Source organism: Erpetoichthys calabaricus, chromosome 8 (assembly GCF_900747795.2).
Source record: "Erpetoichthys calabaricus chromosome 8, fErpCal1.3, whole genome shotgun sequence".
Taxonomy (NCBI): Eukaryota; Metazoa; Chordata; class Cladistia; order Polypteriformes; family Polypteridae; genus Erpetoichthys; species Erpetoichthys calabaricus.
The window spans coordinates 98221362-98509719 of NC_041401.2; the positions used below are offsets into that span (position 1 = coordinate 98221362).

The following is a 288358-nucleotide window of genomic DNA, read 5'->3' on the forward strand; positions in this document are numbered from 1 at the left end:
CTGCACGTTATCATGCAGTACGCTGTTACTGGTATTATATTATATTATATTATATTATATTATATTATATTATATTATATTATATTTGTGGGGAACAGCCCGGACGCAGACAGGCAGACACGATGTTTTCACTACACACACGTTTATTAATCCTCATATTTACAGTTGAAGTGCACATACCCAGTGCCGAAGCACCAATCACCCCTTTAAGTCCTGGCCACAACACAATGCCTTATTAGTCTCTGGTCCGCCTCCACTCCTCTCCACCAAGCTTCGTCCTCTTCCACCCGACTCTTGCCCCTGACTGGAGGGAGGCGGCCCCTTTTATTCACCCCGGAAGGGCTCCAGCTGCATCCTGGGGCTCGTAGCCACACCCCTGTGTGGCAGAAGCTCCAGCGGTGAAACCGGAAGTCCACCGGGTGTCTCCAAGTCTCTTCCCCCCAGTACTTCCCGGTGTGGCGGAAGTACTGAGGTCCAACACTCCCAAGGCATTGGGGCGCCCCCTGGCGGTGACCACGGGCCCCTACAGGGATGAGCTTCCAAGCTCTGTACCCGTGGTCCCTACAGCAACCAGGGAGGACACTCCCTCATGTTCCAGAGGATCCACAAGCCCTCCTCCGGGCCTCCTGGGCGTCCCGGCCAGGCATGAACGCCCGCTGGGCACCACAATATTATATAAAACTGTAACAGCAGTACTTGTTTTGAGAGATTAGTCAGACACAACAGACGAAATGTTTCCGAAAAGGTGGACCAAATAGTATAACTTTACAGTACTATGGGATATGATATTCAAACTCGGCACAATGATAGCTGACAGATTGGGGCACAGCAGAAATTTGATTCCAGGGTTGTGCATCATACAATGTCCTGGTTATACTGTATATTGTAAAATCCATCTTTTTGGATAGGAATACCTAAAGAAACTATTTTTTATTTTATTTAGTTGATATTGGTGTAAACAAAGGTTTTTAATCATGTAAATACTTCCTCTTAATAATTTAATAATTTGGAATTGTTGTCAGAGTAGGGAGTGCCTGTACTTATGAAAATAAATTCAAGCTTCACATAATCATTAATGTTTAATATCATCTTTGCATAATTTGAAATGTTTTCCTTTTAGTGTAATCTGTGCTAACAGAGATATAACAAAGTTGTTTTCAAGATGTCCTTTATCTTTTAAACAATGCTAGCTTAAATCGTTTTGTGTTACTGTGCACAAGCATGTTACAGGAAAAGCAAAGATTAAGCAACTATGCTGTAGATCACACAGTTGCATTTTCAATCAGTTGATTTACTGAAGCAATGCTATGTTAATGCAAGCTAGTTATCTCTTCAGAAGAAATGGCCTTATCAGTGGAACTTTCTACTGCTAATAAATAGTGTCATGCACGAGTGCTTTGGAGTTATACTTGGGGCTCTGGAAAGGTAAGCAGTTCCACTCCGAGCCAAGTAGGGGCATCAGTGTTAATGCATTCTTACTTTCTATCTGCCGTCCAGAATCCTCAGGACCAGAAGAGCACTAAGGTCATATTGGTGTCCTCCACCAAGTCCTGCTTCTTCTAGAAGCAAAAGATAAAAGGACCACAACTACCAGAAGTGGGCATTCATTCTGAACTAGGAGACTGACCAGACCACTAGGCGTTCTCTTCACTTAGCTGAATTCAGACTTGGATAAATTTTATTCCACCCACGTGTTTCTGTTCATTTTGCTATCTTTAACTTTCAGCAATATTAAAAAGGGTTGTTAGCTGCCTTCCCAATCCTTGTCCTCTTTCCACAACAGATATTTGCAATTTGAGCAGATAATGAGGGTGCTAGCTCTTCATTTCATGACAACTGCTGTACATTGAGTTATTAAATGTAATGGCTGAATAAAAAGAAAAAAAATGGCTGGATATCTAAAATGTTTCTAACATGATTTAACTGACACAACTAGTAAAATGACCCCCACTACCACATAAGTCAAGTACTGTTACCTGTAAAGTCTTACTCTGCATACAGTAGTTCTGTACCATATGTGAAAGGCTGAGGTGATATAGACTATCTTCTGAGTTTTACCCTTATTTCCATACTGCTGTGTCTTCAATGGATATTTTGTGATTCAAATACATATTGCAGTTTGCATAGTGCTTTTTACCAGATTTTGTTTTTGTAAAAAAAAAACAAAAAAAAAACTATGACACCAAGTAATTCTACTCTGGCAAATCATTTTTATGGTAGTAGTAAGGCAGTAGTCCTAAATTAAGTAAAATTGCTGACTCCCTAAAATGTTTTATTGTCAACACCATGTATTGATCAATCATTTCATTACTGAGTCAGAAACATGACTACTTATTATTGCTAACATTATATTAGTTGTACATTTCATTCTTTTATTATCCAAGACTTAATTTGTTTTATTCCTCAAACAATTATTTTTGGACCATCATCAACTAGTTTAAGTAATTCACTTATTATCACAGTGATATCCAGAAGTAAGGTTTGGGCTTCCTACCTTGTGCTTTCAAATCTGGCTTCTCAGATATTAGATTACAATTACTGAAATCACCGTCATTCATTTGTTTAATATTATCTTGACTTTATTAATTTTTCTTTTTTTTCTTTCTTAAATAGACCATTTGAGGAAATGTGCACCCTTGAACCCAGCACAGGTAAGATAGTAACAGAGAAAAAACTAAATGAAATTTGGAGAGATTTTAATAAGCATGCATAATCCTGTCTAAGCTTCTGTTCTGTAATATATGTACTTATTTTTGTACTCCACATCCACTCTCATACCATCCCACAGATGAATGACGCAGTCAGAATGGAAAGGGTTGCAGTAAAACTAGTAGATGTTCTATTTTTTTTTATTAGGCATAACTTGCACTTGTTTATGTATTGATTCACATCTTATAGGACTTTACATGTTTGTTTACTAGTTAAATTATTTTGATTTAAGGTGAAACATGAGTATGCATAAAACAGGACAATCTTCCATGACTATTTTATGCACATTGGGTACATAATTTTAATCATGTGTACATCTTCTGTAAATTCCTTTTAGAACAGTCTAGTATATGTTTTGTACATGAAACAGCAGAAAAAGTGCCTAAGCTGATTTTGCTCCTCTAGTGCCCAAGTCAGCCTTGGCAATCCATGTCCTCTCCCTACAACTGTTTATGTTCTCCTTTCCATGTGCTTATTTCAACTGGAATTAAATCAGAAATTTGTTACCATAAAATATGAACTTAACCAAGAGTTGCAAATACAATATATTTTTAATTTACAAGTAGTGATTGATGGGCTGGCTCCCTGCCTGGGGTTTGTTTCCTGCCTTGTGCCCTGTGTTGGCTGGGATTAGCTCCAGCAGACCCCCGTGACCCTGTAGTTAGGATATAGTGGGTTGGATAATGGATGGATGGATGGAAGAAATGATTGATCAGTGGTCCTCAATCAATAAATAGTATGGACCTACCATAGGCTCAAGTGCATTCAGTGAACACATAATGTATGTGTTTTTATTTATTATAGCAAAAGTAAGGTTAAATTGCATTTAGTGTGACAGTTGCGTGAACAGAATCTAGACTTCGCTTACAGAGTCTGTAAATTCTCATAGATGTTGTGTGCCAGCTATTCAATTCAATTCAGTTTATTTTTGTATAGCATTCTTTAATGAGTATAGGGGCAGAGCAGGTAGACACAAATGCTTTTACAAATTACTGTTTACATAATAAGTATACATAAAGATGCAGATTTGTTTCAACAGAATTAAAGTGGTTCAAAACTGATTAACATTTTTCAAAATCAACTTTAAAGGCACATATATTGCTCTGTCAATTAATCTTTTGATGTTATAATAGTTAAACAATATACTTTTTTGTGACACTGAACCAAATCCATATCATGCAATTGCACCCCTTTGACGGGCATATTACTAATCCAATTGCTTGTTTGCAGTGTTTTCCTGACAGTAATACTGTTGACAAGCATTCAAGCATAGGTGTGCTGCTGGAATAATGTATCATCATGTACACTGTTAACTACATTTTTTTTTAAAGAGTTGCTTGTTTTGGAAACAAAACAGCACATTTTTATTAGCTCAATGATTTTACAATATCGTATTCTCGTATGCATGTGTGTATGTGCAAGTATATACTGTATAATATATATTAACACAGAATTCATTCTACAGAGGGCACAGTCTTTAGAGAGAGGTTTTGCCTTGGTTCATATGGATGGCAATTTAAAAGCTGTTTAAATCACTTCTGGTCTGTTAGCCAGTAGGAAGAATTAATTTTTTTACTGTTAATTTACATGTTGACAGGAACTAGCAGCTTGCTATGTTCAGTAATCTTTGTTAAACCTGCATATGGGATGGCACACACAAACTAACAGTGGCTGTTATTATAATGGAAAAGTGTGTTTTTGGGTGTGTGTTTTTTATATTACAGTCATATTTCTTACTTTATTGCTATGTTTGCATGGACTTTGATGTGATGAAGCTCATAAAAATAAACATCAATACCACCATTACAGCATAACACAAGACAATTCCAGATCATTCCACAACATCTCCAAACAACCAATTTAACCAAAACATGGTTAGACATATTCATCAGTTTACTGGGCTGTGTGGTACACAAGCAGAACTTTGCCTTCTGCTTTTACGTCTAAGCAGTAGGTTTAGAATTAAACATGCTTAAACCTTTTGATGAAGGCTGCTGCAAAAGTACGTTTGTAGGAGTGTTTGCAGCTTATAGCAGAGGGCAGAGCGATAAAGCATTGAATTTAAAAAAAAAAAAAAAAAAAAAAAAAGTTAGATAATCATGGTTGAAGAAAGAAGTTGTTGAAATGTTTTGTTTGATTACTGCTACCTTATCAGGATGAACACTGCTCTTACTATACGGAGGAGAGAAGCTAAGAGTCTCCAAGTAGCTTAAGGCACTTGGCATTCGCAAGGACAGAGAGGGGGAGGGAGGTCTGTTACAAGTTGATAATAAATATAGAGTGCCGATTTCATGCACCATGCCAAAACAATTATTAAGAATGGGATGTAAATCAACTAAAACTAAATAGGTCAGTTTAACTATATTATTTATTATATTTTTTTATGGTCTTCTGAAACAGAAACACATAAGGAAGCCTCCTTTCACAGACGCAAAAGGAAGAGACTTCCAGATTCAAGTGAAGTACCTGCTACCTCAGGAGTAGAATCCAGGACTGCAGCCAATCAGATTTCTGTGATGGTATGGACCAGGAAGGGGAGGGTGGGTCTTAACTGAATTGCTCAAAGAAACACAATACCTAAGCATGGAGAATTTGAGAAAACAAGGTATCTTATCATTTCTTGTGGGTAATTATCCATTTATTTTTTAAACCCACCTTATCCAGTTTTGGGGTCATGCTGAGTAAGAGCCTATCAGGGAAAGTCTGTAGGCAATTCTGGATGAGGTCCTAGTCCTTGGTATGCCACACTCACACCCACACTCCTTCACACTCAGTCAATTTAGAGTTGCTGGTTATCCTAGTTATGGTTAATTTGTGTGTATATTAAAGGTGGCGAGTACAAGTCTAGAAAGAATTCGCTTGAGTCATACATGTTTATAATTACAGTAAACTCTCATCTTATGCAAGGGATACATTAATAAGACTTGCATATAATTGAAATTTGCATATAATGAAATGTCCGTGGACAACCCCTTGCTTTGCCTCAAAAATAACTTATACCGACTAATATATGTACATTATGTATATACATCAATTGTTTCACATATGAATGTACATCAGTAGCTTGAATTCAACACCTTATGTGCAATAATATTTTGCAGGTGACTCAGGCTGTGTACAGGAGGCTAGAACTGCAAGCACAGCGCCCTGCTTAAATCCAATACAGCTATACTTGGAACAGAGCATTGTTTTACAAAATCATCAGCCAGTTCATAATCTAGAAATAAAAAAGATGCATGCTATGAGTAAGACAGAGCAATTGCACTGTACGTGCCACATTAGGCAAAAGGGGTGTGAACGTGAGAGGGCTGCATCTTGTTCTTCCTAACAGCAGCTTTCACATCAATATGATAAAAAGATGGAGGATGGGAGAGAACAGCAGGCACATCATTCCTTTGTTTGTGCACCAATGCATGTCAGGTTGGGTGAGTCAGTGTGGGTGTAAACAGAGGAGTGCATATTGCTTCTTCTCATCCTGCTATGGATTTTACCAAGCGAGTGTACAGCAAGTGCGTATTTCACTCTTCTTCATGACCCTGTGTGCAGCAGTGAGTGTGAGAGAACAAGAGTGACATCAGGCATGTGTCTTTCTTACTCTTGTGCCACAATACACCCCATTGAATGAATCATATTATGAGTACATAGGATTCTTTTTGCACTGGTGGGACTGAGGGGGGGAGTGAGAATAACCAGTGAGTCAGATCGAAAGGTAGAGAGGCTTCTCTTACACAATATAAGAAAAAAAGCACATCATTCTGTATGGTGTGTTATTTCAATTTTTTTACTTTTCCTAACATTTTATTTGTATATTCTACCGCCAACTTGTACAAAGCTTAATTTGTTTATGTACTGTAATTCATAAAGCTCCAACTGTTGTCCATGTTACAAGAAAAATAAAATGTTTAGTAAGTTGAAAACTGATCTAACAGACTTATTCATTGACTGAAAAAAGATGAATTAAGCAAAAAGAAAAGGGTAGCATCATGAATTTATTTAAACTTAGAACCTATATTTGAAATCCTTTTGAAAATTGGCAAATGACAAATTCAACTTGTATATCTAGAAAAACTTTTTTTTTTTTTTAAACTCGTATATTAATTTATAGCAATGTTGTGGAAAAAGAACCTTGGAAAACACCAGACCTTGACTCTCTTTTGTTTTGGAATATTGCATTAATAGCAGTTGACAAACCATTCTATCCTAGGGTGAATGGCATGTAAATTTAGACAGTTCATAGAAGTGGAGAGCTTACATACTTTACCATGTTTTAATCTTCTGTACTTTTTTTTTTCCTTCACAGCAGTGGCCCATGTATATGTTGGATTACAGTGGAGTTAATGTACAGGTTCCTGGCCAAGTGAAATACTAGGTGGGAGGACTGCTGGGGTGCTGTAGGAGCCCCAAGAGAAATTGAGTAATAGCTGTTTGCATGGGCATCCATTGCAAATAGTAGTATGGCCTCCTGCTGGTGCCTTTTTTGACCTGGACACAATTTTCACAAAGGAAGGAACAAAGAAATTTTCGCTCCGTTCCCATTTGGAACAACAGCAGAAAGGAAATTATGGCCTTCAGCACTTCGTCCTAAACAGGAACATAGGCTTTGTTTCTGCCCAAGGATGAAATTGTGGCATGCAGAATGAATGCTTATGAGAATGAAGGAGAAAAAAAGACTGGTCTTTCCCTGGTTTGTCTCCCAAAGACCACCATGTGACCTTTAACTTGCTGTCTATCATAGATGGCGCCTGCACTTACAAAACAGCAAAAGGTCTCTTGTAGACGAACACCATGAACTGACAACATAGCTAATTTCTGTCTTAAAATTACCGTACCAATCAAGCCAGACATAAGCTATCCCCTTTCTCAGTAAGATATGTTTTATGGAAATCATAGATACTTTTACAGTAGAAGGATGGGCTTCATGTCACTTGAACTGAATTTTAGATGGCAAGCAACTTCTTTTCGATCATGTCTTTATTTACCAAAATGAAACATGTTCCTTGAGGGCATAGGCATTTTTTTGTTTATCCTTGCTTATTCATGTATGCACTACTGGCTTATTGAAATAGATAAGGATTGTATCTGAAAGGCTGAAAAGAAAACATAAACATTGAATGGATTTTCTTTGTGGTATGGTCCAGGCTCCCTGTAGCGTTTTCATTATTAAATATCAGAACATTCTGCTGTTGATAGAAGTTGTACTTTCACGTGTTGAACAGTACACTATATTGCCCAGTTTGGCTCCTTATTTCAAACAGCATCATGATGGCTGTAACTCTGTTGTATTCCTAGAATTATCCTTCTGGGTTGGGGTACCTGTCGCTTGTGTATTGTGACTACTGTGCAGAGAAGCTGTCAGTACTGCTTATGCTTTACAGCCACAGTCTGTTAGGTTGGCACAGTCCCTGGCAAACTCAGGCTAAAGTGTGCTTGCTTCCTTCCATACAACTCTTTTAATAATGCAGCAGAGGTGAGCCATCCTGAGACTCCTGCTTCTTGGAACACCTTGATGGTATTACTTGTCATTTGGTGCCTCTGCATACTTGTTACTTGAATTTTCAGCAACCTATGCGCCACTTTTTTATTTCTTAAAGACTATATCCACTTATATGATGCTTTCTTTTTTTTCTGTGTTTTATATGATTCTTGCAGACACATATTATATTTATAGCAAACATAGGGTGGACACTATCCATTGTTATGTAAAATATAAATCTAAATGGGCCTGGTATGAGCAAGTCCTGTTATAAACTGACACCCAATTTTGCACCCAGGACAGGCATTAGCTCCCAGCAACCCTAAACTTGTAAGACATTTACAAAATGGACGAATGCATTCAAGTACATGGAAAATCTTATCATTCAAGGAGGTGAGCAGGCTGCAATGTCTTCTGTTAGGAACCACAGTTTGGTTGAAAAAGCTAAGAATAAGTGTTACTGTGACCGCAATAATTTGAAAAAACATTTGAAAGCCATTTGAAAAACTATTTCTTAGGTCTGCCCATACACATAACTGTAAGTTCTTGTTTTGGTGAACTTCCAACTGTTCTGTGCCACATTGATAGAGTAGCCTTTGACTATTTAGCTTCTGGGGAAATTGGAGGGTGTGAGTGTTGGGGACTACAGTCATTACCCCCTTTAATTTTATGGGCAGGTGAACAACGTGTCAATTGTGGTCATGAGTAGCAGAGCTACCAAATTTGTCTTTTGGATGTACAGATGGACACTTTATTAATCCCAAGAGATAAGTGCATTTTTACAGCAGCCAAATGCACACAAACTACACAGAATATACTAAAGATGTAACAGTAAGACAAATACATAACATAATAAGTTTAATTAAAGGACATATCTGTTTTAACCTTTGTAAAAGATCATGGAAAAACATGTTACCATTGTGACTATTATACCATTATGGCATTATTTGGTACACAGCGATTTGACTAAATTGAGGCTGAGATTGTAAGGCAGGGTTTGAGAGTTCTGGTGCTGGTGAGCAGCAGTGGCTACAGGCAGTAGTTAGAACATACTGGCTAATTCAATGTCATTCCTTTTGTTAATTGGACTGATTTTTTTTAAGTCTATGGCTCATTTTCTCCCACTGGCTCCACTTTCATATTAATAAAATGTGAAAACCTGAAATTCAGAAAAATGCTTAATGTTCTTGTGATGCTTAAGGCTCGGGAGTCTCTTAGTTTTGCTTCATTTTAACTTCATTACATATTAGGAATTGTTTTATTTTTATTAACCAGAAGAATATTAACCATGTATCAGAAGTAACAAAAAAGACAACAGGAAATAAGTTAAATATGTAGATAGTACATAATTTGGGGAAATTTTGGCTTTTACAGAAGCTCACAAAATAAAGAAATATAAAAAACATCATCATAAACAACAACAACTCCCCTCAAATACACACAAAGAATTACAAAAAAGAAGAAATCTTTTGACTTGGCTAATGATAGGAGAAAAGTCAGAGTGAGACATTATAAAGGTGCAATATTTCTAGAAACAGTTCTGTTGAATAATTCATTGGCTGAAAGTAGTTAATGCTAGTGTGTCATAGAGAGAATATGCAGCATGTTCATAGTGGCCATTAGGTTTGTCTTCATTTTCTCCTCCGCTACTACCTCCAGTGGGTCAAAAGTGCATTGCATAACTGAGGTTACCACTTTAATCAGATTCTTGATTTAATGAGCCTCTCTTGAAGTAATGTTACCGGCTCATATAGAAAATCACAGAGGCCATCACAGAGTTATAGAACGTGCAAAAGCTGTCACTACCTGTGTCTCCTAAGGGAACAGTCTCCTAAGGGTGGAAAAAAAAAGTTTGGTACCACTTTCACATATTATGTGTATTTACGAAGTAGTTATTTTCATGTAACATTTTTGAAAATAAAAAATGAGGAATTCTAATAGATAGATAGATAGATAGATAGATAGATACTTTATAATCCCTAGTCCATTAGATTAGTCTGGCAGGGGTTACAAAAACATTATTCGTAGGATTCATTTACAGGTGGGGGATCAGTTGTCACGTGGTCATGGAATGTCAGAGCCCTGGAACCTTGAATCATACCGCAATATGAAAACATACAGGCAAATGTTTTTTCTAATGTCAGCTGACTTGGCAAAGTAGTGTGTTGTACCAGTTGCCATTTTGGTTCTTATTTTGAAGAAATAATTAGTCATATTTTGAAGATTGTATTACTTCAGAAGCTTGTTTCTGCTCCTTTGTTGAAAACAAGAAATGCCTTCTCTCAGGAATGTGAAAAGTTGTGTAAAATGTTGTCCAGTGACTAATGTGCCAATTGAACTTAATGGAAAACAGGTTAACAGTGGAGTCACAGCTGCCTTTTCTTGTCAAACTACAACGGCCAGCTGTTGCTTGACCACTCATTGTCAAGTTTTCATGGCAGGAAATGTTTAAAGTTACTAAATTCACTGACTGACTGGTAGACAAATCTGAGGAGCCATTCACCAGAGCAGGGAAATTTTAAAGGTCAACATTTATTTCATACATAAACAAAGGTTTAATGGTACAAACAAAACAGAAGGCATGCTCCACCGTTTAAGACTCTGTAAACTAAGCACTAATACTTCCTGCTCCAGTATTTGTTTTCATTGGAAGGGTCATTCTTGCTGTCATTCCCTATTCAAATCTCTCCATCTGAGCGCTGCAAAATTTCTGGATGGCAAATGTTATACATTACAACTATACCCTTATCTCAAGGTACTGGGACAGTAAAGTGCTTTATTTCAGGTGTCACAGATCATTTTACATTGGTAACAGTTGGGTCTATGGAACATCAGAAGTGCATTTAGGTCACAACTGCCTCACTTAATCAGTTTCTTTTCTTGCTTTACTGATTTAATAGTCACTTAAAAAAGCCCTCAGGTAATGATTTTCATCTTCTCAGTATTCATAACCACCACACTAATGTGGCATTCTTAACTGTCCTGTATGTTGTGATGAAGGTTCACAGTTCTTATTCAGATTTGTCCACATACTTACCCATGGGTTAGACACATAAGGCTTCTAGGACTTGTATTTGGTAATTGAGATAAGAGGAGATGTGTGTTACTGTTACCTTTTAGTGATTTACACTGCCGCCCATGACTTGGCAGAAGGAGAAAAGTAAATCATTTGTAAAGTGCTACTAAAATCTTCAGGGTGTGTCTCAAGGGAAAAATGGGCGGAATTCAAATTTACGTGTTAGCATTGCATAGCCGGCTCCCAAAATGTTTTAAGTACAGTACTTCCAATGTCTGTAAGGTTGAAATTCAACAAACCAGGAGATTTAACATTATGGGGAAATAACATTTTATGCATTTGGCCCTAAAAAAGGCTAGGTGTACTGTAAGTATAGTAAATGCTAAAAGTCAGGGTAATCCAAAATATGTAACTGGAAGAGAAAATAATAGAGACTCCCCCCATCCTTTACTGACACACCCTGGAGTGTGACATGGGGTACTTTCACAGGCTGATTTCCTGGCTCTGGGAGAGAGGGTAATGTTATATGAGCAGTGGGCTCTAATGTTTGACAACAATCGTCAGCTTGATCATAGCCCTTACTTAAAAAGAGCAATCATACAACTGTAAAATGTAGGAGAACAGATATACAATGTAATTAGGGTTAAAAAATATGCAATATAACATCTAACCAGGAAGAGAATGTCTCATCTGGAGAGCTTGCTTAACTACCTTCCAAGTGATTCAAAACTGTAAAACAAGAAATCCCTTCTTTATCAGATGCACTGGAAAAAGTAAACCGTAAACTAAGGGCCATATTATGACAATGAAATCATTTAACTGTAATGAATGTGATGTACAAGGAAAAAAAAACTGCAACTTTTGCCTTTGGTCAATGGCAATATAGAGTTTCTATGCTGTGCTCTTTCCATTAAGGCCTTTGAAATAAAATGTGCTGCCTTGCCTTTCTATTTTTGCTTGACGTGTGGTGTATTTCTTTAAGATCAGTATTAAATTTACATTCATACATTAGTTGGAATACCAAGATGAAAGGGGATAATATTTTTTTACCTGCTTGTTTACAAACAAAATATGCCCATGCTTTTAGTTTTACTAACCTGGGTTTTAATTTCTAGCCTGGTCAGAACTTGTGGAATTTGCACATTCTTTATGTGTGCAATGTGGGTTTTTCTCCTGGGTACTCTGGTATCCAAGTACCCAAGGATGTATGTGTTACACTGATTAGTGACTTTAAATTGGCTCTGTCTGTATGAGTGTACTATTTTCAAAGATGGAGAAAGCTGTCATATCATTTTATTGAGCATATTTGAGTGTGCACAGCAATAGGTGAGCGTGCCGTAGCAGTACTAGTATTGTCACGTTTACTACAATGTGCAGTAAAATTCTTACTTTCGGTTGTGGCCAACATGCAACACATGGCCATTCTCTGCCACCATGATTAACTTGAATGTATTAAAATACGTAACTTCACGTTATTTAATAAAATACACAAGTCGGCTTACCTGATGTATTTCTTACTCCTGTCTGCACAGCACATATTCATTTAGAATACTTAGGGAATACAATTTCCTAAAACACATTCACCGGGTTTCCCTTCTCAATGGGCTTTAAAGTCTTTTATCTTTATTTTATATAATGTTAACTTTTTAAAGTAAGTACAAGCAAAATACTTTCATCTTTATATATTTAGCAACTTTCAACTTGTAAGGTATGTTACAGTCATTATTTTTATATTGCACCTTTAACATTGTTCATTAAGCTCTTTTGATTTATTTTTTATTAACAGTATAATGTGCAGCTGCGGTCTCTGCATTATTTGTTTTAATTACCTTTTATATTGACCAATATTCATGTACAAAATAATATCCACAGCCTCCACACCAAATGAGCCATGAACTCACCCTAAAGGATCATAGGATGGGTTTCTACATTTCTTTCAAGGAAAAATAAGGTGAGCAGAAGCATCATTTAAAGAATATTGTCTTTAGCTGGGTTTCCATTAAAAGTTATAATTTTTAGTTCTCCTATAATAGATGAAAAAATTAATTCATAATAACTGTATATACAAAATGTATCCATGCAAGATTTATTTCATCATTCATCTATATAATTAGTTTTTTCCTAGAATGTTCTGTTTGCAGACACATCAGATTTATATCATTTGTGCTTGGATGTGCTTTACAAAAGTTTAACGTGTGTGTGACTCATTTTCCCAAACATACAGATGTGCTTTAGAACATGCATAGAACCTGGTGTTGTCAGGTCTGACAGCAAGAAAAATCCTCAGGCATTACAAAGATAGCCTGAGGCTGTGCCATGACATTGTCTACTGTACCATTCTTCAGCTTCAGTCCCACCTTACACATCATGATTTTATTTGAAAAGTTTGCACATAGTAGGAGAACTATGTTGTAAATGGCATAAATTCAAAACTAATAATGTTGTTTATTTTAAGCACAGCCTTTGACATCATTGACCACTCTGTCTTATTACATAGATGAAAAATTAACAAAGCTTTTAGGAATTGTCTTTCGATGGTTTTGTTCATATTTATCAAACCGATTTCACTATGTACAGAAATGCTGCTGACAGTACTCTATCATCATATTGAGAAGTTAATATGGTATCTTGCAGGGTTCAGTTCTCAAATTTCTACGACTTTTACTTTAAATGCTTCTATTGGGAATTATCAGTAGAAAATGTAAGATTAATTTCATTTGTATGCAGATGAAACCGAGCTATACATTCCTTTTAGACCAGGAGTAGGCAAAGTCAGTCCTGCAGGGCCGCAGTGGCTGCAGGTTTTTGTTCCAACCCAGTTTCTTAATTAGAAAATAGTCCATGCCAATAATTTAATTTCATGGCTTATCAGTGCTTTAAATCTGCCATGTCAGGTCGTTCTCATATCCTAGATATTTTTTTTCCTTTCTAATGATATCACCCAAATGATTTGAAGTGTACAACGGATGAGTAATTCTCAGTCCTTCACTTTTTTCTCTTCACTTTCTTTCCGAGTATTTAATTAAACCAAACAGATGTAAATGGAAACAAGCTAAATGAAGAAATGCTGGTTTCTTTTGTCACTTGCATCTTTTATTGCTAATAAGGAGCAATTAAAAACTAAAATATAGCTGTTTAAGACTGAAATAAGCAATACAGGTTCAAAATCTTAATGAGCGAGACAACTAAGATGAAGCAGAAGTGTTAACTTGAGCAATAAGTGCAACCTATTAAGAAATTAGGTTGGAACAAAAATCTGCATCCCTTCAGAAACAAATTTTCCCACCCCTGTTTTAGACCAAATGACGTTTCTCAGAGTGTGTCTTTAATTAATGTAGTCAGTGAATTAAAATAGTGGATGGATGAGAACTACTTGTCTCTGTATACAAAAAACATAGAAATGTTATAATAATGCAGGCAACAACAGTTTCCAGTCACTTTTTAATTTAGTATGTCTAAATGTTAGTTCTACTGAATCAGCACATAGCTTAGGCATTATCTTTGACACTACATTACGTAAACGTGTTTTCCAAGTTAAAAATATTAATATTAAGACATTAGTTAATTGCATTAACTAATTTCTCTGATTATGTCTAGAAGAGTTGAGTACTACAGTGTATTGTTTGCATGTTCAAATTGTTTTATGTACAGCTTTCAGTTCAATTAAAATGCTGTTGCAATAATCATTGGAAACACTGTAAAGTATGACCACATAACTCCCATTCAGTCGTTACACTTTCTTCCAGATAAGCTTAGGGATGATTTTTAAAACTACTTCTTCTTACACATGAAGTTTTAAATGGCCCTGCTTACCCCTCTGAACTTATCCTTGCATACAAACCAGAGCACACATTCCCGGATGCCGGCCTAGTTAGGATTCCAAGTATTAACAAAATAACAGTGGGAGGCTGAGCTGTGATCTGCCTGCTGGTCTCAGCTTTTAAATCCGGGCCGAAAACTCATTACTTTAGGCTAGTACACCCTGGTTAGAGCCACTGATTAGTTGTGCATATTGCATCTTTTTTAGCCATTTTTACAAAAAAAATGTGGGTGTCTGTGGATATAAAAAGTCTACACACCTGTGTTAAAATGGCAGGTTTTTCTGGTGTACAAAAATGAAACCAAGTTAAATCATGTCAGGCCTTTTTCCACCTTTATTGTGAAATAGCAACGTATGTCTACACAGAAGTGGAAAACAATTAAAAAAACTATTTAGGGAAAACATACAAATCAAAAACTTAAAAAAATAGTTGCATAGGATTGTACTGTTTAGGATGTGGCTGTGTTTAGAATTAGCCAATCACAGTCATTCTCATGATAAATAACAGATAGTATACACCTGCCATCAATTAAAGTGGCTCTGATTGCCTCCAAATAAAGTTCAACTGTTCCTGTTGGATTACCCCGAGATCTAATTGGTTGAAATGTAATGCAAAAAAGCCATGGACTACTAAAAGCTTTCAAAACATGAATCTTGTCATTGAAAGGTTTTGATCAGGACAGGGGTACAAAAAATATTCAAGGCATTAGATAATACTATTGAGTACAGGGAGGACAGTCATCAAAAAATGGAAAATATGGCACAGAAGTGACACTACCAAGAACTGGACTTCCCCCCTCAAAACTGATAAAGTAAGGCAAAAATGGTCAGGGAGTCTGCCAAGAGGCCTACAGCAACATTAAAGGAGGTGCAGAACTTTCTGGCAAGTACAGTTTGCTATCTACATGTGACATGCAATGTGCCATATTCTTCATATGTCTGGGCTATGGAGTAAGGTAACAAGATGGAAGCATTTTCTCACAAAGAAAACCATCTGAACCAGGCGAGATTTTGCAAAAAGTCACCTACCGTCTCCCAAAACTATGTGGAAAATATATTAAGGTTGATGAAACTAGGGTCAAACTTTTTGGCCATAATTCCAAAAGGTATGTTTGGCCCAAGAAACGCCATACCCACAGTGTAGTATGGTGGTGGTATCATCATGCTTTGGGGGTGCTTTTCTTTAGTCGGAATTGGGACTTTAGTCAAAAATACAAGTCAATTCTGGTGCAAAACCTTGCAGACATCTACTTGAAAGCTGACAATGAAGAGGAATTTCACCTTTCAGCCTGACAGCAACCCAAAGTAAATTCTGTTCAGCTTTGGCTTCCCCAAAAGTAGGTCAATGTTCTAGAATGGCCCAGCCTGATCCTAGATCTGAATCCAATTGAAAATCTGTGGGTTGACTTGAAGAGGGCTGTGCCCAGAAGATGCCCTTGCAAACTGACTGATCTAGAACATTTTTGCAAGGTGGAGTAGGAAAATATTGCCAAGTCAAAATGTGCCACACTGCCAGACTCTTACCCATTTAGATGGTGTGCTGTAATAAACTCAAAAGGTGCTTAAACAGAGTATTTGTTTAAAGGGATACACACAGACATGCAACTCAATGTTTGTAAGTGTTTTAGATTTTTTTCATTTTTACCATGTAAACAGTTTTGGATTTGTTATCACCTTCTTTGTTTAGGTTGCAATTTCACAATTATAGTGGAAAACATTCTGGCATGATTAATGTTGGTTTCATTTTTTTAAATCACAAAATCTTTCCGGTTTTAACAGGAGTGTGTAGACTTTTTATATCAACATACAATAATTAAGATCTGTTACTAACCCTTGTTTATTTCTGTTTCTCTACTTGGTATCCTGCTGTCCCAGTTGGCACCACTGATCTAATCACAAGCTGTTTTTCTATCCATGGAGAAGACACGTGAGATACTGGAAGAATTGGACTCTAAGGATAAAAATATATTAGTGAGCCCAGGACAGGGTTACACTGTAAGAATGGATGGGTGAGGCAAATTAGCTGAGGGTTCCAGGAGGGTGGTTGTGTCAGACTCTGTCTTTGTCTTGGTCTGTTAGAACTGACCATGGACCCTACAGACGTTTATTTTCTCCAGGAATTCTGCTCACTGGATTTTTTGTTTTCTTCTCCTACTTTGTCACCTGGCCACAGTTCAATAATAACTTTTAGGAAGATATATTGTTAAGATCCATTTATGTTAATTAGTATAGAATTACTTTGGTTTACTGTATGTTTTTAAAATAATGATCACAAAAAAGTATATCTTTTATGCCCATACATTATGTAATTTATAAAGTCTGTAGTTACATTTTAGCTGTGACCTTCTTGTAGCCCTCTGAGCCTGCACTCAGTGAATACAAAACAGCGAATATAGCTATCCAAAAACACAGTGAACTGAATTTACTGGGCGCCCACTAAATGTATTTTGTAAAAGCAGTGACTGTACCGAAAGCAAGACAAACCAGTCGTAGACAGGACACACTCACTGATACATGTCAAATTTAGAATCAGCTATTAATCTAACCTGTACCGCTGAACATGTTTAGAATGACTTGAAAAAACCCACCATTATACAAACATTGCAAACAATGAGTAGCCCAGGAGAAGTGGGGCAGCTGTGCCATCCTGCAGAACCAAAGGTAGCCATCAACAATTCTGCATCAGTTTGCATAATCTAAATCTGGTTTACCCAACTCTGGTCCTGGAGGTATGCAGTCTTGGGGGCTTGGGGGGGGGGGGGGGGGGGGGGGGTCATTCCAACCTGTTTCATGATTAGAAGCCAGGCCTAGCAGATAATCAAACATGGTATTTAGTTTTATGACTTGTTAGTGCTTTCATTCTTCCAACACAAATCTTCACATTGTAGATGTTCCATTTTCTGAAAACTGTATCCATTATATTTTGTAGTTAGGAATGTCTTCTAAACAATGTATTAACATAGATATTTCATGATCCATCTGCATAGGTTTAAATGGAGGCACGTTACCTGGAGAGCTGGTGGTTTGTTTGTTATTTGACCCTGGGTTGAGACCTTAAATCTTAATGAAGCTGTTTACAACTAAAATAGTCAATTATGGGCTCTGAATCGCAACAAATGAGTTAACTAAAAATAAGCCCAAAAAGCATAACAAATAAATGGGTTATGGTTTAAAATTTGGTTAAAGCACAAACAGTGCCTACGCACTGTAGCCCAACAGGGCCGGAGTTCAGTACCGTTGCATTTAAAACGACGCACTTTCAAAGACAAAAGCAGCATTCTGACAATGAAAACAGCAATTATCCTTTTGGGAATGTGTTTTAATTAAATGTTTTGTTCGTGTTTGCCGAACTACACTAACCAATAAGTGTAAAATAATTTTATACACACAGCTGTTAAACTGAGATTGCATATTAAAGAAGAGACAAAAAGCCAGCTTTGGAGAAATATATTTAAAAAGTATTTGGGAAAATTTGGTATATTTCGCGTTACTAATAATATAATAATAAATGCCTAATACATTTTAATTGCATAACCAAATATTCGGTGGTTGCACTTTTTATCATTTACATCATAATAAATCTTTTTTGTTTTTAATTCGGGAATCTAACATGATATATAATGGGACTGTTATTAACAAAAATAACTACATTAAGCACAATTTTAATAAAAATACTGTAAAATATCAGAATTGCTTTTCCCCTGTCGCTGTAGTTGTATCTGTTTAAGCACATTTGTGTTTTCATAATAGTAAAAGCAGTAAGAATCATGAACATGACCGGGCAATGCATTTTGGAACTTGTATTCTTCAGAAATCGAGGCTACTGATTAAAAACAAAACGGTGAGTCTTCTGAGAACTTCAATACCCATCAACCCTCGCTCCAAGCACCGTGAGAGTGGCTCAGCAGTGCCTCCCTCAATACCGCAAGGGAAAAAAAAAACATCATTTGTAGGGAGAAGAAAAAGCGCTAAAGAAGCTGCACAATTGAAAGAAAAGATTAGTGCAACGAACCAGTGGGAAGTACACTTGTATGTCCTAGGATTTGTCCTCTAACTGTGATCATTACCCAGCGGCTCAAACGGACTTCGTAATTGGGACAACCTCGTAACCGAGTGCGAATCGACGCTCCAGCGGGAGCCGCTTGACCAGAGCACGCTGGGAGCGGCACGGAGCCTTATGTGCAAATGCACAACGGTAAGGATTGCACAGGTTTTCGAAAGACTTTGGCCATATTCTTTGTCAAATACGTCTCAGTCAAACTGCAGCAGAGTTCTCATTATCGTATAAAATATTGCTGTGTGCCATTTGTTCTTTCTGTTTTCAAAGCTCAAAAGAAACTCGTGGTGGGTCCGTAATATGACAAAATGACTACGATGTTCTCAGTTCCAATTCCTTTGTCATGGCGGTGTTGATGCTAGTAGGTTAGACGGGTCGTCACGTGGCAGTGACCCAGATTGGCACCTCGGGACGGGGCACACAGCACAAATTTGCACTTTGTGCGTCAGTGAAGGGGGACAGGCACATTGATGTGGGCAATAAGAAGCGGGTATGGGAAATATCAGGACTTGCCACTAAATTACAAATAGCGCTTTAAAAAATCACAAATCGGAACAGCCAGGGAAATTTACTGTGTTTGAACACTTCATTTGAAGGCTAGCCATTCTAGTGTCAAATTTGTACACGAATGCAATTTTAAAAATGTATCTATTTTTAGAGATCAAAGCCTGGTGTAACATGAAGTTTCACCTGGCCGTACCTTTCATTGTTATTTTGTTGTAGATTCAAAACATTCTTTTTTTTTGCCTAGGAATCTACTCACGATTTCCGTACCGGTCATTGACTGTGTGAAGTTTCCACTGGATTTGCCACTGGTACTCGTTTACTCCGGAATTACTTACTCTTGCGTATTAGATTCTTTGCCCTGGTATGAGCCAGTGTAGTTAGGTGTGTTTGTGAGAGACTGGTACCTGCGATAAAATTCCGTTTCAGTTTTGTATGAAGTAAGTCTGCCCTGTCCATATAAACTGTTTAAAAACTATAGGGGTGAGTGTATATGAATGTATGTATGTATATAATACCATATGTAATTTACTATGTGCTTGTGACCTGAAAATATAAATATTACACCTTTATACTGAAGTTCAGGTTAGCACATCATAAACAATAAAACAGTTGTTTTTATTTCGGCCTTGGAGAATCCACATGGATGGTAGTTTTTCTCATTACCGTCATTCCATCAAATATCAGTCCTTAGTGTCAATTGTAATGCTTATTAAACAATAATTTTGGTATTTTGCAAGTCATTTCTTCACTAACATGGTATATATGCATTTACCACATGAAATTGTGTTCCAAAGTCCAGCATTTTCTATGAATTTAAAATCTATATATCTTGCTTGAACTGGCATTTCATGTGAAAAGACAATTTCCCCTCTGGGATTAATACAGTGTACCAAATGCCAATAAAATACAGCCAGGAAACTTAACAGAATATGTCTATTTTTCAAGCCAAGACCGTTGTTAAGTATTGATCTGTGTCTTGCAGTTACATGCACATTTTTAACTAAATTTGTTAATTTTTGATCTAAAAAAATACCAGTATTATCAAATTCGGCCATTTAAAAAGAAAAAAAAGCTGTGTGCACCTCCTTAGCACTTGCAGGTTTCCTCAGTAACCTTTCACTCCCCTGTTGGGCAGATTCCTCTCAAAAGATAAAATCACAGTAAACTTTCATGCCATGTGGTAGATTTTGTTTTGATTCACCTCTGTATTTATGTGAGAACTCATACAACTGAATGGAATATGTATCCTTACCTTGAGAAACATCGTACCAGGGATAGGTGATAAAACGGACTATTTCCAGACCTCTTGTTGTCACAAACATGCCTTGGAAACACAAAACTTTCTTTTATCGAAACTGAAAGAGAACGTGTTCTATACATTTTAGACTTTTATTTTCTGGTGGTGCTTCATGCTCCATTGCCTCTACTGTAAAGTGCCAGTGTGGGCAAGATATTTTAAAACATTTATAGAAAACACTATACCTTGGTACACAATTTCTCATGGCAAATGTATATACTGTATACCATGTTTGTGAAGGAATAAGTTCAGCTTAAAAAAGACCAAACTTATTCTTTAAGGCTTTTGGTAGTCTGTTTTAGATGGTTGTGTTAATTTGGGTTTTGCTGCCTAACAAATAGAATGTTTTTTTTTCGTCGTCTTTGCAGTGGTTTCTGTTTTTTACATTTCAGTATGTTAGTATAGTGGTTTATAAGTTCACTTGTTGGGGCCCACTGCGGCTGCAGGCTTTTTTTTATCCGTGAACTATTCTACCTCCAGTTGATCTCATTGTTTAATTAACTGGGTGTTTTTCTGGTCTTATGTTGCATTTACAAAGGATCAGTAGTATAGAATTTACATTAATAAGAAATGTACAAATGTTTGTACTTTTAACATAGTTTTAAATTCTTAACTCTTTTGCAATTTTCCTAATATGCTATTTTCTGTGGCATTTACTTTTTATTTGTATCATAATAATGATAATTAAATGTGTATGTAGTAAATATCAGGACAAATGGCAGTGAATGTGTAAAGGCTCGGCTATGTCAGTGTCAGACCCACTAGCTTGGTCATTACAAAGTAGCCGCCTAAATAACTAGGACACTAACTAGGACACATGGAGTAATTGAGTAAATGCAATAATGATGAAAATCCTAATAACCAGGATAAATTGCACTGGTTGAAAAATATATCTGTGTTGCAAACATGGATGACTGCTACATTCCAATAAACTGTATCAAGCCCAGTTTTTGAAACTTCCAATGTCAGGCCGTTCATCGTTTTGTACCATTTACCTAGGTGTTCATTTCACTCAGTGTTAATTGTTGTTATAGGATGCAATTAAGAGAACGAACTCCACAAATAAAGGTGAATTAATAAGAAAACTGTATAAGAGAGTTGAGAACTTAGAACTTTGGAAAAAAATGTGAATATTTTGAAATTTCTTATGAATGTTTATCTCACATTGCTCATCTTTTCCCAGTTCAGTCTTTGTAGACCCAGTGGCTGCAGGTTTTTAGTCTAACTAATTTCATAAATCAGTGGATCTCGCTTTCGTCTAACTGATCTCATTATTCTTTTTTTTTCTTTTTTTCATTCAAAAATGTGCTTGTATAATATTTACATGCCAAAGAAACTGAGAAATTTGTATGTTTTTTTATAAATGTAAATATATATTCTATATTCTATCAAATTTACCATATTCTGTGCAGTTTGCTTCCTTAATTGTATTCAAATACTGATGACATTGCAGACAATGGTGAAATTACTTCAGTGACATATTCATTGGTCTGCTTGTTTGTCAGAAACATTTCATAAAGTGCAAAAACAAAAAATGTCAGTGAGGTGTCTGCTTCCCTTTAGCATTCAATGTTGTTTTCACTTGTGTCTTCGCTGCCTATTGCTAATCATCAGATACATTTTAAGAGAGTAAACTGTACAGAAAAGGGTGAAATTAACCTCCTGATCGTTATGTTTACACCAGGAAAAATAAGTCAAAAAGAGTTTTGTGGTTTTTTTTTTCCCCAAACAAGAAAAAAATGTTATCATATGTAGGAGACACATGAAAATACCCAAACATCAAAATAAATACAGTAGAAAGAGTATGTCTAGTGTCCACTGCTGTACTGACAGAGGTTTAGTACACGTCCTTTGTGATATGTTTTGAGATAGTCACTAACACATAGCCTGATGTTGCAGTGGGAATGGTAGAATCATTTTTTTTTTTTTTTTTTTTTTAAATAAGTGCCTGACTCGCACAATCAACATACCCCTTGAGTTATTGCAGGCTACCACAACACAAGGCTTAGTAACTTTCACATTCCCTGTGACATGAACATTGACAGTTACTGCATTGTGAACAGTGCCTAGAGGGCTAATATTTTGCTTGTCCTTGCACTTGATCACAATTATTTTACCTTTTTGTCATGTAGCTACTGTCATGCCACAGTGAAGCTTAACATGGCCAAATTAACTCGGTATATCATGGCGATTTGGTTGTACAGTGCATCAGTTTGTGTGTTTACGTGTGATAACCAATTCACACTGTCATCACTATTGCTTGATTCAAGCAGTGGTTCCGCTTCATTTCATTCTATAACTCCCTTAATGGCTTTTCATTTCATTTGCCATTGTGTTTTTCTTAGGAGCCACCACCCCCCGAGTGTTGAAGAGTTCCCATAAAGTAGCAGAGCACAGAAATATTCATGGTTTTTTACAGAATGGTGTTTGCTGATTCACTAGATAATGGCAGCTTGCTGTTCCAAGAGTTATTAGGCTTAGCAAAGTAAAGCGTTATCATTGCTTATCATCCTGAGTGTGACTTGGGCTTAACTGTAATTTCATAAAATTCCAAATCTGAGCCACACTCAAGGTTAACAGCAAGGAGGTTAATAATAAAAAAAAGAACACTTTTGCAAAGAATATTTTAGAAATAGTCATAGAAAACATAACTTAAACATTGACATCAACAAAAAGGTATGAATGATGCACTGATTGTAAAATTGGATTGAAAATTCTACAGTCATGGGAGTTGCCAGGACTGAGCTTGAAAACCATTGATCTAGCACATGTTCTTACCAAAACAAGTGTACAGGTTATTCATTACTACAAGGTTGGGGTGATTTAGTACATGAAGTATTATGTGTTAACAAACTAGTAATTGTTGGACTTTTTCAGACTTTAGAACATTGTAGAATTGGTGGTGTTCCTCTCAATATATTATGAAAAATTCTGACCACTTCAGAAACAAAGTCAACTTTATTAATAGACTAAAATGACATTTACCCTAATTTGTAGTACTGCTACATCACTGATGTGGCCTCCTGGGTTTGCAGTGAAAGGCAGTTTCCTACCTTATATCGAGTAGGCTTGAAAATGTTACTTGACATTAATAAATGTTCAATGTGCATGTCTAATAAAATCCCACTTAGATATATGTGAAATCTTAAATAATATTACTTTGTATTTCTAAAGAAATTTTAATTTGTTATAATGTATATTATGCATATGTATATATACACATGTAAAATTTTAGGCAAATTACATATTTTGTTGACATTTGAAGTAAGAAAATAATAAATACAACGCTGAAGGCAAACAAACTATCATTTTCATGATAATGTCATTGTTTTAAAGTACAGCTGTGATTTTATCTGCTGAACCAAAAAAATGTAAAATAATTAAAGGTGGCATTTGCAGTCGTTTGGACAGCCTTTCAGTTGTAAAGTCTCAGAACTTGTTACTGTTAGTCTTGACCAGAATTGTCAGCTGATGAATCTTCAAACAATGTGAAACACTGAGAAACAATCGAAGTCTAAGCAACTGACTGTGGATTCCATCTAGCAATATCAACAAATCATTGAGGAGAGTGGCAGACAGATATTAAAGTGAAGCTGAAAAAAGGATGGCTTCTACAACAAGAGAAAGGTCCAATGCACACTTTGGAATCTCTTTAAGAAACACAAGTCAAAGGCCTTGGAAGGGCCCTCATAGTCCCCAGTATTAAAAATCTGTGGGTAGATATTAAACATGTTGGGCATGCAAGACAGCACAAGAATGTCTCACACTTGGAATCTATCTACAAGAAAGAATAGTGGGAAAAATTCAAAGTCTTATAGATGGCTACAACAAATGTTAGCCAGCTTTAATTTTTGCCATAGGGTTCTGAGTACTAACTCTGTATGATGTATACTTTTCGCAAATGCACGTTTTCTGTTTTTGCATTTATTCATTCTTCAGGTTAATCATTTTTCATAACAATTCCAGTGTTTGTTTGTTTGCTGTTGAAGTTGTATTTACTATTTTTACTTTCATATGTCAATAAGATATGTAGTTTGTGTAGAGGTGTCCAAACTTTTGCATGAAACTGTGTATGTGAATATTTGTAATTTATAAATATGTGCACATATACACACACAGTTTGATCACAGAAGACTAATATGGAGTGCAGTACTGCTCCTTTCAATATAGACCATTCACCAATCTAAAACGTGTTAGAACCCACCCTCTTAACATTGATGAGTGAAAGCAACAGTTTTCATTTTTAGGTTTATTTAATGCTGTGTGCGGTGTCACTTAAATAAATAAATGAAGTAATAAATGCATTAAGAAATTCACAGCACAAAAATTGTATTTTATTACACAGGTAATTATTTGTAATAACTTTTTGTTGTTATTTATTTATTGCCACATTTCACAGTACCTTTTAGTTACTTTGGTATTTATTTATTCATTTTTTCATTTATTTAACTTAGTCTGGAATATGCCGCCATACATTGTTGGTTGTAGAAATCTTTTTCACACTTACAACGGAGTAAACTCTCAGGTTAACTTTCACAGGATTTTACCAGGATTAACTCCTTTACATATGCTATGGTGACCTGACAGTTTCTTTGGTCAATACTGTTCGTATATGAAAGTTCTGATTCCTGCCAGACCTCCAGATCAGTTTTCTTTCTTTCCTTTTTTCATGTGTGTGTATGCCAAAGAAGTTACTCTGGTGAGTAGAGTTGGCCGAGTACAAAACTTCAAGTCAAAGAGCACGCAGAAAGCAGCAAGAGACCAAGACTGGCCATCAAAGTAGCACTCAGCATAACTTTTTTTAAGCTTTGAGTTGAAAGTGAATACACTGTTACTGTAAGAATTTTTTTTCCTTCTCAAAATTCAAATAAAAGATAATCTTTATTTTCAAAGACCCCCCCCTTGGGACCACAACAGACATAACTCTGTGTGTGTGTTTTTTCTTTTTCCTTTATTCCTTTGCTACGAGGTCATTCTCCCCCTCTCAATGGTTTTGTATTGGTGGTATTTATCCTTTTCTGTGCAAATTATTTTCAGTTAACTGTGGATTTTTTTCACTTGAGCAGTTCAAAGTTCTTTGCAGCTTTCCAAGTATTTGTGCATAGAGTGCCTACTTTTCCTTCATTGTTTCTCTGAAAATAAAGCAGCTTTTAATATTTTGTAGTGCTTTTGTACACTTTAAATATAATAATTGAAGTTGTTGCATGCAAATGTGGTCAAAATTAATTATAAATGTTCCTTTATCCATCCTTCTTCCAAACCTGCTTTATCCTGAGCAGTTTCTACGGGGAATTATAAATGTAATACATCATACAATTGACTGCATAAGTATTCAAGTCAGTATTCAGTAGATGCATCTTTGGCAACCATGATAGCCTTGAGTGTGTGCTCGTAGGTCCCTGCTTATCAGCTTTACACATTTGCACAGTACAATTTCTCTCCATTCTTTGCTTAACTGCTTAAGCTCTGTCAGCTTGCATGGGGAACACGAGTGAACAAACTTTTAAGTCCAGCCACAATTTTCAAGTGGACTGAGACCTGGATTCTGACTCAGACACTTAAATGACATTAACAGTGTTGCTTTTAAGCCATTTCTGTGTAGTTTTGCTTTTATGTTGGAAGTTGGGTGCGAGTTTTTTTGCAGACTGCATCAGGTTTTCCTTCAGGAATTCCTTGTATTTTTCTGCATTCATTCATTTTACCCCCTACCCTCACCAGCCATTCAGGGCCTGCTCTAGAGAAGCACCCCTACTGCATGATGTTGCCACCACTGTATTTTTGGTTGGTATGTTATGTTTTTAATAATGTGCAGTAGTGCTGGGCGGTATACCAGTTCATGCCAAAAACTCTTTTATTTTTGTTATGATATGGATTTTTCTTATACTGCAACACTGGTTTAAATAGCCTAAACAACGTTCAGAACGTGGTGCAGCGGGAAACTGTTTTGGGGCGGGGGGGACCTTTTTCACTGCTGCACCACTAAACATGCATGCAATGGAGTACATTTGTTAGTGGAGGTACTGAATGGTGAAAATGAACAGAGATCATTCAAAACTGAAGCTGTAGCAGACGATAAAGTTGAACATGATGACACAGAAGAACTTTTGCCGAAAAAAAGAGCCATGTCTGTTGTCTGGAGATACTTTGATTTTAAAAGGTCGGAAGTGGACCATTATGTTCAAATGTGTGAATGCTGTTTCTATACTACTGGATAATACTGCAAGCCAAGTTGTACTTGTTTTATATTTTTTCAATACTGTGTAATGTACCTGGGTACTGTGTAATAGTATGACGACATGTTGACTTTAATCTCGACGCTTATGACGAGAATAAAGTCGACATGTTGACTTTATTCACAACATTTTTACTTTATTCTCGCTGTTTATGTCAAGATTAAAGTCAACATGTTGACTTTTTATTCTTGTAATTTGTCATTAAAGTAGAATATTGTAAACTAAATCTTAAAATGAATATTTAATTTACTAGATTTTCTCAAACCCCGTCATAAGTTATATAGCACATTAAATGCTCTGTGTTAAGTGTTCCCCGAGCCATGTTAATCGCTACGTGCTTCTTAAACTGACTTCCTCTTGCACTAAGTGGAGGTGCAGGCATGAGCTGTCAACTGTGGGACCTTATATAGACAGGTGTGTGCCTTTCCAAATCCTGTCCAATCAACTGAATTTACCACAGGTGAACTCCAATTAAGCTGCAGAAACATCTCAAGGATGATCAGGGGAAACAGGATGCACCTGAGCTCAATTTTGAGCTTCATGGCAAAGGCTGTGAATACTTATGTACATGTGATTTCTCCGTTTTTTTTATTTTTAATAAATTTGCAAAAATCTGAGGTAAACTTTTTTTCACGTTGTCATTATGGGGCGTTGTGTGTAGAATTCTGAGGAAAAAAATGAATTTAATCCATTTTGGAATAAGGCTGTAACATAACAAAATCTGGAAAAAGTGATGCGCTGTGAATACTTTCCGGATGCACTGTATATAGCTTAGCTTGAAGCAAGGTCCATATTAATGCAATTTGCCTTAATGATGGTTCATTTGGTAAAGATGTCATCACCAAGTTACACTTGTTTTATTTTATTGTATTTTTATTTGGTGAACACTGTGTAATGCACCTGGCCCTGAAGTCTTGAAGTAATGGTATTATTACTGGAAGTTGCGCTATTATTTACTTTATTATTTATTAGTTTAAATATTATGCAGTTTAATGATGGTAAAGTTGTTTAAAAAGTCACTGAAACGTGTCAGTGGACAGAGATTGTTAACATTAACAAAGTGTAGTTGGTTTACAAAAAATATTTACTATTTATTCCTTTTCTAATGGTTTACAAAAAATATTTACTATTCCTTTTCTAAGACACGTTCAGTGCAATACAACTTTTGACAAGCACATCTGGTTATTTTACGAAGTCTAAATTCCTTTTTGGATGGTTGAAAATATGTTGTCAAAATTTTAGTTTGTTGTTTGCAAAATTTGTTCAATAAAAAGGTTCTATATTTTGACTGCAACTGTCATGCAATGTGATTCCTTCTCTTCATTAGTGCCACCCCCTTGAAAACTATCACGTTATGGGGCCATGCAAACCTGCACATTAAAATGTTTTTTATACAATGTACAATGCTCATGACATTGGAATAGGTTATTCTTAGCCAGTCTACTGCAGTAATTGCAGTGGAAAATGTGGTTAACATCCACTCATGCATGGGATAAAAATACCGTCGAATACCATGAAACCGGTATAATTTTGAAAAATACCGCGTTATTACTGCCCAGCACTAATTTGCAATATAACTTGGCGTTTTGTATGATGACCGAAAAGCTCAATTTTAGTCTTATAAGACGACAGAACCTTTCTCACGCTGTCTTCAGAGTTTCCCATGTGCTTTCTGGCAGACTCTAGCCAAGATGATGAAATGTGTGTTTTTTTCGCAGCCACTCTTCCATAAAGCTGCAACTGGTGAAACACTTAGGCGTCAGCTGTTGTATGCACAGTCCTTCCAGTCTCAGCCACTGTAGCTTGTCAGTTTTAAAGTTATCATAGGTCTCTAGGTGGCCTCCCTCATTAATTGCCTTCTTGCCTGATCATTCAGATTTTGTGGATGGCCTGCTAGGCAGATTTACAGATGTGCTATACTCTCCATTCTGTAATGATTGGTTTAACTGCACTCCAAAGGATATGCAATGACTGGAAATTTTCTTGTATCCATCCTCTCACTTGAGTTTTTTCATCAACTTTTAACAGTTGCTTAGAATGTTCTCTTGTCTTCATTTCCAACTCACCACAAGTTGGACCTTCCAAATAACGTCCATTTATAGTGCAATCAATTGAAACCCCTTGACTATAGACCTAAAGCCAATTGGCTAAACCAGTAATGATTTAAGTGTCATGCCAAAGGAGATGAATACTTGCGTGAGCAGTTATTTTGTGTTTTGAGTTTCTAATTAATTTAGACCACTTTGACACTAAAGAGTCTTCCTGTCGATCAGTGTGAAAAAACCCAAATTACATCCATTGTGATTCAATAACAATCTAATATGAAACAATTCCAAGGGAGTTACTACTTTATATAGGCACTGTATGTAAATAATAATTTGTGATATGCAAAGTAATATTGTGTGCTTTTAAAATCTTGCCTGATGTGCCAAAGGAGAGCATGTGTTCATGAAATTTCTGCATTTTAAGTTTAAGTTGATGTATATATGGAAAGTCCAACATCACTCAATCATATTGACAGAAGAAATGATTTGTAACAGATCTTCATTTTACTGCTCTTCATATCATCTCTGCTACTTTGGGTCTGGAACCCAGCCTGAGCAGTGTCTAGGTCACTGTCGGGCAACCGGTGAATTTTCTAGGGGCGCCGCGAAGACTTTTGTAAAATATTTAAAATTGCTAGTGTTTTTGATCTTTTGGTTGATTAAAAAGATAATGTTTAAAAAAAAGTATTTTATGTTGGAAAAACAGATAACGGTTTATCAGATTGTTGAATAAACGAATGTATTTATTTTGAATGCAAGTTAAAATTTTCGCTGTTCACCATTCATCATAATATCAACACCAGCGGTGTCAAAAACACATCTCGTGAGACTTAAAAAGTCTCGTCGTTAGAAGATCTCGCTCACTGTACTGAAACTCAGTAACAAGGCCGTTGAATCACTGTTACCATTTGGAAGCTCTTATCTTTGTGAGCAAGGTTTTTCAACACTTACGGAAATGAAGTATAAGAAACGCGAGAGACTTCAAATGATCGACAAGGAAATGCGCGTCTGTCTTTCGAAAATTGATCCTCGCATCAATCTCATGTGCTGAAAAACAATGTCGACGTTCACATTAATTAAATTTAAGATTTATCCTTTGATTCCTTTATTAATAAAATGTCTTTCAAACTTGTAAAATGAACTGTTTTTATTGGCGATTGTCCATAGATTGTGTCGTCACAACTTTATTTATGGGCAGTTCCTCAGGTACGCCACGAAAGAAAATTTTTGGACTTAGTGCACCGCAACTCGAAAAAGGTTGCCTTTCACTGGTCTAGGTGAACAGTGTACTTTCTTCCCATATTGTTTTTTTCCCCCTACATCTCAAAAGCAATAAGTTAAGTTAACTGGCAATGCTAAACTGGCGTTATATCGGTTAGCTTGGGAGTCTGTATGTGAACATGCCTTCTAAAGTTAACCCCTGCTTTGCCTACCATATTGGCTCTACCATGACCAAAAACTAAATTAGTAAGGTGAATTTATGGATATTTTACCTAGAACATGAAGTTAGTGCACTGCTATGAGGCTTTTTACTGCTAATTTCATCAATGCAATACAAGTGAAAGTGTATTGGCCCAACACACACATTTCTCACTGGAAACCAATTTACAATGGAAGAATTAGTACAGAGTGTTTTTGTGTTACTGCTGTGTGAGAATTAATTAAAAATTCCTGTTTTATTTTTTCCTACCCACATAGGAGCAAAGGTGGTCAAGTGTTTGGGAAAGCATTTGGAAATGTCACATACAGTTAGGTCCATAAATATTTGGACAGAGACAACTTTTTTCTAATTTTTGTTCTGTACATTACCACAATGAATTTTAAATGAAACAACTCAGATGCAGTTCAAGTGCAGACTTTCAGCTCTAATTCAGTGGGGTGAACAAAACAATTGCATAAAAATGTGAGGCAACTAAAGCATTTTTTTTTAACACAATCCCTTCATTTCAGGGGCTCAAAAGTAATTGGACAATTGACTCAAAGGCTATTTCATGGGCAAGTCCGTCGTTATGTCATTATCAATTAAGCAGATAAAAGGCCTGGAGTTGATTTGAGGTGTGATGCTTGTATGTGGAAGATTTTGCTGTGAACAGACAACGTGCGGTCAAAGGAGCTCTCCATGCAGGTGAAAGAAGCCGTCCTTAAGCTGCGAAAACAGAAAAAATCCATCCGAGAAATTGCTACAATATTACAAGTGGCAAAATCTACAGTTTGGTGTATCCTAAGAAAGAAAGCGTCCTGCGGTGGGTTGGCACCCTGCCCAGGATTGGTTCCTGCCTTGTGCCCTGTGTTGGCTGGGATTGGCTCCAGCAGACCCCCGTGACCCTGTGTTTGGATTCAGCAGGTTGGAAAATGGATGGATGGAAGAAAGAAAGCAAGCACTGGTGAACTCCTCAACGCAAAAAGACCTGGACGTGCACGGAAGACAACAGTGGTGGATGATCGCAGAATCATTTCCATGGTGAAGAGAAACCCCTTCACAACAGCCAACCAAGTGAACAACACTCTCCAGGGGGAAGGCGTATCGATATCCAAGTCTACCATAAAGAGAAGACTGCATGAAAGTAAATACAGAGGGTGCACTGCAAGGTGCAAGCCACTTGTAAGCCTCAAGAATAGAAAGGCTAGATTGGACTTTGCTAAAGAACATCTAAAAAAATCCAGCACAGTTCTGGAAAAACATTCTTTGGACAGATGAAACCAAGATCAACCTCTACCAGAATGATGGCAAGAAAAAAGTATGGAGAAGGTGTGGAACAGCTCACTATCCAAAGCTTACCACATCATCTGTAAAACATGGTGGAGGCAGGGTGATGGCTTGGGCGTGCATGGCTGCCAGTGGCACTGGGGCACTAGTGTTTATTGATGATGTGACACAAGACAGAAGCAGCCGAATGAATTCTGAGGTATTCAGAGACATACTGTATGCTCAAATCCAGCTAAATGCAGTCAAATTGATTGGGTGGCGTTTCATGATACAGATGGACAATGACCCAAAACATACAGCCAAAGCAACCCAGGAGCTTATTAAAGCAAAGAAGTGGAAAATTCTTGAATGGCCAAGTCAGTCACCTGGGGCCTCATGTATAAACGGTGCGTACGCACAGAAATGTTGCGTACGAACGTTTCCACGCTCAAATCGCGATGTATAAAACCTAAACTTGGCGTAAAGCCACGCACATTTCCACGGTAACTCATTCCTTGGCGTACGCAATTTATCCGCCCGGTTTTGCAGACTGGCGGCACCCAGTGTCAAAGCAGTGCTACTGTTCCTGTGTGATCACCCTTTCATTCTTAAATCCACATTCCTGGCGCGGCTTTATAAATACACTGAAATTAACTGCATATTGTTTATTAGTGTAATGCATCTGATTGTAATTAACCTGTAGCAATATAATGGTCCAGGGAATAGCCATAGTATTCCAAATACCATAACTGCTTTAGCGTTGTAACTCTCACTGCATGTTCTTTCCGCTGATCCCGTTAAGGGTTGCCACAGCAGATCATCTTTTTCCATATTACTCTCACTGCACCACTCGGAGTATTTATATCATTGTATCTGAGTGGGAAATCACAGTAGCAGCTGATTGGAAAGAGAAATATCGGTACACAGCATGAAGCAGATGCTGCCTGAGCCACAGCAAACGCTTTAGTCCCTGTACGGACTTCGCGGTTTAGAAACCGTTTCATCCCAAGAACTCTAAACACACTAAATCAGTCCATCAAGTGCTCCTTGTAGAAATATTTGGACTTATAAGTACAATTACCCCACTGTAAACTTGCACTACAGTTATAATATTGCACAACCTGCGCCACTTTATAAAGGGCGTATTTACATGTGATGACGGTATTCATTTCTAAGACGAAATGCAGCAAAACATGTTGATTATATTATACAGATAAAACTTTAACTTCATTTAAATAATCTGTATTGTTTATAATTAAACATGTGAGGACACGGTGCCGCAGCGCTAGCTAGTTCAGTAATTGTTCCTGCATTGTGTTGTATTCTTGCTGGTGCTGACGCGACACTGGAAAGATAGACGGATATAATAATTAAACACGTACTACTAAGATATTTCAATGTTCCTTAAACGTTTTGAAGAATCGAAGTTCTAAGCTTACAGATGGCTTCACGTCTATTACATAGCTTATTGTGTGGCGATTGAGTTTTTGGAGAAAGAAAAGTAAGGACAGGAATTGGAGGTTAGTACGTTTGAAAGAGACAGTACTGCTGTGATAAATTATTTAATTGAAGGTTGCGCATGGCGCAGCAAGCCTCTTGCGTGAGACATGAACAAGCACTGCGCCACCGTGTTCCCATGTTTAATAACATGCTTTCATTCCTATCATCATGAAAAAGATATCACGTATACATCTCAGTATTTTAATTATTCAGAGAGCTGTAATATCACGAATGTAATGGATTATGTGTCCTGTCGGAGAAAGAGAAAGCCCGTTTAAAAAGCAGGTAGTGATTCATACACATAGAGCACATAGAAGATCAAATACAGAACAAAGCATTTAACATGCCACTTTAGTTACAATGGGATTTGAGAAACTAGTAAATTAAACAATTTTAAGATGAAGTTTATGATGTTCTACTTTAATGGCAAAATAAACTACGTGATTAAAGTGGAAATTTCGAGATTAAAGTTGACATTTCGTGCTTTTTTCCCCACTGTGTGCCTTTTTTTGTCTGTACCCTAATAAGCTTTCATATGACACTCAGACGGTGGGCTACGACTCGCCTTTTCACGGCGACTTTGATATGTGATTTCTTTTTTATTTCGGGCACTGTGCGACTTTGTGAACTTGAGCCTTCGAGTTTCTCCGACACTCTGTCACTCGATCAGCTTCCTTTTGTTGATTATACCACTGTTTAAACCAACAAATAGTACGTTTTTCCTTTGCCTCCACTTGGTATTCGCTGAAATTCTTATATTTCCCCCCGTGCTTTTCCCATTGTCTTTTCACAGAAGGCTATTTATATTGATTTGCATATTCAAAGAGGCGTAATTCTGGGAGGAGTTGGGGCGGGACAGAAGGCGCGTGCACGTGCGTTACTTTTCACGCAAATCGGGATTTATATAGTAGAAGAACGTGAAAGTATGCGTGCGCACAGATTCCTGCCTCTGGATTTTTCTGTGCGTATGCACAATCCCGCTTTTGTGCTTACGCCATGTTATAGTGTGAGTTCTACGCACGCGTTATACATGAGGCCCCTGATCTTAACCTAACTGAGTATACATTTCAGTTGTTGAAGAGTAAACTTCAGACAGAAAGGCCCACAAACAAACAGCAACTGAAAGCCGCTGCAGTAAAGGCCTGGCAGAGCATTAAAAAGGAGGAAACCCAGCATCTGGTGATGTCCATAAGTTCAAGACTTCAGGCTGTCATTGCCAGCAAAGGGTTTTCAACCAAGTATTAGAAATTAACATTTTATTTCCAGTTATTTAATTTGTCCAATTACTTTTGAGCCCCTGAAACGAAGGGATTGTGTTAAAAAAATGCTTTCGTTGCCTCACATTTTTATGCAATCGTTTTGTTCACCCCACTGAATTAAAGCTGAAAGTCTGCACTTCAGCTGCATCTGAGTTGTTTCATTTAAAATTCATTGTGGTAATGTACAGAACCAAAATTAGAAAAAAGTTGTCTCTGTCCAAATATTTATGGACCTAACTATATATACAAAGCTAATGTCAGTAAATGGGGTGAGGTGCAGGGGAAAGTGCAGAAAACACTTGCAGAAACTGGACAGTTCTTAAGTAAATAATTGTCATCGTAGTGACATATAGTTGAAAGTAATGGCAGTTCTTTAGTGGAAAGAAGTTAAGCCATATAAAGAATATTTGGGTAGAACACTATATAACACTCATACTGTAAAGCATTTGCGCTAGTAGAGAATGAGTTCATAACATAAATGTTATAAAGGAAGAAACAGTTTATTTTGAGTACAGGTAGGCAGTTGACTTGAAACTAGTAAATAGAAGGGCGGCAAAGTACTTAGACAGGCATGTAGCAAGAGAGCACTTATCGGGAGCAAGCAGAGGTAGAAACAGACAAGTAAATAATTAATAACCAGTGGTGGATAGTATTTAGTAAGCAATTTTTCTAGATAAAAAAGAAAGTAGTGTGTAAAAGGTTTTACTCAACAGAACAGTTCTTAGTGCTCAGGAAAGTTAGTGCTATTAAAAGGGCAGCAGTGTAAGTGTTAGATAGATAGATAGAATAGAAGATGCACAAGCTGTGTAGGCATAGAGAGATTAAATATAAGGAAATAATAAGAGGACCATGCAATGTTAGGAAAAGCAGTTCGGGAAAAGCAAAGTAAATTCACAGGAAGATGAAGTTGAAGGGGAGTGTATTACAGGAGCTTAAGGGGCAGGTAGATATTAAATAACTGCAGGAGTTCTCTAAGCTGATGCTAATTTTAATAATTTAATCATTCTAATATTATCATCATTAAATCATTTTAATAAGTTAAATCAAATTTTTAATAGAAATGTGTTGAGCAGTTTAGTAATCCCAATAAAATTTTTAAAAATGAGGTCAATGTATGTCTTGTTGGATGTTTGACTATTTGGAGAGTGGCTTGGAGGACCTCAAGTTGGTGTGGGAGGAGACTCCAGACCAAACAGATACAGATAAGTGGGTCACAGTAGGACATGGGTACAAGGCAAAGGGTGCACACTGTCCAGGGGCATCAACCCCAGAATTGGAAATGTCAAATAGTTTTCAGGTACTTGCATAGCTGAATGGGGACTCTGAAAACTCTGAGGTGGTAGGTAGGCAGACATGAGGAACAACCACAAGCCACCTGCTAAACCAGTCCCCAAAAAGAAAGAGGTTGTGGTAGTTGGAGGCTCAATCATTAGAGGAACTGAAGTGCAGTTTTGCTGCAGGGATAGTCTTTCATGTGAACAGGTCGTAGTCCTCCCTGGAAGGGATGATAGGGTTATGGCCGGACCAGGGAGGTGGATCCAGTTGTGATTGTCCATGTTGCAATAAATGACATTCATAAGGGCAGGTTGTCGGTTCTGCAATTGGTTATTTAAAGAGTTAGGTGTCAAGCGGAGGGGCAGATCTCGCAAGGCAGTGTCACACACGTGTGCATGGGAGGCAGCTAAAGGGCTTGAGTAAGGGCAGTTCCGAGACATACCGGGATGTGGCAGAGTGCACTGACTCTTTTTCTCCCTTGTCTGCAGACCATTCATGGGAGATCCCACCTGGTCCTCTTGACGTCACTTCTGGGACCGAGCCAATGGAAGGAGACCTTGCTGGCTCTGGCCCCTGTGATGTCACGGCCGGGCTCGCACCAATGACAGAAGACCTTCATGAGCCGACTCCTTTGACTTCACTTTCTGTCTTCCCCTTTAAAAGCCTCCACCTTTTCCCTGTTCCCTCAGTTCTGTTTTGGACTTGGTTTTGTGCACATCAGTGCTGAATTCATTTGTTCGACTTTGCAACCAGGAAATTAATTACACGGGTGGCTGCCCCAAACCTTTTCACGACTCTTATGTCTGGTTTTTGTGACATTGGCGTAGTCGGCAGGATGGAGAAGTCCCAGAAGAGACGGGGACAGGACCTGCAATACACCCAGGTGGGAGCGTACCGGGGCCGAGTTTTCAGGCGGGAAGGGTGTCCAGTGGTTCAGAGTGACCGGGTACATGCTCTGCGCCCGGCATGCTTCACTAGGCAACCTAGGCAGGCCAGGGAGTATGCGGGAGGGGCTCACGGATTTGGGCTGCTCCGGAAGGGGGAGGCAAAAGGGGCTTGTTATGCTCTCTCGGAGGAGAGTGCCCACCTCCCTGTGAAGCCAGAGCCCCGATTTCCACCTAGGGGTGCCCCAGACTGGCAGGTGAATAGAGTGAAAATCTGGAGGTTCGACCCAAAGCGGCCGACCCCTCAACAAGCCTGGTCCTTATGGGCAAAGGTAGGGCAGTGGCTACGGCCACAGGAAAACAAGCCCTCCCACATAATAGAGCAGGTGGCCTGCTACCTGCTCCTGAAAACACTACCCCATGGCTTCACCCAGCCAGTCTGGAGTAAACAATTCCATAATATGGCAGAGCTTGTAGAGACACAAAGGACGGCCTCACAATCTGGGGGAGATGAACCGTCCCTTAGTCAAACTTGACCAGAGTACGTCCCAAACCTAGCCCCCCCTGTACAATCTAGAACTTGTGCCGACGTCCCCAGAGTCACGGGAGCGCAAACCACTTGGGAGCAAGGAGGAATGCAGGTGAAGGGGGAGGAGGAGTTGGTGTGCTCTGACTAACCTGTTGGTGGTCCCACACAGAGGCGTGGTGATGGTAAACGGGCACAAAACTACTGCTTTGTTCGATTCCGGCGGCAACATTTCCATTGTTGCCCGCCGATTTGTGTTACCGCGACAATGGTTATCATTTGAGACCAGTATAACCTGTGTCCATGGAGAAATCCGCTGGTACTGGTCTGCCTGTTGTGTCATCAGCTACGGAGGATCGATTCAGAAATTAAACGTGGCGGTCCTTCCAGATTCTCCACACCCGGTGATACTAGGGTGAGACTGGTGTAAAATTAAAAGCGGTGAGACACCTACCACTCCTGGGGTTAACTTGGGCCTAGTTACAATGGGAATGAGCCGTCTCAAGCTGCCTCCACGCCGTGTAACCAGCCGGCAGAGAGAGACACGAAGCGGCCGCCTTGAGTGACGTGGCAATTCCCGGACCGTCGTGTGCTGATACGTCATCCACCAGCGCCGAGATGGAACGGGAGGAAACCACGCCCCTCCGAGACCCTCTCTCCCTTTTGCGGTTTCAATTTAGAGAGACGCCGGCTTCTTTTAAAAGGGAGCAGTGGAATGACGACTCCCTTAAGTTTGCCAAAAATGCAGTAGCCATGGTCAACGGCCAGCGCACTAACCAGTCGATGCCACAGGGTCCTCACTTTGTGCTAGAAAATGACCTACTCTATCGCGTAGCTCAGCATGACAGGCAGGAGAGAAGGCTACTGCTAATCCCGCATACCTTCCGGCGGCAGGTCTGTGAGTTAGCACATGCCCACCTCCTAGGTGGCCATTTGGGCACCGAGAAAACCCTGGAGCGGATCAAGCTCAGTTTCTACTGGCTGGGAATCAATGAGGAGGTTCATCGCTTTTGCACTTCCTTCCCGGAGTGTCAATTGCGACAGATTCCTAGAAAGGACTGTGTTCCTCTCGTTCCTATTCCCCTGATTGATGTTCCCTTCCACAGAATTGGGGTCGATTTTAGTTGGCCCTCTAGAGCCCGAGGACACAAGTACATTTTGGTCCTTGTGGATTATGCTACCAAATACCCCGAAACTGTTCCATTGCACTCAGCCACTTCCAAAGCCATCGCACGGGAATTACTAGGGGTCTTTGCACGTGTGGGCATCCCCAAGGAAGTCTTGACAGACCAGGGGACGCCTTTTACCTCGGAGACGTTCAAGGAGACTGCCAAGTTACTGAAAGTAAAAGACCGTGGTGTATCACCCTCAAACTGACGGTTTGGTAGAGAGGTTCAATCAGACTCTCAAACAAATGCTGCGTAAGGAGGTCAGCGAGGATGAAAGGAACTGGGATCAGCTCCTCCCCCTCTTCCTTTTTGCCTATCGGGAAGTCTCACAAGCCTCCACGGGGTTCTCCCCTTTTGAATTACTGTATGGACAACAACCCTGGGGCATATTAGATATCTTAAAAGAAGGATGGGAAGAAGAGGCTCTTCCCTCTACAAATATATTGGAATATATCATGCAATTACGCGATAAATTTGGTAAGATTTGGCCCCTCCTTAAAAGTCACATGGAAGAGGCTCAAGCAGCACAGGTCCATTATTACAACCGTGGCACTGCTGTCCAGGAGTTCTGCCCGGGAGATCGTGTCATGGTCCTAGTACCTACCTCCCACTCTAAGTTGCTTGCCCATTGGCAAGGCCCATACGAAGTTAAGGAGAGGAAAGGACTCGTCGACTATTTGGTGAGTCAACCCAATCGTCGGCCGAGGGAGCGGGTTTATCATGTAAACCTGCTGAAACCGTGGAAGGACAGGGATCCCGATCCCTCCTCCGGTCAGCCCTGCTCACTCTTTGCTCACACGGCTGGCCTTAACTTCGGTGCGGATTTAAGTCCCAGACAACAATGGGAGCTAGAAACAGTTATCCTTTCTGTCCAGGAGGTAGTGAATGAAAACCCCAGACGGACCTCTCTGGTTGAGCACAACATTGTGACAGATCCCGGGGTTATAGTCCGAGAACGTCCATATCGTCTTCCCGAGGCAAAAAGGGCTGAAGTGGACCTTGAGATCAAAAACATGCTGGAACTAGGTGTAATTGAGGAAAGTCATAGTCCCTGGTCCAGCCCAATTGTATTGGTCGCTAAGCCTGACGGGAGGTGGAGGTTTTTGCAATGACTTCCGTCGGCTTAATCAGGTCTCCCAATTTGATGCTTATCCAATGCCACGAGTGGACGACCTCCTAGAGAGGCTTGGACAGGCTCAGTATTTGACCACACTGGACATGACAAAGGGGTACTGGCAGGTTCCTTTAACGGACTCCGCGAAGGTTAAGACCGTGTTTAGCACCCCTAGCGGACACTGGCAGTATCGTGTCCTTCCATTTGGGTTACATGGGGCTCCAGCTACCTTCCAGCGTCTGGTGGACAAAGTGCTCAGGCCTCATAACTCATACAGTGCTGCCTACCTGGATGACGTGGTCATCTATTCCAGCACGTGGTTGGAACATGTACAGCAGGTAAAAGCGGTATTGCAGACACTTGGTGAGGCCGGGCTTCGGATTAATCCCAAGAAATGTTTCTTTGGATTGAGCGAAGCCAAGTATTTAGGCTACCTGGTGGGTCAAGGTACCGTGAAGCCACAGTGCTCCAAAGTAGATGCCATTTTGAAATGGCCCCGTCCGTGAACGAAGCGGCAGGTCCAAGCCTTTATCGGGTTAGCGGGGTACTACTGCTGGTTTGTGCCCCGGTTCTCAGAGACGGCGGCACCCTTGTCTGATATGACAAAGAAGAGGGCCACAAACATTATGGTATGGACAGTAAAGACGGGGGCTGCATTTAGTGACTTGAAATGGGTCCTTACGTCCGCACCTGTTTTGAAAGCTCCTAACTTTTCCTTACCTTTCATCCTCCAGACGCACGCTTTGGACAGAGGCCTGGGGGCCTGAGCCGGAAACTGTTGGACCGGGAGACCAGGTACGCGGCAGTGGAGAGAGAGGCTTTGGCAATTAAATGGGCAATTACTCAGCTGAGGTACTACCTGCTGGGCCAAGAATTCACCCTTGTCACGGACCATGCCCCTTTACAGTGGATGGCCCTGCACAAGGAGTCAAATCCGCGGGTCACCAGGTGGTATCTTGACCTCCAGCTGTACAAGTTTTTGCTCGTTTATTGTCGGGGCACTCTTCACGACTTCTCGGTTAGGGTCACCCGACCCAACGGGTCTGGGCTGAGGGGGGGGCCTTGTCACACACACGTGCACATGGGAGGCAGCTAAAGGGCTTGAGTAAGGACAGTTCCGAGACACACCGGGATGTGGCAGAGTGCACTGACTCTTTTTCTCCCTTGCCTGCAGACCATTCACGGGAGATCCCACCTGGTCCTCTTGATGTCACTTCCGGGACCAAGCCAATGGAAGGAGACCTTGCCGGCTCCAGCCCCTGTGATGTCACGTCCGGGCTCGCACCAATTACAGAAGACCTTCATGAGCCCGACCCCTTTGACTTCACTTCCTGTCTTCCTCTTTAAAAGCCTCCACCTTTTCCCTGTTCCCTCAGTTCTGTCTTGGACTCAGTTTTGTGCACATCAGTGCTGAATTCATTTGTTTGACTTTGTAGCCAGGAAATTAATTACACGGGTGACTGCCCCAAACCTTTTCACGACTCTTATGTCTGGTTTTTGTGACCGCAGTCTTCTCCAAAGTTCTGCCTGTGTCATGCACCAGTCCAGGTAAGATTCTGGAGATCAGAAGACTTAACATGTGGCTTATATCTTGGTTGTAGGATAGAAGGGTATAAGTGTATGGAGCAATGGTAGTCCTTTTGGAACAAATGCGACCTATTCTGCCATGACAGGGTACATTTGAAAGGGAAGGGCACCAGTTTGTTGGGTAGGCATATCAGTAGGTTGAGGATTATTTTAATTACGAAATTGGGCCGAGGGGATCAAGGAGTTTAAGTAAAGCCAGATTTAGAATTGTACAAGAAGGGATAAACAGTAGTGTTAAAACAAATATTCACAGTAATTTAAGTGTAAAATAAATAGCACATTAAAAATAGCTTGCATTAATATTAAAAGTATCATAAGTAAAGCAAGTGAGTTGGAGTTTAGTGTAGCTGAGCATGATTATGATAATATAGCAGAAAGTTGGCTAAATAAACATGGGTGTGAGTATAACATAAATGGTTATATATTTTTCAGGAAGGATAGACAGAAAAGGTGGAGGAGGGGGTTACTGTTCATGTAAAACATAATTTTAATGCAAGTCTTCTTAGTGAGGACATCTGGATTCATCTGGAAATCATTAGGGAAAGAGGACTTATTTTAGGAGTGTGCTATAAAACATGCAGACAGTAATTTTAATGTCCATGTTTTTAATAATATTAAAAACGCAAACTTAAAGAGAATATTACAGTGATGGGGGACTTTAACTACCTAAATAGTAACTAGACTAACATTGCAAATAGTAGATATAATGTCATTCTCAGTGTTTTGGAAGAGTGAGGATGTAAAATCCAAAACTGTTATGTTTAACTGGTGGGAAAAATTCTGAACAGATGCAGCAAAGTGTACAAGGGATAAACTGTTTTTTTTTAATTTAGAAACAGTTGAGGAGCCGTGGAACAGGTTTAAAAATGTTTTACATACAGTATAAGGCAGGTGGGACAGGTACATCACAAAATTTGGAATTGGCAGGAAATTAAAGAACATTTCAGTGTGGGTTAATAAACATTTGAAAAATTAGTTGCAAAGGGAAAAACAGCTGTATAATGGGTTTAAGATTGATAATTCCAATACAAATTATAGGGCATATGAGAGCATAATGGCAACCATTAAGAGGGATATTCGGGTGGCTAAAATGCAGTTACAGAGGATTATAGCAAATAAAATGACCTAAAGAGATTATTTCAGTATCCATCCATCCATTATCCAACCCTCTAAATCCTAACTACAGGGTCTGCTGGAGCCAATCCCAACCAACACAGTGCGCAAGGCTGGAAACAAACCCCGGGCAGGGCGCCAGCCCACCGCAGTTCTTCAGTATTTTAGTAGTAAAAGAACAGTTAAGGAAGAGGTGAAGTGTATTAGGAATAATAAAGGAGAATTAAATATACAGAGAGTTAAACAGAGAATGCTCTAATATTTGCATTTTTCTGAAGTGAGGAAGTTGATAACCTTCCAGAGGTAACATGGACTGCTAAAGAGGTACTGAGAGATTATTGAGATTGTAGAGGGAGAAGTACTGCTTAGATTGGCTGAAATAAAACAAATCACAGATATTATTTAGCCACAAATGCTTAAGGAGATTAGTGAAAACATGTATAAAACTTTGATGCATATTTTTAGAAAGTAGCTGCTCACTGGGAAAATTCCAAAGGACTAGAAAATGGTGAATATTATCCTATTTTATAAAAAGGGTGACCAGGCATAGTAAGCTTTATGTGCATCACAGAAAGAATATTGAAAGGAGTTAAGGTTAAGATTGAGCAACAGATAGCAAGAACAGAAATTTTACTGAACAGTCTCCATGGGCTCCGGTGAAGGAGATTGCAGCAGAACTCCATGTTAAAAGACATCACCAATAGTAGAACAGTAATGTATTCGGTAATACAAAGGTGATTTGAAGTTCATTTGTTCAAACCTAAACCTCTCTTCTCTGCTTTAGCATGAAAGCCTAAAATTAGTATAGTTTTAAGTATACAGTGGGTATTAATAAATGTCTTTTGCCAAAACTTACTAAATACTTAATAAAGACCATCACAAAACATTATCACAAACGGAACTTTGCACGATACCTTGGCAAGCTCGGCATGCCCTGCTGCTTCGTTGAAGGACATGCATGTGGTAGATACACTGGCAGGATGACTCCCAACCTGTTGTTGCATCCAAATGGTGCCATCTTTCACTTTTACGCCTGGTGTAGCTGCGTTGTTCTTATGTGTGAGTGGACGTTTCTTGCAGGAAGGGCTTCTGTTCTCTTTCTCTGTTGTAGAACCCTCATGCTCATCTGAGTTCACCTCTGTTATAGCACATCTTTATTTGAAAACAGCAGTGTCAGGCAGAGCGTGAACTTGACATAGAATAAAACTAAATAAAAAAAACAAAAAAACACTATCCTTTACAAGTACCATAAATTTACACCGGCTGTTACAGACACAAATCAAATGTATGTTTTTAATCTGTAATAGTAACAATAAGAGCAGCTCACTACTCAAAACGGTAATTCTAGGAAGCACCCAGAATCAAACTGGCAACCTCTTGATTATGAGTCCGCAGTTCTTATCGCTGCACCACCCATACGGTCATGTCAGCGTTGTACAATAACCCGATTTCTTTTTCCTTGGTTATTTTATATTCTTGAATAAAAGCGCACTTGTTTTGTTATATTTGTATCTTTTATGAAAGTGTATTTTTGATATTTGGACAGTCTAAAAATTTTGTCATTAGTACTATAACATTTAAAAGATTCTGTTTTAGGTATATGTTCAACATTTCTCGCCTCGCATTTCCTGTCATCCTACATTTACATAGATTATTGTAGACACGGAACACACATGAAATGCATGTGTTCAAAATATTAATATATTATTTACCTTACAACTCCAGGCACCTCACACCCAGATAAACAGATTTGAGCTGGGAGAATTTTTTGCCTGAGTTGAGCTGCATCGTTGGGGGGATGGGATAGCAGGCTGGTGGCTGCTTGTGCTGATTGACACATTTGCAAAAAAAAGACGCTAATTAAGAGGCATGAAGAAATTTAAGGTGGCCTGGGATTACAAGTTTTTTCGTAGGCTTCAGGGGTTCTAGTGTTAAAACTTTGTGAGCGCTGATGAAATTGTCTGGAGCAGCACACTTGCTGATGGGTATTGTTGTCCCCATTGTGGCATTTTCACAAGATTGCAGGTAAGAGAAAGGTGTGCTTCATAAGATACCTCAGCTTGCTTCTACCCTTTGGAGTCTGTAGTTGCCATTGTTCAACATGAGGACAAGAGCTGGGCTAATGGAAGTCAAAGAAGCCATGATGAGACTGCAAAATAACAATAAAACCATTAGAGACATCTGTAAAACCATATGATTACCCAAATCAACTATCTGGAATGTCATTAAGAAGAAAGAACATACTGGTGAGCTCAGTAATCACAAAGGGACTGGTAGCTCAAGGAAGAACTCCACTGCTGCTGACAGAAGAATCCTCACTATGGTAAAGAAAATGCCACAAATGCCGTTTCAACAAATCAGAAACAGTCTTCAGGAGGCAAATGTGTATAGGTCAGAGATGACTATTCACACAAGACTTCATGAACCAAAATACAGAGGCCACACTACAAGATGTAGACCACTATTTAACCACAAAAGCAATTTGGCCAGTTTACAGTTTGTGAAAAAGTGCCTAAGAGAGCCTGCAAAATTCCTGGAAAAGGTTTTGTAAACAGATGAAGCAAAGATGAACCTGTATCAGAGTGACAGAGCAAAGTGTGGAGTTGAAAAGGAAATATCCAAGATCCAAAGCATACGACCTCATCTGTTAAATGGTCAAAATTTGTAATGTCCACTTCAGTTTGCTAGTGATACTGCCTCAAAGACATTTAAAGCTGCTCATTATTTCAAAAGTGTCAGCTCTGATGTACATGGAAGTGTGGTCTGCCTCCTGCTTCCTAAAGTCTAAGACTAGCTTCTTGGTTTTGCTGAAATTAAGGGTCAGATTATTGTCCTGGCACCACTGAGTCAGCTAGTTGTCCTCTTCTCTGTAAGCCACTTCATTATTATTAGTGATCAGACTTATGATGGTGGTGTCATCAGCAAATTTTATAATATTGGTAGAGTAATATGTGGTCACATAATCATAAGTGAACGGGGAAGGTGGGTGGGACATACTACTCCGTGTAGTACAGTAATCCCTCCTCCATCGCGGGGGTTGCGTTCCAGAGCCACCCGCGAAATAAGAAAATCCGCGAAGTAGAAACCATATGTTTATATGGTTATTTTTATATTGTCATGCTTGGGTCACAGATTTGCGCAGAAACACAGGAGGTTGTAGAGAGACAGGAACGTTATTCAAACACTGCAAACAAACATTTGTCTCTTTTTCAAAAGTTTAAACTGTGCTCCATGACAAGACAGAGATGACAGTTCCGTCTCACAATTAAAAGAATGCAAACATATCTTCCTCTTCAAAGGAGCAAACAAATCAATAGTGCTGTTTGGCTTTTAAGTATGCGAAGCACCACGGCATAAAGCTGTTGAAGGCGGCAGCTCACACCCCCCTCCGTCAGGAGCAGAGAGAGGTTGAGAGACAGATAAAAAAAATCAATATGTGCCCTTCGTGCTTTTAAGTATGCGAAGCACCGTTCAGCATGTCGTTTCAGGAAGCAGCTGCACAAAAGATAGCAACGTGAAGATAATCTTTCAGCATTTTTAGACGAGCGTCCGTATCGTCTAGGTGTGCGAACAGCCCCCCTGCTCACACCCCCCTACGTCAGCGCAAGAGAGAGAGAGAGAAAGTAAGTTGGGTAGCTTCTCAGCCATCTGCCAATAGCGTCCCTTGTATGAAATCAACTGGGCAAACCAACTGAGGAAGCATGTACCAGAAATTAAAAGACCCATTGTCCGCAGAAACCCGCGAAGCAGCAAAAAATCTGCGATATATATTTAAATATGCTTACATATAAAATCCGCGATGGAGTGAAGCCGCGAAAGGCGAAGCGCGATATAGCGAGGGATTACTGTATCTATGTTGAGGGTCATTATAGAAGAGATTATGCTGACAAACCACACATGCTGAAATCTGTTTGGTGAGAAAGTCCAAATTAAAACTGCAGATGGTAGTGCTAGGTCCTAAGTCAAAGGTTTTTTTTTTTGTCAGTTTTGCTGGTAAAGCTGTTAAATCCTAACTATAGTCTATAAAAAGGACACTGGCATAACAGTTTGTATTATTCAGATTTGCCAGAATGGTGTGAAGTGCAAGGGATATTGTATGTTCTGTAGAGTGGTTGTGAACATGCAGTATGCAAACTGGAGGTTATCAAGACTCTGGAATAAAGTTTATAATATGTTCCAGCATCAGTTTTCATAAAACACTGAATTCCACAGGTCAATAGTCTTTCAGACTGTCCACTCTTCATTTTCTTAGGCACAAGGATAATTTGTCTTTTTGAAACTAGGGGGATTTGCCCCCTGCTCGCTTCGCTCGCCAACCCCCGTATTTGGTTTTCCAGATACACACTTTTAAGATATTTTTTTCTTTGAATTGTTGCTATTTCATTAGTTTCACTTTTATTTCAGAACTTCTGTAAAAACAATATTTGTAATCTTGCGAGTACCAATATGCTGAATCTTTCTAATGAGATCAGGATAGGTTTCTCTGTTTGGAATTTCAGCACAGACAAAACGATCTACATCATCAGCATTTAATAATTTTTTTTTACAAAGTAAAAAAGTAAGTAGAGTTCTGCATTGGACTCCTGTCTGTAAAGTCGTGCTATTTTCCTCACACAGTTCCAAAAGTACATGGGTTTACCAAGGTGATACCCCAGCTTTTGTCTAGGTTTTTGTACAAGGGCTAGACAGAACGTTTTTGACTCCTGGGGTAAATTTAGGTTTTTAAATAAGCAGACAGATAAATATATATACATTAACAAAGTAACCAGTAAATGCATGTGCGGTAAACTCCGTTTTTGAAATTCTCAAGATTCTTTATTTGTCACAAGCATAGTTATACAGCTGTGGTGGGTTGGCACCCTGCCCGGGATTGGTTCCTGCCTTGTGCCCTGTGTTGGCTGGGATTGGCTCCAGCAGACCCCCGTGACCCTGTGTTCGGATTCAGCAGGTTGGATAATGGATGGATGGATAGTTATATAGGACAACACGCAGTGAAATGCATCCTGATCCGCTTATCAAAAACTGTGCAAAGTTAGAAGAATATCAGTTAGATTAACAAAAAGTCATAGATCGAAAGATAACAGTATAGTAGAACATAATAAATAAGTAAAATTATGTGAATAAAGTAGAATTAAGTGTTGAGGTGCAATAGTGTAGTAATTATTGTGCAAAACCAAAGTTAGACTGGTGCATAGTTAAATGAGGCAGTTTGTTTATTTGCGCTACTGCGATCTTTACTTTTTTATATTTTCTAATTTTCCTACTTTCATATCCTTTAACTTTCTCCACATGTGTATAGCGCCAACGTTTTTTTTGAACCTTTCTAATTTCCCTGGTTTCATAGTCTCAAACCTGCTCTGCATGTGTTTAGCGTCAACGTTTGTAAACGTCTCTATGAAGTTCTACTTTGTCTTTTACTCACTGTCATTTAATTCTGAGCCGGATTGGACGTGCTTTTTTTTTCAATTCCACTTGTTCTGGGCTGATAATTACTTTCCTTATTTTCTGAATTTGCACCTCGATTATTCTTTTTTGCTCTTTTTTCTGTCCAACGCATTTGAGTCTCTTTTCTCCACGCTTTTCTTTCTTCTTCGTTTAATCGTCGACGTTTCATTTCTACCCTATTCATTTCATTTCTACCCTATTCATTTCTACCGTATTGACCTTATACACTTTATATGCACTGAGAGCCCTAGAGCTTTGTGTGCTGCATGACTGCCGTTACACTACTGATTTGTTTTTTTTGATATTGCTTGTAAATAGGGTGTGTCTTGCAAGACTCTCGTTCTATGTTCCCGTGAGACGCACCGTGGCAGGTCTCTTTCGCCTCACGGGTCTTTAAATTATCTTCCGAGAAAGATCACGCATCGTAGACTGTCAGGACAGGGGACAGGATTTCTTTTTATAATAGATAGACAAGTCCTAAATCAGTAGTGTAAAGTAATATAAGTACAATTATTTTGTTAGTTCATACTTTAGTACATTATTCACATATCTGTGCTTTACTTAAGTAGATTTAGCAGTGTATACTTTTGACTTTTAATCCACTACATTTTACAGTAAATATCTTGACTTTGCATTCCACTACATTTTTATAAGGCAATGCGTTACATTTTACAGTCATATGAACAGTTCGTTCATTTCAGTGTCTCATGGGAATTGATTCGCAAGCACTAACAAAATGATTCAGTGGCGTTCCACTGGTATGTTTAAAAAAAAAAAAACACATGCATGATACCAAAGGCCTCTTTCATTTAGACCAGTGTTTCTTAGTGAAGGGTAAGTAATTTGAAGTAATTGTGTTGGAAATCGTGTTGAAGTTTCGAAGCATTTGACGCTTGCCTCTCTAATGACATCTCCTGGCCATTTGCATTAACGTAACACAAACTCATGATCAAATTCAATGACATCAGTTGAACTTTCATTTTTCACTGCTACAGATTAACAACAAAGAAAGGGTAGACAGTGGCTTCCAGTGTCTGGTGTCTTAAAAATTACATAAGACCAACACTGACATGTGGAATGTTCAACGTGATAAGCAAGAGTTTTAGTAAAACAAAATCGGATGCCTTACTCTTGGACCCCAGGCTCTTTTAATAAATATTCCCCTTTTACATTATATCATTATGATTGATCCTGTTATATTACTATTATTAGCCCTTATTTTTCTTGAGATCACATTTAATCGTCCATCGTTTAGGGTTCTACGGCTTTAATTTTGTAGGTTTAAAAAAAACAAAACATAAATTGAAAAGGAACCTTGTCATTTGTCCTCAAATGTTTTCTTTGTTCTAACTTATTTAAAACCGACTAGATGAAAAGTAAAGGTTAAACCTTCTACTTTGTCATAATGTAGGTGAGCACATTTGAGAAAGACGATGAAATCCTTAAATTAACAGATATTATTATTCCATCAATGAGATATTCAATGTATGAATACAGTGATCCCTCGCTATATCGCGCTTCGCCTTTCGCGGCTTCACTCTATCGCGGATTTTATATGTAAGCATATTTAAATATATATCGCGGATTTTTTGCTGGTTCGCGGATTTCTGAGGACAATGGGTCTTTTAATTTCTGGTACATGCTTTCTCAGTTGGTTTGCCCAGTTGATTTCATACAAGGGACGCTATTGGCAGATGGCTGAGAAGCTACCCAACTTACTTTTCTCTCTCTCTCTCTTGCGCTGACTTTCTCTGATCCTGACGTAGGGGGATTGAGCAGGGGGGCTGTTCGCACACCTAGACGATACGGACGCTCGTCTAAAAATGCTGAAAGATTATCTTCATGTTGCTACCTTCTGTGCAGCTGCTTAGTGAAGCGTCATGCTGCACGGTGCTTCGCATACTTAAAAGCTCGAAGGGCACTTATTGATTTTTGCAAGTTTGTTTTTCTCTGTCTCTCTCTCTCCCTGCTCCTGACGGAGGGGGTGTGAGCTGCCGCCTTCAACAGCTTTGTACCGGCGGTGCTTCGCATACTTAAAAGCCAAACAGCCCTATTGATTTGTTTGCTTTCCTCTGTTTTTCTGACAGTCTGTGCTCCTGACGCGCACTCCTTTGAAAAGGAAGATATGTTTGCATTCTTTTAATTGTGAGACGGAACTGTCATCTCTGTCTTGTCATGGAGCACAGTTTAAACTTTTGAAAAAGAGACAAATGTTTGTTTGCAGTTTTTGAATAACGTTCCTGTCTCTCTACAACCTCCTGTGTTTCTGCGCAAATCTGTGACCCAAGCATGACAATATAAAAATAACCATATAAACATATGGTTTCTACTTCGCGGATTTTCTTATTTCGCGGGTGGCTCTGGAACGCAACCCCCGCGATGGAGGAGGGATTACTGTACTTCACAACATTTTGTGGAGTACAAAAGTAAGAAGAAAAGACGCTGTCACAAGCTCTGGTCATGTCATCCTGTGGCTCGACTGACTAAGACAGTTGCTTTTCATATTCTGCACGTGCAAACCCAAGTTCAACTCCGATTAAAGAGTCACCTAAATTTAAAAAAAAAAAAAAGATCAGGAGTTATATTTTTATAACCTAATTCGACCAAATAATTTTGAGAGATATTGTGGAAGCATCGCATAAAAGATCTGTTCTAGAATTGTCATCAAAATTCCAAATAAATGAGGTTATGGTTGAATGTAATTCCTTAAAAAATGATTTATTGATGTATATTGGAATGTTTTGAAATAAAAAGAGGAGTTTAGGAAGAATATTCATCTTATCAATGTTAATTCTTCCAGCCAGAGTGAGTTGATGGGTTGACCATCTATGCAAGTCTTGCTTAATTTTTTTCCATACAGACGGCTAAATTTTGTTGATAAAGAACTTTATGTTTACTTGTGATATTTACCCCTAGGTATTTAAACTGATCTGCAATAATAAAAGGGAAGGTGTCCAATCTAATATTGTATGCTTGAGAATTCACTGGAAAGAGCACACTTTTATTCAAATTAATTCTGAGACCAGAGATCTTTTGATATTCTGTAAGTGCTGTTAAGACTGAAGGCACAGTATTTTGTGTGTCTGATATATACAGTACCATATCATCTGCATATAGAGAAATTTTCTTTTCATATCCTTCTCTGATAATCCCCTTTATCTGATAAGCATTTCGATAGTGAACTGCCAGTGGTTCAATGGCAATTGCGAATAGCAGTGGTGACAAGGGGCATCCTTGTCTGGTACCACGTTCTAGTTTAAAGTAGTCTGAACAAATGTTGTTATAACGAACTGAAGCTTCTGGATTGGTATACAGTAGTTTGATCCATGCACAAATGTTCGGGCCAAACCCAAAGTTCTCTAATGTAGTGAAAAGGTAGTTCTATTCAATCATATCAGATGCTTTTTCTGCATCTAACAATAATAATATCTCTGGGGTGTTTGACTTTGCAGTTGAATATATTGTATTAAACAGGCGCAGAAGATTGGAAGTTAAATGTCGGCCTTTAATAAATCCAGTTTGATCTTGTGATATTATTGAAGGCAGCACTTTCTCCATCCTTCTAGCTAGGACTTTGGAGAGTATCTTAACATCATTATTCAGAAGTGAAATTGGTCTGTATGATGCACATTGTAAAAAGTCCTTATTTTGTTTAGGAAAGACAGTGATTAATGCTTGCCGAAAAGTTTAAGGTAGAATTTGATTATCTCTAGCTTCTGTAAATGTCGCTAATAAGATGGGAGCTAGCTGAGTGGATAATTTCTTATAAAACTCTACAGGGTAGCCATCAGGGCCTGTTGCTTTCCCGCTCTGAAGTGACTTTGTAGCATCTAGTAATTCTGATAGCGCCAGAGGTTTATCCAGTTCCTCTGCATTAAAAGTATCTATTTGTGGTATCTGTAATGTATCCAGAAATGCATTAGATTGTGTGTTGTCTTCTTTAAACTCAGTAGAATATAAGGATTTATAGTAGTCTCTAAATGTGTGCATTATATTTTTATGGTCAATGATTTTGTCTCCGTTTGTGTTGGTGATTGCTGGGATTGCATTGTGAACTTCTTGCTTGTGGATTTGTTGAGCTAAGAGCTTATTAGCTTTCTCTCCGTGTTCATAGTAATGATGTCTTGATTTAAAAATGAGTTGTTCAGTTTCTTTGGTTGTTAAGCGGTTGAGCTCTAAGTGCAGAGCCTGTCTTTTCCAATGAAGAGCTTCACTTGGACACCTGCCATGTTCTTGATCTATTCTAGTAATTTCACCGGTTAGCTCTGATACCTTCTTGGTTTCTAATTTATTTCTGTGGAAAAGATATGAAATAATCTGCCCTCTTAAGAAGGCCTTTAGAGTCTCCCAGAGTATTCCTGCAGAGACCTCTGAGGATTTATTTTTCTCTAGGAAGAAACTGATTTGTTTTGATATAAATTCTGTACAGTTCTCGTCTGCTAATAGAAGTGGGTTAAGACTCTATCTGCAAGATGAGTATGTGGGACATAATGATTTTAGCTCCAAGATCAGAGGGGCATGGTCGAAAATAACAATACCGTCATACTTGCAAGATTTAATTTTAGGCAAGAAATTCTTATGTATAAAGAAATAATCAATTCTTGAGTAGCAATGATGCACTGGTGAGTAGAACAAATATGATCTTGAGTTTGGGTTTAGAAACCTCCATGGGTCTGATAAGTTGTGGTCAGTTAAAAACTGTGCAATTATCTTTGCAGTGTTAGATGTCATCCCCCCTGTGGCAGGAGACCTATCTAAGAGTGGATTTAAAAAACAATTAAAGTCCCCAGCCATTATAATTTTACTAGCCATGTGCAGCCAACTACGTTGCGCGTGTTAAAGTTGTCTGTGAAGGGCTCCCTGTTTAAACGCGGCTGCCAGTCGTGAACTGGGCCCTTCGTCGCACAGCATTATGATTTTTTATAAGGGAAACAAAATTACAAAACAAAACCCTTGGACATTGATTCGATAGCAACGGCCTACTCGGAATCACTGTCCGAATAGTAATTACTTGGTGGTGTAGGAGCATTTCTGCTTCTCTCCGTTCACAGTCCGTCTCATTTTCACAACGCTGTTGTTTCCCCTCACGATCTCTTCTCAACCTTTCTCCAATCTCGCAGGTTGCTTTGTGGCAATCCAAAGAGTAAGGCAATATACACGGAGCAATGGTTAGAAAAGGGGGACACATAGGTATCCAGGCTCTTTAAAGCATAAATAGGGATCACTTCACTGACATGTGAGCAAGCCAGGGTACAACTGTGAGACGCGCAGCACTCGCCGGCTACAACGTAACAATAATAATTTCCGGAACGTGCTGTTACGTTGTCATTCATTTTACCCACTGTCTTTCTTTCATTCATATGTTACGTAGGCACGTACCTTTTATCTTCGGCAATCTCATTCTCTAACCAGGCCTCAGGAGCTAACCAGCGTAACACTGTCCACCACCCCTTTCGTTATTCCAGCACATTGTTGACATCCGTGAGTAACAACAACGTACTAAACTGGAAGGTGGTCTACGCATGCGTGGAATTCACGGACAAACAAAGATCAAGATCCAAATGAAGATTATATATATAGAGATGAGTGTTCACATTGGGAATGGATGCAAATACATTTCACATGAATTCCCTATCATCGACATTGGGTGCATAAACATTTATCAAAACCACTTTACAGTTAAATAAATTGCCCATGACAATCAAATATCTCCCTTCAGGATCAGATACTACATCTGATGCCACAAATGAGACTGTTCTATATATGAGAATTCCAACACCTCTAGTTTTCTTTTTTGAAGCTGGAATGGAACATTTGGCCAGTCCAGTCTTTTTGCAGCCAGAAATGATCCTTGCTTAGTAAGTGGGTCTCCTGTAAAAATACTATTTTAGAGTTTAGACCTGTTAGGTGAGAGGATACTTTCTTTCTCTTAAATTCGTGATTCATGCCTTTAACATTGCAGCTCACAAAGTTAACTGTCTCATCATGGAGACATTGATACTGAGTTTTTAATGTCATTTTATAGTCTTAACTGGAAGTGAGACAACTTTAACTTTAATTTCCAATTTTTCCACAAGTTATTGCCATGCAGCCTATTGTTACGTTGGTAGTTGTAATTTTAAGGATTAAAAGGATAGATTAGATATAGTTTGCTCTCTTTCTCTCCCCCCCTTATCCCCCCCCCCCCCCCCCCCCCCCCCCCATTTTGCCTCCCCACGTGAGGCTGGACCCCACTTCACAAAGTTCTAGTCCTCTGACATACCTAGAGACTGAGCACGTCCAAAACAAAACAAGCCCCCCAGCAGTGGTGTTTAAGGATTAAAAAGTAGAGATATCTATTGCAGATAAAGTCTAAATACTATAAGCATAAAATATAATCTTCCAACAGTCTTGGAATATTAAGACAGTAAACCCAGGGAATGGTGTTAAAAAGTGACCCTGGATAAGCATAGTAAACCCAAATGCAATAATAACAATAAACCAAGGGTATGATGTTAAACAGTCTCCTCCTTTAGAATAGTAAAAAAAAAAAAAAAAAAAAAATCTTTAATTTCTTCCACACATACGCCTACAATTGTAATTAAAACATAAACAAAATGTGTCTGAGAAGAGAAAAGGATGTATAATTATGGTAATATCTTCTTGCCATGACAGGATGCGACTCACAGTCATATTTCAAAAAAGTGTCGGGATCAGTTTTCTTAACTCCTTTTCTGCTTCCTCATTGGTGGAGAAGATGTAATATGTGTCTTGAATATCCACTTTCAGTTTGGCAGGATACAAGAGGCTGTATCTGATATCGGCTTTCCGTAACCGCTGTTTAATGTTGTAAAAAGCTGCACATTTAGCAGCTGTTGAGGGTGAGTAATCCGGGAAAATACGAATGTGGTTATTTTCAAATATAATCTCTTGTTTCTGTCTGAGGAGTTCCATTACTTTAAGCTTAAATTGTAATCTCTCGAAGCAGACAATTACAGTCCTAGGTTTAGAGGTATTTGATCCACGTATGCGATAAGCTGCCGCTATCTCGGTATCTGATTTAAAGTCCTCTCCAGTTATTTTTGAGAATAGTTCGACTACGAGTTTCACTGGGTTTGGACTTTCACGATTCTCAGGTAGACCGTCGATTCTAATATTATTCCTTTTGGATCCATCTTCCAGAGCCGCAAGTCTGTCTCCGAGTTTTTTGCATTCGGAATTCCCAGCTGTAGATTTTCCATCGGCGGTAGATGCAAAATGTTCCACTGTTTCAATTCGAGTCGTCAATGTCTGCTTAACGTCTTCCAACTCATCGGCAAGTTCTCCCAATTTAGAAGCATTTTACTGGATGTGTTCCTCAATTTTTCCCAGCATACTTTTAAAGGTTGCATCAAAATGATTATATATAAGTTTTTCCAAATCTTAACTTAAAACATCCACGTATCTAAAGAGCGACCCTACAAAGACCTAACGCAGAAGGTGGCATGGTTCTTCCTAACTTTCAGTTTTATTACTGGGCAGCAGACATACAAGCTATAAAAACCTGGACATAAATAGATGAACATACACAGGCTTGGTCCACAATAGAAATAAAATCTTGCAGTACTACTTTATATTCCATGCTTTGTGCCCCAATACATGCAAGTTATCGCCAATATAGAAATAATAACCCATTTGTGCTTCACTCAGAATATGGAACCAATGTAGAAAGCATTTTAAGATGGAGAATCTTTTATTTGTGGTACCTGTGCATGAGAACCACCTTTTTCAACCCTCACAAACATATGCAGTTTTTAATATCTGGAAAACATTTTGGATTAAATTGCTTAGAGATCTTTATATAGACAACATCTTTGCATCCTACGAACAATTACATTCCAAATTTAACTTTCCAGCAGCACATTTCTTTCACTATCTTCAAATTACAAACTTTGTCAAACAGAACCTTCCTGATTTTCCTCATCTCACACCTTCCTCTATGCTGGAAAAAATATTGCTTGGTTTTAAGAACTCAGACAGCATTTCTGCAATATATAAAATTATTTTACGGTCCCTCCCTTTCAAAGATCGAAGAGGACAATGGGAAAAGGATCTCTGACTCATCATATCAGAAAAGGAGTCGAAGGGAGCAATGCAGAGAATTCACTTGAGCTCCATATGCGCAAAGCATACAATTATTCAACTCAAAATTATATATCGAGCACATCTTAAAACTGTTTAAAATGTTTCCAGGGCAAGATCCAACCTACGAACGCTGCAATCAAGTTCCAGCCTCATTGGGTCACATGTTTTGGGCCTGCACCAAATTAACATCATTCTGGACAAAAAATTTAAGTGCCTTTCAGACCGCCTTGGTGTCGAAATCCCTCCTAACCCATTAACAGGTGTGTTTGGTGTTCTTCCAGATTAGCTTAAAGTGGAGAAGGACAAACAAACTGTGATTGCCTTCACTACACTATTGGCACGCAGACTTATTTTGCTAAACTGGAAGAATCCTAACTTTCCTCTTTTAAGTCAGTGGGTAACTGATGTTGTATACTATTTGAAATTGGAAAAAAATCAGATTCTCAGTTAGAGGATCTGTGCAGAACTTTTTCAAAACCTGGCAGGATCTAATCAATAATATTTTAGAATATTCTCTTCATGTTTCTTTTTCTTCTCCATTTTTCTTTATCCACCTATTAAACTCAACAATTTATTTATTTTTACTAGCTTTAAGTTTCACTCTGTTGGCCATGCTGTCTTTCTCAGGGGTGGGGGTTGATTTGTTTTCAATTCTATTTTTTGTAAAAATTGACTATTTGTATGGAATGATGACAATAAAATCAATAAAATTAAAAAAAAATAATTTCCATCAAAATGCGATGACTAACTTGTGGAAGGCAGCTCATGTATTTACAATAATCCATCTTTGTTCATTGCCATTTAACATCTATGAATCCCGCCATTGAAAAGGAAGATGATAAACCCACTGTTGCAGATCAGGTTGAATTCACTCTGCTGCACCCAAAATTCAAGTGTCAATCCAGACCACTTCAGAGAAGCAGAGAGACACGGTGCAGATCATACATCGGCACACTGTCTCACAGACACACACGGGACACTCCAAGGCAAGCATTGTAAGTATTGAGTGATCCACACTCTGTAGTTGAAGTCTACTGTATATGTAGTTCTCCTTTCTGCATCTATTCTTAACCAATCTTCCAATTACAGAAGCGCAATCCCAGCCACTAACACATTTATCATGCACCCCATCATTAAGAAGCAAATTAAGACCACATACCACCTGATTAATTTAATAATTTAAGCCCGTAGCTTCACAATCATTAACCATAGCAGCAATTGAAATCGTCAGTCAAATGTTTACACATGAAACAAAATGCACATGTACTTTAGATATATCTTTACTAGGGGTTTGTGCTCGCTGTCCGTCCAGGGTGGAATTTTTTGTTAAATGGGGCGAAAAAAAATCCTTTTACCATATTTTCCACTAGAGGACCCAGGACGCAAATTCCTAACCTCATTGCGGGACAGCACAACTACCATTGCACTGCCCACATTACTTGATAAGTGTACACACATCTGAACCGCTACTTTTCTTAGCGAAACTGCTGTATATGATGTATTTTTTGGTGTATGTAGTTAAATTGGTTGTATTGACACGGATGTATTGTAGTCTAATGGAGACGAAAAAAATTATATATAGATGTATACTATATGACGTATGGTTTCGAAGAAAAATGAACGTTGCATGAAAATGTCACACAATTTAGCTGATCTTTTTATATATAGAGAGTAGATAAATTAATGATAAGAGGCAAAGAAGGGAATTTATGAGAAGAAGGTATTGTGACCTTAATACTAAGGCTGTTCTTTGCAGCATTATGCATTCTACCATTCGGCATTTGTAAGATGTATAATTTATAGTTTTATTTCTTGACACTAAGTACTATCGGCACAATCATTTAAAATGTGTTGTATCATTCACAAACATTCATTTCGGCTGACAATTTTGTTCAGTTTTTGAAATGTGGTGATTCTATAAATTGTTCAAACATAGCTCAAGGAATAAGGACTCGAAATGGCAAGCTGATATAAGCAGTGAAAATACCCCCAGTAATCGTGGTTTGAAGCACTGAGCAGACATACACACTGGGATTGAAACGTGGAGTGCGGTTCAAAGCAATGAGCAGACATTCGCACTGGGATTGAAATGCAGTTGGAAGCACTGAGTAAATCGCTATGAGTAGTTTCAGCCAATCGGTGAACATTCCTTGTTATAGACGAGTGCTTCATTAATTATGGTTTGCGTTACTATTTAGTGTAACAGATGGCTTACTTAGTTCTTAAATCGATATAGAAATGCACACCCCTAAATTATACTGTATACTGAACTGCCTACATTTATAGTGTCCGTTTTAGGAAGTCATAGTTTTAACTTGTTCCCGTTATTATGCATTATAATTCCTCAGTGTCAAGTATTATTCGTCACTACTCACAAGTCCCACTTCATTGAGATTCTGTCTCATATGCTGTATATGCAAACATTTTAAAGGGAACGTTTATTGAACTAATGCCAGCAAACTTGTCATCTTCTTAAAATGACTTCATTTATATGATACTGACAGTTAATCATAAGATCAGATATCAAGGAGGCTGTCAGTTTGTGTTGACTGTGCTGTATATATATTTTTTTTTGTTTGTTTGTTCATGACATTGTCTCAGCAGTGTGCGTGCCATTAACAATGCATTTTGTGCTAATGACAGCTCACAAGCTTTTTTGATATTTTTCTAAAGTCCAATGCTTCTCAGTTTTCTTTATTAATATATTTTGACAGTGTTTTAATCTGACCTATTTTAAATCTATTACCCATATTTATTGCCCATGTAGATTCTCATTATTGCCATATTACTATTATTGATATTGAACACGTATGTAGAGAAAATGTGTGTCTTATTTTTTGTGTATGACAGGAAGGACGGTAAAGGCTTGATTGAAACTTGGTGTTGATGATCAGTGACAATTGACAGCAGGTGCTGCTTTGGGTAACAAAACGGGAAGGAAGCAGGAAAATGTTAAAAAAAAAAAAATTAAAAAAAAATGTGTCAGTGACTGGGATTGTGTAACTGGAAGATGGTGTAAGAATACAGAAATGACAGAAGCACTGTCTTTTAATATTTCTGTTTACATAAATGATTTATTCTGCTGTGCTGCAGTTCAGATGACTTCTTATTTCCTGATCCTTCTCCTACTTTGACGAGATACATTCACAAGGAAAGGGTGGTGCTGACAAAGTCAGGTGCTTTTTTGAAAGTTTGTCTCCAGATGTGCTTATCCAAGCTGCCCCTTCTTGCCAGTACTGGAGTGATCATTATGTCCACCTCTAGTTGAATTTGCAATCTTTACAACATATTTCTCTCATTAATGCAGAAGTTCTGAGGCTCCCACAAATTACAGAAGATGCTGTCAATCCCACTGATTCTGTTTTGAAGACAGTTGAAATTAGTTATGCAGCACTCAGTTTTACTCACATTGCATTTTGGAAATCAACAATACATATCAGCTACAGATCTGAAAATCACTGAATACAAAAAACGTTTAATGAGGAATGTCTTGTGGTAATCACAACAGTACAGTATATGCACATTGGGATTATAAACTCTAACGTGAAGCATCTCTCAGCCTCTCTAACATGATTGACATGGGTTAGAATAGATGTTGGACTGTTACAATACATGTGCTGCCTTACTGCAAATATGTTCATCAATTTACGTAGACAAGACTCCACACCAATAAACATGGTATCCGGATTGAATTGTTCATAATTTCTCTTAAAGGTATTATTAATTTATAGATAAGTAATACATAACTGTTTTTAAAAACTGTTTATTTTTACTCGGATAGTTCTCCATGTGTGAGTCTTACCTACGGCAACCACAAGATTTGCGCTCATATCAGAGCACCAGTAAAGATGGAGGAAAGCCATTGTATTTATTTTTTGAGCCAAATAAGACTGAAGTTTGAGTTGACCAATAGATCTTCTGACTGCAGAGATGCCAGTGACATCATGGCACTAGTGTGCCTCAAAATCACGTGATGGGCGTATTTGAAACAAGCCTTGAAGCGGTGCTTCGAACACTAGTGCTTCTGATGCTCAGCACAGTGTCAACAAGTTAGTATCGAGCAGCCCATTACAAGTGTTTCTTAAACTATGATTCGCAGAAATGCCTGTGATAGGTTTCCACATAATTGTGTGGTAAAATTAACTAAGTTTGTCCAAATATGAATTCTGCTTGCTATGTTTCATACTACAGGTGTTTGCAGAAGTACATTATTTAAAACAGTGCTTTTGATCAGGGAGAGGTTTTGTTTCAGTGGCAATAAAATATAATATGTATTCCCACCTCACAACCAGTGAAACTATGAAGACTGACAACAAAGACAGGTATAAGAATAGGGAGAACTGAGGAACTGCAAGACGAGCTTGTCTGGTGAAGGGACTATGGTGTTAGTTTGAAAGGTCGAAATGAAAACGGCAGGTGTGGCGATTATTGGGGTTTTCTGAGCGCTGCGTCAGTAGAGTGTCAGTGTACTGTATAATGTGCCGTGGCAGTGTTTTATACTCTTTGGTCATGGATAACTAGTTGGATCCTCGTTATATGTTTGCCTTTACAACATATATTAAATCTAAATCTGCAAGTGATGTGCAGACTTAAGACTTTGTGTTAGGTTTAACATGCCTTGGTAAGGAAGAATCGGTGTAATGGTAGTGTGAAAGATGTTTGGTAAACCACCTGATTGTTTATTTGTACTTTTACTTAAAAAGTAATTTGAGTGTTTGCTCCACTGCTGCGCTAAACACAGATTCTCTTGGTGAAATGCTAATTATGTTACTGAAGTCATCAGCTAATTTAAGTTTTACTTTGCAGTCCATAAACAACATCAATCATTGACCAAATGTGTGACTGTTACAGCTGCTAAATTTCATCTCTAATTTATTTAATTATTGATAATTACCCCTTCTCATTGCTTTTCTGAATTTGCATCTGCATTTCTTGTATGCTTCCATATTCCTGATTCAAAATGCCTTCAGTAAAATCAATATGTCACTTTTGTAGGCGCACAGCCACCCACACATTTTTTGACAAATATTGCTGAAATGTCTACATACTCATCCTCATCTGATGAGAATTCCTTAAACATGTTTTGAGTTTGCATAATCAAAGCAGTCATATAGTTTATTCTGTGCTTCTTTAGTCTAGCACTGTATCACTTTTCTTGTGAGCTCCTCATGTTTCAGTTTTTGTTTGTAAGATGGGAATAGGAATACTGGAAGTTAATCAGACCATTTTAGGTGGGGGGCAGTAGCGGGTAGTAAGCATCTTTTACTGGGTTGTGTCAGTGATCCAAAGTATTAGCGCCCCTTGTGGGGCAGGTGACATACTGGTGATGTTTACGTTAAGCATCCCTTAAATTTGCTGAAGTCCACAATAACTACAAATAACCCCACAGGATGTGAATTTTTGTATTCTGTACAAACGTTGTACAGATCATTCAGAGCATTGTTCATGTTGTCTTGCAGAGGAATATAAACTTCAACCAGATAAAACACAAAAGAACTCCCTCAGAAGATGAAATGGACTATGCTTGATCAATAAATATTCCAGATCAGGTGAACATTTTTTTAAAAGAGAATTTTAACATTTGTGCACCACGTTCAACAGAAAATGCATACCTCCATCTTTTGTTTTATCTGACAGTTCAGTCTGACCACCACAAGGCAATAAAGCTATTGACAGTAATCAATCTTGCTAGATTCCAGTAACGGCACTTTGGTTTAAAAATAATGGGCAGAGGAGATCAGTTCTGTCAATGTTTTACTCTCACTTGGATGTTTCCCCTTTGCCCCAGTTTTCTAGCTGTCTTTGTCCGGTTGGTCTTATTTGAGTCATGATAGTTGTGTTGTCTGAGAATAGCTAATGGCAGCAGCTCTGTATTTATTAGTTATCAGAAAGACAACTTCTGAATACTCACTTCAGTTTTTAAAAGGATTATGTAAATTATAATAAGAGACCACATAAACAACAAAAAAAGCAAGATTATATGCAAAAGAGCGCAGATGTCTGTTATGAGGAACACGCAACATGTCACCACTCACTGAATTTAAACAATCGTGCATCTATTTACTGTTTTTCACCATTAAGATAGAGATTTACAGAAATGTTACCATTTTTTTCTCTAATATATGCCTGTTGAACCTGGATCCTTTTAATGGAAGTTGATTAAACTGATGGTGCTATTCTTTCACCAATATCACATGAACCGTCATTGTACGTGGGAACTGCTTTGTAAATGATAAGGATCTTTAATTATGTGTTCATATTCAGATGAAGTCCTCATTCTAAGAGCTGGATGGTTGTTGAACGGCAAATATAGAGGATACATACATGCCAAAATGTTTCCTTGTTCGCTAGCTTAAAGCTGTGAAAAGAGATGGTGCAAGAAAGTGATATAATGGCCAAGTAGCAAACATTAAAATTGAAAAACAAAAGTAGCAGAAATAAAGCAGATAAGGTGCATTTAATTTTAGAGTATTACATATCTCCAGACCAATCCCATAAATCTTTCACCTGATTTATGTTCCTTCATGTTGGTTTACATTGCTTTCAAAAATATTTTGACATCAGTTAACACATCTACCTGTAGTTCCAAAAAATTTCTAAATTAGGAAGAAGCCATAACTTGGTGAGCAGAATTTATTAGAAGAAGAGAACACATTTCTTCACTAAGACTTTAGTTTTTGAATGATCTAAACATATATTTTTCCTTGCATTTTATCACTAATTTAAAAAGGTTTGATTTTCCAGCAGTTGACACTACTCTGTTTCAACTTTAACACCCCATGAAGAATTGAAATGAGTGGACCATTAGACAAAATATCTTCAGTTGTGATACACTACCTTAACTTTCTAATCAGTTATTTTTAGAAACTGGCAGGTTACCCAGTCGCCTTAAGCATTGCACCTGAAGTAACTGCCAAACATAAAATAAATAGTTGCTTGTTTATTTTAGTGCGTTCTTAGATGGACTATATCCAGAATTGTTCCTACTTTGTGCCTGATTATGTGGGAATAAGATCCTGTGCCTGTTGACCCTGGATTAAGCGGTTTTGAAAACTGACAGACTTCCAGTTACGCCTTAGCTGACATTGTTTATATAAAGAGTATGGTTTTGTGAACTGCTCTCCTATACAGATTGCAGCAAGTACTAGAAAAAGTAGGCTTGTGTAGATCAATTTGGTTAATGCACGGGTGGTGCACATAAGGTTACATAAGGTGGAGAGCATATTCAAAGACACTTTTATCTTTGATTAAAAATTATTTTTCCATTATTTTCATTCTTCTGGTCTATATTTAGCAGGTAAGAAACTGAGGCAGTCAACATAAAGCAGTACATTATACTATGTCTTGTGTAATTCCACTGTTTTGTTAGATCTACAGCAGTGGTCCTCAATCACAGTCCTGGAGGGTCACTGTGGCTACGGGCTTTAATTCCAGCCAGTGTCCTAATTAGAACTCAGTCCTTGCTGATAATGAAAGTTGGTGTTTAACTCTATGCCTTGTTAGTGCCTTTATTTATCAAAGACAAAATTTAGTTACTTTGTAGATCAGAGGTCCTCAATTACAGTCCAGGAGGTCTGCTATGGCTGCAGGTTTTCACTTTAACCAATTTCTTAATTATTACCCTTTTATTTACTACTCAAGCAATACATTGTTTGGGCTTAATTTTAGTTCTCTTGGCTGTTACCATTCAGAACCCTTAATTGTCTATTTTAGATTTCAGCAGCTGCGTTTAAGTTTTAATTATGGCCTGTTTTCTTAATCAGACATTAGTTAATAATGAGATGCAGTAAGCCAGTAAACCAGCAGTTCTCCAGCTAACGTGCTTACCTTGAAGATCTGTGATAAAAAATGTTTAGAAATGAATGAAAGGTAATTGGAAGGACCATTAAGTTTAAGTCTATTCTGGTCCACAAAACACATGGATAATGTTCTCACAGAAGGTATACAGTGCAATTAAAATTGCTCTTGGATGAATGCAAGCATTAACAAGCTAAATAGTTCAATAGCAAGTTTCATTATCAGCTTGGACTGCTTTCTAATTAGGAAACTAGTTGGAATAAAAACCTGCAGCCCTCTAGGACTGTGATTGAGGACCCTCAATCTACAGTATATATTGCACCTGTTGTACACCAAATAAATATCAATTAGTTAAAAATAAAAAGTCCCAAACGTTTCTTGTAGGTAATGTTTATTATGCTCAGGAATGTTTGGAGACATGATTGCTGTCAACAGCATCAAACACTGGCAAAAGCGGACACATTCATGTTCAGTTGTGTATGACCAACTTAACTAAACACACATTCGTTATCTTTTGGATGTGGGAGGAAAACTGGAAGGCCAAGTGAAAATTCCTATTGTTAAAATAGACAGCATGACACCATTTGTACTGAAATGCTAACCTGTTATACCAGACTATAAACTGATTTTACATTCTTTTTACTGGTTGTTTTGTATGTGTTTTGTAAATGTTATGTGTTATTTTAATAATCAGCAAGTTTTGGACAAATAAGTCCTTGTAAGACTGTGTTAATTAAAAAATGATGCTGGAATATTAACTATAATTTCTACTGTAATAAGACTCCTTGCTTTTTAATTTAGATTTTTATTATAGACTGAATTTTAAATTTTTTTCAAAATGTAACTGTTTGCATGTTCTGCATTAGTTTTTTTTCCAGGTATGATTTGTACCCACACAAAGAAACTTTTACTGTGCTAATTTATCTAGACCAAAATGATAAGTTTCACAACCAAGGACTCTGGCACAATGAGGTGGCAATACTCATCACTGTGCTAGCATGCCTCCTTGCCTTATTCATATTCCTAAATGTGTTGTAAGATATGGGGAATAACAAAGATGCAGTGTATGAAAAAATCACCATAATTCATAAAGGGTGTTAACACCAGTTTTTATGAAAGTAGAAAGTGTTGTTTATAAATTCATTTTCATTTTAATTAATGAATTTAAGGTTATAATTATATAAACTGTGGAATATAATTCTTGCTATAGCATCATGCTTTTTCCATGGTTATGCAAGTAGCAGGTCTGAGGTTTCTAAAATTATTATATTTAGTTTTATATCTTTTGCAGAGAGGATGGCACTTTCTGGAGACTCACTGTCCTTAAAAATGGAGGGAGCAGCCTCTGAGAGTCGAGTTGCCATCATGGTCCTCATGTCAGCAATTGAGTCTATGGTAAGGGTTTTTTACATTCTTTTGGGTTTTGAAATTAAATACTGATATTTAACCGCAGAAAATGCAGTGCCTTTCAGAAGTATCTAATAATAGTGCTGGATTATAAATTACAGTAACATGCTGAAAAAGAAAGTTTTGAAGGTGGAAACAGTTATTTGACTGCCGATGCCTTAACCTAAGTCAAAAACTGAAATGTGCATCATTACTTAGATGCTTATTCTCTGGAAACTGCAAATTTTCACATGCAAAGGAAACAGTCCTCGTCGAGACATAACTTTCCATAATGTTGGTCTCTGCCATTTGCGTATTTAATTCACTTTTTTATTTTTTGCACTCTTATTAGAGAAGTGTCAGCAGCTATTTACAACACTCAGATACTTCCTAGAAAAGGATGTCTATAGAAATTCAATAACTGAAAAAGAAGTGAGCTTGTGAGAGAAACCACTATGATAGCAACAATCACTCATCATAACACTGATTTTTATTGGAAGAAAATTTAGAAGCCCATCTGGAGTTTGAAAAAAAAAAATAGTAAAAAAATATAAGTGTGAACCAGACATTTTATTTTACAAAAGGGTTTGTGACTAAGACTGGGGTTTTGCTCAAGTTCAAAGCATTATGTGCGATGCCAACATAATACGCACAGTGTCCTAAGAAACACTATCCATTCAATGGAGTATGATGGAGGTGCTTCTTATCTGCAGGCAGCCTGTTATAGCTGAAATAAAAACAGACTTTTTTTAACTCTTTACCAGAACATCCTGCAAAGACACCTGTTTCTTTTTGCTAGCAAGTTGAAACTTTAAGGAACATCCACTTTTCACTGGGACAATTGGAGGTCATCAAGAACAAAATGGTGAATGTGCTTAGTGGTCTAGTCAAAGACCTGACTCATCACAATTCAAAAGTGGTGGTTCATAAACTGTGTCCAAGTAATTTGAATAAACAGAAGGAAATCTTTGTGAAAATAACACTATGACGGCAACTTGCAGTAGCAAAATAAATTGGCTCTGTTATATTAATTAATATCTGGGTAAGAATACCTATTTAAGTAACTGATTTCAGATTTTCACACCAAGATATCTGCTTACAAACATTTAAATGTGTCTTTTCTAAGTATATGATTTTTTTCAATAAAAATGTACATTCAGAGAAGATGTTTAGATATTATTTAAAATTCAACATCATTTAATAACTTTTACTGAATACTTTTGCAAGGCACTATAGTTCTGTTAGTCTAGTCTGACTGTGGAAGAAAGTTTTTAGCCACATTTATTTTGGTCAGATTATTTCAGTAAGGTTTCGGCTATAAATGAGAACAGTGTTAAAGCACCTATGGTTGTCCATTGATTTTTTTTTTTTTTTACTTAGGCTATGATAAAAAAATAAAGAGATGTATTAGAAGGCCATTTTTAAGTATATAATGAAGAGATACGAAATTACCAAATATGACTTTTTGCTTTCTTTTTCAGTGCAAAGAGCTGGCCAAGTTAAAGGCAGAGGTGGCTTGCATCACAATTTTCAATGGTGAGGTGTTTTCAGTTGGTACAGACCGTGGCCGTGCATATGCAGACTTGAGAAAAGATTTTCAGAATGATTTTATAAACTATTGTAAGTAATGGCGACAAAATTTAACTTTTTAACACTTAAAATGTAACAATTTGTCACATTTTAGAAAAAGATGTGATATATGGTTCAGATAGCTTTAAAGAGCATGTTAATGCACATCGACTTACAAAACATATAACAAGGACTGCATTATTCACAATTTTGTTTTTAGTTAAAAAATGTAACAATGGAATAGCGTGGTGATACATGAGTGTTTCTGCCTCACACTTTGGATTTTCCAGAAGAGTATTGTTTATGGTCGAACATATTTTATTCCAATGTATATCGTTTGCTACACCTGCTTCATACTTTGGTGCACACAGATCTTCACACTTGCATGATGTCATTTTAACATTAATACGAATGACAGACCTTTTCCAAAGAGATTTCCAAGCACCTTCAAATTTTGTATTTGCATACATTGACCTTTCATACTGTCTTCATTGATAGCACATGAGCAGAAAATGACAATCACACACAAAAAGCAGCAATATATTCCGGAAGAATCTATGAGGGATCAAGTGCAGATGCAAACGGAAGTGTGTGCATGGAAAACTGTGATATAAGAGCATACTCAAACATGATATGAAAGGACAATTATCCACTTTAAGCAAATATATAGTATAGGTCTGCACCCTTCACCTCCCCTGAAGTATGTGGGAGCCATTACACAATAAACTGCCAGCATATTAGCTGTTTGTAATAGAATGACCTCCTTAGTCTTCTTCAAACACCTGTTTTTCTTTAGAAGAATAGATGCTGCTTAAACGAGTTGCATATCAATATCTTTGCTCAATTCCATTACTTTTTTCTTTAAAATGTTGTTGAGTTTTGATAGTTACATGTATATTTTTATGTCAAGTCAACGCAAGCTCTGAGGCTAAGGATCTGTGCTGGTATCCAGAAGGTTGCCGGTTCGAATCCCCGTCACTGCCAAAAGCGATCCTGCTCTGCTGGGCCCTTGAGCAAGACCCTTAACCTGTAATTGCTCCAGGGGTGCTGTACAATGGCTGACCCTGCGCTCTGACCCCAAGGGGTATGCAAAAACTAACAAATTCCTAATATAAGAAATTGCATAAGGTGAAATAAAGAACAAAAAAAAAAAAAGTATAGTACACTGAAAAGTTATGTATGCTGCCTTTTTATATTGTACATCCAGATCTTTAAAGTACTCACATGATGTCTACATTGTGATACCCTTTGCATTTTATCTTGAAATGCCCTCAGTTACATACTGCAGAACCATCTTGTAAAGCACTTACGTTCTCCATATCAATATAGACCCCCTCTGTAATTTGAGAATCATGATTCATTTCAGTGCAGTTTTCTTGAATCATGACATAACCTTAGTTAGCAACACTCCTCTGGTCATGGGTGACTTCAATGCAGCCACTGGCACTGACAGGGCTGACTGTGAGGATTGTCTCGGTCCCCATGGGTCTGGTGACCGTGGTGAAAGTGGCTCCATGTTCCTTGACTTTGCAAAAGGTCAGGGGCTGCGAATCGCTGGATCCTGGTTCCAGCACCCAGAACCGCATTGTTGGACTTGGTACTCCAATACTGGTGGTACGGCGAAGGGGATCGATCACATCCTTGTAGGTAGACACTGGAGGCTCTTGCAAAAGTGGAGGGTCTACAGAAGTGCCCAGTTTATGAATTCTGACCACAGACTTGTTGTTGCTACTCTTAGAATCCAGCTTAGGTCCAGCAGGTTACCACCTACTAGGAAAGTGAGCCTGGACTTGGCCAGACTCCAAGATCAGGCTGTTTCTAATGAGTTTGCATGCAGTTTGTGTGGGGAACTTGCAGATTTGGGTACGACTGCCGATCCTAATGTGATGTGGGAGACCTTTTGTGACAAGACCCTGAAGGTTGCTGAGGGGTGTGTTGGTGTTACCGGTGTTTCATCTCGCAGGGCACCGTGGATATTATCGGGAGGAGTTGCAGCGCACAGCTCAATGGCAACTCTGGTCTGTACCGTGAACTGAGAAGGACGGCTGCGAGGGCACTGAGGGCAGATAAGGAGGCGTTTGTTTGAGGAATCTGTGAGCAAGTGATACACCATCTGTGGTCTGGCGACCCACATCCTGCTTACAGAGGAATCGAAACATTAAGCACATCCAAATCTGTTCCTTAAAGAGTCGCTGTGAGGGCAGCTGATGGAATGGTCCTTACGGATGACACTGCAGTTGTGACCCGTTGGGCTGGGTACTTTGAACAGTTGTTCAAAGCTGATCCTCCAGCTAGGATGTTGGATATCTCTGGGTCCACGGTACTTGAGGCTGATCCTCCAATTAGCTGTGAACCACCCAACCTCACTGAGATTGCACAGATGGTGAACCAGCTGAGGGGAGGAAAGGCTGCAGGGATCTGTGGTATCCGGGGTGAACTTCTCCAGGCTGGTGGTAAGGCTGCCCTCCTGGCATTGCAAGCAATCTTTGCTTCCATTTGGGAGACTGGCATCATCCCAACTGACTGGAAAATGGGACTTGTCGTATTTATCTGGAAAGGGAATGGTGATTGCCTGGATTGCTGCAACTACAGGGGGATAACACTGCTCTCAGTACCAGGTAAGGTCCTTGCTAGGGTCGTCCTCAATAGGATCCGTGATCACTTGCTCACCTACCTGCGACCGGAATAGTCTAGTTTTAGGCCTAAGAAGTCTACCATTGACTGCATCCTGGCACTGAGGGTTTTCATGGAGCACAAACGCGAATATTGGCAAAGTTTCTTTGTAGCCTTTGTCGATTTTCGCAAAGCGTTCGACTCAGTTGATCGAGCTGCCCTGTGGGACATCCTGAGGGTTTGCGGATACCCACGAGGTTGCTGGATGCCATGGCTGGCCTATACACTGGTACTGTGAGTGCTGTGCAGAGTGAAGGCAGGACCTCTGCGTTTTTCCCAGTTGATTCTGGGGTTAGTCAGGGGTGTGTTCTTGCTCCTACTCTGTTCAATGCTTGTATGGACTGGGTGTTGGGCAAGGTCGTGGGGTCCAGCTGCTGTGGGGCATCTGTTGGTGAAGAAAGATTCACGGATCTTGACTCAATGGAGGCTCTGATCGGGGCGCTCAAGAGACTGAGTGAGGAGTCTGAGAGTCTGGGCTTGCCCAGGCCTTTAATGATCTCTTGGGCACAGCCATCAGCAGTGTGTCTGTTTGCAGAGAGTATGTCGACCTTGTTGAGAGGTTTACTTAAACCTTGGCAGTGACATTCATGTCTCTGGTGACTCAGCCTATGAAGTCAGTAGATAGATTAGGAGAACATGGGGGGTCATAAGGTCTCTGGAAAGGGGTTTGTGGCGCTTCTGATATCTATGCAAAAGGACGAAGTCTTTAGAATCCTGGTGCTTCCTGTCTTGCTATATGGTTGCGAGACATAGACGCTATCTAGTGACCTGAGATGAAGAATGGACTCTTTTGGTACTGTGTCTCTTCAGAGAATCCTTGGGTACCGTTGGTTTGACTTTGTGTTGAATGAGCGGTTTCTTATGGAGTCCCAAATGAGGCACATTACCTGCATTATGAGGGAGCATCAGTTACGGCACTACAGCTATGTGGCGCGTTTCCCCAAGGGTGATGCAGCTTGTAAGATCCTCATTGTTGGGGACCTGAGTGGCTGGACCAGGCCAAGGGGTCGCCCATGTAACACCTGGCTGCGACAGATAGAAGGTCATTTCCTGAGGGTGGGACTGGACCGCATGTCTACCTGGGGGGTTGCAAACCGGGATCCCGAGTTGTTTCGTCATGTAGTGGGTGCGGCAACACACTATACCAGTGCATGCTCCCCAACTTGACTTGACTTCTCTGTAACTTCCTAAGTGCCACATGTTTTGACACAGTTTGTAACTTATATTATAAAGTGATTCTTTTACATAGATATCCCTGTTGAATCACTTGGGGGCCTCATGTATAATGCTGTGCGTAGAATTCACACTATAACATGGCGTGCGGGACAAAAGCGGAAATGTACGCACAAAAAAATCCAGTTGCATAAATCTGTGTGTTTGCCAACTTCCACATTCTTCTGCTAAATAAATCCCGGTCAGAATGAAAAGCAACGCACATGCACGCGCCTGCTGTCCCGCCCCAGCTCCTCCCAGAATTACGCCTCTTTGAATATGCAAACCAATATAAATAGCCCTTAGGCTCAGCCTTCTGTGAAAAGACAATGGTAAAAGCACGGGGGAAAATAGAAGAATTTCAGCGAATATCAAGTGAAGGCAAGGAAAAAACTTACTATTTGTTGGTTTAAACAGTGATATAATCAACAAAAGGAAGTTGATCGAGTGACAGAGTGTCGGAGAAACTCAAGTTCAAGTTCACAAAGTCGCACAGTGCCCAAAATAAAAAATGAAGAGGTCAGATATCAAAGTCGCTGTGAAAAGGCGAGTCGTAGCCCACCATCTGAGTGTCATATGAAAGCATATTAGGGTACAGAGAAAAGAAAAAAAAATAGGGGCACAGTGAGAAAAAAGCTCGAAATGCCAACTTTAATCTCGAAATTTCCACTTCAATCACGTAGTTTATTTTGTTATTAAAGTAGAACATCATAAACTTCATCTTTAAATCGTTAATTTACTAGTTTCTCAAATACCATCGTAACTAAAGTAGCACATTAAATGCTATGTTTTGTATATGTTCTTCTATGTGCTCTATGTGTGTGAATCACTATGTGCTTCTTAAACGGGCTTTCTCTTCCTCCGACAGGACACAGAATCCATTACATTTGTGATATTACAGCTCTCTGAATAATTAAAATACTGAGATGTATACTTGATATAAATTTCATGATGATAGGAATTAAAGCATGTTATTAAACATGGGGACATGGTGGCTCAGTGATAGTGACGAGCAGGCACCTCGTCCACAGATTGTTCCTGCCTCCCGCAAGATGCTTGCTGCGCCGTGCACAGCCTTTGATGAAATCATTTATTGCAGCAGTACTGTCTCTTTCAAACGTACTAACCTCCAATTCCTGTCCTTCCTTTTCTTTCTCCAAGTAACCAATCGCCACACAATCAGCTTTGTAATAGATGTTAAGCCATCTGTAAGCTTAGAAAGCCGATTCTTCAAAACTTTTAAGGAACATTGAAATATCTTTGCAGTACGTTTTAATTATTCTATCCATCTGTCTTTCCAGTGTCCAGTGTGAGGCGGGAATAATGGGGGCGCCAGCTCGTTGCACTCGTGTCCTCACATGTTTAATTATTAACAATATAGATTATTTAAATGACGTTAACATTTTACCTGTATAGTGTAATAAACATATTTTGCTGCACTTCATCTTAAAAATGATATCATCATCATATGTAAATGCACGCTTTATAAAGTGGCGCAGGTTGTGCAATATTACAACTGTATCACAAGTTTACAGTGAGGTAATTGTACTTGTAAGTACAAACAGTTCTATAAGGAGCACGTGATGGATTGATTGAGTGCGTTTATAGCTCTTGGGATGAAACTGTTTCTGAACCGCCAGGTCCGTACAGGAAAGGCTCTGAAGTGTTTGTCAGATGAGAGCAGTTCAAATAGGCAGCATAGCTGAGGCAGCATGTGCTTGATGCTGTATACCAATAATTCTACTTCCGATCAGCTGCTCCGAGTGGTGCAGTGAGAGTAATATGGAAAAAGATGATCCGATTTGGCAACCCCTAATGGGAACAGCTGAAAGTAGAAGAAGGTGCAGTGAGAGTAACAACGCTATGTTATTTGGAATAGTTTGGTCATTCTGTCGACCATTATATTGTTACAGGTAGTGTTGGGAGGTATACCGGTTCATACCGAAAACCGTTTTTTATTTTTGTTATGATATGGATTTTTCTTATACTGCAATACCGGTTTAAATAGCCTAAACAACGTTCGGAACGTGGCGCAGCGAGAAACTGTTTAAGGGGGGACGTTTTTCACTGCTACACCGCTAAACGGAGTACATGCGTTAGAGGAGGTAGTGAGCGGTAAAAATTAACAGAGAACATTCCGAAACTGAAGCTGTAGCAAATGATAAAGTTGAACGTGATGACACAAAAGAACTTTTGCCGAAAAAAGGAGCCACGTCTGTTGTCTGGAGATTTTGGTTTTAAAAGGTCGGATGTTGACCAAACAACTATTTACTGCAAATGCTGTTGAGCTAAAGTTGTCTCTGGAGGCAGTAACACGAGCAATTTGCTGCACCACCTTAGCCGAAAAACATGCTTTGGAGTACCATGATTGTATGGAACTAGGATTGGCGCCCTCCATGTCCTCAGGTAAAACTGAAAAAGCTAGAGGACACTCGAGTCAGACTTCACTTGTAGACGCATTTGCTAGAGGTCTGCCTACGACAAAAAAAGCAAGCAGTGCATCAAGATAACCAACACCATTACAATCTATATAGCTAACATGTCAGTGGACAGAGATTGTTAACATTAACAGAAAGTGTAGTTGGTTTATAAAAAATATTTATTCTTTATTTCCTTTTCTAAGACATGTTCAGTGCAATACAACTTTTGACAAGCACCTCTGAATATTTTACAATTCTAAATGCATCTTTGGATGGTTGAAAATATGTTGTCAAAATTATAGTTTTAAGTTGTTTGCAAAATTTGTTCAATAAAATGGTTCTTTTTGACTGCATCTGTCATGCAATGTGATTCCTTCTCTTCATTAGTGCCACCCCCTTGAAAACTATCCCTTTATGGGGCCATGCAAACCTGTATTAATACTTGTGTGCACATTAAAATGTTTTTTTATACAATGTACAATTCTCATGACAGTGGAATAGGTTATTCTTAGCCAGTCTACTGCAGTAATTGCAGTGGAAAATGTGGTTAACATCCACTCATGCATGGGGGATAAAAATACCGTTGAATACCGTGAAACTGGTATAATTTTTAAAAATACCGTGATACAGAATTTTGGTCATTCTGTCCAGCCCTAGTTACAGGTTAATTACAATCAGATGCCTTAAACTAATAAACAATATGTGGTTAATTTCAGTGTATTTGATAAAGCCACGTCAGGGATGTGGATCTAAAAAGAAAGGGAAACCACACTGGAGCAAAAGCACTGCTTAGACGCTGGGTGCCGCCAGTTTGCAAAACTGAGAGGAGAACTTGGGTATGCCAGGGTTGGAGCTACTGTGAAAATGTGCGTGGCTTTATGCCAAGTTTAGGTTTTATACATCGCGATTTGAGCATGGAAACAGGCTTACGCAACATTTTTGTGCGTACGCACCGTTTATACATAAGGCCCCTGCTCATTTAGCTTGCTACGTAATAGTCCTAGAAATGTAAACTTTTGCATCTCAGGAACTGCTTTTACAAGTACATATAGTACCCAGAAGCTGTTGTGCTCTCTCTGGTAGTTAATGAGTAGTTTCTTTGGCCTAAATGTTGCTTAACATTGCTTATTTGATTTGTATATTGTATTGTTCCTTCACTATATTAAGATCATTTAATAAATTCAGTGCATTGGGCTATGAAAGCAAAATTGTGCTAGTTTTAATTATTTTTGTTCAAATAATTTAATAATTAATGGTATAAATTACATGCAAAATGTTCTCTAAGACTTAGCAATAGCAGCAGTTTTTATGGTTTACATCAGTTCCATAATTATCGGGCCTATTTGCTTTAAATGCTTAGGGATAGTTTTTTTGTTGCTTTTTGACATTTATCGGTTAATTTAAAATCAACACTAAATTAGATGCCAGTTTTCATTAAAATTCTGTTTCACTTGTAACATTTTGGCTTAATGTTGGAATGTTTTTATACAGTCTACATTTTCCATTTTTAAAGAATTACAAATCAAGAATTATTAAGTGGCCCTGGAGATCAGAACTGTGGCCAAAAGAATGGCTGGTATGTTAAAACCATGTCATAGCCACGTGCCACTCTTAATTGTTTCAGTGTGAGTGAGTATGTGTTAATGTGCCCTGGGATGAAGTAGCACCCCTGTTCAGGCAATGGTTCACTTAAGCCATGAACCAATGCCAGTGTCATCTGCAAAAATGAAAAGATGATTACAGTATCCTGAAAATAATAATTACATTTATATAGCACTTTTGCTTTTCCATTCAACTTTCATTCAATATTTCTGTTCTTGTCACCATTTTAACCTTTTATTTTGCTAAAATTGTGCCCAGCAGGACATCCAAAAATTTTTGGAAACAAAAAAAGAGACACATATTTTCCACCAGTATACAGTATATGAGCAGTGACATTGACTGTAACAGTGAGATTAATAATATCAAATGCTTTCACCCTGTAGACTGCACAGTTAATAAATTACTGAAGAGAGGTTGCAAAAATGAATAGGCAAACTAATTTTCACTAAGGCTCACTAACATACTGATTTTATAAAATATTTTGAAAAATACTTTGGTACATGTCTTGTTTATAGGTTATTTTGCTAATAGCGGTAAACTTTAGTGCTTATCACTGCGCTACAGACAAGATTACATTTAAGATGTTGATTTTATTAAGTATACCAATGTGTTTATTAAAATGTTTATTAAATATGCCAATATAAGAAAAATGAACAATGTCTTCCACTACATCACAGTACATAGTACATGTAACATGTTGGCTTGATTTTGTGAAGTGGCTTTATTGTGGGTTGGAGTATCCTGAGACTATGCGTTAAAAGTCAGTGTTTAGAAACTGTGACAGAAACCAGGAGAAGGCCAATTTTTGTATTGTAATTTGTCATTAGGAGTGGTGGTATGAGTGAGAAAAACCTGAACTTTAATTATTTATGTGGTGGGATAATGTGGCAATGAGGCATTATGTGTATATGTAAAATAATTAATGCATTGTTATTCTGAAGAAACAATCATTAACTCATCTCTTATTTATTCAACAAAAAAGTTTCAATCTGAAAAGTACTTACAGATATATAATACTTGTATCTACTGAACCCCTCTGGATTTTTAATTATACAATAATGGGTACAAGTAGGAGCTGGCAAAAAAAAAAACATCTGTATGTAAAAGATGTGCTTGTTTTTGCGTTTCCCCACACAATTTTTTTTCTCTAACAAGCAGATGTGGAAGAAAAGTAAAAAGAGAAAAACTTGATAGACTGGTTATGTAGTGCTGAAATTCTTTATAATGTGTATGATAATATAAATTGCAGCTCTTGCAATTTGAAAATCACACCATGTCAAATCAAAATTTCCATGTGACTAATATTTCCAGTTGAAAAAAATCTTAAACTATTACTGATTATTTACTGTATTGTGTTTTTCAGTGAATTTACATAAACCTTATGTTTTGTTTTTGCTTAATATTGTCCCGTTTTGATGGTGGTAATATACAGCTTGAGTTCTCTGTTTCAACAATTGTTTTTCTCTGCATAGGTTTGTCAGAAGAAGGTGCATTAGAGCAGTCTGTTCCAACTCCATCTACAGCTGAAACTTCTCCTCATGATGCAGACACACTCAAGAAGATGGTGGATGACTACTTTTGCATATGCTATGGTAAGGGAGCAAAATTGACATCTTCATTCAAGCAGTACTCAGTGATATTTTCATTTAACTGACTGTTTCCCAGTAAAATCAAATGAATGGTTGAAACCAACCCTGGACAGAGTGCTAGTCCATCTTCTAGCATACTTATACATTTGGATGGAATTCATTTGACTCACCAATCAATCTTACACACTTGTGCACCACCACATTTGCAAAAAAATTTTTACCAAAAACTGCTCTGTGAGCAGAATGTCCATCTGATAACTACAAGAGTACATGAAAATATGTTACTTTACATGCTAAAGAAAGGAAACATTTCATCTGGGCGTCTCTATAGCATGCTCTGCTGAGGTCATGCAGTGATGTGTTTCAATTTCATTTAGACATTAGAGGCAGTCCCTGGGTTACATATGAGATAGGGACTGTAGGTTTGTTCTTAAGTTGAATTTGTATGTAAGTCGGAACAGGTACATTATTTTAATAAATGCTATTGTTGACCGACTGTAACCAAGTGCTCTGCCAATGAATGATGGAGTTTCGCCTCTCTCTGAACTTTTTATTATTTCTACTTCATTTTCCATGGTGATGGTTTTTCTCTTCTTTACTGTATCACCAGCACTTGCATCAGATTTGTGTTTCAGAGACATTGTTGAAGGGTGAAGACAAAAGGTTAAGATGAGCTCTTCTGCACAGCACTATACACACTATCACAGCAGGAAGGCACCCCTCATCGGCACGTCTGATGTACTGATGAGAGACAACTTCTTGCTATGTACGTAACAGTACAAGCAGGCTTGCTATTGAGAATGAATTGGGGCGGCAAGGCGCAATTCACCATTCGCCCACCACACAGTCACCTCCACTTGCATACAGTATGCTGCCTGCAGCGTCTGCCCACCGAGAATGAACAGGGTGCAGCCAAAGGCGGGTAGTAAATCGCCCACCACCACCCTCATTCAACCGGCAGCCATCCGAGGCACACTATACAATGCTGCCCCCCGCCACTTCATTCACCCTCAATGGCCTCCGTTCAGCCACAACCGGGTCACCGCTTGCAGCATCACCAGCCGCCCACCAAGAATGAACGGGGCAGTCAGGAGCAGTAGCTGCAGCGGCGTGTTAGGCGGGCAGCAAACTGCCCCATTAGGTTTAGGTTTAGGTTTATTTGTCATATATAGGTTAACACAGGGTCAACATACAATGAAATGTGTATGACGAGAAAAACAAGTCACTCAGCCTAGATCCAATAAAGCTAAAAAATAATTTAAAAAAAAATTACAAGTTAAAAATAGACAAGCCATATAAAATAAAATGTGTACGTTTTAAAAGAAGTTATAGAGCAATATGAGTTGAATGAGCAGCAAGTACAAATGACAGTTATTGCACAGATAATGTTTTATAAGTACAGATGCATATTCCATAAAGTGCAGATGCATGTTCCAGTCAGTATTCAGAGTGTGTGCAGGTACAGTTTGTGTGTGAGTAGTGCAGTGTAGGTGTAATGTAAGTGTATGTAAATGTTCAGGTGTTGCTGTTGAGGAGTCGAATGGCCTGGTGGTAAAAACTGTTCTTAAGCCTTGCAGTCCGATCAGCCAGACTCCTGTATCGTCTGCCAGACGGTAACAAGGAGAACAGCTGGCGTGCTGGATGACTGTGGTCCTTTATGATGCTGCTTGTCTTACGCAAGCACCGATGGAGGTAAATGTCTTCAATGGCAGGGAGACTCTTGCCTGTGATGTGCTCTGCTGCCTTCACCACTCTCTGTAGTGATTTCCGGCTGCTGGCAGAGCAGCTCCCATACCAGACGGTAATGCAGCCCGTCAGCAGACTCTTGACCACACTCCTGTAGAAGTTTGAGGTGATGTTGGCATTCATGCCAAACTTCCTCAGCCTTCTCAGGAAGTAGAGCCGCTGGCGAGCTTTCTTAACCACAGTGTCTATGTGAAGGGTCCACGAGAGATCCTCTGTGATGTTTACTCCGAGGAATGTGAAGCTGTTAACCCTTTCAACTTCTACGCCGCTGATATAGATGGCCTGGTGTTCTCTGCCTTGTTGTTTCCGATAGTCCACAATCATCTCCTTGGTTTTACTGACGTTAAGAGACAAGCTGTTATCCAGGCACCAATTACTCAATGCCAGCACCTCCTCTCTGTAGGCCGTCTCATCGTTGTCAGTGATAAGGCCTATGATGGTTGTGTCGTCTGCAAACTTGATGATGGTGTTTGCGCCGTGTTTTGCAACACAGTCGTGGATGAACAAGGAATACAAGAGGGGGCTAAGCACACAGCCCTGTGGCGCTCCTGTGTTTAAAATGAGTGATGAGGACGTGTGTTTGCCGACTCTCACCACCTGGGGCCTGTTTGTGAGGAAAGAGAAAATCCATCTGCAGATGGTCGTCCCCAATCCAAGGTCGTCAAGCTTCAAGACGAGTTTTGAAGCCTCTGTCCTGCACACAAGCGGTAGCTGTGGCCCTGGTGACTATGGAACCTGGGTCACCGCTTTCCTCGCACCCAGCCGCTCACTTAAAATGAATGGGGTGCGGCTCCCACCGCCCCATTCATCAGCTGGTGCTGCCCGAGGGACACTACACTGCGTGAGCAGCGAAATCGCCTCCTCCAGCCACCGCTTGCAACATCCCCAGTCCGAAGATGATGGAGCAGCAGTTACTGAGGAGCCTGCGTCGCATCCCCCAGACAGATGAAGGAGCAGCTGCGGCCCTGTTCGTAAGTCATATGTCGGATATCCGTAACTTGGAGAGACTACCTGTAGATGTATTAGGTAAATTTAAATTCACTGTCTAATGTGTATTTACTATCCAGTAGCCTAATGTCAACTCTGTTTAGATTTCTCAGATCATATGTCAACTGTCTTTAGTACTGTATGTATTTGTTACAGTGTTCACTTCGGAATGTTTCATTAACATTTCTTACAAAGTATAAAAGTTAATATGTCTCCAGTGTCAACATCGTGCCCCAAGACTGATTGTATTGACAGAACACCCCACCAGTGTGCATCACTCTTGTGGTGTATGATTACATGGTTTGATTATAGGTCACAAGGGTAATTAATTTCTGAAGAACTTTATTTGTGGTTTGATCTACCCGATTACAAGTGAATCTATACTATTTATTTATTTTTTAAACGTGATCAGCTACTTACTTGATCTAGTTGTGATAGAGATCAAGAGGCTTTGAGACTAAAAGTGGAATTGGCATGTCAACATCTACCTAAGTGAACCGTACTATGTGGGAAATTGCTCCAAAGTATGAAAAAAAAAAAAAAAACTGTATGTAAAAATGCCTTTAGGCAATAAAAAAAATACACATGTGGTATCACTTAATTGTGCACAAATAAAATTGACAGTTGAGACTTCTTACAAGAAAAGATATTTAACTGTGATCTCAAGATATAAGATTACAAGCAATAAGATGCTGCAGATGTTCTATCAGACGGTTGTGGCGAGTGCCCTCTTCAACGCCGTGGTGTGCTGGGGAGGCAGCATTAAGAAGAAGGACGCCTCACGCCTGGACAAACTGGTGAGGAAAGCAGGCTCTATTGTAGGCATGGAGCTGGACAGTTTGACATCCATGGCAGAGCAATGGACGCTCAAAAGGCTCCTATCAATTATGGAGAATCGAATGCAACCACTAAACAGTGTCATCTCCAGACAGAAGAGCAGCTTCAGTGAGAGACTGCTGTCACTGTCCTGCTCCACTGACAGACTGATCGTTCCTCCCCCAAACTATGCGACTCTTCAATTCCACCTGGTGGGGTAAACGTTAACATTATTCAGTTATTGTCTGTTTTTACCTACATTTCTATTACTCTTTAATATTGTTTTTTGTATCAGTATGCTGCTGCTGGAGTATGTGAATTTCCCCTTGGGATTAATAAAGTATCTATCTATCCATCTATCCATCCATCCATCCATCCAAATAATTTTATAGACTACAAAGTCAGGGAAAGTGCAATGAAAGAGTCAGTAGACAAGATGCCATCCCTGCCCCTACCCCCTTTCCTGTGGCCAGGAAATTGTGAGGCCATAAGAAAATACTGAGGTAAATTATTAATGGACTAAAGGAAAGGGTAAGGATAGTATTCAAGACAATGATTGATCCTGGATTGAGTGTATTTAAACCAAGTGCACTAACCATATCATATAAGCTGTGTTCAAAATTAAATGATCACATACTAAAAAAAAACAAAAATGCAAGCTAATAAAAATGGTACTCTACAAGCTACTTCACTGAAACAATGGCAGACAAGACAACTGGATGTGTAATAACTATGTGCTAAAGGCACGGACTTGTCATAAACAACATACTGTAGATAATAATCCAGAAATAATAACAATAGTAGTAATATGGCATAGCATAATAGACACAAATGTAGGAAAGTAAAATTATATGACTAACACAGCAACACTAGACTTTGAATTAAATCAGTCTTTAGTAATGCAGTCAAAGTATAAGTATCTTTCAAATGGGCTTATGTTAAAACCTTTGTGAAAACTCCAATATTGCATTCTTTGGATATACAGTGGAACCTCGGGTCACGACCGTAATTCGTTCCAAAACTCTGGTCGTAACCCGATTTGGTCGTGACCCGAAGTAGTTTCCCGCATAGGATTGTATGTAAATACAATTAATCTGTTCCAGACCATACGAACTGTATGTAAATGTATTTTTTTTAAAGATTTTTAAACACAAATATAGTTAATTAAACCACAGAATGCACAGCGTAATAGTAAACTAAATGTAAAAACATTGAATAACACTGAGAAAACCTTGAACAACAGAGAAAACTAACATTGCAAGAGTTTGTGCTGTAGCACTACAAACTGCTCGCTAAAAACACTTTTTTTAATGAGTTTTAAGCACAGGGAAAAAAATGAACATTTGAAAAATCCGTAATTTAATAAACAACCAAGAAAAGTAACATTTCAACAATGCATGAACCGATCGCTGTAAACAGAAGTGGAGGTTAAAATCCAATAGAAAAATCCAGCCATCCATCCATTTTCCAACCCGCTGAATCCGAACACAGGGTCACGGGGGTCCGCTGGAGCCAATCCCAGCCAACACAGGGCACAAGGCAGGAACCAATCCCGGGCAGGGTGCCAACCCACCGCAGGACACACACAAACACACCCACACACTAGGGCCAATTTAGAATCGCCAATCCACCTAATCTGCATGTCTTTGGACTGTGGGAGGAAACCGGAGCGCCCGGAGGAAACCCACGCAGACACGGGGAGAACATGCAAGCTCCACGCAGGGAGGACCCAGGAAGCGAACCCAGGTCTCCAGATCTCCCAATTGCGAGGCAGCAGCGCTACCCACTGCGCCACCGTGCCGCCCCAATAGAAAAATGTCTTCATTAAATACAACGAGGTTAAAACAATGCTCGAATCAGTCTCTTTAAAAACAAGCCCAGTGCATTCTTTAACTGCCTTCTCGGCCTTATGGCGGCCAGCCCACTCTCTCTCGTGTCTGTGTGTCTCTCTCTCTCGCTCTTGCTCTCGTCTCTCTCTCTGCAAATTTACAAATGTTTTAAACAGTGGTTCACAACATTTATAGGGATTTTGTGAAAAATACATACTAGACCACTGCAGTGTGTTCCTCAATGTCTTGAGTACGTGAACATACCTGAATAAGTCCATAGTACTAGGGTGTTGTACCGTGTTAGCCATTATGAATGTAGTGAGAAGTCAAGCAGAATGACATCTTTTATTGGCTGACTAAAAAGATTACAATATGCAAGCTTTCGAGGCAACTCCGGCCCCTAGCCTGAAGAAGGGGCCTGAGTTGCCTCGAAAGCTTGCATATTAGAATAAGTCCAGTAATCAGTAATCCACTTAGAAAGACAAAAAAACACAAAAAACTTTTTGTCACTAATTTTTTTCAAGAAATATTGACAATGGATGAATAAGTTGCATATATCTGCTGAACATGTATTAGATGTGGTCTAGTCACACTTAAGATCAGATAACAATCCCCAAGTTGGATCAAGAAAACAAAGCAAACAGACAGCACTAGATTGCAGAGCAGGTGTTTTCAAAGTGAGAAACACACACAGAATAAGCACACAACATTCAACATTAGTTTTTAAGAAATAAAGTAGCACTGTCCCCTCCTCGAACCGCCACCTTACCGTGGTGGAGGGGTTTGCATGTCCCAGTGATCCTAGGAGCTCCGTTGTCCAGGGCTTTATGCCCCTGGTAGGGCCACCCAAGGCAAACTGGTCCTAGGTGAGGGATGAGACAAAGAGCGGTTATACAAACCTCCTATGACGAATAAAAAATTTGGACGGCGTTTTCCCTCGCCCGGACGCGGGTCACCGGGGCCCCCCTCTGGAGCCTGGCCTGGAGGTGGGGCTCGATGGCGAGCGCCTGGTGGCCGGGCTTGCACCCATGGGGCTCGGCCGGGCACAGCCCGAAGAGGCAACGTGGGTCCCCCTTCCCATGGGCTCACCACCTATGGGAGGGGCCAAGGAGGTCGGGTGCAGTTTGAGTTGGGTGGTGGCCGAAGGCGGGGGACCTTGGCGGTCCGATCCTCGGCTACAGAAGCTGGCTCTTGGGACGTGGAATGTCACCTCTCTGAAGGGGAAGGAGCCTGAGCTTGTGCGTGAGATTGAGAGGTTCCGGCTAGATATAGTCGGGCTCACCTCGATGCACGGCTTGGACTCTGGAACCAATCTCCTTGAGAGGGGCTGGACTCTCTACCACTCTGGAGTTGCCCCCGGTGAGAGACACCGAGCGGGTGTGGGTATACTTATTGCCCCCCGACTTAGAGCCTGTTCATTGGGGTTTACACCGGTGGACGAGAGAGTAGCCTCCCTCCGCCTTCGGGTGGGGGGACGGGTCCTAACTGTTGTTTGTGCGTATGCGCCGAACAGCAGTTCGGAGTACCCACCCTTTTTGGAGTCCCTGGAGGGTGTGCTAGAGGGCATACCATCTGGGGACTCCCTCATACTGCTGGGAGACTTCAGTGCTCACGTGGGCAATGACAGTGAGACCTGGAAGGGCGTGATTGGGAGGAATGGCCCCCCCGATCTGAACCTGAGTGGTGTTTTGTTATTGGACGTCTGTGCTTGTCACGGATTGTCCATAACGAACACCATGTTGAAGCATAGGGGTGTTCATATGTGCACTTGGCACCAGGACACCCTAGGCCTCAGTTCGATGATCGACTTTGTGGTCGTGTCATCGGACTTGCGGCCACATGTCTTGGACACTCGGGTGAAGAGAGGGGCGGAGCTGTCAACTGATCACCACCTGGTGGGGAGTTGGCTTCGATGGTGGGGGAGGATGCCGGTCAAGCCTGGTAGGCCCAAACGTGTTGTGAGGGTCTGCTGGGAACGTCTGGCAGAGCCCCCTGTCAGAAGTAGCTTCAACTCCCACCTCCGGCAAAACTTTGACCATGTCACGAGGGAGGTGGGGGACATTGAGTCCGAATGGGCCATGTTCCGTGCCTCTATTGTTGAGGCGGCTGACCGGAGCTGTGGCCATAAGGTGGTCGGTGCCTGTCGTGGCGGCAATCCCTGAACCCGTTGGTGGACACCGGTGGTAAGGGATGCCATCAAGCTGAAGAAGGAGTCCTACCGGTCCCTTTTGTCCTGTGGGACTCTGGAGGCAGCTGATAGGTACCGGCAGGCCAAGCGGAATGCGGCTTCGGTGGTTGCTGAGGCAAAAACTCGGGCATGGGAGGAGTTTGGCGAGGCCATGGAGAACGACTTTCGGACGGCTTCGAGGAGATTCTGGTCCACCGTCCGGCATCTCAGGAGGGGGAAGCAGTGCAGTGTCAACACTGTATATGGTGGAGATGGTGCACTGCTGACCTCAACTTGGGACGTTGTGGGTCAGTGGGGGGAGTACTTTGAAGACCTCCTCAATCCCAATAACATGCCTTCCAATGAGGAAGCAGAGCCTGGGGACTCGGAGGTGGGCTCCCCCATCTCTGGGACTGAGGTCACCGAGGTGGTCAAAAAACTCCTTGGTGGCAAGGGCCCCAGGGGTGGATGAGATACGCTGGAGTTCCTCAAGGCTCTGGATGTTGTAGGGCTGTCTTGGTTGACACGTCTCTACAACATCACATGGACATCAGGAACAGTGCCTCTGGATTGGCAGACCGGGGTGGTGGTCCCCCTCTTTAAGAAGGGGGACCGGAGGGTGTGTTCCAACTACAGAGGGATCACACTCCTCAGCCTCCCTGGAAAAGTCTATTCGGGGGTTCTGGAGAGGAGGGTCCGTCGGATAGTCGAACCTCGGAATCGGAAGGAACAGTGTGGTTTTTGTCCTGGTCGCGGAACAGTGGACCAGCTCTACACCCTTAGCAGAGTCCTGGAGGGTGCATGGGAGTTCGCCCAACCAGTCTACATGTGTTTTGTGGACTTGGAAAAGGCGTTCGACCATGTTCCTCGGGGAATCCTGTGGGGGGTGCTCCGGGAGTATGGAGTACCAGACCCCCTGACAAGGGCGGTTCAGTCCCTGTACAACCGGTGTCAGAGCTTGGTCCGCATTGCCGGCAGTAAGTCGAACCCGTTTCCAGTGAGAGTTGGACTCCGCCAGGGCTGCCCTTTGTCACCGATTCTGTTCATAACTTTTATGGACAGAATTTCTAGGCGCAGCCAGGGTGTTGAGGGGGTCCGGTTTGGTGGACTCAGGATTGGGTCACTGCTTTTTGCAGATGATGTTGTCCTGTTTGCTTCATCAGGCCATGATCTTCAGCTCTCTCTGGATCGGTTCGCAGCTGAGTGTGAAGCGGCTGGGATGGGAATCAGCACCTCCAAATCCGAGACCATGGTCCTCAGCCAGAAAAGGGTGGAGTGCCCTCTCAGGGTTGGGAGCGAGATCCTGCCTCAAGTGGAGGAGTTCAAGTATCTTGGGGTCTTGTTCACGAGTGAGGGAAGAATGGAGCGTGAGATCGACAGGCGGATCGGTGCGGCGTCCGCAGTGATGCGGGCTCTGCATCGGTCTGTCGTGGTGAAAAAGGAGCTGAGCCATAAGGCAAAGCTCTCAATTTACCGGTCAATCTATGTTCCTACCCTCACCTATGGTCATGAGCTATGGGTAGTGACCGAAAGAACGAGATCGCGAGTACAAGCGGCTGAAATGAGTTTCCTCCGCAGGGTGTTTGGGCTCTCCCTTAAAGATAGGGTGAGAAGCTCAGTCATCCGGGAGGGGCTCAGAGTAGAGCCGCTGCTCCTCCGCATCGAGAGGAGTCAGATGAGGTGGCTCGGGCATCTGATTAGGATGCATCCTGGATGCCTCCCTGGTGAGGTGTTCTGGGCACGTCCAACCGGGAGGAGGCCCCGGGGTCTCCCGGCTGGCCTGGGAACGCCTCGGGATTTTCCCGGAAGAGCTAGAAGAAGTGGGCAGGGAGAGGGAAGTCTGGGCATCTCTGCTCAAGTTGCTACCCCCGCAACCCGACCTCGGATAAGCGGAAGAGAATGGATGGATGGATGGAAGTAGCACTGTGAGGGAAAGAAGGATAGCATTTTTTATTTCATCTCCATTTTCATCATAGGAAAACATTTGCACACAAAGTAAATATATAAATTAATATTAAATGAATGTGGCCATTCACAGTGTGCTATCCATATTACTAACCGAGAATGCTAAACCGGATGATGGACGCAGGCACATCCGGCCATGGGCCGTAGCTGCAAAAAGACGTACTGCGCAGGCGCAAGAAAGGGCGGACGGGATACACACCAAGAGGGGGATTTAACAAGCCCCTGGAACACAAAAAAAAGAACACAAAACCTCCATATTACTAACCGAGAATGCTAAACCGGATGATGGACGCAGGCACATCCGGCCATGGGCCGTAGCTGCAAAAAGACGTACTGCGCAGGCGCAAGAAAGGGCGGACGGGATACACACCAAGAGGGGGATTTAACAAGCCCCTGGAACACAAAAAAAAAGAACACAAAACCACCCCACACACCCTACAAGCAACGGACGGGACACACACAAAGAGGGGGATTCAACAAGCCCCTGGAACACAAAACGAAAGAAGACGCTCGCTCAACAACAATCCTCACCCACACACCCCCCCCCAATCAATAAGTGACACCCAAAGCCACATATCTAAAGGAAACGTCCATATTAAACATACGTCATCTCAAAACCTTCACACTAGGCAGCATAGGTGGATCTCATTAAAATAAAGCACTATTAACCGTTCAACTGGAGAAAAGGCTCCATATTAACAGTGAGTGCTATCCTCCTTAATACTTATCCATATTTCGCACGCTGAGGAACAAACAAGTCATGCATACACGGTCACGGGTACAAAACTATTCGGATCGGATAACGGAACCAAACACACGAACACGAATGAAACAAAAAGAATACACGGCGGCGCATACAATGTGCTTCGGAAAATACGTGAGAAAAAATGTCTCGGATCAAAAAACGCAAAGCTCAAGTAACCCCGTTACAGAGACGTGCCCAAATGAACAGACACATTGAACGTAGATGCATACAGCGCGCGTCTCAAAGTGCTGCATCAAAACAAGCACGATTTCAAAAGAAAGAGCTCGCGTCTCAGACATACAATAAAAGGGAGCAAAGCAACGCGCATATGACCGGCCAGAAAACAAGCAAGCAGGACTCAAAAAGCAGAAAGCTCAACTGACCGACATACAAAAACGGACAAGGCACGATACAAACAATGCACGACGTAGAGTGAAACGGACTTTGCGCAAAGCGGAGGCGGATCAATTAAAACTCAAAAATAGCGCGTCACAAATAATGGACATGCAACAACGCGGCACTCAAACACCACAAGCAAAACATGCCCGTCGCAGACATCAACACCAGACGTCTGCTAAACGCTTACGCCAGTTGGCTGACAACGCTTTCAATAATGAGTTCACTATTGAGGAAAATTCATTGGGATTAATGAATGTCATTTGCAATCATTGTCATTCACTTAACTTCACAGAAGAAACAACTGGCAATACAAATAATGAATTTACACGTTGTTGTCAAAAGGGGCAGATTAGACTGCCTCCTTTACATTCATATCCTGAATATCTACAGAAGCTTCTAACTAAGGATGTGCCTGAAAGTAAAAACTTTATGAACTACATTAGATCCTACAATAGTTCATTTGCTTTTGCATCTACCAGAGAACATAACAGGACACCAAAAGGCAATGGCCCATACTGCTTTCGCATATGTGGTTAACACAACGCACTATATTATGTCCAAAAAATATTAATGTTAATCACATTATTAACCAGGTCATTTCATTACTTCCTGGAGAGACACGGCTCTTTCTAAGCTCTGACAAAGTTGACTCTGATGACGACAATGAACATCTGAATTTCCCATTAGAATTTTTGAACACTATTAACCCGGACGAATGACCACAACACAACCTTACCCTTAAAAACGGAACAATAATCATGCTATTAAGAAACCTTAACACTAAACAGGGTTTATACAATGGCACACGGTTAGTCGTCAACACCATAACACACGATGTTATTCAAGCAACAGTTCTTTCAGATTCACATGCTAACAATACTCTTCTCATTCTTGGAATTGACCTTACGAGTTCTGACCTAGAATTACCTTTTACATTGAAACACCGACAGTTCCCCATTAAACCTGCATTCGCCATGACCAGCAACAAATCACAAGGACAAACCATGGACAAGGTTGGCATCTACCTCTCTGAACCCGTTTTTGGACATGCACAACTTTATTTTGCCTTCTCATGTGTTAGACGTTCATCTCACATTAAAGTTAAAATTAAAAATGATCCATGCCAAGGAAGACTCATTCAAAGACAAGACACCATCTTTACTACTAATGTTGTATACAGAGAAATATTCCGATAAAACATTACTCTATGCCAAACACTCTATTTTGTATTTATATAGGCATCATCCAAACCTGCACACTATTCTATATCTAATTCATACATCTCACTCTTTGTCATGCCCCAACGCCAGGGGTTGGCGAGCGAAGCGAGCAGGGGGCGGAGCCCCCTAGTAAGCTCAGAATTAAAATATTTTTCTCATGTGTTTGATTTATTTGCTGGATAGGAGAGAAGAGAGTTGTTCATCTGCCTTTGAATTCAACATATCAAAAGGGTGTGCACAAAAGAAATAAATCCAGTAATTAAAAGATTGTAGCCATTCTCCATGTGCTATATAGTCTCAGTATAAAATTAGTATTTGTGTTAGACACATTTATTTTGTTTGCCGCATCATGAGTGCAGCTTCATTACTTTGCACATTCTCCTATTCACTTTACTCTTGTAAGTTCTATTAGAGTGGGGCAATGCAAGCTGTCTGGAACTTCAGAAAAAGTTATGATGCCATATCTTCCTTTGAATTCAATGTAGAAAGGTGAATAGGTTTCCACTATGTGCTGATTGCAACAGGCTAAATACGAAAGTTTGTGTTGTGATTGCCTTATTTGAATAAATGTTGATTTTAGAGAATTACACTTTTCTGAAATGAGATTGGCATGAAAGACTAAGTAGAGTGGCAAGTCTTATTACTTTGCTGTGGTGGGAAAAGACAAAAGCCAAAATATACATGGAAACTGTAAAACAGAGGCATTTGTGAACCAATTTTTTTCAAAGTTATAGTGCACAACACACACTATATTTTTTTTTCTGTATTTCAAAAGGAAATAGGGAGCCTCCGCATGCAGTGTGATGTGTGCCAGGTTTGGGAAAGCATCACCAGCATAATGATAGAGTGGGAAGTATACTCGACAGCATTGCTTCTCCTGGCACGCTGAGAGCAATTTGTATGTTATTAGGATGTTAGTACAGGTCTTTCTGCGTGTGTGGGCGCACCACAGCTCACTCTACTGTTTTTGAGAAGAGGGAGGTACTATAAGTACAGGTTCGAATTGTTTCCTTCAAAAAAATCAATAGTTTGACATGAAAAATATAATGTAGCGTAATAACTTCATATGTCATGCAAAATATTACAATGTAGTACACAAATTATATAGTGAATGTCTAGAAAGTAGCTTAGTGGAAATAGCTGATTTTATGTTATCTGACTGAAAATATTCCTTCCTCCTATGCATTTACCTCTCACCTTTTTTTTTTTGTTTTACTTTGCATCCTCCCCCACCATAAACCATTGTCAATGGTTGAGAAGTGAAAGCTTTACATTCATCAAAAATTTCAGTCTTCGGTTTTCAATGGATCTTGACTTTTTAGGGTCCCCTGATACTGAAAACGTAGATATCTTAATGATGTGTGTGTGTCTGTGTGTCACAGTTTCTTGAGGATGGTCTAGAGCTAAATCAGGTGGATGGAAAAAATACCAAACTTGAAACTTAAACCTGTTATGAGATGACAATGCGCTGATTAGTTTTTGAGCCAAATCGTGCAAGAGAAAGAGGCACTCTAGAGAAGCCCTCAAATACCGTAATTCTGCAATTAATTATGAATTCTTGTAGATTGCAGTCGTAATGACATTTTATGATCAGAAAGATCAGTATCAGAATGGTAAATAATTACTGAAATGTTGTAGAATAGTTTGGGTAATTTGGTTCCTAGGGGTGCAAAGCCGACTGACACTTGTATCTGAATATTTTATCCACCTTTTCATCTTAAACATCTCACAAAGAAATTGAAAAAGCAGACTACTTCCACATTAACATTTTTTTTTATTCATTAAAAGATCTATTCTGCAGAATGTACCGTATTGTTACATAAAGTCTCTTGTGCAAGCAGGTGACTAAAGTATAAGCATGAACGTGCCCGATTTGTTTCTTAGATGTTTACTCTGCTTTGCAGATGGAAAGAAATTGCAATGGAAGTAAAAGTAGCCGCACTCCGGGCATGCCGTTCAACTTAGATATGTAGCATATGCTCTCATGTCACTGGCAATGTAATGATGTTTGAATTTTTAGTATTGATTTTAAGCAGTTATCCATTTTTCAGTTAAAGGACAGAAACTATATGTGAATAAATGTAGTACAGTACTTCTGTATGATATGATAAATTGGATAGTTCATGACGGACATTTCATTGTTTATAAACCCAACTCTGAAATCCCCCAAGCTAATAAAATGCCCTCATTTGTTGTAACCCTGGAGAAAAAGTATAGAAATGAAAGGCTTTCTATTTTTTTTACTCCATATTAGGGAATCCATTCCCGGATGGGTTTATCCATTCCCGGGAATTCAGGAATCCCGGGCTCCAGGGGATGACACAGTGCACGGGCATCTCACATGTGAACGGTTTTAGAACGACCAACACTTATTTTTAATAAAACTACTGCAATATGTTGACACAAATAAAAGACTAACCTTATCTGCAAGCAGTTCATGCTGTCATATAAATACATGTATCTTTAGTTGCGGTAAGAAGAGCGTAGAAAGCATAACGTCCTCACAGGTGGCGCAGTGGTAGTGCTGCTGCTTTGCAGTAAGGAGACTGTGGAAGATTGTGGGTTCGCTTCCCAGTTCCTCCCTGTGTGAATAGCGCTTTGAGTACTGAGAAAAGTGCTACATAAATGTAATGAATTATTATTATTAACGTGTCCAGTGTGCGGTCGGCCAGGTAAGAGCGCACCTTCGTGCAGAAGTACACCAGCCACTGAGAAGCACGCTCTGCCTCCACTGAAGTAGGCGGCACAATCATCAGATACTGATACACTTGTTCTAAACAACGCCCGCGCTTGTCGTTGCTCTGAAACACTGCCATTTCAGATTTTGCTGATGCATCCAGTTTCTTGTCATCATTCTGTGATGGCAAGTTTCTTGGCACAGATAATTCGGATGCAACAGACTGACGCATTGCAATTTCAAGTTGCTGATCAAAGCTGTTGTCTGATGAAGTGCAAGCTGCAGCAATGGCGCCACCTTAATTATTTTCAACTATAACTCTGTTATTTCTTGATTGATTTTTACACGCTATATATGCGAGCTTGGCCGTTCCCATTTTCCCGGGAATTACAGGAGTCCCAGGAATGAAAAATGTCCGGGAATCCCGGAATGGATTCCCTACTCCATATCAAACTATACTTTTGTAAACACATTAAAAAAATAATGAAAAAAGGCACACACACAAACAGAGAATAACTCTACATAATACCTCATTATACCTCATGCCAAGACAAAAGGCTGAGTCCTTTGTTCTAATACCTTTATATAATTTTTAAACAACTATGAATTAAATAATGGTATAGTTTATCTAGATTAATACAGTTTCCTAAAGAGAAAGTAGTAATTCATTAAAGATAAAAGATGTAGTGAGGAATGCTGAGATTGCCGTAAATTCTTAAAAGGCAATAGAGAAAATGACTAAGTGTTGAGTGTTGTCAAAGGCATTATACATAATTTATTAAAGCAAGAATTTGCTTTTCACAGAAAGCAAGTACTTGAGGAGATACTAACAAATTTTGTATTGTGGTAGGAAAGTGATAGTCCTACCACATAAAAAATGGAAATGTATTCTGTCAGCACCTGTAATGCGTAATTTTACGAATATTTAGTGTGCTGAAGCATGTAAGTTTAATCTTCTTAGACTCTTATCAGTAACATGGTACAGTAATCCCTCGCTATATCGCGCTTCGCCTTTCGCGGCTTCACTCTATCGCGGATTTTATATGTAAGCATATTTAAATATATATCGTGGATTTTTTGCTGGTTCGCGGATTTCTGAGGACAATGGGTCTTTTAATTTCTGGTACATGCTTCCTCAGTTGGTTTGCCCAGTTGATTTTATACAAGGGACGCTATTGGCAGATGGCCGAGAAGCTACCCAACTTACTTTTCTCTCTCTCTCTCTTGCGCTGACTTTCTCTGATCCTGACGTAGGGGGATTGAGCAGGGGGGCTGTTCGCACACCTAGACGATACGGACGCTCGTCTAAAAATGCTGAAAGATTATCTTCACGTTGCTACCTTCTGTGCAGCTGCTTCGTGAAGCGACATGCTGCACTGTGCTTCACATACTTAAAAGCTCGAAGGGCACTTATTGATTTTTGATTGTTTGTTTTTCTCTGTCTCTCTCTCTCTGCTCCTGATGGAGGGGGTGTGAGCTGCTGCCTTCATTGTAACTGCTTTGTGCCGCGGTGCTTCAAATACTTAAAAGCCAAACAGCCCTATTGATTTGTTTGCTTTCCTCTCTTTCTGACAGTCTCTGCTCCTGACGCGCACTCCTTTGAAGAGGAAGATATGTTTGCATTCTTTTAATTGTGAGACGGAACTGTCATCTCTGTCTTGTCATGGAGCACAGTTTAAACTTTGGAAAAAGAGACAAATGTTTGTTTGCAGTGTTTGAATAACGTTCCTGTCTCTCTACAACCTCCTGTGTTTCTGCGCAAATCTGTGACCCAAGCATGACAATATAAAAATAACCATATAAACATATGGTTTCTACTTCGTGGATTTTCACCTTTCGCGAGGGGGTCTGGAACGCAACCCCCGCGATGGAGGAGGGATTACTGTATATAAAAATCCTTTGTTGATACATTTCTTTGACTAGAAGAGGTTTTCCCACCAGGTACAAACCTCCTCTTGCAAATTTATGACTACCTAAAAGCAATACTGACTCAGTAGGACCCACTTTTAAAGAAATGTGAACATGTTTGTTTAAGGAAATCTAAAAGTGGATTGGTTGTGTTTTATGTTTCTATTTATTTATGTGAGGCAATTGAATAGACCTATACTTGACACTAGTCTGAATCTAATTCACTTATGGATGGAAGCTATAAAAGACAACACATTTCCATAGTTTGTTCCACATGATTTTAAATAGATTCACCTTTTGATATGGAAAAGCTCATTATTGGACCACTTCAGAATGCAGTTCATAGTGCATTTTCCTCTTGCTGCTTTTGATGTCAAATATTTCCTTATTAAAAAAATCCCAAAAAGAAAATAACTGTGGAATGTAGAACTTTGCTTCCAGTTAATTTTGAAGTTGGAGTTGACATTCCAGAATGAAACATGTTATAAAATGTATGCAAGATGTAACATTTGGGGACTTGGTTAACTGTTATGAAAGTTAGTGCATTTTATATTTTTTATATTTTAAGACCTCCAAACCTGTTCTTTGATCAAGTGTTGACATATCCTGGTGCTTGAGGCATCACAGGGAACACCCCCTTACACCTGTCCAACTTTTTTGGAATAATAAGAAAAATATCCCAAAAAATAGAAACCCCAGTAACCACCCCAACAAGTGTTTAGTGAAATAAATACAAACCACTCTTTCCAACTGTAGTAATAGTAAAACACCACTCAGTGACCCACTAAATGCCAACAAATCAACAATAAAGTGAAATTACCAAAATAAATATAACTATAAATACAAAATGACTAATATTAGCATAAAATCACAAAAATATTACCACATGGAAGTAGAAAAGCAACTGAATTATGTTCACTGTCTGGAAATTAATATTAGTAAAAGACAATTATTTATTAAAATTATCCAAATAACTAAAATCTTGGCATGAACTGATTTATCATATAATGAGAATACCAAAGTGACAGAGATCTTTTTATTACATAATAAGTTCTTTTAACAATGATTATAATTTCAGTTTCAAGATACACAAGCAAAAGGATCTCTTCAAGCCCAATTAAACCGAAACCTCGAATCATAGTTTGTCATCTGTTATACCACTGAACAACTCTTTCAGCTTGGAACAAGCTGTAGTTCTGCTTTGTCCTTGCTGTTTATAGCACAATCAGCAATTTGTCTGGGACTGAACAGCCACCTTTTTAGCTTTGTCACAGGGAGACCACAGGTGGTGAGAATTGGTGGTTGTGCCTCCAGCATCATTACGCTCAATATGGGAGCACCACAAGGCTGTGTACTCAGCCCTCTACACTCACGACTGCATGGCCACACCTCCAACTCTATTGTCAAGTTTGCTGATGACACAGTAGTGTTAGGCTTTATCTCCGACAGTGATGAGATAGCATACTGGCATTGTGGTGTCAGAAGAACTGCCTCCAACTGAATGTCAGCACAACCAAGGAGTTGGCGGTGGACTTTGGCAGCAGCCCAAAATGAATACTCTACCTCATTGTTTCTCTGCTGCTGCCATGTCTATGTTAACAAGCAAACTAGCACACTGTGCTTTACAGTACATAGATATACTATTCTGTTTCATTTGCACAGTTCAGATTCTGTCTAAAATTGTAATGTTTTGGATACATACTTTTCCCCTATATATTGTATCACCTTAGTTCTACCCTTTTAAGTTTCTTTTTTAATTTAAATTTAATTTAAATTATCTGTTTGTTAACTTACTGCACAGTCTCAAATTTCACTACATGTTGCACTTGTATAACTGTGTATGTGACAAAGAAAGAATCTTTAACTTGAATTTGAACTCTTGATAGGGATGATGATATGACACCTTGAGGATGCAAAGTTTAATTCCTGATTATAACAGATTTTTTTTTTAATTTTATAAAAAAGGAATTAAAATGGAGCATTTCAATGATAGCAAACCAAAGAATGTATTGAGCAATGTTCTGTCATTAAATACAAACAAGGTGCAACCTCACATGCATTCTGAGATGGCAAGTATTTGCAGGAATACATGTGATGTTTTCACAGTGGGTTAAAGGTACCTGTCTACCATTGGTAGTAGTCAAGAAGCAGGCAGGTGAGCAAGGTTCATCGATCAGCGATCAAGAGAGGAAGTGCTTGGCAAGAAAGGTTGAGACCTATTAGGGCAATAAGGAAAGGTATAGGAAGAATGCTGAAAGCCATCTTCAAAGACAGGAAGTATTCCAAGAATACAAATTATATTTTCACAGCAGGTCTCTCATTGGTGGTTGACAATAAGTGGACAGGAGGTGAGCAAGATGCCTCAGAAGATAGAGTTTGTAAAGCAGGTTTTATGGGAAGACAATTTAGAGACAAAGCACTGGGGAAGAGAGGTTGAGACACATGAGGATAGCAGAGAAAGAGGTATGGAGGAACGATGAGGGTACACAAAGGGCAAGACACATATCAAATATCAGGTATTTTTATATGTATTCACTTACTTATCTTTAACAGGAAACCTAGCTAGTTCTGTATAATTAGATGATAGAGAATAATTTCAAAACATGGTTTACACCTTTCTGTTCTAACTTAAGGAGAGTTTTTTTTTGATTGGTGAATTTTTGAATTTACATTTAAACTAATGAGGAACTTTTTGCCTGACTTCACCCAAGCACTCTCTTAATGTTGTATATTTCAATATGCAGATTTTTACTGAATTGATGTGTAATCAAATGTCAAATGCAATAATTTAATTATGCTGTTGCAGTGCCTATGAAACATGTTGTGCCCTTTGGAAAGTTTTCACTTTATTATACAGTATTTATTCAATGGTTGATTTAATTTGTTTTTTTGACACCAATAACCATAAAAAGGTTCTTTAATGTCAAAATGAAAACGGACATCTGCAAAGTGGTCTAAATTAATTGCAAATATAAAAACACAATAACTGATCACAGGAGTATTTACCCCCTTCAAGCAGGAATTTAGTCAATTCATCTTTGGCAACCACGGCAGCCTTGAGCCTGTGTGCATAGGTCTCTGTCAGCTTTGCACATCTGGAACATTATAGTTTTTGCAATTCTTCTTTGCTAAACTGTTCAAGTGCTGTCATCTTGATCATGAGCGAACAGCCTTTTTCAAGTCCAGCTACAAATTCTCAATAAGTCTTAGATCTGGATTCTGACTTGCCATTCCAGGACATTGACATTGTTGTTTTTAAGCCATTAATGTGTATCATTGGCTTCATGTTTGGTGTTGTCTTGCTGTCCTCTCACCAGATTGTGGTTTCTTGCAGACTGCATCAGGTTATCCTTAAGGATTTCCTTATATTTGGCTACATTCGTTTTACTTTCTACCCTCATAATAATATTAATAATAATAATACATTTTATTTATGTAGTGCCTTTCCCATGCTCAGTGTGCTTTAGAGTCTCATAAAGAAAACCGCTGGTATATGTAACATTGAATGCAAATATTTCCTGAATAGAACACTAAAACAGATAGATACATGATATACAAAAGCATTAAACAGAATAAAAGACAATAAACCAGAGTAAAATACTAATTCAATACTAATTCAATTTCTTAGCATTAGAAAAGGAGATGAATGTGGGATATGTTACGGTGGTGTAAGTAGGAAAGTTTCTTAATGTGGTTTATGTGGGGAAATAAGAAAGAGAGGAATCAAAAATTACACCAAGATTCCTTGCATCAGAAAAACATCTGATGACTGAGAAGGAGCTCAATTTCTTAAGTTGCACGTTAGTGCCAATTTGCAGGAGTTCAGTTACTAGCTTTCTAGGGCCTGCTCCGGAGAAGCATCCTCACAGCATGATATTGCCATCTCTTTTCTCCATGGTAGAAGTGGTGTGTTTTTGGTAATGCTCAGTGTTCAAACATGGTGTTTAGTCAGAAGATCAAAAAAGCTAAATTTTAGTCTTAGACCATAGAATCTTCCTCTACCTCACTTCAGAGTTGCCTATATGCGTCTAGAAAATTCTAGCAGAGATGTTGTGCATTTTTTTTTAAATAACTGGCTTTTGTCTTTTTCAGTCTCCCATTGCATTATGACTGGTGAAGCACCCAGGCAACACTTGTTGTATACAGAGTCTCTCAAATTCAGCCACTGTAGCTTCTAACTCTTTTAGCGTTCTCACAGATTTACAGCTATGCCATACTCTTTCCATTTCATAATGATTAATTTTAGTAATATTGCTATTTTCTTATATCCATCCTCTGACTTGTGCTTTTCAATCACCTTTTTAGGGAGTTGCTTGAAGTGTTCTTTTGTCTTTGTTGTGTTGGTTAGATCATGATATTGACTCACTACGTGTGTTCAACCTTCCAGATACAGGTGTATCTATGCTACAATCAGTTGAAACCCCAGACAGGTGATCTACTTTGAAGGAATTATGTGACTTCTAAAACTAACTGGCTATTTAAGTGATAATTTTGGTGTAATATTAAAGGGGGCTATCTTATATTCACTAACAATTACAGTAAGGGTTCAGTTAACTTACTTATGCACACATCTCTGGTATAGCTCTGGCACAGTTGTAAAATTCAGTGTAATTTATTCCTGTGTGAAAATATTCTGCATTTGCTGTGCATATCAGGTGGGAGGGTCAGATCTGGTGGCCACCCTCGATTCCTCAAGCCTTTTGTATAATGAAATGCCTGCCCTTCGGGACATTTCAGCCATTTATTCATTTGCATAGAAACCACTGTGTAATGCAGATAATGAATTTACAGAAAACTACCTTAACTTGTCAAGAAACCTCTTTTCTCTGGTGTTCATTGGGTGTGTAGCTTTTGGTGTACTTTATCAAATGCTCAAGCACTGTTAAGGAAAGTGTTTACAACAATGACAAAGTGTCGTGGTTTGCTATGTATAACCTACTCAGCATTAACCAATTTTCTCCATCCAATGTTGGCATCAATCTTTGTTGCATAAAATGTGAAAGTCAATTCTATACAGAAAAAAACAAAATCATTTTCAAATGCTCTTTTCATGTAGTTGAGCTGTTAAAATAACAGGTTAACTGCATAAGCCTAAGTCACTTCACATTTCAATAAAGACTCTTTCTTTTCTACCCATAATTCAGTAGCATGTCACAGCATTGCTAATGCATCTTTTGTAATATTCTTTACAGGTAAAGCTTTAGGGAAGCCTGGCTTAGTTCCCGTGCCTTATGAGAGAATTGCAAAAGATCCTCTAGCTGTTTCAGTTCAGGGCCTGCCAGATGGTGTTCGCTTTAAAGACCCCATTGGATACGATTATAACACTCTGAGTCAGATCTTCAAGAATAAGTCCCGTATCACCTTTGAGATTAAAAGGTATTTCTGACTTTTTACCCAGTTTGATTTGTAACTGTTTAAGACATTTACCATTTAATTTGTTTAAATGCTCAATTTATTTCTGTAATTTAGGCCATTCTTGGAAACAAGGACACAGAAAGGTATTTTCTTCTTACTTAATGTTATGTTTTATTTTTATTTTATTTTTTGATTAAATATGGCATGCATTGCTTAGATTGACCTAAATGTGGCATATATTTGTTTATTATACAATAAAATTGTTCCATCATCCTGAAAATTCAAATTAAATATTTAGGTTGGAACCCTTAACAACTTCTGTAGTGAATGGGTTACATTTATAATGTGTCTAAGCTGTTTTTGAAACATTTTCCAACAGTATTGAAGTAATTAAAAACAAGAAAAAAAGACACACTGCTAGATAATATTTTATATATAACATGGACTTAAATATTTTATAGGAGAGCCATCCAGGAAAACTCCAGACAATGTGGAAGATGTAAGCTCCCTATTTAAGTAAGTTGTTTTTTTTTTATCACATAGCAAGGACTCCCTTTCCATAAAATTATTATTTCTTCTGGGAATTGCATGAAAATCTGATCCATATTACAACCTTCTGCAACAGACATGGACATAACTGTAGAATACATGTATTTTCAGTCTGATTAAATACTAATGAAGTCATGCATCAGCAACTGGTCTTGTGCAAAGCTGAGTAGGAGTCGTATACAGGCCATCTGTTGTGCAGACTTAAGGGTTTGGTCCAGATTAGTGTGGTGCTGGTTGTCTATGTATGATTGCAGTGGTGTAATGTAAAGGTTAATTTCCCTTAACTTCTCTGATTTTCCTGCAATCTTGTGTTTGATCTACATTAATAACTGGGACTGAATAATGTGGGCATTAAGAAGTTTTCAGAATTAAGTCACCAAAATGGCAAGATAGAAAAAAAAAACTTAATTTCCCTAAATCAAACTGGAATTTATCAGCCACATTACCCAACCTACGCTTCAGGTAAAATAATGAACCACCTAACCCAGCACTGATCTATGCTATTTAGCTGGAACATTATGACATATTACTGGTCTGTTTATTTTTGCTGAGACACTATTGCTAGTATTTGTTAGCAGCACCGAATTCCAAGAAGGATTGTATCTTAAATGTAGCGGTACTTGACATGACTTTAGCCAATTTTAGCTTTTAATTAAAGACGATCAGGCCTACAAGCCTTGCAGAAACAAAAAAAAATCTATTCTTCCACATTGTTTTATTATTTTTTTGTGTTCATGCATTGTTTTATTGTTTCTAGTTTTATTGCTATGAAAAAGTTCAGAACTTCCTCCATCATACACCAACAGGACCGAATGTGAGATTTCTTTTACTGAGGTTGTTATCCTCTCAATCTCCCTATTGCTGCCTTGTTTACCAATGTACTGAAAAGAGAATGATTTCTAGTTATTCCTGACTTTTTAATTGATATAAGAAAAATTCCCCACAAAAAATACACTGGTGACCATATAGCATTTGCAAATATGAATAAGCTGGAATTTATCTTTCTTTTAATGTTTTTGTTTTTCATATTATCTTGCTCATAAAATAGTTGTATAGTTTACCTGGCTTGGTGTGCTCTATATTGTTTACTAGACAAAAAGCCCGTTTCGATAATGAAAGATGAAACGGGCATGAGTTTGTGTCAGTAGTATATGAAGAACAAATGATAAGTAAGAAATAAATAAGAAAGTGATGTAAGTAATGATAATTAACTAAGAGGTTTGGGATATGTATGACTTTATCCACGGTAAAAAATACTGTACACTTAAAAAAGACATGCTATCTATGACAACGTTTTTTGTTTGTATACTGGAGGCCTGTCAGTATGCAACTAAAGTTGTAAAATCTCTTTGTAGACTACATTTTTTGTGAAGACACTCTCACTGTTTGGTAGTAATTTCCCTTGATGTGGCCCATCTTTAACTTGCACCTTCACATCACTCGCGTGCTGAAAGTACTTAATAATAATATGTTCTTACGTATTATTTTGAGTGTGAGGGTTGGCTGTGATCGGGGCTAATATCCTATGCCTGGGTGGAAGGATTTTGGATTTCAGAATAATATTCCCGAAATGCGTAGGCTAAATCCACCGCCTGCCGCGATGAAGCAAATTTTTTCTTTAGAGGCATTTGTATAAGTTGGAAGTGAGACGAACTTTGAAATGTTTAAGTCATGAATGTACCTGTTGAAGACAGTTGTAGAATGCGTAGGCTAAATCCGCCGCCTGCCACTATGTTGGGGTTGGATTTCGGTCTCGTAAGGTTTTTCGGGCAGCGGCGCAGAAGGCAACTGCGCATTCGGCTTCGGATTGACGTCAGTGAGTGCGCAGAAGGCGACTGTGCATTCGGCTTCGGATGGGAGTGAGTGAGTGAGTGAAGAGGCAGGCGAATTATGTATTAAGATACTGAACTATACATGTTTCAGAATACCACAAGAAGTGCTGTCTTCTTACTGCAAATTTTGTAGGTACATTCATTTCATTTTGAAACAATAGAAACCATGTTTTGCTTTATGAAAGTTTAGAATAAAAATAAATATGCAATTTTAGAATCATGGGATGAATGCTAGTGTAAATATAAAAAGGTGTTTTAAAAAAGAAGATTGATGTATGTGAGCATGCTGGAATCTTGAATTTGGATAATAAAATCAGGTCAACTTAAGGATTTTATTGATGCTTTCCATTTATTCTGGCTGTAGTATATTTGGATTTAATGACTTACACTTGAATTGATTGTGAAGTAAAATACAGGCAAGCATATGAAAAGAAGGATTGCTATGTGAAAGTCTCAAGGAATTAAATGACCCAGGAGAAACATGAAGAAATATAATTGCTTTTTGAAAGTTATATATGGGCAAATAAGATATATTTTTAATTAATTGTTGTCTCACTCTTATTAAATAATAATGCAACCAGAAAAAAGTTAAAAGTTAATATTTCATTTTTTTTCTACAATTGACATTGATTTTAACCCCAGGGACAACATCTGACTAAATTTGTCTTTAGTGTACTAACAAGTATGCTTTAATCTATATGTCTTAAACTCGTCAACAAATTAGAGAGAGATTGTGTCCTTTAATATGCTTAATTCTTTTGAATTTAAAAGTATAAAATTATTTTTTTAAATGTATTTTTTTCCTGGAATACTTTTTCTCTTTGTATAAAAAGCAGCAGTTTCATTTGTATCTGTAGTTTCAATTAAATTCTCAGTTTGCTGACCTTTCCTGATTGAAATCATAGCTGTGTAAATATTTTTGCTGTTTAACATTTAAGTTAATTTCTAATCTTTACATTTTATATATTTGTATTAAATTAAAATATGATTGATACTTCTAAAAGTCTAATTTTTGCAAAGTTCCTTCTGTTGTTCCTGGTTTACTTTCTTAAAGAGTTGCTTCATGCTCATTGATAAAGTTTCAGTTGAAATTGAAAAACTGTTTGAAATTATTAGCACAGCTATTGTCAATTGTGATCTTGATAAAAGACATTTCCAATTAATTTTTCATTCTGATAAACTGCATTCCCCAAATAGTGCTGGTTAACTTTTTCTGCTTTGTAGGATGCTGTTTTGAGCTGGAATTCCAGACATGGTGAAAAGGTGTGTGGCCTCCAAAATAAACCATAAAACTTTTACTGGCCAGCCCAGAAGAGGCTCACCTGAAGACCGCTAGTCTTCCATTTGTTGGCTTCAGCATATGCAGTCCCCAGAAATGGGGGACTAGTTTAAAAAGTTCAAAATGTTAGAAATGTACAGCACTTTAGTATTCTTTGAGACAAGGGAGTGGGTAACTATAAACCTCAGATTTGTCTGAACAACTCAAAACAAGCCATCTATAGATTATTTATTTAAGGAATACCAAAAAAAAGTACAAAATAGAAAAACAAGGGTGAAAATTTTGCCTTAAAGGCAAGCCAAAACACCTACCGTAATCCCAATACACTTTCCAATATTCAAGAACAAGAAAACAGAACAATAGGTTACAAAAAAAAAACAGAAAAACTAAAGAAATAAAAATACTTTCAAACTTAAAATGCAAAATCAGTGTTCCACTGCTAGGTTTCTCTTTCTAACTGAATACAAAGCTAGATGATGGACACAGCAGCAGGGATGGCAGGGTGGCCCTGCCGCCTGGGGCTTCACCTACAAAGCATAGACAATGTCAGCACATTTAAAGAGAGAAAATATAAGTAACAAATTATGTACAAATCTAACAGAAATAATATAAAAACATAAAGAATAATAATTCAAAAATAACAAAAGCAACCATCAAACAAAATAAATGTGAGCCAGGGAGAAAACCCTGGCTGTAACATAGCAGGCATACTTTGTATACTTTTTAACAATCAGTTTAGTTTTTGATCAGTGATTCATCTACCATCTTTTATGGGTGAAGGTACTAAAGCTAAATGGCTCAATAAAGCAACTATACATATGTTTCTTTAACGTTGTGAGCAAAATGCTAACAGTAGACCGTCCCTAACCTTTTAAGGTGACTTGGCTACAGTTCAACTCTTGTTATGACACACAGTGTCCTAGTGTGAAAAATAGGTTCTTTCAATTAAAGGGAGATACCATTTTTTAATTCTCTTGATTTGAATCTAGAGTTTTTATCAGTCAAGATAAAGCTTTGAAAGCAAGGCTTACACTATCAAATGGCCATCATTAGTTGTCCCATTAGCAAATAGCTGAATGGTTAGCCAGGCTTCCCAATAGTTTTCAAAAACTAGATATACACAACTACTGATAACAAACAAGTACCTGGACACCCATTTTTGGCTGTTTTCGCTTTGATTTTAGTAGTTTACTAGGTGGCTCCGACTCCGTGATCGTTTCGCTCACCCACCCTCGGGTTTGGTTAAGCGGATATATAATTTAAAGAGATTGTTATTTTCATTTCATTCATTTTTTATTTCTTGATATTTACCAGTAATAAAGTTGTAGTGAATGAGTTATTCCTCCTCCCCCCCGGGGCGCGCTACGCGCTAGCCACTTTCCATCTCTGCTTCTCGCATTGTGAAGAGGGGGATGAACGCACACGAAGGATATGTGGTCACTCCTTGGAAACCCCCTCTTAAACAGTGATACAATGGGAAACAAATAAATTTTTTTACCTCCTCTATGCTCAATCAGCTTGCTTTCTGCTGCTGCTTGTGCCATGCTACATGATCTGCATGTCGTGCTGCGCGTCGATCACTTAATAGCCTGTACAACAGCTGTCCTTTAAGCCAGCTGCTGTTTGTGTCGTGCTGCGTGATCTGCATGTTGTGCTGCACGTCGATCATTTAAAAGCCTGTACAGCATCTGTCCTTTTAGTCTCACATCCTTGTCTTGCGAGAAAATCACGTCTCAACCCAAGATTTTTTTTTTATTATAATAGAGAGATGATATAGATAATATTTAATTTTTAATGTGAACATTGTAGGCTTTTGTGATGCTTGAGATATCACATTGTTTAGTTTATATATTAAAAGGGATCCAGGAACAATATATTTTTTTCAATAACACAAATACAATACAGCAACAATATACAGGTATTATCAAATGACCAACAATAATTTCTTGGGAGAGTTCACTTTGGTCTCAAAAGTAACATGGCTGCAAGGTTATACCCATGACCTTGAACCTAATAAATGGGTTAGGAGATTGTTCGATGGCTGGATGATTATAATAATTTTAACTAAAAACACATAGTAGTAAATTATTTGTATAATCATTATGAATGCAAAATTTCATATAAATAGCATACCTTCCACAAAAGTGCAGCAGCATAGTTGCACAACTTTCCCTGAAGAGTAATACAAGAACAGTTTGGCATTCCTACAACACCTGATTAGGCAACCACCCAGGCAAAGTAATCCTGAGTTTTAATTGTGAATTTCCCCCTGGGATTAATAAAGTATCTATCTATCTATCTATCTATCTATCTATCTATCTATCTATCTATCTATCTATCTATCTATCTATCTATCTATCTATCTATCTATCTATCTATCTATCTATCTATCTATCTATCTATCTATCTATCTATCTATCTATCTATCTATCTATCTATCTATCTATCTATCTATCTATCTATCTATCTATCTATCTATCTATCTATCTATCTATCTATCTATCTATCTATCTATCTATCTATCTATCTATCTATCTATCTATCTATCTATCTATCTATCTATCTATCTATCTATCTATCTATCTATCTATCTATCTATCTATCTATCTATCTATCTATCTATCTATCTATCTATCTATCTATCTATCTATCTATCTATCTAATTGACTGAGATGTAAGCATAAAATTTATACCTTTCAGTTTGTGGATGTGGGATTAGTTACTGCTGTGATATATTTTGGTGCTTTTGTGATTTCTCATTATCGTTCTGCCAAACAGAGTAGAGCACAGAGTAATTAAAAATATTTCCCTATATGGCATGCAGCCATTTTTGTAAGTTTTCCTCCCAGATGAGTGGTATTTGGGAATTTTACACCATACAGTATGAGTTTGAGGAATTGTGTTTTCATACTGTTTTATTATTTATTGTCTCTTCTTTCAAATGAGTAATTCAAATACTAAAGCATGGAGTTGCTTCAGGGATAGGCAAAAGGTTGTGCCTATCATCTGTATTTTGCAGTATGACTTGTAACGATGACAGTTAAAATAAAATGGTAAAATCTTACAGTTTTTAATTAGGCTGAAGGCTCTTGTCAAGACTGTTTGTGACTTTCTAGTTATGTATGATCTTTGCTTTTTAATTTTTTTTTCTGTTTAGCATTGAAACTGTGCAAGTGAAGGCAGAAGCTGAAGAAGAAGAGGAAGGTTTGTATATTACAGAAGTTGTTTATCATAGGTTTGAATGCAAAGAATAATTTTTCATTAAAATTTTATTATATGGGTGTTTTGAGGAACTGTAAATATGCATTGCTTTGTACTTGGGTTTTATCAACTTTTAGTACTTTAGGATGAAAGAAGTTAATGTCTTGAATGTCTTATTTCTCTTATAATTCTAGTGATGTTAATTACTGATCAAATTAATTGCTATAGGCCCCACTACTTTTTATTACACCAAGCATTACATTTCAGGGTCTAACGTTTAGGGGATCAGAGTCTTACTTGCTTTCTATAGCTGTGAGGAAGAGAAACAAAGAGGACAGTGCAAAAAATCAATTACATCCATAAACTGCCACAGCTAGAAGTAACAATTTGTCTGCCACAACTGACTTTATCTTTGCACAACAACATATTTTTTTATCCATAAAGTCATTTTACATATACAATTAGGACCAATGATACAAAAGATGTCTTACATGATTGTATTTAAAATTAATTTTTCAGGTCTGTGGTGCCCTTTTTTATTTATTAAAGCTCCCTTGCTTTAAGCACTCATGCACTCTCTTTCCCTCTGTCTGTCTCTTTCACTATCACTCTCCCAGTCACTGTTCTTTTTATATCAAGAAGCACTTATATTTAGTGCAGTTTTCCTCAACTTATTGGTACATTTAGTTTTGATACACTACTGTATAGATGTACATACATACATATGTGATTAATTCCAAGGGAAGATGGGGGGGGGGGGGGGGGGTATAGGTGGGGTGGGGAGTGGTAGCTCTCTGCAATTGAGTACTCACTCTTTAAATTTAGAGATGCAGTCTGAATTTCCACCCAATCATTCTAAGGGTCCTAGAGCAACTTTCATTAGCTTCCCCAACACACATTGTAGTTCACTCCGTTAAGCCACTTGTTGGTCTCCTTCTCATTACACCACTCCTCCCATAATCCTGGAAAGGTCTGCACTTAAACATAGTCTATCTAACAGTACAGATGATCTTTTATTTTGGAAATGTTGTTTTTCTTGTTGCAGTCCAGTCCGTTAAAATGCTGACTAACACATACAAAACTATCATATCTATATGTCAATCTACTGTGCCTCTCTAAGTCACAAAGCATCAGTTGAAGAAATTATTTTTGAGGGAATACGTCTATTAAATACCGAGACTGTGATTCTACCTAGTAAACAAAGTAGTCAGAACCGGCTATAACTGCATGCGTGGTAACCTTGAACATGTCTGAACCTGCATGACAAGCAGCAACACTCTATGACGTTCAGTTGATTGTGAGTCGCCATTTAGTTTGGTTGTGTTTTCTGTAGTGTGCTGAAAAAATGCTAAGTTTAAAAGTTGTGCAAAGATGGTCCCAAGGGTTCTCACACCAGTGCAAAAAGAATGTCGCAAGGAATGTTGTGTTGACATTCTGCAGCAACTTGATGCAGATCCAAACCTGTTTCATAAAGTAATCAATTGTGACGAAACATGGATCTTCCAGTATGATCCTGAAACCAAAAGACAGTCAACGCACTGGAAAACACCGTCATCACCAAGAATGAAAAAAGCTTGTCAAAGCAAGTCAAAATTCAAAGCCATGCTCATTGTGTTTTTCGATATCAAGGGTGTAATTTTGGAAGAATGGGTTCCAGAAGGCACAACAGTTAACCAGCATTATTATAAGGAAGTTTTGATAAAGCTGAGAGAAAAAGTCAGAAAAAAAAACGGCTGCAACTGTGGGAAAATGGTTTCATTCTTCACCAGGACAATACGCCTGCTCACACAGCACTTTCTGTAAAGCAGTTTTTGACCGACAAGCACATTACTACACTTGAACATCCAGCATATTTGCCCGATTTAGCACCGTACGACTTTTATCTTTTCCCAAAAGTTAAATCAGTGCTTAAAGGGACACGTTTTGAGTCAGTTGATGCTGTAAGAAGAAAAAGGCGGATGTGTTAAAACAACTGACAGAAATTGATTTTCTCCATGCCTTCGACCAGTGGAAAACAAGACTGCAGCAATGTATTAGTTCAAATGGGGAGTATATTGAAGGGGAGAAGCATTAAATTTGTAATACATATAAATAAAGGTGAGTTATTTAATCAGTCTAGTTATTTAATAGACACACCTCAGTATATCTCGTAATTTTATCAGATACCAAAATATGCCTAGAGTTCTGAATTTACATTTAACGTCATGATTTGTAATAAGTTCTGGTTCAACTAACAAAATGTGTATTTTGACAAAAAGAGATATTGACAGCACACATTTATCAAAATGGAAGAGATGGTGCAAGGGCTTATGTTAATCTCCATTTTTTTCTAAACCACTCCTTGAGCCCATTTCCATTTAGAACTTCAAAACTTGAATATCTAATTAGTTAAAACTGTTGTCAAATATTTTGCTCCTTTAACATGCTTGTATCTGGAGTTCTATTGACTCTTGTGCCCCATCTTATCTTAATGGTTAATGTGACTCTGTTGTATGTCCATTGGTCTGCCCCTGTTCACTCTATTTCATAGGTAATTAGTATTCTAAGTAATTTAGCAAGACTTATACAATTACATTTGACAATTTTATGTAATGTTGAATGCAAATATTTGTGACTTGTTTCTTAATTTAGGTTCAATGGAAATATCTTCAGTTACAATAAAAGAAGAAACAGAAGAATCAAACTTCATCCAGTTCCCAATAACAGGTTAGTGTCTACTCCTCTGGTTAATTAACAGTCCTATTATGATGTAATATTATATTATAACTTCACATTGCAATTTGGAGGAAAAAAACTCCTCATGTCCCAACCTTTTGTGAGTTTGGTTAATGGCAGTTTTAGTCTATTGCTTAAATTTTGAGTTTGTTTATTTGGAGAATTACTGTTTTGGGCTTCAGCATTAGACACATAAATAATTTTGTGTTTTTTTTTCAACACAGAAGAGTCTGCTTTATAATGTAGAAGTAGACATAATTTATTTTAATCTGGTGTTAACTTGGATTATGTAGGTTTGAAAACATTGTGTTTTTAGCAATCTTTTTCTTTACATAATTTAGCAAAACACATGTATTTGATTTGTAGATGGGCTGCTTGTATACGACATGTGAAGGCAAGACCCTAGACAATCAGACTTCATCTGCATTTGTGTTTATAAAAAAAAAAAAAAAAAAAAAAAATTGTTACTAACTGCTCCAACATGATGTCTTCAAACAACTTCAGCGTACAAATATTCAGATAATTATTGCAGTTAACACTTGTTACCTGAATTAATCAATCTCTAGTCACTGTATAAAATATGTGCTTATAAAGTTTCTATTAATGCAATTGTTTTCAGACATTATAGTTGCATTTTGCGCATTCTGTTGTTTCTCTTAACTTCTAACTACCACTTCGTGATATCATTAGTTCATTGTACTGTAAGAAATGTAAACAAAATTGTGTTGATTTTAGTGAATTGCTTTTATGGGTAAAGTACAGGCAAAAGTAGACATGTTAAGAAACTACTAGTTTTCATCCTCGCATCTGGTTTTCTTTTTTTTTAAATTTGGCAGCAATTGTAGTTTAGTCTGCATTGTAATTTGATGTGTTCTAGCAATAGTCTTGAGGCAGTACAAATTTCATTCACATAGTACTTGTACAAGGATAGTGGGATAACATTCCTGTGAAATTCTTGCAGGCAGTGCAAAACTTTGATATGTTTTGGGTCATGCTCAAGACTCACTTTTAAGCATGTACACGGTGAGTCAAAATTATGTTAACACTAAATACTTCTATGCAATTTTTGTGGACAATTTATGTGTTACATATGGTACATGTGTTGAACATGATGGCGAACAGGTTGAGACATTCCTGTAAATCATCTTGCACATATGAAGTATGATTTGTGAATAAATTGTTTCTGCCATTCAAATGTTAACATAATTTTAACTCACCCTGTATTTATGTTATTGTGTTCATAAGAATTACTTATGAATGTTTTGGAATCACTTCAGTTATTTTGTCCAGCACCTACTTCTTCAGTGGTCTGAGAAAACCCCCCAAATACATACAGTGGCGGAAATAATTATTTGATCCCTGCTGAATTTGTAAGTTTGCTGACTTAAAAAGAAATGAAGAGATACTCCTGATCTCAACTCGTAATGTGTATAAAGCACACCTGTCCACAGAATCAATCTCTTCCATTCCAACCTCTCCACCACTATGGGTGAGACTGATCTCAACTCGTAATGTGTATAAAGCACACCTGTCCACAGAATCAATCTCTTCCATTCCAACCTCTCCACCACTATGGGTGAGACCAAAGAGCTGTCAAAGGACATCAGGGACAAGATTGTAGACCTGCACAAGCCTGGAATGTGCTACAAGACCATCAGCAAGAAGCTTGGTGAGAAGGTAACAACTGTTGGTGCGATTATTCAGAAATGGAAGAAATATAAAATGACCATCAATCGCTCTCGGACTGGAACTCCATCTGTAATTGATTGGTTGATTGATTGTGATCTGTGTACCAAATGGGCATACAGCCAATCTGTGGGAGCCAGAATTCTGGCTGGGTTGTAGGGGATCAAATACTTATTTCACTCACTGACATGCAAATCAATTTATAACTTTTATGTAATGTGTTTTTTTCTGGATTTTTGGTTAATATTCTGTCTGTCCATTAAAATGAAACTACCATAAAAAGTAGAGACTTTTCATTTCTTTGTAAGTAAGCAAACTTACAAATTTAGCAGGAGATCAATTAATTATTTCCCCCACTGTATATCATTTGACTCATCCTAATGTCTGGTTATGCAAGATGTCAAGCATTTTGGGGTTCCCCCTTAGTTTTAGCCCCCTAGACCATATGTTTTGCTGGAAATGACACCCTTATAATAAAGAGTAAACCAATAGGTGTCTTTAGCAATACTGATCTTGAAGTTATGCATGCCAGGGGTCAAATTTACTCTTTTTCACAAAACTAACAAAAAAAATAGAGATCAGTAATATAGGCATGTGGAATGCCATTTTATGCTCTTTTGAGGGTGCTGATCGTGAATATAATATTTCTGATGTTTGATTCTTTACCGATGTCCTCTAAGAGACACTTCCAATTAAAACTGGCAAATTTCAAACATAAGCATGTGAGGTATCATTTTAGACTCACTGGGCAGTGAGGTCAGTGGTTATGAATATGTTTGGTATTTTTTTTTGACACTTTACTAGGGGTCTGGCTCTCTATGGACCTCTATCAGTGGGTGTAAAATGACAAATCCCTGATACAGTCAAAAATACTTAGACTTTAGACATTTAAATTGAAGCACATATTTTTATGTCTGGAACAACTATTTTTGTTTAACTTTTATGAAGTTAATCATTACATTTCTTATGAACACCCCAAACTTAGGGCTGCATATGCTAATTTAGACTTAATATTGTATTATTATTTAATTATAGTTTAGTTGTAGGAGTTATAAAATGAATTTGCACTGATTTTAAAGTGTGTTAAGGATCTCACCTTGATCAGTCATTTGCTGAAAGGTTGTTGAATGCAGTTCTAGAAAAAACCTCCAATGATGAGGAATATTCAGACAGTTATTTGAAGCTAGATTGTTACTCAACAGATGACTACTCTTCACCGGATTTATCAGAGCCCAAACATCAGAACAGTGATGGTAATGACAATAATTAGAGACCCATTGTGAAGGGTCATTGGTGTTGTGACCATTAGGTGTCCAGATTGTCCATATCTGAATTAGTTCAGTTCAATGATGGAGATCACACCTCTGTTGATCGACATGATTGGCTGTTGCTGAACTATGATGAAGTGAACATTGGTTCAGAGTTGATAGAAATCATTTCTGATTGTTCAAATACTTTGTCACTGGCTTCCATTGACATTCTCAACCCTATTGTTATTGAGATTTATAATTTTTCAGAGTATTTATTTTAATGTCATGTGTGCCATATCCACAAATTAGTATGTTCTGATCCAGGACTTTATGAATACCTGGCACTAGTGACATTATTTCTCGTAACAGATTGAAATAGTTATTGACAATGAAAAAATAAAGGATTTATTCTGAAAGATTTGGCCATTTCTGGATGAAATGTTTGCAAGGGCTCCTTGCTTCATTTGTGTCCAGAATTTATGTTGATTAATGTGTCTTAAGTGCCAAGTAAGCCCAATCCAGTGGTCATCGTGTCTATTGTGTGCCAAGTAACCTCAGTCCTTTGGGCATCAAAAATGTTTAATGTCTTTAGGTTGTGGGCTTGTGTTGAATTTTGAAGTACAGTACACCCCCAAAATTCGCGGGGGTTACATTCCTAGAGCACCCAAGAATTGCGAAAAGCCGCAACTTTTGGATGTGGTTAAAAAATGCCTTTTAAATGCCTATTTTTATAGTTTAAACCCTAAATACAGTATGCCCCCCAAAGCACTTTAATTTCGTTGCAAACTCTGCTTAATACATTAATACATTACCTAAAAAATTACCTTAATACATTACCTAAAAACAGAAAGTAAAGGTAAACCCGTATACTGTACAGTACTGTATTGCTATGTCTCCCGCAGTGCTAGAATGTAAAATACCGATGTTACCGCTATACATACTGTAATTCATGCAAGCGCGTTTTCTTTGGTATGCGCTGTTGTTTTCTTTGTTATAAGTAGAGTAAATGCATAACCATTTCATTTAATTAAAATACAATAAAATGTACGGGTACTCACCAATGATGAATGGTATTGATGATGATGATGATGATGAAGTAGCAGTGCAGTACAATGCAGAGGATTTAAAACTCCTCAGGTGGCGCCTCTTTTTCAGGCACTTCAGGAGGTGTCATGTCTTTGGGCGGGTCGTCTTCTGGTGGGGTTTCGTGCTGGCTTTTCTTTATATGTTTCAGGAACATTGTGATGGGAAGTTGCTACATTGTCTCCTGTAGTGAACTGCTACTACAGTTTCCGCGCTTTCTCACGGATGATGTTAACGTCCAAGGGGTGATGTTCTTCCTGCAGTCAGTGATCTACTATGCCAAGGCAAATTTCATCCTGACAATATTTTTATTCCTTACGATTGTTATCTTTTTGGCACTATCACAGAAACTTACAGATTTGGTACTCCATATTGCTGCTTCATTCTTCTTTATGTAGCGTGCGGTACTTTCATTAATGCCATAGTGGTGCGCTACTGCAGCATAACTTTTTAGTTCCCGGAGCAAATCCAGTAGTTCAACCTTCTCCTTGGGCCTCAGGTATAAACGGTGTGTACGTACAGAAATGTTGCGTACGAACGTTTCCACGCTCAAATCGCAATGTATAAAACCTAAACTTGCCGTAAAGCCACGCACATTTCCATGGTACCTCATACCTTGGCGTACGCAATTTCTCTGCTCGGTTTTGCAGACTGGCGGCACCCTGCATCAAAGCAGTGCTACTGTTCCTGTGTGGTTACCCTTTCTTTCTTAGACCCACATTCCTGAAGCGGCTTTATAAATACACTTAAATTAACTGCTTATTGTTTATTAGCGTAATACATCTGATTGTAATTAACCTGTAGCAATATAATGGTCCAGGGAATAGCCATAGTATTCCAAATACCATAACTGCTTTAGCGTTATTCAATGCATCTTCTTCTTCTTTCAGCTGCTCCCGTTAAGGGTTGCCACAGCGGATCATCTTTTTCCATATTACTCTCACTGCACCACTCGGAGTATTTATATTACTGTATCTGAGTGGGGAATCACAGCAGCAGCTGATCGGAAAGAGAATTATCGGTATACAGTTTCAAGCACACACTACCTCAGCCACGACAAAACGCGTCAAAAGCCTTTCCTGTACGGACCTCATGTTTCAGAAACAGTTTCATCCCAAGAACTATAAACACACTCAATCAGTCCATCAAGTGCTCCTCGTAGAACTGTTTGTACTTATAAGTACAATTACCCCACTGTAAACTTGCACTACAGTTATAATATTGCACAACCTGTGCCACTTTATAAAGCGCGTATGATGACGCTATCATTTTTAAGATGAAATGCAGCAAAATTTGTTGCTTATAGTATACAGATAAAATTTTAACTTTATTTAAATAATCTGTATTGTTAATAATTAAACATGTGAGGACATGGTGCCGCAGCGCTAGCTAGTTCACGGATAGCTCCTGCCTTGCGCTGTATTATTGCTGGTGCTGACGCGACACTGGAAGGATAGACGGATAGAATAATTAAACATGTACTACGAAGATATTTCAATATTCCTTAAAAATTTTGAAGAATCGGCGTTCTAAGCTTACAGATGGCTTAACGTATATTACAGAGTTGATTGTGTGGCGATTGGGTATTTGGAAAAAGAAAAGTAAGGACAGGAATTGGAGGTTAGTATGTTTGAAAGAGAGAGTACTTCTGTAATAAATTATTTCATCGAAGGTGGCACATGGCGCAGCAAGCCTCTTGCGTGAGATATGAACAATCACTGCGCCACCGTGTTCCCATGTTTAATAACATGCTTTCATTCCTATCATCATGAAAAAGATATCACGTATACATCTCAGTATTTTATTTATTCAGAGAGCTGTAATACCACGAATGTAATGGATTCTGTGTCCTGTCGGAGAAAGAGAAAGAACGGAAGCATGTAGTGATTCACACACATAGAGCACATAGAAGATCAAACACAGAACAAAGCATTTAACCTGCTACTTGAGAAACTTGTAAAATAAACGATTTTAAGATGAAGTTTATGATGTTCTGCTTTAATGACAAAATAAACTACGTGATTAAAGTGGAAATTTCGAGATTAAAGTTGACATTTTGTGCTTTTTTCCCCACTGTGTGCCTATTTTTTTTCTCTGTACCCTAATAAGCTTTCATATGACATTCACACGGTCCGCTACGAGTCGCCTTTCATGCCGACTTTTATATGTGACAACTTCTTTTTTATTTCGGGCACTGTGCGACTTTGTGAACTTAAGCTTTCGAGTTTCTCCGACACTATGTCACTCGATCAACTTTCTTTTGTTGATTATACCACTGTTTAAACCAACAAATAGTACGTTTTTCCTTTGCCTCCACTTGGTATTCGCTGAAATTCTTATATTTTCCCCTGTGCTTTTCCCATTGTCTTTTCACAAAAAGCTATTTATATCGATTTGCATATTCAAAGAGGCATAATTCTGGGAGGAGTTGGGGCGGGACAAAAGGCGCGTGCACGTGCGTTACTATTCACGCTGATCGGGATTTATGTAGTGGAAGAACGTGAAAGTTTGCGTACACACAGATTCCTGCATCTGGATTTTTCTGTGCGTACGCACATTCCCGCTTTTGTGCTTACGCCATGTTATAGTGTGAGTTCTACAAACGGCGTTATACATGAGGCCTCTGTAGTGTTTTAAACTTCTTCTGGCGCTTAGGCTCAGTGCCAGAAGCCTTAGAAGGTGCAGGGCGTTTCGGCGATATTTTGTGCGTTTAAAAATAACAAAATTAATACAATAACAAAATGGAAAACACAAGGACACTCAGCTGGCGACGCGTCACAGGGCAGCAGTCAATCAGCAGCAAGGAGAAATGAATAACGCTCTCGGATTGGCTATTTTCACCATCCTAAACCAAGTTTCCCTTAGTGGTTGTTTCCTGTTCTCTCTACAACACAGTATTGCCACGAAAAAAGCCATAAAAAATTGCGGAGGATATTTGCACTTTCTGCTAACAATTAATAGTTAGGTTCTAAGGAAAAATCTGTGAACCCTGAACCGCAACTTTGCGGGGGTCTACTGTATATCAAGGAGCAGAAGCACTCTTCACATGTTTCAGCAGCAGAACTGGGGTTAGAAGCCTTGGCTGTGGCATGTCTGGCTCATACCCTGATTCTTGGTGTCAATGTCAATTTATTTATATAGCACATTTAAAATAACAGGAATGCTGTGGCCAAAGTGCTTTATAATAAAAGAAGAACAAAACATTCAATTAACATAAATAACATAAATAGAAATAAAATAAATGAACATAAATAAAATAAATAATAATAGAAGTAAGATTATAGAATCACAAAGAGGAAACCATCAGTATTACTGAAGGTCATAGAAAGCAAGTGAATAGAAATGAGTCCGTAATCTTGTTTTGAACAGTTCAATTGTAGACGACTCCTTTATGTAATGAGGTAAAGAGTTCCACAGGCAAGGAGCAGCAGCTGCAAAAGCCCTGTCCCCCTTAGTTTTACACTTGGTACGAGGGACAACAAGAGACAACTGACCAAAAGATCTAAGCACTCTAGATGGCTGGTGTAAAGCACACAATTCAGATAAATAGGCAGATATATACTTTGTTTCTGAAAGTTGCCCATCACATGTTGGAGTGGTAGATGTACGTTAACTGGTACAGTTATTATGAAGAACTCACTGAAGAACTGAAAAAACTACCAGATGACAAGATCATGAAATGGCTTGGAAGAAATTACTGAGATAGACAAGAAAATGTGTGCTGAATTGTCATGACAGTAAACCAGTTTCACTGCTTTCCACTGATCCAATGTTGATCAGTCAGAACTGGCAAGTCCCAGATATGCTGAATATAATGTGATGCACTCATGTACTTGCAAAATTAACACCGCTGTTGTGCATGATTTCACATTCGTTACTAGGTGAGAGATCTTCGGGGCATAGAACAATTTGAGTTTTTATTTACACAAGAAATTTCCAGCTCTGTAGATTTAGATTTTATTTTTAATGATGTCACCTTTACTTGTTTACCCTAGAGATTTGTAATTTTTTTCTTTGTGATTGAACTCTTGAATGATTTCATAATTTTTTGTTTCCACTGGAAGCTTCTAACTTTTGTGTTCATAGGCATTACTTACAGGTGCTTAGAAATCACATCAAATTATTATTATTATTATTTATTGGGTGTGGAGCCTCCTGACTCGCCAATATTGGAAAACCCCCACATATGATATACCAGTTGACTTGTCTTGATGTCTAGATATGCAATATGTTAAGCTTTTTGGCATTTACCCCCCCCCCCCCAATTTTAGCCCTGTAGATATGAAAAACGGCCATTTTTATACTATATATTTTGTGCTAGAAATTAAACCCTTATGATAAAGAGTAAACCAATGGGTGTCTGCAACAAATTGGTCAGAATGACTTACTATTTCAGTGTTGCTGATCATGAATATGATACTGTTTTGATATTTGACTCTTTACTGGTTGTCCTAGCCTTCTAAGAGCCTTTCCCAGAAGGTTAAAAGTGACAAATTTAAAATCTAAGAATCTTGTGGTATTGTTTTAGACTATTTCAAGATCAGTAATTACTGATATGACTGTATTTGTGAGCCATTATTAGGGATTTACCCCTGTATGGACCACTATTAGAGGATGAAAATGACAAATTTATATTACAATTGAGACAATTTAGATTTTAGACATTTAAATTGAAGCACACATTTTAGTATTTCCAACATTTGTTGGAACTATTATTGTTTATTATGTACTTCTGCCTCAAAAAGTAAATCATCACATTTCTTATGAGCATACTGAATTAGGGCAGCTTACTCTAATTCAGGCTTTTTACCATTATGATTATACTTGTAAATTAACACTTTTTTGTGTTTGTTTCCATACTGATAGTAGTTTTAAATGTTGATAGTTTTTGTTAACGTACAGGTTCATGTCCTGTAAATGGCAGTGTTATACACACTGATCTTCTTGTGATTATTATAATGTGAAGTTTAAAATGTTACCCACTGTCCTCATTTGAAAGATTTTTTTTTTTTTTTGGAAACTATTTCCTTTTTGAAGATATTGCTTAATTTTCATAGTTTTCATGTGCTATTATCTATTACCCTAAGTTCTTGTCTATAAGCCACGGCTTATCTAAGGAAAAAAGTTGTGAAAATGAAAAAATAGAATATCGGCTTATACATAAGTCCGGTTTATACAGTAATCCCTCCTCCATCGCGGGGGTTGCGTTCCAGAGCCACCCGCGAAATAAGAAAATCCGCGAAGTAGAAACCATATGTTTATATGGTTATTTTTATATTGTCATGCTTGGGTCACAGATTTGCGCAGAAACACAGGAGGTTGTAGAGAGACAGGAACGTTATTCAAACACTGCAAACAAACATTTGTCTCTTTTTCAAAAGTTTAAACTGTGCTCCATGACAAGGCAGAGATGACAGTTCTGTCTCACAATTAAAAGCATGCAAACATATCTTCCTCTTCAAAGGAGTGCGTGTCAGGAGCACAGAATGTCACATAGATAGAGAAAACAATCTCTACCAAACAAATCAATGGTGCTGTTTGGCTTTTAAGTATGCGAAGCACCGCGGCACAAAGCTGTTGAAGGCGGCAGCTCACACCCTCTCCGTCAGGAGCAGGGAGAGAGAGAGAGAGACACAGAGTTTGTTTTTCAGTCAAAAATCAATACGTGCCCTTCGAGCTTTTAAGTATGCGAAGCACTGTGCAGCATGTCGTTTCAGGAAGCAGCTGCACAAAAGATAGCAACGTGAAGATAATCTTTCAGCATTTTTAGACGAGCGTCCGTATCGTCTAGGTGTGCGAACAGCCCCCCTGCTCAATCCCCATATGTCAGGATCACAGATAGTCACCGCTTCAAGTTTTCGATGATTGGGATAAGATTTTCGAGTCTTCTTTACATTATCCATTTTAACAAATTTCACAAAACAAAAATTTAACAAAATCACAATTTAAATGACCGGTACGCGCGCGTGTTGACTCGGCGACGCCCAGAGCAGAAAGAACGCGCTCCGGCCGCTCCAACCGCGCCATGCGGGGAGTGAGAGAGACGCCAATATCTCACACTCTCTCCCACCTTAAAGAAATTAAATGGGTGCAAGTGAGACCACTGACCTCCCTCCCTTCTATTAGTTATAGGTTATAGTACGTTCGGCTTATCCATGAGTCCGGCTTATCTATGATAAGATTTTATTTTAAAAATTCGTATGATTTTTGGTCTCCGGCTTATACACGAGCCCGGCTTATAGACAAGAACCTAGGGTAATTAGGAATTAGAAAAAATTGCTCACAACAACATTGAAGTCATCACAGGAGGATTTGTGACGTCTGATGTAGATTAGCACATTTACAGAAATGTTAAGATGAAAGAAAAAAGATAAAACTATACTTGTATTAATTGAGCACTTGCACGCTATTAATGTGATGTGTGTCAATTAAAAGGTGGAGTAATTTTTATCTAGGAAACTACATTGATCCAGCCATTCTCTGAACTTTCATTACAGGATGACTGCAGACAACCAAAACCTATACTGGCAACACTGGACTCAAGTCATAAGCCTATCCATGTTGTGGCCAGCTGCACAGCATGTTCACCAAGATGACCACGCTTACACATTCCATTTAACCTAACATGCATACATGTATGTTTAAGGTGTGGGGGAAAACCTGTGTAGATTTACAAAGAGTTTGCAAATGCTACACAGACAGGAATTCAAAAAGGAACCCTTTTCTCCAAAGCTGGGAAGCAGAAACACTAAGCATGACTCTGTTTTTCCAGCCCAAGACAGTACATAGTCTAAGTTGAACTTTCGTGCCTCATTACTACTAGAAAATCAATACAAAAGCAGAGAGGAAATGACAAGAATTCAATCTTCTAGCCAATATGAGCAGTCATTGCTAGTATGATAAATTGCAAGACGTTCCTCTTTCTCTTCTTCCAAATGGGAATGCGGTAGATTATTAAAACGGCTCGGGAGCTTTGCAAAATTATTGGGGGTTTTTTTATGTCCTGTCCACCAAGGCTACTGGGAAAGTCTATGGCTCCTGTGACCTTTAAATAGATTGATGTGATTCACTCCATGGTACCTATAAGAATAAACATATTTTGGTAATTGAGAATACATAATGACACTTCCAGAATTCAGTCTTCCAAATAGTAACCTGCCACAGTTATGTTTCTAGTACACAGTCTATGCATTGGTTTGGTTTCGCTCAGAATTATTAATAATCTAATGAAGCTACTGGATGGTTTAGTTTTGACCTTTTTGTTGAGAACAGTTGCAATAATAATGATAAATTTGGGTCTAGTACAGTTGTGTTCTTTTTGGTGGCTACATTTTAGTGTGATATTTTTGGGTTTAGTATATGACAAACAATTTATTAGCTGTATTCAATCCTCTTATTAGAACAGTAAAATGGAAGTCAGGAGCCAATTCTGGGATGGGTAGGATATCTGACCCAAAATAAAAAAAATAATTTAGCTGTCATAAACAGTAGGCATTTGGTTGTTATGGACAGCTTAGGCACAGACTGTACTATGCACATCTATAAAGTGCAGCAATTCTGTTACACTTTTAAATACAGATTGGTTCTTGCCTTGCTGTGGGCATAAGCACCGGCACCCCCAAGACCCTTATTTACTCTAAGTGTGTCCAAAAAGCAGATGTATGGATTGATTTCTTCAGCTTTAAAGAAAAAACAAAAGTATTACATTTCGAAGCCCCCTCTTCTTGCTTTTAACATTTCCAATGCAATGTTGCTTAGCAGTGTGAGGTGCACAATATAAACTATTTGTGGATGCTACTGACATCAAGCAGCTGATATCTCTGCAAAAAAAAAAAAAAAAAAAAAAAAACACTGACAATGCTTTTGCAAAGCTCTAAGGCCATTAAGTAATTAGGCATAATTCTCATTTGGTGGAAGAAAAGGTGTGCCGTTTAATTCGCTTATTAGTAATGACTACTCCCGTTGGATTGAATAAATTCCCACCCTTGAAATCTCTGTCTCATATTTTTTTGTAGCAGTGCTGCTTAAGAAGAGTGCCTGAAGTCATTTGATCAGAAATCCTTGTAAGATGTATTGTGTGCGCACATAATGTGCTGTATACACTTAACAAAACTCATTGTGCATACGTAAAATTGGCCAAATGTGTTGCACACAGCCAAAATGTGCTCTGTGTACTTGCAAAACACATACAATGTGCACAAAATCTAATAATCAAATGCAGAATGTGTCTCACTTGCACTGGGCAGTTTGCCAGTTATCTTACACCACATTGGAGGGCCAGAGTGTGGAGGAGGAGTTAAGAAAAATATATTGATCTGTGTCAAGAAGACTGACCTGTAGGGTGGATCCAGTGTAATGATGTGGACTGGAATTCACCATACAGGCCAGACACAGCTCCTCTTCACTGAGTACTTACTGAAAGGGTTGTGTTATAGAGATGAGCATGTCATCATTCTTCTTATGATGCAACACAGTCAGACCCCACAGAAAGGCAACACCAGGCCACACACAGCTGCTGTGATCACAACTGTCTTATGAAATACTTGTGTTTGGCCACTGTCATGGCCTGCCTTCTCTCTTACTCTAAACCACACAGAACTCCTTTGGGATGCCTGGGATTGCACTACACAAAGACATGACTCTGTGCCTGTCAGAGGCCAGCATCTGTGCCAAGTTCTTTTGCAGGAATGGGATACCATCCCACAACTGCAGATTCAGAGGTGTCAGGCAGTAGTTTTAAACGGGCAGCGATCACACAAGATTGTGAAAGATTCTAAGACGTGTTGCTAATGTTCAAAGATTACTATTTTACTGTTGTTTTTGATGCTATATTGTATTCCTATTCTCTTTTGTTTTTTTTTTTGTTATTTCAGTAATGAAAGCTGAAATTTCAGCTCAGTAACAAGTGTTGCATTTGTTTTTTCCATCACTGTATTTTTCTAAATCCAGATTCGTATAATGGATGTTAACATGATTTAAGTTAGCAATGGCTGTTTCCCAAATTAGTAATATTTTACATAAAATTGTATTACAGCCATAAATGAACGTTATACTACTAGCAGCAGGATGGGCAGTATCATCAAGGACAAAAATCGCTCTGGAAAAGCAGCAGAAGAACATTTATTGGATACCCGTACATGCGACATCCTCACTTATCCAATTCAATCGCAAAAGGCAAATGGGGTCAGGAGGAAGAGGATTGTGCTATCAATAGATGACAAGCTAGAAATAATCCAATCTCTCAAGCAAGGAACCAAAGCCAGCATCCTGGCCCAAAGGTATGGTGTTGGCAGTTCTACCATCTCTGACATCAAGAAGTCTGAGGCTCAGCTTCAGGCATTTGCTTTTAGAATGAAGTTCACTCCCAGCGGCAGAAAGCGCAAGGTGATGAGAGCAGGTGATGACCAAGTCCTGGAGGAGGCACTTTATAAGTGGTTTCTTCAACAAAGACTCCTTGGAGCGCCCATCTCAGGATCCTTAATGATCCAGAAAGCTAAGCAGTTGAACTCTCAGATCAATGGCAGTAATTCAAAATTCCGTGCTAGTAGCCGCTGGCTCTACAACTTTAAACAAAGGCATGGGATACGTTGCCAACGAATTGCCAGAGAAATCTCTGCCTCTGAATCCTGGGACTTTGTTAAACAAAACCTAAACAATATAGTTGCACAGAAGGGTTTATTAAGAGAGCAAGTTTATACTTGCGATGAGACAGGATTGGCATGGCGTTGTTTGCCACTGACTGGAAGAGACAGACCCCTTGATAGAGTAACACTTCTTGCCTGTTCCAATGCATCTGGACTTCACAAATTAAGACTGACCTTGGTTGGCAAAACAATTAAACCCAGATGTTTCAGAAACATCGATGTTACTGCTTTGCCCATTCGGTATGTTTATGAAAACAATGGCTGGATGACCTGTGAACTTTTCAAAGACTGGTTTTTCAGTGAGTTTGTCCCTTCTGTGAAAGACCACTTGCTGGATACAGGCCTTCCACCAAAGGCTGTCTTGGTGCTTGACTTTGCTCCTTGTCATCCTAATGGCACTTATCTACAAACAGATGACTCCAACTTTTCTTGTCTTTTCTTACCAGTTGATAGTATGCATCAGCATCCCATGGCTCAAGGAATTATTGCCAACTTTAAAATGCATTTTCGATTGCTTCTTCTGCAAAAGGTACTGTCTTCAACCTCCAGCTCAGGAAATGCTGAGAAGTTCATGAAATTGCTATCTTTAAAAGATGCTGCAGATTTAGTGGCTGAAGCCTGGGAGCAAGTTCAACCGAGTACACTTAAAACTGCCTGGGACAGGTTGTGGCCAAGCAACCAAGAATCTTCAGATGCCAAGACCAGTGAGGATATTTTGCCATCCACTATACAAATCACGTCTTTGGTGTCACAACTGAAAGGAGTGGAGCAACCAGACCCAAAAGATATTGATACGTGGCTGAATGTAGATTTAAATGATCCAGGTTTTGAACTGTCAGCTGATGAGGAGCAAGCCACTTGAGACAATCAGCTTTATAACACTAAAAACAGCAGCATGAGCATATAAGAAAAGAGATTTCAATTAGAAGATTCTCTCAGATAACTTTTAGATACTTACACGGGATTCATACCTCTATTTTTGCAGTTTACCTGACATTTATTTCACTTAAGTTAATTAAGGAAAACACCTAAAACATATAATAGCACAGAAGGGTTTATTAGTTTATAGCTGTGTTGAGACAGTAAATTTAAAACAGGCTATTAGTAAGAAACAAGAGTTTAGCTGAATTTGTTGTGATCTAAAGAGGTTGATGTCCTCCATCCATCCATCCATTGTCTCCCGCTTATCCGAGGTCGGGTCGCGGGGGCAGCAGCTTGAGCAGAGATGCCCAGACTTCCCTCTCCCCGGCCACTTCTTCTAGCTCTTCCGGGAGAATCCCAAGGCGTTCCCAGGCCAGTCGAGAGACATAGTCCCTCCAGCGTGTCCTGGGTCTTCCCCGGGGCCTCCTCCCGGTTAGACGTGCCCGGAACACCTCACCAGGGAGGTGTCCAGGAGGCATCCTGATCAGATGCCCGAGCCACCTCATCTGACTCCTCTCGATGCGGAGGAGCAGCGGCTCTACTCTGAGCCCCTCCCGGATGACTGAGCTTTTCACCCTATCTTTAAGGGAAAGCCCAGACACCCTGCGGAGGAAACTCATTTCAGCCGCTTGTATTCGCGATCTCGTTCTTTCGGTCACTACCCATAGCTCATGACCATAGGTGAGGGTAGGAACATAGATCGACTGGTAAATTGAGAGCTTCGCCTTGCAGCTCAGCTCCTTTTTCACCACGACAGACCGATGCAGCGCCCGCATTACTGCGGATGCCGCACCGATCCGCCTGTCGATCTCACGCTCCATTCTTCCCTCACTCGTGAACAAGACCCCGAGATACTTGAACTCCTCCACTTGGGGCAGGATCTCGCTACCAACCCTGAGAGGGCACTCCACCCTTTTCCGGCTGAGGACCATTGTCTCGGATTTGGAGGTGCTGATTCTCATCCCAGCCGCTTCACACTCGGCTGCGAACCGATCCAGAGAGAGCTGAAGATCACGGCCTGATGAAGCAAACAGGACAACATCATCTGCAAAAAGCAGTGACCCAATCCTGAGCCCACCAAACCGGACCCTCTCAACGCCCTGGCTGCGCCTAGAAATTCTGTCCATAAAAGTTATGAACAGAATCGGTGACAAAGGGCAGCCCTGGCGGAGTCCAACTCTCACTGGAAACGGGTTCGACTTACTGCCGGCAATGCGGACCAAGCTCTGGCACCGATCGTACAGGGACTGAACAGCCCTTATCAGGGGGGCCGGTACCCCATACTCTCGGAGTACTCCCCACAGGATTCCCCGAGGGACACGGTCGAATGCCTTTTCCAAGTCCACAAAACACATGTAGACTGGTTGGGCAAACTCCCATGCACCCTCCAGGACCCTGCTAAGGGTATAGAGCTGGTCCACTGTTCCGCGACCAGGACGAAAACCACACTGTTCCTCCTGAATCCGAGGCTCGACTATCCGACGGACCCTCCTCTCCAGGACCCCTGAATAGACTTTTCCAGGGAGGCTGAGGAGTGTGATCCCTCTGTAGTTGGAACACACCCTCCGATCCCCCTTCTTAAAGAGGGGGACCACCACCCCGGTCTGCCAATCCAGAGGCACTGTCCCTGATGTTCATGCGATGTTGCAGAGGCGTGTCAGCCAAGACAGTCCTACAACATCCAGAGCCTTGAGGAACTCCGGGCGTATCTCATCCACCCCTGGGGCCCTGCCACCAAGGAGTTTTTTGACCACCTCGGTGACCTCAGTCCCAGAGATGGGGGAGCCCACCTCTGAGTCCCCAGGCTCTGCTTCCTCATTGGAAGGCATGTTAATGGGATTGAAGAGGTCTTCGAAGTATTCCCCCCACCGACCCACAACGTCCCGAGTCGAGGTCAGCAGCGCACCATCCCCACCATATACAGTGTTGACACTGCACTGCTTCCCCTTCCTGAGACGCCGGATGGTGGACCAGAATCTCCTCGAAGCCGTCCGAAAGTCGTTCTCCATGGCCTCCCCAAACTCCTCCCACGCCCGAGTTTTTGCCTCAGCAACCACCAAAGCCGCATTCCGCTTGGCCTGCTGGTACCTATCAGCTGCCTCCGGGGTCCCACAGGACAAAAGGGTCCTGTAGGACTCCTTCTTCAGCTTGACAGCATCCTTCACCGCCGGTGTCCACCAACGGGTTCGGGGATTGCCGCCACGACAGGCACCGACCACCTTACGGCCACAGCTCCGGTCAGCTGCCTCAACAATAGAGGCACGGAACATGGCCCATTCGGACTCAATGTCCCCCACCTCCCTCGGGATGTGGTCGAAGTTCTGCCGGAGGTGGGAGTTGAAGCTACTTCTGACAGGGGGCTCTGCCAGACATTCCCAGCAGACCCTCACAACACGTTTGGGCCTACCACGCCTGACCGGCATCCTCCCCCACCATCGAAGCCAACTCACCACCAGGTGGTGATCAGTTGACAGCTCCGCCCCTCTCTTCACCCGAGTGTCCAAGACATGTGGCCGCAAGTCCGACGACACGAGCACAAAGTCGATCATCGAACTGAGGCCTAGGGTGTCCTGGTGCCAAGTGCACATATGAACACCCCTATGCTTGAACATGGTGTTCGTTATGGACAATCCGTGACGAGCACAGAAGTCCAATAACAAAACACCGCTCGGGTTCAGATTGGGGGGGCCATTCCTCCCAATCACGCCCTTCCAGGTCTCACTGTCATTGCCCACGTGAGCATTGAAGTCTCCCAGCAGAACGAGGGAGTCCCCAGAAGGTATGCCCTCTAGCACCCCCTCCAGGGACTCCAAAAAGGGTGGGTACTCTGAACTGCTGTTCGGTGCATACGCACAAACAACAGTTAGGACCCGTCCCCCCACCCGAAGGCGAAGGGAGGCTACCCTCTCGTCCACCGGGGTAAACCCCAATGTACAGGCTCCAAGTTGGGGGGCAATAAGTATACCCACACCTGCTCGGCGCCTCTCACCGGGGGCAACTCCAGAGTGGTACAGAGTCCAGCCCCTCTCAAGGAGATTGGTTCCAGAGTCCAAGCTGTGCGTCGAGGTGAGTCCGACTATATCTAGCCGGAACCTCTCAACTTCGCGCACTAGCTCAGGCTCCTTCCCCTTCAGAGAGGTGACATTCCACGTCCCAAGAGCCAGTTTCTGTAGCCGAGGATCGGACCGCCAAGGTCCCCGCCTTCGGCCACCACCCAACTCACACTGCACCCGACCTCCTTGGCCCCTCCCATAGGTGGTGAGCCCATGGGAAGAGGTTGATGTCCTGTTACTGTAAAATAACCTTTTAGAAGTGCTTAGATGTCTGTGATTAGTTTTTGCTTCTTTATCTTTGAATTTATTATTATTTTTTTTTTTTTATCATTTTTTATTTTTAAGTTGAAAAGAGAACAACAGACATAACAGTAAAATAACCTGACCTGCTTAACATACCTGATCCCACAAGGAGACAAGGGGTGAAAATTATACTTACTCCCCAGAAGACTGGAGGGAAAAGGGATCATGATTGGACTACACTAGCAAACTTAAAAACATAATATCTGAAAAGAGTTTCAGGGGCTGCAGAAAACCAGGATTTAAACAGCTCTGCATTAGTCGTCCGACGTTCAATTTAATTTCTGGAAGCATCATTAATCCGTGATGCAGATAATTCAAGATGGATTAAATTATAGAAGGAGAACTGCCAAATGTTAGCAATAGCACCTCCATTGGGAAGCAAGAAGTAATTTGGCTGCCACAGTACTAAGACACTGTAATTTACATTGATTTGGACTAAACAGAAGTATATAAAGAGCTAAAGAAAGAATATTTACAGTAACATTGGAATATTTAGAGAAAAAAGAAAATAATAAGTGAGACCATACTGAAAAGAAAGGAAGACTATGCCAGAATATAAGGGGGAAAAGTGCCAGGTAAACCAAGGGGATATAATTGGCAGAGGATCAGGAGTTAGGCACATTAGATGATGATTATAGGGAGTAGGATAATGTTCAGAATTCTGAATTGGGTATGGTGGTAGTTGGCACTTCTTTTTTTTTTTTTTTTTTTTTTTATATTTTTATTTTATTAATTTTCATTGTAATCATTCCATACAAACAGATCAATTTATAACCCAACCAATTTGAAAACAAATCAAACCCCACCCCTGAGAAGGAGAGCTTAGCTAAAGGAAAATTTCTTTAAGCTTTTTAATAAGGCAACATTAGACAAAAGAAGGGGAGAAGTAAATATCTATATAAATAAGAGATGGAGAAGGGAGTTAAATGCAATAATAGTTAATTCTCTTATTCTAAAATAATATTGATTAAATCCTGCCAAGTTTTGAAAAAATTTTGTACAGATCCTCTAACTGAAAATTTGATTTTTTCCAATTTCAAATAATATAAAACATCAGTTTCCCACTGACTTATAAGAGGAGAATTAGGATTCTTCCAATTTAACAAAATAAGTCTGCGTGCCAAGAGTGTAGTGAATGCAATCACCGTTTGTTTGTCCTTCTCCAATTCAAGTCCATCTGGAAGGACACCAAACACAGCTGTTAGTGGGTTAGGAGGGATTGTGATACTAAGGCTGTCTGAGAGGCACTTAAAAATTTTTGTCCAAAATGATGTTAGTTTGGTGCAGGCCCAGAACATGTGACCCAGTGAGGCAGGAGCTTGGTTGCAGCGCTCGCAGGTTGGATCCTGGCCTGGAAACATTTTGGACAGTTTTAAGCGAGACAGATGAGCTCGATATATAATTTTTAGTTGAATAATTCTATGCTTTGCGCATATAGAACTCGAGTGAATTCTCTGCTTTGCTAACTTCCACTCCTTTTCTGATATATTGATTAAGAGATCTTCTTCCCAATGTCCTCTTGGATCTTTGAAAGGTAGGGACTCTAATAAGATTTTATATATTGTGGAAATAGTGTTTGTTTCCTCGGAATTGAGCAGTATTTTTTCCAGCATTGTGGAGGGTGCAAGGTGGGGGAAATCGGGCAATTTCTGTTTAACAAAATTTCTAATTTGAAGATAGTAAAAGAAATGTGTAGCTGGGAGGTTAAATTTTGAACATAATTGTTCAAAAGATGTAAATATGTTGTCTATATAAAGATCTCTGAGCATTTTAATCCCAAAACTTTTCCAGGTATTAAAAACTGGATATACTTGCGAAGGTTGAAAAAGGTAGTTCCTTTGCAGAGGTGCCACTGATAAAAGATTTTCCATCTTAAAATGCTTCCTAATTTGGTTCCATATTCTGAGTGAGTAAAGCACAATTGGGTTATTAGTATATTTGCGATAACTTTCATTTATTGGAGAGCAGAGCAGGGAATATAAAGAAGTACTACAGGATTTTACTTCTATTGCAGACCAAGCCTGTGTATGTGCATTTATTTGTCTCCAGGTTTTTATGGCTTGTATGTTTGCTGCCCAGTAATAAAACTGAAAATTAGGTAAAGCCATGCCACCTTCTGCCTGAGGTCTTTGTAGGGTCGCTCTTCGGATACGTGGGTGTTTTGAGTTCCAAATGAATGAGGTTATTATTGAATCTAACTGTTTAAAAAACGATTTATTGATATATATTGAAATGTTTTGAAATAAAAAGAGAAGTTTAGGAAGGATATTCATCTTAACAATGTTAATTCTTCCGGCTAGAGTGAGATGAAGGGTTGACCATCTATGCAAGTCTTGCTTAATTTTTTCCATACAGACGCCAAAATTTTGTTGATAAAGAGCTTTATGTTTACTTGTGATATTTACCCCTAGGTATTTAAACTGATCTGCTATGGTAAAAGGTAGGGTGTCTAATTTAATATTATATGCTTGTGAGTTCACTGGAAAGAGTATACTTTTGTTCAGATTAATTCTAAGACCAGATATCTTTTGAAATTCTGTTAGTGCTGTTAAAACAGCAGGGACAGTGTTTTCTGGGTCCGATATATATAAGACCATATCATCTGCATATAGAGAAATTTTCTGTTCCAGTCCTTCTCTGACAATCCCCTTTATCTGATGAGAATTTCGGCAGTGAACCGCCAGTGGTTCAATAGCGATTGCAAACAACAGTGGCGACAAGGGACATCCTTGTCTGGTACCACATTCTAGTTTAAAGTAGTCTGAGCAAATTTTATTGATACAAACTGAAGCTTCTGGACTGGTATACAGTAGTTTAATCCAAGCACAAGTATTCGGGCCAAACCCAAATTTCTCCAATGCAGTGAAAAGGTAATTCCATTCGATCATGTCAAATGCCTTTTCTGCGTCTAATGATAGTAATATCTCTGGGGTGTTTGATTTTGCTGGTGAATATATAACATTAAACAAGCGTCAGAGATTTGAAGATAGATGTCGGCCTTTAATAAATCCAGTTTGATCTTGTGATATTACCGAGGGCAGCACTTTCTCCATCCTTCTAGCTAGGATTTTTGAGAGTATCTTAACATCATTATTCAGGAGTGAAATTGGTCTATATGATGCACATTGTAACAAGTCCTTATTTTGTTTAGGAAAGACGGTGATTAATGCTTGTCGAAATGTTTGAGGTAGTATTTGGTGGTCTTTAGCTTCTGTAAATGTTACCAATAAGAGTGGAGCTAGCTGAGTGGAGAATTTCTTATAAAACTCTACGGGGTAACCATCAGGGCCTGATGATTTCCCGCTTTGTAGTGACTTTATAGCGTCTAGTAATTCTGTTAGCGTTAGAGGTTTATCCAGTTCCTCAGCACTTAAAGCATCTATTTGTGGTATTTGTGAATTATCCAGAAATGCATTAGATTGCGTGTTGTCTTCTTTGGGCTCAGTGGAATATAAAGACACTTAGTAATCTCTAAATGTGTGCATTATTTTATTATGGTCGATGATTTCTTCTCCATTCTTGTTGGTGATTACTGGTATTGCATTGTGAACCTCTTGTTTATGAATTTGTTGAGCTAAAAGCTTATTAGCTTTTTCTCCGTGTTCATAGTAATGCTGTCTAGACTTATAAATAAGTTGTTCAGTTTCTTTAGTTGTTAAGATGTTAAGTTCTGTATGCAGGGCCTGCCTTTTCCTGTGAAGAGCTTCACTTGGACGCCTGGCTTGTTCTTCATCTATTCTAGTAATTTCATTTCTTAGCTCTGACACTTTCTTGGTTTCTAATTTATTTCTATGGGAAAGATATGAAATAATCTGGCCTCTTAAGAAGGCCTTTAGAGTTTCCCAGAGTGTTCCTGCAGAAACCTCTGTAGACGTGTTTGTCTCTAGGAAGAAGCTGATTTGTTTGGATATAAATTCTGTGCAGTTCTCGTCTGCCAATAAAAGAGGGTTAAGACGCCATCTGCGAGGTGAGTACGAGGGGCTTATTGATTTTAGCTCCAAGACTAGAGGGGCATGGTCAGAGATAACAATTGTGTCATATTTGCATGATTTAATTGTAGGCAGGAAATTATTATCTATAAAAAAATAATCAATTCTTGAGTTGCTATAATGCACTGGTGAGTAGAACGAATATGTTCTTGAGTTTGGGTTAAGAAACCTCCAGGGGTCTGATAAGTTGTGATCATTTAAAAACTGTGTAATTATCTTTGCAGTATTAGATGTCATCCCCCCTGTCACAGGAGTCCTATCTAAGAGTGGATTTAAAACACAATTAAAGTCCCCTGCCATTATAATTTTATGAGTGTTCACATTGGGAATGGATGCAAATAGATTTTGCATGAATTCCTTATCATCAACATTGGGTGCATAAACATTTATCAAAATCATTTTACTGTTATATAAGTTGCCCATGACCATCACATATCTCCCTTCAGGGTCCGACACTACCTCTGATACTACAAATGGAACTGTTCTATGTATAAGAATTCCCACCCCTCTAGTTTTCTTTATAAAGCTAGAATGGAACATTTGGCCAGTCCAGTCTTTTTGTAATCTGAACTGATCCTTGGTTAGTAAGTGGGTCTCCTGTAAAAATACTATTTTAGCGTTTAAGCCTGTTAGGTGAGAGCATACTTTCTTTCTCTTTAATTCGTGATTCAGGCCTTTAACATTCCAGCTCACAAAGTTAACTGTCCCATCATGGAGACATTGATTCTGAGTTTTTAATGTCATTTTATAGTTTTAATTGGTAATATGGCAGTTTTAATCTTAGTTTCAAGATTCCCCAGGAGTTGTTGCATGTTAGCCTGTTGCTGCATTGATATTTATAATTATAAGGATTATAAGAATAGATTAGATATAACCTGCTCTCCTTCTCTCCCCCCTTTATCCCCCCACCCCCCCATTTTGCCTCCCCACATGAGGCTAGACCCCACTTCGCGATGTAGTTGGCACTTCTGAGCAAAAGTTTTAAGCAGGTGTGAAAAAATGCTGTAAACTAAGAATGCTTCCACTAATAGAAGTGTTAATGGTTTATTTTCAGCAATTAACAATGCAAAGTGAATGAAGAGAAGAGAAATTTAAATCAAATCAATATTTGGTGTGACCTCCCTTTGCCTTCAAAGTGGCATCAGTTCTTCTAGGTACACATGTACATAGTTTTTGAAGGAACACGGCAGGTAGGTTGTGCCATACATCTTGGAGAACTAACCACATATCTTCTGTGGATGTAAGCTGCCTCAGATCCTTCTGTGTCTTCATGTAATCCCAGACACACTCAATGATGTTGGGATCAGGGCTCCGTGCAGGCCATACCATTACTTCCAGGACTCCTTGTTCTTATTTACACCGAAGATAGTTCTTAATGACATTAGCTGTATGTTTGGGGTCTTTGTCCTGCTGCAGAATAAATTTGGGGCCAACAGACACCTCCCTGATGGTATTGCATGATGGACAAGTATCTGCTTGTGTTTCTCAGCATTAATCATGATTAATCTCCAACTCTATTTGGAGAAATTAAGCCCCAAACTTGCAAGGAACCTCTGCCATGCTTCACAGTTGCCTGCAGACACATTATTATACCAGTCTCCAGCCCTTCAGTGAACAAACTGCCTTCTGCTACAGCCATATATTAAAAATTTTGACTTGTCAGTCCAGAGCACCTGCTGCCATTTTTCTGTACCCCAGTTCTTATGTTTTTGTGCATAGTTGGTTCTCTTGGCCTTGTTTACACATTGGAGGTATGGCTTTTTGGCCTTAATTCTTCCACAAAGACCTCCTCTGTCCAGACTTCTCCGGACAGTAAATGGGTGTACCTGGGTTCCACAGGTTTCTGCCAGTTTGGAGCTGATAGCCCTGCTGTCCATCTTTTGATTTCAAACGGAAGTAAGCATGATATGTCTTTTATCTGCCACACAAAGTTTCCTTGGCCGACAACTGCGTCTATGGTCCTCAGCGCTGCCCGTTTCTTTGTGCTTCTTTAAAAGAGATTGAACAGTACATCTCGAAACCCCAGTCTGCTTTGAAAACTTTGCCTGGGAAAGACCTTGCTGATGTAGCACAAGTACCTTGGGCCTTGTTTCTGTGCTCAGTTCTTGCCATGGTGTATGACCTGTGACATGAAACTGTCTTCCACAACCACACTTTGGTGGCAGAGTCTGGCAGTTCCTCACCTAGTTCTAAGCCTCCTACACAGCTGTTTATGTTTCAGCTAATGACGGTGTTTCAACCTACATATGAAAATAATAATCATTAGCACCTGTTTAGTATAACTGGGTAATCATATACCTGACATAATCCTATAAAATCCTGACTTTCTGCAAGTTTACCTGTAATAATTGATGCTGGTTTGAAGGCAAAGGGTAGTCGCATCAAATATTGATTGGATATAGATTTTTCTTCTGTTAGCTCAATTTGCATTTTCAAAATTGATAAAAATAAACGATCAGAATTTATATTTGTGAAAGCATTCTTACTTGAAAGCATTCGCCCGTCTAAAATGGTTGCACAGTATAATATATATATATATATATATAATATATATATAAAAAAAAAATATATATATATATATATGTGTATAATATATATAGAAGTCCAGTTGCCATGACTCAACTACCAGATAATTTCACCTGGATGGCTGAGAATCTTCACAGACTGAATTAGGAAAATTAAAATAAACCTGCAGGGAGTGGAATGTCATAAGTCCCTAGCTGCTGAAAACATTTGCATTGATTCCTGTACACTGCCAAGAAGAGACAGCTACCTATTAAGAAAGCAGGATTATGGAGTATGGAAGTTAAGAGTATGCCATCTTTCAAAGGGTGCCAGATATTGATAACATAAGATTCTCAAGAATTTCTTAACATTTTGATATAATACACTTTGGGTAAATGTTGCTGTGCTTGCAAATGAGACAAAGTACTGGTTATAGTACTTTCTAGCATTTGATACAAAAGATACTCTGCATTCTATCAAACTTTGCTTGGAATGGTACAGAAATAAAATTGCCTTGCATTATTGAAATAGCTGTTCTCTACATTACAACAGCCTACATTTACAATGATCTATTTTTGAAAGTGTATTTTAACAGTCATTCAGTAGTAGAACATTTATTTTATTTCAGTTTGTTTAACGATACATGAAACGTTAAGCTCAAAATCTCACTATTTCATGTAATTGTCTATTGTAATATACCCGTAGACATTTTGCAGTTCCTATACTTGTTAAAGATTGCTGCATTTTATTTTAAGCACTTTGTTTATAACTGGCATGTTTCCTAGTCTTGCTTTCATATTTACTAAACTATATGCTGTATGAACATGCAACATGAATAAGCTGAAAGTGCTTCCGAAATGTATTTTGTTTAACTTTAATAAGTTATGAATTAGTAAGCTGAAATTGAATTTTATTTTGTATTTTAGTACCCTTTCAACTCTTACGTCTTAGGCATAGGTGACCTTTTATGTTAAAAATGTTTCTATATTTTTAGTGTATATGTCTTCTGCAAAATTTTTCATATTTTCCTGAGAGAGGTGTTCACAGAGAGAGACCAAATGTAAATGCTACGGCCTCTCTGGGTCTGCTTTTTGAATCACTGTCTGTTAAGAAAGGTGGCTTATCAGTTTGTCCACAGTTCCTGTGCCAAAAATCATCCCCCTTCTCACCTCCTGTTTGCTGCCTCCCTTTCTCTCTCTATCCTAGCCTGTTTACATTCACGTAGTTGGGTACACTCTTCCCAATCCTGTACCCAGCTGACTTGTGTAGGCATGGCTTTAAAAATCCCATTCTAGGGTTGCATCTGTCCAAATTCAAAAATCAGCTCTAGGGTAAGGGGGTTGCTTGGTACTTCCTCTTAAACACTCTCTGTCTGCATTTCTAGCAGCACACCTTCTCTCACAGTAGGTCTATGATACATCATAATAAAGCTGGGATTCTTCATGTCAACAGACAGCTGAAATTAAATCATTATATTCTGTATTGTTAGATGTAAATATTTATACTGTATATTGGCCAGGCCAGGTTGTACAATCATACATTTTACAAATAACCTGAGAATTTCTTCTTAACATGGTGTTTGCTGGGAGAGAGAGTCAAAAGCTTTAAACTGCACATATATGCACTGGTATGGCTGACAATATTGTTTTATTATTAATCAAAGCATTTTATTTCCAGCCCCTGTCATTAAGACGGTTTCAGGCTAATTTTTTGAATACTAGAATGACATTTAACATATTAATATTTTATGTAAATTAAATTTACCTTGTACAACATAAATACAATAAATCAGCATAAACTGTAGTTTTGATGGACCCAAATTTGGCTGTAACCATTTTGAAGCTGATAGCTGGCAATAGCTTTTCAGGGGTTTTCATAAATATTGCATCCCTAGAATTCCCCTTTAGTAAAACTTTTACAGTGGTAAGTAAGTCTGTCTGTTTCAATCACATTGTGCATTTAGGAATCTCTGTTTACCAGATATACTAGCCTGTACGTCCCTCTTTCTTTGTGCGTCTTGTTGCCTTTGCTCATCCTACATTCTAGCCCTTGCATCAGTCTTTCTTTGTGCTTTCTTTGCATCAGTCTTTCTTTGTGCTTCCAGTTGCCTTTGTACATTGGACATTTCAACCCTCTTGTGGACACCAGATGACATTATGCAGGGTCACAGATGGATGATGTACTTTTGTCATTTTAAGCAGGCACAACATTAAAACCACCTACCTAATAATGTGTAGGTCCCCCTCATGCTGCCAAAACAGCTCTTAGCCTCTAAACGTGTCCTGTTGTATCAGGTACCAAGATGCTAACAGCAGATCCTTTAAGTCTTTTAAATTGTGAGATGTGGCCTTCATGGATTGGATTTGATTTTCCAGCACATCTTTGATTGGATTGAGATCTAGAGAATTTGGAGGCGAAGTAAACATCTTGAACTCAAACCAATTTTTGCAGTGTGGCTGGGTGCATTATCCTGTTGAAAAGGCCACTGCCACTGGGAGATACTTTTGCCAAGATGGGGGGAGTATGTGGTCAGCAACAATCTTTATGTAGGTAGTACGTATCAAAGTAACATCCACATAAATGCCAGGGCCCAATGTTTCGTAGCAGAACATCGCCCAGAACATCACATTGCCTCTGTTAGCTTGGCTTCTTTCCATAGTGCAACCTGTTGCAATCTTTTCCAGAGGTAAATAATGCACATGCATCTGGCCGTCCACATGATCTAAAAGAAAATATGATTCATTGGACCAGGTCAGCTTCTTCCATTGCTCCATGGTTCAATTCTGATGCTAACATGCCCATGGTAGGTGCTTTTGGAGGAGAACATGGGCCAGCATGGCCATTCTAAATGGTCTGTGACTTTGTAGCCCAATATGCATTAAGTTGTGTGTTCTGACACCTTTCTGTCATTGCCAGTATTACATTTTGCAGCAGTTTGTGGTGTCACAGATCTTTATTGAGATCAGATCAGATGGGCTAGACTTCACTTCTAACTCGCAATAGTAAGCCTTGGGTACCTGTGACCCTGTCGCCTTTCACATGTTATAGATTCTTGGACTACTTTTGGTAGGAACTAATGACTATATACAATTCCCCACAAGACCTGCTGTTTTGGAGATGCTGTGACTTTTTCTGGCTTCCAACATATCACCTTCAAGAACTAAATATTCACTTGCTGCCTAATATATTACACGCCTTGACAGGGGCCATTTTAAATGAGATAATCAGTGTTATTCAGTTTACCTGCTAGAAGTTTAATGTGACTGATTTCTGTATAGAGATAGGCATTAATATAGAAAGTAAAACCTCTGAGATTCAAGGTATTAATATCATAATGTGTCTGAAATCTACCTCAAATGCTATTTCTGTTCCCATATTTGGATTACATTGGATTGATTAAACGTCAGTATTAGATGTTGAATGACTTTGTTCTTTTTACCTATCCTTCCATACTTGAAACTTCTCAACCTATTTTTGGGCTGTTAGGGTCAAGATCTGTCCCATCCAGAATCATGCACAAGGGTGAAATCAGCCTCTGTTAAGGGTATTGACGTTATTGTATAAATAAAACTATTTATAAGAAAAATAAATTAAATTTAAAATTTGATACTATTTGTGCACTTTGGTATGTCTTATCTGTTATTATGTGCATCAAAGAAAACTGACTCAGACATGGTTAGTCACTGCACATGTGGAACCTTGCCTTAATTTAAAAACTTGTGCCATTATTAGCACATCTTTAGACACCGGTCCTGGATTAGTTTTTATATTTCATTCTGTATCTGAGTTGAGAAGCATAGTTAGTATAGGTATATAACATTTTGTCTGGTTTCCATATCATTTCTGATTAGCATGGCAGGGGAGTAACATGCTCATTTTACTTTGCATCTAGGCCAACCGTTTATTAAATGTTTATTGCAACTTTTTTTTCCCTTCAGTCAGTGGTGATTGATGCAACTATGTTGTGGAAAAAGTTTTTTTTCCTAACCTAGAGTAGAGCTGATATGTAAACATGACCTTTACTGTAACTGAAATGTTCACCTTGCCTTGTAGAACTGTAGCTGAGGTGACTAAAATACAGTATCTCACAAAAGTGAGTACACCTCTCACATTTTTGTTAATATTTTATTATATCTTTTCATGGGACAACACTGAAGATATGACACTTCGATACAATGTAAAGTAGTCCGTGTACAGCTTGTATAACTGTAATTTTGCTGTCCCCTCAAAATAACTCAACACAGCCATTAATGTCTAAACCACTGGCAGCAAAAGTGAAGTACACCCCTAAGTGAAAAATGTCCAAATTGTGCCCAAAGTGTCAATATTTTGTGTGGCCACCATTATTTTCCAGCACTGCCTTAACTCTCTTGGGCATGGAGTTCACTAGAGCTTCACAGGTTGCCACTGAAATCCTCTTCCACTCCTCCATGACAACATCACGGAGCTGGTGGATGTTAGAGACCTTGCACTCCTCCACCTTCCGTTTGAGGATGCCCCACAGATGCTCAATAGGGTTTAGGTCTGGAGACATGCTTGGCCAGTCCAGCACCTTTACCCTCAGTTTCTTTAGCAAGGCAGTGGTCATCTTGGAGGTGTGTTTGGGGTCGTTATCATGTTGGAATACTGCCCTGTGACCCAGTTTCCGAAGGGAGGGGATCATGCTGTGCTTCAGTATGTCACAGTACATGTTGGCATTACAAATACAGAACTGAATCTCTCATTCATATACATATTTAGACACGTAATTCAGTACTTCAAAGAAGCTCCTTTGGCAACAACTAAAGCTTTAACTCTTCTTGGGTAAGTCTCTGTGAGCTTTGCTCACTTGGGTTTGGGCAGATTTTTGCATTATTCCTGACAGATTCAGTCAAGCTCAGTTAGATTGGAAGCAAGGCGTATGTAAACGGCCATCTTCAGATCTGTCTGCAGGTCTTCTATGGGGTCAGTGTCTGGGTTTTGGCTGGGCCACTCAGGAAGAGACTTGTCCCGAAAACACTCCATTGTTCTCTTGGCTGTATTCTTTGGAAAACTGTTGTGTACTGAAAATTAAACTGTCACATCCACTCTTAAGCAGGTTTCCTTCAAGGAGCGGTCTGTGTTTGGCTGCATCCACTCTTACCTCAATTAAGACTACACTCCCTGTCCATGCCACTGAGAACCAATCCCATAGCAGGATTCTGCCATCACCATGCTTCATTAGTGGGATATATAGTGCTTGGAGTTCTGCCCATGGAGATTCACTTTGTCTCATTGGACCAAAGAATCTTTTTCCTCATGCACTCATAGTCCTCCAAGAAGGCTGTCATACTCAAAAATGTCTCCCATGTAGCCACTCTACCATGAACACTCAAATGACAGAATGCTGCTGAGATGATCCTTCTTGCAAAATGTTCTCACATCTCAGCAGATGACTTCTGAATCTCTGATAAGAGTGACCACAGGGTTCTTGGTCATCTCCCTGACCAAAGCCCTTCTTACTCAGTTACTCCGTTTGGTCAGAGTTCCAAACTTCTTGTATTTCACAAATATTCAGGCCACTCTGAAATATTAAGGCATGGGAACACTCAATGCTTTAGAAAAGGTTTTTTATACCCTTGCCTTATCTGTGCTTCACCACAAATTTATTGCAGAGGTCTACGAAGATTTCCTTGGACATCTTGGCTTGTTTTTTGTTGTTACATGCAGTGTGAATTGTGGAACCTTCTATACACAGGTGTGTGCCTTTCTAAACTGTGTCCAGTCAATTCAGTTTGCCACCGGTGGACTCCAGTCAAGTTGTAAATCCCCCTCAAGATTAATTAAAGCAAACAGGATGCACTTGAGCACAATTTGGTGTGCAACATCAAAGGGTGTGAATACTTGCATGAATGAGAGATTTCAGATTTTGATTTTTCATAAATTTACAAAGCTTTTTTGCAGGCATTTTTTTCACTTTGTCATTACTAGATTGCTTTGTTGAACATAAATGGACAATTTATCAATTTTAAAATTAATTCTGTACCATAATAAAGACTGCAGTAAGTGAAGGGATCTGAATATTTTATAAATCCAATGGATTATAAAATTGTATACCATGTAATGTAAGTGCAGAATCATAAACATATTTTGTAGGTAATCCTCTGATGATATTATTGGATAATGCAGTCTTTACTAATAATTCCTATTTTTGAAAATTTGCAGTAAATCAACAAGTCAGCTGGCATTGGCTTAAGGCCAATTAAAAGATTTTTATAAACATTATTCTTTTATATTATTTCCTATTAAATGATAATGTACCGATATTTCATTCCGTTGATTTGAAATTGAATAAAAAAGTAATGTTTGATTTTATATATATATATATATATATATATATATATATATATTATTCAGTACATTATTAATCAATATGCAAGTCTAGTTTGTCTTGTCATACTTTGCAGAAAGGATGGATTAACAGTCTGTCATTAATATAAAACATATTTTTTGATATTTCATGCCCAATTTTTTTTTCTTCTTTTTTTTATTCAATTCACTGTTATATTTTAACAATCTCAATTATTACTTTCAGTATTTCATTGATTACCTGGAAGGTCTCTTACTTGGGCTGTTGCTGTGTATTGCAACCACTTGCAGTGTTTTCTTTGAAAAGTCTTAAGTAATTAATAGAACATTGTACATATCAGTTACCTTAGTTATTATAGTAGCATTTCAAACATTAACTTTTCAGTTTTTATCCATATTATATATATATATATATATATATATATATATATATATACAGTATTTTTGAGGGGTTAGTTGAAAAATGTGTCCATTATATTAATTGCATTCGTTTTATTAAGTTGTAGGGTAGATTGTGCAGCTCAGTGAAATGAAAAGTTTCAGTATTTCTTGTGGGAGCCAGTGGTGCCTACATACAGTTGGGTCCATAAATATTTGGACAGAGACAACTTTTTTCTAATTTTGGTTCTGTACATTACCACAATGAATTTTAAATGAAACAACTCGGATGTAGTTGAAGTGCAGACTTTCAGCTTTAATTCAGTGGGGTGAACAAAATGATTGCATAAAAATGTGAGGCATCTAAAGCATTTTTTTAACACAATCCCTTCATTTCAGGGGCTCAAAAGTAATTGGACAAATTAAATAACTGGAAATAAAATGTTCATTTCTAATACTTGGTTGAAAACCCTTTTCTGGCAATGACAGCCTGAAGTCTTGAACTCATGGACATCACCAGATGCTGGGTTTCCTCCATTTTAATGCTCTGCCAGGCCTTTACTGCAGCGGCTTTCAGTTGCTGTTTGTTTGTGGGCCTTTCTGTCTGAAGTTTAGTCTTCAACAAGTGAAATGCATGCTCAATTGGGTTAAGATCAGGTGACTGACTTGGCCATTCAAGAATTTTATGGACCTAACTGTATTTGTCAAAACATTCATAGAACTAGCAATAAATTGTACTGTATATGCTGAAAGGTACAAACTAGCTAATTTTCATTAATGCAATATTAGTAATATTTGTATTCATTTACATTCATATGCATTGAGCATATGCAGCCATTATTTACAAATTTTTTTTTTTTTGGCACACAGAGTCAAACAATGAAGCACCTATGCCCATCCAGATTCTAAACAATTAACTAGTAGCATTTCTACTTAAGTTAGACTTCAAAATCATTAGACTGATTTGTATTATGCTTATTTATCTTTAATTCTTTCTAATTGACCATCGCGCTTCCAATGTAAAACTATGAAACTATGGGGGGCAATTACTCTTTCACATGGGTGATAGTTGTTGGATACGTGTTTCTCCTTGAATAAAGAAATGATTTAAAAACCGTATTGTGTGCTCACTTAGGTTTTCTTTGTGTAATATTGCATTTTACCTAAAGATCTGATGTATTTCTTTGTGTAAACTATGCAAAAATATGACATTAAGAAGTGCAAATGCTTTTTTTCCCTGCATTGTACATTAGTGTCATCTTAAGGGGTTTATATTATAGGCCGAACTACATGTTGTTATGCATGGGACATTTTAGCTTCCAGTTAAGTAATATTCACGATTACTAGTTATCCTCAGTTTTCAGCCAATGCATGTATTGTGAGGTGGAATGTATTTATTTATAAAACTGAAGACACACCAAAATGGATAAAATTACTATGGGCAGCAGTTACTAACTCCTTGTCATTATTGTTGATAGTTAATATGATTTTTAATCTCCAATGGTGACAATATCAAATGCAGGCATGTACCATTATATTTGTATTGCTTCAATCTTATAACTGAACTTCTGTAGTGTACTTAGAGGGTAAATCAATAGGAGCGTAGAATAGTAGCTTTATGAAGACCTGTGACTGTGGTGGGTGTTAGGAGTCTAGTGTCAGGACTGTAACAACAATGAAGCACATTACAGCAGGGGCCTTGGGCGTATAAGACACATATCATGGTGATTCATCTTGATTTATAACCATAGCCTGCACCCAGATACATTATCCCTTAAACTCACATTTTGGAGCTCAGAAGAACAAAATGTCATTACACAGATTGGCATGGTTTCATTGATCAGCCTTATTACAGGCTGGTTCTTTATCCATGTAATGGCTTGAGCAAATTTGCTTGCAACTTTGTTACTAGTTTTAATTAACACTAATCATTTGCCTACCCACCGTAGTAAAAGGACAAGTGTTTGTGTACCTGTGTGTCCATTGGGTTACTGTGTTGCTCTTACTGCAACAGATGGTGCATCACAACATTTGTAGTAATAAAATTCATTGACTTTGTCATTCCAACAGGTGGCACATCACAAACATCTGTAGTAATGCAATTTATTTTCTGTAGAATATGTGTAGACTAGAGTTTTACTTGTCTTGTCACTGCTGCCTCTGTTGAGTTTAGCTTTAGTTTAATGTAGCTATACATTTACTTTTAATAATTCTGTCTGTATTCTTCATAATCCATTTTTGATTCCATTTTTTCCATTACAGAGTTGCAGGGAACTGGAGCCTAGACATCTGCCTTCCTAAACTACAGTCTCTAGGTCATTATCTGATTCTGATTTCTTCTTCCCAGCCCTCAACTCTCACTCTTTTCATATATCCCTGTCAAATGCTATAAGTTACCTTGACACTATTTATTGAAATACTGCATGTTCTGTGGGTTTGCTCCTTCCATAGCGTTAACTATTAAATTCCTTTTGCACAGTTGCAATTTCAGAAACCAAATAACGTCACAAGCAAGTCACTGGAATTCAAGAAGCATACATTTGACAATTGCTCACAAGGAGAACTAAATAATTCCTAAGCAAAGAGCCAGCCAGCTCCTGCAACATCAAATAGGCAGAAAGTAACCAGTCGTGCTCACACATATCACCGTTGAACATTGAGATAACCTTTCAGAATTTGCTGAAAATCTTTTCAGCAGTGCTGCACAATTCAACTTCCACAATGCAGAACAGAAGAAAATGATTAAGCGTTAGATATTGCAGTTTTTACTGTATTTATCTAGTTTCTTTTTTCTTTGCAGATTCATTCCAAAGTACATTTTGTGAAACTAGGAAGGAACCAGAAGTAGAAGTAACCTTAGATGGTAAGAGAGAAAATAGATTTCTGATAATGTAAAGCGAACTAAAATAAAAATAATAATAAAATAAAGCAAAGCGTACAAGGAATTAGATGAGAGAGAGAGATATTTACTGGCACAGTACTGATCAAAATGCAAACTTGTATTCATCAGAAAAATAATTTTATGTTAAATATAATTCAGATAAAATGATTTATTAGTAAATTGATTATTAATACATTTTTGGAGACATTTCTTAAGAGAGTGATTTAAAAAATCACAATAATAACCATTTATTAAGTTTCTTTATTAACAGAGCAGGAACACTACTTTTAATATAACAACTTGGTAGCCAAAATAAATTGTGTAGAATTACAAGGCTGAAAATTATTGCATACTCTGTAAATAACCAAGGGTAAAGACCAAGTAAACCAACATTTTTTTTTTTAATTTAAACTTATTTAGTGCAATATTTAATAATGCTCAAAATACAGTAAAAGCTGCAATATCCAGCTCCTCCAGAACCTGGCAGGTGATAGACTCTGATTAAAAGACAAAACATTCTACCTCTCCATGATGTTACAGTATATGTGCTATTAATTTCATGTTTTCTGGAGTTGCATGGGCCTGTTCCACAATTGCTTGTAACCTTCAACTTTTTATGTTAAGATGATAAGAACAACAAACATTTAAGAAGTCTGGGACCATCAAACATTGTACATTTACATACTCCATAACTCCTCTACTGTATAATGTTTGGGACAAAGATGCATTTTTCTTTGATTTACCCCTCTGCTTCACAATTTAAAATAACAAATCAAAAAAATTCAGATGTGATTAAAGTGCACATTGTAGACTCCAAAGGGTAGAAGCAAGCCCGGTATCTTATGCCTGCACTAACAAACACACCTGAGTAATCCCAAACACATGTGACACCAATAGTCCCATACATTATGGTGCCCCAAATTGTGAATACCATGTAGAAAAAGTTGTAATTTCTACATGATGTGACCCAAATGCAACCGCTTAAATTTGGCAATGTGAACATTAATCACATCTAAATTGTTTGATTTGTTGCTTTAAACTGTGGAGCAGAGCGTTAATCAAGGAAAATTGTGTCTTGGAGAGTACTATATATTTTACTGTTTTTTTTTTTGGAAAATGTACTCCTGTTTATTATAAAACTTTGGCTTTTCTGCAATACTTGTGCAATACACAGTAAGAATTCCCATGAGTCATGGCTCCAGGGCTGCCTATATAAAATGCCTAAAATTGTAAAGCACACTAAGATGGGGCATCCTACAGAAACCTGTTTCAGAGTCATTCAGATGTCATTAAATAACAATAATGCAACTTTACTGTCATTGCATGGGAATTGCAAATGAAAACCTTTTCAATATATCTGATAACTGCAGAATTCCACCTCCTTTTGCTAGAACTAAATTATACAATTTTAGCTTTGTTTTCTATACTCTTACTTTGTGTTTTGGACTGCAAACCCAGAATAATGTTCTGTTGTCACAATCCAAATAACAAAACAGAAGGTACGGCAGGAAAGTGGGTGTTTAGTTGCCACTTTTGTTTGGGGAGTAAGTCTTGCATGCATAAGTGAGGAGCAAATCTATTTCTGCTGTAGCAGTTCATGTTTTTTATCTTTTAATCATTCTTTGTCCATATTTAAAGAATTACTTCTTCAGAATTAAAGGGTATTAATATCTGAAATCTGGCAGAAAAATAAAAAATTCTCTAGACTGTTCATTGTATTTATTTTGTTTGTCATACAGTATACAACAAGGACAGTGAATTCTTAATCATATAATTTTACTCAGTAAAGCAAAAAGGAGAAATAACAAAGTGGCAAAATGTATTTGTTTTGACACCTAAAACAATAACCTGTACATCATACATTTCACAGCCACCCTATGACATAAATGACTGTATACAGTAATGACTAAAATATGTTTTTCAGCATCATTCAATACTAATAAGAGTGTTAATCATTAGGTAAGTGTCAGGAGCAGAGTACAGACTCACATGTTCATCCTTCTTCATTGGAGATTGTCTTGCCATAGAAATCAGAGCAGCCATTTACCTCTGCAAATAAAGATCATTGAAAGATTCATAAGGGTTCATCACAAATTTCACAGTAGTTTATGATAGCTAACCAGTGTGATGCTACTGACCACATCTCCAGGACTGAGGAAGACAGATGAGCTGTAGTGGATATAGTTAATATGGAGGAGCAGTGTATGTCTGGGTTCACGGCTGTAAATCCTATCAGCTGTCTTCCGGAGGTTATGGAGGCCACAGGCACTGACAGGATGTGTGAATCAAATATTACCTGATCCAGCCAGACATTTTCATGATAAGATGCAATGTTCTCTTCTACTTTTTGTTATCTTTTCCATTTTTCTGTGGTAACGGTTTGTGGTACTGCATTCTGAACAAAAAACTTTGTGGCCCCCTGTGATGCTGGAAGGAATGTGGGTACTCAGTCAGTCAACAAGACCCACTGCATTGACCTTTAGATGGAAGCATTAAATCAATAAGGAACTACTTAATCAGATTTATATTTTAATTTTTCTATTGTCCCTGTCCATCTGACCATAACATTGGACTTATCGTTATGATCATCGAGAGATTTAAATCATTTATTTATTCATCGGTGTATTTATTTATTTATTTCTAATGTATTATTTTTCTTTTTATGAATAATTTTTTCATGTAACGTCTCATAAAGCATGTGGAGCTACATGTTTGTATGAAAATGTGCTAAAGAAATAAATGTTGTTCAGAAATTCTAAAGAAACAAATATCTTTTAGCAATTTCAGATCACGACACATCGACTTGTTTTAGTTCCTGCTAAACTTTATTTGATGGGCCAGGCTTGTTGAGGAAGCTTGATCCATATTGTTCCCATTTGATCAAATCACCTGGAAACCCATTTTCATTTTTTTTAATTCATTAAAGAGATTAAAACACACATTAATATACAATTCAGTTGAATGTACAGTATATTCATGTGATAAATACAGCTGCACTACCATTGTGTTACGAAAAGAAAAAATACAAGAAAAAATTCTTCACACTTAGAGAAGACTTGCAACTTTCTTCTCCTACCCACATCAGAAAGCTATATAGTAATGTAAGGCTTATTTTTATTATTGATATATAGAAAAACATCAGCGGCAATCAAGCAAAGACCTGGCAGTGTAATGTATGTTGAAATTTATGAACTCTTGCCAGATTCTAAAAAAAATTCTCTAACTGTTCCTCAGTAGAAGGATTTTTTCCCCCAATTTAACATAGTATAGGACATCACTTTACAATTGAGTAATGAGAGGTGTAATGGATTCTCTCGATTAAGCAATATTTGTCTTTCTGTGACCAGTGTAGTATAGGATGCAAAAATATTTCCTCTTAGATAATGTAATCTCCTCTATTGTTACTTTAAATATTACCATTAAGAAGTTGAAATTTTACTTTCTCAATACGTATAAACAAGACTACATTATCTTGGCCATTGAACCAGAGACTGCTGTTGTCATCAAGACTAGACATATATATAATAAAACAAAAACGCACAGTACTGAGGATGCTGCGCCATCTTGTGAATAAGCTATTCTGTTTATTTATTGTTTGTTTGCTTTATATGAACTCAAGAGCTGTTTTCCATCATTGAATGGTGTTATTCTTTAATAGAGGATGAGTACTCTCCACTATCTAAGAAAGCCAGACTTGACATAGAGCTCCCACCTGAGCCACCAACAAACAGCAAAAAGAAATCCAGAGTGTTCAGCTTTGGTAAGTAGTTGTCTATCACCTTGTCCTAGTATTTTCTTACATGTTTTGAAATAACTCGTTTAGATGTGCTGTAAATAAGTATCTGATAATTAAAGACTCGGCTTAGCTTTTGAAATTGATTAAGTTCTTATTTTTTTAGAACAAATGTGGAATCCAATAGAGATCAGTAAGTTGTAAATTCAAAAATGGCAACGCAAAGATAAGTTTAAGTCAAGGTAAATTTCTGAAAAGATAAGCATAACTAATAAGGCTGAAAGTGTGCATTTGACACATTGTAGGTAGTACGTTTTTAGCTTAAAGTGGAATGTGTTTTCCTTTAATGCATATTATTTTGGCCCTCACATAAGATTCACATAAGACATGTAGTGTGTAATGTGTGAAGCCTGAAGTCCAAATATCAAATAAACAGTTTGTTCCTAATTTTTGACTTGCCTTTCCCCATTCACACTTGAGATTTTAGTCATCTCTGCATGTTTGCATAAGCATCTGAAAAAGACAACCTAAACACATTGTAGGCTGGGTGCATAACCATTGATGCACCTCAGTATTAAAAAATAAGTCAAAATTTAGATTACTATTATATGGTTATTTACAAAATAAACATTAATCTTAATACATAAAAAGGACAGAAATCGTATACCTTTAAACACAGTTCTTTCATAAGTAATATGTGAAACATGTTTAGATCACTGCTTGATAAAGTTACACTCTTGATTAGAAACTTTGCCTTCTGTGTGTAAGAGCAAATTTTGTAAGCTGTACATTTCACAGAAATCCTTGTCTTGGTAAAGCCAAGTTTAATTTCTTTAGTCTGTTGATATTGTGAACATGCTGTAAATTAAATAGCATGTGCCATATTTTGACTATCCTAACTTTATAGTGAAAATATTATTTTTCATATGTTAGCCATTGGGCAATGACCACTTAAAAATGGGTATTGTTACTTTATTTCCCGTCGTGAGTATGTACAAAATAGCCCAAATGTGGTGGGCCCTGAACTAGACAGCTGCTATTGTGACAGCCACCCCACTCAGAGCCAAAATGTGGTTGTTTTTTTGTTTTTTTTTCCAGTTTATGTTTTCATTTTGAATACTTAGCCAGATAACTGTTTGCCGTATTGTATCAATTTAGATATATTGCAGCTTCTTAATAAATTCCCAGCATGGATTTCAAATGAAAAATTATCATGTTAGAATCTGGTGATTTTTTTTTTCCTTTCTGCAGATAAATGGAACTCTAGAATTACTGATCTTAGAAAACAGGTGGAAGAGTTATTTGAAAAGAAATATGGTAAGTTTTTTCTAGTGGCTGTTTTAATTTCTGTATACTGTTATACCACTTTTTCTACACTATGGAAGTTTCAGCATTTATGAATGCAAAGGCTTGATAAATGTCAAGCTGTTTTCCTTTTAATAAGGTAACCAACAGTATTTAAGTGAAAACCAAACTAAACATTAAAAATGACATATATATATATTGTAAGAAGAATGACCCTTAGACATCGCGAAGGTTTGGGGCAGCCACCCATATAATTGTTCCCGGCTGCAAAATAGTTGCAAAAACATTGACATGTTCACACAATCGAGTCCAAAACAGAACTGCCTTATTATCCAGAAGATGGCAGCTTTAAAGGCCAGTAGGGGAAGTGACGTCATCCAGACTGGAACCGGAAGTGACGTCGTTGGCTGCCCCAGAGCCGGGCGGGATTTACCTAGAATGGTCTGCAAAAGATCGAGGGGGAGAATTAGTGCACTTCGCCACCCCCTGGTCCGGTGTGGAATTACATGTACTCAAGCCCTTTAGTTGTCTCCTAAACACGCGTGTGTGACAATATATATATATACAGTACATATATATATACAGTAATCCCTCTCTATATCGCTGCTTCGCGGGTTTCTGCGGACAATGGGTCTTTTAATTTCTGGTACATGCTTCCTCAGTTGGTTTGCCCAGTTGATTTCATACAAGGGACGCTATTGGCAGATGGCTGAGAAGCTACCCAACTTACTTTCTCTCTCTCTCTCTTACGCTGACGTAGGGGGGTGTGAGCAGGGGGGCTGTTCGCACACCTAGACGATATGGACGCTCGTCTAAAAATGCTGAAAGATTATCTTCACGTTTCTATCTTTTGTGCAGCTGCAGCTGCTTCCTGAAACGACATGCTGAACGGTGCTTCGCATACTTAAAAGCGGAGGGGGTGTGAGCTGCCGCCTTCAACAGCTTTGTGCCGTGGTGCTTCGCATACTTAACAGCCAAACAGCCCTATTGATTTGTTTGCTCCTTTGAAGAGGAAGATATGTTTGCATTCTTTTAATTGTGAGACTGAACTGTCATCTCTGTCTTGTCATGGAGCACAGTTTAAACTTTTGAAAAAGAGACAAATGTTTGTTTGCAGTATTTGAATAACGTTCCTGTCTCTCTACAATCTCCTGTGTTTCTGCGCAAATCTGTGACCCAAGCATGACAATATAAAAATAACCATATAAACATATGGTTTCTACTTCGCGGATTTTCTTATTTCGCGGGTGGCTCTGGAACGCAACCCCCGCGATGGAGGAGGGATTACTGTATATATATGTATGTGTGTGTCTGTGTGTGTGTGTATATATATATATATATATATATATATATATATATATAAAAAATATAATGTATACATGTATGTGTGTATGCTTGTAATTATACTTCAGTATACCATAGAAACATCTGACAAAAAGATCGAAAAATACTGAAGCAGAAACCTTTGAGAAAAACAATATTTTGGCCACGACTGTACAAACATCTTGCATGATTACCCAAAGAGTTTAAATTCTGATTAATCAGTCAATAAGACTTTCTTCTAGTCTGCAGTAGTCCACAGCCGGTATTTCAAGGCCCTGTTCCGTCCTTTAACACTAGAATTACCAAAGCCTACAAACAATTTGTACATCCGTCCCACCTTAAATCCCTTTGCACCTCTCCGCCAGCGTCTTTTGTCCTATAAATGTGTCGATAAGCAGCAAGCAGCCTACTATCACATCCCCCCACCACCGCACAGTTTTCTCAGCTCAAGTCTGTTTACCTGCATGTCAGTTGCTTAGAGTTGTATAGAGTGAGAAGTCAAGCAAAATGACACCTTTTTTAAATACTATATTGTTATTTGGAACACATGCATTTCATGTGTTCCGTATCTACAACAATCTATTCAAACACATAATTAAAACTGAAATGTTTTTCATGTTTTAGTAATAATTGACAAAATGTAGACATGTAGTGTATAATGTGTGAAGCCTGAAGTCCAAATATCAAATAAATACTTTCACAAAAGGTACAAATATAACAGAAGAAGTGCGCTTCTATTCAAGAATATGACTGCAGAAAGAGTACCTGCGTTAGGGTGCGACATTGACACCCCTTTGATACGACCGCTTTGGTGGCGCAACGGTATCAACTGTTCACTGGTAATCAAAACTTCACAGGTTCGACCCCAGACAAGTCCGTTTTGAGAAGTGACCTGCTCTTATTCTTACTATTTTAAAATAAAAACATACATTTGATTCCAGTCTGTAATAGCCGGTGTAAATTTATGATACTTGTAAACGTTAGCTTTTTTTTTTTATTCAGTTTTATTCTCTCAGTCGCATTCAGGATTACTGACACTGCTGTTTTCACATAAAGACTCGCTATAACATAGGTGAACTCAAATGATGACAACAGTTCTACATCGGAAAAAGAATACACGTCGCACTTTTGCCATCGCTGTAGTTTGTATATGTACACGGGAAGCTCTGCAGTCTACTTGTGAATTTACGCTGTAGGAAGTAAGTAAATAAATCAAGGTAAATAAGTAAGTAACATTCAATCTGGCTCTTATATACAAAGTACAGCGACGGCTGCTTCCACCTACAGCTATAGCCTCTTCAGTATGCGAGCGACTCTCCACTGGATGGTGCATGTGCCCAAAAAAGAAGTCTGACTGCATTCTTGCACTATTGCTCGCGTACTGAAGTGTCAGCATGCACTTTTCGTGGCATTACACATGTATTTTTTGAGGATGCCCGTGTCAATCAAACACAGGAAGCTCTGCACTCTACTTGTGACTTTACACTGTAGGAAGTAAGTAAATGAATCAAGGTAAATAACATTCAATCTGGCTTTTATGAAAGTAACATATAAATACTAATGTTTTGGGCAACCTGTACCCTTTTGATTTTGAGTCGAGTTCCACTATAACAAGAGTAAATTCCCAGAATTTCAGGAGGCCAGTTTCTAAAAGTTTTTTCATTTTTCTTTAGAACACTTACCAGAATTTCACATGTTGAAGGAATTTTGTTTTTAATCATTAGTCTGTTTGTTTTTCTAGCTGAGGCTATTGAGGCAACAGGTCCGGTATCTGTTCCATATCCTCTATTCCAGTACAACAGTGAAGACCTTTATGTTGAGGGACTACCACATGGAATTCCATTTAGAAGACCATCAACATATGGTATTCCACGCCTTGAAAGGATCCTGCAGTGTGAAAACAGAATCCGTTTTGTCATTAAGAGGTGATCTGATTTTTTTAATTTAATTTTTAGAACATGGGATTGTGTTTAAGGATTTGAAGACAGGCTGATTCCCAAACCTTAACTGAAAGTCCTACCCATTGACTGCCTTTAGGATGAGGTACTTGATCCAGATGATATAATTGGAAGAATGTTCCTTATGAGTCTCTCTGTAAATGATCTAGCAAGTAAGCATCCAGAAGACTCCCCGTCTCTTGTTATATTTATGACTGTGTTCTCCCCAAGTTTATCTGAAGTATATTTCCTTTTCTGTTTGTTGCCTATTAGTTGGTTATCCTTTCATAAAGGTAGTGCAAAAAATAGATATGAGCTTAAAATTAGCCTTTTTCAAGGTTTATTTCCTTGAATATTTAGTTAAAATCTTAAATAAAGCAGTATTTTAATTATTATCAGAGATGATAATATCAATTACTTGGTTCATAAGTTAATGATGTGTTAAAGAAGTATTACAGACTTTACTGAAACGTTGTTTAAAACCCAGCAAAACATTTTTGTCACCCAGCAATTCACACATTGCTTATCTAGCCTTAACCATGCCTCATTGAAATTCTCATTGCTGTCAAATTGCAACATCACAAATAACACAATATACTAACTCACTCTTTTTCTTCTTTAGGAAGGAACTTCTAAAATCTATGAAAGATGAGCAAGTTTCAAAGAAACCTTATTCTGGAGGTACACATTTAAAAATTATAGCTTTAAAATTTTAATGGGCAAACTAGAGGGACAGAGTGGCAGAAGGGAATGTAACCTATAGCCAATGTAATAATCAGCAACATGTCACTTATTTCTAAGTCTAATAATGTTCTTACTTGTTGCTGCATTTCAAAGAGCCTAAGGGGTAAAATTGTCTTTCACCAAAAGACTATAAGAGATTTCAGAATTCAGGACCATACTCACTCTTGCCATTTTTGATTAGATCAGTTGTTAAATTATCTTCTGTTGGTTGCTCTTCAAATGTTTGCTGTTTTATATTAACTTTTTAGAAGTAGCATCTATAACTTAAAGTGAAGACAACCAATGCAGAGCTGGCACCATAACAGCAGTTCAAAGTTGTGGCAGAATTGTACTGAACAAGGAATTCACTCAAGCAAGGTTATCATTTACAGGCCTAATTCACATTCTGATTATGAGTTCGATAGTAAAATAACAAGCAGGCACTGCAACGAACCAAAAATGATTTTCCACCGATTGAGTTTGCCTACAGAACTAATTTAAATTGTTTAAACCAACATAAATGACTCCCATTTAATCCATTGCTGATATTATTTTTATTTTCCACTGTTTCCTGCATGATTTTTTCTGTTCCTGGTGTTATTATTTACTGAGGAATGTACTGGGATTTTCATTATAACTTTCGAAGGAATATAACACAGATGTATGTGTCGAATATATATACATAAATATGCTTCCTAGACTTGCATTTCCTTTCACAGTTTACTTTTAAATGCTAAACCTACGATAAGCATATATTTATGTGCAAATGTTACAGTCTTAGGTCATATTGTATAATATGCCTTGCTGTTTGTACGTTTTGCTTCTTTGTACAATAGTTGTTTATAGGAATACTCAACCCAAAAATTATATTTTATTATACTGTATGTTACTTGCCCCATTTAGTTGGTAGTGATGACCAAGAGACATTTTTAATCTCATGGTTTCATGCAGAATGGTGAAAACAAACTTTCTGTTATAATAAGGATCTTTGGTGACCAATGCTGGACAACAACAAATGATATAAAATCCATCCATCTATCCATTTTCCAAACCAAATGATATAAAATGTTCAAGAAAAAAAATCTCACATTACTAATGTTGCATGATGCAGATGTCAAGTTGTCCAGTTGTATGCTTATAACATACCCAACAAATGTATTTTTTATTAAAATGTTGATAAATAAACCACCTTGCTAAAACACACTTGCGAATGAAAATGGAACACACTTAGACACGTACTAGCATTTGAATTAAAGATCAGCCTACCATTGTCACATTTAAATTCACAGCAGTGAACCATAGAGGAGTACATCAGAGTTTGTGTCAGTCTGTGAAACTGTACTGTAATATTATTCTTTAGTTCTGTCAGTGAATGCTTTTTGTGATATCGCATGAAGCCCAATGTTAGCCAATGACTAAGTGGTTAGTGGTATGGACTCCTAGCCAAAGAATGAGGCGGGTCTTTGATTCAAATGCTTGGGTGTAGTTGAACAAAAATGGAATGTGCTCATTTTTTGGTTTATTTAACAATATTTTAGTAAACGTACATGTATTTTGGAACATTGTGAGCATACTACTGGATAACTTGAAATGTGGATTATGCCAAACACATAACGTGAAAATTTGTTTTCATTGACTTTTTGTTATTGTTTGCTGGTCACCACAGACCCCAATTATATCAGAAACTTTGTTATCTCCGTTCTGCATGAAAATATGAGATTACATTCACCTTTCCCTCTCTCCACTATAAACTACATGGGGTAAGTAACATAAAAAATATCTTTGTGCGGAGTATTCTTTTAGGCAGACCTATTTAGAAAGAAATAAGAATGCAAGCTATGTGTAATAAATAAGAAGAAAAGGAACAAACTATGGAGGAATATTTTGTACAAAATTAAACAAATAAATGCAAAATATTCTAAGTGAACACAATAGTGACTGATAATTCTGTTATAATCTGGTAATTTTTACATATTTCAATTAACTTGATTAATATTTTTATTTGGGGTTTCGTTACAGTAAAAGAGGAATGGTATGTGAAAATCAACAGATTGAGAAAGTCAGTGGATGACCTTTTCTGCAAAAAGTATGGTAAGAATCAAAACACCAACGACAGTTCAACACAAAGAGGGAACAGTATTTACAGTATATACAGTTTTGCTTTATATCTAACTTGTGTTCGACCTTAGCTGCTACATTGTGCCTCTGATGACCTGTTAGCAAACTGACTTGCTCCATTCCTTCACCTTATTTATCATGCCAATGCTGATCAATTAATTTTGACTAGAATGATGACTGCTCTGGTTAAGGAAAGCATGCTTAAGAAAATATAAATGTTTTCACTTTTGGTTCATGCTGGTCCTGTTTCTTGATAGTGTTACACAGTCTGCACAATGATAATAAACAATGAATGAAGTTATCCACAGCAAAGTTAATGTTATGCTTTTTACATGAAGGTGAAGCACTAGGCAAAACAGATCCTCTTCCAGTGCCGTACCTGAAATTCGAGGCCTATCCACAAGACCTTTTTGTAGAGGGACTTCCAGAAAATGTTCCATTCCGGAGTCCATCTTGGTACAGCATATCTCGCCTTGAAAGGATTTTGCAGTTTGGGGACCGGATTAAGTTTGTCGTCCTCAAGTAGGTGCTCTTTTAGCAGCCCTCAATTATTGATTAAAGAGAAAATCTGTATCTTAGCAAAACTGGTCACTGAAATATTTGAAGCACTTGAACAATTATGTGGTATTTTACTTCTTCCATGTCTAATTTATAAAATTGTATAATTTATGGAGTTCCTTTATATGCTATTGAGTTATAAAACAAGACTGAATTGATAAAGTCATCTAGTGACATTGCTAAAAATATTTCTACAAACTATAGGTTTTTTTTTTTCCTCCATAGACCAGAACTGTTATCTCAAGAGCAAGCAGACATCATCCAGGTGTCTTCTGATGGTGAGCAATTGTTGTATTACGTTACAGATCACAGGTATATATTCTCTAATCATAAAACACTGAAGGCCATTCAGATTTAAGTAGAGGTTACAATTACTCATCTGTATGAGATCTGAGGAAATTGTAGTTTCATTGTAGTTAAAATTGACCAACAGTAAAGGACTGACACTATTGAAAAATATTTTGCCATAACTGAGACACACATATCTATCTATTCAGTCTTCTTGTGTTTGATTTTTAATATCTGAAAGGAAACAGTTTTTCATTTTCAGATTTACTTCTTTAGCTGGAATACATTCAGTTCAAATATTTTATTCTTTTTTTTGTATTTTACTTATTTTTTCCTCAAACCCATTTTGTTTTATACTTGAATAATTTAAACTGGTATTCATATCTCAAATAGTGAAAGAAGACTGGAATGTAAGGATTTCAAAGTTAAGGAAACAAGTGGAAGAGATTTTTAACACCAAATATGGTAAACCTTCATTTAATTCATTTAAAACATTCATTGAAACATTCTAGAACAATTGTTTGTGCTCAAATGTAATCTTGTAGCACTCATGTAATGAAACAACCAGTTTTTGTTTTGCATTTTTTTTATTATGTATAATCTTCTAGCGGAATCCTTAGGCTTACCAGAGCCAGTCAAGGTGCCATATCCCATGTTTGAGTCCAATCCTGATTTTTTATATGTGGAGGGTTTGCCTGATGGTATTCCTTTTCGAAGTCCCACCTGGTTTGGAATCCCTAGACTTGAGAGAATTGTTAGAGGCAGCTCCAAGATCAAGTTTGTGGTGAAAAGGTACACATTTTCTCTTTTAAGCTTTTTTCAATTATAGAAGCAGAGCTTGCAAAGGTAATACTATGTAGTGGCATTGTCTGCCTTATAATATTAACTACTGTGCGTCTTACTGTTTTTTCCCACAGGCCTGAACTGGTTATTCCATATTTGCCTCCTGGTTTATCAGATAAAATCAGTGTAGAGAGTAAGTGGTTCCTTTGCAGAAGATCATTACTTAGTCTTTTTTTGTTTGTTTTCATGCAGTTGCTGTTGATATATTCTAAAGTAACGTTTCAAATGACTAATCAGGAGGTGTGCACCAGAGGTACTGGCTCCGGTTCATCTTATTTTGTTAAGTCTATATTTTTTATTCTTCTGAAATCTTAACTCTGGCTAAAGAAAAAGATGTTGAGGTCTGAAGTTGGGCAAAAATATCTGCTGGTTTCAATGATGTTTTATAAATTTCTGGAGGGTTACAGTATATGTTAAATATAATTAGACTCTTTTCAGTTCATTTCTTGGTGTATGCAGCTGTATTGTTTTCAAACACTCCATTAATTAGTGACATATTTCTTGTCATGCTGACACTTTGTTCACAAATGAAGCTGCCTTACAGTGTTGTATGATTGTCCACCATCATTGTATTAAAAAGTAACTATTAAATTAATAGTAGCTGTTCTCTGTAAATAGGTTACCTGTATGATGTACCTAAAGAATGTGTGTGTCACATTCAACACTGAGGATTCCACCACATTAAAGGTGTTTGGATAGCCAGATTTTAGAGCAGAAATGCACTGATTTGAAAACCTTACTGGTATATAGCACTGTTCATACATGCAATTTTTAAGTAACTTAATAAGAAGGCTGATATTCTTTTCACATTTAAACCAACACATCCCACAGATGCTCGATCAGATTGAGATCTGGGGAATTTGTAGGGCAAGTCAATACTTTGAACTCATTTTTGTAGTGTAGAAGGCTGCATTATCCTGCTAAAAGAGGCCTCTGCTATCAGGGAATACAGTTGTCATGAACAGGGTGTACATAGTCTGCAACAATCCTTAGATAGTTGGTACGTATCAAAGTAACGTGTATGAATTCCAGGACCCAAGGTTTCCCAACAGAACATTGCCCAAAGCATCACATTGCCTCCTTTGGCTTTACTTCTTCCCATAGTGCACTCTGCTGTCCATGTAAACAATGCACATCCACCCAGCTATCTGCATGATTTAACAGAAAATGTGATTCATCAGACCAGGCCACCTTCTTCCATTGCTCCATGTTCCAATTCAGATGCTCACTTGCCCATTGTAGGCATTTTCAGAAGTGGACAGGGGTCAGCATGGGTACTCTAACAAGTCTGTGGCTACACAGCCCCATACACAGCAAGCTCAAATGCACTGTGTGTTTTGACACCTTTCTCTCATGTATAGCAGTATGATTTTCAGCAATTTATGCTACAGTAGCTCTTTGTGATGGTGCAGGTCAGCCACAAGCTAACAGGTCCTTCTGGGGCGTCTCTGAAACCCACCACTGCCAATAGTGTACCCGAGGGATGAGCCAGCAGATGAGGACATTTGCACAGATCAAAGGGTAGGTGCATAAAAGTGCAAAAGTGCTTTTATTAAAACAATCCCAAAACAAACAAACTGTGTTCCAAAAACCGTGCAGTGTTCACAATTGTTTAATAAATAAATAAATCTCTTAAAACAGTGAAAGTCTCTGAAGTTAAAATCCAGAATTAAAACATCAGCAGCCACGGTCCTCACCAACGTGACCCGCACCTTGGCAGCCTTGAGTGACATCAGACAGACCACTTGGGTCGATTGTCCTCATGTCATCCTTCTCACTCACTCTGGCCTGCCCGGGATCCCTGGAGAGGACTCCGCCTTGATCTCTGCCATTCCTCTGCACAATCATTAGGGCCGATCTTTCGCTCCATCATGGGGCCTATGACCATGCTGGCTGGCTCATTCTGCCTCCTCTCCTGATGCTGTTTTCACGACTCTCATTCTGTCCTTTTTTTTCTGTTCTCTAATCGATTCCCTTTTCTCATGCCGGCTCTTCCTTATATGCCTCTGTGGGCACAGTGTCTCAATCGCACACCATAGGAAGTTGATAAAGCAACTGAGACAGACCGCAGCCTCACGTGCAGGTGTGTCTTGTCCCAGTTACTCCACCAAACTCCCTCAGCTGCTTGCGCATGCACACCCACGGAGATCGAGCTGGCCATTCAACTATTTATTAAAATGGGCTAATTTCACAGCCGCGGACCCACTATTCCACACTCTTCTGTGGGTTTGAACCAGATGAGCTACCCTTCACTCCCCACCCACATCAGTGAGTCTTGGGCACCCATGACCCTGTCACTGGTTCACCGGTTGTCCTTCCTTAGACTGCTTTTGGTAGATAGTAAGTACTGCATACCAGGAACACACCATAAGACCTGCCATTTTAGAGATACTCTAACCCAGTTTTATAGCCATTACAATTTGGACCTTGTCAAAGTTGCTCAGATCCTTATGCTTGCCCATTTTCCCAGCTTCAAACACATCACCTTCAAGAACTGACTGTTCACTTACTGCCTAATATATCACACTCCTTGACATGTGTCATTGTAATGAGACAATCAATGTTATTCACGTCAGCTGTCAGTGATTTTAATGTTGTGGCTCATCAGTGTATAAACTTCTCAGTTTCATTGTTAGTTATTATGACAAGTACTGTATAATCTTTTCATAGGTGCACCAAATTGAGTTTGGCCACATTTTTAAATTTAAAATTTGATTCACTAGCTTGTTCTTTCTTATGAGGCAGATTTTCTTCCCTAGGTTTAGAAGTGATGGGATGTACTATTCCACTGAGTAACTGAGAGTTTATTAAAATTCTTCCTGTTGAGTAAAATAGTTCCAAACACAAAGGAAGTAATGCAGGAGAGATTTTTCATTGCAAAATGTTATTCCATCTGATGTCACTGTAAATAATACTTTTACTGGATTGTGATTAATTGTAGATGCAGTATTATCTGGCAAACTATTTTTTGTCCAAAATGGTGCCTGTATAAGGCATTTCCAAAACTTGTGACCTAGCATGGCTTGGCACATTTTTGACAATTTGACTTGCCATAGGTAAGTGTGCAGCAAGGTTATTATAGTTAACGAAAACTAAAGTCAAAACTGAAACTATTATTAAAAAAACATTTTCGTAAACTGAAATAAAATAATTAACAAGACCAAAATGAAAACTAAAATTAAACGAAACTATTAGAGTAGCTGGAAAGACTAACTGAAATAAAATAATAATTTACTAAAATATTTTTAGTTTTTGTTTTTGAATAAATATTCTTGCCCGTTAGTCTTTAACCCTTGTAAGTTTTAACTCTAAAACAGAAAGTCATCCACCATGAGCCGTCCCAGCACATATTCATCCAGTGAACAGCACTGGTGACGGAGGGCGGCAGTTCACACAGCATATGTGGTGGCATAGCAAGCTAAATGCGGGTGCGTAAAGCGTGTGAAATAGAAAGTGATTTACGTGCTGCCTTTCTTTGTGCTTGTTGTATATCAAGATGTAATTCAAACGGCTGAAATCAGAATGTACTGGTCAACAAAACGTTTACCATATGGACAGAAAAATCACAAGTGAGTAATGTTTCAATTTATTTCTCAGGTGACTGCTTTTTGTTGACAGCAATTTACCTGCCACTTTGTACAGGAGAAATCATTTTTCCTTCCTCATATACGAAGTATAGAGAAAGTATAGTAATCATGAAAAAATTTGACCTCGATATTTTGATGAATCTTGACGTTATAGACCTTCCAGAGTCCAAAAATACCGTTTTTTGGAATTGTGTGTGTGTGCGCATGCGCCCGCGCGTGCGTGTGCATGTGTCTGTGTGTGTGTAAACATGATAATTCAAAAACTAGCCCCTCATAGAAATTCGGCATGTGGTTGTTACACCACAATTGTAGATCTGTATTAACTTTTGGGCCAAGTCTATACTTTTATAATAATTGTTCAATATATTATTAATTTGATTTGTTGTTGATGGTTCTTTAATGTACATAATATAAAAATATAATCATTGTCTTGCGGTTTACTCCTCAAATATCCATCCCCATATCTGAGTATACAAGAAAGTCGAGGGGAGACCACTCCCGATTTTTGAAAATAAAACGGCACTGCTCGAGAGACTGACTGGGTCATCATACAAGGTCAGCATATTGTTGCTGACCAATCACCTTTGCTTTAAAAACAATGTTTAACAATGAAGCAATACAAATAAAGGTAGAGAGTCTGCCAAGTGATAGATAGATGAAAAACTAAACATACTAATGGGTTTTTGTATTTATTCTATATTTATTAATTTATCTTTTTTAGTTCATATTCACAACTCAAAATACCCGATATTGCCCCTAACCTTGACACTACATGCTTGTTTTTCTTTGTTTCCCTCAAGACAGTGGGGTCTGCACACTGATTCAAGTCTAAGAGCTCTGTTCTTCCTAAGCCACCGTGATGTTCATAAAATTGTGTAGAATTTTTCATATTCAGTATCTAGTTTTGATTATGCTTGTTTTTATCAGACAAACACAAAACCAGATTGTAAACCATGTAGTGTAGTAAGCTTCCACTAACATTAAACTTGTATCTGTTAAGTGTACAGTTCTGTCTGATTGTGACACAAAACTAAACTCCGTAGGAGCTCCATGCCATAATTACTAAAACTGAAACTAATAGATATAAAAATAAAATAGAAATGTCTTTGTGAAATAAAAACTAAACTAAAATTAAAAATACATGATGAAGGAAAACTAAACTGAATTTCTAAGTAAGGTCAGAAAAAATATAGAAATAAAAACTAATATAAAAAGGCAAAACTATAATAACCTTGGTGTGCAGTGTACAGTTACACTTTGCTTGTATTGAAGAAGAATGTACATGTTTCAATGGTTGAATTGCATTCCTTATTCAAAATTCTAATTGGAAGGTCCCAATTCCATTTGTTGCCTAAGATCACCTAAGGCTACTGACATCAATTGAGTCTTGAAATATTGCCTGTACATTTGTCATTATTAGCTAGGATGGTTTAATGCATAGATCAGGGGTGGCCCACTCCGACCCTGGAGAGCTGCAGTGGCTGCAGGTTTTTGTTTCAAACCAGTTGCTTAATTATAAGCCAGTCCTCACAAATAACAGATCTTATTTAATTTCATGGTATATTAGTGTCTTAAATCATAGATTTTTTTCCTTTCTAATGATATATGTATCATCCAAGTGATTTGAAGTCTAAAATGTATGAGTAATTTTCAGTTCACTTTCTCATCAGCTTCCTTCTGAGTAATTAATTAAACCATATAGTGAATGATAAATACCCATGGGTGGAAATGGAGACAAGCTAAATGTAGAACTGCTGGTTTCTTTGTCATTTGCATCTTATTGCTAATAAGGAGCAGTTAAAACAATGAATACAGCTATTTAAGACTAAAATGAGCAATTAAAGGTTCAAAATCTTTACAAGTGATACAACTAAAATGAAGCAGAAATATGTCAAATGAGCAAGAAGTGCTTCATCAGCAATTAATTATTTCTCATGAAGCAATTGGGTTTGAACAGAATCCTAAAGCCACTACGGCCCTCTAGGACCGACGTTGCTCAGCCCCGACTTAAAGGATCTGAGTCTTAAATAGCAAATAAATTAAACGAAGTTAATTAGTAGTAAAAACTAGGCACTAATTAAGAAACTGGTTAGAATTAAAACCTGTAGCCAATGTGGATCTCCAGGATCAGAGTTGGCCACCCCGCCATAGATACTGATGGAGTATCAGAGAATTTGGATGTTTTTTTTTTCCTATGTATCTAATTTGTAGTGTGTTTTTGGGAGATTTTATGTGAAACATAGTCTTTCAAAGAATGTCCACATATTAACTAAATAGAGGTCTCTGAAGATCCAAATTCTTACTGCCTTTCATGAAATGAATACTATTTAGATTAAGGAAGGCTGGAATATATGATAATTACACTCAGAACACCATAAAGAATCTCCTACATTGGTACCATATTTTGAGCAAATGTGCATCACAAGACTGATAGGTTATCAGTCTTAAGCAGTGACCAGAAGCAGAGAACAAAGAACAGCCTAATAATGCCCCTCCCCCCATTTTAAGTCAATTCATTTTTGCTTTCAAAATGAATGAAATTACAGTTGTATCTACTGTTTAAAAAGTTGTTAATATATTAGGATACTTTTAAAAAGATAAAAAAGCTTAGCAAGAATATTCTTTTCAACATTATTAATTCAGAAAAATGTAAGATGAAGAGATGATCATTTGTTAACATCTTATTTCATATTTGTCATACCACATGCACTTCAGAACAGGTAATCTACCTGAAGCTAAGCATATTCAGGCCTGGCCAGTACTTGGATGGGAGTCCAACTAGGAGAAGGTTGGGTTGATGCTGGAAGAAGTGTCAGCAAGGCCAGCAGGGGGCACTTACCCTGTGCTATGAATGTGGATCCCCATGCCATAATGATCTCTGGGCATCCTTTTTAAAGAGTAGGGTGTATCCCGATGTTGTGGCTAGATTGCCCACCATGGCCTAGTCATTCTGGCGCCCTAATCATCCCCTGTCTCTAACTGGCTAACTATCTCTCACCCCATAACCACCTAATAGCTAATGTGTGGTGAGTGTACTGGCACAATCCAGGTGGAGTGTACACATTTGTGGTGGTTGTAGTGACACCCCACTATCTATGTAACTTCTTCGAACAGTGAGAAAAGCACTATATATATATATATATATATATATATATATATATATATATATATATATATATATACACACACTAGGGGGCTTCGCTCGCCAACCCCCGTGTTTGGTTTTCTGGATACTCACTTTTAAGATTTTTTTTTCTTGGAATTGTTTCTGTTTTATTAGTTTCACTTTTATTTCAGAACTTCTGTAAAAACAATATTTGTAATCTTGCGAGTCCCAATATGCTGAGTCTTTTCAATGAGGTCAGGATAGGTATCTCTGTTTGGAATCTCAGCACAGACAAAACGATCTACATCATCAGCAGTTAATAATTTTTTATTACAAAGTAACCAATAAATGCATGTGCGGTAAACTCCGTTTCTGAAATTCTCAAGATTCTTTATTTGTCACATGCATAGTTATACAGGACAACACGCAGTGAAATGCATCCTGATCCGCTTATCAAAAACTGTGCAAAGTTAGAAGAATATCAGATTAACAAAAAGTCATAGATTGAAAGATAACAGTATAGTAGAACATAATAAATAAATAAAATTATGTGAATAAAGTAGAATTAAGTGTTAAGGTGCAATAGTGTAGTGATTATTGTGCAAAACCAAAGTTAGACTGGTGCATAGTTAAATGAGGCAATTTGTTTGTTTGCACTACTGCGATGTTTACTTTCTTTTTTATATTTTCTAATTTTTCTACTTTCATATCCTTTAACTTTCTCCACATGTGTATACTGCCGTTGTTTTGTTTTTTTTTGGAGCCTTTCTGATTTCAATTTAACGTTTGTAAATGTCTTTATGAAGTTCTACTTTGTCTTTTACTATTGTCTTTTAATTCTGAGCCGGATTGGACGTGCTTTTTTTTTCAATTCCACTTGTTCCGGGCTGATAATTATTTCCTTATTTTCTGAATTTGCACCTCGACTATTCTTTTTTCTCTCCAACACATTTGAGTGTCTTTTCTCCACGCCGCTTTCTTCTTCACTTAGATGTTGACATTTCATTTATAACGTACTGTCCTTATACGCTTTATATGCGCTTAGAGCCCTTGATCTGTGTATGCTCAAATCCTTCACAAGACTGAATGTTTTGCTGTCTATTGTCCTATTTGATAGATTGTAAGTAGGGCATGTCTTGCAAGAATCTCATGTTCTACGTCATCGCGCGACGGTCCTGGGTCTCTTTTCTCCACGCTTTTCTTTCTTCTTCATTTAGTTGTCGACGTTTCATTTCTACCGTATTGACCTTATACACTTTATATGCACTGACAGCCCTGGAGCTGTGTGTGCTGCATGACTGCCTTTACACAACTGATTTGTTTTTTTTGATATTGCTTGTAAGTGTAGGGTGTGTCTTTGCAAGACTCTCGTTCTATGTTCCCGTGAGACGCTCCGTGGCAGGTCTCTTTCGTCTCACGGGTCTTTTAAATGTCCTCCGAGAAGATCACGTATCGTAGACTTGCTTTTTGCTTTCCAGGACAGGATTTTTTTTATAATAGATATATATAGATATATATATATATATATATATATATAATATATATATATAAATAATTACCCATCCATTATCCAACCCACAATATCCTAACTACAGGGTCACGGGAGTCTGCTGGAGCCAATCCCAGCCTACACAGGGTGCAAGGCAGGAAACAAACCCCGGGCAGGGTGCCAGCCCACTGCAGAATAATTGCTATTTTTATCATATTAAATTTGAATAGAAGTTTTCTTATCACTGTGCCTTCTTTGTATTTGAACCGCTCTGTGAAAAGAACAATATATTGTCGAGTTTAAATTAACTTACTCCATCCTCTCCATCCTCTTCCGCTTATCCGAGGTCTGGTCGTGGGGGCAGCAGCTTGAGCAGAGATGCCCAGACTTCCCTCTCTCCGGCCACTTCTTCTAGCTCTTCCAGGAGAATCCCAAGGCGTTCCCAGGCCAGCCGGGAGACATAGTCCCTCCAGCGTGTCCTGGGTCTTCCCCGGGGCCTCCTCCCGATTGGATGTGCCCGGAACACCTCACCAGGGAGGCGTCCAGGAGGCATCCTGATCAGCCACCTCATCTGACACCTCTCGATGCGGAGGAGCAGTGGCTCTACTCTGAGCCCCTCCCGGATGGCTGAGCTTCTCACCCTATCTTTAAGGGAGAGCCCAGACACCCTGCGGAGGAAACTCATTTCAGCCACTTGTATTCGCGATCTCGTTCTTTCGGTCACTACCCATAGCTCATGACCATAGGTGAGGGTAGGAACATAGATCGACTGGTATATTGAGAGCTTTGCCTTACGGCTCAGCTCCTTTTTCACCATGACAGACCGATACAGAGCCCACATCACTGTGGACGCTGCACTGATCCGCCTGATGATCTCACGCTCCATTCTTCCCTCACTCGTGAACAAGACCCCGAGATACTTGAACTCCACTTGAGACAGGATCTCGCTCCCAACCCTGAGAGGGCACTCCACCCTTTTCCGGCTGAGGACCATGGTCTCGGATTTGGAGGTGCTGATTCCCATCCCAGCCGCTTCACACTCAGCTGCGAACCGATCCAGAGAGAGCTGAAGATCGCGGCCTGATGAAGTAAACAGGACAACATCATCTGCAAAAAGCAGTGACCCAATCCTGAGTCCACCAAACCGAACCCCCTCAACACACTGGCTGTGCCTAGAAATTCTGTCCATAAAAGTTATGAACAGAATCTGTGACAAAGGGCAGCCCTGGCGGAGTCCAACTCTCACTGAAAACGGGTTCGACTTACTGCCGGCAATGCGGACCAAGCTTTGACACCGGTTGTACAGGGACCGAACAGCCCTTATCAGGGGGTCTGGTACCACATACTCCCGGAGCACCCCCCACAGGATTCCCCAAGGGACACGGTCAAACGCCTTTTCCAAGTCCACAAAACACATGTAGACTGGTTGGGCGGACTCCCATGCACCCTCCAGGACTCTGCTAAGGGTGTAGAGCTGGTCCACTGTTCCGCGACCAGGACGAAAACCACACTGTTCCTCCTCCTAACTTACTGTACAAGATAAATTACAGCTAAAGTACACTCTTACTTTATTTTTTATCTTTAGATCCTATGGAATTCATCCAAGTATCTATCTATCTATCTATCTATCTATCTATCTATCTATCTATCTATCTATCTATCTATAAGACATAGGTATTATTAAACTTTAAATCACTAAGACCAACTGTTGTTCACTTATTAAATTGCACCACCTCATTGCCATTTAATTGTAAAACCATCTGTATATTTATCAGTTATGTTTCAATATGTATTAAATAAAACAAAATCCAGGTGGTTCGGCATGTGGTGGGTGTAGCAATGAGCTATTGGCGCATGCTCCTAACCTCTCTCTCTCTCTCTCTAGATAATGGAAGCACTTTTTTAAGAAGAGCAAAGGCATAATAATCCATTCATTCCCTCATTCATTCATTTATTTTTTGAACCCATTAAACAGTCCAGAGAATGGAAGTGTCATAGCAATATATGGCACTGTGTAGTAACAAACTCTGGATAGGACGCCAGTCCATCATAGGACAGTTGTCCTTTATTCATTCATGCATTTTCAGATACTGATATATATATATATAATATATAAAATATACCACGCTATTAGCATCTGGTACAAGTCAGGAGCCAGGCATAGACCAGATGCACAGGATTCATTCACACACAGCCACACTCTCAAAAGAAGTGTTACTTTAGTAACACACACTGAGTTGAGAGAGAAAAAAAAATGTGTTTTCTTTTGAAGATGATACAAAACTAAGATTTAATTCTGTTTTCTACTAGTGACTTGGAGCTGTAGCACTATACCAACAGCAGACAGTGAATACATCATACAATAAATGAAATAACAATGTGTAGAAGAAACATTCATAAAGTTGTCCGTATGAGTGGCTGTTGAGTAGCCTTATGGCTTCTGTTTAAATGCCATCTGGATCTAATGGCGTAAATCCTGATTGTCCTGTATTGTTTGCCAGAATAGAAAAAGCTGATGTGCGGGATGGCCAGGGTCTTTAGTAATACTGTTCATTTTTCTAAGGTAGCATGCATTATGCTTTGGTGTCCTGACCCAAGCAGGTTCTGTATTAAGGATTTTATATAACACTGTGGGATAGTGGATTTTTTACAGAGCTAAAAATCATAACCTCAATCTATTTAATATTGTTTGCCATAAGATTTCTCTGAAATGTTATGGTCATTTATAAAGATGGAAGGCCTATATTTTATTTTTGGAATTTCTGTAGTTTCAGTATGTCCAATGATAATAAACAACAAGCATGTCATTAAAAATTTTGATTTTAAAGAATTATGTTTCATAAAATAATTGACAAAGTAGTTTTTTTAAGTTACCAGAAAGTTCCAAATTTTAGGAAGATGTTTGTGTGGTAGATCTAAATGGCTAAATTGTTTGATGCGTGCTATACTGTATTAGTACAAACAGTTTAATTTTTTTATTACTTATATCTCTTTTTATCTATTTCTCTTGGTGAAGTACATAAAAGTTAAAGCCTAACCTTGCAGTAGTGAGCATAAGGCCAGTGTGTGCACCAAATTGTAAATCAGTCAAAAGTCATTGAAGGGGCACCAAACTAACTGTATTCTACTACTGGCAAAGTCACCTAAGGAAAATAAAAGCATGTATCATTTTATTTTATTGTTTTATAGGTGTCAGTTGTAATGAACCATCTGTTGATCAAGCTAATGGCTCCAGTTCATCACTCAGGCTCCAGCGACGTAAATTCTCTTTTGGTAAGAGCAAATGCATTTAATATGAAGTGGTCCAAGTTAAAGAGAAAAAATAAGCTTAAATTGTATGTAGAGTTTTCAGTCCACAATAAAGCTGCATTTGCAAAGCATGGCAACATGATTAACCTCTCTTATTAATAATTAGAATAGTGTAGTAGAATGATTTCATTTTTAAATTTGCCTTCACCTCATTTAAATGTCACTGTACATTGTTAACTGTTTTTTGCTATATACAACATGCTTTTGTTAATAAAGATACTGTTTAACAATCTGCTCCGATCATTTTATTAAAATAGGAGTAAGTACCATTGAACAAAAATAATTAAATTTAGCAGTTTGTGATATTTTTGAGAGAAAGGAATTATTAATTATTTTTATAGAAGCTTGGATTTGTTAATGTTTTCAAAATAAAGTTTATAGATGTTCTTAGCAGTGAGGTTTGTCTTGGTTTGTTGAGTATTTATTTGTGAAAAAATCCCCCTTTTTGAGATATAAAATAACACCAAAACTTTTGTTGTTTACACAAATACTGTCCTCAGACTTGCATCCGGGTGGTGATTTCAATGGCTTCTTTAAATGTAAGGCCTAACCAAGTCATGCTTTGATTCCTCTCTACATCTTCAATGCCTTGTGGTCCTTCATTTGTTTTATATTTCTTGCCATTATATGTCCTTTGTAAATCTTCATCTAAATCAATTTTTAACACAGTTTATCAATTGCAGGCCAACAGTTTTTTTTTCTTTGCAGTTTAAGGGAACTCAAATTTTATTCTTATTTGTTGTATGTTTAGACAGTGTGGTAGGAGGAGTCCTGGGAGCAACCCTCTGCACCCAGAAACGTACCATGGATGTCAAATACAACAAGAGCCACAGCATTTACTGTATTTATATAGCACATTTTCATACAAATGGTGTAGCTCAAAGTGCTTTACAAGATAATAACATTAGGCAATACTAAATAACAAAGAATAAAGTAATAAGCTCTGATGCCGGGAGGACATAAAAAAACAAAACAAAAAAAACTTTTGGCACTGGGCATTCTACTGAACATAAATGATCTAAATCAGTCCTCGTGGTTTTCAAGCTTCATGTGAAAGAATTAGATTATAGTGGACTTGTGGGGTACTGCCTTCAGTCCATCAATGTAGGGACCTGCATGGTGCCTTGATCAGGTGGTGGTGCCACAGATCAGTACCACAGAAAAAACAATAAAAAAGAACAGCAGAGAAAAGTAGGGACTAGTATGGATTGCGGAGCCTTGATAAAAATGATAATTCAATGCATACATAGTTAATCAGGATTACACTAAAATGTAGCTCTGAGAAAGCCATGTTAAAATAATGGGTTTTTAGCAGTTTCTAAAGTGCTCCACTGTATTAGCCTGGTGAATTTCTGTCGGTAAGCTATTCCAGATTTTAGGTGCATAACAGCAGAAGGCTGCCTCACCACTTCTTTTAATTTAGGCTCTTGGAATTATAAGCATACACTAATTTGAAGATCTAATGTTACGATTTGGAGTGGAAGGTGACAGGCATTCCAAAATATAGGACGGAGCAAGATTATTTAAGGCTTTGTAAACCATAAGCAGTATTTTAAAATCAACTCTAAATGACACAGGTAACCAGTGTAGTGACATCAAAACAAGAGAGATGTGCTCAGATTTTATTTTTCTAGTTATGTGTGGATAGCGCTTTGAGTACTGAGAAAAGCGCTATATAAATGTAATGAATTATTTATTATTTATTTAAGATGCTGGCAGCTGCATTCTGCACTAGTTACAACCAATTGATGTTTCTTTTTGGGTAGTCCTGAAATGAGTGCGTTACGGTAATCTAGTCCAGTGGTCCCCAACCTTTTTGACAGCAAGGACCACTTTATTAGATGCAAATTTTTCCACGGACCGCAGGGGGTTGGGGGGTTTACAGTTTTGTACACAATTTACATTACATTTCTATTATTATTAAGTTATTAAGCAGTTCGCATACGTTTGCAACCCGAGATTTTTCTTCTTTTTTTGCATATAACAAAGACATATGCTTTGCATTTGCCATTCCAACAGATTGCACATCACAAACATTAACACTGCTATCTTTTTCTCGCGTCTGCCGTTTCTATAGGAGGGTGACAATGACTTAAATTCCAATGGATGTTTTTCAAATGTTGACGAGCAATAAGCAAAAGATATCACAGAAAACCACAGAAAACAAAAAACAGCAAAAAAAAACTACGAGGAAAGTTCGAAGAAAGAGATTTTTTTTACAATGTTTCTGTTTGGGGATCTTTGTGCAAACGTGCACAACTGAGCAGCAACCACAGAACTAACTGCTCTGTGGATGATTCATTCAAGCATTTCAAAGTCACTTCGTTGTAATGAAAGTATCTGCTGAATGTACTTCATAGTAACGTGATTTCTATAGACTCGTGTCATATGGGGAAACTGTCAGGACCATAAAAATACATTGTTGTAATACTCTCTCACCTCGGTCTCTCTCCTCTCTCTGCGACGCTGCAAAGCCCCGCCCGCCAAGTGTTCTGAAAAGTCTGAGGGAGTCTCCGTTGCCGGCAGTTCTTTCGCGGCCCGGCTATCAGACAGCCGGGCCGCAGACCGGGGGTTGGGGACCCCTGATCTAGTCGACTAAAAACAAAAGCGTGAACTAATTTTTCAGCATCTTGCAAGGTTATAAGGGATCTAACTTTTGCTATATTCCTTAAGTGAAAAAATGCTATCCTAGTTTTCTGATTAATATGTGATTTAAAATTTAAGTCAAGAGTCAATAACTACCCCAAAATTCTTTACATCCATTTTGACTTTAAATCCTAATGGATCAAGTTTATTTCTAATACCCTCACTATATCCATTTTTGCCAATAACTAAGATTCCTGTTTTCTCCTTATTTAGTTTAAGAAAACTACTACTCATCCACTCAGAAACACAAGTAAGACATTGGGTCAGTGAAGCAAGAGAGTCAGGGTCATCAGGCGCTATTGATAAATTCAGTTGTGTGTCATCAGCATAGCTGTGGTGCTCACGTTATGCCTTGAGATGATCTGACCTAATGGAAGCATGTAGATCAAAAAGAGCATTGGACCCAGGATAGATCCTTGAAAAACACCATATAGAATATCCTGTGTCTTTGAAGTATAATTACCACATCTAATAACAAATTTTCTACCTGTTAAGTAAGACTCAAACCAATTTAAGACAGTACCAGAGAGGCCCACCCACTGATTAAGGTGATTTTTAAGAATATTGTGATCAATGGTATCAAATGCTGCACTCATATCTAAGAAGATGAGAACAGATCAACGGCCTCTGTCCGGATTAACCTGCAAGTCATCTACTACCTTAACAAGTGCAGTGTCTTTACTGTGATTTGTTCTAAAACGTGCAACAATAGTGTGTTTTTGTAATACAACACAAGTGCAAGAAATATACTAAAGGAGAACACAAAGTAAAATCAAGAAGTAAAGAACATATGCTTCCTTGCTAGGCTTAACTCAAGGGTCGGCAACCTTTTTAAAGCAAAGAGCCATTTTATCCTAAATGTTTGATCCAGGATTTACAAAGAGCCGCAATGGATAGAGAAGAGGGGTTGAGATACAATTTTTTAATGAAATATGGGTATATATGCATTTGACACAAAAATAAAACTTACAGAAAATAAAGAAAAACAATTTAATGAGACTTTTGACATTGCATTTCCTCACAAAGTTGTTTCATGTTCAGTGAGTATTTGGAAGTCTTCAATTGTAAACAGAATTCCAAGCTTACACCATTAAACTGACTTCTTAGCTTGCTTTTGATATCATTCATGTTGGAGAACATCTGCTCACAATAATAAGTGGACCCAGAAATTGTCAAAATTCCAAACGCTACTATTTTGAGTTGACAATAATAGTGTGGAAGGCTGTTCCACGTTTCGAAAATCAGTTGGTCCTCCTTTTGACAGCTGGAAAGTTCCATCCATTTGTGATTCATGGCTAAAGTCGCCTTTTCTCTTTCCAGGATTTCTATTTCCACTTGTAAAGATGTACATTTAGAAGACCACAAATCTTTACTTCTCAAGTCTGTTAATTGTAGTTCAAATTGAGCTCTGTCAACTGTTGGAAACGGCAAAAAATGTATTCATTTCAAATTAGACATTTTAGAAGACCCATAGTTGCCATCTTGCAGTTTGGCGTCTCAGTTTTAAATCACTCAGACTTGTAACAGCGCAAAGGTGACTAATATTACAACATTGTTCAGTTCTGTAGTGATAGTTTTCACCCTCACTACTTCTTTCTTGAGTTATGTTCGCTCGGCTCTGCAGTCATCTGCCCTTCACTCGTCACTACTGTTACTGTACTGACCGAGCACTGTGAAATGTACTCAACACTCCAAACTTAGCTGGCTATAATTTGTAAATAGAAGAAATGGGAAGGCATGGTGGCAATTTACCACAAAAAGAAAGATTTAGGAATCCCAATAAACGTTAAAGCATATATCCAATCTCAGGTACTGAAGAAAACTCTGAAGAGCGTATCATTTGACTGAAGACATAATCTCAGGTGTCTGATTCACATATAGTTAAATAAAACATCTAAATAAAATAGAATGATATTAACCCATAAATAAATACTTTATGAAAGTACTATCAAATAATATGTTAAGATGTGAAAATGTGAGTGTCTATCGTTCTGATTAGAGGTGCAGCCACGTAGTCAAAGAGACACATGCGGCTCACAAGCCGCAGGTTGCCGACCCCTGGCCTAACTAAACAGGTCATGGAACCTGTCTACCAGATGGGGTCACTTGTTCTCTTACCACCGCTTCAGTACCCTGTTAAATACTCTATTCTTAAACTCCCATTTTGTCTTTCTCCCTCTTTCTTGACTGTAGCTGCTCTTTAAAGAAGACTTCACCTAAACTACTATGTTAACTCTATACTCAAGGAAACCTTAGCTGTAAAACAGCCTTAAGAAGAAGCTGGGATCACTTTTGAACAAGACTCTGATTCAATTTCAGTGACAATGGTGACTTTACTTTCACCATAGACATGCCAGGCCATATCACCCTTCACATCTAAGTGTTCAGTTGCCCTTAAAATATATATTGCTTTTATAGAGCATCCAGCTCTTATAACCTCTCAGTAGCCCATACATTTCCACGGTGGAATTTGCAGGATGTCTCTTGCTGGCAGTGTGTTTCTCTTGCTCTCTTCCTCTCTGTGCTGTTTGTCTCTTTTCTGGACACCTTATGTGAGACGTTAATTTGTCCTATACCATCCTGGTAGTACTACGACTACTATACCTTATGACATATTCACAAAAGGGTTACATTTTCAACATAAACAATGTATTTATTAGGTGATAATATATACGAGTTCTATTTCCAACTTGAATCTATCTTGACTATTATTCTCCAGTGGTATTTTTAGGGAAATTTGTTTTACCAGAAGTAACTTAAAATTGCTGCTGTTGTTAGTTTATAATTAACTTTTAAGAATTTTTAACATTTGTTTTGTAGTAGTGTTTTAAATAAAATCTAAAAACTTGACTTGTGTATATTTGGTTCATGCTGCTAGGTTAAAAAACAGTTTCGAAACTGTAGATTTCCTACAGGGATTTTATATCCTTGAGGTATTACTTCCACATTCTTTCACTCTCTTGAAGTTTCTTAGAATTATTTTCATATTTTCCGGTATGTTTTTTTTTCTTTTTTATTTACATGAAAATGCATTTTTTTTTTGATTAAAAAAACCCCACACTTCCCCATGTGCTATTTTAGAGCTTTTTTTCTCATTTCAGTGTTCAAGGCATTTCTTCTCTGTTCTGTTCTGAATTATTTTTGTCTCGTATCCATTCATTTGCTCCATTTTATATCTCCCTATTTTGTCAAAGTTGTGTCTGTTATTCCTACCCTTTCTAGTCTTAAACAGATGATTTCTCATCTGGATAGCTAATTACATTTGAACTATACATTTAAGATGCTGCAGTGGTTAGGCCAGGAGAAGAAGAATCATAACAGCAAAGAAGAAATTATCTGGAGTATGTGAAGTGCTTATGATTGAAAAATTTTGTAAAGAACCACTGTAAAATTTTCAGGCCTGAAATACAATGTGAAGAAGGAAATATTTGTAAAACTTTGTAGAGAAATGAAAAAAAAATTAGAAGAATATTGGTGTATGAAGGAGAGAAAGCTAAGTTGGTAAAGTAATTTTTGTATTTAGGTTTATTCATTTTAGACTGTGGAAGCTATGAAGACTTTTAAAGCCATGGCCAGAGATGTGTTATGAAGTTAAAATGGCTGTATAATAGAGAAACAATAAAGATGATTATTAAAACAGTAGTTTAAAGTTCAATAGAAGGCACTGAAAAAGGAACGAAGACCCAGCTTAAATGTTTTTGAAATGTGAGGAAGAAATTAAACAAGTAATAAGGTGGTCAAATGAATTAATACATTTTACAGAAGGTAAAATTAGAAATAGGTAGAAATCTTCACTGATTGAAAGAAGAAAAGGCTCATGTTAATTATTTGGAGAGGTCATTTTTGGGACGAAGACAGAGAGTTTTATTAAGATGTTTAAGAGGAAGGGACTCACATGTGAATATCAAGAAAACCACAATGGCCTAAGAGAACGAGTGAAAAAGAAATGATTTTTGTCTGCCTCTTGCATGAACACTGATGATGATTAGTATTTTTTGACATTTGAGGTTGAAGAGTTATTAATCCTACTTATATACTTACCATATCTGAACTGTCCATATTGAGTGTTATAAAGGTGGCTTAATATTAAATTATTTGAGCAAAAGGTGCTTGCTGATCTTACCAGCCTTTTTAATATTTAATACCTTCCATTGACTAGTAATTATTTTCTGATTAGCTATTTTAGAACTAAAATACCTTTTCAGCATTCAAATTTAAGAGATATGCAACATAGTTTTGAGTAATGAAAAGTGGTAATAACTCATTTAGGTACTTAAAAAATAATTTAATATCTAAATATGTTCCTGCCATACACCCAGTGCTGCTGGGATGTGCTCCAGACCCCTGTGGCCGTGAATTGATTTGCATGGGTTTGAGAGTGTAGCACAAATCTACACAATCTACAAATCTTAATCTACAATCTACTCCATCTTCAAATGGAGTCATCTGAAATTAAAATTTTGATTATTCAGAAGATGATCACAATGTCTCTTACTGAAAGTATCATACAATTCAAAAGGAAAAACTTTTCTAGTCAAAATGTAATTAGAACTGTCGGTAATTAGAATTCTGATAAGGCAAGTGTAATTGCAGATATTAAACATACAGTGGTGTGAAAAACTATTTGCCCCCTTCCTGATTTCTTATTCTTTTGCATGTTTGTCACACAAAATGTTTCTGATCATCAAACACATTTAACCATTAGTCAAATATAACACAAGTAAACACAAAATGCAGTTTTTAAATGATGGTTTTTATTATTTAGGGAGAAAAAAAATCCAAACCTACATGGCCCTGTGTGAAAAAGTAATTGCCCCCTTGTTAAAAAATAACCTAACTGTGGTGTATCACACTTGAGTTCAATTTCCGTAGCCACCCCCAGGCCTGATTACTGCCACACCTGTTTCAATCAAGAAATCACTTAAATAGGAGCTGCCTGACACAGAGAAGTAGACCAAAAGCACCTCAAAAGCTAGACATCATGCCAAGATCCAAAGAAATTCAGGAACAAATGAGAACAGAAGTAATTGAGAGCTATCAGTCTGGTAAAGGTTATAAAGCCATTTCTAAAGCTTTGGGACTCCAGCGAACCACAGTGAGAGCCATTATCCACAAATGGCAAAAACATGGAACAGTGGTGAGCCTTCCCAGGAGTGGCCGGCCGACCAAAATTACCCCAAGAGCGCAGAGACGACTCATCCGAGAGGTCACAAAAGACCCCAGGACAACATCTAAAGAACTGCAGGCCTCACTTGCCTCAATTAAGGTCAGTGTTCACGACTCCACCATAAGAAAGAGACTGGGCAAAAACGGCCTGCATGGCAGATTTCCAAGACGCAAACCACTGTTAAGCAAAAAGAACATTAGGGCTCGTCTCAATTTTGCTAAGAAACATCTCAATGATTGCCAAGACTTTTGGGAAAATACCTTGTGGACTGATGAGACAAAAGTTGAACTTTTTGGAAGGCAAATGTCCCGTTACATCTGGCGTAAAAGGAACACAGCATTTCAGAAAAAGAACATCATACCAACAGTAAAATATGGTGGTGGTAGTATGATGGTCTGGGGTTGTTTTGCTGCTTCAGGACCTGGAAGGCTTGCTGTGATAGATGGAACCATGAATTCTACTGTCTACCAAAAAATCCGAAGGAGAATGTCCGGCCATCTGTTCGTCAACTCAAGCTGAAGCGATCTTGGGTGCTGCAACAGGACAATGACCCAAAACACACCAGCAAATCCACCTCTGAATGGCTGAAGAAAAACAAAATGAAGACTTTGGAGTGGCCTAGTCAAAGTCCTGACCTGAATCCAATTGAGATGCTATGGCATGACCTTAAAAAGGCGGTTCATGCTAGAAAACCCTCAAATAAAGCTGAATTACAACAATTTTGCAAAGATGAGTGGGCCAAAATTCCTCCAGAGCGCTGTAAAAGACTCATTGCAAGTTATCGCAAACGCTTGATTGCAGTTATTGCTGCTAAGGGTGGCCCAACCAGTTATTAGGTTCAGGGGGCAATTACTTTTTCACACAGGGCCATGTAGGTTTGGATTTTTTTTTCTCCCTAAATAATAAAAACCACCATTTACAAACTGCATTTTGTGTTTACTTGTGTTATATTTGACTAATGGTTAAATGTGTTTGATGATCAGAAACATTTTGTGTGACAAACATGCAAAAGAATAAGAAATCAGGAAGGGGGCAAATAGTTTTTCACACCACTGTAGGAATTAACTAACATGAGACATTCAGTTTTAAAATTGTTTGCTATACATAATATGTGTGTAGCTTCAACTTTGAAAATGTTAATTCATTTTGCACATGGGTCCAGATTTTATTGAAGGACTGCTTATTTAATTCCAGGCTCTTTAATAAATAAGTGGGATACTAACTCTTTTGTTCATCTTGATATTTATATGATGATTTTTACAGGAAGTAATGGTACAAATTTGCAGATGACATTTTTTCATCCAACTAGTTCTTTAAGCTACCAACATTTTGTTAACTTTTTTTATTTCAGAGGCATGGAATGCCAAAATAACAGATCTGAAGCAGAAAGTTGAAAGTCTGTTTAGTCGGAAGTGTGGTAGGTTGAATTCAGTTGTAAGAAATGTACTAGTATTACTTTTACACTTTTTACTAAATTTTAAGTCACAGAGTTTTTAGATGCAGAAATGCCATTATCATTTATCTTGTTAATTCTTTCTTGGCATTCCTACAGTCATTTTGATGATGCTGCAGTCATGTAGTAATAAAATAGAGATACATTTTTCTGATTTTATTTTCAAATAGGATTCATAATAGTTATGGCACTAATGTCTATGTTGTATACAGTATGATGTTGTTCAGTTTAATAAATTATACTAAGTTTCAAACTGTTAAAAGTCATCTTCAAAGTAGTATCAGACAAGAAATGTTTAAATTGCTATAAAAAAGCCAATGTTTTAAACTTAATGTGGGAACATGTCTGCTTAAACTGGGTGCACATGAAGTCTACCTAGCTTTTAGATTATTTTTGAAGATTTTAGTGAAAAGACAAGCTAGGTCACCAAACCTCTAGTGTTCTTTCTCCTTTAGCAATGTCTACCTTGGACACTCTCTGACTTGAAAAGTTAGGTCATCTCAAAGTTTTTCAGAAAACATCCCAAAGATGGATACATTATGTAATACATTAAAGATTTTTTTGAAAGTATTTGGTGAATATACAATATACACAAAATATATACAGATTTTTAAGGCTTCATGCCTACATGCTTCTATTTTTTCCATAATTAAAAACTGAAAATACAAGCTTCAACATCAGCATCATGGATTTTGGAATATACATACAGGGGATCCTCGGGTTACAATATAGTTCCGTTCCTACAACAGTGATGTAACCCGAATTTTGGTGTAAGTCGAAACACACCCTAGCCTAAGTCACTTACCTATCCTAACACATTTGCAAAATCATAATCTAGAACATAAAAACACAACTAAGTCACCTTTATTTGTTCTAATTTCACTTCCATCGTGATGGCTTTCCTCTTCTTCAAAGCACTACCATCTGAAGACTCTGACTTTCATTTAGGAGCCAAGATAAGGGCCAAAAAGTCACCAAACAAAGCAACACAAAGGGAACACATCCTCCGCAAGCAACCAAACTAGTTTGCCAGCTCCCTCACTCATACGCCGCATTACTGCGTATTCTTCCGCTGCGTGCAACCAAACTAGTTCTCCCACATAGTCTGTAAGTATGACGCTAACGGCGTAAGCCGAAACACTCACGTCTCAATTTTTTAAAGTTTTTATGGGAGTGAGCGTTGTACACTCGAAGCGTTGTATGTCAAGACATTGTAACCTGAGGGCCCCCTGTATAAGGATTTTCATTTACACAGTGTAATGATACTTATAAAGTTTGTACAAATGTCTGTTTTCTTGTAGCAGAGGCAATGAACTTGGCAGAACCAGTTCCAGTTCCCTATCTCCTCTTTGAGACCTGTCCAGAAGATTTTTGTGTACAGGGTCTTCCAGAAGGAATCCCTTTTAGGCGCCCTTCAACCTTTGGCATCCCTCGCTTAGAAAAAATACTTCGAAATCAAGATGAGATAAAATTCATCATCAAAAAGTAAGGCATCAAGTGTTTGTCAATTAAACATCTGGAGTTATTAGTTTTCACTTACTACACTGATGTTAAAAAAATGCAACAGTGAGCATTTTAGTATGGATTAAAGCTTGCGTAAGAAATACATCATCTTGGAAAAGTTACTATAGCTATGCAGTTGGAAGTAATTATTTGTTGCTTCCCACAGGCCTGATATTTTTGAAACAGCAGTCAAGGAAGAGGAATTAAACCTTATCAGAAGTGAGTAAATAATACAGTAGCTGAATGAAAAATGCCAAGTATTCATACAACTACAATTTCTTTTTTTCATTTCAAAGTTGTTTATTGTGTAGTTTCTCAAAACTTTTTAGCAAAGTTTACCCAAAAATAAGTTTCCCTAATTCATTTTGATCAACAAAACTCCAACCACCTTATTTATCCAACATGTTGCGCTTGATAAGAAATCCTTAATCTGCAGCCCTGAAGTGTGTAGCCACCCATAACATTTAAGAGATGCAGCATACAGACTCCCATCTGTTCTTTTTCCTTCAAAAGAGACTTGTTCAGAAACTCAGTATACTGTACCTTGTGTGTAAATAATTAATATTCCACCCCAATTGCTATTTTTCATTTTTCATTTAATTTCAGGTTCACCAAATATTAGCACTGCCTGGACGATGGAGGACCTAAATGTTATTCAAGTAGCTGTCTCTGGTATGCACATCGTATTCCACCTACTGATTTGATGTTTGTATGCTTGTCGTGTCATACACATATGAAGTGCAATGCAAAGAGGAAAAAAAATTCTGATACTTTCATAACATTAATAATGCTGTTGTAAGGTTAAAGCAACAATCAGAGCTATAGAAGGAGATTGACAATATTAGCTGACATCGAAATCTTAGTAGCTTTCAGTGTGAGACATCCAAAAATGTTTATGAAATAGAATAGTAGTAAACAAAGAAACATATGGTAAAGCAGTAGCTTCCATACTGGTTATCAAAAATGTGTGTGATCATACATATTCTTTTTCTACAGATGATGAAAGCAAGGTGCCAAAAAAACTAGAAAAAACTCGCCAGTTAAGGGAACAAGTGAATGATCTCTTCAGCAGCAAGTTTGGTGAGTGGATGGGACAGATGTTGTATATAAGCCAATGATGTAAACAGTAAGTAGGTTTTAAACATTCTCTAGGATTGGTGAGGTAATTTCATTATAATGATAATAATAAAAAATATGTCAAATTGACTGTTAATACTGGACCCCTTTACCAATCATTGCTTTTGTGTTTGGAGTGAAGAATCAAACTCTGCGACAAAGGCTGAAAAGAGATAATCAGTTTAGGGGTCTTACTGATTTAAGATAGTTGAATATAATGTATAAGAATGCCAAGGTAAGGTTACAGAATTTTGCATAACAAAATGTTTGGTTACATAGTTGTATGGCATATACCTTGATTCAGGAACAGTAAATGCTAATTTTGAGGATGCTAGATTGACTTTCCTAGAATGCTGTCAGTATTGGCTGTTAAAAATATACTATTTAGCAGTGATATGGATATACAGTGCATCCGGAAAGTATTCACAGCGCATCACTTTTTCCACATTTTGTTATGTTACAGCCTTATTCCAAAATGGATTAAATTCATTTTTTTCCTCAAAATTCTACACACAACACCCCCATAATGACAACGTGAAAAACGTTTACTTGAGATTTTTGCAAATTTATTAAAAATAAAAAAATGGAGAAATCACATGTACAGAAGTATTCACAGCCTTTGCTCAATACTTTGTCGATGCACCTTTGGCAGCAATTACAGCCTCAAGTCTTTTTGAATATGATGCCACAAGCTTGGCACACCTATCCTTGGCCAGTTTCGCCCATTCCTCTTTGCAGCACCTCTCAAGCTCCATCAGGTTGGATGGGAAGCGTCGGTGCACAGCCATTTTAAGATCTCTCCAGAGATGTTCAATCGGATTCAAGTCTAGGCTCTGGCTGGGTCACTCAAGGACATTCACAGAGTTGTCCTGAAGCCACTCCTTTGATATCTTGGCTGTGTGCTTAGGGTCGGTGTCCTGCTAAAAGATGAACCGTCGCCCCAGTCTGAGGTCAAGAGCGCTCTGGAGCAGGTTTTCATCCAAGATGTCTCTGTACATTGCTGCAGTCATCTTTCCCTTTATCCTGACTAGTCTCCCAGTCCCTGCCACTGAAAAACATCCCCACAGCATGATGCTGCCACCACCATGCTTCACTTTAGGGATGGTATTGGCCTGGTGATGAGCGGTGTCTGGTTTCCTCCAAACATGATGCCTGGTATTCACACCAAAGAGTTCAATCTTTGTCTCATCAGACCAGAGAATTTTCTTTCTCATGGTCTGAGAGACCTTCAGGTGCCTTTTGGCAAACTCCAGGTGGGCTGCCATGTGCCTTTTACTAAGGAGTGGCTTCCGTCTGGCCACTCTACCATACAGGCCTGATCGGTGGATTGCTGCAAAGATGGTTGTCCTTCTGGAAGGTTCTCCTCTCTCCACAGAGGACCTCTGGAGCTCTGACAGAGTGACCATCGGGTTCTTGGTCACCTCCCTGACTAAGGCCCTTCTCCCCCGATCGCTCAGTTTAGATGGCCGGCCAGGTCTAGGAAGAGTCCTGGTGGTTTCGAACTTCTTCCACTTATGGATGATGGAGGCCACTGTGCTCATTGGGACCTTCAAAGCAGCAGAAATTTTTCTGTAACCTTCCCCAGATTTGTGCCTCGAGACAATCCTGTTTTGGAGGTCTACAGACAATTCCTTTGACTTCATGCTTGGTTTGTGCTCTGACATGAACTGTCAACTGTGGGACCTTATATAGACAGGTGTGTGCATTTCCAAATCATGTCCAATCAACTGAATTTACCACAGGTGGACTCCAATTAAGCTGCAGAAACATCTCAAGGATGATCAGGGGAAACAGGATGCACCTGAGCTCAATTTTGAGCTTCATGGCAAAGGCTGTGAATACTTATGTACATGTGGTTTCTCAATTTTTTTATTTTTAATAAATTTGCAAAAATCTCAAGTAAACTTTTTTCACGTTGTCATTATGGGGTATTGTGTGCAGAATTCTGAGGAAAAAAATGAATTTAATCCATTTTGGAATAAGGCTGTAACATAACAAAATGTGGAAAAAGTGATGCGCTGTGAATACTTTCCGGATGCACTGTAAGTAGCAAATAACAAATTGCACTGAAACAAGAAACTTGCAGCCACTGCAGTTCTCCAGGACCAAACCTGAAAACATCTGCTTAATTGGAATAAATTGTTTGCTTATTAATCGGTCTTGGAATTCAAAAAATGCTCGGTCTTCTGACAGCACTATTTGGAATAACAGCATCACTGATTAATGAACTATACCTTGGTAGCTTACCCTACACTGCTATGAAGTAACATTATTGTATTCAATTGGAGGAATCCTAACTTATAAGTCTCCAGATGATGAGGAGAAGGGATGTAGTATTTGATTTTAATGTGATGTTTCACTGTATTTCTGACTGACTTATTATTTTAGCCTAACAGTACAATTACTTGAAAAGTGAGCATTTTTGAACGTATTGTTCTTTGAAATAACATTAAACCAATAATTTGTTACAATTTTATTTTTTTAACCAATCATGACTTATTGAAATGCTTTTAACATTGGTGGTAGCTGGTGTCAAGAAGAAATGCCTGCTTTATTTTTATATGACAGGAAGCATAAGGGTATTATTTAGAGAAACTCCAATGTTTTACTACAGGAGAAGCAGTAGGAGCAACCTTTCCAGTAAAAGTACCGTATAGGAAGATCACAAGTAACCCTGGCTGTGTAGTAGTAGATGGTATGCCACCTGGCGTAGAATTCAAGGCACCAAGCTACCTGGATATCAGTTCTATGATAAAGATTTTGGATTCAGCTGATTTCATCAGATTCACAGTCTTAAGGTATGCAGAGCTAATAAAGGGGACTCTAGGTCTCAGAAAGTATAGAACTGTGAGAGAGAATTACAAATGAACACTGTTATTAAAATGTCCCTGACATATATGTGATGTTTCTAGCAATACTGATCACTTTTTCCCTATTAAGCTTGGCAATTTGTTTTACTTCTTCTTTAGGCTGCTCCCGTTAGGGGTTTCCACAGCGGATCATCTTCTTCCATATGTTTCTGTCCTCTGCATCTTGTTCTGTTACACCCATCACCTGCATGTCCTCTCTCACCACATCCATAAACCTTCTCTTAGGCCTTCCTCTTTTTCTTTTGCCTGGCAGCTTTATCCTTAGCATCCTTCTCCAGATATACCCAGCATCTCTCCTCTGCACATGTCCAAACCAACGCAATCTCGCCTGTCTGACTTTATCTCCCAACCGTCCAACTTGAGCTGACCCCCTAATGTACTCATTTCTAATCCTGTCCATCCTTGTCACACCTAGTGCAAATCTTAGCATCTTTAACTCTGCCACCTCCAGCTCTGTCTCCTGCTTTCTGGTCAGTGCCACCATCTCCAACCCATATAACAAAGCTGGTCTCACTACCGTCCTGTAGACCTTCCCTTTCACTCTTGCTGATATCCGTCTGTCACAAATTACTCCTGACACTCTTCTCTACCCATTCCACCCTGCCTGCACTCTCTTTTTCACCTCTCTTCCACAATCCCCATTACTCTGTACTGTTGATCCCAAGTATTTAAACTCTGCTCCTTGTATCCTCACCATTCCACTGACCTCCCTCTCATTTACACACATGTATTCTGTCTTGTTCCTACTGACCTTCATCCTCTCCTCTCTAGAGTATATCTCCACCTCCCCAGGGTCTCCTCAACCTACTCCCTACTCTCGCTACAGATCACAATGTCATTAGCAAACATCACAGTCCACGGGAACTCCTGTCTAATCTCGTCTGTCAACCTGTCCATCACCATTGCAAATAAGAAAGGGTTCAGAGCCGATCTCTGATGTAATCCCACCTCCACCTTGAATGCATCCGTCACACCTACCGCAGACCACACCACAGTCACACTTCCCTCGTACATATCCTGTACAACTCTTACATACTTCTCTGCCACTCCCGACTTCCTCATACAATACCACAACTCCTTTCGAGGCACCCTGTCATATGCTTTCTCCAGGTCCACAAAGACGCAATGCAACTCCTTCTGGCCTTCACTATACTTCTCCATCAACACCCTCAGAGCAAACATTGCATTTGTGGTGCTCTTTCTTGGCATGAAACCATACTGCTGCTCACTAATCATCACCTCACTTCTTAACCTAGCTTCCGCTACTCTTTCCCATAACTTCATGCTGTGGCTCATCAATTTTATACCCCTGTAGTTAGTACAGTCCTGCACATCCCCCGTATTCTTAAATATTGGCACCAGTACACTTCTTCTCCACTCCTCAGGCATCCTTTTACTTTCCAAGACTCCATTAAACAGTCTGGTTAAAAACTCCACTGTCATCTCTCCTAAACACCTCCTGCATGCTTCCACAGGTATGCCATCTGGACCAACGGCTTTTCCATTCTTCATCCTCTTCATAGCTGTCCTTACTTCCTTCTTGCTAATCCATTGCACTTCCTGATTCACTATCTCCACATCATCCAGCCTCTTCTCTTTCTCGTTCTCTTCATTCCTAAGCTTCTCAAAGTACTCTTTCCATCTGCTCAACACACTCTCCTCACTTGTGGGTACGTTTCCATCTTTATCCTTTATTACCCTAACCTGCTGCACATCTTTTCCAGCTTGGTCCCTCTGTCTAGCCAATCAGTACAGGTCCTTTTCTCCCTCTTTAGTGTCCAACCTCTCATACAACTCATCATATGCTTTTTCTTTAGCCTTCGCCACCACTCTCTTCACCTTGCGCCTTATCTCCTTGTACTCTTGTCTACTTTCTGCATCTCTCTGACTATCCCACTTCTTCTTTTCCATCCTCTTCCTCTGTATACTCTCCTGTACTTCCCCATTCCACCACCAGGTTTCCTTTTCCTCCTTCCTCTGTCCAGATGTCACACCAAGCACCCTTCTTGCTGTCACCCTTAATACATCTGCTGTAGTTTCCCAACTGTCTGGTAATTCTTCACTTCATCCAACTCACTCCAAAAATCTTCTTTTTCATCCATTACACACCCAACTTGCATTGCATATGCACGAACAACATTCATCATCACACCTCCAATTTCCAGCTTCATAATCACAAGGGGGCTACGCCCCCTGCTCGCTTCGTTCGCCTACCCCCGGCGTTTTGAACCCGTGCCCACTGGGCAGCCACGTGTGAGGATGATGCACGTATAATACGGAGCGTTCGCCCGTGTCACTCTGGGGCCCCCCCACTGTTAATACGGAGCTCCATCCGTACTATTATGCGGTGCATTGTGGACTACTGCGGACCCCGTAGTGTTTCCCGTTTCAGTTTGTATCTCAGTCAGTCGAGCTTTTGTTTTTGAAGCTTTTGAATTCCGGTCTTCATTATCTGTAACCTGCTGTCCATGTGTTTGGCCCCCTCGTTTAACCTGTTTATGACGTTTTACTTTGCTTTCTACTCTGTCTTTCATTTCTGATCTCGCTTTATTCTGCTTTTGTTTCAATGACACCTGGTCCGTGGTGAATATATTTTCCCTTTTTTGAGTAATAATTTTCATTTGTTTCCTACTCTGTGTTTTATTTCTGACCTCGCTTTATCCTGCTTGCGGCATGTCAGACGGTTCGTAGTCTCTCTCGTTTTACTCTGGGGAGGGGGGCTTTGTTCTGTAACCTGCTCTCCATGTGTTTGTCCCTGTTCTTTAACCTCTTTATGACGTTTTACTTTGTTTCCTACTCTGACGGTTCGTAGTCTCTCCCATTTTGCTCTGGTGCAGGTTTGGGCTTTGTGTGGCGCCTGCGCATGTGCGTAGTCTCTCCCGTTTCACTGTAGGGGGGGCTTTGTGTGGCACTTGCGCACTATGTCTTTTGCGTCCACGGGCAGGTCCCTGCGTCCATATCCGGTTTACCATTCTCGTTTAGTAATATGGATTATTCTGTCTGACACTCTTTTCACCTCCAGAACACTCTTGACATACTGTTCCTTCAAAATAACCCCTACTCCATTTCTCCTTCTATCCACACCATGATAGAACAATTTGAATCCACCTTCAATCTACCTGACCTTACTCCCATTCCATTCAGTCTCTTGCAAGCACAATATATCAACCATCCTTCTCTCCCCTTACCAGTCATACTGCCAACATTAAAAGTTCCTACCCTCAGTTCCACTCTCTTTACTTTCCTCCTCTCCTCCTGCCTCCGGACACGTCTCCCCCCCTCCCCCATTCTTCTTCTTCTTATTCGGCCAACAGAAGTCCAATTTCCACTAGCACCCTGTTGACTAACAGTACTGGTGGTGGTCATTGTTAACCCAGGGCTCGACCGATCCGGTATGGAAATTTGTATTGTTGTCCGCATATTGATTTGGCAAAATTTTACATCGAATGCCCTTCCTGACGTAACCCTCTCCATTTATCCGGGCTTGGGACCGGCACAAAGAAACACACTGGTTTGTGCATCCCCTGTGGCTGGGTTTTGGCAACTTGTTTTACAAAATTTGAAAAGTATTTTTTACAATGTTGTGACAGAAAAGTGCTTTTGTAAAACACGATACATTCACGTGTGTTGTCTGCTCCCCTCAAAGACTATCTTGAGGCTTTTCTCTGAAATTCATACTGCCTGAAGATGTTTTATTTCCGTTTCTTCACCATTTAGTGTTAAGATTTGCAACAATCTTAGGGGTATAGTTTATTGTATGTGTTTTTTTATATACTTGTTTTATTGTTACATTTTTATAATTTGAGTCCTTTTCCTGACAAAAATTATGTAATAAACCAGTCTAGAGATAAGGGAAATATGTAATAAATAAAATGGATTAGGTTATAACTTGTTTTTCGGTTCAGCCTAATATTTCTTCCCAGTATAAAATGAATTTATTGTTTCTGTCTTGATTTCTGCTTCATGTCTTGCTGCAGTAATGTGCATAGTATTTTTTACTTGTCATTTGCTTTCAGGCCTTTCCCCGGACTCCCATTTAGTAATTGTAAGTACCTACTAAACCAAAAACAATTTTTTTTTTCAATTAGATCCAGCTCTGCTTTTTGTATAAGTTAAAAGTTTAAGCAGGAGTGGAACTTTATTAATTTGTTTATCATTTTCCCATCTCCAAAATGTAATTTCGTGGTGTATTTAGTTTTTTGCTCCAGCTGTCTAAGTTCATTTTTCAGTTTTTTTTTTTTTTATTTTATTAATTAATGTAACTTTTCATTGCTGTCATAGTCAGTCTATTGCAAATGAATGAAAGAAAAAAAATTACAAGAACAAGCAGTTGCAGCTCAGCATATCTAATGATTTCCTGTTCTCCTTTCCAGACTTTTATTGTGTCAAGATTTATAGGTCCTCAGGGTACAATTTTTTGTCACCAGATTCTGTAACTACTGTACTATGTAAAACTCCAGTATATTTATTACGCTTTCTTCCACCAAATTGTCTGACTGCTGTATTCACGTTTTTTCTTATTACTTCATAAAACTCCAGTACATTAATTAAATACATTCTTCATTACTTATACAGAGGTGCAGCATGAAAGCATAGTAGTTATTACTGCTTTTTCACGGATCCAATGCCTAAATATGAATTACTCACCCAGTCATTGAGAGTCAGTCAGTCAGTCATTGTCCAACCCGCTACGTCTCCAAGGTTTATTTTCTGATCTGCTCCCAGTGCTACAAAATCAAAAAAGGCAGGGAGGTGGTTACTTATATAGGAGAGATTTTGATAGCATGTCTGCTTTATTTGGGTGAAGGCTAATAGGATGTTACATTATACTGCAAAATGTGTCAGATTCTAGCATTATCATTTAAGATGTAGAGATAATAATACACTTGTAATCTAAGGGCAGACACATTCATTGCAAGAAAAAATATTGATACAAGAAATGAAGGAAGTGGTTTTTGGCCACAAAGGAAACACGTAGGTACAATACCAACTGCCAGGAAAATAAATGGCAGATCTTAGAGAAGAAAATTGTGAAGTATTTGCACTTTCAGACCACGGTATAGAAGAAGGATTGGGATTAAGTTAATCAAGGGGATAATGTTAAAAAAGGTAAACTGTTATTTGTCCCAAGAGGGAAACTTGTCTTTTTACAGAAGCTCAATAAATAACTAAATAAATAAATGCATACATATTTTAACAAAAAAAAAATACACATAAGAATCACTTAAACGAATTAAAACTACCGACCTGACCAAAGGTAAAACTTAGCAGTTACAGTCACAGTGAGGCATTATGCACGTGTGTTGCCGTTGGTATAAAGGAGACTGCATAGTGTTTTCTTTACACATTTCTGCTAAATGATTCATTGGCTGAAAGTCCTCAGTGTTAGTGTGTCAGAGAGAGGATGTACCACATTGTTTATAATGCCACTAAATTTTTGTTGTCATTCTCTCCTTCGCTACTACCTCCAAAGTGTGTCCCATAACTGAACCTAACTATGTAAATAGCTTGTTGATTCGGTGGGCCTCTATCATAGTTATTTTACTGGCTCAGCACACCACAGCATAGAAAATAACTCTGGCCATCACAGAGTTAACATGTAAAGGAAATCACTACCCAGTGTTAATCAGTGAAATTCACCAAAGCATTTTTTGCAGCCAAATTTGTTGCCAGATATTTTCCTAAAAGTCTGCCTTGTAGCCAGCTTAGATGAACAGATGAACATTTTTTTTCCATGGGCCCCTTGATGCTTTGTAAGGCCAGCATGACATTAGAGTGTTGTAGCAGCTATGTGAAGAAATTTCTCACACATTTACCATCAGATCATATATATAACACTAATCCCAGTGTGCTGGCAGCATAGCACTGCATGGCTAATTTGTAGTATACAAGCTTTAAAGAAAAACTTCCCTTTTCACTACCAAGAAGAAAAAAACACATGCAACCCAGTGAAAAATTAAGAATGAAACATTTATTACTGTTTACAAGGTGTTTTCATCTTCTTTAAAGAAGAAAAACTTGCAAAGCATCTACACAGATAGATCAGAAATAAACAAGACATGGAATAATGAGCCCGTCCCACACTGTGGTTTCTTTGCATGACTAACCTGTGCCTCTGTCAGCGCAATGATATATAAAATATCTTTCTTTTTGTTTTTTCAGTTGTTTTTAGCTTGGGGCAATTTGTTGCATTTTTTTATGTCGTTATCATTCCATGCTCATCTTTTGTTGTATGATTTACAGTAGCGCAGTGGATAGCACTGCAGCCTTGCAGCTCAGGTCATATTTTTGGCCACAATAATTGGTCCAGCATAGTTGCCAGATAATTCCCTAGCTATCGGGGCCAATTAAAACACTATTAATTACACCATTATAATACGCTTAAAACTAGTTCAGTTCCTCCGTCCCTATTGACTTTGGTGCATTTTGCAGAGTTTGGCCAGCTTTCCACAAAAATGATGAAAACTAAACAATCACATATAAAGCTCATTTGAGGCACCTAGATGTGGCACATATATTTAACAAGAAACAAATAAAGAAAACAATAAATAAAGAAAACTGAACATCCATAATTAAGAGTTAAAATGTGTGTTTTGGTTTTTAAATGCTAGTCTTACTGATACTTCTACATTGTTCTTTACCTTCAATCTGTGCTATATACAGTTGGGTCCATAAATATTTGGACAGAGACAACTTTTTTCTAATTTTGGTTCTGTACATTACCACAATGAATTTTAAATGAAACAACTCCAATGCAGTTGAAGTGCAGACTTTCAGCTTTAATTCAGTGGGGTGAACAAAACGATTGCATAAAAATGGGAGGCAACTAAAGCATTTTTTTAACACAGTCCCTTCATTTCAGGGGCTCAAAAGTAATTGGACAAATTAAATAACTGGAAATAAAATGTTCATTTCTAATACTTGGTTGAAAACCCTTTGCTGGCAATGACAGCCTGAAGTCTTGAAGTCGTGGACATCACCAGATGCTGGGTTTCCTCCTTTTTAATGCTCTGCCAGGCCTTTACTGCAGCGGCTTTCAATTGCTGTTTGTTTGTGGGCCTTTCTGTCTGAAATTTAGTCAACAAGTGAAATGCATGCTCAATTGGGTTAAGATCAGGTGACTGACTTGGCCATTCAAGAATTTTCCACTTCTTTGCTTTAATAAACTCCTGGGTTGCTTTGGCTGTATGTGTTGGGTCATTGTCCATCTGTATCATTAAATGCCGCCCAATCAATTTGACTGCATTTAGTTGGATTTGAGCAGACAGTATGTCACTGAACACCTCAGAATTCATTCGGCTGCTTCTGTCCTGTGTCACATCATCAATAAACACTAGTGTCCCAGTGCCACTGGCTGCCATGCACACCCAAGCCATCACACTGCCTCCACCGTGTTTTACAGATGATGTGGTATGCTTTGGATAATGAGCTGTTCCACACCTTCTCCATACTTTTTTCTTGCCATCATTCTGGTTAAGGTTGATCTTGGTTTCATCTGTCCAAAGAATGTTTTTCCAGAACTGTGCTGGCTTTTTTAGATGTTCTTTAGCAAAGTCCAATCTAGCCTTTCTATTCTTGAGGCTTATGAGTGGCTTGCACCTTGCAGTTCACCCTCTGTATTTACTTTCATGCAGTCTTCTCTTTATGGTAGACTTGGATATCGATATGCCTACCCCCTGGAGAGTGTTGTTCACTTGGTTGGCTGTTGTGAAGGGGTTTCTCTTCACCATGGAAATGATTCTGCGATCATCCACCACTGTTGTCTTCCGTGGACGTCCAGGTCTTTTTGCATTGCTGAGTTCACCAGTGCTTGGTTTCTTTCTCAGGATGTACCAAACTGTAGATTTTGCCACTCGTAATATTGTAGCAATTTCTCGGATTGGTTTTTTCTGTTTTCGCAGCTTAAGGATGGCTTCTTTCACCTGCATGGAGAGCTCCTTTGACCGCATGTTGTCTGTTCGCAGCAAAATCTTCCACATGCAAGCACCACACCTCAGATCAACTCCAGGCCTTTTATATGCTTAATTGATAATGACATAACGACGGACTTGCCCACACCTGCCCATGAAATAGCCTTTGAGTCAAATTACTTTTGAGCCCCTGAAATGAAGGGATTGTGTTAAAAAAATGCTTTAGTTGCCTCACATTTTTATGCAATCGTTTTGTTCACCCCACTGAATTAAAGCTGAAAGTCTGCACTTCAACTGCATCTGAGTTGTTTCATTTAAAATTCATTGTGGTAATGTACAGAACCAAAATTAGAAAAATGTTGTCTCTGTCCAAATATTTATGGACCTAACTGTATTTACAGTATGCATTATTCAGTATGTTTTAATGAAGCTTTTGCTTGATCTTAATGGACCTTTCCTTTTGTGTAATTTTTCACAGTAATAGATGGAGCAGAACAGAGTGCAATGGATCTGACGTACAGGCCAGGTGAGCTCATGGGACATTACTTTGTCCTGGTTGGACAAAGGAAATTCACAAGTCAGCATTTAAGAGTTCCCTGTCCTTGAACTTCCTCTGGATAATTTGGCCAAAACAGTTTTAGAAACAAAGTACATTTTTCACCAATCTAACAACATGTTATCATGCATCACTGCAGAAAATACTCATTTTTAATAGTGTTCTTATTGCAGTCAGCATTATTCTGCTTCACCTTGATCTGTAGTTAGCTTTATGTTTTTGCTTTTATTTTTGGTTTCATGGTATCTTAATGATTAGCTGTACTGCTTCACAGCTCCATAGACTTCAACTAAAATCAGGCCTTGGTCTTTATGCCCCCTTAAACACCCCAGTGTCTGTGTAGGTTTTCTGTGTGTAGCTCAGTTTTCCTCCCACTTCGTAAAGGTATGCAGATGTTTGTTGGCAGATGTAAACTGACCCCGTATGAGCGACTGTGACGTGTGTGTGTGTGTGTGTGTGCGCGTGAGAGGCCCGAAGATGGACATCAAAGGTGTGCTTGATATTAACAGCTCTTTATCATGGAGTATCCTTTATTCTTTTCATATGCTGTCTGTGAACACCAATGGTAACACCCAGTTACCCCATTTATAATGTTTTATATTACATATTTCCATTGTGAATTTGGTCAAATATTTTGTGGGTTATAAAGGTATAGAGAGAGAGAAAAGATATGTTCAATGTAGGTAAATATGCCACATTACATTGTGAAAAGTTAGATACCATTACTCAATTACAGGAATAATGAGGTTCGCACTTCAAATATTTGGGATAACAACCAGGCCTGATATAAATCAAACTGACTTGGGTTTTAATGTCTGAGCAGTGTTGTCATCACAGAGGCACAGCATCACAAGTTCAAAAGAAGTTCCTGAGAACTTTAAGAAAAAAGTTATTGATGTCTGTGTACATGGAAAGGGTTACAAACAATTTCAAAGGATCTAGGACTCCAATGAATTGTATTACTCATATAAAGAAATGTTCAGACAATAGTGAAAATCCCCAGAAGTTGCCATTATACCAAGACATTTGTAAAGGCATTAAGTATTCAGTGCTTCTTTATGCTACCACAGGAAGTGTGGAAAAAATTAAAGTGATCACTGGTAAAAAAACACAGGTACTAATGTGCACCTGAATGATGCTTAGGTGTTTTAGAACATTGTTCTACTAACCAATAAGTTGAAAGCAGAACTTTCAGGCCAACATGATCCTTTTTAACTCTGCAGTCTACTAGAAGTCAAACATGATGGAGGTAGTGGTATAGTTTAGGAAAGCTGTGCTGCATCATGAGCTTATTAGTTGTCCCTGAATGATCCATGAATGCTGTTCTGTGTCAGAGGATTCTCCAGGAGAATTGTAGGCCACCAGTTCGTAAACTAAAGTGCAGCAGTAATGCAAGCAAGTCTGCATCAAAGTAGTAGCAAAGTTATGAAATAGCATATTGAAATTATAAACCTAAACTCTATTCTGATCTTCTGCCAATACCTGAAACAATGTGTTTGTGCTGGAAATCCAGTAAATGCAATGATGTTGAAGCAGTTCAGTAAAGAGGAGTGGGTCTCAAAGCCATCCACCAGTTCTGAAACTAATCAGTGAATATCTTGCTGTAGTTATTGCTGCTTAAGATGGTATTACTGTTTATCAAGTCCATGAAGAAAGTTACTATTTCATAAGGAGCATTTAGTATTGTATAGGTTTCATGAATACATAAATTATATAAGTATTAGTGTGCAGTACTTTTAGTAGATTTTGGCTAAAAAAATGCTAACATTCATTATGAAAGTATGCAGATAAGCAGAAAACCCTACAGGGTCCAGATATATCACTTTTTCATAGCATTGTACATTATGTTGGTTATGGTGGATAGTTCAGTTTCTGTTAGAAATTTTTGCCAGATCATTATTGGGTACAGTTGTTACCACCCTCCTCTTCCTTCTTTCTCTCCTCCTCATCTTATTCTTCTTGATGTATACGAGCATTGATCACATCGTGTCATCTTTAAATGTCAATGTTTTGTACATAATTAATTTCAAGGCATCTGTAAAGAGGATGTTTCATTCCAGCAGTTATTTGATGATTTCTGTTTATTTTTGCCTACCAAATGCCCTTCAGTGCCAAGGCGGTATGTCTGAGTGTCTGCTATTTCATATTTTTACCTTGCAGACTTTTCTGATTCTCAGGTTGATGAGAAATTGGAGTCTGGGGTATCCTGGTTAAACAACTAGGTGAGTCCTTTAGGCCTGAAACAGCATTTATGTTAAATTTAGAATGCTTTGTTTTAAATATTTTTTGTTTGTTATCTTGTATACTTAAATAAATGTGTGGCAAATATTACAATATTATCTGTGTTGCTGGGTTTTTTAATGTAACTATAGTAGGGAAAAAAGCAGATTTGTTTATAGAATGAAAATAGTACTTTTTCACATTTTGCCATAAGAAATTTTCTGCGATTTCATTTTTTTGAAATGATTCAATTACAGAGAAACACACCTTCAGTCTGTCACAGTTTGACAGTGTATGATCAGATACAGGTTTGGGCAAGTTTCATATCTCCAAGTAACAAAAACCTTTAAAACCAGTTGATTTGCTGTGCTTCCTGTTCACTACCCAGCTGAGTTCTCAATCTTGCAGATCATTCATGGAGCACATTAGGGCTGATGGAGATGCCTGTGAATTCTTTTAATTTCCAGAAAGAGATGGCTGGAGTCAAATGGGTGAAGAAGTTTATTGCGATTGTGGTGTGCCTTTAAAAGTCAATATTGCTCTTTCAAGTTCAAGAATAAAGTATGTTTAAAATGACTCTTATGAGTGTTTGACTAAATTCAGCATCTGAAGAACCTAATTGTTAACGTGGTCCTGTCATCAATCCTACATTTAGTGACAAAATGCTCAGGCTAATAATAAAACCTTAAACCAAACTTGCTTGTTCATTTGGTTTAAACAGATGATTTTTGTTCTTTTCAGGTAAAGAAAATATACCCAAATTGTAAAGAATGATTAACAGAAGGAGACATCAGACTGGGAACGAGAATCTTGGGGCAACTCCAGGAGCATTTTTTTCACTTTCATATAAAATTTACACATAAGTAAAAACTGGAACTTAACCCGATAAATTGTAAAGCGGAGAAAAGTGCACAAGTTATGTGGCATTTTACATATAAGACCATGAAGATGGCCAAAAAGATCTATTGGTACCCATTAAAACAAATGATCCATTTACTAAGCCTCAAAACTCATTGTGGCGATGGTTTTAACTTTAGTAGCCTACAATATGTCTATAGTTAGATTGTTTTTTTTTTTTCAGTTTCTTATACTTATGTGTTCCACAAAGACAACATATTTCACAGTGACAGAAAGTAATCGAGACACCTAGACTAAGGCAATAGTCTTTTTCACTTTGCCAAAAAAAATCTACTTGAATACCGTAGCTTGGTACACAGGTAATATGTTGTATGATGTTTGTTTCAAGGGCTTACCTTAATTGTTACAGTGTATTACTAAATAAACAGAAACCCCTAAATGCGATTTCTGTATCATTTCTGTAATGCCTCCATGAGGATTAAAATTACAAAAAACTTGCTAGTAAGACTATTTTGTATGTTTATTGGTCTGTGCTTCCTTGTTTGGGATGAATTACATGTCTAACTGATTTGGGCACATCATTTTAAGTGTAAATCAATGAAGAAATGTGATTATGTGTGACTTGGCTCTATACTCAGATGTTTTGTCATTGTAAAATATAGAGATCATCACCCCAAATCGTGTAATTGCCACAAGCCTGTATTAGTTTATTGTAATGAGATTATATTCTTATAAAGGGTCTGTGTTGTCTTTCATAGTGTTTCATTAATGAATACATGCTCGATTTTGTACTCGGTGTATACTGTTCACTAAAATCATGGTATATTTCTACTTGCATGGAAAAAGTATGTTGCTGTACACATTCCAGTAGATTGAATTAGTAACTATTTTTTTTAACTAACAGTGATCAGTTTCCTAAAGAACAACATATTCAGTATATTTAAGGATAATACTCTAATGTTTCTTTGGAGAACAAATATGTGTAAAATCCTGCTGGTGGCGTCTATGCTATGTTATAGCTTTAGTCACTTTTGTTCAGATAGGGCCGACATTATGTGCCCATACAACTTTGTCAAAGCTAACATAATATGCAGTGTGAAGATACAATTTATTTTATTGGCACATCATTAGTTGCCTGGTATTTAATTTGGTGAAGCTCATACAAATAAATGTATCAGTACAAATTATATAACAGATGGACAGTAGTAATAATCACTTCTTGATGTCTTAGGAACAATCACCCAAACTAAACACATATAATTTAAAATAAGGGAAATAAAAACAACTCCGCACATAAAGAGATTAGAAAGTGAAGACTTTAGGTTTGTTCAAATCGCACCTTGCAGTTTTAGTGTAGGAAAGATGCATCAACAGTAAGTAATGCTACCTTAGGTGGTCTGTTACAACTGATAATCAGGACATGCATGACTCAATCTTGGCCAACAAAAGTCATGCACAGTCCTATCAGTCTTTGCTTGACCCACTAATACCATGTCCTAATTGAAGTCCCCCTTTTTTTCTTAGTAAAGTAGGATGATATTTTTCCCATTCTTAAGATTTTATTCTCTGCCAAATTCTGTATATCAGAAAGCTGCAAAGTCCTAATATACACAGTCACCATAAGATCAGGGTCTAAAAAATCAGCAAAGAGGACCTTGTCATTCCCAAACTTGGAGCCCCCGATAGCCCTTTACTTATTTTCTCTGCCGTCTCATTTTATCTGTTCCACAACATACAACCTTCCTGATCACACGAACACTGATGTGCTACCTGGGCTCATGTGTCAATCCTTAACTGTACCTGTGATATCTAGCATATCTAAACTAAGAGGCACAGAATTAGTCATTAAATCAAGGAGCCCAACTGACAGGGCATACATCCAGATCTCCAGGGCAGGGTCACAGAGAGAAGCTGGAGCACATCACAACACACATCTGGCTCAAGGCAAGAAAACTCCCTGGACGGAGCACCAGTCCATTGCAGGGTGAACACACACATTCACACACATACACTAACACCAGTTTATCAATGCCATTCCACCTAACCTGCGTGTCTTTGGACTATTGGTGGGAACCAATCCAGACATGGGAAGAACATGCAAACTGCACTAAGGGAGTGCCCAGAATGTGTTGTCACCCTTGTCATGAGGGCAGCAGTGCTGCCACTGTGTATTCCTATGAGAAGTTGTATGATATTTTATTTATTTTGGAAGAACAAAATCAGATAATAAGAAACATACCAAAAACAAATCACCAGGACCAGATTGTCTACCATTGGAATTTTACTGTAAGTGCCCTGTTGAAGTGGTATTAAGGAGGCATTCTTTAGCGAATTACAGGAATGTCTGGAAAATGGAAGATTCCCTTCTACAATCAAACAAGGCCTTCTAATCATAATTCCCAAATAAGAATCATTTGTATTTAGATAACCGGTGCTCAATAACAAATTTTGATTATAGTTATCAAAACTATTTAGTAAGAGATAATTAGTTATCTCTTGTTAATGTGTGAAGCTCCTTCTTCATGTTATTTATGTAAATGAGGTTTAACTAAAGGGATACACATAACTGATATTATTCACCTTGTTTTAGATTACTTATGTTACCAAAAGTTTGTTAACGAAAATGCCATAATTCTGTTTTTACACTTTTATAAAGTTTTTGACATGGTTGAGCATCTTTTTTATACAAGGTCTTGGTTTATTTTGACTTTGGGGAAAATTGATAATAAATATCACTTTTTTTTTTTAATTCCACAATTTGTAAATTTATATATTCAGGCTTAATGAAATTTATTTGGAAAAATACGATGGAAAACATAAAAAGGAATAGTATGGTTAAACAGTACTTAGAAGGGGGACTAAATGTTCTTAATTTCCACACTAATTTCTATTTTTCAAATTATTTGGATCAAGAAATGCATCTCAAATCACAAAACCCCTTGGTTTGGATTTAAAAATTAATTTTCAAAGGTATGGTAGTCTTAGCATCTTATTATCTTCACGTTTCAAATGCAGAAAATGACCAACCCAATTATCTAAATTTTCACAAACAAGTCCTTGATGCTTGGAAAACTGTTTAGAAACAAAATGTTTCATTTCAGATTTTACCCGGGAATAAATCTTTTTTTTTTTTTTTTATAGAAGAATGGTAGATATGCTTTGATAGATAACAAGAAAGGGACACACTGTGTTTGTAACCTTTTTAAAGAAGAATGCATTCTGCACTCTGACCAAGAATTTTTACACCATTATCACTAGACATTAAGCCTGTTACAATAACGGGCGCTAGAACAATAATTTTCTCTGACAGTAATACTGGCTTTGATGTCCGTAATATGCGTTTAATTTTCTGGCACAACAGTGGGCAATCAGCAGATTCTCCCCAGCAACTGATGTAATGTGTAGCGTGTAGTTGATAATCGTGCTTGTGGCATCTCTCCAGCAAGTACTGTGCAGTTCCCCAGCAAGTATTTTAATCTGTGCTGGCGTGCAGCTGATTATTGTATGTGTGGCGTCTCCCCAGCAACGGATTTTATGTGCGCGAAAATAAATTTACTTTTAAAAGTCATCCTATTGTAATATCCTGAAAATTCGTATATTTAGGAAAACCCCTTCAACGACTGACACTTTACCAGGCCAGGCTTCTTAATCGCAAATCTGACATCCTCCGAGTGAACACTTGCACAACCACAAACACTAATCCCACCTCTTTGGGGAAGCTGGTCTCCGTGTCTCAGTACCCGATTGGATTTTTCGTGCCTTTTGTTTTAAGTCTTACCTCATTTCCAGAAATCCGATTGGATCGGCCGCGTGATATTTTATAGGTCCCGCCCTCTCTGTCTTGTGTGACACGTCAGGCGGCCTTTGAAGCATCGCAGAGTGCCCCGCGACACATACACACGGACACTGGACGCACACAGGGGTTTTATTTAAGAGGATATTTAATCGTAAAGATGTCTTTATGGCTGTTTGCGCAACTCCCTCTGATGATTTTCTACTCCTTGTAAAATTGTACTGCTTATATGCTTATTTAGTGGCTTATGCTATATAAAATGAAAAGACTTTATTTTAAAATCATAAACAAATGTTACTAATATAAATATGATATAATAAATGTGATATTAGCATACTCCCAAACTGTAGTTTTTGCATGGAAGAAGATGAATCCCTTGCACATTTTTATTTTTGCACTTTTTCTAAAATATTTTGGAATAGTATGATATTATTACTTTACAGATTGATCAAAGTGTACTCCAATCTGTTTAAATACATAGAATTCTCTTTTCTGCTAATTAGCATGAAAGAAAAATGACAGAATACAGTTACTATTATTTCCTTTTTTGGTAAATGTTGTAGGGATTGTTTAACAAACCTCATATGCCATATGCTGAAGGACATTGCCGTAACCCACGTTCTTCCACAAATTCTGAATCAAGTAATTATTACTCTCTGTCCTAAACCCAGCAAAGATCCAATAACCTGAGACCCATAACTCTTCATACTACTGACTATAAATAATCTTATCTCTTATTTATGGTAACAAACTAAAAACTGGTAATATTCAGATAATCTCAAATAAACAATCAGGATTTGTAATCCATGGATCTATACATAACAATATATGGTTAGTACTTGACTCACTGAACTGTAATTATGTAATTGATGATGAATGATTTTTGTTTCTAGCTTTTTAAAGTGTTTTATATGTTCGATCATCATTTTATATTGTGTATAACATTTGGAAAACACTGGAAGATGTTGTAAAAGGATTATATAGAGAAACAAACAGCTCAATTTCTTTACCACCTGGTACCTTACAAGTGAGCAAGTGATGCACCATCTATTGTCCAGTCACCCATGTCCTTCTTACAGAGAAATCAAAACATTACGGTCATCCAAATCTGTTACTCAGAGAATCGCAGTCAAGGTGGGTGATGGAACAGTCCTTACAGATGACGTTACAGTTGTGACCTGCTGGGCTGGCTTCTTTAAGCAGCTGTTTAAAGCTGATTCACTGGCTAGGACGTTGGACATTTCTGGGTCCACGGTTCTTGAGGCTGATCCCCCAATTAGCTGTGAATCACCCAGTCTCACTGAAATTGCACAAGTGGTGAACCAGCTGAGGGTAGGGAAGGATGCAGGGATCTGTGGTATCTGGGGTGAACTTCTCCTGGCATTACAAACAATCTTTGCTTCCATCTGGGAAATGGGACTTGTCATCCATATTTGAAAACGGAAAGGTGATCGCCTGGATTGCGGCAACTAAAGGGGGATAACACTGCTCTCGGGGCCGGGTAAGGTCCTTGGTAGGGTCATCTTCAATAGGATCTATGATCACTTGCTCACCTACCAGCAACCAGAGCAGTCTGGTTTTACGCCCAAGTCTACCATCAACTGCATCTTGGCACTGAGGGTTCTTATCAAGCGCAAACACTAATATCGGCAAAGTTTCGTTGCAGTCTTTGTCAACTTTCGTAAAGCGTTTGACTCAGTTGATTGAGTTGCCCTGTAGGATCCCCCCAAAGTTGATGTCATGGCCAGAGTGTACATTGGTACTATGAGTGCTGTGCAGAGTGGAGGCAGAACCTCTGTGTTTTCCCAGTTGATTCTGGGGTTTATCAGGGGTGTGTTCTTGCTCCTACTCTGTTCAGTGCTTGCAAGGACTGGGTGTTGGGCAGGGTTGTGGGGTCCAGCAGATATGGAGCATCTGCTGGTGAAGAGAAATTTACTGGTCTTGACTTTGCCAACAATGCTGTTATCTTCGTGGAGTCAATGGAAGCTCTCATCGGGGCTCTCGAGAATTTCAGCAAGGTGTCTGGGCTTACAAGTGTCCTGGATAAAAAACAAAATCCAGACCTTTAATTACGTCTTGGGCACAGCCATCAGCTGTGTGTCTGTCAGTGGAGGGAATGTCAACCTCATGTCTCTGTTGACTTTTCCTATGAAGTTAGCAGATGGATTGGAAGAGCATGGGGGGGACATGAGGTTGCTGGAAAGGGGTATGTGGCACTCCCAATATCTTTGCAAAAGGACGAAGGTCCAAGTCTTTTTTTTGGTATATGGTTGTGAGACATGTACACTATCCAGTGACCTAAGGTGAAGACTGGACTCCTTCAGTACTGTGTTTCTGCAGAGAATCCTTGGATACCACTGGTTTGACTTTGTGACCCAAATGAGGCACATTACCTGCATCATGAGGGAGCATCAGTTACGGCACTATGGCCATGTGGCGTGATTCCTCAAGGGTGATCAAGCTCATAGGATCCTCATTGCTGAGGACCCGAGCGGCTGGACCAGTCCAAGGGAACACTCACGTGACACCTGCTTGCGGCAGGTAGATGGTATTTCCGGAGGGTGGAACTGGACTGCCTGTCTAACTGGGGGTTGCCAACCAGGATCTTGAGGTGTTTCTTGTGAGGTGGGTGTGACAAAGCACTGTACCAGCCCATGCTCCCCAAACTGACCTGATCTGATGGTTATCTCCCCAAGATCAAGAAACTAAACTGTTAGTATCTTCATAAAATTATTTCATTACATTTACCCATTTTTTCCAAATCATACACAGCACAAAATGATGCTCTATCATATATCCATCCATCCATTTTCCAACCCGCTGAATCCAAACAGGGTCACGGGGGTCCGCTGGAGCCAATCCCAGCCAACACAGGGCACAAGGCAGGGAACCAATCCCAGGCAGGGTGCCAACCCACCGCAGGACACACACAAACACACCCACACACCAAGCACACACTAGGGCCAATTTAGAATCGCCAAACCACCTAACCTGCATGTCTTTGGATTGTGGGAGGAAACCGGAGCGCCCGGAGGAAACCCACGCAGACACGGGGAGAACATGCAAACTCCACGCAGGGAGGACCCGGGAATCAAACCCAGGTCTCCCAACTGCGAGGCAGCAGCGCTACCCACTGCGCCACCGTGCCGCCTCTATCATATATGATGGCTTAAAAAAATCTAAAAACAAAAATGGTGTATCATCAATTACATAATAGTTCAGTAGGTCAAATACCAGCCATATGTTGTTTTTACCACATGGTTTCTCTCAAAGATGTAGTGACCAAAAGAACTAGATTGTGTATAAAAGTGGCAGACATAAACTTACTTTGAAGGTGGTTTGGGCTCATCCATAGAGATAGGGTGAGGATTGCAAACATTTGAGAGTAGCACAAAGCAGAGTTGCTGCTCCTCCTCACCAATAGGAACCAGTTGAGATGGTCCTGGTATGCCATTAGGATGCCTCCTGGACACCTAACTGGGGAGGTGATTCAGGCATTTCTAACCAGGAGAAGACCTTGGGATAGACCCAGGACATGCTGGAGAGATTATATCTCTCAGCTGTCCTGAGAACACCTCTGTATGTCCCATAGGAGCTGGAGGAGGTGAAAGAGAAAAAGGACATCTGAGTATCTTTGCTTGATAGATTTATGTACCTCACCAAGATATATGTAATTTAATAAAGGACTCCGTTAGAGCTGCCCAAGTTCTATCGTGCTGTTCATAGCTGGACCAGAACTGCTTTCAATTGTCATAAAAACATTCTGATTTTGCGAAATTGACAGTTTTAGATAACCATCTGGCCATCAGTCAATTTGCTGATGAAATAACATTTATGAAGAATATTGAGCAGATTTTGAAGATTCTTTGCAAAATTATTTTTTTCTATAGCCTTAGGCTTGAAAATAAACCTAAAAAAATGTGAGTTATTATAATTAAGGACTGCTCTCTTCAGCCAATTCTAATATGCCAATCAAATCTAGGTATTCAAATAACCAAAGATGACAATATATTAAAAAAAGTATTTCTAAAAAATGCAAATCATTTTTAAACGCTCGGTCATAAATAGATGTCTATATTTTTGGCTGTGTGTTTTTGACAGAAATGTAAAGTATACCCAGATGTTTATCTAGCTTATTCATGGCCATATTCTAAAACAGTTATTAAAGCTGTAAACCAGGCAAGAAAACCCACTATATCACGAAAGTAGAAATTATTAAAGAAGACAAAGCAGGAGAATTACCAGCCATATACTGTATACGGATTGTATTGTTTTCCTGAATGCTTAAACAAAACTGTGTCTTTCTTCTTCTTCTTTTGGCTACTCCCGTTAGGGGTTGCCACAGCGGATCATCTTCTTCCATATCTTTCTGTCCTCTACATCTTGTTCTGTTACACCCATCACCTGCATGTCCTCTCTCACCACATCCATAAACCTTCTCTTAGGCCAGTGTTTCCCAAACTCGGTCCTGGTGACCCACTGTGGCTGCAGGTTTTTGTTCCAACCAGATTCCTAATCAGTGACAACTGGTATCATTTAATTAGCTGGGATTTTGTTTCTCTTATTCTACATTCAGAAAAGCACAGCAGTGTGATTTTTACATTTATAAGACATTTAGAACTATTTCTGCTTTTTCTATGGATTTAAATACTTAACTCTCTTTTGTTGATTTCATTATACTGTATTTTGCCCTTTCTCTCTGCAGTTTTTTCCCTTTGCTGTATCTTATTAATGACAATTAAAATCAAGCAGAGCAGACACGCAGGCAAAAACACTGAATAATCAAAGGCTGCTACTTTAGCGTTAGACCCACTGATTAGTAAATAATGGATTAATTAAACAATTAGAACACCTTGAAAAATAAAATGAAAATCAAGATGAAAATACTGTCAGAAAGAAAAAAAAATACATTATTCCTATATAACTGCTTGGTACATTTTAATATACAGTATATATTATTTTTTTTTACCAAACTTGGGAAATAACAGCTCACTTAATTAGCTCAGGAGTCCAATTAAAAACAAGCTGGTTGGAACAAAAACCTGCAGCTACAGGGGGTCCCCAGGACCGAGTTTGGGAAACACTGTCTTAGGCCTTCCTCTTTTTCTCTTGCCTGGCAGCTCTATCCTTAGCATCCTTCTCCCAATATACTCAGCATCTCTCCTCTGCACATGTCCAAACCAACGCAATCTCGCCTCTCTGACTTTGTCTACTAACCGTCCAACCTGAGCTGACCCTCTAATGTACTCATTTCTAATCCTATCCCTCCTAGTCGCACCCAATGCAAATCTTAGCATCTTTAACTCTGCCACCTCCAGCTCTGCCTCCTGCTTACTGGTCCGTCCTGTAGACCTTCCCTTTCACTCTTGCTGATATCCATCTGTCACAAATTACTCCTGACACTCTTCTCCACCCATTCCACCCTGCCTGCACTCTCTTTTTCACCTCTCTTCTACAATCCCCATTACTCTGTACTGTTGATCCCAAGTATTTAAACTCATCCACTTTCGCCAACTCTACTCCTTGCATCCTCACCATTCCACTGACCTTCCTCACATTTACACACACGTATTCTGTCTTGTTCCTACTGACCTTCATTCCTCTCCTCTCTAGAGCATATCTCCACCTCTCCAGGGTCTCCTCAATCTGCTCCCTACTATCCTACAGATTACAATGTCATCAGCAAACATCATTGTCCATGGGGACTCCTGTCTAATCTCGTCTGTCAACCTGTCCATCACCATTGCAAGGTCACAGAGCTGATCCCTGATGTAATCCCACCTCCACCTTGAATGCATCCGTCACTGTGGCGCTCTAGGGCCTAGTTCACCCCACTGAACATTTGGGGGAGTGTGTCGAGCAAGGCAGGTGCCCTCCCTAGGCTTCCAAGGTGCAACCACATGAGCGCAAAGGAAGAAGGGAGAAAAGCCGACCTTGGACGGTCTGGCCGTGATGCCTGGAGGCAGCCAACACGGAGGTCGTGCCGAAAGGAGCTCGTGGCTGCTGAGTTAACTGCCAGCTACGCGAGCAGTGGGTGAGCCAGGGAGAAAGAGAAGGAGGTGGGCTGAGATCAGGAGGAGTTAGACTGCATTTTAAAGTCGGATTTTAACAGATTTATGTATTTATTTTGTTTTATCCCCACTTTTTATTGGATTTTTATGGATTTATATATGTACTTTGTTTTTGAACACTGCACCATTGACACTTTTGTTGTTTTGACTTTGCTTTTAATAAAAGCACTTTTTCCACCATCATCTGGCATCATCAGTGAATTGTCCTCATGTCAGCTCGTCTCAGTCATAACTATCGACAGTGTTGGTTCAGCAGACTCCCATGTGGGAAGAGGGAGTCTGTAGGGGACCGGCATCGTCACAATCCTGTACAACTCTTAAATACTTCTCTGCCACTCCCGACTTCCTCATACAATACCACAACTCCTCTCGAGGCACCCTGTCATATGCTTTTTCCAGGTACACAAAGTACTCTTTCCATCTGCTCAACACACTCTCCTCGCTTGTGAGTACGTTTCCATCTTTACCCTTTATTACCCTAACCTGCTGCACATCTTTCCCAGCTTGGTCCCTCTGTCTAGCCAATCGGTACAGGTCCTTTTCTCCCTTCTTAGTGTCCAACCTCTCATACAACTCATCATACGCCTTTTCTTTAGCCTTCACCACCTCTCTCTTCACCTAGCGCCTTATAGCCTTGTACTCTTGTCTACTTTCTGCATCTTTCTGACTATCCCACTTCTTCTTTGCCATCCTCTTCCTCTGTATACTCTCCTGTACTTCCCCATTCCACCACCAAGTTTCCTTTTCCTCCTTCCTCTGTCCAGATGTCATGCCAAGCACCCTTCTTGCAGTCACCCTTACTACATCTGCTGCAGTTGCCCAGCTGTCTGGTAACTGTTCACTACCACCCAGTGCCTGTCTCACCTTCTCCCTAAACTCAACCTTGCAGTCTTCCTTTTTCAACTTCCACCATTTGATCCTTGGCTCTGCCCCTAACTCTCTTCCTCTACTTGATCTCCAACATCATCTTACAAACCACCATCCTATGCTGCTTAACTACACTTTCCCCTGCCACTACTTTGCAGTCTTGCAAAAACTAAAAACAAAAACGTGGCTAACTACCACCATCCCAGATGCTAACGTTGAGCTACCTGGGTTTAGCACAGTTAGAGCGGACAGAGATGCAAGTACCTGTGGGAAGCACAAAGGAGGAGGTGTAGCTCTCTATGTCAATACAAGATGGTGCAACTCTGGACATGTTAACTTTAAAATCTCCACTTGCTGCAGGGACATCGAACTGTTGGCCGTAAGTTTGCGTCCCTATTACTTGCCCAGAGAGTTTGGACACGTCATTGTTGTTATTGTGTATATCCCTCCTCGGGCGGACGTGGAGATAGCGAGTGACATCATCCATTCTGCTGTTTCTAAGTTACAAATGCAGCACCCTGAGGCGCTTGTGCTAATTGCTGGAAACTTTAACCATGTGACGCTGGACAAAACATTACCTGCCTTCTCCCAGTACTAGGGGGCTCCGCCCCCTGCTCGCTTCGCTCGCCAACCCCTGGTGTTGGGAAATTACAAAGAGCGTGATGTATGAATGAGATATAGCATAGTGTGAAGGTGTAGATGATGTAGATAGGAAGCAAACAATAAAGTGTTTGGCACAGTGTAAAGGTTTATTGGAAAATTTCTTTGTAAACAATATTAGTAGTAAAGATGGTGTCTTGTCCTTGAATGAGTTTTCCTTGGCATGGAGCATTTATGACCTTAACTTTTTTTTTTTTTTTAATATTTTTATTTTATTATGACCTTAACTTTAACGTCAGATGAACCTCGAACTTGTGAGAAGGCCACATAAAGTTGTCCATGTACAAAAACGGGCTCAGATAGGTAGATGCCAACCTTGTCCATGGTTTGTCCTTGTGATTTGTTGATGGTTATGGCAAAGGCAGGTTAAATGGGGAATTGTTTCCGTTTAAGTGTTGTGGCACGCGGCTGAGGGTGGTGCCCAGCCGGGACGCCCAGGAGGACAGGAGGAGGGCTCATTCCTCCTCCGGACCACCAGGGGGCGGCCGCCCTGGTTCCTTTGAGGGACACGGGTGCAGGGCTTGGAAGCCCAACCCTGTAGGGGTCCGTGGTCTCCGCCAGGGGGCGCCCCATGCCTGAAGGACCCAGAACCCCAACACTTCCGCCACACCAGGAAGTACTGGGGGGAAGACGATTGGGAACACCCGGAGGGCTTCTGGGAATACAGCCGGCACTTCCACCACACAGGGGAGTGTCTAGGGAGTGTCGGGGATCACCTGGAGCCCATCTGGGCACTTATAAAAGGGGCCGCCTCCCTGCAAAGAAGGACTGGAGTCGGGTGAGGAGTGGACAAGGTTTTGGAGGCAGGAGAGAGGAGGCGGCCTGACGAGCAGGCAGAGAGAGTGAGAGCCTGGACTTTGGGGAGATTGGTGCTTTGGCACTGGGTTGGTGTACTTTATTGAACTGTATAGTAGTGTAAATAAACGTGTAGTGGACTTGAATATGGTGTCCGTCTGTCTGTGTCTGGGCAGCTTATCACAGTGTAAAAGGTAATTCCAGGTCAGAACTTGTAAGGTCAAATCTAGGAATTAGAACAGTATTGTTAGCATGTGATCCTGTAAGAACTGTTGCTTGAATAACATTGTGTGTCATGGTGTAGACGACTAAACGTGTACCATTGCATAAACCCTGTTTAGTGTTAAGGTTTTTTAATAGCATGATGATTGTTCCGTTTTTAAGGCTAAGACTGTGTTGTGGTAATCCGGCTGGGTTAATAGTGTTCAAATATTCAAAGGGGAAATTAAGATGGTCATTGTCGTCATCAGAGTCAACTTTGTCAGAGCTTAGAAAGAGGTGTGACTCTCCAGGAAGTAATGAAATGACCTGGTTATTAATGTGATCAACAGTAATATTTTTTGGACATAATATAGTTCGTTGTGTTAAAAGGGGTACTTGGTCTAATGAGACCGCTGTTCCAAATATTTCCGTAAGTAAATCGTCGCAGATAAAGGGTTGAGGAATTGTAATAATATCTGGGTGAAGTCCATCTGTATTGGTGAGTGTACAATGTCCTAGTTGAAATAACCAATTGTTATATTCGGGATCTGGACATCGCATGTTTTGTACCAAGTGTATCTTTTGAAAGCAATGCCAATTGTCCGCGTAACATTTTTTGTTCCGCGGTTTTTGAAGCACGTTGTAGGAGACAATGTGAATTTTTTTTTTTTGATGCGGGTTTGTGTTTGTGGTCCCGTTACTCAAGCCGTCTAGTTTTGTACCTGTGATCGTGAATTGATGACCTGTTTGATCTGTATAGTTAGGAATATGGATAAGTAATAAGGAGGATCGAACTCACTGTTAATATGCGGACTGTTCGTTTCTTCGTATTATCACCAATCAGGTCTCGCGCCTGTATATGTATTGTAGTTCGATCTCTTGTTGTTTATGTATGACGTCGTCGCGTATTTTAAGGTGGACTGAACAATAGCTGAGCGCATGGCATGTGGAGCAATAGCTAAGCACTGTCTAAAATCTACTCCTAATAAAAGTACCTTTCCTCCAAAGGGAATATAATTATTCATCAACGCAATGCCAATTGTCCGTGTATTTTAAGGTGGACTGAACAATAGCTGAGCACATTGCAAGTGGAGCAATAGTTAAGCACTGTCTAAAATCTCTTCCTAATAAAAGTACCTTTCCTGCAAAGGAAATATTATTATTCATCAACGTTTGTAGAAGTTTATCAATGGTGTTGAGTAAGTGAGTGGATGCCATTGTACATTCATTTATAATTAATAGTGTGGCAAGACGGATGTCACGTGCATTGTTACTGTTCATTTTCATAGTGGATACCGATGTTTCTGTGATTGGGACCGGTATTTTGAATAAGGAGTGACATGTGTTTTTGGAGCCGAGACATTTTTTCTTCCGCGGTTTCAGAAGCGCGTTGTAGGTGCAGACGTGATTTGTGCATATTTGCGTTCTTGATTTGTTTCAGGGTGCACTGTTCCAATGCGATGTAATATTTGTCCACATACGCGAAAGCAGTATGGGCCATTGCCTTTTGGTGACCTGATATTTACTCCGGTAGATGCAAAATCAAATGAACTATTGTAGGATGTAATGCAGTTCATAAAGTTTTTACTTTCAGGTACTTCGTTAGTTAGAAGCTTCTGTAGAAATGCAGGAAATGAATGTAAAGGAGGCAGTGTAATTTGACCCTTTTGACAACAACGTGTAAATTCATAACTTGTATTGCCATTTGTTTCTTCAGGGAAGTTAAGTGAATGACAATGATTGCAAATGACATTAATTAATACCAATGAATGTTCATGAATAGTGGACTTATTATTGAACGCGTTGTCAGCTAACTGGAGCAATCGTTTAGCAGGAGTCTGTCGTTGATGTCCTTGACGTGTATCTTTTGCTTGTGCCGTTTGAGAGGCGTGTCGTTGTATGTGCAGGATTTGGGACGTGGTATTCTGGAGCTGTAATCGATTTGCCTGTGGTGTGTGAGAAGCTCGTTGCAGTTTACGGCGTTCATTGTTTGTATTGAGCCTTGCCCGTTTTTGTATGTGTGTTAGTGTGGTCGTGGGTCTGAATCGTCCTTTTTGTGTACGTTTCGCGTGCTATGTCCGTAGTCTGTCCCGTTTCGTGTCCAATGGGCTTTGTGTGGCGCTCACGGCTTCTTTTTTTTTGTGTGCTGGGGGCTTGTTGCCTGAGTTTTTATTTCTGTTAGTGGAGGGGGTGTTTGTGTGTCATGGGGCTGAATCGTCCTTTTTGTGTGCGAACCGTTTCGTGTGCTATGTGGCGCCTGCGTGTGACTCCTTTGTTTTTGGTGTTCTAGGGGCACGTGGCCTCATTTCTTATTTCAGTTACTGGAGGGGGGCTTTGGGTGTCGTGGGTCTCAATCCTCTTCTTTGTGTGTGTCCCGTTTCGTGTGCAATGGCTTCGTGCGTTTCCGTTGCATTCCATCCGGCCGGTTTCCGTTGCTTGGAGGTGGGGGGGGGGGGGGGGTTGTGGGGCGCCTGCGCAGTACGTCTTTTGCGTCCATGGCCCATGGCCGGATGTCCCTGCGTCCATCCGGTTTACCATTCTCAGTTAGTAATATGGATAATAATATGGATGTGGACTGTAACACCCGGGGAAATAAGACTATTGATTTACTGTATGCAAACGTTAAAGACGCATACAGCGCCACCCCGCTCCCCGCGCTTGGGAAAGCAGATCATAACCTGGTTCTGCTTCAGCCTCCCTACAAACCAAGAGTAAGAGAGCTACCTACAACCACACGTTCATTCAGGAAGTGGTCCCCTAAGGCAGAGCAGGCTCTGAGAGAATGCTTTGGAACTACGGACTGGGATATCCTGCAGGGATCTTATAGTGAGAACATTGATGAGGTTGTTGACTGCACTACTGACTACATCAACTTCTGTATGGACATTGTAGTTCCAATAAAAACAGTACGCTGCTATGCTAACAACAAGCCATGGATTACAAGTGACATCAAGGGCCTTTTGAACCAGGAGAAAAGGGCTTTTAAAAGCGGTGATCAGCATGAGCTCAAGCGCGTGCAGAAGGAACTCCAAGTCCAGCTCTGGGCAATGAAGGAGCAGTACAGGAGAAAGCTGGAGCAGAAGTTGCAGAATAACAGCATGAAGGAAGTGTGGGATGGGATGAAGATCATCACTGGCTGCAGCTTGAAGCAGGGTGCCACCATTGAGAGAGACGTGAAGAGAGCAAACCAAATGAACAACTTCTTTAACAGGTTTGACCACCCTAACCCACTCTCACCTCGGAGTACTGCACCCTCCACCCATCCTTCTGCTGATACCAGCATAGGAGAGACATCCCCACCCACAATTACAGCAGCACAGGTGAGCAGAGAGCTGAGGAAACTTCGTGTCAGCAAAGCAGCGGGTCCAGATGGAGTATCGCCATGACTACTGAAGGCCTGTGCGCTGGAGCTGGGGAGTCCTCTTCAGCGCATCTTCAACCTGAGCCTGGAACAGGGGAGAGTCCCGAGGCTTTGGAAAACATCTTGTATCACCCCAGTTCCAAAGGTATCACATCCTAGTGAGCTGAACGACTTCCGGCTTGTCGCTCTGACGTCACGTGATGAAGACCATGGAGCGGCTGCTGCTTCACCACCTGAGGCCACAGGTACGTCACGCCCTCGACCCTCTGCAGTTCGCATACCAGGAGAAGGTGGGAGCGGAGGATGCCATCATCTATATGCTACACCAATCCCCCTCCCACTTGGACAGAGGCAGTGGTGCTGTAAGAATTATGTTTCTGGACTTCTCTAGTGCCTTCAACACCATCCAACCTCTGCTCCTTAGGGACAAGCTGACAGAGAATGGAGTAGACTCATACCTGGTGGTATGGATTGTGAACTATATCGAGTAGACTCATACCTGGTGGTATGGATTGTGAACTATCTTATAGACAGACCTCAGTATGTGCGTCTTGGGACCTGCACGTCTGACATTGTGGTCAGCAACACAGGAGCGCCGCAGGGGACTGTACTTTCTCCGGTCCTGTTCAGCCTATATACATCGGACATCCAATACAACTCGGAGTCCTGCCATGTGCAAAAGTTCGCTGACGACACTGCTATCGTGGGCTGCATCAGGAGTGGGCTGGAGGAGGAGTAAAGGAACCTCATCAAGGACTTTGTTAAATGGTGCGACTCAAACCACCTACACTTGAACACCAGCAAAACCAAGGAGCTGGTGGTGGATTTTAGGAGGCCCAGGCCCCTCCTGGACCCCATGATCATCAGAGGTGACTGTGTGCAGAGGGTACAGACCTATAAATACCTGGGAGTGCAGAGGGTACAGACCTATAAATACCTGGGAGTGCAGCTGGATGATAAATTGGACTGGACTGCCAATACTGATTCTCTGTGCAAGAGAGGACAGAGTCGACTATACTTCCTTAGAAGACTGGCGTCCTTCAACATCTGCAATAAGATGCTGCAGATGTTCTATCAGACGGTTGTGACGAGTGCACTCTTCTACGCCGTGGTGTGCTGGGGAGGCAGCATTAAGAAGAAGGATGTCTCACACCTGGACAAACTGGTGAGGAAAGCAGGCTCTATTGTAGGCACGGAGCTGGACAGTTTGACATTCGTGGCAGAGCGACGGGCACTCAAAAGGCTCCTATCAATTATGGAGAATCCAATGCATCCACTAAACAGCGTCATCTCCAGACAGAAGAGCAGCTTCAGCGACAGACTGCTGTCAATGTCCTGCTCCACTGACAGACTGAGGAGATCGTTCCTCCCCCAAACTATGCGACTCTTCAATTCCACCTGGGGGGGGGGGGGGGGTAAACGTTAACATTATACAAAGTTATTGTCTGTTATACCTACATTTTTATTACTCTTTAATTTAATATTGTATTTGTATCAATATGCTGCTGCTGGAGTAAGATACTTTATTAATCCCAAGGGGAAATTCACTATCTATCTATCTATCTATCTATCTATCTATCTCTTCAATATCCTTCAGATTGACTCTTCTGCATAGGATGTTCTCTATCTGACTCCTCAACAGCAACACCTGAACACTTACATTCACTTACACTACACCTACACCTACTTGCATTACATCTACATTGCAATACTCCCACACAAACTGTACCTGCACACACTCTGAATACTGACTGGAACATGCATCTGCACTTTATGGAATATGCATCTGTACTCATAAAACATTATCTGTGCAATAACTGTCATTTGTACTTGCTGCTCATTCAACTCATATTGCTCTATAACTTCTTTTAAAACGTACATATTTTATTTTATATGGCTTGTCTATTTTTAACTTTTTCTCGTCATACACATTTCATTGTATGTTGACCCTGTATTAACCTATATATGACAAATAAACCTAAACCTAAACCTAGTTATATTCAAAGATTTCTGCCTTTAAATCATTTAACGTGAAGAATAATATACATAGTATCATTATGAAAGGAAATTCACTAGAATGAGGAAACGATAAGCCTTTGGTGTCCTGGATAATGGACTATCTGTCAAGCAGACAGCAAGCTCTGTGTCTCTCCAATGTGAGAAACACTGGAGCACTGCAATGAACAATCCTGTCTCCTTTTCTCTTCACTCTGTGCACCTCCGACTACACATACAACACCAGATCATGTTACTTGCAGACATTCTCAGATGATTCTGCATTTATGGGGTTTATTGATAAAACAGATGAGACAGAGTACAGGAGGCATGTGGAGAACTTTGCTTCTTAGTTAAATGAGAATTGTCTGCACCTTAAAATCAGCAAAACCACAGAACTGGTTATTGACTGTCGCTACACCAAACAGCCTCCTATACCTGATCACTATTCAGGGAGTGGATGTAGAGATGGTCCACTCCTACAAGTACTTGGGGGTCCATCACAATATTAGATTGGACTTGTCTATAACATAGAGGAACTATACAAGAAAGAGCAGAGCAGGGTCTTTGGAGACTGCATTCCTTTAATGTGGGGGAGTGATATCCTTCACATCTTCTAAAAATCTATGATGGCCAGTGCGATTTTCTACCCTGTAGTGTGCTGAGTTGGTAACATCACTTCAAGAGAGGCCCACTGAATCTATAAACTGATTAAAAGGGAAGGTTCAGTTATGGTACACACTCTGGACCCCCTGGAGTTAGCAACAAAGGAGAGAATTAAAACTAAACTGAGTGCCATTATGAACAGTGCTCCACAACATCTCTCTGACACACTGAGTACTTTCAGCCAACAAATTATTCAGCAGAAGTGTGTCAAGAAGCGATACTGGGCATTCTTTACATTAACAGCAATATACAATTCATGTGTATTTTTTTTGTTGTTGTTTATATTTTGAGCTTCTGTAACAAGCTGCATTTCCCCTTGGGGCACACAAAGCACAATCTTTCTGCCTTGAAAATGCAGCCTTGCTATAAATTTGTTGAAACAAATTCCTAATCATTTAATATTTTAGTACAGAACTTGATTGTCTGGATACAATATCTAGTAGACAGAAACTTGTAGTTATGACTGTAAAATATCTGACGGAGATACACTTACAGTTCAGGTCAGGAAGTACTCAACTGGTACAGTGTGTTGCTGCACCCACCACACAACGAAATAGCTTGAGATCCTGGTTGGCAGCCCCCCAGGCAGACACGCGGTGCAGTCCCACCCTCTAGAAATGACTCTCTATTTGCCGCAGCCAGGTGTTATGTGGGTGTCCCCGCCGTATCACCTTTGTGGAACTGTGCCAAATGGCCATAGTGCCATAAATTTACAGTTGGTTTATTTTGGGTTTTTTTTACTGTTAGTACAAATAGAGGTTGGGTTGGAAGCATGTGCTGGTTACAGCATGTTGCCACACCCACCACATGGCGTACTACCCGGATTGAGATCTGAGTGCAAGCCGTGCAATATGAATAGACTTGAATTAAACCAAACACTAACAATGAGGACTTTCAGCCGATGAATTATTCAGCAGAGATGTATCAAGAAATGCTACTGGGGCTTCCTTTATACCAACTGCAGTACATCTGCATAATGCCTCACTGTGACTGCCAAGGCAGAACTTTTCTTTTTAATATTCTTCCTTTTCAGTCATTCTTGTATGTGTTCTGACCATAATGTGTGTATATATACGAATATATTTATTTAGTTAGCTTCTGTAAACAGCCAAATATTCCCCAGGGACAAATAAAGTTCTGTTCTTGAATTAGCTATTAATGTAATTATTATATTAAGGAAATATTTTTTACATATAGAAAGATGTATGAAAGCTAAACCATCTTTTATTACCTTTCATAAGGAATTGTGTCTTTTTTCACTCCTGCAGTTCATGATCAAGTAAATGCCATTCGACTACTCGGTCTGGTTAATGAACTTGAAGGGTTTAAAGCCCCGTTGTTGACCACCTCTTTTTTCTTCTTCCTCCCCTTCCTATGTGTTTCCATTTCTTTTCTACCAATTAACCTACTTTACGCCGTCTGATGCCTACAGGATTGTTGTATTTTGTACTGTTTTATAAATATTCCATGTTGTATGAGAAATAAAAAAAAAAAACCTTCCCGTACCATTCAGCGCATCTGTTTTTATAACGAAGTACGCGCATGGTTGCATCTCCCTGCACATTCACCTGCTGTGTCCCCACATTATAAATAATAATTGTTTATGACAAAATAGGATGGATAGTATCAATGCTGAACCTTTAATTTTGTAAAAGTAAAAAACTACACTACGGTCCGAAGACAGCGTTTCCCAGGAGAACTGGCGCATCTGACGTCCTCCAACTAGTTGCGCGCGCAGAACTGTTTCCGGGAGACGTTACGTTGCGTAAGGGGCGTGGAGATAGCGGGAATGCGAAAAGAAACTTTATTGGATTCGTAGAAGAAGCAAGTAAACGAGTCGCTTTTATGTTTTAGTGGTTATAACACAGACAGATTAGTTGGACACCGTCAGTCTTAGTATGTTTTAGATGTGGTGTGTCTACAGGCCTATGGGATCAGTATATTTTATACTTCTGAAACGTGCTGCTAGTATTTCCGTACTTTTTCTTTCAGGATATCAGGTCTTCACGGCGGTGGTAACCTTCAAAGTTTCTTGTACACCTTAGCGGCTTGCTGGAGCGTGATGGCTGTTGCCCCCACCACGGCAGCAGTCCCACCACAGCCTTTGGTAGCCGTATGGCAGTGGCAGGACGATATGGGGCGTTGGCGGCCCTATAGCGGCAAAGTGAGCGTCTTCATCGAGCAGTTCATGCAGCAGCGTAATGGGGGACTGTCCAGCAGCAACAGCAGTATTTCCTTAGGGCTTTGTGACACCAGTCTGGCCTCTTACATTATCGATGTCCCCAGCTTGAAGCAATTCCGTCAGGACACTGGTGAGTTTAATCTGTCGTTGTGTGGAGGGGCTAAGGCTTGTCTTGCACTCTGGTAAAGTTTATTTGGTCCTTTTTAGACTCCTCTGCTGCGTGTATTGAAAAGGGCACATAAATTGTCATAGTGGTAGTCAAACGAGAGCAATTTCTAATCACTTTTCCTAACATGTTGTAGTGTGTTTGCCTCACGAAAATGGCAATCGATATCATGAAAGTAAGTGCCCGGAATTTATACACTATGGTTATTTTCAATTGTGGAAGATTGTTATATTCCTACATTAATGCATTAATTATTCGTTTATTTTAAGTTTATTGTCATAAGTAGTACTAGGGTGTTGTACCGTGTTAGCCATTATGAATGTAGAGAAAAGCCAAGCAAAATGACACCTTTTATTGGCTAACTAAAAAGATTACGATATGCAAGCTTTCGAGGCAACTCAGGCCCCTTCTTACATCTTGCCTGAGTTGCCTCGAAAGCTTGTCATAAGTACTATCTGTTTTTTGGTGCCATGCTACATCTCAAAAAGAACTCGGTAAATGCATCCCTTGGTGCGAATGACAAGACACAGGCGGATTCCCATAGTCCACGTGAAAATTTCACATCTGTCCAATTAAATTAAACCCGTGCAGTGTACAGTATATGAAAAAACGTGTTACTAAGCTCACCAGTGCAGCAGCAAGTTGGCACAAGGACAGTGTATACATAGATAACTAAGTAAAGCAGCAACGATTAATATCAACAAATATGTTCGGTTCAAATCCCGTGATCACTCAGTTCGCATAAGTGGTTTCAGTGGGAACTTCCATTTTTCCTGCCACTGACTACGTGTTGGGATATTTGGTTACTAAATATCGCAAAGTATGAGTGAGCAGGAGAGAACACCTTACAAGTCAGGCATCAGTGCTAACAACATCGTAAGATCCCGAACTGGACGAGCAGATTAGAAAATGAATTGATGAATAAATAAGCAACTGCGCAACGGTATAACTTACAAGACATAATCACACCACATGCAACATAGTGAGCAGCAATAAGATAATATTCATAACATGTCCCACACAGGAAACCACAAGGCAAAGGATTTGAAGCCAGAATGTTGAGTCCATGAGACAGCAGCACTATTCATTGTGCTGTCCTTGATAGAATATTATATATATATATATATATATATATATATATATATATATATAATGCGGTGGGTTGGCACCCTGCCCGGGATTGGTTCCTGCCTTGTGCCCTGTGTTGGCTGGGATTGGCTCCAGCAGACCCCCGTGACCCTGTGTTCGGATTCAGCGGGTTGGAAAATGGATGGTTGGATGGATATATATATATATATATATATATATATATATATATATATATATATCTATATACACACCCACACACACACAGTAGAGTCTCGCTTATCCGACATAAATGGGCCAGCACTACGTCGGATAAGCGAAAATGTCGGATAATGGGAGGTGTTAAGAAAAAGCCTATTAAACTTCAAGCTATGTTATAATTTTACACATTACGAGCCTAATACAGTGGAACCTCAGTTCACGAACATCTCTGAACACGTACAAACCAAAAAGTTTGCCAAACTTTTGCCTCTGTGCACGACCACACACTCTATATAGGAACAAGCCAGTTTCCCCTTCGGGTTGTGCGTGCCGATGATTTCCGCACGTGTTCAGTCTCCCTGTTCATTCCCTGTGCAGCGTGAGAGACGCACACGCACGTGCATGCACGTGAGAGAAAGATAGACACAGGCGCGCGCACATGCACACACGCAAACGCGCGTGAGAGACACGCACGCCAGAGAGGGCCAGCCACATAGTCCACTGTAATCATGTTTTACAACAAAACAACAGAAAAATTTAACTGAAAACATGAACTTAGCACCAAAAAATAGACTACGCTCACGCTCGCAACATGCAGTTCTTGTTACCGATTGATGCGTTTTTTTGTTTTTTTTTTTGTTTGCAGTGGGACGTCGGATAATACAGAATGTTGGATAAGCGAAGGTTGGATAAGCGAGACTCTACTGTGTGTGTGTATGTGTGTGTATATATATATATATATATATATATATAGTATATTTCATATGCTTTTTTTACCTTTATATTGCACCCTCTCTTTGAGAATTATTTTTCACTTTGTGCATTTGACTCCTCTCAAAAGTGGTCAGTCAGTGATGCCTGGACTCACTTCTCGGATTCAGTACATGCTCATCTTGATTCTTTATAAAATTTGAGTCTACAACCCCTCAGAATATCTGAACATATTCAATCTTACTATCTGAATCACACTAAGACTTCAAAGTTAATCAGAGCTCAAGTAGTAGAATTCAACATTTTTAAGCTTTGATGCTTAAAAGTGCACTGCAATTTTAATGGATGTAAAATACATGTGGAAGTAGTGTCTCTCAGCAAACATTTTATCATATTCAAACTTATAAATATCAAGTAAATATTTGTTTTAGAAATGCAAATTACCATGTGATTCTGTATTTTTTTTTCATCACCGTTGAGTGATTCCATAATTTTTTTCATCTACTTGGTTTTAACAAAAAATGTGCCATTAATTACAACAATTTCATTTAATTTTTTTGAGGTTTGTTTTACAGCCTCAAAGAGTTGTGATTCCATAATTTTTGTATAAATACACGAATTGAAGCTTGTGTTATATGAGGAGAGCTATAGGTTGAATTTGTTTGATTTTTTTTTTTTTTTTTGATATTTATAAGTTTAAATAATCTGTTTGCTGGGAGACACTGTTTCTGCACATACTTTATATCCATTAAAAGTGCAGTGTACTTTTGCATCAAAGCTTAAAGTGCTGATTTTTACTACTTCAACTCTGATTAAATTTGAAGTCTTAGTGGGATTTAGCTAGTAAGATGGAGTATATTCTGAGATTTTGCTGCCAAAAAATAGAATAATCAATGTATAAATGAAATGCAGAGGTAAGAAAAGAAAGAAGAAAAAAAATGTAAGCATTTTCAGTTAATTTTGTAATCAGATTTTTCTTTCTCAGATGTTAATCAAAAAATGACTAACAAAGATGTCAGCTTTTTCTCATTGTTTGCTTATACTTTACCAAAACGCTGAGGGCTGCTGTTTTGTTTTTGCATGTTAATGTGCTTGCATGTTAGGTCTAGAATGGTGTAATTGTGGTTCGGTGGCAACTGGGTGATAGTCAACTCGGCGAAAAGACAATTCTGTCTGTTGCCGAGTTGTCTTTTCGCCCAGTTGTCTTTTTGCCGAGTTGTCTGTCGCCCAGTTGCCCCTGAACGTGTAATTGTACCCCTCATTCAGTTATTCAATAGATAGATAAAGGGACAGGAGTGCATCTCACATGATTATTCATTTTACATTTTGTAGCAGAATATAGGAAAAACAATTAAAAAAAACAAAACACATTTTTCTGTTTGGGAATGCATCCATCCATCCATTGTATCCCGCTTATCCGAGGTCGGGTCGCGGGAGCAGCAGCTTGAGCAGAGATGCCCAGACTTCCCTCTCCCCGGCCACTTCTTCTAGCTCATCCGGGAGAATCCCAAGGCGTTCCCAGGCCAGTCGAGAGACATAGTCCCTCCAGCGTGTCCTGGGTCTTCCCCGGGGCCTCCTCCCGGTTGGACGTGCCCGGAACACCTCACCAGGGAGGCGTCCAGGAGGCATCCTGATCAGATGCCCGAGCCACCTCATCTGACTCCTCTCGATGCGGAGGAGCAGCGGCTCTACTCTGAGCCCCTCCCGGATGACTGAGCTTTTCACCCTATCTTTAAGGGAAAGCCCAGACACCCTGCGGAGGAAACTCATTTCAGCCGCTTGTATTCGCGATCTCGTTCTTTCGGTCACTACCCATAGCTCATGACCATAGGTGAGGGTAGGAACATAGATCGACTGGTAAATTGAGAGCTTTGCCTTACGGCTCAGCTCCTTTTTCACCACGACAGACCGATGCAGCGCCCGCATTACTGCGGATGCCGCACCGATTCGCCTGTCGATCTCACGCTCCATTCTTCCCTCACTCGTGAACAAGACCCCGAGATACTTGAACTCCTCCACTTGGGGCAGGATCTCGCTACCAACCCTGAGAGGGCACTCCACCCTTTTCCAGCTGAGGACCATGGTCTCGGATTTGGAGGTGCTGATTCTCATCCCAGCCGCTTCACACTCGGCTGCGAACCGATCCAGAGAGAGCTGAAGATCACGGCCTGATGAAGCAAACAGGACAACATCATCTGCAAAAAGCAGTGACCCAATCCTGAGCCCACCAAACCGGACCCTCTCAACGCCCTGGCTGCGCCTAGAAATTCTGTCCATAAAAGTTATGAACAGAATCGGTGACAAAGGGCAGCCCTGGCGGAGTCCAACTCTCACTGGAAATGGGTTCGACTTACTGCCGGCAATGCGGACCAAGCTCTGGCACCGATCGTACAGGGACTGAACAGCCCTTATCAGGGGGGCCGGTACCCCATACTCTCGGAGTACTCCCCACAGGATTCCCCGAGGGACACGGTCGAATGCCTTTTCCAAGTCCACAAAACACATGTAGACTGGTTGGGCAAACTCCCATGCACCCTCCAGGACCCTGCTAAGGGTATAGAGCTGGTCCACTGTTCCGCGACCAGGACGAAAACCACACTGTTCCTCCTGAATCCGAGGCTCGACTATCCGACGGACCCTCCTCTCCAGGACCCCTGAATAGACTTTTCCAGGGAGGCTGAGGAGTGTGATCCCTCTGTAGTTGGAACACACCCTCCGATCCCCCTTCTTAAACAGGGGGACCACCACCCCGGTCTGCCAATCCAGAGGCACTGTCCCTGATGTCCATGCGATGTTGCAGAGGCGTGTCAGCCAAGACAGTCCTACAACATCCAGAGCCTTGAGGAACTCCGGGCGTATCTCATCCACCCCTGGGGCCCTGCCACCAAGGAGTTTTTTGACCACCTCGGTGACCTCAGTCCCAGAGATGGGGGAGCCCACCTCTGAGTCCCCAGGCTCTGCTTCCTCATTGGAAGGCATGTTAATGGGATTGAGGAGGTCTTCGAAGTATTCCCCCCACCGACCCACAACGTCCCGAGTCGAGGTCAGCAGCGCACCATCCCCACCATATACAGTGTTGACACTGCACTGCTTCCCCTTCCTGAGACGCCGGATGGTGGACCAGAATCTCCTCGAAGCCGTCCGAAAGTCGTTCTCCATGGCCTCCCCAAACTCCTCCCACGCCCGAGTTTTTGCCTCAGCAACCACCAAAGCCGCATTCCGCTTGGCCTGCCGGTACCTATCAGCTGCCTCCGGGGTCCCACAGGACAAAAGGGTCCTGTAGGACTCCTTCTTCAGCTTGACGGCATCCTTCACCGCCGGTGTCCACCAACGGGTTCGGGGATTGCCGCCACAACAGGCACCGACCACCTTACGGCCACAGCTCCGGTCAGCTGCCTCAACAATAGAGGCACGGAACATGGCCCATTCGGACTCAATGTCCCCCACCTCCCTCGGGATGTGGTCGAAGTTCTGCCGGAGGTGGGAGTTGAAGCTACTTCTGACAGGGGGCTCTGCCAGACGTTCCCAGCAGACCCTCACAACACGTTTGGGCCTACCACGCCTGACCGGCATCCTCCCCCACCATCGAAGCCAACTCACCACCAGGTGGTGATCAGTTGACAGCTCCGCCCCTCTCTTCACCCGAGTGTCCAAGACATGTGGCCGCAAGTCCGACGACACGAGCACAAAGTTGATCATCGAACTGAGGCCTAGGGTGTCCTGGTGCCAAGTGCACATATGAACACCCCTATGCTTGAACATGGTGTTCATTATGGACAATCCGTGACGAGCACAGAAGTCCAATAACAAAACACCGCTCGGGTTCAGATTGGGGGGGCCATTCCTCCCAATCACGCCCTTCCAGGTCTCACTGTCATTGCCCACGTGAGCATTGAAGTCTCCCAGCAGAACGAGGGAGTCCCCAGAAGGTATGCCCTCTAGCACCCCCTCCAGGGACTCCAAAAAGGGTGGGTACTCTGAACTGCTGTTCGGTGCATACGCACAAACAACAGTTAGGACCCGTCCCCCCACCCGAAGGCGAAGGGAGGCTACCCTCTCGTCCACCGGGGTAAACCCCAATGTACAGGCTCCAAGTTGGGGGGCAATAAGTATACCCACACCTGCTCGGCGCCTCTCACCGGGGGCAACTCCAGAGTGGTACAGAGTCCAGCCCCTCTCAAGGAGATTGGTTCCAGAGTCCAAGCTGTGCGTCGAGGTGAGTCCGACTATATCTAGCTGGAACCTCTCAACTTCGCGCACTAGCTCAGGCTCCTTCCCCTTCAGAGAGGTGACATTCCACGTCCCAAGAGCCAGTTTCTGTAGCCGAGGATCGGACCGCCAAGGTCCCCGCCTTCGGCCACCACCCAACTCACACTGCACCCGACCTCCTTGGCCCCTCCCATAGGTGGTGAGCCCATGGGAAGGGGGACCCACGTTGCCTCTTCGGGTTGTGCCCGGCCGAGCCCCATGGGTGCAGGCCCGGCCACCAGGCGCTCGCCATCGAGCCCCACCTCCAGGCCTGGCTCCAGAGTGGGGCCCCGGTGACCCGCGTCCGGGCAAGGGAAAACGCCATCCAAAATTGTTTTTCTTCATAGGAGGTTTGTTTAACCGCTCTTTGTCTCATCCCTCACCTAGGACCAGTTTGCCTTGGGTGGCCCTACCAGGGGCATAAAGCCCCGGACAACAGAGCTCCTAGGATCATTGGGACACGCAAACCCCTCCACCACGATAAGGTGACGGTTAAAGGAGGGGAATGCAGTCTATGTCAAAACTTAAAAGAAAATGTAAGTTGCTTGTCTTGAAAGCAGCTGGTGGAAAGTCGGTTGCGTTAAGATGTAAGTTAAGGATCCAGAATTCCTAAAAATCCAGTGTTACAGAAATCACAGTTTAAGTTGTGTATTTTTAAAATAACCTTCTTAGTATTTTTGGAGTGACTTTTCAGTCGTTCCTAGATAGTCCATCATTGAGATCAGAGCACTCCCAGAGTCACTACAGTCTGTTGGTGAAACTGTACCTCCATTTCACAAAGGATGTGTCAGGCCTTTTGGGGTGATATTTTTGCATCCTGTTTTAGGTCTTGCTTGCTGTTGGCTTCACTTACCTGCATTGCGCTTGCATTCCTTTGCCTATTTCACTTACAAAAATGCATTTTAAGCCTAGTTCATGGTGCAGCAGTGTAAAGAGGCTGCATCTTCAATGATCTCCACGTTTTAGTATAATCTACTTAAATCAAAGGACTGGCCCATGATGTCACTTTAACTAATTAATCACATCTGACATTGTCACATTACATAACCCTCACAAAGGTTGATGTAATGGAAAGGGTCCAACTCTCAACAGATGTGCTAAAAAGCCACTGGTTTGTCACTTCTGCCAGGTATGGCAGTGATGATGCATGGCAGCCTGATTGGGCTGAGAGCCTGCTCACTTACTTGCACGACAAATAAGAGTGTTGCTCTGATGTTTGCTGGCTACTATTTTTAGAATTTCATTTGCATGTGCAGTAAAGCAGAGATGTCTGTGTATCACTGATCAATATTATTATTGTTACTGTATTTTATTATTTTTAAATTATAAATCTGTTAATTTGTTTACCTAGTTACTTGTGCCTATCCCTAAAACAGTCCTGTCAGCTGTTATATTTTACATACATTATATATTTAACTGCCTCACTGAATTTGTTGCATAATTGATTCTTCACTCTATTTGAAGTAAGCTTTGGACCTATCACTGTGGGGGGTTTTTGTGTGTGTGTGTGTGTGTGTGTGTGTGTTTTTCCCATTCTCTTGTATGACAATGGTTGGAGTTGCTCAGGAAGTTATGGAAGAATAACAGGAAACAAGATTTGTACTTTGTGAAAAATATTTGCTTCACAAAAGGGATATTCAAAATCTTTTATTTCAGCACAATTAGTCTTATTTTTTTGCCTTGCCAGAAATATAATGGCATTTTATCTTGGAGGAAGTCTCAAAAAGAACACACAGATTTCAGAAATAAAGAATTTGTTTTGCCAGGATAACCTGAAGTTATTTGTATATATTTTTAGATCATATTTTAACAAACTTAATTCCAATTTAGGGTCCTAAGTGGCTGGAGCCTATCCTAGCAGCACTGACTGCAAGACAGGAAATAGCCCTTGGCAGGAAGTGACTACATGACAGGACCCGCTCATATATGCCTCATGTACTCTCATCCATGCAGAGGTCAATTTAGAGTGACCAGTCAACCTAAGCGGAATTTTACTTGGCATAGGCGAGGCAAAACAAATACTTGAGGAGAATGTGCAGACTCCTAACACACATTCATGAGCGTGCAGCAGTGCCTGCCATACCACTCTGATGATGTCATTCTGCAGTGATGGAAGTTAACATTTTAAAAATAATAAATTAAATATGGACACGTTTCATTTGAAGCTCTTGAAAATACTGGCATAGGGAAGATTCTGCACACCCCCATTATTTGAATTCAATGAATCATATTTGTCTTTTTGACATACTTGCTTATTTTTGAAATTATGTACTTTTGAGTGGTTGTGTTGATTTGTATGGAAGCTACATGTATACATTTTCTGCTGTGGTTATATTTCTTTATTGAATTTTTCACTTTTAAGGGTTGTTTCTAAGAAAGGGTTTCAGGTTCAAGTCTATTTGCCCAATTAAGTTGTACTGTATTATCTTGCAATATTGTGTTACACTACCACCACCTGCTTTGGAGAGATGTACAGTACTGTGAAAAAGTATTTGCCCCCTTCCTGTTTTTTTTTTTTTTTTTTTTTTTTTGCACGTTTGTCACACTTAAATGTTTCAGATCATCAAACAATAAAATATTAGACAAAGATAACCCAAGTAAACATAAAATGCAATGTTTAAGTGATAGTTTTTTTTCCTTAATAAATAAAATCATCCAAACCTACATGGTCCTATGTGAAAAGTAATTGCCCCCCTTGTTAAATCATGAAGTAACTGTGGTTAATCACATTTTTTGGAAAGCTAAGTTCATTTCCAATAGCCACATCCAGGCCTGATTACTGCCAGACCTTAAATAGAACCTGTCAGACAAAGTGAAGTAGGCCAAAAGAACCCAAAAAGGAAGACATCATGCCGCGATCTAAAGAAACTCGGGAAAGATGAGAAACACAGTAATTGACATCTATCAGTCTGGAAAAGGTTGCAAAGCCATTTCTAATGCTTTGTAACTCCAGTGAACCATTGTGAGAGCCATTATCCACAAATGGAGAAACATGGAACAGTGGTGAACATTCCCAGGAGTGGCCGGCCTGCAAAAATTACCCCAAGAGTGCAGCGATGACTCATCCAAGAGGTCACAAAAGAACCCAGAACAACATCTAAAGAACTTCAGGCCTCACTTGCCTCAGTTTAGGTCAGTGTTCATGACTCAAGCATAAGAAATAGACTGAGCAAAAATGGCATGCATGACAGAGTTCCAAGGCGAAAACCTCTGCTGACCAAAAAGAACATAAAGTCTCGTCTCACTTTTGTCAAAAACCATCTTGATGATCTCCCAAGACTTTTTGGAAAACATTCTGTGGACTGATGAAACAAAAGTTGAACTTTTGGTACGTTCCATTAAATCTGGTGTAAAAGAAACACAGCATTTCAGAAAAAGAACATCACACCAACAGTCAAACATGGTGGTGGTAGTGTGCTGGCCGGGGGCTGCTTTGCTGCTTGATGGAACCATGAATTCTGCTTTCTACCAAAAAATCCTGAACAGGGATAATGTCCGGCCATCAGTTTGTGACCTTAAGCTGAAGCACACTTGGGTTCTGCAGCAGGACAATGATCCAAAACACACCAGCAAGTCCACCTCTGAATGGCTTAAAAAAACAAAATGAAGGTTTTGGACTGGCCTAGTCAAAGTCCGGACTTGAATCCACTTGAATCCAATTGAGATGCTGTGGTATGACCTTTAAAATATCGGTTCATGGACGGAAACCCTCCAGTGCGGCTGAATTGAAACAATTCTGCAAGGAAGAGTGGGCCAAAATTCCTCCACAGTGATGTGAAAGACTCATTGCCAGTTGTGCTAAGGGTGGCACAACCAGTTATTAGGTTTAGGGGGTAATTACTTTTTCACAAAGGGCCATGTAGGTTTGGACAGTTTTTTCCTTAATAAATAAAATCATTATTTAAAAAACTGCATTTTGTGCTTACTTGGGTTATCTTTGTCTAATATTTACATTTGTTTGATGATCTGAAACATTTATGTGTGACAAACATGCAAAAAAAATAATAAATCAGGAAGGGGGCAATACTTTTTCACAACACTGTAAATCATGAAAAACACTAAACAAAATTCTGATTGATTAGTGCAGAGAAAAAGAAAAAAAACTGCATTTGCCAAATTGCACTCCTTGAGCATGAGAGCCGGTGCTCAGCATTATAAATACTGCAGTGGACTTGTATCTGAAATTAGAATCGGTTAATTCCAGCCTGAAAAATCATTTACTGTGGAAGAATAATTTTAGGGTAACATAGCATTCATCTTTAAGAAATAGCATAATTGTTAATAAATGTCGTAAACGAGATAAAGATCAAGTGAACAACAAAATGTACACCGAAATATAACATTTGGTTTAGGAAAATACTGAGATGGTCAAGTAAATAAAGAATGTACCGGAAGAAAGGTTGATGTAATATAGAAAATGTACTGAAGGATGACTAAGAGATGACTAAGAAATCAGCAGATATCCTATAAACTAAAATGGACAGTTGTTATATGCACAGAAATTTCAAGGGTGGTGTCTAATCTTAAAAGGTATAAGAAGAACCAGAATATAATATAATATAGACTTTTATTCTATATATATATATATATATATATATATATATATATATATATATATATATATATATATATATATATATTTGTGTGTAAACCAATGAACCAACCAGAGTAAAATGTATGCATTGATTGTCACTGTATGTAAATTCAAGTTTATAAAACGAAACTCTTATTCTTTGTTTCTCTGATCATTCTGACCATGTTGTAACAGACTGCTTCTGAAGAATACTCCCTCTAAGGCATTTTGCCGAGGAGTAATTAAAAGAATGAACAGCTTTTCTCCTGCCTGATTACTGAATCCTATTAGAGAATTTTTTTCTTTAACAAGATGTTGAATTTTGACCACATTACTCATGCAGAAAAAAACACAGTTTAAAAGTAATTATCTAGTTACAGATACAATTACCTTTTCAGTTTTACTCACCAAAACCAACACACTCTAACAGACATTTTCACTGTATCATAGGTAAATAGGTAAGTATCATAGGTAGGATCTTTTAGGACAGGGTACAACTTAAAGAATTATATGAAAACTATTACTGAGCTAGTGGCTCATTCATTGTTCTTTTTGATTTGTTGCCAAAAAGTTTCTTTTTAGAGTTAAAATTGCCACTTTTCTTGTGCATTTTCTTATATGTAATGCTCTTTTGGAAATTAATTTTTAACTGGCTGTTCTGATACTTTTTAACTGGCTGTTCATGCATCAGATATTATTCAGATAATATAGTTTTTCTGTTTTAATAAGAATACTTGCACTATCTAGCTATTTTTTCAAACTAAACATTTTTTAAGGATGCATGTGAACTTATTCTTATTTTATATAACACATTTCCCTTTTGGCCCACAGAATTTTTCACTTAGGTTAAGGCAGATTTGAAATGTTTTTCCTGTAAACCCAGAAAATATTTCCCATGTAAACGTGCAGATTTCAGGACACTCGCTCAGAGGATGTAACTTGGGTTCAAGTTGTAGGAGGTCGCTGTGTTACCTTCTGGTTTATATTATAACCAATGTTTTGATATCATTTGGCTACTCCCATTAGGAGTTGCCACAGTGGATCATCTTCTTCCATATCTTTCTGTCCTCTGCATCTTGTTCTGTTACACCCACCACCTGCATGTCCTCTCTCACCACATCCGTAAACCTTCTTTTAGGCTTTCCTCTTGCCTGGTGGTTCTCAATTTGATACGCTACAAGGGGGCTCTGCCCCCTGCTCGCTTCGCTCGCCTACCCCCGGCATTTTGAACCCGTGCCCGCTGGGCAGCCGTAGTTTCAGACGTGCGTTGTAGGAGCTTGCGTTGTTTTGAACCCATGCTTGCCCTGCTTCTGCGGTTTGAGACACGCGTTGTAGGCGTATATCCGTCAGTTGAGCTCGTTCGGTTTGAACCCATGCCTGCTTTGCCTCCTTATGCCAACTTTGTCCATGGTCTGTGCTTGGGATTTGTTGATAGTCATGGCAAATGCAGGTTTACTGGGAAATTGGCGTCGCCCAAGTGTAAATGGCAATTCAAGGGCAGAACTTGTAAGGTCAATTCTAGGAATTAAAACAGTATTGTCAGTATGTGATCCTGTAAGTATTTTTGCTTCAATAACATTGTTTGTCATGGTGTTGATGACTAAACGTGTACCGTTGCATAAACCCTGTTTAGTATTAAGGTTTCTTAATAGCATGACAATGTTCCGATTTTAAGGTTAAGATTGTGTTGTGGCAATCCGTCTGGGTTAATAGTGTTCAGATATTGTAAAGGGAAATTAAGATGTTCAATGTTGTCTTCAGAATCAATTTTGTCAGTACTTAGAAAGAGGCGGCTTTCTCCAGGAAGTAATGCAATGACTTGGTTATTTATGTGATCAACATCAATATTCTTTGGACATAATATAGCCCGTCGCGTTAACAGTGGTATCTGGTCTATTGTTTTGGAGGCGTGAGCGCAACTCCATTAGTTTTTCCTTGTTTAGCGTTAGTAATATGGATAATGGATTGCACTTACTGTTAATACGTAGAGTTTTCTGTGGTTGAATTGTTAAAAATGTATGACTGTAATGTGATGATTAAGTTATGCTGTATAGTCTTCACGTGTGAGGATGACAAACCTTTAATACGGAGTGTTCGTTTATTCTTATTACCCATCAGGTGTTGTGCCTGTGTCTTGTGTGGTTGCACTGTTAAAATTGTATCACTGTAATGTGATTCAAATATGTTGTGGAGTCCGTATTTGTGGGGTTTCTGTAGCATATCGTGTTTTTGCTTGCGGGTTATTAGAGGTGCGTGGATCATGCATGTGTAGTGTGTTTGCGTACTGTCTGGTGCTTTCCGTACTCCAATTGATTTGTGACCCTTTCTGGACTCCGTAGTCCACCCCGTTTTACTCTGGGGTAGCGTATTATGTCGGGTTTGATTTGTGAACCTTTCTCGACTCCGTATTCTGTCCCGTTTTACACTGGGGTTGGGTGCTGACTCCTGTTTGTGTGGTTATGTCGTTTGTAGTCTCCATTAACTCCGTAGTCTTGGGGGGGTTTGTGTGGCACACCAAGCAGCACATTATTCCTAACTTTACTCAGCAGTAGTGCCACGCACAATATGGCGGTGATGCCTGCGCCCTCACTACGCATTAGTGCCACTCACAATATGGCGGCAACGCCTGCGCCTTCCGTATTATGTCGGGTTTCACCATGCTGTGTAGGCGCCTTTGCCTTTCGTACTTTCCCGCGCGTCGTAGGTGCCTGCACCTTCCGGGTCTGCCTGTGGTGTGGACGTTTAATTGTCGTTGTTTCCGCCTTTATATTCTGTCCCTCGCTGTGCATGTGTTTCGTGCCTAGGTTTTTTTTGAAGCTGTTGCATTCCAGTTTTCATCATCTGTAACCTGCTCTCCACCTCTTTATGATGTTTTACTTTGTTTCCTACTCTGTCTTTTATTTCTGACCTCGCTTTATCCTGCTTGCGGCATGTCAGGCGGTTTGTAGTCTCTCCCGTTTTGCTCTGGGGCGGGGTGGGGGGCTTTGTGTGGCGCCTGCGCACGTTCGTAGTCTCTCCCGTTTCACTCTGGGGAGGGGGGCTTTGTGTGGCGCCTGCGCACTATGTCTCCTGCGTCCACGGGCAGGTCCCTGCGTCCATATCCGGTTTACCATTCTCGTTTAGTAATATGGAGTAATATGGATTACATTTCTTTTCTGTGATTAAAATCATTTAATTCTGTGCATATATTGATGATTGCAGAATGCCTGTTTGTAATGAATAGGTATTCTAGAACAAGGATTGAATGTTTCTCAGTTTTCAAACATCAGATGAACAAATTCTTAACTTCCTTGTAAATGTCATGAAAGTGCCTTCATTTACTTTCTGAATTTCTAAAGGAATGTACTTAAAAGTAGGAGGGTAAAACTTTTAAGTAGATTTAAATTTTTATGCGCATCCACAGTAATATGGACTCCTTCATTGTCTTAATTGCTGTTACGAGATACAAGATTGCAAATCAAATTATATTCCAGTCTAGCTATAAATGATAAAAATTAATTTTTAATATAGTTGGGTTAGGCAGCAAGCAGGCTTAGTCTCTTAAACTTGTCCCACCTTTACATGAATCTTGAAAGTTGGCAGTTTGGATATCCCAGCACATTCTGTCTCTAATGTGGTTTTTACAAAGAGTAAAATTTAAAGTATTCTCTAGATACAGAAAGGTGGACATCCATTTCTTTAAATATGAAGTAAGGAGATTATTGTGTGTCTTAGAGTTCAGTTGTTTCCTTATAGAACACATTTTCATTAACAAGTCCACAGTATGTCACACATTTACAAATAGTACAGGTTAAAAGCAAATGTAGTGCTAAACATAGAGGAGTGGTTTACATTAAAACTTAAAAATGTCCTGTTGATAGGGATGGTTATTAAATATGCAAAAACAGCTGTGCTTTTTGTTCTCTTCCATCAGTAAATGTGTTTATGGTGAACATGTCATTCATTATATAAACCGGACTTTCTTTTTTTTTTTTTTTTTCTTTTCTAGGAAAGATGCGATCTGTGTGCAGAATACTGTATTCTCAGTCTGGTGCCCTAGGGAAAGGTGTGACGTGGGAATGGGCAAACGATGAAGGTGGATATACCACATATGAAATGGACATCTGCATTTTTCTGGAGGACTCATTCAACCAGCACCTGAGTGTTGTAGATTTGTACACCTTTGGTTATGACTATACAATTGACTTTACTCAAAATGTTCAGATCAACAAGTTCTCTGGGTTTAAGAGACCAATCATTAGAAGAGTGTCCTTACCGTATCCTGCAGCATCTGCTGCAACAGGTTCTGTAATCCATTCTGGACCTGCCTGTACATGCCATCAGTGCCTGTCAAATAATGTTGGCCCTATCGTTAATCGGACTCGGCATTCCGTTGGACATATACATATAAATTGGCCTCTTCATCCTGGCTTTAACCGGACATCTACAGTAGCTCAGTCAAATACAAGTTTCTCTCCATATCCTAGGCGTCCACTATCAGTTGGACACATGGCGTGGGGTGGGCCATGGACACCAGGAACAACATTCAGTGGGTTGGCTGGTGCTACACAGATTTCTTCCTCCAGTGGTTACAGGTAAAGAGAATGCATTTGATTTAATCTGTTTTCTTCTCTAATCTTTTAAGCAAAAAGTACTGGTTTTGTATTTTGTGTGTACCTCTGACAGTCTATGTATGATGCCAATTGGGTAGCAGATTTTTTGAAATGTACAATTTTCTGGAAATAGTCTCTATCTTACAACTGTGCCTGCAATAAGTAGTCCACTTCATAGCCTTATGCCAAGTTAAGATAAGTTGATTATTTACTTTTACACTATATCAACCGTTCAGAAATTAATTTTTTTCTGGAGGAAGAAATATTTATTTATTCTATATCCAAAAAAGTCATGGTTCATTTAATTTTACAGAAACTGATCACTCCTTTCATACTCTGTCCACACTTAAATTTAAAGTGGCTTTCTATGTTTAAACAAGCAGCTGGAAAAGGCAACCTCAACAGTGTATTCCCATAATTGGATTTATTACAAAAAATGTAATTATTTACAAAAAAGCCTGATCCAGTCAACATCAAGTCAAGCTCAGTGTTCACAGGGTTAAGCAATAATAGATTTCTCATTTACTTGAGGCACCTTGAAAACAGAAGACCTGCTGTTTTACAGGAATTTTTAAAGTTTGAATTTACATTGGCTTGCAAAAGTCATCCTAATTTTCTACATGACAAAAGATTTGTACACATATTCATCCATTCTGCATTTTTGATGTGAACTCTTATGCTGTAACAAAATAAATCAGTTCCTGTAGATATTTTGTCTTCAATAAGCACATCAACTTGAATGTGCAGTATTTTACTTACAAAGATGCAAAACACAAACTGAAAGAGAACTGCCATACAATCGTCTCAAAACTAAAAACATCCGCACGTGCCCACCAGAAAGATACATTGCCTTAAAGGGGATAACAATGATAATTTAGTCAGAATATGTTTATCATAATAACAAACTTAACAGTTTAGCTGAAGAAGAAAAACTCAAATATTAATGTTTGCATAAGTATTGAAGCCTTTCATATTAATACTTTGTCAAGAACCCTTTTACTGCAATAATAGCATTGCTTCTTTCGAGGTAAGTAGGTCCCAGTTTTGCAGATTGTTCAGAAGTGGTTCTTCCCCGCAGAATTTATAGAGATCCTCTACATTGGTGGGATAGAACCTCTGGACAGCAGTTTTCAAATAGTGCCACAGATTATCAGTTGGGTTAAGATCAGGGCTTTGGCTTGGTCATTCCAAAACATTCACCTTTCTGTTTCTGAGCCATTCCAATATTGCTTTGGCCTTATGCTTAGGGTCATTTTCATGATGAAAGATGAATCTTCTCCTGAGCCATAGGTTCACAGCAGGCTGGAAGAAGTTCTCCTGTAATACTATGTGGTATTTGAGTCTATCCATTGTTCCTTCAACACTGACACGATTGTCAGTCCCAGCACATGAAAAGCATCTCCATAACATGATGCTGCCACTACCATATTTCACTGTAAGTATGGCGATTCTTAAGGCGTGGGCAGTGTTAGTTTTACCTTTTTGAAGTCTGAGCAGAAAGTACTTCTTTGGTCTCATCTGACCATAAAACCTTCTCCCACATCTCAATTGGGTCTTTCTCATGCTTTGTAGAAAATGCCATATGTGCTTTTATATGGACCTTCTTAAGGAATGGCTTCTTTCTTGCTACCCTCCTGTTTTATGGAGAGCTCCTGAAATTCTGGACCCCTGCACTTTCACTCGGTTTCAGCCAAAGAGCACTGCAGACTTCTGAGTGTGACGGTTGTATTTTTAGGAGTTTCTTTCACCAGTCGACGTTGTGCTCTAATTTTTAGTTTTGAGGGACATCCTGTTCTGGCATGAGTCTGGGTGCTCTGATGAACCCTATGCTCCCTGATGATGTATCCAACAGTGCTTAACAGGGCATTCAAACTCTTCGATATTTTTTGTAGCCATTTTCTGCCTTGTGCATTTCAATGACATTGTTTTCTCACATCAGCAAAATGCTCCTTTGTCTTCATTTTTGCAATGATTGTCCAACAAAGACTGTGGTCTTGACAAAGGGTGCTTTTTATATCCAGAGAGAGAGCAAGGACTCATGAGTCCAACCTAATTTTGTTTAATTATGGTCAAAGGACTGACACTTTGTGTCATTTGTGATTTCTTTATTATTTGTGTAAACCTGGAGCTTCAACAGCACAGAGGTTTAAGTGCTTATGCTACCCTGAACGTTGGATTATTTCTTCTTCGGTTAAATATCTGCAGAAAATGGTTTATTTTGACTTTGGAAATGTATTGTTATGGCATAAGAGTTCACATTAAACATATTGAATGGATAAATATGTATACTAATCTTTTGTCATGCAGAAGATTATGATGACTTTTCAAGGAGACTGAATACTTTTGCTCTCCACTGTATCTTTTATTAACAGGTCTGATTTTTACAAAGGTACCTTTTGGTACAAATTCAAAAATGAAGGAGTTTTGAAAAATAAAAGTATCAGTAGTTTGTGATGTTTGAAATTTAAATTTGACCTGTCCAATCCAAAATGCTCTTCACATGATGTTATTAATTAGCTGTGGCATGTCCTCTCCAAATATTGATAAAGGCACAAATCTCACAATAACCAATGGCACAAATCTGAGAAGTGACTTGCTTCTTTCTCACAAAACTGATTTTAAAATTATCTTGTTACAACAGCAGGTTTAAAGAGTGTGCAAAAATGATAATATACCAAATAATGCTTGCATTCATAATTTTATTTGGCATTGTTATGATCATGTTTGATTTTTTTTTTCTTTCTTTCTTATTGATTTGCGTTAATTTTAAGTAGCACTCTTCCTGTGGACTAGATTGTTAATTGAGTGATATACAGATTATATCACTAATTAACTGGGTTATTTACTAAAAAACTATACATTAATAATTGACTAGACATTACTTGATGTACAAAAGCTTCTTGTTAAAATGTAATATTCCACAGCTTCTACAGCTTTATTTTTTAAAAATAGCGTCTGCACAGTTGACCTTTGGCCGGAATTGATTTTAATCCAATCAAAAAAACAGGTGGTGTAAACTGAGAATTATGGCAGTTTATTAAAAAGGCGTGAATAAAAAAATGCAGTAAACAGTGCACTCAAATAAATAAATCCAATAAAATATGTTCCATTAAAATCAACAAAGTCTTTAAAAGAGTTCAAATAAAGAGTCCATAAATAATGCCAAATAAATAAAGCAAAAGTTCCAGTCTGGGGAGAGGTAAATTATTTGCTCTCCTTGTTCACTCCTTGTCAGCACTCCAGGAGACCTCAAGGTCACAGCCAATTGCATCTCTAGTCCTTCAGTAGATCTGAGCTATTGACCACTGGCAGCTCCCAAGGCACCTAGTCCCAGCTGTTGAATGCTGTTGTACCTGGCTCCTTCCCTTCCATGATGCAGCTTGCCACATTCTAAGACCATAAGTGGATCCAGTCCACAACACGACAGCGGCCACAGCTCCCAGAGAGTCTTGCCCTTCTAACAGATACTGCTTGCTGTGTGTAAGTCTCTCTCCTTCAGCTCCTGCCAGTGGCCCCTCTCACTCTTGCCAGCTCCTCTGCTCAGCAGCTCACAGCGCTATCTCGACACAAAGTCCTTGTGCAGTCTTAGACCCTGCCCTTCCTCACAGCAGTCAGCATGGTCAGTGCTGCCTTGACTTCTCTTATTTTCTTCAGTGACCAGTGATCGCTCTCTGTGAAACAAAAATGTCAAATACCCTCTCCTGTGCAAACCCCTGTCTATTATACTTTCTGTATCTTGCAGCCAGTGCCCATCAATTAACATGCTTTCACGTGCCCTGGATATGTTAAAAACAGTTGACTAAAGCCACCAATAAACTATTTAAGTGCCAACCTCCAGTCTTAACACACTTGTTTGTGATTTTGTTCAGCTGCTTATTTTATATCAAAGTAATGGATATCATTTTCCAATCAAATATCTGAACTCCAGCCTCAGCCTGTCAGCGTTTGAAACCTCACAAAATGAATGTGCTGTGCAAATAAGGAGTCTTCTTGGTTATCTGCAGTCTGAGCTGTCTGTAGAAGAGCACATCTGTTTCCTCATTTACCAAAGAATTATACATTACAAAGCAAATACACTGCACATTTGCACTCAAAATATATACAGTATATACATTTTTAGACACAATGTCAACTTTTTTTTTTTTTTTTTAATCGGTACCTTCATTATCTTAAAAGTAACTTCCCATGTGTCTGTGAGAAGCTCAGTCAGGGGTTTTCAGCCATCTGCTGGCCTTTGTTGAGATTATAGAAATCAAACAGTTCTTACAAGTTAGGGAAGTAATTTAAACTGTCATTTAGGGGTTCTGTTATAAAGATTCATAAAGATGTTATAAAGATAATGTTTGTTCATGGCATACCACACAAATATCCAATAGTAAAAAATGATGAGTAAATGAGAGTTGGCGAGAAGCTAAAATGCCTTTAGTTGGTGCATGTAAAACGTATACATTTGTCTGCGTTTGTTGGATTTTTAAACTAGTAGAATGATATAGAGACAGTAGGAAATATATAGAGCCTGTAGATATCCATAGCTAATATAGTAATCTGACAAAGCCGTAATATAAGTAGCACATCACAACTACAGTATAAACAGTCCATGAGTAGCCATAGCTCAGCTTGTGGCATCAGCAACTAAACTGAGTATGTCAGTGAATAAATTGTGTACATGCAAATGGTTAGATAACTCCGTTGGTGAGGATCACATCATTTTCTACAAACCCTACCCTAACATCTCCACAATTCTTGAAAGTACCCCACAACAGCTGAAATTCTCGACTTTTTATCAATGCCCCTGTAACAGCAAACCATACATGTAAATTGGCAACACAAACGTTAAAGGTAAAGGCATTCAGGAGTTCAGGTTCATCAAAATGAAAACTAAAAATCTGGCTCCTAAAAAGGAAAACCCAACCAAGAGCTGGGCAGCAGATAATAAATAGCTTCACAAAAAAGCCAGCTGGTTCATTTTTTGTTTAAATTTTTATTGGTCACTTCCTCAGTCTCTTATCTTTTTTTTTTTTTTTTTCTCAGCAACACATCCCAGCATATGTGCTGTATAGACTCCCCCAGATTTTTTATTTATTTGCATAATCTAGTTTTACCTATCTTTATTTTTATTGCAAGTATGTGAAGGAAAATTATTAAACTGATACCTACACTTTATTAATAGCTGTGTGAGAATAAAAGGAAGACTTTATAAATGTTAATAATTTCTATAGAAAATGAGGATTGGACTATCAGCCCCTTCTGAAGGGATTGTTACCCTAATTGGCATCCTTAGTATTAGGACAATCAGACTGTAGTGTTCAGTCAGTGCAGTATCAACGGTACTCCGAGGCAGCCTCTACAGATTATTGCTTTTTATAAACATTTTTAATTTAATGAATATTAAAGATTTATTTTGTTATGCTAAAGCAATTATTGTCTATACTTACGTGACATACAGTGGTACAGTACTGCCAATGTTAGCCATGTGTAATTAGACAAGTATAAAGGCAAAATAAATATTAATAGTAATTTCTTAATAAATATGGAGGATTTCAATCAGCATATATGTATAGAAAAAAACAGCGTCTCCAACCTGCTGCCATTGGCTAGCTACTTTTCTGATGTAACTGGCTAGTTTAAAACTTGATGAACACCCTGAAGATGTAATCCTGACCCAGCTCATCTCTCAATTATGTGAGATACTGAGAAGTTTTGAGCACTTCACAAATGAAACCGCTGCATGAGCTAAATGCATCATTGTTATAATTAGTGTGTTCCCTGTTTATCATCATTTAAATAGGACGCCCCTTTATAGTAAGCCACTTACAAATAATATACATTAAATGTGTTTCAGTGAGTATCAGCAAAATAATAAGTTAACAAATGATAGGCCACAAAATTTTAAAGTAGAGCTCAAGAACGTTAGTATTATTGTTAGTTTCTTGGCTAAATGAAAAAAGAGTTTATGGACATTCATAAGGTTAATGAGATGAGAGTAATACATTAGTGGAGAGTGAACACCACAGACTGAGATTTGGGTAGAAGAATCACGTGGTCACACAAACGCATAATAATATGACATGGTTTATTTGGTACATAGAGCCTGATGTGTAATTGTGTTACTGGCATTAATACATTCTGAGATAGAGACCTGCATTCTGCCATACAAATGGCATACAGATAAAAAATGTCCTCCTATGGAATGTTTCAGCCCTTGCCTTTTCAACCTGTAGTTCCATCTGGTTGGACTTCATCATTGGAGACTGTTTGGATGACATCCTGTCAAATCCAGTCCCATACATGCTTGATCAGGAAGGAGTATGATGAGCTTGCTGGCTAGAATAGTTGACAAAGAGCTGCTAGACAGCATGTTGACTTGTATAGGTGCAAAGTTATATTCTTCCAGCAAGATGTGTCCTCATTTACTTAGAAATGAGATCGAAACTGCTTGGATGATGCCCCTGATGTAGTTGGCTGTGATGAGGTGAGTTAGGGGTCCATGTCAGTGTGAAGGTTTTTAGTAAAAACAGTGTGCTCAGGCTCTAGGCAGGTGTAGGTGAACACAGCAGTGTGGCTGATCCGCCTGTGAGTGCTGATGGAGAAATTGGCAGAGTCTGTGTTCATGTGTGTGGTTCACACAACGCTCTGGGGGGCATAATTAAGCACCTGTGCCCACTGAAGCACAACCAGAGACTACAGAGAGGGGAAAAAAGAAACAAAAGGTCTGAAAAAGGCAGAATAGGCAGTGTGAGGCAGAACACTGGTGAGGATGCAGGCATTCAATGGCCACGCTAAAGGAGTGAGAGGAACATCTCTCTAGGGTGAATCATCCCTTGCTGAACAGTCTGGAGGAGTGGAAACAATCATGAGAACTCCTAGGGTTAATGTAGGTGCCAAGTAGAATGTACTAGAAAACAGCTCAGAGCATCCTGGTGGAAACCAAAAGATGATGTTTAGGATGAGAGCCAGACAGAGTGATTGCAGCTGTCAGCATCTCAGTCTGTCTGCAAGATGTGCAGGGTGAGCTGGGGAAAGGGAACTACACTGACACAATGTATGTATGGTTTTAGTCTTGGATTTTAATTTAATGAAATAATGTATTTATTGCTGGTTTCATTTTCACAGATGCACTGATTTTATTAGATTGATTATTTATTTATGGAAAACTTGCACTGCAGTTTGTTTTGAACACTTTCTGTTGGGAGTAATAAAAGCACTTTGCTCATTTGTACCATCCCTTGGTGTGAGTGAGTGAGTGAATGATTGATTGATTATTGCCTAGTCCATGGCCACCTCGTGTCCTGTGAGTTGCAAGTGAGCACACAATAGACGTAGCTCCCCACCTGGTCTCCATCAAATATACACATGACCATCACTGATTTTCCGACAGAATCTGCTTCATCACTAAAGCTGATGCACCACCAATCTGCCTGTATGAAATACAACATAAAGTGTGCATGGCAGTGATAAATGAGTGAGTGGTAGTCACAACAAGGGAATGTGTGACCACACTCCTGCTTCAAGAGTGTCTCAAGTGCTCTGTCTGCTATATCCTCCCTTCTGATGTGCCTTCTTGACATGCAGACATTTATCTTGGCTGTCCAGAACCAAGTCTTCATCAGTGCATGTGGAATGTTAAGAACTGTTAACCCACCTATCTGCCATAGATTAAGTTTGAATCTTCTCCTGGTCACTGTCAATGGAATTTTCATGTACTTCTACTACAGTTTTCTTCACACACCCTATGAAGATGTTTGTTAGGTTTCTTAGGACCTTAAAAATCACCTTGTGTTAAATTTGGTATAGCATCTCGTATGAAAGCATCAATATATCAAAGGAAAATATATCTAAATTTACGTACGATTTGCAAAAGAAAGCAGTAAAATGACAATGAGCAGTAAATACATACTGTAAATTGAGCCTCTTGTTTGGCTGAATTATCATATATACTCGCGTATAAGACCCGAAAAATCGATCATAAAATCGGACCCCGACTTATATGCCCGTTCAAAAAATGCGACATTATTTTATTGTATTTTTTTTTATATATATACATCTTCTTACTTTCCCTAATCTCACACCAGTTTCTCAGACACATCGAATTTGTTGCAGCAGCACAGTTACCAATTTCTTTCGCCACTTCAACGGCTTTTAATTTAAAACCAGCTTCATATTTTCTTCTGATCGAACATTCTTAGATAAGGGATGCGTTTACGATAAACGTGTATGAGGATGTAAGATACAAAAAACGCAAAACAGTGCAAACGTTGCTTCAGAATAGTTCAGGTATTACCGTGTGGTCACATAGGCATAATATATAGGAAAAAAAGGCAGTGTGCTCCGTGGTTACTCTCATAGGTGGACGTTAGCATATCATAATCTCTTGGACCAATAGAGTTTTCCGCATTCGACTTATACGTCCAACAATATAAAATCAAGCCCCGACTCATCTGCGGGAGAACTTAACACAACTATATACAGTATATGTTTGTGTATAATAACGGTTCAAAATGGGATTTAAATCAGTTCTCATCAGTTGAATGGGGTGGGTGGTGATGGAGGCTACAGCTGGAAAAAAAAGCTATTTTTCAGTGTGTTTGTGTAGGATTGGATCACCCTATAGCGTCTGCTGGGCAGTAACAGATCAAACAAGGAATGCCTAGGGTGTGTTGTGTCTCGGATAATGTTACTAGCCTTCTTCTTCAGTCAGCTAACATAGCCAATGTCAAGAGGCGAGTCACCCATCCCAGTGATTCACTGAGCCACCTTCACCACATGATGCAGTTCCTTCCACTCAGCAGCCATGCAACTGGCATACCATGCAGTTATGCAGTGTTGCTTTGACAGATGTTCACCTGGGGTTGTTAATGAAGTTAAGCCTGTTTCAGTTTCCTAAAGAAGCAGAGTCTTTGTTGGGCCTTTTTCACCAGGAAGGATGTGATAAGGAACCATGTCAGCTGTTTTGTAATATAAACTACACAAAACTGACACTATGCAGGAGATGCTGGTCTATCCTCTTAGTTCTCATGAAGTCTACAATGATTTCCTTTGTTTTGGTGTTGTTTAGGACTAGGTTGTTGCCCTTACACTACTCTGACAGGGGTTCAACCTCATTCCTGTAAGCCACTCTTCCCCCTTCTTAAATTGGTTCCTCTATTTTGGCTTATGCAGAGAATTTAATTATTGTATTGGATGAGAGAATGGAGGTGTGGTGATGGATAAGCATAGTAAACAACATTGGGCTCAACAGGTAGCCCTGCATGATTCCTGCATTCAGGGTGAGAGTAAAAGTGTGGTTCCCAATCTTGACTCTCTGTGGTCTGTTCAAGAGAAAGCCCATGACCAAGGAGCAGAGAAAAGTGTCCAAACCTAAGTTGCTCAATTTATTGAGTATGTTGGGGCTCATGGTAATAAATTCAGAGCTAAAATCCACAAACAGGATCATTACATAGGTTTTTGGTGGCTCCAGGTGTGTCATAACCATATGGAGTACAATCAAGACTGCATTACTATATATTAGTTTGCATGATAGGAATACAAAAGGTAGCTAGCTCTGGGGTGGTTGGATATTTAAGAGCATCAATCTCTCAGAGCACTTCATAATTATTAGTGTGAGGGAAACCTTTGGATAGTCATTTATATACAGTACTTCAGTGTCAACTTCTTGGACATGGCAGTAGAGGAGGAGGATATAAGGCCTTTTGGAACAGCAACTTTTTGTAATGGAAGGTTGGATATGTAAGTAAACACCTCTGCTAGCTGATTTGCACATACCCTTAATGTCTGTATGGGCACTTCATCTGGACTCGCTACTATACTGGCATCAATTTTCTCCAGTGTGCATCCCTCCTGGTGGTGCTTTAGAGCTAGTGTCCTCTCTCCTACAGGTTGTACAATATAAGCAGCACCTTCCCAGTTTAGACTGTCAAAATGGGCAAAAAACTGATTCAGGACATCAGGCTGGTTTGGCATCATTGCTAGACTGAATAGTGCTGACCTTGTCAGTTAGTACCTAAATTCCATTCCATATACTGCAGAGTTGGTTGTTCTCAAAGTGTTCCTTAATGTACTGCTTAACATCCTTGATGCCTCTCTTGATGTTTCCTCTTGCTTCTCTATAAGTCTATTTGTCTTCCAATCTAAGTCAATCTAAATCCAATCATCTCATTCTTTAAGTATTGTTCACATATTGTGCTTTTGGTTTGGAACCGCCATTTTTTTGTGAAAAAATTTCCTGTGTAAAAGTTTATGTATTGCAGGACCAATTAGGCATATTCCTCAAGATCTGCTCCCTGTCCAAACAAATCCCAATCTGTGCAGTCAAAGCAATCTACACTGAGGTGGCTTCCCTTGTCCATACTTACACAGTTTTAAAAGCTAGCTTTTTTCTGCAGGTTGTGGTTTGTAAGCCTGAATCAAAGTTAGGGAGACGTGATCTGAAACTCCAAGATATGCAGATGGCATGGCTTTAAATGCTTCTGGGAAGTTTGTGTAGACTTGATCCAATGTGTTACTCACTTTGTGTTTTCTATTTGTTTCGCTCCACTCAGGAATCAAGTTTTGAAGTAATGCCCGCTTATCTACAAGGCAGCAGTCATTGTATCAGAACAAAGTGACTTCTACACCTCTCAAATATGCCAGTCTTTTACATGCACACTTGAGGATTTTTTTTTATAACAATCAAGCAGTTGCAGGACATCCATGTTACTAAATGATCTCGGATCCACAAAGAACCGGTCTATAGCTACCATAATGAATCACCTTCTGACCATCTTTCAGATGGTAACTGTAGTGTTTCAAAAATTATACTGTGTATAGATAGGCACTTGGAGAAGATTCACAATACAATAGCAGTATTTATGAACAAGAATAAGTGAAAACCTTTACTAATGAACAATAGGAAAGCAGTATTCCTACCTCCTTCTCTGTTGTTTTGCATAGAGGCACCTGTGTTTATTCATTTCATTCTTCCACGTTACTGTAAATGTTTTAGTAAGCTGTACACTATTGTAACTGGTAACATGCTGTATCCAATGGTCATGCCATATGCTGCAGCAAAATCTTTCCCTTCCTGATCAATTGTTGTGATTGCCTCTCGTCTTTCTCCTGTTCAGCACTTATTCAAACTCTCTATCCAGTCCAACTTTTATTGGTGTCTCTATGCAGGTGACTCTTACAAATCCCCCTTGATATCAGCCTGCAGTGCCCAACTCTGTCCATTGCAATCCTTTAAATGAATATGCCCAGTGACATTCTGCGTGCTGTCAGGCTATCTGCTGGTATACTATCTTTACTGCTGGAGAGTTATGACTGATTAGTGGGTAAAATCTGTGGCTTTGCTACCCAAATCCAGAAACTGTGAATTAGACTTTTTCCATTTTTTACGTAACAAAAATTAAATTGGGCAACACATGGAATTGTACTAATAAAAACTGTTTGCCATAGGTGGTTCACTATATATTTCACTTTAGTAAAATTGCCCTTGGTCTGAAACACTTTAAGTACTACTGAGTTGTATGAAATGGTTCATTTTTATCTTACCACTATGTTGGCTTATTGCGTGTTTTGACATTTTTTATAAAGGCAGGAAATGTATTTATACATGGCTTAATTTGTAATTTTTAAGTTGAGACTTAAAAAGTCACTTTTGTATATCTTTCAAAATGCCTTATTTTCAGTGGGGCAAAAATTAAAGGTCTATCCCCGAAAAATTATTTGCAACACTTAATTGACATGTAGTATTTTCTACATTCAAAACACTGAGCTCAGAATTGACATGTAGTATTTTCTACATTCAAAACACTGAGCTCAGAACCGTGGCTGGGTATTCAGGCTGACCAGTAAACGGAAGGTTTTGTCTTCGTCTACCACCACATTCCATTAAAGCTCTTAGAAAACTACCACAATACCTCAACTCTTTAGTCTGGCTCACAGTTACTTCTCTCATCTTGAGATCAGTGCTTGACCTACTTCAGAGTGGTAAGCTGTCCCTACCTTCAACCACTTTCAGAAAGTAAGGCACGCTTTTCTGGTAAAGAACCATGAAATCAGATTTAAAGGTGATCATTTTCATTATGACTGTTTACCCTTTTCTTTAAATCATAGCAGACGATTGTCCAAGAGGATACCATCTACTCCAAATGGTAGAGAGGCAGTCACTTGAAAAAGGGTCAGAATCCCACACAGCAGCTTCCCGAGAACACCATGTTTTGCAGCACATTTTACAAAACGCAAACTCCTTGGACATTCAGTAATCTGTGCATGGATGAAAAGTTGATGTGACATTCCACGGCCAGAATAGCATCAAGGTTTTTCTTTCTGAATCTGCGATATGACTGATTGGGTGTAGTCTCTATTCCAGTAACCCAATACACATTTTGTTTAAATCCTGAAGGTTTGGTTTGCCTGGATATTGAAACAAAACCTTTTCTTTCCCCTTTCATGACTACTAACCTAGTTTGCCAGACTCAAACCGCTTCTCCTACATTCTATGCAAAATTTATGGGATATTTTAACTAAGAACCGCCCACCAAAATCAATGTTTTTTGTTTTTAGCATCTCTGTATGAGTCTGATCCACCAGTGCAGTCTTGCCACTTGGTAGCTTTCTTACCAGTGAAACGACTTCAGCCCTGACTCTTTCTCTTCAAGGAGGAGGCATTCACATGACCCTGTATAATCAAATTTAAATAGAAAATAGGAAGTCATTAATTAGGCTCATGAAATAGTAATGGGAAAAAAGAACAAATACTTTCAAGAGCCATTTAACTGTGTCATTATTATAAGAGTATAAACCATGTATATTGCTAGTCTTAGTAATTGCATTGCATGTTGACAACATCAGAGCTACACTCTGAATAAACAAGCCTTGTCACTTCTTTTGAATGTAACATGTTTACTTTCAAGCCCTGGTATTAATATATGTAGAATATTTATTCAAAATATTTATTTAATTGTTGAAAACTATAAAAGAGTCTTTTTTTTTTTGTAAGAAATGTGTCAGCTTATTTTTCCTGCTTTAAAATGAAGTATCTAAAGTGAAAATTAAGGTAGTTTAAAAAGTCTGGATGTCTGACTGGAAACAGTGTGAGGTAGTCTGATTTCCTAAAACCCTGAAACATTGTGAATTCAAAAGTATTCAGGCTCCTTCACTTTGTGCACTCTTTATTGTGTTGTAGATTTACTTTTAAATGGGTACATTGGCAATTTTTGATTATCGGTCTAATCCATAATGACAAAGTGAAAAGGTTTTCAGAAAAGTTTGCAAATGTATTAAAAACTCAAACTGAATTCTCGTTAAGTGTTCAGACCCTTTGCTGTGACACTCTAACCCAGGGGTAGGCAACGTCGGTCCTGGAGTGCCACAGTATGTGCAGGTTTTTGTTCCAACCCAGTTCCTTAACGAGAACTCAATGATTGCTGATGAAGCACATATTGCTTAAGTGACATTTTAATGCTTCATTTTAGTGGTCTCGCTTGTTAAGGTTCTCCAACCTTAATTGCTTATTTCAATCTTAAACTGCTGCATTCAGTTTTAATTGCTCCTTATTAGCAATAAGATGTAAAACAGGGGTAGGCAATGTCGGTCCTGGTGAGCCGCAGTAGCTACAGGTTTTCATTCAACCCAATTGCTTAATTAGAAACCAATCATTTTCAATCTCAGACCTTATTTAATTTTATGGCTTGTTAGTCTGTGCAATGTAAGGCTTTTATATTGTAGATTTTTTTCCTTTCCAAGGATATCATCCAAATGATTTGAAGCCTAAAACAGATCATTTTCAGTCTGTCACATTTTTCTATTAAGTGTTTTATTAAATCAAACCGTGCATGATGAACACACACAGATGTAATTGGAAAAAAGCTAGCTGGAGAACTGCTGGCTGCTTTGTCTTTTACATCTTATTGCTAATAAGGAGCAATTAAAACACTGAATGCAGCAGTTTAAGATTGAAATAAGCAATTAAGGTTGGAGAACCTTAACAAGTGAGACCACTAAAATGAAGCATTAAAATGTCACTTAAGCAATATGTGCTTCATCAGCAATAATTGAGTTCTCATTAAGGAACTGGGTTGGAACAAAAACCTGCACATACTGTGGCACTCCAGGACCTACGTTGCCTACCCCTGCTCTAACCTATGGTCGAGTGCATCCTGTTTGCTTTAATTATCCTTGAGTTGTGTCTAGAACTTGCCTTTCTGTGGTAAATTGAATTGCTTGAACATAGTTTAGAGAGGTATACACCTATGTGTTTAAGGTCCCACACTTCACACTGCTTGTTAGGACAAGAACCAAGCTATGAAGTCCAAGGAACTCTCTAGACATCTTTGATAAAACTTGTGAGACATAGATCAGATAAAGGGTATAAAACATTTCTAAAGAATTGCATGTTCCCAGAAACACGGTGAGACGGAATAGGTTTGGAACCACCAGGAGTCTTCCTATAGTTGCCTGTCCAATAAAACATAGTAATCAAGTTATAAGGGCCTTGGCCAGGGAGGTTCCCAAAAACCCAGTGTTGACTCTAACAGCGCTTCCGATGTCATCTGCTGAGATGGGTGATCCTGTTGGGAGGGCAACCATTTCAACAGCACTTCTTCATTTGGGCGTTTACTATGGTAGAGTGGCTAGACAGAAGCCCCTTTTGAGAAAAAGGCATATTACAGCCCACTTGAAGTTTGCCATATGCCATTTAAAGGACCCTGAGAGCATTAGGAAAATAGATTCTCAGCTCTGATGAGACAAACAATTGAACTCTTTAGACAGAACTCCAAGTACTTTGTCTGATGAAGACCAGGCACTGCTCATCATCTTCCTGATTAATTCCCTATAGTGATGTATGGTAGCGGCAACTTAATGCTATGGTCTTCTTCTCAGTAGCAGGGACAGGTAGACTGGTCATAACTGAGGGAAGGCTGAACGCAGCCAAATACAGCCTTGGATAACCTGAACCATACAGGCAAGTCAATGGCTTCATGTCAAATGTCTAGACTGTCCCTGAGTGACCCAGCCAAAGGCTAGGCTTGAACACCACAGAATATCTGTGGAGACATCTGAAGATGCCAGTTTCCATATGCTGTCCATTTAATCTAACAGAGTTTGAAATCTACCAGAAAGAACTGGATAAACTGCCCAAATCCAGATATGCAAAGTTTGTAGAGACTAGGCCAAGAAGACTGCAAGCTGATAGAGGAGCTTCTACAGGGTTCTGAATTAAGGTCTGAATATTTATGAATGCATATGAATGAGAGATTTTAGTTTTTGATTTTTAATAAATTTACAACTCTTGTTAAAAACATGTTTTCACTTTGTCATTATGGGTTAATGAGTGCAGATTGATGGGTAAAAATGGCAAAGGTGTCCATGTAAATTATATCTACAACACAATAAAGTGTGCAGAAATTGAAGGGGTCTGAAAATCTGAATCCACTCTGATTAACAGGATTCAGGAAATAGATGGCCTTGATGGATGAATTTATAACAGAAAATATTCATAATCTTGTTTAGATATGTATGCACTGACTCAGAAAACTAAAGTACATTTTGTTTTTAATTTTCTGCAGTGTTTCATCGTTACCAATACAACTAAATGGACCCAGCAATCTTAACTCTGCACTAGCAGGTAAAATTTTAAAATAGGCTGTCTAATGTAATTTTTTATTTTTTTTAATATGTAAGGAGCTGGACCTTTGGAAAATTTCAACATTTTTAAAACTGAAAGGTTATTTTGTTCTTAATTATTTTTGGTAATTGTTTATATAAGATTAAATTGCATGCATTTTATTATTTTATTTTAAAAAGTCTTATGTTTATGTATTTTATATTTTTAGACCTCTGTCTGGTTTCCTTTCAGGATTGTTCTACATTCAACTGTTCTAGATTTAAAAAAAAAAAAAAAAAAAAAAGGTTGTGGCAAAGTTGTGGTTTTTAAATGGAAACATAACTAAAAGCCCCTAGGCATCGCTTCTAGTGAACCTTATTACATCATGGAAAATTCATATGGTCAGCAACTATGCAAAATCATCCTTTGTTTGTTGAATACTGTCAGAGCTACACATGAAATAAGTTTACTGAACAGCTCTGCTAGGACAAATAAAATATGCAAAAAGAGGAGCTATTCTTAGTTTCTATGTAGGACTGGAGCATGAGAAAAGGGGGAATTTTATCCCTACTTGCATCTTGCCTCATCTCAAAAAACATAAAAATCAGTAAGGTTTTATTTTGGCACAAAAAAAGATCTGTTTGATTCCTGCTCTGGTCACTGTCAGTGCAACATTTGCCCATTGTCCTTTTGTCTGCATAGTTTTTTCCTGGTGGTGCTGTTTCCTTTTTCATCCTTTAAAGTTTGGTTTAGTTTAAAGTGACCACTTAACCTATTAGGCTGAATATGCCCTGCACTGTACTAACATACCACCAATTTTTGGCTGAATCCTTGTATATAATGCTGCCAAGATGGTGTCTAGCTCTTTATGACTCTGTGGTGGTAAGATAAGAGTTCATGAAGTGGGCAATTTACCAATTTGTATACCAGGTAGGAATGCAGAAAAGTTTGATATGGGAGGAACATTGCTTTCATAATAAGATTTCTTTGGCTTGGTAATCATCCCATGCTTCACTCTCGGCTCCAAACTTTAAAGGTCCCAAGTTATTCCAGGTTTGGTGTAGAAATGGTTTGAGTGGACTGAGATTATGCAAGTGAAGCTGTGTGGAGTTTTAACAATTTAGAACCTTTTTGTTATTTTTATTTTTAATATAAAAGCAGTATAGTGTAGTGGTTAAGTCTTTGGGCTTCAAACCCTAAGGTTATGGGGTCAAATCCTGCTGTTGACACTGTGTAACTGTGAGTCTGTCACTTCACATGCCTGTGCTCCAATGGAAAAAAAAAACAAAACAAGAAATTTAAACAATCGTATCTCTCAGATTTTGTAAGTCACCTTGGATAAAGTCCTTGGCCAAATAAATTAAATTGAATTGTATTATTTAAACATTAGCGTCGTACGTGGGAGCCGAAGAGGCCACTGCATAAAGTTCTGCAGTGTGTTGTGAAGACCACCAAGAGGATAATAGGGGTCTCCCTTAACTCAATCCAGGACGTCTTTCAGACACAGTTTGCATAGAGCCTACGCCATTGTGAAAGACGTCTCTTAGCCATCACACACACTGAACTCCTGCCATCAGGTATAAGATTCTGCAGCATTAGAACCAGCACAGCCAGGTCCTATGACGGCTGCTTTCCCCAAGCTGTCAGACTTTTGAACATGTCACCAAGTACCATATCCCTTTAACATTCCCCCAATTATGTACTGTTACTTGGCACTCTGCACTTTAAGATGGATATCAAGCATTGTTCAAGCTTTATAGTCCTGCATCTTTAGTCTTGTTATTTTGTATTATTACTCTGGCTTTTGGTAATGTTATGGTGAATGTCAAATGTATGTTGTTTGGCCTGTGCACCAAGGACTGTAAGAAACAAAATTTTGTTCAATCATATACTATGTATGTGAATGAATGACAATAAAAATTGAGTTGAGTTGATATGTTTTACTTAAAAGTAGTGTACATGTTAGAAGCTGTTTATTAATTCAAATTTAACACCTGGTCAACATTTTCAGTTGTAAATGAAAAAAATTAAACTACTGAAGGGCAGGTTATATAGTAAGATTGTCACCAGATAACATTAAATAATAATAGTAATATTAAACATTTGAATTTTATTTAAGAAATATATTTTATTTTGACACGTGCTGCAAAATGGCTACTGTAAATGGAGACAGTTTCTTATATTCTTAAATTTTAACTAAGAAGTAAACTTTGCAATTGAAATGAGTTATTCTCTGCATCTGTTTCATCACATTCTAGGCAAGGTGGGTAAATTTTCTTCTGTTACTTTAATAAGACATTCTGTCATTTATTGTCAAAAAACATGACATGTTGAAAATCTTTTTTGGGTTCTGTGTGTTGTGTGAAAATGCTGAGTAAATATTAGTGGAAAACTAAATGAGAAAAAACAAGTCTATTGTATGAGAAATTGCCTAGTGAAAAATATCCTCTATGAATGCTTTATCCTTTGTGAGAATTATCACATATCCAAAGCAATCATTTTTATGATCCTCTCTTCCCCATGTTGACTCCTAAGGTGTAGTAATTAGAAAAAATGTTTTGGTTAAGTATACTAGTGCATCCTTTTTCCTGTTATTTAATTAAACAGCTCTTTCCAATGCCTTGCTTGTATAAGGTCAGTGTGTAATGTCTTTTGTTCTTTTGTATGGTTTCTTTACTAATCTGTGGCTTATACAAAGATTGGAGTGGAAATGTACCTGAGAAGTGAAATTTAGTCTTGATTATTGTTAGACTTTTGCATTTTGTGCACTTGTGTTTTTTGGTGGATCACTTACTAGGATTTGTAATTAATTTATGCCTTTTAAAAATGTTATAGCCTCCGAGAAAAGTGTTTTACAGTCACTATTGCCATGAATTGAAATATATTTTTTGTCCAAGTTTTCATAGCAGTAGTGCCTACTAAGCCATGACTGTAAGCTAGATAGACCTGATATTTATATTTACACTTACTCATTTGGATGCCTGTGGTACAGTGGGTTCGCAGCTAAATAGCCGGTCCATCTTTAAATAAGTAAATAATTGAATGGCCGGCTCAATCTCCATGGGTGTGCGTGTTCAAGCAGATATGGGAGGTTAGTGATGTAATTGAGGCGAGACACGCCTGTGTGTAAGGCTGCAATCTGTCTTAATTGCTTCACCGGGTTTCACCTGCAGAAGTATTTAAGGGGGAGTTGGCACAAGGAGAGGGGGAAGGCAAAAGGACGAAGGTTAATGGACAAAGAAAATGAAGGCAGGAGGAAAGGAAGCAGGCGGACAGCTATGGAGCCCCAGGAAAGAAGTGTGTGGCCGACGCTCAAGGGGGTTGCAGATTGCTCCTCCTGAGCAGCCTGGAAGCAAACCAACTTACACCAGAAGACTTACAGTGTAAGCCCTGGGCAGGCAGCTGGAGTCAGAGAGTGGAGTCTCAGTGGCACTCCATGGTATACCATGGGATGGGCGGCAGGGGCACTAGCAGGACAGAAGGGTGTCTGCTCTTGTTGAGTAACATCTCTCCAGGCTGAGAGATCTCAATTGGGTAAGCTAGGGAGACGTCAGTTTTTAAAGGGTTGCACCAGGGCTCATGTTTTTATGTACAGCTTCCTGTCAATTAATTTTAACCTCATTTTTACTAGATTATTTAATGGACTGTTTTTAACCTCCATCAGCACCTTGAATTTTTGCACTATTTTGGAGCACTGCACTGTTTTGGGACACTTAGTTTGGATTCTTTGAATAAAACTACTTATGCGCCTACCCCTTGCTATGTGTGAGTGTCCTCATTTGCTAGGCTCATCCCTCAGGTATGTTACAGACGATGGAAGATTCAAGAGGCTTCCTAGAGCAACTGGGAGTATGGAGCTGACCCATACCGTCACAATGTCACTTTTATCAAGGGTGGCTTACAACATTTGAGGTACAATTGGTTACTGTTCTTTTGTCTTTCCAGTTGGAACACAGTCAGGTGAAATGATGTGCTTATGGTCTCCTGCCACCTCAAGGTTTGAAATTCGAAGTCTTAACCACTACACCACACTGCCAGCCTATATTATATCAGTTGGCCCATTTTTTTTTTTAACCACTACACCACACTGCCAGCCTATATTATATCAGTTGGCCCATTTTTTTTTTTTTTTTTGATAATGTGAACTTTTACTACGTCCATACAATTTTTAGAAGTGTGGACTAGAATTTTTAAAATGCTGTAAACTGCCAGTTGTTCAGCTTCTGGAATAATGGTTTTGCTGACTTAGTTTGTTGATGGTCTGAAAAGTACAAACATTAAATATATTCCATTTCATGAAGAAGTGTACTTATGTGACAAGTTACCTAAGCTTGAGAATTATATCATAAGATATCATCTGTGATTTTTTTTTTAACCCCTCTATAGTTGATATTGCTTTTATTTTATACTATAGATCTTTTTTTTTTTTTTTTAATTATTATTGTATATTTGAGGTGACAGTTTTTCTAATATGCAAGTGACTATTAGGCACTTTTTTGGTCAAATCAGCAAATTTTGCTAGGTGTTTTAGTGATTATCATCTGTGATTTTTTTTAACCCCTCTATAGCTGATATTGCTTTTATTTTATACTATAGATCTTTTTTTTTTTTTTTTTAATTATTGTATATTTGAGGTGACAGTTTTTCTAATATGCAAGTGACTATTAGGCACTTTTTTGGTCAAATCAGCAAATTTTGCTAGGTGTTTTAGTGATGTCTTTTCAATATATTGCAGTGCAACAGTAATGTCATTTGCACATACTGTATGCCGTCTTGGCTCTGAGAGTCAAAGGGCAAATATTTGATAAAAAGTCTGTTTAGCAAAAAATAAAAAGTAGTAGTTGTTCGATATATTACCATCTCAAATACCTTTCTCTGCAGATATTATAGTAAGATTTTTGACTGTTATCTTAACACTTCTTACAGTAAAACAATTCCTTTTGTGGGACTTCACCTATTTGCATGAGTGACTTTATGCATGTACTCTTGGCATTGTGGCTCACGTTTACAAGGGAGGGAGTTAGGATAAATATTTTCTTTTGTCTGAAAGGAAAGTGCTCATGAACATTTTATAACACTTGTTTTTTTTAAAGCCCCCTGAGCTTTTTTGGCAGAGAATGGCATGGCTGTCACATTTGCTCCTGGCCTTGTTTAGCATGTCAGTCTCATAGTGATAGAAATTCAGTCTATTCTGGTTTTATTCGTCTTTATTAACTAAAAGACCTCACAGGTGGCGCAGTGGTAGTGCTGCTGCTTTGCAGTAAGGAGACTGTGGAAGATTGTGGGTTCGCTTCCCAGTTCCTCCCTGTGTGGATAGCGCTTTGAGCACTGAGAAAAGCGCTATATAAATGTAATGAATTATTATTATTATTATTTGGTTCTTTTTTGGCTACTCTGATTGTTCAGTAATATTTCTACTATGTCCAAATTCTATACCTCAGTTTCTCATTAAAAGCCATTCAAGCATGTGCAGATGTCTTCCTTGCAAGCGAAAGAGAATTGGCTGAGAGTTGTTGTTTTCTGAGGTGTGAGAATTAATTAAAAAATATGTTTTGCACCTAAACACTTTGTGCTTTGCCACCAAGGAATTGTGCAGGAATTATAGAAGTTTTTTTTTTTTTTCGCTCACACAGGAGCAAAAACAGCTGGGGGTTTGGGGGTACATTTGGAAAAGTTACTTGTACTTGTTCTTGTTATTTGTATTCAAACTAGCGTCAATGAGACAGGGAAGTAAGCAGCAGTAGCTGTCACTGGCATCTCTTTAAGTAAATAACCTTTGTTGTAGCGACAAATAGTTTAATAAGTAACACAAACAACAACATCTTAGTGGGGAAAAAAATTAAGTTAACCTAATAGATGAACAAACAAGCAGTTGAGGGGGATAATATTACAGGAACTTAAGGGGTTAGAAGGTGTAAAAGAACTGTAGCAGTTCTTTAAAAAAAATTTTTTTGCTTTACCATTTAAGTTAAATCATTTAAATTTAATACAAAAAAGTTCAGCCGTTTTAGTAACCCAAAGTCAAATTTTAATAATGAGGCCAGTGCAATGCGTGTCCTGTTGGATGTTGAATTTTTTAGAAGATAGCTTGGAGGAGCCAGTCTTCTGTTAGAGTTACATCTGCAGCAGGATACCAGCTGATCCAGCACCTTGAGCTCAGGGTCGCTGAACTGGAGGAGGAATTGGCTGGCCTGAGTTGTATTAGAGAATTGGCAGAGTCCTTTAGAGATACTGTGTGCACCCCACAGGTGGTGCAGGAGGAGATTCCAGACCGGACAGATAGAGAGAGGTGCATCACGGTAACAATATGCCAGGAAAAGGTTGCAAACTGTCCGGGTAATCAACCTTTGAATTGGAAGTGTCAAACACTTTTCAGGTCTTTGAGGAGCTAGGCAGTGTCTCTGAAGATTCTGAGGTGGTAGGCAAGCATGAGGAGCCCCAGTGGGCCACCTCAAAAACGGTTCCCAGGAAGAGAGAGGTAGTGATAGTTGGGGACTCAATCAGTAGGGGATATTGAAGCAGAGGTTTGTTCCACAGACAGAGTCTTACACAGTGTGTTGCCTTCCAGGTGCACAGATGGGAGACGTCCCTGAAAGGGTTCATATGCCCTTGGACAGAGCAGGGGTGGATCCAGTTGTCATTGTCCATGTTTGAAACAAATGACATTCATAGGGGCAGTCTGTAAGTTCTGCAATCCAAATTCAAAAAGTTAGGTGCCAGGCTGAAGAGCAGAACTGACAAGGAAGACTTCTCCGAAGTTCTGCCTGTGCCATGTGCCAGGTAAGACTGAGGAGATCATAAGGCTTAGCGAGTGGCAAAAATCTTGGTGTAGGGTAGAAGGGTATGGGTTTATGGGGCATTAGGACTCCTTTTGGAAAAGTTGGGACCTGTTCTGCCGTGATGGGTTACTTCTGAACTGGAGGTGCACCAATGTCTTGGGGAGGAATATAAGTAGGTTAGTTGAGGATAGTTTAAACTAGGCTGTGGGGGGAGGGAGTTTAGGACAGGCCAGGAGGAACAAAAAATAGTGTAAAAATAAAAATATATAGTAATGGAAATTCTAACCCGATGCAAAAGTAAAATTAATAAAACGTTAAAAAGAGATTGCCTTAATGCTAGAAGTATCAAAAATAAGTGAATTAGAGTTGTATGTAGTGATGCATAATTATGATAGCAATAACAGAAACCTGGCTAAATAACTAAGATAGGGATAAATATAACACAGAGGAATGCACTTTTTTAGGAAGGATAGACAGAACAGAAAAGGAGCTGGGGATGACTGTTTATGTCAAACAGAATTTAAATACAAGTCCTATTCAGTTGGACGATGAAGTGAGGACATGTGGCTTCGCCTGGTCACTGATTTTTGTCCCAGTTGAAGCACCAATGGGAGGGAGGGGAAACCTGTCTGGATTTAGTATTTTGTAATAATCAGGATAAAATTGAGGCTGTAAGGGTTATTGAACCACTAGGGTCAAGTGGCCATAATATAATACAGTTCTCAGTGTTTTGTAAGAGTGTGGATGCAAAGACTAAAACTGGTAAGTTTAACTTTCGTAGTGCAAAGTTTGAGCAGATGTTTCATTCATTCATTCATTATGTTTGTCAAATGTTTGTGATTGCTTTCAAGTATTTAGGAAACAATTCTTAAAACTATTACAGCTTAATAAATTTAAAGCTGCACTGTATTTTGCTTCTATGTAGAAGTACTTTTTTATTTGATTTAGCTTGTGTGTAATTTAGTTAGTACTCTCTTTGAAAGCAGTTTATCATTTTCAGTGTCTCCTCTATGGCAGCATATAACCTGCTAAACAGTTATTTTTCATATATATAGTTAAGGCAACAGTTGGTGTATCTGTTGTTGCTTCTGTTTCATGAATCGGTCACATTAGGTTTGAATCTCATGCTCAGTTGTCTTTATAGTGGTTTTATGTTCTTGTTCATGTGCAAGTGTCTAGTACTGCTGGTATTGCTCCAGCATCCTCAAAGACATGATGTTCAGTTGATTTGTGATTCTAAATAGGCCCCTTGTGAGTTGTCTGGTGCCCCATCTGGGGCTGCTTTCTGTGTCGTGCTTACTACTATCAGATTCTAGCCCCCTGTAACCCTGAGTTGAGTTTAACAGGTTTTAGGATACTATGTTAACTTTGTTTATTCTGGAGAAAAATATTTTAGCAAATGATACATTTTTTTGATCTCCAGCAAGAAGAACTTGTAACTACTAACTCTTACTACAGATGCAGTAAGATTTGTTTTTCTTGTTGGAGGGTTAGTAGTTGCTTTACTCCAAAACTACTATGACAGTTGTTTCAAGCACAAGAGACAGACAGGAAGGGGTATGGTAGGACAGATAGCTAGAGGAAACGTTTTGCCAAGAATTATTTCATGTTTAGAGTCTTCCTGTCTTCTGTGATGCACCTTTTCCTTCCTGTTGTCAGAGCCAAAGTCAGCAAAAGCTCTCTGCTGTTATAACAAAAGCCTTGTGTTTATTGTTTTGGTTGTTTCCATGTGTCTTTTGTCTGATAAATATATTTTCTGACCTTTTCCTGCTTGGCCCTACACTTTAAGAAAGTCACTGAATTAACAAAATACGTAGCACTGGCATATAGTATGTAAAGCACCATTTTATTTTACTTTTTTAGTTATGTTTTTAATTTTATTCATTTATGTTTTAATGTTTGTAGAGAAAAGCCAAGCAAAATGACACATTTTATTGGCTAACTAAAAAGAATACAATATGCAAGCTTTCGAGGCAACTCAGGCCCCTTCTTCAGGCAACATGTAATGAAGAAGGGGCCTGAGTTGCCTCGAAAGCTTGCATATTGTAATCTTTTTAGTTAGCCAATAAAAGGTGTCATTTTGCTTGGCTTTTCTCTACATTCATAATGGCTAAACACGGTACAACACCCTGTTTTAATGTTTTAAATTTTATCCTTTTCTTTATCCTTCCTGTTCAGAGTAAGATAAATGAGTGTTTACAATGCATGTGTCATTAGATTTTTTTAATTTTATTTTTATTGTAAAGGTCAGTTGCTTTAGTCATTTTGCTATGTTTACTTGATACTGCTTCAGTCACACAAATGGTCCATAAACTGCCGTGTACCTTTTTATTTGTGCAGTAATCCAACTAATCCAATTTAAAGTCCATTTGGAAATTTTTAGATTGCTGTATGATGCTATGAAAATATTTTAAGATTCTGCCCTATCAAATACTCTTTGATAGGACAGAATGTAGTCTATGATTATTATTACTTTCATGTTTAATATTTTTTATATATGATTTTATAAGCCGATTGGGAAGTGGATGTACAATTTAAACAGATTGTTATTTTTATGGTAATTGTTACATATGCATAATAGAACTATTTTACATTACAGCGAGTAATTAACCATATTAAAAAATAGTAAAACGTAATAAAGTGAAAGAAAATTATGTTTCATGTTGCATTAGAGGTATTCATTGCTTTATACGTTTTTGTTCTGTTTGGCTTTGAAATTAACTCACAAATAATTTTTAAACTTACACTTTTACTGTAAAACTTAAGTAAAAACAATTTTTTGAATTAACTTTTTGTCAGTATCACATTGAATTTTGATTCCGTGTTTGGACTTACATCATGACAACACAACGTATTATTTCCCCTTGAGTAAATATTGTTTCTTTCTCTCTAATAAATAAACCGACTTTTTTGAATGTTTGTCCCTGTGATTTGTTATTCTAATGGGAAACTGTAAACGTTTTAATACGAATGGCATATCAAGATCTCTTTTGGTGTCTAATGTTATCCGCAGAAGATGTACTACATTACCTTTCTTGTCGTCTTTCCTGTATGCTTGTTTACCTTTCTTGTATGCTGTTTCAGCATAGTCTATTGATACACATTTAACCAATTTGCCATGTAACCGATCGAAAATTTTCGTGTTAATTAGTTTGAGTTCATCGTTTCTCTGTAATAGGATTGCCCGTGTACTCATTTCTTTTGTTGATAACCCTTTGGGCTGAAATTCTTCAATAAGATTTGGACATAATAAGTCTTCTTTTATTGGGAACTTAAAGTAAGGAAAACGTAAAAATTTATAAGAGCTGAGAGTGCAGGAACTGTTTCTGACAAAAGCATTCACACAAATGAGAGGTGAGAAGACTGTGGGCTTGGTTGAAAAATGGTTGAGAGGAGGGCTAGACTTGAAAATTCTCTTGGCAAAAGTCTTGTCTCAAGACTTTCTTTTATAATAGAGAGATACATATGTATCTTTTTTTACTTAGGACCACACAATAAGAAATTAACATGTTTACTTCTAAAAGACACTTCAACGTTAGGCTTATATGTAAAAACACAGCGTATGTTTACTTGGTGATTACATCAGTATTTGTTAACAATTATTTGACTTTCAATATACAGGTAAAATTCCATTACAACGAACTCCCAGGGACCTCAAAATATTTCGTTGTAATGAAAATTTTGTTGTAATGAGATTCTGTATTTGTTGCTATAGTGCTTTCTTTAAGTTGCGCTCAGGCATTTGTAATCATTTCAATAGCTTCTTTCGCGTTAATTTTAATCTCCTGCTGCCTACAAGTTATGCTGATGAGAAATTTTCTCAGCATTTCTTTGCGATAATATACTTTCAGGGTGCGAATGATGCCCAAATCCAATGGCTGAAGCGCTGCCATGCAATTGGGTGGGAGGAATTCAACTCGAACATTATCTAAATGTAGAAGCATGTTGTGGGCAGCACAGTTATGAACCAGAAGCCGAATCATCCTTTTTTTTTTTTTTCTTCATATTGTGAGGTTTCTGAACTCTTTTGAGACCCCCCCCCCCAAAACCCCCCCCCCCCACTCCCCACCCAACGGGAACGACACGCTGAAGTGCGTCCCGAAGCCCAATTGCCGCGTCTGTGGAAGCTTGTTTGACCGTTGCCGTGCAGAGTGACAACAGGCTCATAGTGCTGCAGTGAAGCGACACAGAAGCAAATCATAAAAGATCGGGGTCGCGCTATAAGTCCCTGTCTTGCACCCTAAAACACGAGGCTGAGTCTTGGTACTTTAGCAAAACCAGCTTTATTCAGCTTGAAACAGGAACGGCAAACTTATTTATTGTAGTGTGATCTGCCACTCTGCTATACACCGACACAGCAGATCAGTGATCAAGTTACCTGCATTTACAATGTTCCTTGCATATCACCCATCGATATCTTTTCAGTTTGCTTTGGCAGAGAGACGCAGCATAGCTGAGAGACTCGGCACAGCTTTGAGCTGGCTGTTGCCCCAGCAACAGATAAACAGTCTTCCATAGACGCAAAGTTTGGACTTCAGGACACTCTTTGGAGTGCTGTCTAGTTGGGGGAGGACCCCAAGAGAGTTTACAAACCTAACATTTTCTTGAACGAGTGCCGCATTAATAGGAATGTTTCTTGAACGTGCATCACTGAACTACATAAAAACTTCTTTTTCAATGTCTTCAAATGCAGCAGTTCACATACGTTTGCAACCTGAGATATCTCTTCTTTTTTTGCTCGGTCTTTCAAGAAAGTTGACAGCATTGATAGCAAAATTCCAAATTTGCTGGCAATGTCTTTTTTCTTTTTGCCGCAATCGAGAGCTGCAAAAAATGTAGTTTTTTTTTCTAATATGAACTGTTATTATTTTTTTTGTGTCTGCAATTTCTATAGGAGGATGACAATGAGTTAAATTCTAATGGATGTCTTTCAAATGTTGACGAGCGATAAGCAAAAGTTATCACTGAAATCCACAGGAAACAAAAAAAGGCAAAAAAAAAAAAAAAAACTACGAGGAAAGTTCGAAGAAAGAAAAAAATTTACAATGTTTCTGTTTGGGGGATTGTTATGCATAACTGAGCTGCGGCCTCAGAACTAACTGCTCTGTGGAGGATTCATTCAGGCATTTCAGGGTCTTTTGGGCACTTTGTTGTAATGAAAGTATCTGCTGAATGTACTTTGTAGTAACGAGATTTCTATAGACTCGCGTCATAGGGGGAAGCTGTCAGGACCATAAAAACACTTCATTGTAATGAAAATTTCGTTGTAAAGATATTCGTTGTAACGGAATTTTATTTGTATATAAAAACACCAGTGAAAAAGAAAACTGAACTAAGTGAAATTAGACCTTTTTACAATTAGGAAAAACAAAACCAGCCCCTCCCTCACATGTTAAATTAACAATTACTGTAATATACCCACTGCAATTTACTTGAATGGCTTCCTCAATAAATATGTTTTAGTTTTAAATATATGTGTTATAACTTTAGCACAGTTTTATTTGTGAGCTTTCTGATGCTGTCTGTTTCTAAATCTGATCCTGCACCTGTAGTATGTGGTGTCTTCAACCAAATGAATTTGGAAAGAACTATGATAAATTTCCTCAGTATATTCCTTGTTCCATTCAGAAATAACAAACTGTACCTACTCTATTCAAATGTTGAAGATATCCGTAAGTGTAAACTACTGGCACCTTTGGGCGGATCTGACTACAACCTGATTCAAGCCTGTTTTTAGATAGCAACCAGGGTATTGAGGAAGGGTTGCCTGGAGGATGAAATAGCTCTGAATTATTTCTGCCAAATGAAGTGATGTATAAGTCACATGGGGGTGATTTTGAGGGGGTTGGACACTGCATCACAGGCTATATTAACTTTGGTGTCAACACAAAAGTGGTATTCCCAAATATAGTGCATTGCTTTCCAAACAACAATCCCTTGATTTCAAAGGAGTTAAAAACATTTTCCCCATACTGTAGGGACAATAAGGTTCTTTCTGTCTATTTATGGGACAGTAATTCTTTATAGTCTGGAGACAGGCCCTTGGTCACACAATGAAGGTCTAATTGTTGATTACTATCTGTGAGATGAGCCTGAAAACCTCACTGAATTCTGGCTTAACTAAATTTGGCATTTTACTGAAAAAGTGAGCTCACATGTAACAAGGGTTGACTGTGCAAGTGGCCACAGATAAATTGCTGTGTTGATACCTCTAACATTCTTTTTTATTTTCACGCAGCCCCGTTTATCACTTAATTTTATGACACCTGGTTTTAAACACACCGTCTCCTTATGGCCATCTCCCCTCCACTTTTTTCCACAAAATATTCTAATAAAGTGATTTGACAGGTACACCAATTAAGTATGGATTATGAGTATTTATATGTAAGGTGTTGTTAAACATCTGCTAAACCTAAAAGTGTGGAGAAATGGCCAATGCAAATCATTTGTTACTGTGTGTCAGTAATATTCAGGATCTGGTCCAGGATTCTTTTTCATGTTAACAAGCTTGCATTATAGAGTGCCTTGTAAAATTATTTAGACCTTACATAAGTGTTCAGATTTTGATAAATTAAACAAATGTATATTATGATTTTTGTCCAGGTTGACGTTCTTAAATGCTCAAAATGTGTGTATTCCTGAGTAGGATGTTAGATATATGCTAGCAATTATGTTAAATCAAAATATTCAACAAAAATCACATACTTTGTGCAAATTAAAGCTTTTTTTGTTGGTCACATGTAATGTTGTTGGAGGTGAGTTTTGTCTATTTTTCTTGGAAGGCTTCTGACAGCTCTTTTTGTTTTGGTTTTAATTTATTGACTGCAACTTCGCCTTGTTGCATGGATTCTTGCTAGAGCTGAATTCAGTACAATGACTAAGCTATTTAAACAATGGTGCTATATGGAGCTTAGAGGGGAATAAATTTATATCAGCGTTTAGCTGATTGCAAAATGTTTTCATGCATCTTGGCATTATTATTTCTCATACATCTAGTCTTTCAAGTAATGGCATCTTATTTGCCGTGCTGCCTTGCAGCCTTTTATAAAGACTACACTTGTATGGAAGCACAGTGATGAAGTGAATCTTCACATTTCCTTGGTATATATGAAGTTTTAAAAGTAAATGTACCAAAATGGCACAAATAAAAAGCTGACCTTGGCCAGATTGACTGTGGAACAGCTTGCATTTTTAAGCCCATATGACAGTAATCTCTAGTCATAGTCAAGGGAAATCCCAGATTTACAGTCACTGGGACATTTTACCTCTAATTGATCTCATTGTTTAATAAACGGGTGCTTTTCGTACTCTCATTTAGAAAAGTGCAGTAGCAGAAAATTTATATTCATAAGAATTTTAGAAATATTCATATTGTTGTAGCGTTTAAGTTCTTAACTCTCATTTCCTATTAACCTTTTACTGTGGGGTTTCTGCCATAATTGTGTCATATTAACATCAATTAACAATGAGCAGAGTAGATACCAATGGCTTAATTTATAAATGGTACATATGCACAAAAACTGCATTCCCTACATTTTACACAAAAGTTGGGATTTTATTTAAAAAGCAAAAAAAAAAATACACACACACATTCCTGACTAGAAAAAAATCATATCTCTGAAAATGTAACTTATACAGACACACATTGTCAAGGTAAGCTACAAAAATTTAAAAATGATGACACTAGTGCAAAAGTATGTAAGTAAAGAAAATGTCACATTGAAGTAGTTGCCTATAATACTTTGATGCACTGCTCAATGTATGTTGTTTCAGGCTTGAACAATATGATTAAATTTGTTGAAATTTCTTTGTAACATTGTTAGGAGACTTTATTATGTCCGTGTTTGCAGGACCACATCAATGAGCACACTGGCAAAACATGAGAGGAGACTTTATTATGTCCGTGTTTGCAGGACCACATCAATGAGCACACTGGCAAAACATGAGGCACAGGGTGCACTAGAGACATTTGGGCTGATGGCACTTGGGCAGGCATGGGAAAAGCTTTTGGTATACAATCAAAATGCAGATAATGTAGCACATGTTAATGACAAACATTAACTTTAAAGTTACAAGATCCAAGAAATTGTTTAATTATAAAAATTTTTTTTTTTTTTTTGAAAGCTGTTTGGACACAATGCTCAAACACCAGTGAGAGTAATGTTAAAACACAGTGGATATGCTATGACATTGTCTAGTCACGAATGTTAAGCTGCTTGCATCTGAATAAACTGTTAATATCAATGGCGATATTGGATGTTGCAAAAACGCTTTCATACTTGTTTTTAGAAGGTATGCTATTGGAGTTTCCAGAACTCTGGCTCGTGACATTTCACATTCCCATTTCAATGCGTTCATGTGAGCTTCCTGTTGGATTTTTGGGAAAAACACTTGATTTATTATGGGCCTGCAAAAGAAGGAATTATAGGTAAACTACATTTTTTTGTGAAAGTAAATAACAAACTAAGTATATTTAAAGGTGTAGAGTGTTGAGGTCAGAAAACTTTCTTCTTTCACTTTAGTATAGAGCGCTTTTAATTTATGCACAGAATCAGAGTCACACCCTAAGTTCCACATTCAGGGGTGCCACTGCTAACCAAACCCATCGCTGATAAAATGAGCTACTGTATGCACAAACTTACATGCTTTAAAAACACACATGCTGGACAAAGGCAAAGAAGTAACAAAAAACATACACAGTTACCCCTCTAAAAGCTGTTCCTGTTCATATGGTAAAAGATTAATTTATTTAGTTTTAGATGATACTGTATGACAACTTACTGTGCTTATACCAGCCAAGTTTATCATCATCTTGTTAACTACACCTCACAAAGGCCAAGATGATATATACTGTATTTCTATGAATAAATCCTACCCTCTGGCTAAAGTTTGCCCACCCCCTGCCCTAAGATCTTCTGCTTCATTACTATGGGAAGGGCCAGAAAAAGAAAAATGTTCATCTTTTATGTATATTAAAATATAATTTGACTGAAATGTCAAATGTCAATGCAGATGTTTAATTTCACTCAGTTCTTAGAAAGTGTAATAATGGTAAGCTTTAATGACATGCTTCATTTGATGCTTCCATCTCTTAACATCGTTGTGTCACCCACCCTTCATCAATATCACCATGTCACTTTCTCCAATGATGGATGTGATGCATTCGTCCAGTGAGAGAATTGACAGTGCCTCCCCATGTCACTGACACTAATCCAGTGGCTAGTATTGTGTGTCTTTCTGTGCCGACATGTACTAATTTCCGTGCTGATTTTCACATGTAAAGATAAACTTGTATAGAGAAATTCATAATCTGTCTTTTATGTATCATTTATAATTTATATTTTGGGTATATACAATTTTTCTGCTTTTTCCATACATGCAGTTTTATAAATGAGGCCCCAGAGCAAGTGACACTTAATACTGAGAGGGTGCAGGTACTTGAGTTTCTTACTAACTAGCATAGGGATGTCGAACTTGGATCCTGGAGGCCTGTAGTGGCTGCCGGTTTTTGATCCAGCCATTTTCTTGATTATTTACTTGATTGATTAAGTAACCAATTACAGCTGCTAATTAAATTAATTTTTTATGTTAAATTTTTACATTAAGTTTGGTTTTTAAGACTCTCAAGGTTTAATTGTTTCTTTCGTCCTCAACCAGCAGTCAAACAATAATGATATGCAAAGCAAGCTAATAGATGACCAGCTAACTCGGGGATCTTAAACTTTAAGTTCCTGGAGGGCCACTGTTCTCACCCAGAACACACCCAGTGCAGTTTCTTTTTTAGAAATGTAAGGCTTGTCAGTGCTTTCATTTTTCCAAATCAGTTGATTTTCTTGTGTCTGAGAACGATATGGTTACTAATTAAGAAAGTGACTGGAATGAAACCCTGCAGTCAAGGCTGTCCCAAATCTGAGTTTGGCACTTGTGTACTAACCAGAACACCTGAAAAAGTGCAATGTAAATTCATCATGGCGATGCAGCTCTTAAATGCCAAGGTAGTAAATCCACAAAATTCTCTACATGTAACACATACTGCTTCCTACATTACAATAAAAAGTAGTTTTGAAATTTTTGGGTCAAGCCTTTCATCGTTCTGTTTATTATGCCTACAACTTCTTTCATATACTGTAATTATTATTAGGATTATTACAATTAAGGGTACAAACTCCACATGAAAAGATGAAGTAATATGAAAATTAACAAAAGCTGATAACTTAAAACTACAGCAAAAATAAAAATATTTGTAAATTTCTTGTGAATATAAATCTCACACAATTTCTTTTTATTAAGCACAGAACAAGAGAAGAAACTAAGACCACCCAATTAATTAATGAGATCAATTAGAGGTAAAATGACTCACTGATTGTGAAACTGCCAGCAACACAACCCTTTAGACACAGGGGATCCACAGATCTAGCAGTGGAAAGCTACAATATGGGATGGCAATAAGATACAATTATGAAGTGTTAGCAGTCTGACGAGAGTTGGATTAAATCTGCCAAAGAAGAATCGGCAAAAATGATCCATAAATGTGTAAACTTAGATTCTGCTTGCCTAGAATAGCCTTATAATGTTGTTAATGTAAGGAATTTAAATACTGTACTTCAAGCAATCATTCTTATTTTTTTATTTTAAATTACTAGTTTTCATGTTATATGTGAATATGAAAACTTTACCCGAGTACTTTGTAAGACATTCTATGCGCGCCTGCAGAGCTTACAGGGAGTCACACAAGATTTTTTGCTAAATTATAAACCCATTTAACCAGGTGTCTGATTTTATTCTAAACCTAATTTGCTTTTTCAATGTCAGAAAGGCTTATTTTGCCTGCTTTCAAAATCAGTTCTATAAAATTAATAAACTTGGAATTAAAGTTTTGAATTTTTTTCTTATATTTTTATACTCTCATAGTCAGGCTTATTTTGCCTACTTTCAAAATCGATTCTATAAAATTTAATAAACTTTTTTATAGTTTATACTAAAAATTTGAATTCTACTGATCATCTGTAACACACGAGTTTTTTCTTTTCCCAATATTCTGTTCCGTTTCCTCTTTTCTGCATGTCTTCTGATGGCACCGGGCGATCTAGGTATGACGGCCATTTTGATGTCGGCAGCTGGACTCCCTGTGCGCTTCATGCATGCGCCACAGCCTACTACGCAAGCCTCTGGCAAGCACGCCAAAAAGCAGCGCTCCGTTAAGAGGGCAAACAAGCAGTCCAGGAAAGGTAGTGACTTCCAAGTTGGTTTTTTTTGTATTTTTTTTTTTTTTGTATTTTTTTTTTACTTTATAGTCCCTCTATTTGTCAGTGATTACAGCTCAAACAAACATGAAATATATTTGTAATATTTGATATATTGCTTAATTTATAATAAAACTGCTTTTTATTCGGCTTAATCAAAGTATGTATCTGACCACTGAAATATGCAATTGTCATGTAACATGTAACACCTTGAATGTCACAGTGCAAGGTTTGGCTACATGTTGAAGTGAATACCTATGGGGGGAAAGAAGTAACTTTTAAACTTTGCAAGCATAAATGCTTCAGATTAATTCTTAATTTACTGGATTATCTGCCTTTTTTGGGAAGAATATTACAAAAAATGGTTGGATTTCAGTGCATATGCAAAGGTTATCCTCATTCAATTGTATGGATTTAGATATTGTACTCTCATTTGCTTAACTTTGTCTTACTTTTAAAAATATAATAATATTGAAACTGTAAAGTACTTCTTATTCCTTTTATAAATAGTTTCATAATCAGGGTTGTGGAGTCGGAGTCGGAGACAATTTTGGGTACTTGGAGTCGGAGTCGGCAAAAATGTACCGACTCCTAATAAATTTCAATTGTAACGAGAAAAAAAACACAGCAAGTTCAAATGTCCCATTTCACAAACAATAGTCAAAATTAAGTACTTCTCTGATGTAAGAATAAATCCCAGTGCATAGTTGTGTTACTACCAGTGTGAAGTTCAGCTGAGCTATTATACAACCTGAAATTCACATATTATAATCATTTGAGTGTAAACAAGTGTAATGATGTAGATGTACAGTTGTGCTTGAAAGTTTGTGAACCCTTTAGAATTTTCTATAATTCTGCATAAATATGACCTAAAACATCATTAGATTTTCACTCAAGTCCTAAAAGTAGATAAAGAGAAACCAGTTAAACAAATGAGACAAAAATATTATACTTGGTCATTTATTTATTGAGGAAAATTATCGAATATTACATATTTGTGAGTGGCAAAAGTATATGAACCTTTGCTTTCAGTATCTGGTGTGACCCCCTTTTGCAGCAATAACTGCAACTAAATGTTTCCGGTAACTGTTGGTCAGTCCTGCACACCGGCTTGGAGGAATATGAGATCATTCCTCCATACAGAACAGCTTCAACTCTGGGGTGTTGGTGGGTTTCCTCACATTAACTGCTTGCTTCAGGTCCTTCCACAACATTTCGATTGGATTAAGGTCAGGACTTTGACTTGGCCATTCCAAAACATTAACTTTATTCTTCCTTAACCATTCTTTGGTAGAATGACTTGTGTGCTTAGGGTTGTTGTCTTGCTGCATGACCCACTTTCTCATGAGATTCAGTTCATGGACAGAGGTCCTGACATTTTCCTTTAGAATTCTCTGATATAATTCAGAATTCATTGTTCCATCAATGAAGGCAAGCCATCCTGGCCCAGATGCAGCAAAACAGGCCCAAACCATGATACTACCACCACCATGTTTCACAGATGGGATAAGGTTCTTATGCTGGAATGCAGTGTTTTCCTTTCTCCAAACATAACGCTTTTCATTTAAAACAAAAAGTTCTATTTTGGTCTCATCTGTCCACAAAACATTCTTCCAATAGCCTTCTGGTGTGTCCACATGATCTTCAGCAAACTGCAGACGAGCAGCAATGTGTTTTTTGGAGAGCAGTGGCTTTCTCTTGCAACCCTACTATGCACACCATTGTTGTTTCAGTGTTCTTCTGATGGTGGACTCATGAACATGAACATTAGCCAATGTGAGAGAGGCCTTCAGTTGCTTAGAAGTTACATTGGGGTCCTTTGTGACCTTGCCGACTATTACACGCCTTGCTCTTGGAGTGTTCTTTGTTGGTCGACCACTCCTAGGGAGGGTAACAATGGTCTTGAATTTCCTCCATTCGTACACAATCTGTCTGACTGTGGAATGGTGATGTCCAAACTCTTTAGAGATGGTTTTGTAACCTTTTCCAGACTGATGAGCATCAACAACTCTTTTTCTGAGGTCCTCAGAAATCTCCTTTGTTCGTGCCATGATACACTTCCACAAACATGTATTGTGAAGAGCAGACTTTGATAGATCCCTGTTCTTTAAATAACACAGGGTGCCCACTCACACCTGATTGTCATCCCATTGATTGAAAACACCTGACTCGAATTTCACCTTCAAACTAACTGCTAATCCTAGAGGTTCACATACTTTTCCCACTCACAAATATGTAATATTTGATCATTTTTCTTAATAAATAAATGACCAAGTATAATATTTTGTCTCATTTGTTTAACTGGTTTCTCTTTATCTACTTTTAGGACTTGAGTGAAAATCTGATGATGTTTTAGGTCATATTTATGCAGAAATATAGAGAATTCTAAAGGGTTCACAAACTTTCAAGCACAACTGTAGGGATGTGCTGTGGCCTGATGTGTGTTCAGGGGTTCTATCTGCACTCTCCACATATGCTGCCACCCAGGACTGAACATTAGCATAACTTTGCACACCCACCTGTTCTAGAAGATTTTGAAATTAAAAAAGAACAGATTCTATGTATTGTGACAGATAATGCTACTAATATGTTAAGCACAATGAGAAAATGAATAAAATAGATGGAGAAAGTGACAAACAGATATTAGAGGAAGACAGTCTGCAAGTACTGGAGAAAGTGAAATCAAAGAGAATAGTGACATTTTGGATGACTTTGCTGAAGAAGCATCTAAGCTTACTTCTATTCAACATATGCATTGTGCTGTTCATACTCTAGAACTTGCAATAACAGATGGATTGAAAGATCGTCATGCAGCTACTCTAATTGGCAAATTGAGACAAGTAACTGTTGCAGCCAGGACTCCTAAAACAGATGCCATTTTGAAAAGATGTTCAGGAAAAGGAGCCATTTTGGATCAAACAACATGCTGGGGAAGCACTTATTTGATGGTAAAGCATTTGCTTGAACTAAAAGACTTTGTTGAGGAACTGGACAATGAAAATGTTTTATTACTGAAAGCCAAGTAAAAGAACTGGAAAGTCTACTTTCTTACCCCTTTACTGTCACCAAGAGGTTGCAATATGCAGATTTAACACATGGTAAATTTTTCTTGGAATGGAAGAGCTTGATATATTGCCTGAGTAAAAGTGGAGGGTTAATAGTTGATGGCATCGTACCTTCAATAAAGAAAGAGAGTGTCTCTTACTGGATAATCAAATCTTGTTAGCTGCTATTTATGTTGATCCAATGAACCAAATTTTGTTGAGCAGTGACCAGATTGCTAATGGAAAAAAGGCACTGTATGATGTAGCAGTTCATATCAAGGGCTTATTACTACCTGAAACACCACCACTGGATGAAGCTATAAGCACTGGTAACTCAGGATCATCCTCTTCAAATGAAGAATTAGACTTTGATTCCTATTTGGACAAAACGGAAGTTTCAAAAGCAAACCAACGTCACCTATGCGTGAAAGATAAACGACAAGTAAAAATCAAAATAAAGAGATTCCAGCTGGAGTTTTTTTTAAAGAATTAAAAGGTAGCTGCAAAGTATGATCACTCATCGAAACTGGACTGTAGAAGAAGCCATCCTTGTTGATCCAGAGATTATTAGTGATGTGGCTAGAACTGTAAAAGCAATGCCACCCACCCAATTCAGTCTTGAAAGACTGTTTTCAGCTCTAAAAATAATCGGGTCAGATTTAAGAGCTTCTATGAAAGAGGATCTGGCAGAAGCAATTCTGTTTATTAGAACATGGCATTGAGTTAATTTTGGATTGAATTTAACAGCTATTCTACTCTACAACTGTATGCTAAGTTTAATGTATAAACTGTTTTTTGTTCATGTAGTTAAGCTTTGTTTTTGTTTTAAAACTACCAAAGAATCTGGTTTATATCTGGTAGTTCCTGTTCCTAATTTTTATGCATGCACTACTTTATAGCCACTTGATAAAAACAATAAATAAAACCTTATTGTTTTCATTTTTTTGTTTAACTGGCCAATATGGTAGAGAGTCAGCCCCCTAGCCAGTAGTTATGTGGTTAAATGATGTGTATGTTGCCTTCCTTCAATCAACTTGGAAAATACATCCATCCATCCATTGTCCAACCCGTTGAATCCGAACACAGGGTCACGGGGGTCTGCTGGAGCCAATCCCAGCCAACACAGGGCACAAGGCAGGGAACCAATCCTGGGCAGGATGCCAACCCACCGCAGGGAAAATACATTAGCATATTAAATATAGAGGAGTCAGAAGTACCAGAAACTAAGGAGTCGGAGTCGAAGAATTTATCTACCAACTCCACAGCCCCTGGTAATTAATATGTGGGTAGTATACAAATTTACAGTCATTTTTATTTAACATAGGAGATGCTCAACTGTAGTTAGTGCTGCTGCCTGGGTTCATATCCTTGTGTGTTTTACAGACATTCTAAAAATGTTCACGTTAGCTTAACTGGGAATTCTTAATAGCCTTGAGTGAGTTGATGAGTGGCTGTGTGTGTGTGTCCTGTGGTGGACTAGCTCTCCTTCAGTAGTGTTTCCCATCTTAATAGACTTAAGTTGTTTACAATGGGCATACTCTTTTAGTCTAGAAATAACCTAAGTCACTGTGTGAATTGTAGAAACTGGTATTATTAGACTGTGTCAGAAAGGGTTTTGTATAAATTTTCAACTTGCCTAACAATATATATTGCTCTTCCTTCATAACTTTTATAGATATTACAAAAAGCAGATCTGGTTGATTTTTTTAAAACTGATAATTTACCAAGCCACACTGATAATACAATTGTTAATCAAAAAGTAAAGGTAATTTGAAAATTGTATGGTAACTGCAGTGTACTGAAGCTGATGCAATGGAACACATTGGAGATGGCTTATGGGTAGTTCAAACATGCACAGCACAGCACTCTGCCATTAGTCTAGTTGAAGCCAATGTCATAGGAACATGGACACTCCGCAGCAGGATTGCACTGTTCTTGAACAACGCACCGTAGTGCGATTTCTTTGAGCAGTGGAAGTGAAACCTGCTGACATTCACTGAAGGATTTTGGCTCAGTACATAAGTGAAAACAGCATGACTAAACAAAAAGGTATATGAATAGACAGGTTTAAACCAGGAAGAACATACGTATCTGACGAAGCTCAATTTGATCGACCAACATCTCACACGCAAGCCCACATCAACATGGTGAATGCTTTCATCAGAGAAGACAGGCTTATTATGTAGTCCTCTGTTGCTACACGTTTAGATATCAGATATGGATCTGCACCTGCCACATAGTGCATGATGACTTTGGGTACCATAAAGTTTGCACAAGTCTGCCCAAAGGAGTCCTACTATAGGGTATTGTTTAACAACAGTTATATCCCACAGCAGCACTACTCAAAAATCCTTTTAAGATTTTTAGCAAAGATGGATCTCTCATTTCATTCCAGTAAAGGCAAGTGGAAAAGAGTTGTTTATACAAAAATAATTGGTACCATTCCACTATTTAAAAAATAATAAAAAATTTTCTGTTAAAATAATTGATACTGACAAAGAAATTAGTATCCACTATTCTGTGTTGCACAAAGCAGGCACTTTGCTTTTGATTTAGGACATAACATTATTTGAAAAAAGAAAAAAACAAATGGCATGGACAAAGTTATTGGGACCCCTTGAAAGACATTCTTGGATTATAGCGATATCTCAAGCCGACTACTTAATCTAAATAGGATCACAGAGGTCTTCAATCTTATAATCAGCCAATCACCTTGTTTGAATGGAGCGAAGTACTCACTCAGCAGTGTTGTCACAGTGTGTAGCATCACAGTGAACACTGACAAGAGAGGGAAAAGAAAAATATTGTCTAAGGAGGAAAAGAAGAAGGTAATAGCTAGGAATGGTCAAGGTGAAGGCTACATGACCATCTAGAAAGATCATGTTCCTGTCACCATGGTAGCTAACATTAATAAGTTTAAAGTCTATGGGATAGTAGCCAGCTTCCCTGGACATAGCTGCAATAGGAAACGTCTTCCCAGATTGAACAGAGGAATAATTTGAATGGTGTAAACGAACCAAGTAAAACATCAACACAGATTCAGGCTGAACAAGTTGTACCATCTGTTACTGTCTGAATGAAATTGGGCTCCTTGATAGGAGACCCAGGAAAACCCCAGCTCTGAAAGACTGACACAAAAAAGTCTTACTGGAGTTTGCTAAAATGCATGTTGACCAGTCACAGTCCTTCTGGTAGGATGTCCTAGGACAGATGAAACTAAATTATAACTGTTTGGTAAGCCATAGCAGCTCTATGTTCAGAAAAGACAAAACAGTTCTTGCATATTAAAAAAAAAAAAAAAAAAAAAGCCAGCCCTATTGTAAAATATGGCCAAAGCTCCATGTTGACCTGATTGCATTATGCAGTTTCTGCAGATTTGTAGCTGCACATCATGGTATGAATTTCCCATTTTACCACATCCAAAATGTGTTCCATTGGATTCATATCTGATGACCGGGAAGGCCACTGAAGACCACTAAACTCATTTTGTTTCTGAAAACAGTTTGGTAAACTTTTGCTTTGTGACGTGGTGCATTATTGTGCTGGAAGTAGCCATTAGAAGATGGGTAAATTGTAGCCATGAAGGGATGATGCACATGATCAGCAACAATACTGAAATATTCCGTGGCATTCAAACAGTGATTGATTGGTATTAACAAGCCTAAAATGTGCCAAGAAAACATAACCAAACCATTACACCATCATCACCAGCTTAGTCTGTTAACACAAGGGATGTTGGGTACATGGAGTCATGCTGTTGACACCAGATTCTGACCCTAACATCTGTGTGCCACAATAGGAATTTGATATTCATATATTCATATTCATATCAGTCAGGATTTTTCCAGTCTTCAACCAGTTCCCATTGCAGCCTCAGCTTACTGCTCTTGGCTGGCAGGAGTGGAAACAAATTTTGTCTTCTGTTGCTATAGCCAATCTGCCTCAAGGTTCGACTTGTTGTACATTCTGAGTTGCTTTTATGCTCACCACAGTTGTACAGAATGGCTGTCTCAGTTACTGCTGCCTTTTGGTCAGCTCGAACCAGTCTGGCCTTTCTCCCTCTGATCTTTTTCTTATCAACAAGACATTTCCATCTGCAGAACTGTCACTTACTGCATGATTTTTGTTTTTTGCACCATTCTGTAGGGACTGCAATGCATGAAAATTCCAGGAGATCAACAGTTACAGAAATACTGAAACCAGCCCATCTGGCGCCAACAATCGTGCCACAATTAAAATCATTAAGATTGTCTTTTTTCCTATTTTGGTGTTTGATGTAAACATTAACTTGTGCTCCTGACATGTAGCTGTATAATTTCATACACTGTGATGCTGCCACATGATTGGATGTTTTGATTATGATGAAAATAATTCATTTTGTCTAGAGTAGGACCATCAGTCTTGGTTTTGGAGAACAGGAGTGGCATCAAGATTTTCATTTTCAGTTAATGTCTGAATTAGAAGCCAGTTACTGTTGCTAACACAGTGTGCTTTTGGTGATAAATGTTTGTTCATTATGTAGTTAAAGGATAGGTTCGGTATGTTTCAAGTTGAAGGTCATTTCTTCATTGTCACTGTATCTTAGAGAGAACTGCAGGAATGTCTCCTGGCGCTGGAGTTTATTAGCTGTGATGCATAGCTGCCGGTGAGTCTCAAATGTGGACCCCAGCCTTGGGTTGGCTCAGGGAGCCAGGGTGAAGAGTGGGATACAGTTTGCTTCTGACTCAGGGTGAGTCAGTTGAGGGGCAGCTGGACAGCATGCATGAGTGGGCAAAAGGACAAAGCGACAGGTAGTGTGAGTTGTTATCGAACGTCTGGGTGGTATGGTGGAAGTGGATGCTCAAGGAACCAAAAAGTTCTCTTTAGACCCAACTGACCAGCAGTCAGCGTAAAGTGACTAATTCCATTGTTAATCTTACTATATTGCCATTCATTGTGTTTTTATAAAGTGTATTATGTAGAGATAGGTAAAAGTATTTTAATGAATTATTTTTTTTAGATTTTGCTTTTATGTTTTGTCTTGATTTATTAAGTTGATGGTTATGTGTGGTATCATCATTTTTAACTTGCACAAACAATTATACAATATCATTTTCCATAGAATTGGGACAATTAGGTAATTTCATAGAGGGATTGTTAATATGAATAGGAAGTGTGCAGTAGAAGAGTTGGCTATGAGATCATGAATATGAATCTTGTTAAAGAAAGAAACCACCTCTAACAGCACAATTCAGTAAAAAGGGTGGACAAAAGCTGTTCGTTGCATCTTGATGACTCCTTGGCAAAATGCCTTAGAGGGAGCATTCTTCAAAAGCAGTCTGTTACAGCATTACAGCATGGTCAGAATGATCAGAATGGTCCAAGAAACAAAGAATAGAGGTTAATTTTATAAACTGTTGTATGCATTGATTGACACTGTATGTAAATTCATCTTACTCTGATTGGTTCGTTGGTTTACACCCAAATATTTATATAGAATAAAAGTCTATTATATTATATTCTGGTTCTTCTTATACCTTTTGAGATGAGACACCACCCTTGAAATTTCTGTGCATATAACAATTGTCCATTCTAGTTTATAGGACATCTGCTGATTTCTTAGTCATCTCTTAGTCATCCTTCAGTACATTTAGTATATTACATCAGCCTTTCTTCTGGTACATTCTTTATTTACTTGACCATCTCAGTATATATTTTCCTAAACCAAATCTTATTTTTCAATGTACATTGTGTTGTTCACTTGAACTTTATTTGGTTTCCCACATTTAGTAACCCTTTAGCTATTTCCTTAAGATGAATGCTATGTTACCCTAAAATTATTCTTCCACACTCTATATGAAGTGTAAGTGATGCCTAGCTTTAGTAGCCTCAGCAATAATGAAAGCTGCATCTGTAAAGCTCAGTGTGAAATGATCACTTCAGACCTCATCATTATACCAGCTGTCACCCCACTGAGAACATGTCGAGCTTGTTTATGAGCAATAGGGAGCTACCTGTATGTAAGTGTATCATGAGAATGAATTATATTGTGAAAATATGTCTGTGTGTGCAGTAACACCACTATGCGCTAAGAAGTAGACTTTTATCGGTAAATTGACTGTTATGTAAAGAGAAAATGTTACAAAGAAATACAGAAAACTCATTAATTGCATTATGTATGCTAACTGTAGATGATGTTTTACATAAGTGAAATACCACTGTGTTATGCAGAATTGTTTCAGTTTAAAATTGTTTATTATTATGAGACAGTACAATACAAGTACTGAAAAACACCACATTTAAAACAGTACAGTGCCAGCATTTTGCAAAGTTCCGTATTAGTTATAAACGTCAGCTTTTCATTCAAAACCCCCTGAAACTCTGATAACCTGTTTAGATGTGCTAGAGACTTTGCGAAACCCCATCCTCACTTATGGCTCAGTGCACACGTTTTGCTAATAAGAAGCGGTGCATAGTATGGCATGATCACGAGGCATGTAGTCTTGTGTTGCTTCTGTGAGGCTGGTGTATGGCGAGGGTGAAGGTATCTGTTATTTGCTTTGGAACCATTTTGGTACCAGTACTGAGATCCAAAGGCTGGCAGCAATACCGAAGTTAAAATTCTAGTACCAATCCAACACTACAGTATACTGATTGGGTTGTTGCTTCTGATCGTCTGTTTCTTTATAGTTTCTGGATCTTCGTAAAAAGTCAATCCATAATATCTCTTCTGAGAGTTGGAAATTACAAGTCCAACAACTTCAAATGCTTTAGTCTAAGAAAGCAAACACAATTAATTAAAATATTTCTGCTTGCTGCATGCTTGGAGTGAAGCCTTAATCCGTATGTTTTTGATGCAGAGATACATTTCTGAATATCAAGAAGAATCCGCTTCTCCGCTTCTAAATGCTTAATTTCTTCATGGTAAATCAGTTTGTCAGCAAAATGTCGACTTTATGAAATAGCAGGCCGTATCAGAACTGTTGAAACTTCACTTTGTTTGGAAACTAATACTACTGTGTGATGGTTCTATGTAGATTCCAGCTTTATATCTTCCTGCTAGTTTATGCTTTTTCTGTTTTGTTTATGCAAAGCCAAAATCAACATTCCTGCAAAAACATTTGTTTTGCTGTTTTTTATGTCCATATTAATTTATATATGTCTGTTTGGAGATGTATATTAAATATTTTCTAAAATCCTGTTATTTTATATGCCAAGAATTAGTTTATGTAGAGCCTTTCCTAATAGGGCAATAGACTCCATACCTTTACACAATAATTATTTAACTCTTGAAGATTATCCGCAGACTGGATTGCTGTTTTACCCTTTTTACTTTATTTTAATGTATAAGCAAAAATTGTAGCTTGGGTTATTGCATTGTGACCTGTATTAACAAATGGAGCTCAACACATGTGTACCCGTTTGCTCCAAATTTATGTAATATTTGAAATATCTTTTTGGTTTTTCAGCCCCAAATCCTGAAGAGGTGATCATTAAATACATGGAAACAGTAGATACTCCTCCTGATGAGGTAAGAGCATTGTATATGTTAATTACATAACACCCCTCCATATACAGCTGTGTAGGTAAAGTTGGTCATTTAAACAGAGAGGTTGCTAATACTGTATAACCTTACACTGATAGTCTGAGCATCAATTCTGTGAGTAAATCTATTTTTGTATTATATTTATAGACTTGTAGACATATGTGTAGTTATTCCAGACCATACAATCACATAATTGATACTGAATGTGCTTATATTTTTGTGTGTGTGAAATAGTTTAAAATATCTTTAATGTGTTTATTAAAAAGTATTAGCCCCCATATATAAAAAAGCTTTGCATTTCAAATTGGTCGGTCCATTCCTGTCATGCACATTATTTGTTTGGACTGCAAAGAAAGCATAGGTGGAGGAGACTTAGGTTAGTAATTGAAAACTACTGAGCTGTTTAATTTCCATCCATCCATCCATCCATTTTCCAACCCGCTGAATCCGAACACAGGGTCACGGGGGTCCTGCTGGAGCCAATCCCAGCCAACACAGGGCACAAGGCAGGAGCTGTTTAATTTCCTGGTGATATATGCATGCGACTTTTTGTTGGTGCTTCTGATTTTTAAATGTATACCTCTACGTTGTGATTTTTCTTTTCAGAATTGCATTATCTGCATGGAGAGGCTGTCTTGTCCATCGGGATACGACGAAATCCCTGAGTGCAAGTCCATAAGCAATAAAATGGTTGGCAGATTTAAGAAATGTGGTCACACGTTACACCTGTTATGCATGCTTGCAATGTACAACAATGGAAACAAGGTATTATTTGCTTTTTAATTTTCTCTGTAATTTACAGTAATAATAGTCTTCCAGTTTTTGTATATAAAATGAATTTAGTCCACTAATTTGTATTCAGCATAATGTATGATTTTAGTTTTTCCACTAAATACAGTGGAATAGATTTAAAATTTATGAAGTTTTTACACTTTTATAGTAAAACACAGATCTCCTAAACCCCTAACTCCCAGTGAACATGAATGCACTTATTATAGCATTCACAATGATTTTCTGTGCCTTTCAAATAAAACATTTGTTTTGGTTATGCAGCCATGGCTGCCATTGAGTTAGTTGTTCAGATTGGGAATCAAATGGTAGTCATTCAGGGCCAGATTATGAGAATTGGATGGCATGCCATGCCTTATAATCCATAGATTCCTTTCTCTACACTTTTTCCAGCTGTCTTCTACAAATGCCAAAACAAATAAGAGTCATATTGACTGGTTATGTGTGCTTAAGATAATAATAATAATACATTTTATTTATATAGCACCAATCTATATGAACCATTCTGTAAACAGCATAAAAAATGCTCTTGACCTTGTTGGCACTGGCATTCACTTCCAATTCATTGGTTTGAAAAAACCCTGTGCTTCCATTTAAATATTCTTTAGACTTTTTGCCATAGTGATATATCCAAGTTTCATCCCACTTAGAAACTCTTTATAATTTCTCTCACTCTTAATTAGATAGCTTGAGATTTTCCTTGAAAAATTGAATGTGGTGTGTTGCAGATGGCCAGCACCCTTCCTTGGCCGGGGCACCTTCATAAAAGAAAGGACCAGGGGAAAGAACAGGTAACAGGACATTATCTCCCTTGATGGCGGCCCCGCTTGGGTTGCAGTGGTGCCTTGGATTCCCACAGGGCTTCATGGGAGTTGGAGTTCAGTACAGCACATTTGAGTCCCATGGGTGGAGCAGCAATTGTAGAGCCCGACTTCGTTGGGCTTCTGCTTCACCCAAAAGTATTTCCGGACCACACTAACAGGACACCAGAAGTACTCCTGGGTGCAGGATAAAAGATTCGGGAGATGGAGGAAAACGCTTGCTGGAGGAGGAGTAGTGGCAGAAGGTGCAACAGAGAGAAGAGGAAGTGCTTGTGTTTATTATTTTATTGTGCTTTGTACTATACTGCGCAGGTGGGAAACAATTTGGGAAGTGTTTCTCATAGCACAATAAAAAGCCTGTGTTTGAAAGAACTTGTGTCTGCGTCCGTCTGTGTCGGGTGCTGGGAGCTGAGCGCCCCCTGCAACCCACAGGTAACACTTATTGGCATCCAAGATGCACATATGCTGTTCATGTTTAATTGTTCATCAACAGTGAATTTTGCTGACTTAAAACTAGCCCTTAAAATGCCTGCTCTCTCACATGCTATCGCTCTTCGAGTCCCTATTACATTTAGCACCAATGTGGCTAGATTATCTTCACTTTGAGGGGATACCTTGTCTAAGTGTACTAATGTTAGATTTCTGCACATACTGATTATGGTTGGTAAATATAAAGAAACATCTAAGAACAGTGCCTGGTAAGGCCACCAAATTCTCAAACCAGTACTATTTAATGCAGCACCTAAGTTTTAAAGCATGATAATGGTAGCATTTCTTTGATCAGAGGAGATTCTAATATCATTTATAACATGTATTAAACTGGTTTCTCTGTTGTGACAGGGATGAAAGTCTGATTTATTTTTTCATTTTGTTTTAATTACGAAAAATTTGTAGTTGTATGTTGTGAAAGTTGAGGTTCAGCTGGAGTACATTGCTTACTGCCTTTAGGCAAGGTGCAAGGATTATTTGCTGGGAAAAACTTTACTTTCCAGATGACACCACTGATACCAGTCACTGATCAACGTGTGATGCCATTTTGATGATGTAGCACTTTTTATGACATAGAGACTGGAAAAGGTGGGTAAACAGGTGGGGACACAGCCGGGTTAGTAGTTATGGGCTAGTATCTTTGGGGTTGTGGAGGAAAATGTCAAACATGTGAGTTGCTCAACATAGACCCCCCTGTAAGGTCTGTAATGAGTAAACACCCTTGACAGTGGTTATCAGTCTCACTAAAATCTGAAAAGGAAAAGATAAATTGGAAACTGGTCTATAATTCCTGCGTAGCATCATAATATGAAAATCAACTACTCCAACAGCAACAATATAGGGGCTTGCGTCACAAGGCTTTACCTAAAACCAGTGTACTGATGGTTACACACATACATGAATATTTTCACTCTTACTCTGGAAACTCCAGATGTACTTGTTGTGACTATTCCATTTTCACAATTAAAAAATATTTAAGTTGAATGACTTCTTATTTGATGTAATGAACTGGGTGGTTTTTGCTCATTAGGAATATCATTTCAGCTTTAGTCAAATTAGAATATATTATTGAACTAATTGCAGTATTTAATATACTTTCAGAACATAATAAATCACAGTATGATCATACTGTAATCCAGGTATCATAGTGTAATTTTTTAGTAACTGCTGCTCCTGAGGTCAGTGTATCCAGTGCCTTTTATCTTGAACACCAGCTCTATGTGAAACACAGAGTGGCACAAAAACGTTTTCTACACACACCATAGAAAGCCCCGCTGTGGTTTTTCCTTAAGTAAACATGGCCATGTGAAGCTAGTGGGTCTCCTTGCATATTTTTTAGGGCTGTTACCTGTGCATTGACAGGAGAGAAGATGTACTATATTCGTTGTAACATTGTATTTCAATTGTGAAGTCATATAGTCATACATATTTCTTCCAAGTTAACATGTGAGAGATTTGTGGAGCGATATCCCATTCTGAGTGCTCCTACGAAAATCAGAATTCAGCAATTGTTCAAAAAGTGGAGTACTTACGCAAGAAGCAGATAATAGATTCATGATACAGTATCTGCCAAATAATAAAAAGAGTCCACAACACGTGTTTCGCCCTTTTTGGGCCTCGTCAGGTATACGCACTTTTGCATCCCCTTATGGGGTTCCATTCTTGGACGTCAGTGTCTGAGGCTATTGATTGATTATACCTGACTGATTTGCACACCTCACTCCCCTCTGATTAATGCAGGGCGGAGTATTGGCATTTATTAGCCACAGTGAAACAAGCACAGGTACCACTAATGACAATAACGAAGCTTCTGTTCAATTTCAGTGTAGCATAACTGGAGCCTTAATTCATGTCATTACTTATACCCGTGCTTGCAATACTATTTCATGTTAATATGACTGCTAAGAAAAAGGCCCATTAGGATATGATGCCACCTATAAATAATGATAGCTCAGCCGCAATTTAAAAACCAAAGACCAAATTTTCTGGAGATGTTCATGTCCTTATAAGCTAGCTTTAGTAAAAAATTGACCAATTTGAAAATACTGGGTTTTTTTCACTATTCAATTTTTCATTGAAAAACATGGTCATTTTTTATTTTGAGGATAGCATTGTATTTATGCAAAATACAGCTTTAAAAGAGCTTTAAAGCAATTTCAAAACTATTTCTGTGCAACATATATTCAGGGGGATATAACCAGTCAGTCATAATTCCCCTAACTTTGTTAGCTTAAATCTCCCTTAATACTGATGCAAGAAACGTGCAATTTTAGTTCTATGGGTTACTCATATGACCAAAACAGCATGCCAAGTTCCGTTAAAATCTGTGATGATGACATCCAAAAGTGTGATGATTTGACAGGAAAATACTCATAGGAAGTAGAAGAGTTCAGAAAATGGATGGATGGGTAATAAGAGTATAAATAAAGTACCTTGTTTAGAAATCTGTATGAAAGTAGGTGTTAGAATAGGTGTTGATGTATTTTAAAAGTATGGCCCAAATGTTTTACTATATGCATGGTATATTTATGCTACCATGTACCATTTATTTTGTATAGGGAAATTATTCAGGTATTAACATGCTGCATGCCTCCCCAGTCCATGTTTGCAACTTTCTAGTTTTTTTTTACTTTTAAAATAAATGCTGTCTTTCTTCTGCCTTGTCTCAGGATGGCAGTCTACAATGTCCTTCCTGCAAGGCGATCTATGGTGAAAAAACAGGAATACAGCCAAAAGGAAATATGGATATTTATTTCATTCCGCAGTCTCTTCCAGGTCACCCAAACTCTGGCACAATCCATATTGTTTATGACATTCCAAGTGGAATTCAGGTGCATTTTTGTATTTTTTTCTTCTGTAGATGTATCATAATTAAGCATGTTTTCAGTATGGTTCCTGTGAAAGGCTAAGAATATATGCAACCCTTATGCAAAGTCTGAGGACTACTGACATCGTCGTTTTGAGATTTTTGCTTTCACAATCAATCAAAACTTAGTGTACTGCTTTGTTTATAGCATATGGTAGAGAATTTGCTTTAGTTTTGTTGAGTTACATCAGTAAACCGCTGTATAGCTACCTTTGTTAATATGGGAGGAGGGAATTTCAATTTTTCATTTGAAAAGCCTCTAAAAACACTTCTTCATCATGGCAGTACTTTATGAAATTTAGTTTTCATCTCTGCTTACTAATAATGAGAACAAAAGTGGGTAAAGTCTTTTTTAAATGTTAGCTGGTTATTCTTTTTGGTTTCAGGGACCAGAACATCCCAAACCTGGCCAGCCATACAGTTCTCGGGGTTTTCCTCGCCACTGCTACCTTCCAGACAGCGACAAAGGAAGAAAGGTATGACCAAGATTTTCTATTTATGGTTCTGTTCTTGGTCTTGGTATTGCACTTGGTCTTTAACAAATATGTTTTGACATAGTTTTTTTCTTTCCACTAAAAGATTCAGTTGGGTTTTCATTATGCCTTGGCAACAATTAGCTGAATGAGATAGAGTTGACTTTGACTAGAAATTTGTGCTTTATCAGAATGAGAACAAGAGATTGCAGGATGCTCTTCGTCCTGTTTACTTTTTGCTCTGATGCACAATCTTTGGTTCAAGACAAAACCGCCTTCTGAGAACATCATATATGCAGTCTAGGAAAATGATCCAGCCTCATCACACCTGTCCTGTTACACTGCATTCATTTAGGCTGTTCACACCAATCCTTACCATGAAGGCCTAACCTATAGACTTTTATGAACTTTACAAAAATCACTGAAAGTTCTTTAAAAGTCTAATTAAGCCAGTTTTGTACTCCATGGTTTATTGCTTGACTACGTTTAAATTCATTTATGTAACCTAGAGTACTGGCTCCCTATTGACCATACATGTGAGTGAACAAGAAAAAGAGTATTACCATTTAATTTATTTATCATTGTTGTGTATAATCATGTGGAATTTATCAATTGCATTTATGTAAAATAAAATTTATCTGATGATCTTTATAGTTGCTATTTACATGCATATATTCACCACCATGGTGGTCAGCCTTGGGGGGGGTGAGTCCTTCATGCTCATGAGAGCTATAAGGACTTTATTCCTCACTTGTATCCTATAGGCCAGAGTTCTTGATGTGGGGGCCACAGACCGTTAAACTGCCCCAGTAACCTTCCAGAGGAGCTCCAAGATGCCTGGAAATAATTATAAAATAGTTACAAAATATTTAAATCACTAAACGTCAAAGTACAGCTGGGGCATCTAAAGGCTCACGGGCCAGATTTGGCCCTGGCATATTTTTAAAGCGGCCTGCTTCATTAGTATTCAAAACATGGTACATATGGCCTGCAATGACTGTTAGTTTTACACTGGCATAGTTGGCAGGATTCCTGGCCTGTTGCAAGGCAGGGACCTGTATTTATAATTTGTGTAAAAGACCAGCCCGGCTACAGACAGACACAGACCAACAATGTCCCAGAGCACGCATGTTTATTATTTTCTTCTGCACCTGCACGCACAATACGGTGCACATACCCCAATAAACTCTGCTCAGTCCTTTCTTTGTCTTCTTTTCCTTCTGCCGCCTCCACTTCTCCTATTGCAAGCTCCGTCCTCTGCCTCCCGACTCCGGCTCCCTGAGTGGAGTGAGGCAGCCTCTTTTATACTGCACCCAGAAGTGCTCCAGGTGCTCCTCAGTCAAGTTCCGGCAGCACTTCCAGGTGTGGCAGAAGTGCTACAGACCATGGCTCCGGAACTGACCAGGCGCCCCCTGGTGGTGGCCTTGTGCCTTCGCAGGGTTGAGCGTCTAAGCTCAAGTCCCGTGGTCTCGATGTAAACCAGGGGGGCTGCCCTCTCGTGTCCCGGGGGAGGTATTTTGGTGAAATGTCCACTCCCGTAGTCCTCTTCTGAAAAGGGCATCCCAACCGGGCAAGATCGCCAGCCGTCTATCACACTGGACAGAGATCTGCGGGACTCTCCACATACACAGAGCACTTTGGAGTTTAGTGGTAACTTGCCTTTAGCTGTATACCTGTAGCTATAATGGGAACAGGCTGCTAATAATGCAAAAAGAAGGTGACATGCCTTACTGCCATAAAGAAGCTGAACGTTTTAGCATGATGATAAAAATTTTGACAGTGTCACAAAGGAAATGATAGGTTAACTTCACGCATACCGCTGCTGCTGCAAGTGTCAGGCGTGACCATCCATTTGTGGCTTTACAGACTTTACCCCCACACGTTGCTTTTGTCTTTTCTGCTGACTTAGTTGTTGTATGTGAAGTGAAAATGCATTTCATTTCCACTTGTGTTAAATGTGGCTATTGCTGACGGAAGTGCATGAGGGCTGAATCAGGAGGATAATGAAGTAGCTTCTGTAATTACAGTCATTTACCAAAAAGTGTCAATAACTACTTGTTCTGCATTTTAAAAATTCTGATTTTTTTATTTTCTGAAATACTTACTTTTAAATCTAATTTAAATTATTAATACTTAGGCCAAGTGAGTAGTAGTTCTTGTTGTAATCAAAAATGTCCCTAGCAGCAAGTCGTATATTTCTATAATTACTGCTTGTTAATTATCTTTAAAAGGCCATGCATTTTATGGTATGATTAAGCAATAAATGAAGTAGTAAAAATAAACTCTGTTTAATGCAAATATACATACTTTTTTTAAGTGTTCAATTAATTTTGTGTCGTACTATAAAAAGCACAGGCAGTGTATTAGCACTAGCAGCAAATATACTCTTGTTAGTAAATGTAAATACAGAAACAAGCACTTTTGTCAAGGCTGCCTGTGTATGGGGGCCCTCACATACTTTTTTTTAGGTGTTCAATTAATTTTGTGTCGTACTATAAAAAGCATAAGCAGTGTATTAGCACTATCAGCAAATATACTCTTGTTAGTAAATGTAAATACAGAAACAAGCACTTTTGTCAAGGCTGCCTGTGTATGGGGGCCCTCACATAATCTCATGTAACAATGGCAAATCTTGAACAAATAAAGGTTAAGAACCACTGCTATAGGCTGTTCTGTCGAAGCAATCACATTAATGATCTTAACAGTTTCTTGATCAGGCACAAATCAAGGATTGGTAATTATTGATGTCTCTTCATGTCTAAGTGTTTCAATGATGTTTGGGGACATCGTCATTATTCTTCCTCTGCGCATTTGTCATGGTGCTTGTTTGTCAGCACACCTTCGTCAACCCACTGACATATTTTAGATATAAAGGAAAAGCTACATATATTTTTAAACACATTGTTTTAAACACATTGTTTACTTCCAGATATACATTGCTAGCTCAGTGAGTTTTCTCTAAAAGGTACTGCATAGGAATTTCCAAAACCTGTAAAAGCTACTGCAGTTAAAATTCTCCTGTTCTTTTCACAGCATGCATGTACTGTGCACAGATGTCATGCATACTTTCTGAAATAAAAATATTAACCAGCCAGAACAACTTGGATTCTTAGACATTTTTTGATGACTTGAAAATGATGTTGCTGCTTTAGTGAACATTTCAAGGCCGTGTTGGTCTTATGAATAAAGTGATTTAAGAGTAGCTCTACATATTTTTAAGAGAATGATTGTGGCCACTAATGAACTCAAAATATGTAACAATGGCCAATGACAGATTTTGCATGCATAAATATTTATTTGTTTTTGAATTTGGTTGTTTCTAAGTTTATTCAGTGTGTCAGAGTGAGAGGCACTGATTCAAGGCGTGTTTCCTACTGTTTAATTGGATAATTTTTCAAGAGTATTTCCTTCTTTTTCATTAAAGCTTTGAATTAGCTTATACAGCTTTAAAGCTTATTAATTTTTTAATCGGGTGTTTGTAGTATTATTATTATTATTATGTTTTTGCAATACATAAAGCAGCGTACATTGAAAACATGTCACATCTTCCTTCAGTTCTAACAATGTAAGTGGTTCACTGATGTTAAGTCAGAATAAAACAATAGCTTCAAGTATTTTTCACTATACAGCAATAGATATACAGTATACTGACAAGATGAAGTCAAAAGTAGCACCATTTTTTCCCTTCACATTATTTCAGTTAATGCTACATGAAACCTCCTTTGAGATTAACAACTGACTCTAGTTCTGTTATTTCTCTGTTTTCTCAGGTTTTGGAGCTTTTAAAGGTTGCATGGCACCGGCGGTTGATTTTCACAATTGGAACCTCAAGCACGACAGGAGAGACAGACACAGTGGTGTGGAACGAAATTCACCATAAGACAGAAATGATGTCCAACTCTTCAGGCCATGGGTATCCTGATCCAAATTACCTGGACAATGTCCTGTTGGAGCTAGCGGCTCAGGGAGTGGATGAAAGCTGCTTGACTCAGCAATAAAACTGACAGAATGAGTGACTAGGCAGCTGACTAAAGGCCCCGTTGTGCAGCTATCCTTGCTACGTTTCAGATTTGTGATAATAATGCATTTAATTTGCATGTTTGCTCTTGTTCTGTCAAAGTTTACCTTATTCAGAGATTCTCTTTATTGAGTGATATAATGATGGTTTTTAATATATCTTACTGGTATGATAGTTGATCTATCAAAAAAAAATTTTCAATTGTTTTTAGAATGAAATCAATAGAAATGATTTGCCAGATGTTTTTATTTTGTACATGTGTATGTTATGTTTAGTTAGATCTAAAATTATACCACAAGGAAGGCTAGAGTTGCCGCAGAGAAGCTGGTTGCGCCCTCCTGCCTTAATCTGTTGGGTGTCATTCTGTGTCATTCCCTTCAGGAGAATGCAGACATTGCTTATCAGCTCATAGATGACCTCAGTGGAGGAACAAGATGGGCAGGCTTTGTGCTTTTCTCTTCCTAAATTTTCCTTTACAGGTGTTGGTGTTATTGTTGTAGACATTTTATGTTTATTTAACTTACTAACAGCAAAAAGCATGACATTTCTTCTTTATTTTATTCCCATGTGTACTTGCTCTCTCCTTTTGATATTTTAAGTGAGTTGCTGCATTTCATGCCAGTTGTTTTTTCCAGATGGCAAAGTATTAGGTGTTCACCATGTTTTTATAATTTGCTAAATTAAAATGTTACTGTCATCTCCAAACAGAAAAAAATAAAACCAACAGTATACAAAATCGCAAATCAATTTTCTGGGAAGGCAGCTCTACATGGCTTTGCCTTCTTGTATTAAAGATCAAGATAAATGATCAGAATATGCTAGAAATGGTGTTCTGTATTTTTATTTTCCACAGTAAATGGTGACATCCATATTTCTGATCATTTACTTTCGAAGTTGGATTTACTGCACATACTCTAGGGCCGTAGCATCACGTGAAGACCCCTGTTAATGGCATTTTTATTTGCCAACTTTCCATTCTGGTCCATCATGGGCCCAAATGCTGCCCGACCTTTTCCATGGCTTAGTGTTTAGTTGCAAATAATATTGTTGTCAAAAGGAATACTCTGATTTAATTTATGTTCTTAGTTTTTCTGATGTAATTAATGTTTGTCTTCTTTGAGTTCAGATGGAAAAATTATCAAATCAACTTTGAAACATTTGTGGTTATAAGTGGCTATTTCGTTTGTTGTGCAATGTTTGCAAAAGTAACGGTCTCAAATATTGACCGAGACCCCCAGCCTTTATATGTACAGATGGCGTATTTAATATCAAGTACATTTCCCGTGTGTTCATGGGTGCCAGGCTCTGCAGAGAAGCACTGCTGAGAATACTGCTGTTTATCGAGCAGTTTAGCTTTTTTTGCACTCAGCCCATGTAGTTTATTATGATTTGCTCCATTTGTCACTTAAAAACAGAGGGTGTTTTACATTTAGGATTTTATTAATTAATGTCTTTGTTTTGTTTTGGATTGTTTGCAAATTAGGAGATTTGCCAAAACTTTTTTAAAAATAAAAATTAGATTTATTCCTACACTCCAAGAAACAAGGAAATGCTTGTATGTTGTAGGAGTAAATAACTAAGCCACATTTACATACAGTACATATCTGGTGAAGAGCAAACCATTGAGGATTCATGTTCCTGCAACATTAGCACCCAAATTTACACAAAAGAGAGCTCTTATGGCAGCAGCTGATCAGGCCCAGAGGTGCGAATGCCTGCGAATCCCACCTATTAAGACTGCTGACCACTCTGATTTTCACACCCAGGCCACCACTCCCCACCTCCTTCACTGATAGCTGCATGCTTTGCTGTTTTGTGTCACTTGCAAGTAGGCTTCTGTGTCCACTTAATGTCTTTTATCAGAACTTTTCTTGTAATGCTGTGATTACTCCTGAGAATCATCAGGATTCTCTTAATTTCACAAGACACATAATAATAATAATTCTTTGCATTTATATAGTGCTTTTCTCACTACTCAAAGCGCTTAGCAATTGCAGGTTAAGGGCCTTGCTCAAGGGCCCAACAGAGCAGAGTCCCTTTTGGCATCCTACGGGATTCGAACCAGCAACCTTTCGATTGCCAGTGCAGATCCCTAGCCTCAGAGCCACCACTCCTCACACACATACTGTACATGCCATCCTCCAGTAAGTATTGTTCTAACAGTTTATTTTTCCAGTTAATGTAAATAATTTGTCAGATGTATATTTCTAAAATGTAAAAGCTGGAAAAAGGCTGCTTTCCTAAATACTCAAGCCACACACATTTTTCTCTATCAGCAGATTTCCTGCAGATCCATCAAGTTTGTTGGTTCAAAATGTGCCACAGATTTTCAAAGGCCTTCAGATCAGGACTTAGACAAGGCCACTGCAGGACACTATTTTATTTTTCTTCTTTCTGTTTTTGAGCCTCTCCACATTGCCCTGACCTTGTGCTTGGGATCATTGGCTTTGCTGGAATGTGAATCTTCTCCCAAGCCTCAGTTTCTCAGCTGACTGGAACAAGTTCTCTTTCAGTATTTCCTTGTATTTTGTTTGAGGCATGGACAGTGTGGGGTGTGCACTGTGTGCACATAAATAGTGTTTAAAGCTTTTGAGACAAGATGCTTGGTTTCCATCTGATCACAAAACCTTTTCCCACATCCCAGTTGGCTCCCTCTCATACTGTACATTGTGGCAAACTCCAGATGAGCCTTTTAATGGTTATTCCTGAGTAACTGCTTCTTTCATGCCACCCTTCCAACTAGGCCACTGGTATCTCCTCCATACTCTTGACTCTTCTGGGAGACGTAGTAAACCTTCTTGTGAAGGCACTTATGGATGTGTCGTCCTGGAGGAACTGGACTACCTGTGTATACAGAAATCGGCTGCAGGTACCACCTCATGCTACCAGTAGTGACAAGGACACTAGCAAAATGTAAAACTAGAGAAGAATCAGTCGGGAAGGATAGGGAGAGAGCAATTGTCGGTGGCCACCATTTCCTTTTTGTTTGTTGCCTTGCTGATGCCTCTCCAATGCCCCTGTTGTCACTTTCATTTGCACCAAAGCACGTGAAGTTGATTTACAATCACTTATGTGTCCTAACTGGACAGAGTGATATCCCTGAAGCTTAACTGACTTGGAGTTAGACTTTGATGATTAAGTGGTCCCTTAATTTTTTTGAGCAGTATGTGTGTGTTTATAAAATTAACCCTTTTTCTGACTTTTGTATTACTTTTTCACTTATATAGGTGGTCTGCTCTTTTTCCATTTCCTCAGAGGGTCCACTGCCTGGTTAATGTCCCCAACACAGAGTGAGTTTTTATCAAGAAGATGTGACTTTTACTCCAACTGCTCATTGATAGAGCTAAATTATTCAGTTCGGTGGTCCAAATAAGAGGCAGATGTGACTTGTTAGGGAAGACTTTGCTACTTTAATCAGTTTTTACTTCATTATTTTTGACACTTGCTGATAATGTCGCAGACATCACATACTTGACATCAGAGAGGTGGTGACGGTGTGTTTAGTAGACATCTGTAATGGTAAAAATAACAAAAACATAATACAATGTTAAATGGGAATAGTGCATGTTTTTTTTTTTTTTTCTTTTCTTTCTTAGACCAGAATATTAAACCAGAATATTCTGATGACATGTGGAGAGGACTCTGGGTCAGCAGGTAATGGGACAGCCTACGTGAAGAACAGTAAGAGGAATTCATCTGATAAATGAGGGGCCAATTAGCTCTGCGAAGTCCACTTTGGGTATCTGATGGCCCTCAGCTACAGGTCCCAGCATCTTGGCCTTTGCCTTTGTTGTTTTATTTCTTGCTGACAAAGACTTGCATTGTCAGTCTAAAACAGGTTATGCACATACCACAGAAGGGGCTTGGTGTCAGGAATCTGGTAGTGCGAGGTTGTGCAAATGTGTAACCGAGAGTTTCAGCAAAAACACACAAAGTAGCAGGTTAAGTCGCATTCCAGGCTTTTTTCGCAATCCAAGACTGAATTTTGCAAATACTTTTAACTCTTAAAAGAGAATTCATTTTTGATGACAAGAAATGATAAGCTAGTGCAACAGTTCTGAATGACCTTTCCAGTGGTCAGGCTGCAATTCTTTCTCTTGGTGGTAAAGAGCCTTGGGTTTTCCATTAATGCCTGTCCACCGTGGTGTTCTTCCTAGGACGTTTATGTTTCTTAGCACCCAATGGTGAATAAACTAGCAGCGTTTATTCTAAACTGTAGCTTTTGAATGTCATGTCAGTATTATTTTCCAAGCACAAAATTACCAGAGTGGTTTGTGGGTTTTTTATAGTTAGAGCACATTTTGGGTACAGCAGCCAGCCACTGCTCCTCTTTGCCAGTTGTGGACTGGGATTGAACCAGCAAACGTGTGGCTTCAGGCTCTGCTGCTTTGTCACTCAGGAGTGTCAGGGTCATGGCAGGGACTGAAGCCTATTATGATGTTGATGGATGCCAGGCCATTAGAGAGCTTTCTAGACCAGTCTTATTATCCACACCCATTTTGTCCAATTTTGGAGTGTTTGGCAGAAGTCATCTCTGTTGCAGGGCACACTCCCATGTACAGCTACAGTATGCTTACTGAGATGGGATCCACTTATAGTCTGCAATTAATTTAACTTGTTCTTCACTTGTGGTAGCTAAACTTGAGTGCCCAGATTACAGCTCACCCAAACATGAGGAACACACGCAAACTCCACATAAATGGAGATCCAGCCAGGTATTTAGACACTTGGCTCTTGTGGCTATAAAGTGGCAGTACTAAACCACCAACGAGCCAAGCCACCCTGCCAACATTAATAAAATCTAAAGTAATTTAAAATGCAACATTTAGAGAATCCATTATAATAACACATGGAAGCCTCATTCTCAAAATTCAAGATTGCATTAGCCAATCCCAGCAACAGTAAGTACAGGGAAGTAGACCAGCCAGGATAGGACATGCCCACCAAGGTTATTATAGTTTTGTCTTTTTAAATTAATTTTTATTTCAATATTTTTTCTGACCTTACTTGGAAATTCAGTTTAGTTTTAGTTTTACTTCGTGTATTTTTAGCTTTGATTTAGTTTTTATTCCACAAAGACATTTCTATTTTATTTTTATATCTATTAGTTTCAGTTTCAGTAATTATGGCATAGAGCTTTTACGGAGTTTACTTTTGTGTCACAATCAGACAGAACTGTACACTAAATGGATCTGGATACGAGTGTAATGTTAGGGGAAACTTACTACAAAAACCAGATACTGAACATGAGCAATTTTACATAATTTTATAATTTTTAAATTATTTTCTATGTCATTTGTGCTGAACAAATCTACGCTGACTGTTGACACTTTTCATCTTTTCCTTTTTTTGCCTAGAATGGGCCAATTTATAATGAAATTTAGGTGAATTGTAAGGATTGAGGGTTTTTTTACTCAAAATGTCTACAGCACACAACATATCCTGCTCAACACAATGTGCTTATAATGAAGGCCTTCAATATTGCATTCAAAAATCTCAAATACTGGGCTTTGTTATTTTTTGTCAGTCATACTGATCTCTGATTCCGTCTCTGGCACATACAATTTATAGACGGTTATGCCCCCTGCAGGCATGAAAAGATATCAAAAATTAGAAAACAGAATCTACTGTGTGTGACAGGTGTGACCATGAAAATCAGAGAGGCTTGGGAAGAACAGGGGTCTTAGACCTGAATCAGTGTGCAGACCTCACCTAGCTGTATTGAGGGAAACGGAGAAAAACAAGCAGGTAGTGTGTCGGTTAGAGGCAGTGAGACTTGAATAGCTTACGAATGGTAAACCTTTAATGAGCCGTGTAAGAGCAGGTAATAAAGAGTATGGAAAGGCACAAAATGACAGAGACAGCATCTGAGATTAAGAACAATATATACATTATTCAAACCTGTTTATCCAGATCAGGATCACAGGAAACCTGGAACCTACCCCAGCAGGTCTGGATGCAAGGCAGGAAAAATCACTGGTATGCAAAATGTAAGAGATGGCTGATGTTAAGAACACAAAGAATATGATGATTTCAACTATCTATTTTGAGAGAGAAACGTTGAAAAAATGGAGACAAATATTTTAAAACACAATTCTGCTACTGGATTATTTTCACAATATCAAGTATTTTGAGCTGTGACTATGAACTAAAAAGATAATACATATAGACTAAATACAAAAACAAATTAGTATGTTTAGCTTTTCATCACTTGGCAGACTCTCTTCGCCTACCTACCTGTAGTTCAGTAGAGACATTGCCAATTCAGGAATTTTACTTTGTATACGAGAAAGTAAAAATGATTTCTCCTGTGAGAAGAGGCAGGTAAATTTCTGTTAAAGACAAGCAGGCACCTGAGAAATAAACTGAAATGTTACTCGTGATTTTTCTGTCCATAAGATAAAGTTTTTGTTGACCAGCAAATTCCAATTTCAGGTGTTTGAATTACATCTTAATATACAGC

The 288358-nt window shown here is 38.7% G+C and overlaps 3 protein-coding genes across 9 annotated transcripts in view; all 3 read left to right on the top strand.

Annotated features, from left to right (window-relative positions):
• The window catches only part of gtf2ird1 (GTF2I repeat domain containing 1), a 115090-nt gene extending 102942 nt beyond the window's left edge, over positions 1-12148 (top strand). For both annotated transcript variants that reach the window (XM_051930776.1, XM_051930777.1), the window contains exons 26-28: positions 2614-2651; positions 5110-5228; positions 7010-12148. In XM_051930776.1, the coding sequence (XP_051786736.1) occupies positions 2614-2651; positions 5110-5228; positions 7010-7078 (226 nt within the window). In that variant the 3' untranslated portion in view covers positions 7079-12148. The remainder of the gene's footprint in view (positions 1-2613; positions 2652-5109; positions 5229-7009) is intronic.
• A 6458-nt stretch (positions 12149-18606) lies between these two features.
• On the top strand, positions 18607-192847 carry LOC114656568 (general transcription factor II-I-like). Of its 5 annotated transcripts, none has more exons than XM_051930781.1 (31): positions 18724-19213; positions 64907-65010; positions 66483-66537; positions 75950-76069; positions 97718-97901; positions 97995-98023; positions 98342-98396; positions 104698-104744; positions 107373-107447; positions 141396-141458; positions 145135-145236; positions 146461-146526; positions 149579-149762; positions 150397-150455; positions 152517-152588; positions 152954-153137; positions 153399-153451; positions 153855-153926; positions 154070-154253; positions 154379-154437; positions 165676-165759; positions 174960-175025; positions 176363-176546; positions 176731-176783; positions 177171-177236; positions 177561-177644; positions 180295-180478; positions 184567-184595; positions 188939-188986; positions 191177-191238; positions 191978-192847. In XM_051930781.1, the coding sequence occupies exons 1-30, from the start codon at positions 19204-19206 to the stop codon at positions 191236-191238; spliced, it is 2637 nt and encodes an 878-aa protein (XP_051786741.1). In that variant the 5' UTR covers positions 18724-19203; the 3' UTR covers positions 191978-192847. The 5 variants fall into 5 exon arrangements, 4 of the variants coding, with proteins under 4 accessions (XP_051786742.1, XP_051786741.1, XP_051786738.1 ...); XM_051930778.1 differs by having other exon boundaries at positions 18761-19213; positions 66483-66621; XM_051930780.1 differs by lacking the exon at positions 141396-141458 and having other exon boundaries at positions 18764-19213; positions 66483-66621.
• A 19425-nt stretch (positions 192848-212272) lies between these two features.
• Positions 212273-282631, top strand: dtx2 (deltex 2, E3 ubiquitin ligase). Of its 2 annotated transcripts, XM_028807128.2 has the most exons (9): positions 212273-212815; positions 227659-228244; positions 243811-243869; positions 261718-261855; positions 272363-272424; positions 273046-273204; positions 277208-277369; positions 277791-277880; positions 281648-282631. In XM_028807128.2, the coding sequence occupies exons 1-9, from the start codon at positions 212566-212568 to the stop codon at positions 281873-281875; spliced, it is 1734 nt and encodes a 577-aa protein (XP_028662961.1). In that variant the 5' UTR covers positions 212273-212565; the 3' UTR covers positions 281876-282631. The 2 variants fall into 2 exon arrangements, with proteins under 2 accessions (XP_028662961.1, XP_028662962.1); XM_028807129.2 differs by lacking the exon at positions 261718-261855.
• The last annotated feature ends 5727 nt before the right edge of the window (positions 282632-288358 follow it).

Bases quoted from the DNA above. Each gene is read 5' to 3' on its own strand.
- LOC114656568 (XM_051930778.1), top strand. The intron at 97,902-97,994 runs GTATTTCTGACT...TCTGTAATTTAG, and splicing joins ATCACCTTTGAGATTAAAAG to GCCATTCTTGGAAACAAGGA. The intron at 180,479-184,566 runs GTATGCAGAGCT...ATTTGCTTTCAG, and splicing joins ATCAGATTCACAGTCTTAAG to GCCTTTCCCCGGACTCCCAT.
- dtx2 (XM_028807128.2), top strand. From the start codon at position 212,566: ATGGCTGTTGCCCCCACCACGGCAGCAGTCCCACCACAGCCTTTGGTA. The intron at 243,870-261,717 runs GTAAAATTTTAA...CGGGCGATCTAG, and splicing joins TCTTAACTCTGCACTAGCAG to GTATGACGGCCATTTTGATG. The intron at 277,881-281,647 runs GTATGACCAAGA...CTGTTTTCTCAG, and splicing joins ACAGCGACAAAGGAAGAAAG to GTTTTGGAGCTTTTAAAGGT.